Source organism: Eumetopias jubatus, unplaced genomic scaffold, assembly GCF_037043125.1.
Source record: "Eumetopias jubatus isolate StellerSeaLion01/CBP00866 unplaced genomic scaffold, mEumJub1_p1.0 scaffold_7, whole genome shotgun sequence".
NCBI classification, from domain to species: Eukaryota; Metazoa; Chordata; class Mammalia; order Carnivora; family Otariidae; genus Eumetopias; species Eumetopias jubatus.
The window spans coordinates 67,490,853-67,779,210 of NW_028274813.1; the positions used below are offsets into that span (position 1 = coordinate 67,490,853).

General features: G+C 35.8%; 1 pseudogene; it reads right to left on the reverse strand.

Moving 5' to 3' along the window:
- Positions 1-140,680: 140,680 nt before the first annotated feature.
- LOC114218013 (small nucleolar RNA U3) lies at positions 140,681-140,758 on the reverse strand (annotated as a pseudogene).
- Between the last annotated feature and the right edge of the window lie 147,600 nt (positions 140,759-288,358).

Below are 288,358 nucleotides of genomic sequence, written 5' to 3' on the forward strand. Positions count from 1 at the left end.
ACTGAAACTAACTTTTTTTTTCCAATGGGGAATTACTACCATAATATATTTGGACCTGTTTAGACAGCATATAGTTAGCCTAGTTGTTAATTATAGAGTTGCTTTAGGAAAATCATGGGGTGAAATGGAAAGAGAACTGCACCCAAAGTTGTAAGATCTCATTTCTTGGTTTCCTCTTTTACCCTGGTATTCATTCAGCATATATCCCACAACATTTGGTGAGTGCCTTTCATGTGCGATGCACTTACTTGAGGCAATTTGCACAGAGGCATACATGTGTATGCATGTGTGGGTGTACATATGTGTGTGTTATTGAATTAATGCACAATAATATATCTAGATACAACTCTTAAGAACCTTTATGCTCTATTCAGGGGGCCCTGGAAAGAGAAACGATGTTAAACGAGTTTCCAGAGTAATATATTAAGGAAATGAAATGTAGAATATTGTGGGTGTGTATGAAAGAGAACACATGTAGGATGCACACCATCATTTCATTGATTATATTTTCTTTCATTCATGTATTTGTCATCTTTGCATATGTGGTGTTTGGTGCTGCTAAATAAAAATGACAGCACACAGTAGATTAGTGCTAATACCGCTCGTTAAAGCTCAAACAGGAGGATCTAAATTGGGATAGACACGTCTGTCGGTTAGCTCATTCCTACATTCTTCAAAAAGAGTAACAAAAATTTCTCTACTTTCAAGTTTATTACCAAAATATGCCATTACTTCCTCTTAGCACTCTCAGAAAATCACATTTTTTTCCAGTTTAAGAAAATTAAGATCTGCAAGGCAGTTCCTCAAATTCTTATAATTATCATGCTTTGCTCATGTAATTATGTTTCTATAATTTCCAGGTTTTTAAAATTAATCTAGTATAGATCCCATTTTTTAAAGGTACCTCTGATAATGGAAAAGATCAATTTTTCTTATTCCTCAAACATTTCTCGATCCTGCTCATGCTTTCTCCAGTACTTAATTTTTGGTTGTTGAGTGTATGTGTGTTTAATTTATTTTGGTAAAATATATAAAAAAATTACCATTTTAATTATTTTAAAGTGTACTGTTCAGTGACATGAAATACATTCACATTGTTGTGAAACCATCCCCACCATCCAATCTGGCTTTAGAATGACTTCATCTTCCCAAACTGAAATTCTGTACCCATTAACAATAACTCCCAACTCTCTTCTCCCCTCAGCCCCTGGCAACCACCACTCCGCTCTCTGCCTCATGAATTTTACTACACTAGGTACCTCATATAAGTGGAATCCTACAATATTTGTACTCTTGTATCTGGATTATTTCACTTGGCATAATGTCTTCAAGGTTCATCTATGTTGTAGCAAGTGTCAAAATTTCTTTCCTTTTTAAGACTGAATAATATTCCATTGTATGTGTACACCACATTTTGTTTATTCATCTGTTGTTGGACAATTGGGATGATTCTACCTTTTGGCCATTGTGAATAATGCTGCTATGAACATGGGTATACAAATATTGCTCAAATCCCCGATTTCATTTTTTGGGGTATATACCTAGAAGTGGAATTGCTGGATCATACCGTAATTCTATCTTTTATTTTTTGAGGAATCTCTGTATCAAATCTACAGTGACAGCACCACTTCATATTCCCACCAGCAATGCACAAAGCATTCCAATTTTTCCACATCCTTGATACCACTTGTTATTTTCCACTATTTTATTTTTAATAATAGCCATCCAAATGGGTGTGAAGTGGTCTGTAATACTTCTTGACACAAATTTTGTTGATTTCAGTGTCCATTTAGGTGATCTTTTAAAATAGCTTTCTTTTTAGAAAGATCCAAAGATCGTTTTTACCCTCCTTCCTTCGCTGCCCACTTTGATGCTCCTGGTCATTATCAGTGACTACGACCTGTGATCTGAATCTAAACATCCTAGTCTCTGGCCTCCACCTCTGGCCTTTTTGTTCACCCCTAGTATTTCAGCTTCTAAACTTCTGTGACCATACTGGTCCTGTAATTTATTGATGCTATCCTCTTTGCTCTGTTCTTAATCCCCTGCCACCCCCGGAGCCTCACTCTTTTCCTTCTCTGTCTTCAATTTCACTGACAATTATGTTATTTACAGTATACATACTTTACTAACTTGACCATTTGCTTTGTAGTTCTCTCTTAGCAAAGTCAAAGCACTGAAGATCAAACACTATGCCTTCTACTTTGTGACTGCATCTGAAAAGTTAAACATGACTGGGTTAAAACTTGTGATCATATTTTCTGGTCTGACTCTAAATTTGCAAATTTTAGTTTCAAGTGGACCACTAAAATTACCTTTTAAACTATTTGTTCCCTTTGTTCATTTGTTCTTTTTTTCTCCTAGATGAGTATCTCATAACTTATCCTCTCTGTCCTCAAATTTCCAATATTGGCCTGTCTTTACTCACACTTGATGACTTTAATTCTTATTTTTTTTCAAAATCTAATAGAAGATTAGTTCCTACCACCATATCCACTGCCTATGTGCATCTCTACCCATATATTCTATGTTTTCCTATGGTTAAATTTCCATCGCTCCTTGTCCAGGTAAACAACTTCACTAGTGCACTAAATCTCATCTCCCTCCTGATTATTTTTCTACTAAATATCCCTTCTCTTTCTTCAGTTGTTATTTTCCTCCACAGTACAGTCATCCCCTATAAAACACATTATTTTCTCTCATTTAAAAGCAACAACAAACATTCTTCCAGTAACCCAATACTCCAACTGCAATCCTATTGCATCCCTTCTTCCCTTATAACAGAAAACTGAAAAAAAAAATTCCCCTAAGTTATGTTTCCAATTTACCTCCCATTTACTTCCTAAAGAAGTCCAGTCAGGCTTTTGCCTCACAATTTTTTTTTTAGAGGGAGGGGGAGAAAACCTGAGAGAGATAGAAAGAATGAGTTGGGGTAGGGTCAGAGGGAGAGGGAGAGAGAAAATCCCAAGTGGGCTCCACACCCAGGGTGGAGCCTGACATGGGGCTCAATCTCATGACCCTGAGATCATGACCTGAGCCAAAATCGAGAGTTGGACATTTAACTTACTGAGCTACCGAGGCACCCCTTGCCTCACAATTATTCTTATTGAGGTCACCAGGAACTTTTGCATTGCCAAACGAAATAGTTTTTCAGTCCTTACCTTGCTTAATCTAACAGAACGTTTGATAAAGTTGATCCTTCTCTCCTTGAAATCAGCATTTTCACTTGGATTCCAGTAGACTTGCCAAGATTAGGATCTCCCCCTTTGGGTGCTCCTTATCAGTCTCCACTGATTTTTCTTCCTAATTTTTATGACTTCTAAACATTGGTATGACCTATACATCAATTTTTGAATCTCTTCTTTTGATGTATTCTTACTTTTTTTTAATAATCTCATTCAATGGTTTTAAATACCACCCATATTCTGAAGCATGCTATATTTTTTTTAAGATTTTATTTATTTATTTGAGAGAGAGATAGAGAGCACAAGAGGGAAGAGGGTCAGAGGGAGCAGCAGACTCCCTGCTGAGCAGGGAGTCCGATGTGGGACTCGATCCCGGGACTCCAGGATCACGACCTGAGCCGAAGGCAGTCGCCCAACCAACTGAGCCACCCAGGTGCCCAGCATGCTATATTTTTATCTACATTTTGACCTCTTCCCTAAATTCCAAACTTGCATATTTAACTGTTGACTTGATATCTCTAGAAGTAAAATAAGTATTAAAACTTTATAGGCCCCCCAGTGCCTGGATGGCTGATTTGGTTAAGCGTCCGACTCTTGATTTCAGCTCAGGAATAATCTCAGGATTGTGAGATCCAGCCCTGCATTGGGCTCCATGCTGGGTGTGGAGCCCACTTGGGATTCTTTCTCTCCCTCTCCCTCTGCCCCTACCCTCCCTCCCTCTCTAAAAGAACTTCATAGGCTCCAAACTGATGTGCTGGCTGTCATAAATACCCGCCCCAAGTTTACCCCTCTTGCAGATTCTTCCATTATAGTAAATGAAAACTCCATTCTTAATGTGTGGGCATAAGGCTTAGAGTTATCCTTTGAGTCTTTCTCTTTTACTGCGTAGCCATCCATCAGCAAATTCTTTAAAGATACCAGAGTGTGACCACATCTCACAATGTTCACTACTGTTACTTTTGTGTAAATCAGCAATATTTGTTGTTTGGATTACTGTAATAGGTTCTTTTTCTTTCTTTTCTTTCTTTTCTTTTCTTTTCCTTTCTTTTCTTTCTTTCTCTCTTTCTCTCTTTCTCTCTTTCTTTCTTCTTTCTCTCTTTCTTCCTTTCATCTTTTTCACTTAAGATAAATGTATTCATAGTAATTATTTAAAACACAGGCCAGTCATGCCATCCTCTAGTCAAAACCCTTTATTGGGAGGTAGGATTCTAGTATGGTGTAGTGAGGAGCTTGGAAAATACTCTCCACAGATAACTAAAAAGCTGGACAAAATTGTCAAAAAAAAAGTCATTTTGGGTCTCTGGAGATTGACCAAAGTCAACAAGAAATTCAGAAGCATTTATTTATGAAAAACTGATCTCCAGGTAAGAACAATGAGTATCTGTGACTTTCTGTGGCAAACTCTGCCACAGGCAATGGCGCAGTGGCCACAGTTTTGCCACAGTTTGCCACAGACATGCAAACGGTGGCAAAAAAAAAAAAAAAAATCTGTGAAAAAGCCATGCCTGGTGGCTTTGTCAGAAAAGGTAGAAATCTCAGTGGCAAGCAAATAAGGAAGACCAGAGGTTATGCTGGCCTGAGGTTGCATTACCATTTGAGACAAGCAGTAAACCATCAGACTAACCAGGTATCTAATAGGGATATCCTGGGTATATGACAGCCTTATAGACCATGATAAACTTTCTACACATACATGACTACCTTCTGTATGCATGTGCAGGAAAGAAAGGAGAGGAACAAAGGTGTCCATATATCTTTAGCTGACCAAGTAGCTGCACACACAGGCACAGGAGCTGCACACAATCTAAACAGAGATCCATCAGCAAATAGTAGAAACTCTGTTGGCTGGAGATATTTAAGAACAATAACTCACCAGTCATTTGCTGTCTCTGAAGCATTACATACAGAGGGACAAATTCTAGAAATCCAGACTTAAAGTAGAGACATCAGTGGCCAATCACTGCAGAGGAGATGGACTCAGCAGAATCAATCCTGACACATTTCTAAAGCAGCAAACAAAAAGCAGCAAAAACTATCCTTGAGGCATTGAAAAGAATGCAGAGCTGTTAAAGTATATTAACTAAAAATGTCCACCTTAAAACAAAAAATTATAACACATAAAAATAAATATGAAAGGATGATCCATACTCAGAAAAAAATGTCAGCCCAGACTTCTTTGAATTGGCCCAGACTTCCAAAGAAGCTATTATATATTCAGTGATGTAAAGGAAACTACATTAATAGGAAAGCATTATGACACTGACTAAACACAAAGAGAATTTCAATGAAGAGATTGAAAGCATTGAAAAAAATGACAATTTTTATGTGAAAATAGAACAAACGAAATAAAATGTGTTTTACCAGATGTGTTTAAACAGCACATTTGAGGCAGAATATGAAATAAATTAAGTTGAAGACAAATCAGTAATAATTATCTAATCGAAATAGTGAATAGATAAAGAAAAATGAACAAGCCTCAGAGACCATGAGACATGGCCAACATATATGTGTTAGGAATCCAATAAAAGAGAGTGAAGGGAGAAAAAAAAACTACATAATGGTTGCAAATGTCCCAATTTTGATTAAAAGCAGTCTACAGATGCAAAAAGTAAAACAAACAAAAAGAATAAAAATAAAGACATCCACATATAGGACATCATACTCAACTGTTAGAGGAAAGAGAAAATCTTGAAAGCTGCAAAAGCAAAACAACTTTTCAGAAATAATGAAGGCCTAAGGTCAGTGGGGCAATACATTCAAATTGCTGAAAATATACCATTCTAGAATTCTATACATAGTAAAGCTGTCCTTCAGAAATGAAGATAAAATACATTTTCAGTTGAACAAAGAGAATTTGTTACACACAAATTTGCCTTACAAGAAATACTAAAGAAAGTCTATACTCTTAAAGATTGTATTTATTTATTTGACAGAGAGACACAGTGAGAGAGGAAACACGAGCAGGGAGAGTGGGAGAGGGAGAAGCAGGCCTCCTACTGAGCAGGGAGCCCGATGCGGGGCTTGATCCCAGGACCCTGGGATCATGACCCGAGCAGAAGGCAGACGCCCAACTGACTGAGCCACCCAGGCGCCCCTTATTCCAGATACCTGCACAGCTTCCTTTAAGTAATTTCTCAACTGCCAAATTCTCAGCGAGGCTATTCCTGGACAACCCATCTAACGTTGCAATAGGCAACCTCTGATATTTCCTATGCCCCTTCCTTATATATCTCCTGTGTACTGTCACCATCCTGCATACTATGAGTTTGATGATTGTTTCCTCAATCAGAATGTGAATTCTGTGAGGACAGGCATTTTATGTTTTTTTTTTTCATGTCTATATACCTGGGAAATTGTGCTACAAAAGAGTTATATATATATAATAGAAATAATATATATAAATTTGTATATTTTGTATATTCATACATATGTGTCATGCACTAGAAACAGATGATACACTTAGAAAGGTTGAACTGAAGAGGATCTATAGTGGCTGAAACACATTAAGAGAACCAGTAAGGGATGGTGAGACATCCAGAGGTTAGCAACAGTGGGAGGCAATTTCCACTCATAGGGTTGAAGGGACAAAGTGGGGGGAATGATACAACTGAAGCAGTGTAGCAGTTAGAGGTATGGAGGATCTGCTCAACTGGAGCCTTAGATACTTCCACATATCTGATGGGGCAGAGCAGGAGTATGCAGAAAAATATGCCAACCACAGTCTTCTTCCTAGCCTGGTTTTCAGCTGGTGACTTCCATTCACAGAACCTAATGAAAAACTTAATATGGGTGATACAATACTCCTGATCATGGAGGAGACAGAGAAAGGTAGAGAATGAATCTGGGGGAACAAATCAAGAATAACCAGACTATTACTAGGTCTTTCCAAGGGGTCAGTTTTGAGCTTATTAGACAATTATGGCTTTAAAAAATTGATAGTAAATACCTTGAATGTCTGATTTATGACTATTAAATAAAAGTACTATATAGGGCGCCTAGGTGGCTCAGTCATTAAGTGTCTGCCTTCGGCTCAGGTCATGATCCCAGGGTCCTGGGATCAAGCCCCGCATCGGGCTCCCTGCTCCGCGGGAAGCCTGCTTCTCCCTCTCCCACTCTCCCTGCTTGTGTTTCCTCTCTCACTGTGTCTCTCTCTGTCAAATAAATAAATAAAATCTTTAAAGAAATAAAATAAGAGTACTATATTTTAAAAAGTAAATATCAGAAATTACACATCTGTATATTGATGGTTTAAAAGTAGTTGCCTTCCAAAACTATATAGTGCATTTAATAAGTCATCTGTCTTCTCACTATTTTTGAAAATTTCCTTTTTTGAATTAAAAATATTTCTTTCATTTGAATATTTTGAAAGTGTTGATTTTGAGGATAAATTCCATATTTTATAAACAGTCAAAGTTGTCATAACAGCATTAATAAAATGAGTGATCATTTAAGGAAATTGTTTTTTTTGTGTGTGTGGTGAAAATCAGGGAAACTGTGACAATAAGACTGATTCTCTAAGCCCCATGTAGAAGATGTTCTATTTGTAATTAAACCACTTTATATTATGTTATATAGTAATACCCCATGAGGCAGTAGAGTATCAAAAACCTAAATTTTTAATTCACTGTATTATTGACATGGCAGAGAACTCTAAAGGTTTTAAAGTATATTTATATTGTACATTTCGAGTTTTCATATTAATTAAATTGTGATCAGTATTCTGATTTGAGGTATCTCTTGGTGGTAGCACCTTACTGACCTTTTGGAACTCATTAATGAGATAACATAATTAAGCTATGTTTTCATAATTAAATATGCATTCTCTTGGTAGTTTAACCAATACCTTTGTAAAAGGTGAAATGTTATATCTCTATTACAAAAATACATTATTCCTTTGTACCACTCTTCCTGAGGTAAGAAATAATGTTGAGCATATGGAAAGAATTTAAAAAGGAAGTGGATTTGGGTTTGACAGTTGTTTCTTCTGTTTTAGCTATATGGTTTTGGTATGTAACTTAACCTTCTCTAAAATTCAGTTTCCTTATCTGTAAAATGAAGATAAATTCTGTGCCTTAAAGTATTATGGAGATTGAAGTATACATAAAGTTCTTAGAGTATTGCCTGATTTTAATTTTGTCTTTATTTTGTGAAAAGAGCAGAATGGTAAATACTTTGAGATTCCAGAGATTTTGGACTATACAGTCCAATCATGGAAATGCTGATATTTATCTTCTAAATGTCCTCCTTTTCATAGTTTCAATTGGATTAAATATAAATGACAATTTTTCCCAGTAGCATAAATTTAATTTGGGAGAATGAGTGAATAAATTTGAGAGTAATGAATTTACTTTCTTTACTTTCAACTAAGGGGAAAATGAGTAGATTTTAATTAGTCTACTCAATTTCTAAATAATGTTTCTTTAATTTACTTTTCTAGATAAAAATCTTTTTTTTAAGATTTTATTATTTGATAGAGAAACACAGCGAGAGAGGGAACACAAGCAGGGACAGAGGGAGAGGGAGAAGCAGGCTTCCTGCAGAGCAGGGAGCCCGATGCGGGGCTCGATCCCAGGACCCTGGGATCATGACCTGAGTGGAAGGCAGACACTTAACAACTGAGCCACCCAGGCGGCCCTAGATAAAAATATCTTAATGACAAAATGTGCTCAAAATAAATCATTATATAAGAAATAGCCTCAAGGATATGAGGAATTCTTAATCTCAGGAAACAAGCTGTGGAGGGTTGCTGGAGTGGTGGGGGGTGGGAGGGATGGGGTGGCTGGGTGATAGACATTGGGGAGGGTATGTGCTATGGTGAGTGCTGTGAATTGTGCAAGACTGTTGAATCACAGATCTGTACCTCTGAAACAAATAATGCAATATATGTTAAGAAAAAAAAAAAAAGAAGAAGATAGCAGGAGGGGAAGAATGAAGGGGGGGAAATCGGAGGGGGAGATGAACCATGAGAGATGATGGACTCTGAAAAACAAACTGAGGGTTCTAGAGGGGAGGGAGGTGGGGGGATGGGTTAGCCTGGTGACGGGTATTAAAGAGGGCACGTACTGCGTGGAGCACTGGGTATTATGCACAAACAATGAATCATGGAACACTACATCCAAAATAATGATGTAATGTATGGTGATTACATAACAACAAAAAATTTAAAAAAACAAAACAAAACAAAATAGCCATAGACTAAGAAATCACTTGATTTAGAATCTAATTTAGTTCTCTTTCTACTTGACTTTAGACAAGTTATAAAACATCGGGATTCAACTTATTTATCTGTAAAATGGTAAGATAATATCTAAGGCCTCTTTCACTATTAACATGCACAGTCAGTAGGAACACAGGTTTTGGACTAAGAGATGCCAAGATAGTCTAGACCTGTTGTTAATTTAATTAACTTCAAACGAGTGACTTAACATACCTGTTTAAGCCCCAGGTTCTTTATTTGTGAAATGTGATAAATAATATTTCCCATTGCATAGATTTTGAGGGTTAAAAGGGATTATGCATATGAAGCATTTAAAAAAATGGTTCATGAAACTTAAAGTGTTTCAAAATATACATTGTGATAATGACAATACACTAATTCCATCAGCAATGACTTTTGCCATCATTTTTTCTTTCCGTAGTATAAGATGAATAAAAACAGAAATACTCATTCTTTCAGATAGCCTTGAGGTAAATGAAGTTGGCAAGTTATCTATAGGGTACAGCAGGTTGGACAACTATAATATTTTTAGTAAATGTGGTATTAGTGATCCTCAAATCCTGATTTGTGGATGGTAATGTTGACTGGATGTATTTTAGTTGATAACTGACCAGATTTTAATTTCTTATTTCCAATGATCATAGTTTTCATATTGTTTATTTTTTAAATTTAATTTGATTTAATTATGTTGTTAGTCACCCTAAATTACATCATTAGTTTTTGATGTAGTGTTCCATGATTCATTGTTTTCATATAACATCCAGTGCTCCATGTAATATGTGCCCTCCTTAATACCCATCACAGACTTATTTAGTTTTAACAAAATTATTTCATAAATACATGAGGAAAACAGTGGTAATAATAGCCACTCTTCGTGAGGCTGCAAATTTAGGGAAACATTTAGGTTCCTTCACACTGACTGCAGAATTAGTAGTAGTAGGTAGTAGTAGTAGGTGATTCCGTTGAATGTATATTCTAGTGTTCCTCTCTCTGTTTATGGACAGCAAAGAAATTAAACGTAAGTAACACAAGAAAAAATTACTTCCATGAAATACATGATAATGTCACTCTAAATTCTCTAGAAATTTTATTATGCCTTTTCATTCCAACTGCATTAATTATTTTTGTAAGCCTATAGCTACATTATGACCATGTGGCTTTGTTTAAAACATGTATGTCACTTTCATTCATCATTCACATCCCTGAGAAACATGAACAGCAATAAGTTAGTTTAGAGATTTATAATGGTCCTAGAGACACGGTGTATATATTTTGACATATATTTAGGTATAAACTTATACCTATGCACACATACATGATTTTTCTCCCACTATATCTACTATTATTCTATCAAACAATCTGTTCAACTTCTACAGGAGAATTTACAAGATTCACTATTCTGTGTAAAAAAAAAAATCCCATTTTAGAACTTTGATTATAAGAAACTATAAGGCTTCATTTTGTTGTACATTATAGGAGTGTCACTTTTATTATGATTCATATTTATTTTGTGCATTGTTCAATGTAACTTCTGGGAACCAGGCTTTCTCTATTTTTTATCCTCACTTTGCAAATTAATATAAGGTTAATAAAGATGTTCACAAAATCCCAATTCTAATTATTTAGTTATCAGTACCACTGATTTCCTTGGAGGCTCCCAAGCTAACTATTTCCTTCCTTTGTATTTTCATTAAATGTCATTATAGTTTTTTGAAACTCTAAATTGTATTTTTAACAATATCTAGCACTTCATTTATTCTTTCAAAAGATTTGTAAGTTATGTATATATTTCAATGATTTATTCTTTTAATATAGCTGGAATATTTTAGTTAGAAACATAATATATGAATCCGAAAATAATTTATAACCTATGAAGATGTTTAACATTTTAACATAAACATTGTGTACTGTATTTTTTATAATGTAAGCTTTCATGTTGAGGAAATACTATTCTAATTTGAAACCCCATTATTGAGTTGCTACTTCTCCAAAATATAAATTATGGTTATCTAGAAATATATCATCTTCATGCTTCTTGATTATTTATTGATATTAATTGGATAATTTGAGCTAAAACTTGAGGGTAAATTCTTTCTTCTGATATATAAACAAGATATAGTCCTTCATTATTTTACTTAAAAAAACTCATATTGTGAAAAGAAACCGATCCTCATAATGATAAATCTCTTCATTTCAAAAAGGTATTATATTTAAAAGCAATTATGTTTTTTGTTATATCACAATAAATAAATCAGTTGCAGATATCTCTTGAAAACTTTAAAAAATAACTTTTATCATAAGATATAGGCATTAAAAAATAGAAGTTTGAAAATGGTGTTTTTAGTTCCTATGCCTAGACTATATACCAAACTCCTACCAAAACTTTACCAATTTTGGTCACCTTGGTGGTTGGAAATAAATATATGAGAGGGGCGCCTGGGTGACTCAGTCATAAAGTTATCTGCCGTCGGCTCAGGTCATGATCCCAGGGTCCTGGGCCCAAGCCCCGCATTGGGCTCCCTGCTCCACAGGAAGCTTGCTTCTCCCTCTCTCACTCCCCCTGCTTGTGTTCCTGCTCTTGCTATCTCTCCGTGTCAAATAAATAAATAAAATCTTTTAAAAAAATAAATATATGAGAAAATTTTGAAGTTTCATTTTAAATACAGATATAATTTGATATTTAAAAAAAAAAATCCTTCTAGGGATCATCTAAGCAGAAAATCAACAAGGAAACAATAGCTTGGAATGACACACTTGCGCTGTGCAGAAGCATTTTCATTTGATGTAGTTTTGTTTATTTTTGCTTTTGTGCATGCTTTTGGTGTCACAATCAAAAAATTAAGACCAATGTCAAGGAGCTTCTCCTCTTTTTTCTTCTAGGAGTTTTATATCAGGTGTTATGTTTGGGATTTTAATTCATTTTGAGTTAATTTTTGTGAGTGGTGTCAGATAGTGATTCAATCTGATTTTTTCTTGTGTACTTGTCTAGGATTTTAGCACTCTGTTCAAGAGACTATTCTTTCCCCATTGAGTGTTATTGGCTTCTTTGTCAATTATTAGTTGACCATATATGTATTTTATATTAGTTATATAGTTATGTCTTATACCTACTCTTATAAAGTGACTTATGTATAGTCCATATATAGTAAATATTTTCCTCCACAATTTTCTCCTTCCCACCATTTCTGCCTGCCTTCCTTTCTTCAAGTGTATACCATATAATAAAAATGTGTTTCCCAGTTTATTATCTTGGCTAACAGGTGATCTGAGTAGAGAGAGAAGTGCTGTTTGTTCATTTGTTTGTCCATCATTGTAATCTTTCCATCTTCATTCTCTCAACTTCTGTGTATATTGCTAAACACAAAGAAAAAAACATTACTACTTTTTCTGTGTAACGTGACCAATCTTTGGCCAAAAGTAGAATCTAAAAAATTTGATGGCCAAATATGCTTGATTTTGGTTGTAACACTGAGAAATGCTCTATTATAAAAATTCTTTACCCCTAAAATGTCTGATTTATATTTTGCTGAGCTATTCTTAAAGATGAATTTCACAGAATATAATTTGCTATCACTTTATAAAATTTTGGTGAACCATACTTATGTGTGACCTTCAATGATATGGTAATTTATTTAAATGTGCTTTATTAATTAAGAATATTTAAAATAAGAGTGTACTTAAATTACTCTTACCAATTATCTATATAAGAAATTATTGAAATGATCAATTACCATAATCAACAATCATTACTGAAATAAGATAATAAGCATCTTCAAAATACCTGCTGCCTGAATTTTTCAATGTTTTTCTTTGGGGATTTAAATTGGTTTCCTAGGTATTTCCCTTTAGAAGACTTTAGGACTATAATATCTATACCATAACAGAAACCAAATATCTTACTAACGTCACTAATATTTTCCAGGTAAGAATGACAAATATGTCAGAAAGGAGTACATGCACTTTCTATATCAAGTATAAATTCTATCCTCCTTATGGTTGGACAATAGACATTGACAAAATTTCAGGGATCCTAATCCATACCCTCCGTTCAAGCTATTCTAATAATTAAGGGCAGATTGTTGGGAATTTTTTATTCTTGAAGTTCTTTAGGGACCCAAATTTTATACCTGTATCATTCGCCACTCTGGTTTTCTATCCCTTAGTCAGTAACTTGAGACTTAAAACAAAACAAAACAAAAAATCTCATGGAATCTCTCTCACTTTCAGTGCATGATGTTCTTTTACTCCGTGACCATCATTACCATTGTCATTATAAGCATTTGGCCATGTGTTCCAAAGCAGTGATTACATTGCCAACTTTTTCTATCCTGAGCTAACAGATGTATCATTTATTTTCCTATTAGTGGACTTTACCCATTTACCCAGGATTCTTGTTATTATTGTTTGTTTTTTGTTGTTGCTTTCCCATATGCTTTGATGAGTAAAGTGACTCATAATGAGTAGTAAATAGTTCTTGGACAGTGCAGCAAACAGGTATCATTCTAGATATTTGAGACACTACAGCTATGATAATATAAGACATTTGGTGCTTCCAAAATTGTTGGAAAGAATTGGAAACCTGAAATACCATTGGAGAATATAATCTCTGTAGTTGCAAACTAGACTCAAAGTTTGCATAGTGCCAATACTATCACCATCTCCCAGGAGTCTTGATGCTGAGTCTGGACAGGGATTTTGAGTGTAGCTGTCTAAGTCTCACACGTGTACAACCTTGACTGTGGGCTTCAAGAAAGAGGATAGGGCACCTGGGTGGCTCAGTCGGTTAAGTGTCTGCCTTCAGCTCAGGTCATGATCCCAGGGTCTTGGGATTGAGTCTTGCATTGGGCTCCCGGCTCAGCAGGGAGCCTGCTTCTTCCTTTCCCTCTGCCTGCAGCTCCCCCTGCTTGTGCTCTCTCTCTCTCTCTGTCAAATAAATAAATAAGGGAATTCTTAATCTCAGGAAACAAACTGAGGGTTGCTGGAGTGGTGGGGGGTGGGAGGGATGGGGTGGCTGGGTGATAGACATTGGGGAGGGTATGTGCTTTGGTGAGCGCTGTGAATTGTGTAAGACTGTTGAATCACAGACCTTTACCTCTGAAACAAATAATACATTATATGTTAAAAAAAGAAGAAGAAGAAGAAGATAGCAGGAGGGGAAGCATGAAGGGGGGAAATCAGAGGGGGAGATGAACCATGAGAGACTATGGACTCTGAGAAACAAACTGAGGGTTCTAGAGGGGAGGGGGTGGGGGAATGGGTTAGCCTGGTGATGGGTATTAAAAAGGGCACGTACCGCATGGAGCACTGGGTGTTATATGCAAACAATGAATCATGGAACACTACATCAAAAACTAATGATGTAATGTATGGTGATTAACATAACATAATAAAAAAAAAAGGATCAGGCCTCCACATGATGTCCTCCTTCTAACTCTCACATAAGTGTTTCTAATGGATAAAAATGAATTTGTATATAAGGGTTAAGTCTGCTAATTTGTGAAGATAAGAAAAAATATAAAACAATTGGAATGAACTGTACTGGCAAGGCAGAACAATGGCCAGATTGAGACAGAATGAAGGACACAGGGTCAATAGCTAATGTTAATGGGCATTCCTCTGTAACATATTAAGCTGCATTTACGTTCAGCTGCTATTATGTGATATCATAGAACATTAATGGGCTGAAAAATTCACATAATGCATGAACCAATGAGTTTCCTATATTATACTGATATCAATCTCCCATTTGCCAATGGCCTTTGCTAACTGATTTATCATAGAAAAACAGTATACAATTAGGATTTTAGGGCAAATTAGTAGAAAATTAATGGCTTATTCACTGGTGTTGGAGAAAAATAAAACCTCTTAGGATAAATTAAAACAATTTTAAGTCACAAATCAAAATTAATGCCAGAAAGATAAAATGAAATAATAAAATATTAGAATAAAACATAAGCAAATATTTATGTACTCACAGAAATAGGCCTTTCTAAACATTTCATTAAAACTACAGAGCATGGAGGCTAACACTGCAATTGACTGCATTATAAATTTCACTTTAATATTGAAAATGTATCAAATTTTGATTGTTATTAAAAGACAGGGTGCCTGGGTGGTACAATTGGTTAAGTGTCCAACTCTTGGTTTTGGCTCAGGTTGCGATCTCAGGGTCATGAGATTGAGCCCCACATGGGGCTCTAAGTTCAGTGCAGGGACTATTTAGGATTCTCTCTCCCTCTCCCTTTGCCCCTCCACCCTGCTCCCTCTCTGTCTGTCTGTCTCTCTCAAATAAATAAATAAATCTTAAAAAAATAGACAGTCGACAAATTGTAAATGAGTCTTTGAAATAGAGTTGGAAAACATTGACTGCCCTTCATATATAAATCACTTTTTCATATTAGTTAAAAAGAGAATATTGCTTTAAAAAAAATAAAGTCACAAAAAAATAAAAGCTTAAATGTTTTGTGTAAAAAAGGTTCAATTCTGAATAGTAAATCTCATTATTAGCAAGTTAAAAAATAAATATTTCTTTTCTCATTTTATTGAAAAACCCACACAGATATTAAAATTGGTAGAAGACAATTTTGTACTTATATAAAAATAGGTTATAGATGAATTTTTTATTGAGGTATAATTGAATATGACAATATATTAGTTCCAGGCATATAACATAATCATTTGATAGTTGAATATTTTTCAAAATGGTCATGATAAGTCTAGTTAACATCCATCACCATACATAATTACACATTTTTTTCTTGTAATGAAAACTTTTTGATCTACTCTCTTAGCAATTTTCAAATATGCGGTAAAGTATTATTAACTATAGTCACCATGCTAGACATTATATCCCCATGACTTATTTATTTTGTAATTGGAAGTTTGTATATGTTAACCCCAACCACCTACTTCATTCACTTATGCCTTGACTCTGGAAACCACCAATCTGTTCTCCGTATGTATGAGCCTGGTATTTTAATTTTTTTTTTTTTTTTAGATTCCACATATAAGTGAGATCATATGGTACTTGTCTTTTCCTGACTACTTATCTTGCTTAATGCCCTCAAGATCCATCCATTTTTTTTTGTGCAAATGGCAAGATTTCATTCTTTTGGTGGCTGAATAATACTCATATGTGTATTTCATATTTCCTTTATTCATTTACCAATGAACAACTAGATTGCTTTCATATCTTGACTGTTGTAAATAATGCTACGATGAATGTGAGGGTAGATTTATTTTTTTGAGTTAGTGTTTTTATTTTCCTTAGATAAATTCCCAGAAGTGGATTGCTGGATCATATAGTAGTTCCATTTTTAATTGAGACCCTCCAAACTGTTTTCCATGGCAATTGTACCGATTTACATCCCCACCTATATGTCTTCTTTGAAAACATGTCTATTCAGATTCTCTGCCCATTTTTTAATGGGATTGTTTTTTGTTACTCAATGAATGAGGTATTTATATATTTTGGATATTAACTCCTTATCAGATAAATGGTTTACAAATGCTTTCTCCTATTTGGTAGGTTGCCTTTTCATTTTGTTATTGGTTCCCTTTGCTGTGCAGAAGATTTTTAGTTTGACTGGTTTATATTTTGTTGCCTCTGTTTTTGGTGTCAGATTCAAAAAATGGTCACCAAGAATGATGCCAACTAGCTTACCACCTATGTTTTCTTTGAAGTATTATATTGTTTCAGGTCTTCAGTTCACATTTTTAATCCATTTTAGTTAATGGACTTGTGATGGTTTAGATAGTAGTCCAATTTCCTTCTTTTGCATGTGGCTATCCAGTTTTCCCAACATCAGTTATAAAAGAGACTGTTTTCACCCCATTGTATATTTTTGCCTCCTTTGTTATAAATTAATTGACTGTATATGGATGAGTTTATTTCTGGGCTCTGTATTCTGTTCTTTTGGCCTGTGTCTGTTTTTTATGCACATATCATACTGTATTGCTTACTATATTTTTGTAATATAGTTCGAAATCAGGGAATGTGAGGTCTCCAACTGTGTTCTTTTTCAAAATTAGATGGTCTATTCAGGGGATTTTGTGGATCCGTACAAATTTTAGGATTGTTTGTTCTATTTCTGTAAAAAAATGTCATTGGAACTTGTATAAAGATTGCACTGAATCTTTATATTGCTTTGAGCAGTACTGACATTTTAACAGTATTCTACCAACCCAAGATGATACAGTATCTTGTATCTTTCTATTTGTGACTTCTGCAATTTCTTCCATTAATGTCTTAATTTTCAGTGTACAGGTCTTTCACCATAGTAGTTAAATTTATTCCTATCCTAGGTATTTTATTCTTTATCATGCAATTGAATATGGGATTGTTTTCTTAATTTCTTTTTCTGATAGTTCATTATTAGTTTATAGAAACACAGATTCTGGAATGTTGATTTTGTATCCTGTAATTTTACTGAATTTGTTTATTAGTTATAACATTTTTAGTGGAATCTTTAAAGGTTTCTGTATGTAGTATCGGGTCATCTACAAATAGTGATAGTTTTGCTTTTTCCTTTCCAATTTGAATGCTTTTTTCCCCTCCCTATTTCTGGCCTAACTGCTTGGGCTAGGACTTCCAATACTTTGTTAAATACAAGTGATGAGGTGGGCATCCTTGTCTTGTTCCTGATCTTAGAGGAAAAGCTTTCAGCTTTTTACCATAGAGTATGATGTTAACTATGAGCTTGTCTTATATGGTTTTTATTGTGTTGAGGTATGTTCCCTCCATCCTCACTCTGTTGAGAGTTTTTATAATGGATGTTGAATTTTGCCAAATGCTTTTTCTGCTTCTATTGAGATGATTGATTATGGGATTTTTATCCTTCATTTTGTTAATGTGGTATATCACATGGATTTGTAGATATTGAACCATTCTTGCATTTCTGGAATAAATCCCAGTTGATTATAGTGTATATTTTTTTAGTGCATTGCTGAATTTGGTTTGTTAATATTTATTGAGGATATTTGCATTTATGTTCATTAGGGATGTTGACCTGTAATGTTTTAGTTGTTGTGGAATCCTTGTTTTGGTGTTGGGATTAATGCTAGACTCATAATGTGAGTTTGGAAGTGTTCATTCCCCTTTTATTTATTTATTTTTTTTGAAAGAGTTTGAGAAGGAATGGAATTAATTCTTTGAATATTTTATAGAATTCACCAGTGAAGCCATCCGCTCTTGGACTTGTATTTGTTGGGACTTTTTGATTACTGGTTCAATCTCCTTACTAGTAATTGCTCTGTTCAGATTTTTTCTTTCCTCATGATTCAGTCCTCTTAGGTTTTATGTTTCTAGGAATTGATCTGCTTCTTCTAGAAATTCAAGTTTATTGACATATGATGTCCATAGTAGTGTCATGATCCTTTGTTGTTCCATGGCATCTGTTGTAATTTCTCCTCTTTCATTTCTGATTTGAGTTCTTTATCTTCTTGGTGAGTCTGTTTAAGGGTTAATCAATTTTGTTGATCTTTTCAAAGAACCAGTTCTTATTTTCACTGATCTATTCTATTGTCTTTATAGTCTTTATTTCATTTATATCCACTCTTTGTTATTTTCTCACTTGTACTAACTTTGGGCTTTGTTTGTTATTTGTATCTTAGTTCCTTGTAGTACAAAGTTACATTGTTTATTTGAGATTTTATTTGTTTCTCAAGGTAGGCACTTATCACTGTCAAGTTCCCTGTTGGAACTGCTTTTGCTGCATTCCCTAAATTTTGGTATGTTGTGTTTCCTTTTTTTTTTTTTTTTGTCTCAAGGTATTTTTTATTTTACTTTTGATTTCTTCTTTGACCCCTTGATTGTTCAGTAGCTACATGGCATTTTACTTCTAAGAGTTTATCCTAAATACATATTTACCAGTGTGTGCAAACATGTATCTATCAACATTAATTTTAATGTAATACTAATTACAGAAGAAACTTATAAATAACTGAAATGTCAAAAAAACAAGGTTGTATATAGGGGTGAATTCTTATAGTTATGATTGTTTTTTATGAGGTAAGATATGTATGTGTATATATATATACATATATATGGATTTTTAAATATGTCCTTAATATACTGTTAAGTCAAAATAAAATAAGTCAAAAAAGATATTTTATAAGGTAAGATATGTATGTATATTATATTCATATATATATCTATGGATTTTTAAATATATCCTTAATATACTACTAAGTCAAAATAAAAGGTTGTAGAGTAGGTTCTTCACTTTGTAAAACAAGTAATATTTTTTCTCTTTCTGTTTGTGGCTCTCTTGATCTCTTGTTCTCTCTGCATATATACAAATGCACATTCAGAAATAAATAAATATATTCTCAAAACAAAGACGGGAAGACCATACACCAATGCATTAGTCCTGGTTATTTCTGGGAGTTTGAGCCATTTCCTACTTTTTTTTTCCAATTTATCATTTAACTTTTATTCATTTATTGTGTACTCCATTGTCAGAAAAAAATAACTTTCATTTTAATGAAAATATATATTGGATTATTGAACAGAAAAAACTTAGTGAATAAATCTACAAGCCTGTTGAGGAAACTAATAAACAATATCAACAAATTCAATTAATGAAAAATAACAAAAAAAAAAGAAGAAAGGAAATATGATATATACGACAAAGCTTACAAAAATATAAAAGAATAACACCTTTTTATGGTAATAAAGTAGAAAATACCTATACATTATTTTCCCTTAAATTGGTTCAACACAACATAAAAACCTGAGCAATAACTATAAATATCAATACATTCAATTAGATACAAAATGGTACATTACATTTAGAGGAAATTATTTAAGGAAGGGATTACATTTCTTTTTTTGTATATTTTTATGCAAATTCCAGTTAATATAGAGTGTAATATTAGTTTCAGGTGTACAATACAGTGATTCAACCCTTCCATACAACGCCCAGTGCTCATCACGTGTCTTCCTTAATCCTCATCACCTATTTAACCCATCATCCCACCCACCTTTTCAGTAGTATAAAAAGGACTAGCACCGTGCAAACAGTTGTATGAACACTATTATAACCTGATTGCTGAGCTTAACAAAGCGCGCGCGCACACACACACACACACACACACACACACACACACACAAATATCATGGCTAATATCATGTTGGAAATAGAATTTAAAAAAAAGTGGATAGGTGGTTCAGTCTGTTAAGCATCTGCCTTTGGCTCAGGTCAGGATTCCAGGGTTCTGAGATTGAGCCCCATGTCAGGGTCCCTGCTCAGTGGGGAGCCTGCTTCTCCCTCTCCTCCTCACCTGTGCTCTCTGTCACTCTCTCTGTCTCTCTCAAATAAATAATTAAAATCTTTAAAAAAATGGATTTGGTTGAGAGATGTGAAAATACATTTTATGTGGGAGAAGGTAAATTAAGATACCAGGGGAACCAGGGTGGCACTGTCAGTTAATCATCTGACTTCTTCGTTTCGGCTCAGGTCATGATCTTAGGGTCATGAGATGGAGCCCCACGTTGGGCTCCACACTCAGCACAGAGTCTGCTTGAGATTGTCTCTCCCTCTTCCTCTGCAACTCCTGCTCGTGGCCTTGCTCTCTAAAATAAATAAATTTTAAAAAGAGAGACCAACTAAGAGTCTCTGGATTAAACTGAGTTAAAAGAGAAATGAATACAGGAAAATTTCTCCAAAATGTTCACATTTGAGAGAAAAATATAGAACTGGGTAATAGGACATTGGACTAAATTCTGCTCAATATGGATAAATCATATATATTATCCATGCTCAGTTTAATACAAATCCTGAATTGCTTTAGATTGTCAGTTTTACTTCTGCATTCTCAATGTTCCAAAATCTGTGGTTCCAGACTAGTATAATAACTGCCTTGAAATGTGGGGGGGCGGGGGTGAAGTGAGGTTGATGGGGGGGAGAGAGTAATTAAGGGTTTCATTCCCACTTAAGCAAAAAGAAGTCAACTTTTCTCATTTATATAGGATCCTATTTTTGTACACATAAGTTTGTTTTTGATGGTCTTTCCTTTTCCTGCAATAGTGGTCAAAAATGCATACTGGAGATACTAGCTAGAGTTTTCACACAAGAAAAATTTTTATTCCCTCTTGAAAGACATTATACTACCATGTCACCCCCACTCTGTCTAATAACTTACCCATAGTTTTCTGAGTCTGCTGATATAGGGGCATTTATACTTAAAATTCTCTTACTTTTTATTTTTTTGAGCCCTCTACCTCTTGTTTCTTTCCCCTCCTCTCTTTCTCTTATCACAGGTTAAGATAATTGGACTTAGTGGAGTCCTTTTTTATTTCCTACTGTAAGATTTGGAATTCATATATAACCCCTTTTTAAATCTATTTTATTACTTTCTCATCTTCTATTCATCTTCTGTGTCCTGTAAGCATCTAGTGTTATGTATTAATTTTATATTTTATTTTTCCATTGATATTTATTATTTTATTACAAAAAAAGCATGATTTTAAGAAAAAATGATACTCCGTGACTAATAGGATACTTACATCTTAACTCTGTGTTCTCTTTAATCTTCAATTGTTTGTTCTGATATCTACTTATCTATTTGTAAACTATATTCTTCAAATAATCCTTTAACAATTTTAGACATTTTTTATTGATTTCCTACCATGATAAGAATTTATCTTGCTTAACTACCACCCTGAAGTTCTTACTTAACTTCCCTTACTCCTCCCAATAACATATATTGCAATTTTGATTAAACACAGCATATAATGTTTGCTTTATATTGATGATGACTATCATAAGACACTGATGTAGTAAGGTATGCTTTCCTTTGTTGTTCCCAAAGTTTACAATCTCTTGCTTTCTTTTTGCTTAATTTTCTATGTAATTTCTTCCCAAATTTAGAAAAGAATTATAAAACCTCTCTGAATATGTTATCTTACACATGATTTAACACATCAGGAATCTACAGATTTTGTTTTTGATTTAAATTTTCCTGAAGACCTTCCTCTTGTCCTCTCCTTTCAGTCCTATGATCTGGACCAGTGATTTCATACTATGTCTTCTCTTTCTTGGTTTATATCCTATGTTTTATTTAGAAGAACTTCAGAACTTCTGGGATAAATGTTTGATAATTTGCTTATCAGAAAGCATCTTTGTTGTATTCATACAATTCATTGATTATTTTTTCCCTTTTCAGATATCTAAGTATTTTCCCCTATATAAGAAGGCGTTATCTATTGTCTTCTAGCTTCCAATGCTGCTATTCTGACTTTTTATCCTTGTATGTGACCTGTTCTATTCTCTCTGACAGCTTTCATGATCTCTCCACTTCCCTCCTACCCTGAAATTTCATGATGAAATTCCATCAGTGTAGGACTGCAGGGGCACTTGACAAACCATATTAGTCTGAAAACTAATGTTCTTAAATTCTAGAAAATTTATTTAAAGTCTTCATAATTTCTTCTCCTTTGTTTTTTTTTCGATTTCCTATTATACAGCTTTTGATATTCCTGAGATGTTACAATGTCTTTAATTTTTCTCTCATCTTTTATTGATTTATAATCTTATAATTGCTTATACTTCTGTGGTGTTGATTGTTATATATCCATTCTCATTATTACTTTTATTTATTTGGATCCTTTTTCTTTTTTTTTAAATTTTTTATTGTTATGTTAATCACCATACATTACATCATTAGTTTTTGATGTAGTGTTTCATGTTTCATTGTTTGTGCATCACACCCAGTGCTCCATACAGAACGTGCCCTCCTTAATAGCCATCACCAGGCTAACCCATCCCCCCACCCCCATCCCCTCTAGAACCCTCAGTTTGTTTTTCAGAGTCCATCCTCTCTCATGGTTCGTCTCCCCCTCTGATTTCCCCCCCTTCATTCTTCCCTCCTGCTATCTTCTTCTTTCTTTTCTTAACATATATTGCATTATTTGTTTCAGAGGTGCAGATCTGTGATTCAACAGTCTTGCAAAATTCACAGCACTCGCCATAGCACATACCCTCCCCAATGTCTATCACGAGGCCACCCCATCCCTCCCACCCCCACCACTCCAGCAACCCTCAGTTTGTTTCCTGAGATTAAGAATTCCTCATATCAGTGAGCTCATATGATACATGTCTTTCTCTGATTGACTTATTTCACTCAGCATAACACCCTCCAGTTCCATCCACGTCGTTGCAAATAGCAAGATCTCATTCCTTTTGATGGCTGCATAATATTCCATTGTGTATATATACCACTTCTTCTTTCTCCATTCATCTGTCGATGGACATCTTGGCTCTTTCCACAGTTTGGTTATTGTGGACATTGCTGCTATAAACATTGGGGTGCATGTACCCCTTCGGATTCCTACATTTGTATCTTTGGGGTAAATACCCAGTAGTGCAATTGCTGGATCATATGGTAGCTCTATTTTCAACTTTTTGAGGAACCTCCATACTGTTTTCCAGAGGGGTTGCACCAGAATGCATTCCCACCAACACTGTAGGAGGGTTCCCCTATCTCCGCATCCCCGCCAACATCTGTCGTTTCCTGACTTGTTAATTTTAGTCATTCTGACGGGTGTGAGGTGGTATCTCATTGAGGTTTTGATTTGGATTTCCCTGATGCCGAGCGATGTTGAGCACTTTTTCATGTGTCTGTTGGCCATTTGGATGTCTTCTTTGGAAAAATCGTTCATATCGTCTGCCCATTTCTTGATTGGATCATTTGTTCTTTGGGTGTTGAGTTTGATAAGTTCTTTATAGATTTTGGATACTAACCCTTTATATGATATGTCATTTGCAAATATTTTCTCCCATTCTGTTGGTTGTCTTTTGGTTTTGTGCACTGTTTCTTTTGCTGTGCAAAAGCTTTTTATCTTGATGAAATCCCAACAGTCCATTTCTGCCCTTGCTTCCCTTGCCTTTGGTGATGTTTCTAGGAAGAAGTTGCTGCAGCTGAGGTCGAAGAGGTTGCTGCCTGTGTTCTCCTTTAGGATTTTGATGGACTCCTGTCTCACGTTTAGGTCTTTCAACCATTTGGAGTCTATTTTTGTGTGTGGTATAAGGGAATGGTCCAGTTTCATTCTTCTGCATGTGGCTGTCCAATTTTCCCAACACCATTTGTTGAAGAGACTGTCTTTTTTCCATTGGACATTCTTTCCTGCTTTGTCAAAGATGAGTTGACCATAGAGTTGAGGGTCCATTTCTGGCCTCTCGATTCTGTTCCATTGATCTATGTGTCTGTTTTTGTGCCAGTACCATACTGTCTTGATGATGACAGCTTTGTAATAGAGCTGGAAGTCCGGAATTGTGATGCTGCCAGCTTTGCTTTTCTTTTTCAACATTCCACTGGCTATTCGGGGTTTATTCTGGTTCCATACAAATTTTAGGATTATTTGTTCCATTTCTTTGAAAAAAGTGGATGGTATTTTGATGGGGATTGCATTGAATGTGTAGAATGCTCTAGGTAGCATTGACATCTTCACAATGTTTGTTCTTCCAATCCATGAGCATGGAACATTTTTCCATTTCTTTGTGTCTTCCTCAATTGCTTTCATGAGTATTTTATAGTTTTCTGAGTACAAATCCTTTGCCTCTTTGGTTAGATTTATTCCTAGATATCTTATGGTTTTGGGTGCAGTTGTAAATGGGATCGACTCCTTAATTTGTCTCTCTTCTGTCTTGTTGTTAGTATATAGGAATGCCACTGATTTCTGTGCATTGATTTTATATCTTGCCACTTTACTGAATTCCTGTATGAGTTCTAGCAGTTTTGAGGTGGAGTCTTTTGGGTTTTCCACATACAGTATCATAATATCTGCAAACAGTGAGAGTTGGACTTCCTCTTTGCTGATTTGGATGCCTTTGATTTCTTTTTATTGTCTGATTGCTGTGGCTAGGACTTCTAATACTACGTTGAATAGCAGTGGTGATAGTGGACATCCCTGACATGTTCTTGACATTAGGGGGAAGCTCTCAGCTTTTCCCTATTGAGAATGATATTTGCTGTAGGTTTTTCATAGATGGCTTTAAGATATTGAGGTATGTACCCTGTATCCCTATACTCTGAAAAGTTTTGATCAAGAAAGGATGCTGTACTTTGTCAAATGCTTTTTCTGCATCTATTGAGAGGATCATATGATTCTTGTTCTTTCTTTTGTTAATGCATTGTATCACGTTGATTGATTTTCGGATGTTGAACCAACCTTGCAGCCCAGGGATAAATCCCAATGGTCATGGTGAATAATCCTTTTAATTTACTGTAGGATCCTATTGGCTAGTATTTTGGTGAGAATTTTTGGATCCATGTTCATCAAGGATATTGGTCTCTAATTCTCCTTTTTGGATGGGGACTTTGGTTTGGGGATCAAGGTAATGCTGGCCTCATAAAATGAGTTTGGAAGTTTTCCTTCCATTTCTATTTTTTGGAACAGTTTCAGGAGAATAGGTATTAATTCTTCTTGAAATATTTGATAGAATTCCCCTGGGAAGCCATCTGGCCCTGGGCATTTGTTTGTTGGGAGGAGATTTTTGATGACTGCTTCAATTTCCTTAGTGGTTATGGGTCAGTTCATGTTTTCTATTTCTTCCTGGTTCAATTTTGGTAGTTGATACATCTCTAGGAATGCATCCATTTCTTCCAGGTTATCTAATTTGCTGGCATATAGTTGCTCATAATATGTTCTTATAATTGTATTTCTTTCGTGCAGGTTGTGATCTCTCCTCTTTCATTCATGATTTGTTGATTTGGGTCATTTCTCTTTTCTTTCTGATGAGTCTGGCCATGGGTTTCTCAATCTTGTTAATTCTTTCAAAGAACCAGCTCCTAGTTTCATTGATCTGTTCTACTGTTCTTTTGGTTTCTATTTCATTGATTTCTGCTCTGATCTTTATTATTTCTCTTCTCCTGCTCGATTTAGGCTTTATTTGCTGTTTTTTCTCTAGCTCCTTTAGGTGTAGGGTTAGGTTGTGTATTTGAGACCTTTCTTGTTTCTTGAGAAAGGCTTGTATTGCTATATACTTCCATCTCAGGACTGCCTTTGCTGTATCCCAAAGATTTTGAACAGTTGTGTTTTCATTTTCATTGGTTTCCATGAATTTTTTTTATTTCTTCTTTAATTTCCTGGTTGACCCACTCATTCTTTAGTAGGATGCTCTTTAGCCTCCATGTATTTGAGTTCCTTCTGACTTTCCTCTTGTGATTGAGTTGTAGTTTCAAAGCACTGTGGTCTGAAAATATGCAGGGGATAATCCCAATCTTTTGGTAGTGGTTGAGACCTGATTTGTGACCTAGGATGTGATCTATTCTGGAGAACGTTCCATGGGCACTAGAGAAGAATGTGTATTCCGTTGCTTTGGGATGGAATGTTCTGAATATATCCGTGAAGTCCATTTGGTTCAGTGTGTCATTTAATGTCTTTATTTCCTTGTTGATCTTTTGCTTAGATAATCTGTCCATTTCAGTCGGGGGGTGTTAAAGTCCCCCACTATTATTGTTGTTGTCAATGTGTTTCTTTGTTTTTGTTATTAATTGCCTTATATAATTGGCTGCTCCCATGTTAGGGGCATAGATATTTACATTTGTTAGATCTTCTTGGTGGATAGACCCTTTAAGTAGGATATAGTGTCCTTCCTCATCTCATATTACAGTCTTTGTTTTAAAATCTAATTTGTCTGATATAAGGATTGCCACTCCAGCTTTCTTTTGGTGTCCATTAGCATGGTAAGTTGTTTTCCACCCCCTCACTTTCAATCTGGGGATGTCTTTGGGTCTAAAATGAGTCTCTTGCAGAGAGCATATTGATGGGTCTTGTTTTTTAATGCAATCTGATAGCCTGTGTCTTTTGATTGGGGCATTTACCCATTTACATTCAGGGTAACTATTGAAAGATATGAATTTAGTGCCATTGTATTGCCTGTAAGCTGACTGTTACTGCATATTTATGTATTTCTTTCGGGTCTATGCTGCTTTTAGGCTCTCTCTTTGCTTAGAGGACCCCTTTCAATATTTCTTGTAGGGCTGGTTTCGTGTTTGCAAATTCCTTTAGTTTTTGTCTTGGAAGCTTTTTATCTCTCCTTCTATTTTCAATGACAGCCTAGCTGGATATTGTATTCCTGGATGCATATTTTTCTCGTTTAGTGCTCTGAAGACATCATGCTCATCCTTTCTGGCCTGCCAGGTCTCTGTGGGTAGGTCTGTTGCCAATCTAATGTTTCTACCATTATAGCTTACATATCTTTTCTCCCGAGCTGCTTTCAAGATTTTCTCTTTGTCTCTGAGACTCCCAAGTTTTACTATTAGATGTCGGGGTGTTGACCTATTTTTATTGATTTTGAGAGGGGTTCTCTGTGCCTCCTGGATTTTGATGCCTGTTCCCTTCCCCACATTAGGGTAGTTCTCTGCTATAATTTCGTCCAATATACCTTCTGCCCCTCTCTCTCTTTCTTCTTCTTCTGGGACCCCAATTATTCTAATGTTGTTTAGTCTTATTGTATCACTTATCTCTCGAATACTACCCTCGTGTTCCAGTCGTTTATCTCTCTTTTTCTCAGATTCTTTATTTTCCATCATTTGGTCTTCTATATCGCTGATTCTCTCTCTGCCTCATTTATCCTAGCAGTTAGTGCCCCCATTTTTTATTGCACTTCATTAATAGCCTTTTTGATTTCAATTTGGTTAGATTTTAGTTCTATTATTTCTCCAAGAAGGGTTTCTCTAATAACTTCCATGCTTTTTTCAAGCCCAGCTAGGATCTTCAAAATTATGATTCTGAACTCTAGGTCCGACATCGTACTAATGTCCGTATTGAGTAGGTCCCTGGCAGACGGCACTACCTCTTGTTCTTTTTTGCTGAGGTGATTTTTTTCATGTTGTCATTTTGTCCAGAGGAGAATAGATGAATGAGAGAACAAAATGCTAACAGGTTAACAGCATCCCCAGCAAGCATACTCTAAACAAATCAGAAAAGACCTGAAACCAGGGGAAAAGAAAGGGAAAGAAAGAAAAAAGAAAGAGGAAAAAAAAGAAAAAGAAAAAGATCAAAACAAACTAAACAGGACATAACAAAAAGAAACAGAATATGATCATATATGATCAGGCTAGTGCATAGATCAGTACCACACACTAGATTTTGGTTGTATTTTGGTCTGTTCGAAGAAAGTGCCTCCTAAAATTTTAAAGAAAGAAAGACTTATATATGTACAAAATAAGGGTTGATACAATGAAGAGATGGAAGATGACTGTAAATATGAAAATTATAAAAGATTTTATAAAAGGAATTGATAAAAATGCATTTGAAAAGAGAAAGAAGTTTTTTTTTAAAAAAAAAGAAATAAAAGGGAGAGAATGTGATCAGGCAGGAGACTAGAACAAAGCCATACCCTAGTGATTTAGGGTATATTTTGATCTGTTAGAAGAAACTGTATCTCAAAATTTTAAAGACAGAACAACTTATATATATATATATATATATATATATGCCAAAAATAAGGGTATCTACTATGAAGGGATAGAATATGACTCAAAATGAAAAATCACTTTTTTTTTTCAAAAAGGGGTTGATAAGATGTTGGTTGAAAAAGGGAAAAAGAAAAATAAAAAAAAAAACAGTTAAAAAAATTAACTTTGAAAAACTAAAGAATCATGGTAAAAAAGCCATGAATTCTATATGCAGTATTCCCCTTGTGCTGGAGTTCTCCCATTCTCCTTGATCAGTAAACTTGGTGTTGGCTGGCTGTTAGTGCTGATCTTCTGGGGGAGGGGCCTGTTGCCGTGGTTCCCAGATGTATTTGCTGGAGGTGGAATTGCCCTGCCCATGCTGGGTTCGGGCTAAGTCATCTGCTCGGGTTTGCTCTCGTTCCCTGCAAGCTTTCCGTACAGCTTTGGAGGACGGGAGTGAAAATGGTGGTCGCCCAATCTCCACCCGGAGGAGCCGAGAACTCGGGGTCCTGCTCCTCAGTGAGCCCCAAGAGGAAAGCAGTCAATCACTCCCATCTCCCCGGCCTAAGCTGCACTCCGTGCTCACCCGGCCAGTGACCAAGCATTTTTATCTCTGGCACCCGACTTGGTGTGGTGTCTCCAAACCCAGCAGATCCCTGCGGTGCGCTTTCGCGCCACTCCTTCCAGGGGAGGAAGGGGAGTCTCCCCGGATCTGCCGCTTGTTGGGTCCCTGCTGGAGAAGCAGTGGCCTGACTGTCACTGATCACAGTTTATGGCAACCCTGAGCTGATAGCCCGCGCCTCGGCTCCGTCTCTGCAGCCGGCTTCTCCGCTCCGATACCTGGGAGCTCTGCCGCACTCAGGCACCCTCGGTGTTTCTGTGACCCCGAGGGTCCTGAGACCACACCGTCCCACGTGGGTCCCACACCCCGCTTAGCCACTGAAGTGACGTCCCTCCGTGGAGCCGACTTCTAAAAGTTCTGATTTTGTGCTCCGCGGTTCTCTCACTTGCCAGAAGCGGCTGACGGAGGCCCCCTCCCCCACCGTCTATCCTCCCGAATATTGCCTCGGATTCACTTCTCTGCATGTCCTACCTTCCAGAAAGTGGTCGCTTTTCTGTTCAGAGTTCTGTTCAGAACTCTGCAGAGAGTTGTTGCTATTCTTCTCTTCGATCTCCTGTTGAGTTTGTAGGTGTTCAGAATGGTTTGATCCCTATCCAGCTGAATTCCTGAGACCAGACGAAATCCAGGTCTCCTACTCCTCTGCCATCTTACTCTGCCCCTCCTGGGTCCTTTTTCTTTTTGATAAGTCTGGCAATGGGTTTATCAATTTTATTAATTTTTTCAAAGACTCAGCTCCTGATTTCATTTATCAATCCTATTTTTTTTTAAATTTCTATATCCTTTATTTCTGCTCTAATCTTTATTACTTCCTTCTTTCTGCTGGCTTTAGGATTTGTTTAGTGTTCTTTTCCTAGTTCCTGTAAGTGTAAAGTTAGGTTGTTTATTTGACATCTTTCTTGCTTCTCAGGGTAGGCTTACATTGCTATATGCTTCCCTCTTAGGACAGCTTTTGGTACATTCCAAAGGTCTTAGATCACTGTTTTTTCATTTTCATTTGTTTCCATGTATTTTTGTTTATGTCATCTTTGATTTCCTGGTTGACCTGTTCACTCTTTAGTAGCATGTTGTTTAGCCTCCATGTATTTGTGGACTTTCCAAAGTTTTTCTTATGGTTGACATCTAGTCACATAGTGTCTTGGTCAGAAAAGTTGCATGGTATGATCTCAATCTTTCTGTATTTGTTGAGGCCTGTTTTGTGATCTAATACATGATCTATTCTGGAGAATGTTCCATGTGCACTTAAAAAGAATGTGTATTCTGCTGCTTTAGTATGGAATGTTCTGGATATATGTTAAGTCCATCTGATCCAGTGTGTAATTCAAAGCCATTGTTTCCTTGTTTGTTTTCTGCTTGGATGATCTGTTGATTGATATAAGTGGAATGTCAAGGTCCCCTGTTATTATTGTATTATTATCAATTAGTTCTTTTATGTTTGTTATTAGTTGTTTTATATATTTGGGTACTCCCAAGTTGGGGCCATAAATACAATTGTTAGATCTTCTTGTTGGATAGTCCCCTTTCTGATGATACATTGCCCATCTTCATCTCTTCATAGAGTCTTTGTTTTAAAATCTAGTTTGTGGATCACCACATCAAAAACTAATGATGTATTGTATGGTGACTAACATAACGTAGTAAAATTTAAAAAAAAAAATCTACTTTGTTAGATACAAGTATTACTGTTCCAGGTTTCCTTTGACATCAATTCGCATGATAAATGTTTCTCCACCCACTCACTTTCAATCTGCAGGTGACTTTAGGTCCAAAATGAGTCTCTTGTAGGCAGCATATGGATGGGCCTTGTTATTTTATCCATTCTGAAACCCTATGTCTTTGGATTGGAGTATTTAGTCTATTTACATTCAAAGTAATTACTGATAGATAGTATTTATTGCCATTTTTTTGCTTGCTTTGTCATTGTTTCTAGAGATTTTCTCTAATCCTTTTTTGTCTTTGTCATTTTTCATCTCTCCTTTGCACTTAAAGAGGCCCCTTTAATATTTCTTGCAGGGCTGGTTTAGTGGTCACAAACTCCTTTAGTTTTTGAGTTTCTGGGAAACTCTCTCTCTCTCTTTCTATTCTGAATGACAGCCTTATTGGATAGAGTATTATTGGCTGCAGGTTTTTCCCATTCAGCACATTGAATGTATCATGCCACTCCCTCTGGCTTGCCCAATTTCTTTTCTTTTCTTTTCTTTCTTTTTTAGATTTTCTTTTTTTATTTGACAGGGAGAGAGAGCACAAGTAGGGGGAGCAGAAGAGGGTGAAGCAGGCTCCCCACTGAGTAGGGAGCCCAATGTGAGGCTCAATCTCAGGACTCTGTGATCATGACCTAAGCCCAAGGCAGTCGCTTAACCAACTGAGCCAACCAGGTGCCCCTGGCTTGCCCAATTTCTGTTGAAAATCTCCGGCAAGTTTTGTGGGTTTTCCCCTATAAGATAAGGACTTACATTGTCTTGCTGCTTTAAGATTTTTTTCTTTATCACTGTATTTTGCAAATTTAATTACAATATATCTTAGTGTTGGCCTGCTTTTGTTGATTTTGATGGGCCTTTTCTTTGCCTCCCATTTCCTTCCCCAGATTAGAGAAGTTCTCAGCTCTTATTTCTTGAAATAAATTTTATGTCCCCTTTTCTCTCTCTTCCTCTTCTGGGACTCCTAAACTATGAATGTTATTACATTTGAGGGAGTCATTGAGTTTCCTAATTCTATTCTAGTGTTCCATAATTCCTTTTTTTGTTCAGCTTCATTATTTTCATTATTTTGTCTTCTTGGTAATTAATTCAGTCTTCTGCTTTTTCTAGCCTGCTGTTCATTGCATCAGGCCTGTTTCCAATCTCAGTTATTGCATTCTTCATCTCTGATTCTTTTTTTTTTTTAACTCATTTATCTCTGTGGTAGGGGTCTCCTTGATGTCTTCTATTCTTTTCTCAAGCCCAGTGAGTATCCTTATAATTATTTCTTTAAATTCTCCATCAGGCATGTTACTTATATCTGTTTCACTTAGATCTCTGGCCATGGCCTTATCTTGTCCTTTCATTTGGGATAAATTCCTCCATCTTGACATTTTATCTAAGTCTCTGCCTTCTTCTTTGTGTTAGAAAAGCTAGTCATGTCTTCTCCTGAAAGTAATGGCTTGATGAAGAAGAGGTCATGTAGTTCCCAGGGCCTTGCACTTCAGGGAGTGTCTCCAGTGTGTGCTGTACATGCTCTACTATTATGATTTGGCTGCTCTGTCCTTCAGGCTGGTTGTCTGCAGAGGCTCTCTTTCCCTCCTATGGGTAGTATATGGTCCCTGGCCTGAATGCTGGGACTAAGACAAACTTGACTGAGAAGGGTAGTCCCACCAGAGAACAAGGGGTGGGGCTTGGTATAAGCAAGTCAGGCAGCCTGTGTCAGGACTGAACTGCTTCCTTCACGTGGCTCTGTGTTTATGCTGAGGGGTGGGGGAGGAAAATGTCACTGTTCCACTCCTTTGTTCTCAGGGAATGTTGCTGCTCAGGATGCACTCTAAGAGGGAATAATTTCCCCCAGTGTACTCCAAGTATTTTTCAGATTGCTGTTCCCATGCTGTCTACCCCCAGGTTGTTGCCTGCCTTCTCTCCAGGAGCAGTGCAATGCCCTCCCAGCTCTATCCCAGGCAAGCTGCTAACCTTTAAAACTCCAGGCTTTAAGCCTTATTTGTTGCAAGAACTCTGGAAATTCAGCCCCTCTCCTTATCCAAGCCAATGGCTTTGGAAAAATGCTCTCCTTGTGCATTCCCCCATGTATTCCCCTTTCTCTCACCCTTCTCTGTCATCTCGGTTCCCTCCCCTTGGCAGCACCATGATCCATTTCTCCCCTAAACCATGTCTCCATGCTTCCTACTCTCTTTGATGTGGCCTCTTCTCTCCCTTTAGTTGTGGAGTTTATTTTGTAGTTTTCAGGATGATTTCTTGGGTATTTAGGATAATATGATAATTATCTAGTTGTGTTCATGAGACAAGACAATCCTAGGGTCTTTCTATTCTGTTGTCAACTTTCTCTCCTCTATTTATTTAAATTTTATTCTGATTTTAAATATTTTCAACTGTATCTTCTTCAGTGTGCATAATGAGACTTATGGAATGGTAGTTTTTACTACAGAAAATTTTCTCTGACTCATTTGATTATGAGTTTGGAGATTTCAGTATCTATAGGTATTTCTCTTGGGCCAGTCTGCTTTTTCAGAAAGGATGTCTTCATTTCCCACTTGGACTATATAAATTTGGCTTCCAGGATTCTTGGAACATGATAGGATAAGTGGCTAAAGTGTTAATTGGGGGTGGGGGTAAGAGTCTGGATGAGCTTTAAATTCCAGCATTTTTTGTCCCAAATATTATAGGTAGGCAAATAATGGAATAAAACTACCCATAACAGATAAATGAAAATTAGGGATTAAAGCTACTTTGAGAGCAAGAAGAATGCTTTTGCTGTTGAATTAGAAGTGATGTTGAGAAATCAAGTAAGGATATAAGTCAACTGAGGGGTGCCTGTGTGGCTTAGTCAGTTAAGCTGCTGACTCCTGCTTTCAGTTCATGTCATGATCTCAGGGTCGTGAGATCAAGTCCTTAGTCGGGCTCATGCCCAGCACGGAGTCTACTTGTCCCTCTCCCTACTGCCCCCCCATACTTTCTCTCTCAAATAAATAAATATCTTTTTTTAAAAAAATAGGAATATAACTTGAGATAGGAATAGGAATATACTTGAGATAAGTATGTGCATATGGGTATTACTTAAGTAGGACTAAATTTGGAGTTAAAGAGATGTGCTTATCATTAATTACTTATGGTTATCTTAAGCTGTGTGTGACTATTTTAATAGTGACAGTACTGTTTTTCACTACCCACTAATATCTTAAATGCCTACTTCTCCACTTAAATACATACGTAATATTCTCATGGTCATTAGTAGATATTATCACAGAGTATTACCTTTATCTAACTATAACAAAACAATGAAAATAAGAGAAACAAGGTTTAAGATAAAAAATGCACTGGAAAATTAGTATAAAGACTGATCCACTTAAGCTATTAATATAGACTATGGAGCCTTATTTTCATATGAAATGTTTAGTAGAATCAGAACATCAGGGCGGCATGCACAGAGGGCATTCTTCCTCAGCAATGAGGATTATCCTCTGCATTTGGCCACTGTTACAGTTTAGATGTTCGCTGTGATGCCATCTGTTAAGGTTGATTGTGCAGTGACCTTAGGCAGTCTGAAACCTGTTCAATTGAGCCCATATATAGAGTTCTGGGTGGGAACCAGGAGGACAGATGGTAGGGTTGGAGATGAGGAACTTGTTTGTTACAGCTGATGAAAATTATTCTTCTTGCCAAAACCATTAAATGTGATATCCTTGGCACAGCGTTTCTCAACAAATAGGGTGTCCCACTTGGTGGATTAGCTGCAGGTGAATTGAAGCATTCAACAGTCTCTGACTATTTAAGTTTGCCTAGTTCTTTACTTTTACATCCCTGATATCCTAAGATTAAGTCAATGTTCAGCAGCAGGACACTCTGTGTTAAGTATGGCATTTCACAAATGTAGTTTTTAAAATATACATGTGTATTGGATAGTACAAACTGGATTATAATTCTGCAGCAAATTAAAAGAGTTTATAAATATCCCCAATTGAATGAAACCAAATAAAAAAAGAAAAATTCCTATAAGGAAGCTGAATAAAAAATTCAAGTAAATCAACTCACTTTTCATATACATACACATGTATCATGAAGACTTATCAATGCCAATTATTTAAGAAAATGTATTAAATCATTTTATAGGAAATAAATATATGTATGATCAGACAAGATAATTATTGCAAAGTAGTTTTTACAACTTGGGAAGCAGAAAAATCTGCCCACTATATAGATGTTTATTCTTCATTATTTGACAGCCCAAAAATGTTACTTACTGTAGAATTCATATCTAAACTATGTAAACTGAAAAGTAATTTTAAAACATTTTTTTAGGCAAAGGATATTTAAAAGGACAAAACTCAACATGAAAAGAAGTGAACGATATAGATTATATCGACTTTTAGTATTGAAAAGTCTGGAAGTGCCTTTCACTAATCAAATCTCCTGTTTCTTTAGAGGTTTCACCTAAAGTATATTAGACATACATCTTATTCTAAATATATTTAGGGCAGTAAGATGATGGCAGTGTATGGATAATATGTTTCAGGAGTCTGTATTTAAAAGCATTCATATACTACCAAAGTAATACATACTTCATTTTATTGTTTACATAAATACCTTTATATTTTTCTGCAATTTTTTTTTTTCCCTTTTTGGTTAATACATCTTGAAGATCTTCCCCAATACATTGAGTTCTTCAGTCTTTTGAACTGTTGCATTGACAGCATCCATAGATGAATGTTATATAATTTATTTAGCCAGGTCCATGTGTATAGATGTTAGTTGTCTTTAGAAATATTTCCTCTTCCTTTGGTTATTATTGACCATGTTGTAGGGATATTCTCTATATGCATATTGTGCCCATATTTGAATATTTTCTAGAGGTGATACATATAAATGTGATTTTGATATGAAAGAATAGATGAATATTTAATATTAATATTTACACATCTCCCACCAAAGAGCCTCTACCAATTCAAACTCCCAGCAGCTGTGTATGAAATGACTATTTTCATGCAAATTTCAAAACAACTAATCTTTAAAATGTGATTTTGCTAATTAAATGTATGAGATATATATAATCATTGTTTTCATTTGTGTTTCTCTATCAATAGGAATATGTTGCTTTTTCCTCTTTAATCAATTTGTAAGGGAATTCTTATTTATGCATTGATATATATACATATGCAATAGTATCAATTGACTACCTATTTTGTATAATAGTGAGCAAAGTCAAGGCAGTGCCTGCATTCTCAGAACTTATGCAATCAGAGTATTAAAAATAAATCATTTTGATTTATAATTAGTTTATAATTGTTTAGTTTTTGGTTATTTTTATTTTTTACTATTTTTTGCCCTTGATTTTATTTAATATATAATTTTATAATTTTATGGTTCTACTCAAAGAAGCTATTTTATGTTTTATAAATATGTTAATTATAGGTATTTCTTGCCATTTTAATATTCCTTATTTTCCTTCTTTAAGTTTCTGTATTTTGTTCTGTCAATTCCCTAATTGAATATTTTTGCCTTATGTTTTTATTTTTACTCCAAGCTTATTATTAAAAATTATATTTTTACTATGAATTTTCCATTGAAAACATGGTTATTTTGTCCTCTAGATTTTTATTAAATTCTCTGCTCAGGTCTCTCTAGAAGTATTCATTATATGTGTTGAGGCTGCAGTCCGAAGGGGCTGGAGGATCAACTCCAAGAGAAAGTAAGAGACAGTAACACCACACTGACACTTGTGACCCAGTCTTCATAAAATATACTATAACTCTCTCTTACTCAGGTCCATAGAAGCAAGTAGCCAAGTCCAGTCAATGAAGTACCAGGAAGCAGGGATCATGAGAACCCCTTTTGGAGGCCACCTTTCAAAGTATATATGGAACTTTTGTTTCTCTAAATCTGGGAGACATCGTGGGAGACACTGTGTTTATTTACCTCTAAATATTGCAGCATGTAATTCTAAAGAACAAGGTTATTCTCTTAGTATTGTACTCTTGTCAAATCAGAAAATTTGATATTGATACAGTAGTATTAGTTTACCCACAACTCTAGTCAACAAATTGCATCATTTGTTTCAATGATTTCCTTTACAGCTTTAAAAGAAAAAAAACTAAGATGCAATAAAAAGTAAAGAATGCAAGAATCAAAGATGAAAAATTCACTTTAATCATGTTTCTAGCTTCTTTTAATCTAGAATATCCCTCAATTTTTCTTTGTATTTCTTGACCTTGACATTTTTTAAAAGATTTATTTATTTATTTTAGAGAGAGGAAGTTTGTGAGTGGGGGAAGGGCAAAGGGAGAGGGAGAATCCTGAAGCAGACTCCCTGCTGAGCATGGAGCCTGACCTGGGGCCCCATCCCAGGACCCTGAGATCATGACCCGAGCCCAAATCAAGAATCTGCCACTTAACCATCTGAGCCACCCAGGTGTCATGACCTTGATATTTTGATGAGTACAGGCTAATTATTTTGTAGACTGTTTCCCAATTTGGTTTAGCTCACATTTCTTTAGTACTCATTTCAGGTTACGTATTTTGGCAGGAATACCACAGAAATGATGTTTCCATTTGGAAACATGTGACGTCAGTTTGTCCCAATAAGATAATTGTTAATTTTAATCATTTTCTTAAAGTGGATATTGTTAAGTTTCTGCTGCAATTTTGTTTCTCTGATAGTGGGCAGATATTTTGAAACTATGTAAATATAGTGTTCTTCATTCATTAAACTATCACACACTAGTTTTATCATCTTTTGATGTTCTCAACTGCAATATTTGTTAGCTAGCATTCTACAGTCAGAGTATGTTTTTTCTCCCACATTTTCTTGATATTTCATGCATTTGTTTATATTAAGGTATCCAAATCATGGATTCCTATTTCTTAGAGTGGGTTATCATTCATTAGCAAAATTATTTACTTTAATGATCAAATTTCCCCAAATTTAGCCAGTGGAAGCCCCTTCAAAGTAACTTTTATGTCCTCTTTGTATTTCTAAGTAATTTAGGAGCATTTTCCAACTTCCACATGCAAAAATTATTCCACGCTCTTCTTGTACTTACCCTCCTCCAGCCATGAAATAATCTGTTTTTCTGTAGCAAACAGAAAATGTTCTTTTTAACAAAATGTCGTATTTACTAAGCAAGTGCTAGATAAATTCAATGGCACGTGTGTGTTATTATCTCTAGCCTCTCCCAGCAAACAGAGCTAGAATATACTGAAAACCGTGATTTTATACTAATATAGCACCTCTGATTCCAAACACAACAGAGTATACACTAATACTTTGTTTTTTCATATTTGTATCACTTGTTTCCACCTGTGAGAAATCTGGCTTCCATGATCCTTAATACATAATTGCTCAATAGATAATACATAAAAAATAGTTTCAGAATTTTTAAGCATATACAGTGAAAAGGAAATCAACTCAAAGGAGTTCAGTTTTTTTTCAGCATATTTTTTTGATTTGTGCATTTTGCCTTACATAAATTTAACCAATACTAACCACATGCTTATTATAAAAACATTTTTATCATTCTAAAAGATTCCTTCCTGCCCCTTCTGACAGGGCAACAGCCATGTACATGTTTTAGAACTTCATATAAATGGAATCATACAGTATGTACTCTTTTGTATCCAGGGTTGTTGTTTTCTTCTTCCTAGTATGTATTTGAAATCTTCCGTTTTGAGTTCAATACTACTCAACTTCCTGTTGAGTAGTATTGAACAAGTACACTAAAGTATGTTTACTGTAGGATATTTGGGTTGTTCTGGTTTTCCTATTAGGAATAAATTCCTGTGAACATGCTTTTACAATTTTTTCTTGCAGGGATATATTTTTTTTATTTCTCTTTGAAATGTAAGTAGGAATAGAAGGGGGTGGGAGGGATGGGGTGGCTGGGTGATAGACATTGGGGAGGGTATGTGCTATGGTGAGAGCTGTGAATTGTGTAAGGCTGTTGAATCACAGACCTGTACCTCTGAAACAATTAATACATTATATGTTTTAAAAAAAGAAGATAGTAGGAAGGGAAAAATGAAGGGGGAAATCGGAGGGGGAGACGAACCATGAGAGACTATGGACTCTGAGAAACAAACTGAGGGTTCTAGAGGGGAGGGGGGTTGGGGGATGGGTTAGCCTGGTGATGGGTATTAAAGAGGGCACGTACTGAATGGAGCACTGGGTGTTATATGCAAACAATGAATCATGGAACACTACATCAAAAACTAATGATGTAATGTATGGTGATTAACATAACATAATACAATTTTAAAAAAAGAATTGTATGGTCATAGAGTAAATGCATGTTTAATTTTGCAAGAAATTGCAAAAATTTTTTCTAAAGTCAATTCATCTTTTACCCTCCTATCAATAATATAAACCATTTCCTTTCTTCACTAAAAATTGTTGCTGGCAGTCCTTTTAATTTAGCCATTCTTCAGAACATGCAGTTTTTATGTCTTTGTGGTCCTAATTTGCATTTATCTGACAGCTAATGGTATTCAGTGCCTTCCTATGAGCTTATTGGCCATTCATACATCTTTATTTGTGAACTCTTTGTAGAAGTCTTTTTGCTTATTTTTTTTAAAGTTAAATTTATTTACACAGAACAAAATGTACAGATTGGTGCACAAATCAATGACTTGTGATGAATGCAACAACTTATGTAACCCACACTTCAACAATTCAGGAAGTTCCCGTATGCTTGTTTAGTCTTTTTATTTTTAATGAATTGTTTTTCATTATTGACTTGTGGGTGTTCTTCATATGTTCTGACTCTAAGTCTTTTGTCAGACTTATATATACTTTTGTATACATATTTACACATGTTGTGAATACTTTCTCCTTGTCTGAAGCTTGAGGCAATGGTTGACATTCTTAATAGTGATAATAATTATAACAAAATAATTTATTTGGTAATGTTTTACTATGTACCAAGTGTTCAAATAAGTACATTAGACAAACTATATCATGTTATTTTTACAATGATCAGAAAAATTCTGGGAATTTAGTTGATAATAGTACTTTTCACTTTTAATACAAATTAAATCTTATTTTACTTATCACTTCTATTTTTTCTGTAGTACTTTAAGATTTTTTAAGTTTATTTGAAAGGACAGAATCATTTTTCTGAGAATTTTTCTCTTTAGAAAATGGTAAACACGGGGAATTTTCATGCTCATAGTTCTTTATCTTCTCTACATTCTGAAATAATTTATCATGCCAGTCTTCACTACTTCTATTAAGTACTGTTGGCATAACTTCATTAAATTCAGTAATCATATTTTTCATCTCTATGATTATTTCTCTTTTCTTTTTTCCCTGTAGTTTTTTTTTTAAAATATACATGCAACCCCCCCTTTTCTGTGCACTATTCTTTTATTTTTTAACCAGTTAGCATACACTGAAATATTAGTTTCAGTTATATAATATAGTGATTCAACACTTCCATACAACACCTGGTGCTGATTACAAGTGCACTCCTTTTTGCCCATCACCTATTTCACCCATCCCCCACCCACTTCACCTCTGGTAACCATCAGTGTGTTCTCTATAGTTAAGAGTCTCTTGGTCTGTCTCTCTTTTTTTCCTTTTCCCATTTTTGTTTTGTTTCTTAAATTCCACATATGAGTGACATCATATGGTATTTGTCTTTCTCTGACTGACTTATTTTGCTTAGTATAATACTCTCTAAGCTCCATCCATGTTGTTGCAAATGGCCTTTTGAATCACATTGAAAATGTAAATTTTAAGACTTTTAACTTCTTTTTGTAAGTTATTTTTAACAAGAGATTTGTTAGAATCTCATATATTAGGCGCGCTTTCTAGACTCCTGAATCTGCCTACTCCCTCTGTTAGCAAAGGGTCTGTGAATGCATAGAATTTGGGATTGCTGTGGATTTTGTCAAAGGATCTTATTCTTGCATAGGCAAAAGCAAAAGGAGGCAATTCTCTAATGATTTTCCATCTGTTTATGGATTTTAGAGTCATTACTAAGCAAGGATGGACATACAGGCGTGGAGAATACTCTCAAAGTATTCTGTCTTCCAAAATGATCATAGAAGCCTATAAACTAAATAATGTGATATTCAAACTGCCCTTAACAGGGGACATCCATAGGAAGGCCAAATGTTTACAAAAATGTATTTTATAGTATGTAAAAGATGTACGTAGTACGTTGGGTACGGTTCCAGACTACTGTATATAGAACAATTGTTTAGTTGCAATAGATTATTATATGTTATTTGTTATCTATTGTTTTTAACAGATTGTTAATTATTCTATTACAACAGAATCCATCAGATCCAATATTTGCATCCCATTTCTTGCCTTACCTTACTTACTGCAGCTCCCCACACCCTGATATCTAGGTCATGGGTTCTGTCATTATCTTAGGGAATAGCAGAAAAATAAACTTTAGCAGAGTTATAAAAAGATGCTCTGGGCAAATATCCCTCTAGTATAAGGCCTTTTCCCTAAGACACACATGTTCACAATACAAGCTGGATTTCAAAAATTCAGATTTCAGTACCCACTCTGAGTCAGCACTTTTATCTAAGTTATATTTTAAAAAATTATTAGGTGGGGTCCTTGCATTTTACCCTTAATCCCAATGCTCATTTTCAGTCAGATTCCTGATTCTCCTTGGTCAATTGTTCTTTTATTCTGCTTTAATTTATATCCAATTCCTTGAAATGTCAATATTTGATAATATCCTCTGGCTTCTTGCTGGAATATTTAATTTGTCCTATTAAGTTTATTTGATCATTTAAGTTTTTATTTTTTTATTTTTTTAAATACATGAGCTCAAACTTATTCTGGACAGAAAATACTTGAAGAATGTGCATAGGGCATTTTATAAAATGTTACCTTTTTTTCTTGCAAAAATTTTATTTAGAAAGATGTTTTTGACTCACAGTTTGCCTTTATAAACTGTCATATTTTCTCATTAAATGAATGGTTTCTCACCATTAGTGACTCCTTGGGTAAGGAAGGTTGCACTTGCCTAATTTTGGCTTATATTTAAATAGGAGACTTGTATAGCTTGAATACTTCAAGCTATACAAATTTAAATGAAAAATAATTTTTGCAGTCATTTATTTATTATTACTACTGAGATCTAGAAAGTTGAGAGAAGTGAGGAGGCTGCTGGAACCACGGAAGTGTCTTAGTCTCTGTGTTCTGGTCTTGGTGTGAGTATTCGCTAACAGAACAAGGTTTAACAGAATTTGCTCTCTGTTCAGGATGACCCTCAGTGGGAGAATATCTGAGCTCACACAGACCTTGTTGGAATCTAAATTATACCAATTTCCAGAGACAGGAGAATTTTTGTCTCCAAAGGACCCTGAAGCCTAAACTTAACTCTCTTTGGGTTATGGGATGTCAACTAATTGCTACCAGTGTCTTTGTCCTTGACTTTACACCCATTAAGTTTCCTTTACACAGAAGGATAGTTGCACATTAACCTGTTATCTGTTATTTGAGTGTAATTTCAGCTGTATCAATTGTGCCAAATATTCCTCAGACCTATGGATAGCGCTCAGCCACAGCTTCTACTTATGGTAAAGCTAGAAACTACTTGTGTATTCAGTTGCACAGGCAATACAATGGAGTGATTAAATAGTACAAATTCTAAAATTTGACTGCCTACATTTGAATTCAGACTCTGCCAGTTATTTAGCTTTGGGGACTTAAGGAAATTGTTAAACCTCTTCAGGCTTTATTTTTTATATTTGTGAAATGCAGATAATAGCTACCAATAGAGTTATTGTAAGGATTAAATCAATCTATTTACATATATGTATATACTATATGTGTCAGTGCCTACCATGTAATAGTGCATAGTAAATGTTTTTCATTTATTATTTTTATTATTCCCATTGGAATTTGAGTTAACAGAACATGTGGATCTCCACTTTCAGCTCTAACATGTAAAGAGAGCTTGTAACAAATACAAAATACAAAACACACACACACACACACATACACAAAGTAGGCATATTCAGGCAGCAGGAAATCTGAGATAAAGAGAAAATCTTGAAGGTAGGCAAGGCAAAACAAAATATCTTAACTATTCGGGAATGAGGATAAGAATTACATCAGACTTCTCTTCAGTAATCATGCAATCAAGAAGTGAGTAACATGATATCTTTAAGTGTTGAAAGTAAAAAAATAAAACAAGAAAAACCTAGAATTCTGTAGCCGGTGAAATTAATAAGTAATTCATGAAAATTACACAGATAAGAAATTGGGATCACATAAAGAAAGGAAGTGTGTCAGAGAATAAATGAAGGTAAAATATAATCTTTTATTTTTTATTTTATTCAAAATATAACTTTCTAAAGTAATAATTGCAATGTATTAAGTAATTATATGGATAAGTGCAGTGAATCATGGTAATGTCACAAGGGATAGGAGGGAGGAATTAGGATACTCCTGTTATAAAGTACTATATAAAGTCATAAAGTGTATTGAAAAGTGGACTTCATTTAAAATGCATGTTGTAAACTCAAAGGAAAATGGGAAAAAATAAAAAACATAAATGGCATTCTAACAGAGCAGATAAGATTGAATTATATTAAGCTCTTAAAACTAAATAAGATACTGAAAAAAACTAAGAAGAAATGTAACAAATAGAAAATAGTTACAAGATGGTAAATATTAATCTAGCTTAATAAACACTGTAAATGTGTGATCTAAATGTAGCCAATAAAAGACAGAAAATCTCAGATTGAATATGCAAGTTCTCTGCAAAAAAATTTTAAAAAATCGATTTAAAATTCAGGTTAAAAGTAAAGGGATTGATAAAGATACCCCATGCTAATACTAATCAAAAGAGGACAGCATGCTTTCATTGTTACTTTATCCAGAACTCTACACATACCCTTCCTGTCTGTGATGTCAGGGAAAAGTCACTGATGTATCAAGTATTATCTTTGAAGTCACTTTCCCTCCCTTTCTTTTTTAAAATAACATCAGGGTGACTCATGGCTGTCTGATCTGCTTCTGAGAAATTTCCATGGTATTCTTATTGTTTTTTCTTAAAATTTCTGCATTCTTTAAGTCTGATTTAATCACTTTCCATATGTAAATGAGCTGGAAGTTTTATTAACAATGATTTCACTGAGAGTCAACAGTGTGACATGGCTGTCAAAAGACAGCCAGGGGTTGACACAATGGGATGGAAGATGACTGTAAAGATGAAAATTGTAAAAGATTTTATAAAAGGAATTGATCAGTTGTTTGTAAAAAGATAGAAGAAGATTTAAAAAAAAAAAGGAGAGAATGTGATCAGGCAGGAGACTAGAACAAAGCCATATACTAGAGACTTAGGGTATATTTTGATCTGTTAGTAGAAACTGTATCTCAAAATTTTAAAGAGTGAACAACTTATATATATATGCCAAAAATAAGGGTAACTACTATGAAGAGATAGAATGACTCTAAAAATGAAAAATAAAAATGTTTTTTTTTAAATGGGATTGATAAGATGTTGGTTGAAAAAGGGAAAAAGAAAAATTCAAAAAAGAAACGTTAAAAAATTAATTTTGAAAAACTAATGAATCATGGTAAAAAAGCCATGAATTCGATGTGCAGTATTCCCCTAGCACTGGAGTTCTCCCATTCTCCTTGATCGGTAAACTTGGTCTTGGCTAGCTGTTCGTGCTGATCTTCTGGGGGAGGGGCCTGTTGCCATGGTTCCCATATGTCTTTGCCAGAGGCAGAATTGCCCTGCCCTTGTGAGTCCGGACTAAGCAATCTGCTCGGGTTTGCTCTCGGGAGCTTTTGTTCCCTACAAGCTCTCGGTACAGCTTTGGAGGATGAGAGTGAAAATGGTGCCTCCCAGTCTCCGCCCAGAGGAGCCAAGAACTCGGGGCCCTGCTCCTCAGTGCGCCCCCAGAGAAAAGCATTCAATCACTCCCATCTGCCCCGTCTCTGGCCGCACTCCGTCCTCACCTGGCCTGTGACCAAGTGTTTCTATCTCTGGCACCCGACCCCGTGTGGAGTCTCCAAACCCAGCAGATCCCTGCGGTGCGCTCCCATGCCGCCGCTCCTCCCAGGGGAGGAAAGGGAGTCTCCCTGGCTCTGCACTTGTTGGGTCCCTGCTGGAGGTGCAGTGGCCTGACTGGGCCGCGGATCACAGTTTATGGCAACCCCGAGCTGAGAGTTTGCTCCTTGGCTCCATCTCTGCAGCCGGCTTCCCTGCTCCGATACCTGGGAGCTCTGCCACACTCAGGCATCCCCGGTCTTTCTGTGACCCCAAGGGTCCTGAGACCACACTGTCCTGTGAGGGTTCCACCTCCCGTTTAGCCACTGGAGCAATGTCCCTCAGCGGAGCCAACTTCTAAAAGTTCCAATTTTGTGCTCCGCGGCTCTATCACTTGCCAGAAGCGGCAGAGGCCCCCTCCCCCGCCATCTATCCTCCCGAATATCACCTCAGATTCACTTCTTTGCACTCCTACCTTCCAGTAAGTGGTCGCTTCTCTGTTCAGAGAGTTGTTGCTACTCTCTTCTTCAATCTCCTGTTGAGTTCGTAGGTGTTCAGAATGGTTGGATCTCCATTCAGCTGAATTCCTGAGACCAGATGAAATCCAGGTCTCCTACTCCTCCGCCATCTTGCTCTGCCTCTAAAACAATTTTTATAATTATAAAAGCAATTTTATTCATCAAATATAGAGGCATATATATATATATATCACTTACTATTCCAGCACCTTGTAATAAATGTTAATAATTATAAAACTTTTTTAATGTTATTTGGGAAATACAAACACAGTTGAGATTATATAATAAATATAACTTTATATTATGCCATTCCATTGAACAATTAAAAAATCAAGGTAGTGTAGCAATGAGTATGAGCACATCTTTTAGAAATCATCAGGCCTGGGTCCAGGACCTGACTCATTCATGAATTGAAAGAACTTGGTCCAATTATAGAACTTGTCTTTTCCTGGGTTCTAGAATTTAAAAAGTAAAAAATAATACTATAATTATTATGATCAAATCTCATAATACATGTACTACAACTATTATGTCACTCAGTATATAAAGATTCAGACTAAATAATACTTAATAGACCTTTCCTGATCCTATCAGTTTAAATATAATTTTAATGTCTGTACAATATATTTAATGAATTCAGCATGGTTTATTTCTATCTTAACAGTTTTTTACTAAAAAAAAACCCACAAAAATAAAAGAAAATAAAAGTTTTTTACTGTTAAATCCCACAAGGTAGTAAAGAGTAAATTTTGTTTCTTGGGACTTTTTATTATAATAATAAAGAGCCTCATTGAAATTCCTTGTTTCCTTAGTATTTTCTAATGACATTTGAATTTTTATTTCATAATGCAGTGTTGCTTTAACATAAATATAATGTGATTTTCCCAAAGATTTTTTTCTTGAAGTATAATTAACATACAGTGTTACATTATTTTCAGGTTTCACAATATAATGATTCAACCACTCTATACATTACTTAGTACTTATCACTTGATAAGAGTTCTCATAATATCCTTTACCCATTTCACCCATTTCCTCGCTCACCTTCTCTCTGGCATCCACCAGCTTGTTCTCTGTATTTAAGAGTCTGCTATTTGTCACTTTTTTCTGTTTGTTTCTTCAATTTTACATATCAGTGAAATTATATAGTGTCTGTCTTTCTCAATTTATTTCACTTAGCATTATACCCTCTAAGTCTATTCATGTTGTTGCAAATGGCAAGATCTAATTTGTTTTTATGGCTGAGTAAATATTCCATTGCGTGTATATATACAATTTCTTCTCTATCCATTCATCTATGGATGGATATTTGGGTCACTTCCATATCTTGGCTATTGTAAATAATGCTACAACAAACATAGGGGTGCATATATCTTTTTGAATTGGTGTTTTCATTTTCTCTGTGTAAATACCCAATAGTGGAATTACTGGATTATATGGTAATTGTATTTTTTAAATATTTTTTGAGAACCCTCCATACTGTTTTCCACAATGCCTGCACCAATTTGCATTCCCAACAGTGAAGGAGGGTTCCTTTTTCTCCACATCCTTGCCAACACTTGTTGATCCTTGAATTTCTTGTGTTTTTTACTAAAGCTATTCTCAAGTGTGAAGTGATGTCTTATTGTGGTTTTGATTCCCACTTCCCCGATTGTGATTAGTGATGTTGAGTATAAAATTTCATGTGTCTGTTGTATGTCATTTGTATGACTTTTTCTCAAGTTTTTATTTAAATTCCAGTTAGTTAACATACAGTGTAATAGTTTCCATTGTAGAATTTAGTGATTCATCACTTATATACAACACCCAGTGTTCATCACAACCAGTACCCTCCTTAATCCCCATCCTATTTAACCCATCCTCCCAGCCACCTCCCCTCCAGTAACCAGCAATTTGTTGTCTCTAGTTAAGAGTCTGTTTCTGGATATCCTCTTTTTTCCTCCTATGTTTGTTTTGTTTCCTAAATTCCACATAAGAGTGAAATCATATGGTATTTGTGTTTCTCTGAGTGACTTATTTCACTTAGCATAATATCTCTAGCTCCCTCCATGTCATTGCAAATGACAAGATTTCATTCTTCTTATGGCTGAGTAATAGTCTATATGTATATGTATACCACGTCTTCTTTATCCATCAGCCAATGGACACTTGGGCTCTTTCCATAATGTGGCTATTCTTGATAAAGCTGCTGTAAACACTGGGGTGCATGTATGCCTTTGAACTAGTATTTTTGTATTCTTTGGGTAAATACTTAGTAGTGTGATTGCTGGATCTAGAGTAGTTCTATTGTTAACTTTCTGAGGAAACTCCATCCTGTTTTCCAGACTGCTGCACCAGTTTGCATTCCCACCAACAGTATAAGAGGGTTCCCCTTTTTTGGCATCCTTGCCAACACCCATTGTTTCCTGTGTTGTTAATTTTAGCCATTCTGACTGATGTGAGGCAATATCTCATTTTGGTTTTGATTTGTGTTTCCCTGATGATGAGTGATACTAAGCATCTTTTCATGGGTCTGTAAGCCATCTGGATGTCTTCTTTGGAAAAGTATCTATTCGTATCTTCTGCCCTTTTCTTAGCTGGATTATTTGTTTTTGGGGTGTTGAGTTCTATAAGTCCTTAATATATTTTGGATACTAACCCTTTATAAGATACATCATATTCAAATTTCTTCTCCCATTCTGTAAATTGCCATTTAGTTTTGTTAAGTGCTTCCTTCACTGTGCAAAAGCTTTTTATTTTGACGTCCCAATAGTTTATTTCTGCTTTTGTTTCCCTTGCCTCAGTAGACATATCTAGAAGTTAATATGGCCGATGTCAAAGAGGTTGCTGCCTTTGTTCTACTCTAGGATTTTGATGGTTTCCTGTCTCATATTTTTGTCTTTCATTCATTTTGAATTTATTTTTGTGTATGTTATAAGAAAGTGATCCAGTTTCATTCTTTTGCATGTTGCTGTCCAGTTTTCCCAACAAAATTTGTTGAAGAGACTATCTTTTTCCCATTGGATAGTTTGTCCTGCTTTGTTGAAGATTAATTGACCATGTTTGTTTCTGGGTTTTCTATTTTGTTCCATTGATCTCTGTTTCTATTTTTGTGCCAGTACCATGCTGTTTTGATCATTACAGCTTTGTAATATAGCTTGAAGTCCAGAATTGTGATGCCACCAGGTTTTTGTTTGTTTTGTTTTGTTTTTATTTCAAGATTGCTTTGGCTATTCAGTCTTTTGTGGTTTCATACAAATTTTAGGATTGTTTATATTAGCTCTGTGAAAAATGCTGGTGGTATTTTGATAGGGATTGCATTAAATGTGTAGAATGCTTTGGGTAAAAACATTTAAAAAATATTCTTCCAATCCATGAGCATGGAATGTTTTCCCATTTCTTTGTGTCATCTTCAATTTCTTTCATCAGTATTTTATAGTTTTCAGAGTACAGATCTTTTACCTCTTTGGTTAGGTTTATTCCTAGGTATCTTAGAGTTTTGGGTGCAATTGTAAATGCGATTGATTGCTTGATTTCTCTTTCTGCCATTTCATTTTTGGTGTATAGAAATGCAAGATTTTTGTACACTGATTTTATTTATCCTGTGACTTTGCTGAAATTATGTATCTGTTTTGGCAGGTTTGGGGTGGGGTTTTTTTGTGTGTGTTTTCTATATAGAATATCATGTCATCTACAAAGAGTGAAAATTTGACTTCTTCCTTCTTGATTTGGATGCCTTTTATTTCTTTTTGTTATCTGAATGCTGAGCCTAGGCCTTCCAATACTATGTTACATAAAGAGGTGAGAGTAGACATTTCTGTATTGTTCCTAACCATAAAGGAAAAGCTCTCAATTTTCCCCACTGATGATAGTAGCTGTGGGTTTTTACATATATGACCTTTTCTCAACCCCTACTTTGTTGAGGATTTTTATCATGAATGGATGTACTTTGTCAAATGTTTTTTCTGCATCTACTGAAAAGATCATATGGCTCTTATCCTTTCTTTTATTAATGTGATGTATCACATTGATTGATTTGCAAATACTGAACCACGCTTGCAGCCCAGGAATAATGCCCACTTTGTGGTGATTGATTTTTTTAATGTATTGGTGGTTTCCATTTGCTGGTATTTTATTGAGAAATTTGCATCCATATTCTCAGGAATATTGGCCTGTAGTTCTCTTGTTTAATGGCTTCTTTGCCTGGTTTTGGTATCAGGGTAATGCTGGCCACATAGAAAGAATTTGGAAGTTTTCCTTCCATTTCTATTTTTTGGAACAGTTTGAGAATAGGTATTAACTCTTCTTTAAATGCTTGGCAGAATTTCCCTGTGAAGACATTTGGCTTTGGACTTTTGTTTGTTGGGAGTCTTTTGATTACTGAATTAATTTCTTTGCTGGTTATGGGTCTGTTCAGGTTTTCTATTTCTTTCAGTTCCAGTTATGGTAATTTATATGTTTCTAGGAATTTATCTATTTCTTCCATGTTGTCCAATTTGTTGGCATATAGTTTTTCATAATATTCGCTTAGAATTGTTTGTATTTTGGTGGTGGTGTTTTCTATTTCTCTTCTCTCATTTGTGATTTTATTTACTTGGGTCCTTTCTCTTTTTGATAAGTCTGGCTAGGGGTTTATCAATTTTACAAACTTTTTTGAAGACCCAGCTCCTGGTTTCATTAATTTGTTTGATTTTTTTTTTTAGTTTATATATCATTTAATTCTACTCTAAACTTCATATTTTTTCCCTTCTACTTGCTATAGACTTTGTTGTTCTTTTTCTAGCTCCCTTAGGTGTAAGGTTAGGTTTCTTTGACATTTTTCTTGATTTTGAGGTAGGCCTGTATTGCTATTTATTTTCCTCTTAGGACCGCTTTTGGTATATCACAAAGGTTTTGGATCATTGTGTTTTCATTTGTTTCCATGCATTTTTAAATTCTTCGACCCATTCACTGTTTAGTAGCTGTTATTTAACCTTATTTAACCTTCTTACCAGATTTTTTCTCGTGCTTGATTTCTAGTTTCATAGTTTTGTGGTTTGAAAAGATGCATGATAGCATGATATGACTTCACTCTATTTGAGTTTTTGTTTTGTGGCTTAACATGCATTAACTGGAGAATGTTCCATGTGTATTTGAAAAGAATGTGTATTCTGCAGTTTTAGCACAGAATGCTTCAGTATATATGTTAGGTCCAAGTGGTTCAATGTTTATTGTAAGCCACTGTCATCTTATTGATTTTCGGTTTGGATGATCCATCCATTGATGTAAATGGGGTGTTAAAGTCCCTTACTAAGTTTTGCTACTCCAGTTTTCTTTTGGCATCCATGATAGCTGTTTCTCCATCCCCTTACTTTCAAACTTCAGGTTTCTTTCCATCTGAAATGAGTGTCTTGTAGGCAGCATATAGATAGGTTTTGGGTTTGTTTGTTTATTTTTCCAATGTGTTCACCCTGTATCTTTTGTTTGGAGAATTTATTCCATTTATATTCAACCTAATTATTGATAGGTATATATTTATTGCCATTTTATCACTTGTTTTGTGGTTGGTTCTATAGATTTTCTCTGATCCTTTCTTCTCTTGCTCTCATGGTTTGTTTTCTTTCATTAATGCTATACTTAGATCCCTTTCTCTTTATTCTTTGCATATCTATTAATGGTTTTTGATTTGTGGATACCATTAGGTGTGTATATAATATCTCCTGCATATAGCAGCCAAATTAAGTTGATGGTCACTTAAATTTAAACCCATTCTTGGGCGCCTGGGTGGCTCAGTCGGTTAAGCGACTGCCTTCGGCTCAGGTCATGATCCTGGAGTCCCGAGATCGAGTCCCGCATCAGGCTCCCTGCTCAGCAGGGAGTCTGCTTCTCCCTCTGACCTTCTTCCCTCTCATGCTCTTTCTACCATTCTCTCTCTCTCAATAAATAAATAAAAATCTTTATAAAAATTAATAAAATAAAAAATAAAAAAATAAACCCATTCTTTACTTGTCTCCTTCCCATATTTTAGGTATATGTGATCATACTTGATATCCTTTTATTTTATGAATCCCTTGACTGATATTTACAGAAATATTTCTTTTAACTGGATTTGTGTTTTGCTTTTTTACTTTTCATTTGATCTCGGTATCAGCTGATTTCATAAAATGAGTTTGGAAGACTTTGAAAAGGATATGTATTAAATGTTCTTTGAATGTTTGGTAGAATTCACCACTGAAGCCATTTGGTCCAGATTGTGTTGTTGAGAGGTTTTTGAAAATGGTTCAATCCTTATGCAAGTAATCAGTCTTTTCAAATTTTCTATTTTTTATTGTTATGTTAATCACCATATATTACATCAGTAGTTTTTGATGTAGTGTTCCATGATACATTGTTTCCCTATAACACACACTGCGCCATTCAGCACATGCCCTCCTTAATACCCATCACAGGCTAACCCATACCCCCACCCCTTTCCCCTCTAGAACACTCAGTTTGTTTCTCAGAGTCCATAGTCTCTCATGGTTCATCTCCCTCTCAATACCACCCCTTCATTTTTCCCTTCCTACTATCTTCTTTTTTTAAAACATATAATGTATTGTTTCAGAGGTACAGATCTGTGATTCAACAACCTTACACAATTTACAGCGCTCACCATAGCACATACCTACCCTAATGTCTATCACACAGCCACTCCATCCCTCCCAAACCCCACAACTCCAGCAACCCTCAGTTTGTTTCCTGAGATTGAGAATTCCTCATATCAGTAAAAGCATATGATACATGTCTTTCTCTGATTGACTTATTTCCCTCAGCATAATACCCTCCAGTTCCATCCACGTTGTTGCAAATGGCAAGATCTCATTCCTTTTGATGGCTGCATAATATTCCATTGTGTGTGTGTGTGTGTGTGTGTGTGTGTGTGTGTGTGTGTGTGTATACAACTTCTTCTTTATCCATTCATCTATGATGGACATCTTGACTCTTTCCATAGTTTGGCTATTGTGGACATTGCTGCTATAAACATGGGGGTGCATGTACCACTTCGGATCCCTACATTTGTTATCTTTGGGGTAAATACCCAGTAGTGCAATTGCTGGGTCATATGATAGATCTATTTTCAGCTTTTTGAGGAACCTCCATACTGTTTTCCAGAGTGGCTGCACCAGCTTGCATTCCCACCAATAGTGTAGGAGGGTTCCCCTTTCTCCACGTCTTCACCAACATCTGTCATTTCCTGACTTGTTAATTTTAACCATGCTGACTGGTGTGAGGTGGTACCTCATTGAGGTTTTGATTTGGATTTCGCTGATGCTGAGCGATGTTGAGCACTTTTTCATGTGTCTGTTGGCCATTTGGATGTATTCTTTGGAAAAATCTCTGTTCATGTCTTCTGCCCATTTCTTGATTGGATCATTTGTTCTTTGGGTGTTGAGTCTGGTAAGTTCTTTAGAGATTTTGGATACTAGCCCTTTATCTGATATGTCATTTGCAAAAATCTTCTCCCACTCTGTTGGTTGTCTTTTGGTTTTGTTGACTGTTTCTTTTGCTGTGCAAAAGCTTTTTATCTTGATGAAGTGCCAATAGTTCATTTTTCCCTGCTTCCCTTCCCTTTGGTGATGTTTCTAGGAAAAAATTGCTGTGGCTGAGGTCGAAGAGGTTGCTGCCTGTGTTCTCCTTTAGGATTTTGATGGACTCCTGTCTCACATTTAGGTCTTTCAACCATTTGGAGTCTATTTTTGTGTGTGGTGTAAGGAAATGGTCCAGGTTCATTCTTCTGCATGTGGCTGTCCAATTTTCCCAACACCATTTGTTGAAGAGACTGTCTTTTTTCCATTGGACATTCTTTCTTGCTTTGTCGAAGATGGGTTGACCATAGAGCTGAGGGTCCATTTCTGGGCTCCCTATTCTTTTCCATTGATCTATGTGTGTGTTTTTGTGCCAGTATCTTACTGTCTTGATGATGACAACCCTCTAATAGAGTTTGAATTCTGGAATTGTGATACCACCAGCTTTGCTTTTCTTTTTCAACATTCCTCTGGCTCTTCAGGGTCTTTTATGGTTCCATACAAATTTTAGGATTATTTGTTCCATTTCTTTGAAAAGACTGGATGGTATTTTGATGGGGATTGCACTAAATGTGTAGATTGCTCTAGGTAGCAATGACATCTTCACAATATTTGTTCTTCCAATCCATGAGCATGGAACATGTTTCCATTTCTTTGTGTCTTCCTCAATTTCTTTCATGAGTATTTTATAATTTTATGAGTACAGATTCTTTGCCGCTTTGGATAGATTTATTCCTAGGTATTTTATGGTTTTGGGTGCAATTGTAAATGGGATCGACTCCTTAATTTCTCTTTCTTCTGTCTGGTTGTTGGTGTATAGGAATGCCACTGATTTCTGTGCATTGATTTTATATCCTGTCACTTTGCTGAATTCCTGTATGAGTTCTAGCAGTTTGGGGGTAGAGTCTTTTGGGTTTTCCACATAAAGTATCATATCATCTGCAAAGAGTGAGAGTTTGACTTCTTCTTTGCCAATTTGGATGCCTTTGATTTCTTTTTGTTGTCTGATTGCTGTGGCTAGGACTTCTAATACTATGTTGAATAGCAGTGGTGATAGTGGACATCCCTGCCATGTTCCTGACTTAAGGGGGGGGAAACTCTCAGTTTTTCCCCATTGAGAATGATATTTGCTGTGGGTTTTTCATAGATGGCTTTTATGATATTGAGGTATGTGCCCTCTCTCTGTATACTCTGAAGAGTTTGATCAAGAAAGGATGCTGTCCTTTGTCAAATGCTTTTTCTGCATCTATTTTTAGGATCATTTGGTTCTTGTTCTTTCTTTTATTAATGTATTGTATCACATTGATTGATTTGTGGATGTTGAACCAACCTTGCAGCCCAGAGATAAATTCCACTTGGTCGTGGTGAATAATCCTCTTAATGTACTGTTGGATCCTCTTGGCTAGTATTTTGGTGAGAATTTTTGCATCCATGTTCAACAGAGATATTGGTCTGTAATTCTCCTTTTTGATGGGGTCTTTGGTTTTTGGGATCAAGGTAATGGTGGCCTCATAGAACGAGTTTGGAAGTTTTCCTTCCATTTCTCTTTTTTGGAACAGTTTCAGGAGAATAGGTATTAATTCTTCTTGAAATGTTTGGTAGAATTCCCCTGGGAAGCCATCTGGTCCTGGGCTTTTGTTTGTTGGGAGATCTTTGATGACTGTTTCAATTTCCTTAGTGGTTATAGGTCTGTTCAGGTTTTCTATCTCATCCTGGTTCAGTTTTGGTAGTTTATACATCTCTAAAAATGCATCCATTTCTTCTAGATTATCTAATTTGCTGGCATATAGTTGCTCATAATATGTTCTTATAATTGTTTGTATTTCTTTGTTGTTGGTTGTGATCTCTCTTTCATTCATGATTTTATTTATTTGGTCATTTTTATTTTTGATAAGTCTGGCCAGGGGTTTATCAATCTTGTTAATTCTTTCAAAGAACCAGCTCCTAGTTTCATTGATCTGTTCTACTGTTCTTTCTCCAGCTCCTTTAGGTTTAGGGTTAGGTTGTGTATTTGAAACCTTTCTTTTTTCTTGAGAAAGGCTTATATTGCTATTTGCTTCCCTCTTAAGACTGCCTTTGCTGCATCCCAAAGATTTCGAACAGTTGTGTTTTCATTTTCATTGGTTTCCAGGAATTTTTTTAATTCTTCTTTAATTCCTGGTTGACCCATTCATTCTTTAGTAGGATGCTCTTTAGCCTCCATGTGTTTGAGTTCTTTCCGACTTTCCCCTTGTGATTGAGTTCTAGTTTCAAAGTATTGTGGTCTGAAAATATGCAGGGAATGGTCCCAGTCTTTTGGTACTGGTTGAGACCTGATTTGTGACCTAGGATGGGATCTATTCTGGAGAATGTTCCATGGGCACTAGAGAAGAATGTGTATTCTGTTGCTTTGTGATAGAATGTTCTGAATGTGTCTGTAAATTCCATTTAGTACAGTGTGTCATTTAAAGTCTTTATTCCCTTGTTGATCTTTTGCTTAGATGATCTGTCCATTTCAGTGAGGGGGGTGTTAAAGTCCCCTACTATTATTGTATTTTTGTCGATGTGTTTCTTTGCTCTTCTTATTAATTGGCTTATATAATTGGCTGCTCCCATGTTAGGGGCCTAGATATTTACAATTGTTAGATCTTCTTGTTGAATAGACCCTTAAGTAGGATATAGTGTCCTTCCTCATCTCTTTTTATAGTCTTTGGTTTAAACTCTAATTTGTCTGATATAAGGATTGCCACCCCAGCTTTCTTTTGGTATCCATTAGCATGGTAAATTATTTTCCACCCCCTCACTTTCAATGTGGGGGTGTCTTTGGGTCTAAAATGAATCTCTTGCAGAGAGCATATCGATGGGTCTTGTTTTTAAATCCAATCTGATAGCTCGTGTCTTTTGATTGGGGCATTTAGCCCATTTACATTCAAGGTAACTATTGAAAGATATGAAGTTAGTGCCATTGTATTGCCTGTAAGGTGACTGTTACTGTATATTGTTTGTATTCCTTTCTGGTCTATGTTACTTTTGGGCTCTCTCTTTGCTTAGAGGACCCCTTTCAATATTTCTTGTGGGGCTGGTTTCGTGTTTGCAAATTCCTTTAGTTTTTGTTTGTCCTGGAAGCTTTTTATCTCTCCTTCAATTTTCAATGAGAGCCTAGCTGGATATAGTATTCTTGGCTGCATATTTTTCTCATTTAGTGCTCTGAAGATATCATGCCAGTCATTTCTGGCCTGCCAGGTCTCTGTGGATAGGTCTGTTGCCAGTCTAATGTTTCTACCATTGTAGGTTATAGATCTCTTCTCCCGAGCTCCTTACAAGATTTTCTCTTTGTCTCTGAGGCTTGTAAGTTTTACTATTAGATGTCGGGGTGTTGACCTATTTTTATTGATTTTGAGGGTGGTCTGTGCCTCCTGGATTCAATGCCTGTTTCCTTCCCTACATTAGGGATGTTCTCTGCTATAATTTGTTCCAATATACCTTCTGCCCCTCTCTTTCTTCTGGGATCCCAATTATTCTAATATTGTTTGTTTTATGGTATGTATCACTTATCTCTCGATTTCTGCCCTCGTGATCAGTAGTTGTTGATCTCTCTTTTTCTCAGCTTCTTGATTTTTCCATCATTTGGTCTTCTATACATTACTTCTCTCTTCTGCCTCATTTATCCTAGCAGTTAGAGCCTCCATTTTTGATTGCACCTCATTAATAGCCTTTTTTGTTTTGACTTGGTTAGAGTTTAGTTCTTTTATTTCTCTAGAAAGGGTTTCTCTAGTATCTTCCATGCTTTTTTCAAGCCCAGCTAGTATCTTTAAAATCGTCATTCTGAACTCTAGTTCCGACATCTTACTAATGTCCGTATTGATTAGGTCCCTGGCAGTCGTTACTGCCTCTTGTTCTTTTTTTTGAGGTGGTTTTTTCCATCTTGTCATTTTGTCCATAGGAGAATAGATGAATGAGAGAACAAAATGCTGACAGGGTAACAATGACCCCAGAAAAATATACACTAAACAAATCAGAAGAGTCCTGATACTGGGGGAAAAGAAATGGACAGAAAGAAAAAGAAAAAGATAAAAAAAAAAAAACCAACCAAACAAACAAACAAACAAAAAAACAGATTATGATCAAATATGATCAGGCTTGTGCATAGATCAGTGCCACACACTAGCTTTTGGGCATATTTTGGTCTGTTAGAAGAAACTGCCTCCCAAAATTTTAAAGAAAGAAAAGCTTATATATATGTACAAAAATAAGGGTAAACACAATGAAGGGATGGAATATGACTGTGAAGATGAAAATTATGAAAGATTTTATAAAAGGAATTGATAAGAAGTTGGTTGAAAAAAGAAAGAAGAGGATTTTTAAAAAAAAGAATGTGATCAGGCAGGAGACTAGAACAAAGCCATACACTAGAGATTTAGGGTATATTTTGGTCTGTTAGAGGAAACTGTATCCCAAAATTTTAAGGAGAGAACTTTATATATATATATATATCCTGTATACACACACACACACACACACACACACACACACACACACACACACACACACACACACACACACCCTACACCTAAGTAAGGTTAACTACTATGAAAGTATAGGGCTCTAAAAAATGAAAAATAAAGATTTTTTTAAAAAGGGATTGATAAGATATTAGTTGAAAGAGGGAAAAAGAAAATTAAAATAAAAAAACAAAGAAAAAGAAAAAGAAAGTTAAAAAAATTAACTTTGAAAGACTAAAAAATCCTGGGGAGAAAGCCATGAATTCTATGTGCAGTAGTCCCCTAGCGCTGGAGTTCTGCCATTCTCATTGATGGGTAACCTTGGTCTTGGCTGGCTGTTCTTGCTGATCTTCTGGGGGAGGGGCCTGTTGCTGTGGTTCCCAAATGTCTTTGTCGGTGGCGGAATTGCCCCACACTTGCCAGGTCTGGGCTAAGTAATCGGCTTGGGTTTGCTCTCTGGAGCTTTTGTTCCCTGCAAGCTTTCCGTACAGCTTTGGAGGATGAGAGTGAAAATGGCAGCCTCCCAATCTTCGCCCCGGAGGAGCCGAGAACTTGGGGCCCCGCTCCTCAGTGCACCCCCAGAGAAAAGCAGTCAGTCACTCCCATCTCCCCGGTCTCTGGCAGCACTCCGTGCTCACCCAGCCCATGACCGAGCATTTCTATCTCTGGCACCCGACCCCGTGTGGAGTCTCCAAACCCAGTAGATCCCTGCAGTGCACTCCCACGTTGCTCCTCCCGGCGGGGAGGAAGTTGAGTCTCCCTGGATCTGCCGCTTGTTGGGTCCCTGCTGGAGGAGCAGTGGCCTGACTGTGCTGCAGATCATGGTTTATGGCAAACCCAAGCTGAGAGCCCACGCCTTGGCTCCATCTCTGCGGCTGGCTTCCCTGCTCTGATACCTGGGAGCTCTGCCACACTCAGGCACCCCTGGTCTTTCTGTCACCCTGAGGGTCCTGAGATCACACTGTCCTCTGAGGGTTCCACCCCCCACTTAGCCACTGGAGCGATGTCCCTCACGGAGCCAACTTCTGAAATTTCCGATTTTGTGCTCCGCGGCTCTATCACTTGTCAGAAGCAGCCAACGGAGGCCCCTTCCCCCACCATCTATCCTCGCAAATATCAGATTTCCTTGGATTCAGTTCTCCACATGTCCTACCTTACAGAAAGTGGTCGCTTTTCTGTTCAGAGAGTTGCTGCTATTCTTTTCTTTGATCTCCTGTTGAGTTCGTAGGTGTTCAGAATGGTTTGATCCCTCTCCAGCTGAATTCCTGGGACCAGACAAAATTTAGGTCTCCTACTCCTCTGCCATCTTGCTCCTCCCACTGCTCAAATTTTCTATTTCTGTATAATTTGGTCTTGGAAGATTTCATGTTTCTAGGAATTTATCCATTTACTTTATGTTGTTTAATTTTTTGGCATGTAACTGTAGTAGTCTCTTATGACTATTTCTGTGGTGTCAGTTGTAACTTCTCTATTTGTGATTTTATTTTAGCCTTCTTTTTTTAGCAAATCTAGCTAAACATTCCTCTTTTTCTTTTCAGAGAAAGAGCTCTTGGTTTCATTTGTCTTTTTTTATTGTCTTTAGTCTCTTTCACTTGTTTCTGCTGTTATCTTTATTATTTCCTCCTCTACTAAGTTTTGGTTTCATTTGTTTTCTTCCTAGTTCCTTTTGGTATAAAGTTAAATTGTTCATTGGAGATCTCTGTTGTTTATTTCTTGAGGTAGGCCTGTATTGCTATAAATTTTCCTCTTGGTATATTTTTACTTCTTTGATTTTTTTCTATGACTCATTAGTTACATTAATCTCCACATATTTGTAGTTTTTCCAGTTTTCTCTTGTAATTCATTCTAGTTTCATACCAGTGTGGTAGCAAAGATGCTGGGTATAGTTTCAATCTTTGTGAATTTATTAAGACTTTATATAGTGGTTTAATATGTAATCTATGTATCATGTGTACTTGGGAAAAATATGTATGCTGCTGTTTTGAATGGAATATTCTATATATATCTATTAATTCCACCTGGTCTATTGAGTTATTTAAGGCTGATGTTCTCATTTATTTTTCTGTCTGATTTATCCACTGATGTAAGTGGAATACTAAAGTTCTTACTATTGTTGTCAATTTTAAACTTTAGGACTGTTAGTATGTCTTAATATATTTTGGTGCTATTACGTTGAGTGCATATATTTATAAATGTTACATCTCCTTGCTAGATTTACTCCTTTATCATTGTATAGTACCCCTTTTCGTCTTTTACTGTAGTCTTTGTTTTTAAACCTATATTGTCTGATATGAATATAACTACATGAGCTTTCTTTTCCTTTCCCTTTGTATGAAATATCTTCTTTAAATCATTCATTTTCAGTGTTTGTGTGTCTTTAGTTCTGAGTCTTACTGTTTTTTATTAATTTAGTCACTATATGTCTTGTGTTTTGAAGTATAATTAGCACACAATGTTACATTGGTTCCAGGCATGCAACATAGTGATTCAGCAATACTATACATTACTCAATGCTTACAATAAGGGTAGTCACCCTCTGCCACCAACAAAGTTTTTACAATATGATTGAGAATACTTCCTATGCTGTACTTTTCATCTCCATGACTTAAGTAAAAGTGGAAGTTTTTACCTATTGATCACTTTTATCTGTCTCATCCATATACCCATAACCCTACTGTGTAGTAATTACAAATTCTTAGAGTTTAAGAGTTTGCAATGACCCGCTTTGCCTACTGTGGGTGTGGTTTTTGTATTTTTGAGAGCCATCTCTCGCCACCATGGGCTTGTTGGTATATAGGGCTTGCTTCCTGTATAGCCACTTAAGATACATGGTTGCTGCAACTGCAGGCATGGTGATGTGTGGGGCTATCACCCCCTCTCCCCAACACTGGAGTCACTTGGAAGTGGTACCATTCCTGACCTTGGCTGCCTGCAGTGTGTGGTGCGGCAGGAGCTGTTTTGGAGAAATGCCTACCAAGACAGTGGGTTTGATGGGTTACAAAGTGTTAGCAAGGTAGATGGAGAGTGTTAGCATGGGCTCCTGTAAGCATCCAGCTATCGCTGCTGATGGTCTCTGTTTCTCTTCCTCTACCCAGGTTTTTGGTTCCTGAAGAAATCTCCTAAGAATCCCTGCCGCTTTAGCACATATTCTAAGATTAGTCAGTAAGCTTCCTTCACATATACCCTAGACACTTTTCAAACTGCTGCTTCTTGTGCTGTCTTGGGCATTGTTATTTTAGTATGCTGGCTCTTTGAGAGTAGGGACTCCATTTTATATCACCCTCTTGCACTCTCCAAGTTAAGCCCCACTGGTTTTCAAAGCCCAATGTTACAGGAACTCATCTGTCCAGTGCGGGTCCCCAGTGCCAGGGGTGTCCGGTGTGGAGTCTGGTCCTCTTTCTTCTCCATGCTTGTGATAGCCCTCCAGTTTGTATATTTGTGGTTGCCTCGAGTTTGGTTCCCAACTGTATCTCTACCTCTTGTAAAATTAGCTGTGGAAAACCTGTTTTGCCTCAGATCATTTTGAGAGTTAATTGCATAGATATTGAGACAGCTTTTATCTCAGTGTGTCTATTGGACCAGAGGAGTTCAGGATCCTACTCTGCCATCTTCTTAGCTCTCGCCCACACTGTCTTTTGATGGGACAATTGGTCCATTTACATATAAAGTAATAATTATTGATGGTATGTACTTATTGCTACTTTAATTGGTTGCTGTTTTTGTAGTTCCTCTCTGTTCTTTTGCGGTTTGATGGCTTCCTTTAGTGTTACATTTATATTCATTTTTCATTTTCTTTTGTGTGTTACCATAAGATTTTGCTTGTGGATTACTATGAAGTTCACACATTTCATACTGTGGATATGACAGTCTTTTTAAAGTTGATAGTAACAAATTTGAACACATTCAAAAATATGTAGATATGTGTCCTTTAATTATTGTAGTTTTGATTTTACTAATTTTGTCTTTTTACTGACCTTTTCCCATGAGTATTTACTTTATTATTATAAATCATTACCATTGAAGTCCCTTTAATATTTCTTCTAATGTTGTTGAGCAGTGATGGATTTATCTTTTGATTGTCTTGAAAATTCTTTATCTCTCCTTTAAATCTGAATAACATTAAGTACAGTATTCTTGGTTGGAAGTTTTTCTTTCATTATTGTGAATATACCCTGCCATTCTCTTTTGCTTACAGGATTTCTGCTTAAAATCAGTTCAAATTGTAATATATAAGGGAACCCCCATAAGACCATGTTTTTCTCTTGCTGCTTTTATGAATCTCTCTTTAACTTTTGTCATTTTAATTATAATGTGTCTTCATGTGAATCCTTTTTGGTTCATATTATTTGGAACACCCTGGGCTTCTTTTATCTAGATAGTTGTTTCCTTCCCTAGGCTCAAGAAATTTTCAACCATTATTGTTTCTAAAAGTTTTCTGTCCCTCTTTCTATTCTTCTAGGATCCTTCTACTGCAGATGTATTGTTTGTTGTTGTCACAGATGTCCCTTAATACTTATTTTAAAAATTCTTTCTGCTGTTCTCTGTGGGTGAGTTCTGTTGCTTAATTTAGCTCCCTGATTCATTTTTCTGCTTATTCTAGTGTAGTCTTGTTGAATCCATCTAATGTATTTTTCATTTCAGTTACTGTATCTTCACCTCTGTGATGTTCATTTGTCACTTGTTTTTTTTGAAGGTCTCACTGTGTTCATCCATTCGTCTCCTGAGTTTAGTAAACATCCTTGTGACCATTACTTTGAATTCTTTATCTCTGTATCATTAAAGTCTTTTTTTCTTGAGGTTTTATTTTGCTCTTTCATTTGATACATAATTCTGTTTCCTCATGTTTCTTGACTCCCTGTATTTGTTTCTATGGATTAGGTAAAACAACTACCTCTCTGAGTCCGTAAGGAGTGGCCATGCAGAGGTGATGATCCATACTGTTCAAACTTGTCCTAGCATGTGGTTGTCTCTTTAACCTTTGTGATTGCCTAAACCATCTGATTTTTTTTTCTTGAATATGTCCCCATTGCTGAGGCTGTGCCAAGGCCCATGACCCAAGGAGAAGAGTCTCATTTAGCAACTACTTTCAGGCTGATTAAAATTTGCTGCTTGAAGGCCTGGCTTCTAAACTATGCAATTATATACAGTCCTTTGTGGTAACAATTGTAATTTCTGCTGGTCTCCAAACCAGGAGATCTAGATGTGTCCCTTGAGTAATAGTTACAAAAATCAGGATTCCAGGTGTATGAACAAGCTCCTTTCTGGGAGGTCCATCTCCTCAAGCTGTATGAAGACTAAGAGTATTGCAAAGATGGTGTCTCTGCTTATGTTCTATGTGAGTGCCTCCTTGACCTCTAGATGTGGGAGAAATCTGAAGCCTATCCCATAGGCTGAAGCTCCAGGCTAAAAAAAAGTTGGCCTTTTTCGCAGAAGGACTGGACTGTGTTGTAGTCTATTGTCTGTATAGTGCCCTGGGAGTGATCCTCTGCCATGAAGTACCCTTCCAGTTTTTACAGTCCCCTAGAGCTCTGGAATGGCTGCATTGTAAGCCTCCAGGATGAGGCAATCCAGGGGTTTCTCCTACATGGACCATGTTCAACCCCTGGCTTTAACAAGACAACTGGAGATTATTTGGGACAGAGCACACTCACTGGCCTCAGCAAGTGTTGGGACCAATTTCCAGTGCCAGTCTCAGCAATGTACCATGAAGGTGCTGTGTGATAGTTTGCCTTCCTGAGCCAGCAGGCTATGTGGAGTGAAAAAATGTTATCAGCATCTCCTTTTTAAAGAACCTATCAACAGTCTCCTGGCCCGCCAGTCAATGCCCTCACATCAGCAAATGAATTTCCCTCATGTATAATCTATGTTCTTTTTATACTGCTGTTTTTTTCTTTCTTTTTTTTTATTCTGGGAAGGTGATGTAGGAGGATATTAATCTCACTTGGTCCCATGTACACACCTAGAGAACAGCCACATCGGTGCAACTAACCCAGAAAATGACCTGAGGAGTGGCAGCACAGACTTTCCACAGTTAATTGTAGAGAGAAGGATACACTGAAAAGGGTAGGAGGGGAGAAGATGCAGCAGGAACCAAACTTAGAGCAGGGCTAACCGCAAATGGGAGGGACACCACAAGCACAGAGAAGGGAGAGAAGCAGAGCCCACACCAGGTGCCCTGGCATGGGGGACCTGCACTGGGAAGACAAGTCCCCATAACATTTGGCTTTGAAAGCCAGCAGGGCTTAGCTCTGGTTATTTTAGTAATCAGCAGTGTGGGCTAGGGGAAGAGTGTTAGGATGATAGAAAACTGAGTCCCCACTCTTAAAAAGACAGCATTAATAAAAATCCCACTGGGACACAGCATGGAAGCAGCAGTTTGAAAAGCACCTGGGGTGTGTGTAAAAGATTTATTTACTGATCTCAGAAGGCATGCTGGAGGGCCAGGAATCTTTAGGAGACTTCTCCAAAACAAAAGAGCTGGCAGGCAATATTTCTTTCCCACCCCCCCATCCTAGATAGATGGACACCTGCAGGAACCCATGCAAACACTTCATATAACTTGCTAACACCACACGCTTTGCCCCCCTGTTCTTGGGATCCAGCACAACCAATATGGCCCACCTCATCTTATAAGCAGTCCTGGCTGGCACCAGCACCACCCCAAAGTGACTCCTCTCGGGAGAGGGGAAGATAACCAAACACACCAGTTCAACTGTAGTCCCAGCAGCCGAAACTTAAAACTGGCAGTTTCAAGAGAGTGCCCTCCTGATCCTTGTGTTTGGAGCTACACACGTGGTCTGGGGGCAGACTGCCTGTCCCACTAACAAAAATGTTTCTTGAGACACTGCAGTTCAGTATGACTACAGCCTCAGCAAATGAGCTAGCTCAAGGCAAGCATCTGGTCTCACTGCTGACGCTACCCAACTGCAAGCCCAGGGTGACCCTAGACTGTAATTAGTACAGGGACCAAACTGCCCAAAACAGGCAAAGTAGGTCCAGCTCCACCTAAGGGACCCCTCTGAAGCACTTGGTTCTGTGGTACAAGGCACCACAAGCTTTCATTATACATAAAAACAGAGAGACAAAATGAGGAAATAGAGGGATATGTCCCAAATGAAAGAATAGGACAAAACCACAGCAAACGAGCTAAATGAAACACCGGTAAGTTATATGCCTAATAGAAAATTCAAAGTAATGGTCATAAATATGCTTACCAGACCTGAGAAACAAGTGGAGAATCTTAGTGAGACCTTCAAGAAAAGGATAGGAAATATACAAAAGAACCAGACCAATCAGAAATGAACTCAATAACTAACATTAAAAATATACTAGAAGGAATCAAGAGTAGCTTAGAAAAGGCAGAAGAATGCAAGGTAGAAGACAAAGTAATGGAAAAAAAGTGAGACTAGGTTAAGGAAACTCAATAACATCATCAAGCATAATAACATTCTCCTCCTTCTGGGATTTCTATAAAACAAGAGAGAGGGGGGCAGAAAACTTAACTTGAGTAATAGCCAAAGTTCCCCAATCTAGGGAAGGAAACTGACATCTAGATCCAGGAGGCACAAAAAGCCCCCAACCCCATCAACACAAGAAGGTTCACACCTAGGCACATAATTAAAATGGCAAAAGCAGGGATAAAGAGAGAATTTTAAAAGCAGCAAGAGAAAAGAAAACAGTTACATACCTGTGAAACTCTATAAAGTTAACACCTGATTTTCCAGCAGAAACTTTGAATACATCATGCCACTCCCTTGAGCCTGCAAAGTGTTGAAAGGAAAAAACCCTTGACAATACTCCAACCCATCAAGGCTATCATTCAGAATAAAAGGAGAGCTAGAGTTTCCCAGATAAACAAAACTTCAAAGAGTTCATTAGCACTAAAGCATCCTTTAAAAAACATTAAAGGAAATTCTTTGGAAAGAAAAGGCCATAATGAGCAGTAAAAAAATTAGGAAAGGAAAAAAATTTCACGGGTACATAAAAACCTAATAAAAGTGGTACATAATTACTTTTAAAACTAGTACAGAGGTTAAACCATAAAGCAATAAAATCAATTATATATATAAGAATGAAGGAATTCACAAAATGAAAGGATATAAAGTATGACATCATATACATAACCTATGGGGGGTGAGTGAAAATTTAGTGCCTTTGGAATAGGTTCAAACTTAAGCAACCATCAGCTTAATATAGGCTGGTATATGCATAAGATGATCTATCTGAGCCTAATGGTGATGACAAATCAAAATCCTTTAAGATATGCAAAAGAAAAAGGAATCCAAGCTTATCACTAAAAAAAAAACCACAAGAGAAGAAGCAAGAAAAGATAGGAACAGAGAAGAACAAAATGGCAAAAAGTGTATACCTATCAATAATTACTTTGAATGTAAACAGACTAAACGTTCCAGTCAAAAGAAATGGGGTGGCAGAATAGATAAAAATGCAAGACCCATCAATATTTTGCCCTCAAGAAACACATTTTATATCTCAAGACACATACCAATTGAAAGTGAAGTAATGGAAAAACATTTACCAGACAAATGGAAGGAAAAAGAAAGTGAGGGTAGCAATACATATACTGGGCAAAAGAGACTTCAAGGTTGTAACAAGGGACAAAGAAGGGCATTACATAATGATAAGGGATCAATCCAATAGGTTATAATAATTGTAAGCATCTGTGCACCCACTATAACATCACCTAAACACATAAAGCCAATATTCATAAACCTAAAGAGAGAAATTGAAAGTAATACAATAATAGGGGGCACTTTAAATCCCTATTACAGGGGTACCTGTGTGACTCAGTCGTTAAGCGTCTGCCTTGGGCTCAGGTCATGATCCCAGGGTCCTGGGATCAAGCCCCACATCGGGCTCTCTGCTCAGCAGAAAGCCTGCTTCTCCCTCTCCCAGTCCCCTTGCTTGTGTTCCCCCTCTCGCTGTGTCTCTGTCAAATAAATAAAAAAAAAAAATCTTTAAAAAAATAAAAAATAAATACAAAATAAAATAAAACCACCTTACATCAATGGTTAGATCATCCAGACAGAAAATCAACAAGGCAGCAGTGGCTTTGAATGATACATTGGACTAGATGGATCTAACAGAGATCTTTAAGCATCACATGCTAAAACAGAATACGCCTACTTTCCATGTATACATGGACATTCAGCAGAATAGATCACATGTTAGGCCACAAAACAAGCCTAACAAATTGAAAGACTGAAATACCATGCAACTTTTTTAACCAGTAATGTATAAAAGTGGAAATCAACCACAAGAAAAAATCTAGAAAGAACACACATAGAATGAAGCTAAAACATGAATGGGTCAACCAAGAAATCAAGGAAGAAATAAAAAATACTGGAAACAAATGTAAACACAGTGGTCCAAAATCTTTGGAATGCAGCATTAGTGATTCTAAGAGGAAAGTTTATCGCAATACAGGGCTGCCTCAAGAAGCAAGAAAATTCTCAAAGAACAAAGCCAAAAGCTGGTAGGAGAGAAGAAATAATAAAGATTAGAACAAAAATTAATGAAATAGTTAATAGAAGAGATCAATGAAACCAGCAGCTGATACTTTGAAAAAATAAAAACCTTTAACAAGATCATCAAAAATGGAGGAGGGAGGACTCAAAAATAACTAACACCACAGAAATATAAAGGATTATAAAATAATATTATGAAAAATACCAACAAACTGGACAACTTAAAAAATGAATAAATTCCTAGGAACATATAATCTTCCAAAAATGAATTAGGAAGCAAGAAAATTTTAACAGATTACTGATTCAATTTCATTGAATCAAAAAAAAAACTCAAACAAAAAGCCCAGGAACAGCTATCTATCTTCACAGTAACTTCTACCAATCATTTTATTTAAGATTTTATTCAAATTTTAGTTAATATATAGTGTAGTATTAGTTTCAGGAGTAGAATTTGGTGATTTATCACTTAACTATAACACACTCATCACAACAAGTGCCCTCCTTAACACCCATTACCCATTTAGCCCATAATCCAGGCACCTCCCCTCCAGCAACCCTCAGTTTGTTCTCTCTAGTTAAGAGTGTCCTAAGGTTTACCTCCCCCTTTTTTTTCCTTTATATTATATTCACCTGTTTTTTCTTAAATTCACATATACACACCATATCTTTTTATTCCAATCAACAGGTAATGGATCTTTGGGCTCTTTCCACAATTGGGCTATTGTTGATAATGCTGCTATAGACATTGGGGTGCATATGCCCCTTCAAATCAGCATATTTGTATCATTTGGGTAAATAGCTAGTAGTGTAATTGCTGGATCATAAGGTAGTTCTATTTTTGAGGAACTTTCATATTGCTTTCCAGAGTGGCTGCACCAGTTTGCATTCCCACCAACAGTGTAAGAGTGTTCCCCTTTCTTTCTCCACATCCTTGCCAACTTCTGTTCCCTGTGTTGTTAATTTTAGCCATTCTGACATGTGTGAGGTAATATCTGATTGTAGTTTTTATTTGTATTTCCCTGATGATCAGTGATGACAAGCACCTTTTCATGTGTCTGCTAGCCATCTGTATGTCTTCTTTGGAAAAATGTCTTATTTTATGTCTTCTGCCCATTTCTTAACTGGATTGTTGTTTTGGGGGCACTAAGTTTGAGAAGTTCTTTATAATTTTGGCTACTAACCCTTATCAGATATGTCATGTGCAAATATCTTTTGCCATTCTGTAGGTTGCCTTTTAGTTTTGCTGAATGTTTCCCTCACTGTGTAGAAGCTTTTTATTTTGATGAAGTCCCAATAGTTCTTTTTTGCTTTTGTTTCCCTTGCTTCCAGAGATGTGTCTAGTAAGAAGTTCTATGGCTGAGGTGAAAGAGGTTGCCGCCTGTATTCTCCTCTAGGATTTTGATGGTTTCCTGTCTACCGATCATTTAGAGAATAGTTAATACCGATTCTTCTCAAATTATTCCAAAAAATGAGAAAACTTCCAAATTCATTTTATGAGGCCTACATTATCCTGATGCAAGACTATGAAAAACTACAGGACTATATCTTTTATGACCTTAGATGCAAAAATCCTCAACAAAATATTAGCAAACTGAATTCAACAGTACATTAAAAAATAATACACTACAATCAAGTGGGATTTAACCCATGGTTGGTTGCAAGGTTGGCTCAATATTTGCACATCAATCAGTATGGAACATTACATTAACCAGGGGAAGGATAAAAATTATAAGATCATCTCAAATCATTTGACAAATACAACATCCATTCATGATAAAAACCCTCAACAGGAGAAGGAGGTTTAGAGGGAATATACGTCAACATAATAAAGTCCATATATGAAAACCCACAGCCAACATATACTCAATGGTGAAAAACTGAGAGCTTCTCCCCTAAGCTCTGAAACAGGACAAGGAGATCGACTTCCATGACTTTAATCAACATAGTATTGGAACTCCTTGGCACAGCAACTGGATAAGATATAAAACACATCCAAATTAGTAAGAAAGAAGTAAAACTGTCACTATTTGCAGATAATATACTATACGTGGAAAACCCTAAAGACTCCATCAAAGCACAAATAGAACTAATTAATGAATGCAGTAATGTCACAGGACACAAAAGTAATACATGGAAATTAAGAAAACAATGCCATTTATTATTGCATCAAAAAATAAAAGACCTAGAAATAAACTTAAAGGAGGCAAAAATCTGTACTCCAAAAACTATGTAATATTGATAAAATAAATTGAAGATAACACAAACCAATGGAAAGATAAACCATACTCAGGGACTGAAAGAAGTAATATTGTTAAAATGTCCTTACTACCCAATGCAATTTCTATCAAAATGCCAACATTTTTCATAGAACTTAAACAAAAATCCTAAAGTTTGTATGGAACTATAAAAAACCCTGAATAACCAAAGCGATCTTGAAAAGAAGAACAAAGCTGGAGGTACCACAATCCCAGATTTCAGAGATATGACAAAGCTATAGTAAACAAAATGGTATGGTACTGGCAAAAAAGCAGACACATAGATAATGGAATAGAATACAGAGTCCAGAAATAAACCCGCACTCTCTGGTCAATTCATCTTTGACAAAGGAGGCAAGAGTGTTTGATGGGAAAAAGAGTCTCTTTAGCAAATGGTATTAGGAAAATTGGACAGCTACATGCAAAAGAATGAAACTAGACCACTTTCTTACATCGTACCTAAAAATAAACTCAAAATGGAGTCGATATCTAAATGTGAATTCTGAAGCCATGAAATTCCTAGAAGAAAACATAGGCAATAATTTCTTTGACATTGGTCATAGAAATATTTTTCTAGTTATATCTCCCCAGCAAGGGAAATAAAAGCAAAATTAAACTATTGGGACTACACCAAAATAAAATGCTTTTGCACTGCAAAATAAACCATCAAGAAAACAAAAAGGAAGCCTACTGAATGGAAGAAGATATTTGCAAATGATATATATTTGGATGTTAATGCCTTATGGGATATAAGGAACTTCACCAAAAAACCCCACAAGTAATCCAATTATAAAATGGTCAGAGGACCTAAAGAGACATTTTTCCAAAGAAGGCATACAGATTGCCAAGAGACACATGAAAAGTGCTCAACATCACTAATCATCAGGGAAATGCAAATTAAAGTCATAATGAGATCTATCCTTATACCTGTGAGGATATCTTTTATCAAAATCACAAGAAACAAGTGTTGGCAATGATATGACGATAAAGGAACTCATGCACTGTTGGTGGGAATTTAAATTGGTGAAACCACTGTGTAAAACACTATGGAGGGTCCTCAAAAAAATTAAAAATACCTAGTAGTGCAATTGCTGGGTTATGGGGTAGCTCTATTTTTAACTTCTTGAGGAACCTCCATACTGTTTTCCAGAGTGGCTGTGCCAGAAGTCATCAGAGAGGGAGAAAAACCATGAAAGACTCTTTTCTATAGGAAACAAACTGACGGTTGCTGGAGGGGATGTGGATGGGGGGATGGGGTAATTGGGTGATGGACATTAAAAAGGCCATGTGATGAGCACTGGGTATTATAGGCAACTGATGAATTATTGAATACTATATCTGACACTAATGATGTACTATATGTTGGCTAATTGATTTTAAATATAAATAATATTTATAAATAAAACATTAAAAATAGAATTACCATATGATCCAGTAGTTCCAACTACTAGGTATTTACCCAAGGAAAATGAAAACATTAATTTAAAAAGTTATATGCAAGGGTGCCTGGGTGGCTCAGTCAGTTGAGCATCTGACTCTTCATCTCAGCTCAGGTCTTGATCTCACAGTTGTGATTCAAGCCCCATGTTGGGCTCTGTGCTGGGTGTGGAGCCTACTTTAAAAAAAAAAAAGATATGGGCACCCCATGTTTATTGCAGCATTATTACAATAGCCAAGATATGGAAACAACCCAACTGTCCATCCATAGATTAATGGAAAAAGATGTGGTATACATACACAATGGACTATTACTCAGCCATAAAAAAGAATGAAATCCTGCCAAATGCAACAACATGGATGAACCTAGAGGGTATAATGCTAAGTGAATTAAATCACTCAGTGTGATAGATACCCTATGATTACACTCATACATGGAATTTAAAAACAAAACAGAGACAAAACAGAGTCATAAATACAGAGAACAAAACTGGTGGTTGCCAGATGGGAGGTTGGTGGGGGAATGTGTGAAGTAAAGGGGATTAAGGGTATATTTATCTTGTTGAGCATGAAGAAGTGCATAGAATTTTTGAATCCTTGTATTCTATACCTGAACTTAATATAACACTGTATGTTAATTATATTTTTTTAAATGCTGTGGTTTTTTGATAGGTTTGGGGGCAATTGAGACTGCACATAATCCCACCAAGAAGGGAATCTCATTTCTGTACAGCATTTTGGAACCCCTGAACATTAGTCCCATTGATTTCTGAAGCCAAACTTGTGGGGTCTTTTTTACCCAGTGCAGACGCTAGGTAGGGGCTGTGGTGCCTGATGTAGGGCACCAGCCTCTCATTCCTTCAGCAGAAGTGCCTGTTTGGTGAGGCCCTTCCCTATTGTGTGTCACTGCATAGGGGATGAAGTTTGCAAGACCAGGTCTCTGCCTGTTCTACCTATCTCCGTGTGGTCCTTTTATTCTTTGTTGTGAAAAGCAGTTCATCTAGTTTTCAGATCCTTTTTTAAAGGGAAATGAATAATATGTAGCTGTAGATTTTGTGTGTCTTTGGGTGGAGGTAAATTCAGGATGTTCCTATACCAGCATCTTGGGCCCGTTTAAGTTAACTTCTTAGAAATCCAAAGCATATCTAGAATATGCAATATGATATTTACATATGTAGGATATACATGGATATCCATTTCTAACAGACCTAGTTTCTAATAGTCAATTTCTATTATATTTAGATTTCCTGTGCATCTGTTTCTGTTAGTCGATGGTTCTCTTTGTGTCATGTATTCTTTTCTATTCATCTATTAATTATCAAACTGTTGATTCAACAACTAAAATTGCATATGAAAAATAGAGAACTTGATTCTCTGGATCATGTTAGTTTCTTCCCAAAACAAGCATTTACCTTTTGCATTGCATTAGCCTCAGAAACTTGCTATTTTAGATTACCTTAATCCAATAAAAACTTACTTGATTCAGAGTTAGGCTTCTTTTCCTGTAAGGGCTCATCTGTATCTTTTTCTATTTTTCTCTTATACTACAATCCTTCTAGTGTTTCAAGCCCAAAATGTATGGGGATTTTCCAGATTTCCTTCTTTACCTTTATTCCAAGGATGGAACCTTTATTTAGGAGTCTTTTAATTTACATTTTCTCCTAGAGTGGAGAATTTGTAGAGCCTTTTTGCTCTGTTATCACCATAAGCTAGATGGAAATTTTGTTCAGTTTCTCAGTATCTATTAAGGGGTACCTTCAAAGCCATCAATTGGTAAGAGTGGAATAAAAAAAAAAAAAAACAGACTTCTCTCTTCAGACTTATATTCTCTCCTAGATCTTGGTCCAAAATTACTCAGTGAATTGGTAGCTCTCATTTTCCTTCAAACATATGAAATACAGTTTTTCTAGTAATTTTTAGTAGGAAGTGGGTTCAAACTACTTAATCTACCATTATATTTAAGTAGGTCATATAATTTTTATTGAAGTACTTCAGGCTCTTGAACACCTAGAGAGAAACTTTCACCAGAGAAAAGCCTTTAGCTCATGCCAGCTCACAGCCAGAAGTGAGTTACTTAGAAGACCAGTGAAAAATGGGAGTCCACTCTGTTCTGCCTCTGGTCTGGTTAGCTTACTCACCTAGTTGCCAGAAAAAATTAAGTGCCAGAAGAGATTCTTAGTGAAACCAAATATTGTAAAAATCTAAACATACTTCATGGAAGTAGCATTGTGCATAAACTTTGTCTTCTCTGTGGGCTGCTTCCCAAGTAGCCAAACAGATGAACAAAGAATTATAAGCAAAACTAATAAATTTAGATTATAGAACAGATTTGTTGAAAGAATAAATATTTCTATTATTTTTACTGGGCTATATTATAAGAGGTTGTGCTAGTCTGAATGGCCTGGGTTTAGCCACAGTAATAACACTATGTCCTACTACCTTATTTAAAAAACTAGTTATAGGGCGCCTGGGTGGCTCAGTTGGTTAAGCGACTGCCTTCGGCTCGGGTCATGATCCTGGAGACCTGGGATCGAGTCCCACATTGGGCTCCCCGCTCAGAGGGGCGTCTGCTTCTCCCTCTGACCCTCTTCCCTCTCATGCTGTCTCTCATTCTCTCTCTCTCAAATAAATAAAATCTTTAAAAAAAAAACTAGTTATAGTCTATGAATAGGAATATTTATGTTGCATACCCAGCATAGTTCAGCCAAAGGTTGTTGTCTTCGTCACTTAGAAATTCAAATTGTGACTTTATTTTGAAGTAGGAGGTAGGAATATTAATGTTTCCTTGAGGAAATTGTATATATCTCCTTACATTTGACCAAATCAAAATCCCATCGTCACATACAACTTAAAAGTGAGATTTCTGTCTTTCCATGTTTGTTATATAGCATGATGAAAAATATTTAGTGATGAGTGAGTGGACTGTGATAGTCACTAATACTTTATACCAAATACTTTACTCTCTCTGCTTTTCAGGCAGACTTCACCCTTTGACGTTAAATATCATGGAACGCTTCAGTCAATGAAACATGAGTGGAAGTATTATTAAGGCAGATGCTTAAAAATCCAGTGAACAGTTTTTTAGTCTCTACTATTCATTCCTACAGTGTCCCAGGTAGATCCATTAACCTGAATCCAGGGGTGAGGATGAAAGAAAACACTTAATGGACATGTAAGATGAGTGAGAAATCATTTTTTGTTTTTTAGAGTTACTAAATAATTGTTTTGTGTTGACTGTTTCTGCATATAGCATAATATAACCATGGATATTAAGATTTTATTTCAAATTGACAAAATATAAATTGAAAAGTAGAAATATTATTTAATAATTTGTTTGATTTGGGATTTAAAAACCAATATTTTCCCTATACTAAAAAATTCAAGTTTAGTTTTTCCCTTTTTCAAAGTGCATCTGTTATGCTGAAACAGGTCCTATTTCAAGCAGTACTATTTATTTATGTTTTTTTTATCATTAAAACCAGCAGTTTACAAACCTGGATACTTGCAAACAGGGATAGGATCTTAGGACAGTGATTTTTCTTAAATAATTATGCATAAAACTTTTTCATAATTACTCTAATTCAGCTTTATCATGTTGACCAAAACAGCCTTAATGTTTCCTTCAGTTTAAGCTTTATACAGGCTTCTTCCTGAAACTGGATCCCGAAATCCTTTGTTTTTAGGGTATTTTCTTTAGAAAAATTTCTAAATACTGTCTCTGGCCATTTGAGATCTGAGTACATCTTTTTATAAGCCTGTCGCTGTTTTACAACTTATGAATGTGTATCTTAAGGACCTGGAAGCAATTGCTTTTAATGTAGTCATCATCTAAGATAAGCTCCCTTATCTCCCTAGTCCCTGTTGGATGTATAGGAGTCTAACTTTCTTGAGTGCCAATTTGGAACTAACTCAATTTGCTTGACATTATCCGTTGATCAATTTCCTCACTAATGCCTCCAAAACTTCTCTACTAGCACACATCTGACTTAAAAACCCCTCCTATCAATGTAGTTTAGACTGCTATTTATTGCAATAGCTTTGAATAAAGTCTTTGACAATTTTTGCTTGACCATATGTATAATTTATTAACACATTGCATTGCAGCATAATATCTTTCAATTACAACCCTGTTTTCACACTATCAATATTAATTTAGTAATATATACAACTTTCCTGGTAAAGATTTCCCCTTCTCTTGGTTAGTTTAAACTATCACAAGAAGAAGAATGAGAAAGGGCACTCAAAAAAGTTCCCAGTAGCTGAATACCTAATGTAGAGACAAAGGATCACAGTGATTTCTAGGAGCAGAACTAAAATATCAATGGCTTAGAGTCCAAGATAGGAAGACACTGAACTCACCTCCACTCTTGGACACACTGAATCTATCTCTATATAGAGAGAAATTCTTCCTGAAATGCTGAGGGGTGATCAAACAGTTTTTGCACAACAAAGGGAGAGGGACCACATAGAGAATAGCGGGAGAGATGGAAACATGGGAATTCCATTCTCAATAGGGAATGATCTCACTGAGGGGTTCATGTGCAGACCAAACATAAAACAAAACAAAAACACAGCAGCTTAAGAGGAAATTAGACTATATGGGAACAAAATCCATTTGTTAAACCTGAGTGTCCACCAAGCATGGGGAAACTGCTGAAGCTCTCTCCAGGGATGGAGGTACTAGTCAGTACTTTCATTTATGTTCCCTCTCCCCCATGGTAGTTCAGACTGTTAGTGTAGCTGGACTGCCACCTCATTGAGCCACAGGTCCCTAGCCCACACCAGCTCCCACTGTCTCACCAAGGCAGGCCAGCCACAAAACACCTTGAGATACTACAGTCCATGCCTGCTTCAGCTCCAGCCCCAGTCATCCTCACAGGGTACCTCCTGTGTATAGTGTCCTGCTTCATGTCCACTACAGCTCCAGCCAGTCAGCCTAAGCTACTAGGCATATATTTCTACAAAGGGGAGATTCTTACACAAGACTGCTCCTTCAGACTGGGAGAAGTAACTACTTGCCTAACTCAAAGAAACAAACAAAATGAGAGGACAGACTAATATGCTTCAGATGAAATGACAAAATTTCAGAAGACTTAAATATGGAAATGAGCAACCTACTTGATAAAGTGTTTGAAGTAATGGACATAAAGATGCTCGCTGAACTTGAGAGAACAGTGGATGAACTAATAACATCACAAGAGATAAAAAACATAAAAAGGGAACCAATCAGAGGTGAAGTAAATGAAAAAGAGGGATTCAACCCTCTAAAGGATGCACAAGAATGGATCAGCAATCTGGAGGAGATGGGTTCCTTCCATTACCAACAAAAAAAGAATAAAAAATTGAGGATAGGTTAAGAGACCTCTGGGACAACATGAAGTGTATTAACCTTTACATTATAAGGGTCCCAGAAGGAGAAAATAGAGAAAGGGGCAGAAGATTTTTTTGAAGAAATAATAGCTGAAAACTTTCCTAGTCTGTGGTAAGAAACAGACATCCAGATTCAGGAAGCACAGAGAACACAAAACTAGATGAACCCAAATCAATCCACAAAAGACACATAATAATGAAAATCACAAAAATTAAAGAGAGAATCTTAAAAACAGCAGGGAAAAAAATCAAACAGTTATGTATAAGGGAAACCCCATAAAGCTATCAGCTGTTTTTTTTGGCAGAAACTTTGAAAATATTATGCTACTCCTTTCTGGCCTACACAAAATGCTGAAAGAAAACAAAAACAAAAACATTACAACCAAGAACACTGTACATAGCAAAATAATCACTCAAATGAAAGGAGAGAGAGTTTCCCAGACAAGAGTTAAATAAGTTCATCAACACTAAACTGGCCTTATAAGACATTTTAAGGGGCTTCTTTAAGCAGAAAAGGCCCTACCTACAAATGAGAAAATTATGACAGGAAAAAATTTCACTGGCAAAAGCAAATACAGAGTAAAGTTAGATGACCAATCACTTATAAAGCTAGTTTGAAAGTTAAAAGACAAAGGTAGTAAAATCAATTTATCTATAAATATTAGTCAAAGGATACACAAAACAAACAGATTTAAAATATGATACTATGTAAATAAAACATGAAGGAGAAAGAGGAATAAAATGTGGTTCTTTTAGAATGTGTTTGCACTTAAGTGACATTAATTTAATAGAAACTGCTGTATACTTAGGATGTTATATATAAACCTCATGCTAACCACAAACTAAAAATTTAAATTCTTCTCCCTATATATTTTTGTATTTAAGAATAGCATTAAAGAAAGCTATCAATCACAAGGAGACACAGCAACAAAAAAACTATAAAACATCCATAAAACTATGAACAAAATTACAGTAGGTACATAGCTAACAATATTTACTTTAAATATAAATGAACTAAATCCTCCAGTCAAAAGACAGAGGGTGACCAAATGGATTAAAGAACAAAACAAAACAAAACAGAAAAACCCAGGCCCATCTATATGTTGCCTAAGGACTCACATAAAACTTAATGACATGTGTAGACTGAAAGTAAAGGGATGAAAAGAGACATATCCTGAACTGCAAGTGAAAAAATTAAAACAAAGCCAGTAACAAGACAGAAAAAGGAATTACATAATGAGGGGTTAATCCAACAATAGGATATAACAATTGTAAATATCTGTGCACCCAACATAGGAGCACCTTAACATATATAGCAAATATTAACAGACATAAAGGGAGAAATTGACAATACAGTAATGGTAGGGGACTTTAATACCCCATTTATCTCAATGGATAGATCTAGACAGAAAAATCAACAAGGAAACAAAGGTTTTGAGTGACACATTAGACCAGAGAGATGTAACAGATATATACAGAACACTACATCCAAAAACAGCACAATACACATTCTCTTCAAGTGACATTGAACATTCTCCAGAATAGTTCAAGTATTAGGCTACAAAACAAAACATGTCTTACTAAATTTAAGATTGAAAATCATATCAAACATCTCTTCCAATGACAACAGTATCAAACTAGAAATCAATTATAAGAAACAACTGGGGGGTGGGGAAAACATGAACACATGGAGGCTAAACCTGCTACCAAATAGCTTATGGGTCAACCAAGAAATACAAAATTACAAAGTACATGGAGATAAATAACAATGAAAACACAGCAGTTCAAAGTCTTTGAGACACAGCAAAATCAGTTCTAAAAGGGAAGTTTATAGTATTCTAGGCCTACCTCAAGAAACAAGAAGAATCTCAAGTAAACAATTGCACCTTACACCTAAAACAACTAGAAAAATAAGACCAAAGCTCAAAGTTAATAGAAGGAAAGACATAATAAAGATCAATGAGGTGTGCCTGGGTGGCTTAGTCTTTTAAACATCTGCCTTCAGCTCAGGTCATGACCCTGGGGTCTTGGGATTGAGCCCCATGTCCGGCTCCCTGCTCATCCGGGAGCCTGCCCCTCCTCCTCCCTCTGCCCCTCCCCTGCTTGTGCTCTCTCACGCTCTTTTTCCCTCAAATACAATCTTTAAAAAAAAAAAATGAAACTAATCTGGTTCTCTGAAAAGATAAAATTTATATACCTTTATCTAGACTCATCAAGAAGACAAGGACTCCAATAAATAAAATGAGAAAGAGAAGTATAGTCAGTACCATAGAAATAGAAACCATTATGAGAGTACAACAAAAAAATATATGTCAACAAATTATGCAACCTAGAAGAAATGGGTAAGTTCCTAGAAACATATACTCTTCCAAGACTCAATCAAGAAAAAACAGAAAATCTGAACACCCAATTAGGAGTAACAAAATTGAATCAGTATTCGAAAAACTCCAAACAAAAGTGCATGGCCAGAGGTAGCTTTTCAGGTGAATTCTATCGAACACTAAAGTAGAGTTAATAACTATTCTTTTCAAACTATTCCAAAAAAATAGAACAGGAAGTCACTCTTCCAAATTCATTCTGTAAGGCCAGAATTACCCTGATACCAAAACCAGACAAAGAACTACAAAAAATGAAAGAAAAGAAATAGAAAGGGAGGGAGGGGTAAAGAAAAAAAGGAAGGGAAGAAAAAAAGGAAGGAGGGCGCCTGGGTGGCTCAGTTGGTTAAGCGACTGCCTTCGGCTCAGGTCATGATCCTGGAGTCTCAGGACCGAGTCCCACATCAGGTTCCCTGCTCAGTGGGCGGGTCTGCTTCTCCCTCTGACCCTCTTCCCTCTCGTGCTCTCTGTCTCTCATTCTTTCTCTCTCTCAAATAAATAAATAAAATCTTTAAAAAAAAAAGAAGGAAAGAAAGAAAGGAAGGAGAAAAGAATTAATTAATTACAGGCTAATATCTCTGATGAACATAGACCCAAAAATCCTTAACAAAATAGGAGCAAACTGAATTTAACAATGCACTAAAAGGATCATTCACCCACGATTGGTTGGAATTTATTCCAGAGATGGAAGGATGGTTCAATATATGCAAATGAAGCAACATGATACATAACATTAACCAAATGAAGGATAAAAATCATGTGATCATCTCAGGAGATGCAAAAAAACCATTTGACAAAATTCAACATCTACTGATGATTAAAAACCCTCAACAAATTGGGTTTAGAGAAGACATACCCCAACAGAATAAAGGCCATATATGACAAATTCACAGCTATCATATTCAGTGATGAAAAGCTGAAACCTTTTCCTCTAAGATCAGGAAAAAGACAAGTCTGCCCACCCTTACCAGTTTTATTCAACAGACAGTACTGGAAGTCCTAACTGCAGCAATCAAAGAAGAAAAATAAATAGAATCAAAATTGGTAAGAAATAAAATATCCCTATTTGCAGATGACATGATATTGTATATAGAATATACTAGAGACTCCACCAAAAAACTATTAGAATGAATACAAAAATTCAGTAAAGTTGTAGGTTATGTAATCAATATTAGTGTATGGCAATGAAACTGATTTCTATATAATGAACTAGCAGGAAAAAATTAAGAAAACCATTTCATTTAGAATTGCATAAAGATAATAAAATACCTAGGAAAAAATTTAACCAATACAGACCTGTATTCTGAAAAGAAGACATTGATGAAAGAAATTGAAGATGACACAATTAAATGGAAAGATATACCATGCTCATGGATTAGAAGAATATCATTAAACTGTCCATACTACCCAAAGCAATCTTTAGATTGAATGCAATTCCTATCAAAATACCAATAGTATTTTTCGTAGAAAGAACAAATAACCCTAAAATTGGTATGGGACCACTAAAGACCTTGATAGCAAAAGCAATTTTGAGAAAGAATAAGACTGGAGGTATCACAATCCTAGGTATTAAACTATACTACAAAGGTTAAATAACTGAAACAGTATGGTATTGGTGCAAAAACAGACAGATAGATCAGTGGAACAGAGAGCCAAGAAATAAACCCACACTTATGTATTCAATTAATCTACCACAAAGACAAGAATGTGTAATGGGAAAAAGACAGTTTTTCCAATAAATGGCATTGGGCAGCTACATGCAAAGGAATGAATGAACCTGGACCACTTTCTTACACCACACACAAAAAATAAATTCAAAATGGATTCAGTACTAAAACTTGAAACCATAAAACTCCTAAAAGAAAACACAGGCAGTTATCTCTTGAGCATCAGAGGATGTGTCTCCTTAGCAAGGGAAATAAAATCTAAACTAAACAATTAGCTACATCAAACAAAAAACCTTTTGCACAGCAAAGAAAACCATCAGCAAAACAAAAAGGCAACCTAGTGAATGGGAGAAGTTATTTGCAAGTTATATATCCAATAAGTGGTTAATATCCAAAAATGTAAAATAATCCATAAAGCTAGACACCAAAAAACCCAAGTAATTAAAAATGAGTAGAAGACCTGAGTAGACATTTTTGCAAAGAAGACATACAGCCAGCACACATGAAAAATGGGCAACATCAGTAACGCAAGTCAAAACCATAATGTGTTATCCTATTATACCAATCAGAATGGCTAAGTCAAAAACACAAAAAATAACAAGAGCTGACAAGGATGTGGGGAAAATGGGGAATTTTGTGCCCTGTTGGTAGGAATGTAAGTTGGTGCAGCCGCTAGGAAAATGTATGGAGGCTCCTCAAAAACTTAACAGAAATACCATATGACCCAGTTATTCCACTTCTGGGTATTTACCCAAAGGAAAAAAAAAAAAAAAACCTAATTTGAAAAGATACATGCATCCCTATGTTCCTTGCAGCATTATTTACAGTAGTCAAGATATGGAAGTGATCCAAGTATCCATTCATAGATGAATAAAGAAGTGGTATATATACACAAAGCTATGTTGTTCAGTCATAAAAAAAAATGAATTCTTGTCATTTGTGACAACATGGATAGACCTAGAAGGTACTATGCTGAGTGAAGTAAGTCAGAAAGAGAAAAACATCATATGATTTTACACTTCTATGTGGAATCTAAAAAACAAACACAAAGCTGAATAAGACCTATAAATACAAAGAACAAACTGGTAGTTGCTAGGGGGGTAAAATGGGGCATGTGTGAAATAGGTAAAGGCAATTAAGAGTTACACTCTTCCATTTATAAATAAGTCACAGGGATAAAAAGTATAAGATAGGGAATATAATCAATATTATTTAATAACTTTTTATTGTGACAGATGGTAACTACATTTATCATGGTAAGCATTTTCTAATATAATTAATAAATCACTATGTTGTTCACCTGAAAATATTGTATGTCAACGGTTAATTTTTTAAAAACTGAAGAAAACCTACATTATTAGCTGAAATAAGAAGTATGTGTTTTTATGTGTGACCTAGTGTATATTTGTGCATCTGCCACAAACACATAAACACTGGACCATATCAGACTACTGTGTATCAAAGATGCTACCTTATTTGGCTATTAGCAAAATTGTTCCAGCCTCCCACCCCTGAACATTGTCCATAACATGTATTTTCAATTGCAAATATAAATAGAATGGTATTTTTGGTATAATATCATTTTCATAAAGTAATTATATACTATTAATATACTACCTTCAAGTATAGATTAAGAAATAGTCTCAACTCAGCATCAAAAACTAATGATGTAATATATGGTGATTAACATAACAATAAAAAAATAAAAAAAAAGAAATAGTCTCAACTCAACTATTTTAGTCTGTATGTTGTAACTTTTTTTCACTTCTGGACAATTATGTCACAATTCAAAAACTATGTTATGTAGGCAAATGAGATTTTAAAAACTGAATCTTATGACTGATAACTACCAAATTTAATCATACATACGTAAAAATATTCTGGACATAATTATTTATATAAGTTGCAATGTCACTCAGAAAGTTTTAAAAACTTTTAGGCAGTTCCAAACATCTCTGTGCATCACACCTTATTAAACCATTTAATCTAGGGGTGCTTGGGTGGCTCAGTCATTAAACATCTGCCTTTGACTCAGGTCATGATCCCAGGGTCCTGGGATTGAGCCCCGCATCAGGCTCCCTGCTCCGCAGGAAGCCTGCTTCTCCATCTCCCACTCCCCCTGCTTGTGTTTCCTCTCTGACTGTGTGTCTCTCTCTCTCTCAAATAAACAAAATCTTTAAAAAAATAAAATAAACCATTTAATCTATATATAATCTATTAAACAGTGGTTAATCTAATTTATCAAGCACAAATTTGAACTGTGGTCAGTAATTACTATCACCAAGATGTAATTTTTTTTAGTATATGTGCTGCCAAAGTGAGCACAAGATGTAATTTTTTTAGTTTTTTTAAATTTTATTATATGTTAGTCACCATACAATACATCATTAGTTTTTGAAGTGATGATCCACGATCAATTGTTTTCGTATAACACCCAGTGCTCCATGCAGTACGTGCCCTCCTTAATACCCATCACCAGGATAACCAATCCCCCCTCCCCTCTAGAACCCTCACTTTGTTTCTCGGAGTCCATAGTCTCTCGTGGTTCGTCTCTCCCTCCGATTCCCCCACTTCATTTTTCCCTTCCTTCTCCTAATGTCCTCCATGCTCTTCCTTATGTTCCACAAATAAGTGAAACCATGTGATAATTGACTTTCTCTGCTTGACTTATTTCACTTAGCATAATCTCCTCCAGTCCCATCCATGTTGATGTAAAAGTTGGGTATTCATCCTTTCTGATGGCTGAGTAATATTCCATTGTGTAAATGAACCACATCTTCTTTATCCATTCATCTGGTGAAGGGCATCTCGGCTCTTTCCATAGTTTGGCTATTGCGGACATTGCTGCTATGAACATTGGGGTGCATGTGGCCTTTCTTTTCACTACATCTGTGTCTTTGGGGTAAATACCCAGGAGTGCAATTGCTGAGTCATAGGGTAGCTCTATTTTTAAATTTTTGAGGAAACTCCACACTGTTTTCCAAGATTTTATTTATTTATTTGACAGAGAGAGTGTGTGTGGGAGGAGGAGGAGCAGGAGAGAGAGAATCTCAAGCAGACTCCATGCTCAGCACAGAGCCCATGTGGCTCCTTCTCATGAACCTGAGATCATGACCTGAACCAAAACGAAGAGTTGGACATTCAACTGACTGTGCCACCCCTGTGTACCCAAGATGTAATAATTTTAACGTAAAGCAGTTCCTATTGAATGATGCAATTAATACCTCAAGTAAAATGTCTTTGCAAAATGTCACCACCTTAGATTTAAGTAACAAGATAAATAATGCAAGATCCATATCCATGATCAGACTTACAATTTTAAACAAATTACATGAAAATTTCAAGATGTGTCATAACACAAAAATAAGATGTGCTGCAATACACACACACACAAATTAATCATTGTCACAAAGCCTAGCTTGTTAACTCTGTTCTTTGAATCTGGATTGTTTATAGCTGTTAAAGGCAAGCACTTGTCAGTCCATGTTTTTATACAACTTGGTCTTTTTGTTCCTAAACACATCTTCAATAAATTAAGCAAGAGTATATCCAGTTAGATTTACATTTGCATATAATTGTTTGAATATATTTGCTTCTGCTCTATTTAAGAGATCATCTTTTACAAAATCATTGTGAAAAATTCTTATGAAAAAATAAGTGTTCATAACTTTCCAATCGAACAATGTATCAGTGTTCCAAAAAAAAAAAGGCAGAATTACTAAGAAATTAGATTATTAGCTGGATAAGTTAGGTAGACTGATATAGAGCTAATATAATATAGTACATATAAATATCTCTGTACATCATGTTCAAAATTCAATGATATGTAGATCTATCTACCCATGTATTTGTCAAAATCTTTTTTGATTAGATTAAAAAACAATCCTAACTATGCCTTTTTGTTGCATGTGGGATATCATAATATATACATATTTATGTTCAAGTTCTTTTTCTTTAAGATTTTATTTATTTATTTAACAGAGATAGCGCATGTGAGTGCAAGCAGGGGGAGAAACAGACTCCTGGCTGTGCAGGGAGCCTGACATGGGACTCAATCCCAGGACCCCGGGATCATGACCTGAGCCAAAGGCAGACACTTCACTGACTGAGCCATCCAGGTGCCCTATGTTCAAGTTCTTATTGTGGATAGAAAAAATCAATTGATGGATAACTACTTAAAAGGATACTATATTAATTGGCAGATGCCTGATTTTAAAAATTACTAAATTTTAACAGATTCTGTCAGTGTGCTAAAATATATCATTTTTACTGATTTGGAAAATATTTGTTTGAAATTATTGGAAAAGGTGTAACTACATTTATTTTATTGTATTTTCTATATCAATTTCATGTCAAATGGAATAATAAAGTTTAGTACATAAAGTTTAACATATGAAGCTCACATATTAACCTGCTTAATATATAAAGTTTAGGTTACAGTGCTTTGGTTTTCACTTACCCCCACTAAAGTATCTGCAATTTAAAAGTGTGACAAAATATCTTATGTTTGATCTCTTACTGGATATGTGATACAGGAGTTTCTATCACAACTGCAGTATGTGTCACTTAATAAATTTCTATGTCAACAATGCTTGGAGAACTCTACTTGTTATTAAATAGCACAAAGAGTTCCCAGATACTTTTCATTTTTCATTTTACATATTTGCTTTATTCTCTCTTCAATACAAATGTATGTGTATCTTTTTCTGAGACGTCAGAGTGAGTTGCAGACAAAACATCCTTTTATCCCTAAGTACTTCAGTATGTAGTTCTAAAATTGAGGAATTCTATGTAATCAAAATAAAATTGTCAAAATCAGATAGTTAACATTGATATTGTACTATCATCCAATATAAAGACTTGAGATTTTGCCAGTTGTACCAATAATGTCCTTTACAATGAAAGAAAATATAAGAGAATGGGTTATATTACATTGTCATTTCTCTTTCGTGTCCTTTATTCTGAATCATTTCCTCAGTCTTTCTTAGTATTTCATGACATTGACCTACTTGAAGAATACAGCCCAAGTATTTTGTAAAACTGTTCACAGTTTAGGTTTGTCTCATGTTTCCTCATGATTAGATCCAGCTTATTCCCTTTTGACAAGGATGCCGAAATGATGCTGAGTTCTTCACATGACATATCAGAAAGCCCTTTCTGCCAGTAGTCTCATTACCATAAAGTTATATTTGATAATTTGCTTAAGGTCAGACCTGCCATGTATCACCACTATTTTTACTCTTTGTCATTAATGAGTATCTGCTGGGGAGATGCTTTGAGACTATATAATATCTTCTTACTGTTCCAAATTTTACTCATTGTTATATCCATTGAGGATTCTTAATATGATGATGTTTAAAAATGGTTTTTCTCTAGTTATATTATTCTTTCTCCATTTTTAGTTGATTTTCTGTTAGGAAAATCTCTGCACCGCTATTGATTAATATTTCTATGGTTTTGTGAATTCTAATTTTACTCTATAAATCATATTACTGATAATTAATTTTGCTTCTCCAGCTATCATATTTGGCCAGTGGTAACCTGTTTAAACTGGCCCTGGTGTCCTCTTAACATGTCCTTATCATTATTTAAGTCTCGTAGCACAGCAAAGCATTCCAGGTTCATTTTATTCTTGCCCTGCCCAGCTCTTGAGCCAGCCACTATCCTAGAAGCCCCAGTCATTTTACTGGAGAATGGTATATAAAAACCAATATATTTGGACACTATATTTGCTCACTGCTACTATATATCATTGCTTCTAGATCCTCTCAAATAGAGCATATACATATATGCATATCTATCTTCCCAAGATTCACATTGTTATCTCCAATTCCAGTTCAACACTGCTGTGTTCTTTTAATTCTTACTCATTTCCGTATTTGTGATTCTCTGCAACAGTTCAAAACTGGCACAACTACATATATATTTACTTATTTCCTCATTTTTAGAATGTATAAAAAGTAGTTTCTGCATTGCTATTCTACTGAAAAAAAAAACAAGAGAAATGCCTATGAATTTGATCATACTATTCATTTAGAGTGGCTTTTGACTTTAGCCAGAGAACATATTGTACAGTTATTTCTTCACAGTTACTTGAATTGTTCTTATTCATTTTTTCTTACTTGTAGTATAGTTATGCTGTTTATTTGAAATGCAGTTCTTTTCACATATAAATGTTTGAATTACAATTTTGGCAAATACTTTAAAGGGTATACAAACACAAAATAATGCTACACATAAAAATTGGTGATGGTAACTAAATTTAATTATCATCCCCCAAGTTTTCAACTTACCTCATACCTGCAAGCTTTTCCTTATTGTACAGCTAAGACTGTTGTCATAGTAACAGCAAAGAAAGATGAGAAATTGAAGAAAGTTTAATGGTTTTTCAAGAACATCTAGGTAAAGTCATGTAACTTTCCTGGACTTCAGATTCAATAATCAGGGGTTTGAATAATGTAATTTCTTTTAATTCTAGTTAGTTAACATACAGTGTTATATTAGTTTCAAGTGTACAACATAGTGATTCAGCACTTCCATATAACACCCTGTGCCCATCACAACAAGTGCACTCCTTAATCACCATTACCTGTTTAACCCACCTCCCCTCTGGAAACCATCAGTTTGTTCTCTGTAATTAAGAGTCTGTGTCTTGATTCCACACCCATTTTTTTCTCTTATTTTTTCCCTCTGCTTGTTTCTTTTTTCTTTAAGATTTTATTTTTTATTTTAGAGAGAGAGTGGGAGCAGGGGAAGGGAGAGTGAGAGAATCCCAAGAGGACTGTGGCTGAGCTTGGAGCCCAACACAAGGCTCAATTCCAGAACCCTGATATCATGATCTGAGCTGAAATCAAGAGTCAGACACTTAACCGACTGAGCCACCCAGGCTCCCCCGCTTCTCTTTTTCAAATTTTTATTTAAATTCTAGTTAGTTAAAATACAATGTAATATTATTTTCAGGTGTACAATTTAGTGATTCAACATTTATATACAACACCCGGTGTTCATTATAAGATGTGCACTCCTTAAACCCCATCACCTATTTTTTCTATCCTAAACAAGAATTTTGAAAATTTTAAAGTGTATGAAGTGATGAAGATGGCAGGCTACAGAACTAGAGGTACTGGCTCTCAATCTTCCTCTGTAAGCTTAGGTCAATTATTTAGCCTCTCTCTGCTTCAGTTTTATCATTTATAGAAGGGGCTGATAATAGTATGTATCTTACAAGGTTGATAAACTAATCCTTATTAGCATCAATTAATACAGGGCTTTAAACATAATAAAGAAGCTAGTTCATGATGGTGAAGTAGGAAGAGTTTTCCACTCTACACATGGACACAAAAAAAATCTACAGCCACATATGGAAAAGTGGCCTTGGTCAGGGAGGGGATAGCTGAGTAACTCCTATATATTCGGCAAAGAAAACCTTCATTGCAACAGGTAGGAAAGACAGAGATAGAATTTCACTATAAACCCCAGCACCGTGAGTCACAATTGGGAAAGAGCACAAAATCCAGAACTTCACCCTGAGGAGCAAAGCGTTTGAACCCCACATTAGGCATCCCAAATTTTAAGACCTGTATCTAAGAGAAAAACCCCCAAAAGCATCTATGTTTGAAAGCCAATGGGGGTCATGCCCACAGCAAAATGAGAAACAGGACACCTGGGTGGCTCAGTCGGTTGGGCATCTGCCTTTGGCTTGGGTCATGATCCCCAGGTCCTGGGATCGAGTCTGGTATCTGGCTCCCTGCTCAGGGGGGAGCCTGCTTCTCCCTCTGCCTGCCACTCCCCCTACTTGTGTTCTCTGACAAATAAATGAATGAAATAATATATATATAAATGAGAAACAGTCCTTTTTTAAAAGATTTTATTTATTTTAGAGACAGAGAATATGAGAGAGAATCTCAGGTAGACTCCCTGCTTAGCATGGAGCCCAATGTGGGGCTCGATCTCACCACCCCGAGATCATAACCTGACCCAAAATCAAAAGTCAGATGTTTAACCAATTGAGCTACCCAGTTGCCCCAAGAAATAGTTCTTAAAGGGTTATGTGTGAACTCACCCAAAGACGAAAGAGTGGAATTTGCCCAATCGGAGCAGCAAAAAGAAACAAGAATTTTTTTAAAAAAATTTATTTTGTTATGTTAATCACCATACATTACACCATTAGTTTTTGATGTAGTAGAAACTAGAATTTTTTAAAAAGGTAGCCTAAAGTGACTTATGAGACAATATCAAGTGGACTAAGATTTTCATTACCATGGTCCCAGAAGGAGAAGAGGGAAAGAAAGGGGCAAAAAACTTAAAGAAATAATGGCTGAAAACATCCCTGAGTGGAGGAAGGGAATGGACATCCACATCCATGAACATTAGAGAGCTCCAAATAAGATGAACCCAGAAACACAAACAAAAAAAATGGTCTTTAACTTTTGATATTTTAAAGAGAAAGTCTTAAAAGCATCATGAGAAAAATTGTTATGTATAAAGGAACAGCTATAAGACTATCAGGTTTTTCAGCATAAACATTGTAAGCGAAAAGGGAAGGGCACGATATATTCAAAGTACTAAAAGAAAAAGCTTCCAACCAAAAATACCCTACCTGGCAAAGTCATCATTCAGAATTGAAGGAGATAGAGTTTTTCAACAAGCAAAAACTAAAGTTCTTTTATGACTAGACCAGCTTCCTACAAAATGTTAAAGGAACTTTTTATACTGAAATGAAACGATGCTAATAATTAAATAGGGATGCCTGGATGGCCCAGTTGGTTAAGCATCTGCCTTCGGTTCAGGTCGTGATCCCAGGATCCTGGGATCCAGCCCCACATCAGGCTCCTTGCTCAGCAGGGAGCCTGCTTCTTTGTCTACCTGCCACTCCCCCTACTTGTGCTCTCTCACTCTGACAAATAAAATCTTTTAAAAAAATTAACAAATAAATATGGAACTATACATTTCACTGGTAAAGATAAAAGTAGTAAAAATAATTACAACCATAATAATCAGTTCAGGGATATACAAGAAAAAAGATATAAATTGTGATATAAAAACAAAATGTGGGGAGGTGAAATGTAGAGCTTTATAATTCATTGAAATGCAAGATACTACCAACTTAAAATAGATTATTACAATTTTGTTATTATATGTAAGCCTTATGAAAACAACAAAGCACAAAGTAGATACACAGAAGAGAAAGTAATCTAAGCATAGAACTACAAAAAAAAAAAAAATCATCAAATCACAAGACAGAAAAAACTACCATAAAAAAATGAGCAAAATGGCAATATGTGCATACCTATCAGTAATAACTTTAAATGTAAAGGGACTAAATTAAGAAATCAAAAGACACAGTGACTGAATTGAGAAACATACAACCCATGTACATGCTGCCTACAAGACTAAATTCAGATATAAGGACATACATAGACTGAAAGTGAAGGGATAAAAAAATATATTCTATGCAAATGGAAACAAATCTGGTGTAGTTATATTTAGACAAAATAGACTTTAAAACAAGACTGTAATCAGAGATAAAGATAGGCATTACATAATGATAAAGGGAACAATCCCACAAGAGGGCATAACATTTATAAATATTTATGTACCCAACAGAGGAGTACCTAAATACATAAATATTAACAGACCTAAAGGAATAAATAGCAATACAACAATAATAAGGGATTTTAATACCCCACTTTTACCAAGTAGTAGAGCATCCAGATAGCATATGAATAAAAACACATTGGCATTAAGTGACACATTAGACCAGATAGACCTAATAGATGTATACAGAACATTCCATCCAACAGCTAGAGAATTCTTCCTAAGCACTATGGAATTTTCTCCAGGACAGATCATATGTTAGGCCACATAACAAGTATCAATAAATTTAAGAAGATTAAAATCCTATCAAGGATCATTTGGGACCAAATGGTATGAAACTAGAAATTAATTTCAAGAAGAAAACTGGAAAATTCACAATTATGTGGAGATTAAACAACATGCTATTGAACAGTCAGTGGATCAAAGAAGAACTCAAAAGAGAAAAAACTAAGTGAAAATAGAGCTACAACATTGCAAAACTTATGGGATGCAGCAAAAGCAGTTCTAAGAGGGAAATACACAGTGATAAATGCCTACCTCACACAAAAGAAAAATCTTAAATAAACTGCCTAACTTTACACCTCCAGGAACTAGAAAAAAATCCTAAAGTTAGAAGAAAATTACAAAGATAATATGGAATTAGAGCCAATTAAAATAAAAAAGGTAAACAAAATTGACAAACTCTTAGCTAGACTTAATGAGGAAAAAATATAACTGTTACCACAGAAATACAAAAGATCATACACTACTATGACCAATATATGCCCTTGACCTCTAGAAGAAATAGGTAAGTTCCTAGAAACAAAAAACCTACTAAGACTGGTTCATGAAAAATAGATATCTGAACAAACCAATTACTAATAAGGAAGATGAATCAGTAATCAGAAATCCCCAACAAACAGAAAGTTCAGGATGAGATGGCTTCAGTGATTTTTCCAAAAATGGCAGAGGATGTAATACATCTCAACTCATTTTGCAAGGCCAGCATTATCCTGACACCAAAAACAGACAAGGATACAAGAAAATTACAGGCTATTATCCCTGATGAACATAGATGCAAAAATTCTCAAAAAAATATTAGCAAACTGAATTAAGCAATGCATTAAAAGGGTCATGCACCAGGATCAAGTGGGATTTAGTCCAGGGATGCAAGGATGGTTCAACCTCTGTAAATCAATCAGTATGATACACCATATTAACAAAACAAAGGATAAAAATCATATGATCCTCTCAATTGATACAGAAAAAGCATTTGACTAAATTCAATACCAGTTCATGATTAAAAAAAAAAATCCCTCAAAAAACTAGGAATGGAAGAAATTGCCTCTACATAGTTAAGTCCATATATGACAAGCCCATAGCTAGCATCATAATCAAAGGTGAAAATCTGAAAGCTTTTCCTCTAAAATCATCAAGATAAGGTTGTCCACTCTCACTACTTCTATTGTACATAGTACTAGAAATCCTACCTAGAGCAATTAGGGTAAGAAAAAGAAAGAAAGGAATCCAAATTCTATATATCTTTGATATATAGGAAATCCTAAAGACTCTAATAAAACAATTGTTATAATTAATTAGGTAAAGTTGCAGGATATAAAATCAGCATACAAAAATCTGTTGCATTTCTATGCACTAATAATGAACTACCAGAATGAGAAGTTTAGAGAATTATCAAAAAGAATAAAAAACCTAGGAATACATATAACCAACAATGTAAAAGACTTGTGTAGTGAAAAAAAAAAATTAGCCATTGATGAAAGAAATTGAAGAGGACACAAATAAATGGAAAAATATCTCATGCTCATGGACTGGAAAATAGTACTGTGAAAATATCTGTACTACCCAAAGCAATCTACAGATTCAATGCTATCCCTACTAAAGTACTAATGGCATTTTTTTACAGAAATAGACCATACAATTCTAAAATTTGTATGGAATCACAAAGGACCCCAAATTGAGAAAGAAATCCTCAGAAATGAGAACAAAGCTGGAGGTATCACACTCTCTGATTTCAAACTATGTTACAAATAGCTACAGTAATCACAACAGTATGAAATTGCCATAAAAATAGACACATAGATGAATGGAACAGAATAGAGAACCCAGAAATAAACCCACACAAAAATGGTCAATAAAATTATGACAAAGGGAGAAAGGATATTTTCTTTAATAAATGGTGTTAGAAATATTGAACAACTATGTGCAAAAGAATGAAATTGGACCACTAACTTACACTATACACAAAAAATTAAATCAAAATGAAGTAAAGACTTGAATGTAAGAACTGAAACAGTAAAACTCCTAGTAGAAACCACAGGTGGTAAATTCTTTGATATTGGTTTTTGCAATTATTTTTTTGGATTTGACATCAAAAGCAAAGGCAATGAAAGCAAACATAAACAAATGGAACAAAATAAAGAGCTTCTTCAGAGTAAAGGAAACCTCGAACAAAATAAAAAGGCAACTTATAGAATTAAAGTATTAACAAATTATCTATTTAATAGGTTAATATCCAAAATATATTAAAAAATCTCACCTAAATCAATAGTAAAAAACAAAAAAAACTATTTAAAAATGGGTAGAGGATCAGAATAGACATTGTTCCAAAAGACGACAAACAGCTGGCCAACAGATATATGGAAAGTACTCAACAGCACTAATCATCAGGAAATACAATCAAAACCACTATGAGATATCACCACATACTTCTTAGAATGGCTATTATCAAAAAGACAAGACATAACCAGTATTGGCAAGGATGTGGAGAAAAGAGAATCTTGGTGCACTTTTGGTGGGAATATGAATTGGTGAAAGCACTATGAAAAACAGTAGGGAGGTTCTTCAAAAATTAAAAATAGAACTACCAAATGATTCAGCAATTCCACTTCTTGGTATTCATCTAAAGACAATGAAAATACTAACTCAAAAAGATATATTCACTCCCATGTTTACTGCAGTGTTATTTACAGTAGCTAAAACTTGGAAGCAAACTAAGGGTCTCTAGATGGTTTGATGGAGAAAAAAGGTGAGGGGGTGTAATAGACTATTATTCAACCATAATAAAACAATATGCTGCCATTTGTGAATACGTTAATGGAGCTTGTAGGCATTTTACTAAGTGAAATAAGTCACACAGAGAAAGAGAAATGCGGTTGGTTTGATCTTACTTATGTGTGGTATCTAAAAAAAAAAAAAAAAAAGCTCAGATACAGAGAACAAACTGGTGGTTGCAGGGGTTGTAGAGAAAGGTATAATGAGTGAAAGATATGAAAATGTACAAGCTTCCAGTTATAAAATAAATCATGGTGATAAAATGTACAGCGTGGTAACTATAATTTAAAATACTGTGTTATCTATTTAAAAGTTGCTAGGAAAGTAGATCTTAAAAGTTATCAGAATAAATAAAATTTGCAACTATGTATAGTGATAGATGTGAACTAGGCTTATTATTGTGGTGATCATTTCACAGTGTATACAAATAATACATCAACATGCTGTGCATCTGAAACTAAGATAATGTTATCATCTGTCAATTATATCTCAATACAAAAAAAAATGTATAAATGGGGCACCTGGGTGATTCAGTCAGTGAAGCATCTGCCTTTGGCTCAGGTCATGATCTGGTTCTGGGATTGAGCCCCCTGTCGGACACCTTGCTCAGTAGGGAGCCTGCTTCTCCCTCTCCCTCTGCCTGACACTATCCCTGCTTGTGGGCACGCTCTCTCTGTCAAATAAATAAAAATCTTTAAAAAAGTGTATAAGTAAAAGTCAGCAAAAAAGATAACTGGTATCTCTTCTAACTTTTGTGATTTTTTACGACAATAAGACTCTCACAGCATTGGAGAGCCTAATATAATTTACTATGTTTCTATATTATGATAAATTAAATCTCTTATAGGCATTAATTACTAATATATGCCTGTATACCAGTATGGGCAAATACAGCAAAAGAAACATGAAAGAAAAAGATAAATTATAAATTTAACACCAAAATTTTGTAGCTGTACATTTTTCCAGAGGAAATGAAAACATTTCACCATGAGGTTTTATAGGAAATTGATAAGATTTTTATGTGGCAGAATTTTGTACAGAATTTTGAAGAGAAGGTAGAGGTATGAATTTTCAGAAGAGGGAGACAAAACTGGGTTATTAGGGCTTATGGGCAGGGAGAAGTGCATTTTGTTAACTAGATTAAAAAAATGGGCAGGAGCTTGTAATATATGGTAGAGTACTGTGAGTTTATATATTTGCTTCATGTAAAATATTTGACTAAAATGACTTATGAATTTTGTTTTCATAATTTTTTTCATCCCCATCCAGAGGTTCTTTCTTGATGCATCTGTTTGAGAATATTGTTTCTAGGAAATATACCAAATAAGTCCAACTCTAAACAATAATGTAGAATTATTATTGTCTTCATTTAGAGTAAAATTGGAGCTGAAATTTCTGCTTAGCTTTTAATCCTATAGATTTTCAATTGCTTTCCACAGTGCTCCTTGGAGCCCCCCTTGCATTCCTATTTCAAAAATCAGTCAAAAATTTGAGGGGTTTATAGTCCAAGTTTGGACCTCTATTCCCTGAACTATTTTCCTGAGTATTTTCCTCAATTTCCAGTCTTCTGGCAGCCCCAAATTCTTTCTTCTGATACTTTAAGCCAAAAATCTGGAATTTTCTCCTTGAGTTTAACTGACCCACTCTATAAGGACTGAGGATTGCACTCTGAACCATATAAGTATAGCTCTCACCCTGTTTTGTTTCCTTATTTTGAAGGTCAAATCAATTTCATTTTCTGCCAGTATTTTGTTGTGCTTCAATGCCTTCAAATAGTTGAGTTTTAAAATATTTTGTCCAGAGTTTACAATTACTATCAGAGAGATGTTTAGTCTGATATTGCCTTTACCACAACCTGCAGTGATTTTAAACTGAAGATATTATACAATTGCATTCTGAATTCTATTTTTGCTAATGAGCAATACACTTTGGTCTAATTATCATTTTTATAGGTAAATTCTGATTGCTTTTAATTGCTCTCATTTTCATTGGTTTTCTTCAATTTTCTTATAATGTATCTAGCTTTAAGGTGTGTATGTGAGAGAGACAGAAAGACAGGCAAAGAGATGACTCCATACACTGTTTCAATCTCATGATTCATTTTTTTCTTAAGTCTGCAATATTCTTAATTATCTCTTTGAATATGATCTCTCCCAGTTTTCACTGTCACCTGTCTTGGGAATTGCATTACTGTAATAGCCTCATAACAGGCCTCCAAACTTCTGCTTGCCTTCCCTCAATGGTCCACTTCCAATGTATCAGCTAGAATGATCCTTTAACATATATCTGGTCTCAAATCCTATTCCTTTGCTTTTCAAGACACACAGATACCTCTATCCTAAATTGAATTCCTTTCTAATTCCTATAATTCCTTACAGGATATGGTATCTGACCCCATCTCTTATTCCTGTTTTTCACAATCTCTCTATTCCTACCTCCTTGCTTATTTTGAACATACCATATATGCTCTCAAAATAGAGCATTTTCTCTAGATCTTCCTTCTTCCTGAAGTACAACTCTAGTAGCTATCTATTTGACTAAATCCCTTAGTCCTTTCAATATTTTCTTTCATATTCCTCAGAGTTCTTTCCTGAACACTATATCAAATACTATAATTGGCCCTTACTCTCACACCTCGCTAGAATGTAAATTTCCCAAAGATGGGAGTCTATTTTGTTCACAGATGTATTCAAGTGCTTTGAATGCAGGCTGGCACGTAGAATATAAATATTTATTGAATGAATAAATGTGTGATAGATCCCATCAATCTATTTACTATGTCTCTTCACTATTCTTTTACAGTTTTCCTATCTGTGTTGCATTCTGAGTGATTCCCAAAGCTATCTACCAATGGTTTAATCCTTCCCCTGCGTGTAGTATCCTGCTTATATCATTTCATTAAGGTATCTAAATTATTTGTAACTAGTTTTATAGCAAGATTTGTTTTTTTTTTCTCTTAATGTTTTACTTTTTTTTTTTTTTACTGACTTTTGGTTTCTATGCCTTGTTTCTTCTTGTGGATGTTAAAATATACTTAATTTATCATCTTCCCAAATATTTTATTATATTTAATTCTTGATGTAAGAATTTTTTTCTAAAGTGTTTCTTCTTAATGGTGTTATTCTTCACTATGTGGTTTGTAATTTTTGACTGTGAATTCACCTTCAGAGGGGTTATTTTCCATGCAATCTCTGTTTTCTATGTTCTAAGGCATTTTTATCACCCCTATATGATTGTGTTTATTTGGTACTCCCAGGATTCTGTGTACCCTTTTTAAACTGGTTTTTAAATTAATTTATTTGGTTGGAATAACTGAAAAATACCTCCTAGTTTGAAGCAAGGCACAATTGCAATAGGAAGAATCCTCTTAACACCTTTAAAATAATAGCTCTTTGCTCCTGGAGTATGCCAAGTTTGACTAGCATCATAACCTTATAGGTTCAGTCTCTACTCAACTCTCTTTCAGTCTTCCTAATCCTATCCCCCACTCACACTTTACCATTCCTGTTTCTTATTTTCACACCTGGCTGTGTGTTTTTTTTCTTTCAAGTTTTTATGTAAATTTCAATTAGTTAACATATTGTGTAATATTAGTTTCAGGAGTAGAATTTAGTGATTCATCACTTACATATAACACCCAGTGCTCATCAAAACAAGTGCCCTCCTTAATGCCCATCACCCATTTAGCCCATCCCCCCACTCACCTCGCCTCAAGCAACCCTGTTTGTTCTCTATAGTTAAGAGTCTCTTTTATGGTTTGCCTCTATCTCTTTTTCCCTCCCCCCGATCGATGTTCATCTGTTTTGTTTCTTGAATTCCACATATGAGTGAAATTAGATGGTATTTGTCTTTTTCTGACTGACTTATTTCACTTAGCATACTACACTAGCTCCTTTAGTATAGTGTAGACTTCTCTTTAGTTTGGAAAAGTTCTTTATAGATTTTGGCTACTAGCCCTTATCAAATATGTCATTTGCAAATATCTTTTCCTATTCTGTAGGTTGCCTTTTAGTTTTGTTGATTGTTTCCCTCACTGTGTGGAAGCTTTTCATTTTTGATGAAGTCCCAATAGTTATTTTTTCTTTGTTTCCCTTGCTTCCAGAGATGTGTCTGGTAAGAAGTTCTATGGCTGTGGTCAAAGAAGTTGCTGCCTGTGTTCTCTAGGATTTTGATGGTTTCCTACCTTACATTTAGGTCTCTCAACCATTTTGAATTTATTTTTGTGTATGATATAAGAAAGTGATTCAGTTTCATTCTTTTGCATGTTACTGCCCAGTTTTCCCAACACAGTTTGTTGAGAGACTGCCTTTTTCCACAAGCTATGTATTTTTTAAATTATTTTTTAAATATTTATGTGTTTGAAGCTTGAGGAGAACTTTTCCTCATCTCTTCATAGGAAGTCACCTATCATCTATCTGAATAGCTACATATAAGTTGTAGCCCCCACTACATACCCTTCACACAATATGCTGTAGTCACACTAAATTTCTCATTTTCAAAACATCATGAACATTCTCTTTTTTTATGACTTCACACATGCACTTTATTCTTCTTGTAATTGCTTTAATTATCTTTCCTAAATTCTTCCTGGATAACTCATATGTATCATTAAACACCAAATGAAAAGTCTCCTCTGTGGAGATATCACTGAATCTCCCAAGTAGAGTTAATTGCCTTATACCAGGCATTTATGTATCTGCCCTCTAACTCTGACTTTAAGAACATAATAAAATATAAATATACTTTAAGAACATAATAAAAATGTTATGTTTTTCTCCATAATTGCTCACCACAGTTACTTAATAAATAGGGAGTTAAAAATAAAAATTCAATTTAAAAAATGTACATTAATTTTTGGAAACAATATTAGGAATAGCTTTTCTTTAAATTTTAACTATTGTAAAATATAATGGAGTTCCAAGAAATAATGTTTTTTGGCACATTCTAACTGTTGCCATTTTTGCCTTTTTCTTCGTAGAAGTTATAAGTATGAACTCTCAAATATGGACTAACTCAACCATTAAATAAAGGATAAGACTTCTGCATCTGTCTCCTGTTCTACCTCTATATATTAAAGAGAATCACAACTCTAATTTTATTATTTGCTTCTTACATTCCCTATTAGTAAAATTAAAGGGATGCTTCAGAAACAGTCCTCAAACAGTTGGAATTTGGATTCAATTTAAATTCATGTAATTAGAACAGATTTCCCCAAATATAAAGACATGATATATAGATCACCAATTTCAAGTAGTAAGAAAATCAGGCTCTTTTTTATTTTAAATACGGAGTACTTGGCTATCTTATCCAATCAGAAATTTGTTTCATGAGAAAGTTTAACTTCATTTTAAAATGATCCTTTGTTTCAGATGAATAATAAAATATTATACCTAGGTATAAGAGCTATGTTTTAAGAATTACACCTAGGCTACCAAAATAAATGCACATTTCATTTCACATAGCAAACCCAGAATGAGTTTGAAGAGAAGACATATCTCAATGCATAATATCACTCAAATAATAGAGATTGATGTGTAGGCTAATGATGGTGGAAAAGGGTATATCTAATGTGCATCCAGGCATTCCATAGAATAACATGAACCTAAACATATATGAACATTTAAATTTGTCAATTTATGCAAAATGGCTAATATTCAATTTCAATTAAAAGCAATCTTATTTGAGGGACGTCTGGGTGGCTCAGTCGGTTAAGCATCTGCCTTCAGCTCAGGTCATGATCCCGTGGTCCTGGGATCTAGCCCCGTGTCAGGCTCCCCTACTCAGTGGGGAGTCTGCTTCTCCTTCTCCCTCTGACCCTCCCCTCTGCTCATGTTCTCTCTCTCAAATAAATGAATAAAATCTTAAAAAAAAGCCACCTTAGTTGAGTCACTATATATATCTATCTATATGTTTATCACATATAGTCAAATTGTGTGTGTGAGTCAAATAAATAACTGAATTGTGGGAAGAAAAAAAAATGTGGCATTTCCTTCCCACTTCCAAACAGATTCTCAGGCTTATCATCACTGTGGGAATGTGAAATCTTAGGCTGTCTTTAAGTCTAGCTTAGAGCATTGCATGGGGCTCTCTCTCCTCTACACTGGGTCAGATAATAAAGTGTCAGAGAGGACAGGAGAAAAGACCAGAAAGATGAAGATACTGAAGAGGCATTGGACTATAGAGATCTTTGAAGCTGTGAGCTAAGGTTGACAGAGGCTTTACTGAAAGTCACCATTTTCCCTGGTCCCAAAGAGGCCAAGAGAGAATTGAATGGATGTACTGAGTTCTCCCTCTGGATGGGAATTAGTGAAAGTCATGGAATAGTGGGGAAAATAGGATATTCTTTTTCTATTATAATATAGGAACATATGCTTTATTAATAAGAGCAATGCAAGAGAAGGCAAAGAACATAACATTAGAATAAGGGACTTCAAAAAAAGAGGAAATAGAACAATTAGAATTTGATCAAACCATAACTTTAAAAAAAAACAAAATAATGCAAGTTAAAACTTTTAAACATATATAAAGATGGTAGGAATAAATCTAATGTGTATCATTACATTCTATAGGAAAGATTTGATTTCCTTATTAATAGGAAATATTACAATGCATTAAAAAATAGAATGATGTTCTGCATTGTTACAAAGATAACATACACTGAAAACTATGACTGATAAAAAATTGAAGATAACAAAGTAGAAAGATTTTTATGATCATGGATTGAAAAAATTACTGTTAAGAAAATGTCATTTTCCAAAGCAATCTATGCATTCAATGCAATCCCTATCGAAATTGCAAAGGCATTTCTCACAGAAATACAACAAACAATCCTAAATTTGTATGTAACCACACACACACACACACACACACACACACACACACACAAACAAACCCAGATAGCCAATCCAATCTTGATTCAGAAGAACAGTGCTAAAGGCTTCATGCCCCTTGATTTCAAACCATACTACAAAACTATAGGAATCAAAGCAGTATGGTTTTTGTACAAAAACAGACACAGAGATTAAAGAACAGAATAGAGCTCAGAAATAAACCCACACATACATTATCAATGAATTTACTACGAAGGAGCCAAAAATACAATGGGGAAAAGACAGGCTCCTCTGCAAATGATAGCAAGAAAACTGGATAGCCACATGCAAAATAATGAAATTGGATCGCTGTCTTATACCATATATAAAAGTTAACTCAAAATGGGTTAAAGACCTGGACATAAGACTGAAACCATAAAACTCCTTGAAGGAAATATGGGCAATAAAGTCCTTGACATTGGTCTTGGCTGTTATTTTTTGGATTTGACACCAAAAGCAAAAGCAACAAAAGCAAATAAAAAACAAGTGGAACCACATCAAACTGAAAAGCTTTTGTGTATCAAGGGAAACTATCAACAAAATGAAAAGGCAATCTACTGAATGGGAGAAAGTATTGAAAATCATGTATCTGATAAGAGAGTAATATCTAAAATATATAAAGATCTCATACAACTCAAAAGCAAAAAACCGACCAACTAACCAACAAGCAGATTTAAAAACTGGTAGAGTATCTGAATTGATGTTTTTCTAAAGAAGACACACAGATGGCTAAGGGGTACATGAAAGTTCAACATCAATAATCATTGAGGAAATGCAAATCAAAATCACAATAAAATCATCACCTTACATTTGTTAGAACAGCTATTATCAAAAGATAGTAAGTAATAAGTATTGGTGAGGATGTGGAGAAAAGGAACTTGTTTGTACTGTTGGTTCAGCCACTATGGAAAACATTATAGAGGTGCCTCAAAAATTAAAAATACAACTGTCATGTGATTCAACAATTCTACTTCTCAGTGTTTATCCAAAGAAAAAACCCTCACTCTAAAAGATATATGCACCCCCATATTTATTGACACATTATTTTAGCAGTCAAGACGTAGAAGCAAACTAATCCATGGATTAATGGATAAGGAAAATGTAGTGTGTAACACACACACACACACACACACACACACACACACACACACACACACACGAGGAATGTTAGTCAACCATAAAAAAGAATGAAATCTTACTAGTTGTAACCACATGGATGGACCTTGTGGCATTTTGCTAAGTGAAATAAGTCAAAGAAGTCTCACATAATCCCACTTATAAGTGCAATCTAAAAACAAAACAAAACAGGATGCCTGGGTGGCTCAGTTGTTTAAGCGACTGCCTTTGGCTCAGGTCATGATCCTGGAGTCCTGGGGTCGAGTCCCACATTGGGCTCCCTGCTCAGCAGGGAGTCTGCTGCTCCCTCTGACCCTCTTCCCTCTTGTGCTCTCTATCTCTCATTCTCTCTCTCAAATAAATAAATAAAATCTTTAAAAAAAATAAATAAAAACAAAACAAAACAAAAACCAAGCTCATAGATACAAAGAACAGATTGATTCACAGTTGCCAGAGTGGAGGTGGGGTAGGGAGTGGGCAAAATGGGTGAAGATAGTCAAAAGTTACAAAGTTACAAACTTCCAGTTATAAAATAAGTCATGATGATGATATAATGTACAGCATGGTGACTCTAGTTAATACTCTATTGCATATATGAAAGTTGGTAATAGAGCAAATCTTAAAAGTTATCACAAGAAAAAAATTTTTGTAAATATATTTGGTGATAGATGTTAAGTGAAATTTATTATAGTGATGACTTGGAAATATATACCTATATCCAATCATTATGTAATACAGCTGAAACTAATTTGATGTTCTCTATTAATTCTCAATACAAATTTTCTTTAAATTAAAAAAAATAATTCAGTCCTTCTTCCATTTCTAGCTATTCCAGTTGCCCTGGTCCCTGTCCTCTGTTGTTTTTGTTTTGTTTTGTTCTTTATGAAATAGGTAGGGTGTACTACCTTAGTTTTAGTACCCTGAACCATGCCTTGTTGTCTGCCCTCAGGAGAAAGCCATAACTTGGGAAATTTACCATATATCAGTCCCTTCTTCAAAATTTGGACTCCCTTCCAAATTCTACCTGCTTTTTCTCCTAAGAGATCATATTGTTTCATTTTGTTTTTTTTTTTTTCCAGAGTTTTAATTTGTTATCTTATGGAGAACTGCTGTGTTAAGAGGAGTTTACTGTACAATGCTAGAAACCAAAATCTGGGAGCAATTTTTTAAAACTATCTTTTGTAGAGAACAAGGCATTTGCCTACATTAATTGTACAGAACATAATAAAAAATAAGAATCTTACCACCTAATGCCTAAATTTATTAAGTTTTCATATCTATTATAAGGTAATCTGTGTATTGATTTTTTCCAAGTAGCAATAAGAAATTTAAAGCAGTGTAATCTGGAAAGATATGATGGATTTCCTAATTTATTTGTTATTGGAAAAAATATAATTATGGTCTCTGTTATATAGAGCTACCTATATTTCTTTGGAACAGTGTTGGGATTCTTTTTCTTTTGCCATAGTAGCTTAAATAATAAACTTTAAGATGAAGCATCACAAACATACTGCAATTTAGAAATTCCATTCACTTGCATTAATACAAACCACATAGAAGTTTAATTGAATGAAATAAAATTTATGGTAAGGTAAAATGTAAAGTGATATAAGAAAGGGGGCTTTTGGGATTAACATATTCTCTCATATTTAGACCCCTGTAATACTATTTGGTAATATACTCATAGAAGGTAGAATTTGTAGTTGTCACATGCAAATGCATAATTATTATGAAATATTATTTGAGAAGAGCTTCATTTTGTTGAACATTTATTTTTGTCCAATATTAAATTTTACCATTACATATCAAGGACTGCATTTAAACTTCACTTAGCTAGTCATTTTCAGTTTCATGGCAAATTATTCCTTATTTTTTAATAGTAATTTCCTCATTATTTAAGGAATGAATCAAGATAAAAAATGAAGAAACTGTAAGTCATATTTGGGCTTAAAGGATTCAACTGCATTAGAGTAAACTTAAGCTATTTTAATGAAAACATTTTCAATAAGTATTCCATCTACTTTTCTATTTAATTCTATTCTAGTGGAGTATAAAATGGCATAAAGGCAGAATCACACGGTTTAGAACTATCATGTGGGGGGTGCCTGGGTGGCTCAGTCGGTTGGGTGGCTTCCTTCGGCTCAGGTCGTGATCCCAGGGTCCTGGGAACGAGCTCCACATCAGGCTCCCTCCTCGGCAGAGAGCCTGCTTCTCCCTTTTCCTCTGCCTGCCGCTCTGCCTACTTGTGCTATCGCTCTGTCAAATAAATAAATAATCTTAAAAAAAAAAAAAGGAACCATCATGTGGGGAAAAATAGTCTGTTCGTTTGTATTTGAGATCTAAATTTTTTAAAACTTTATTTTGTCAAATTAAAGATTATTTATAATATGGTGAGTATGGGATTGTTGTACCTTCTCCTTCCACAAGATCACAATGGCAAAGATGAAGTTGGAAGAAATACTGTTGCTTTCAATAAGAGCTTTCCAAAGCATAGGCATCTGGAAAGGACAGATGGGTGGACTAACTGAACGAAATGCATTATCATCTGGGTAGGCAATGGTTGACTGTCAGCCAAAAATTCTGACACATGGCCACTGAGTGCCAAGGACCAAGGGCTAACACTCCATACATAAAATGGTGGTACATTGTTTTAAGACAAAATTTGAGTGAACTGTACAATTTATAGCATCTTTCCTCAAGTAGTGGTTTTAGTTAAGTCCCAGATGTGACGGTTGCATTAAATTTGTTTTAACTGCCTAAACAAACCCTTTATCCCACCTTGCAGTTCCTCTACTGTGATATGACAAATTTTTCAGCTAGGAGTAGAAATGTAAAAACCTCAAAATTGGCCTTTTCGTTGTAGTTTTTGGCAGATGGGGGAAAGAAAAACAGCAATGAAAATAAATGGGGACGTTTGGCCACAAGGTAACATCAGTATGGGGGGAATAGAGAATATAAATTTCTGCTCAAATTGATATAATAAGAAAGGCTTAATAGGCAGATAGACTTCATCTCTACTATAAGCATTCTTGCTAATTGGAAATGGAATTTAAGTTGCCTGGAATAAGGTCAGGTTATGTGATCCAAACATAATGGTGTATAACACTTGAAAAAAACAATCTGCTTTCTAACATGACAAGAATGATTTGCAGTTAATAATAGAGGGGGAAAGGCCAGTCTTTTCAGATACCCTTGACTTCACCTAGGACAAAAAAGAAATGGCTTTTGCTGCTGTGAGCTACTTACTTTCTTCCTGGTCATTACTGCTTAGTTATATTTTAGTGATGAAATCTATCATTACTGACTTTATTGACATTAAAGTTGATTTATTTGCGTGCCTGGTGAATAAAAACAGCATTATGCCTGCATTCATATTGCTGAGTACTTGAGAAAGCAAGTGTAGCTCCAACTTAATTGTCTTTTGCTGGTTCACTTACCCTCTAATCTCAGTTTGAAAAAGAAAAACGTATTACTCCTTTACCAAATCAAATGATAATGGAGAAATGCTAGCTCTGAAGTGTTTGCTTGTTGTTATTGTTTGATGTTGTAGACCAAGGAATTTAAATTCATTTATAATTTTCAAATATTACTATCAGAAAGCCACACTTATTTTAAACAGAATTCTGTATTTCAAATCCTTGCCAATTGTTTCTTGGATACCAGAATTAGATAAATGTAAATAGTAAATTGTGGCCAAATGTCCCAGTTTATTTTTATTGCTGCTTTTTTCTTCCATCTGTCAAAAATCACAACAAAAAGGCCAATTATGAAGGTTTCTTTCCATTTATATTCTTAGTAGAAATAAATAAATGTATATTAACAATGAATGTAGTTTTTATTATTTAGGATGCAACTGTTAATCTATCAATATTTTTAGGGGGTAACTAGATGTTTCATCTCCTATTATTTTTTGGGGGGGGTAAGTTTCTAAGAATATGCTTAAAGATAATCATTCCCAAACTAGCCAGTTTTCATAATAGATTTCATAATAGAATTGACAATGGAGAACACTGATTATATATAGAAATGTTATTTTAAAGTCTTTTTTTTTTTTTTTTTTAGATTATAAGAGAGGTGGCTGGGATGACTAGGTTAAGCTATTAGACCATAGTGCAAAAGTAACTGTCTCAGTCATCCCAAGTCCCTATTTTCTTTCACAGGCATTTTCTCATTAAAATTTATTTCAATGTAATTGTATCTCGGCATCTGTTTTTTTGATGGAACAGGACCAACTCATCTACTATGCAATATTGATTTCAAAATTCCTAAGGGAAATCATAAGACCAGTAGTGTTATTAAAAAAATATTTAACAACTAGTACAGTACAGACATAAACAAGTTAAAGTGGATGTCAACCAATCAAAAGAGACCAGCAACAAAGACTTGATGGCTAACTGGTGAAGAGTGCCCAAGGTAGGAATACATATTGCTGTGAGATTTTAGAGTGAAAAGGAACAGGAAATACTTAAAATTATTTCTAATATTAGAATTTTATAAGCAACACCAAGTTATTTTGGCATAATATTAATACATTTCAAAAAACACTTTAAATGTAATTTGAATTTATGGTACATTCATTTTATATTGTGCTTTAAAAGGTTGCATGTTTAGTGTCCTATCAGCCACTTCCCCATACACTCAAATATTAATCCTTATCATTACATGGGAAAAAGGACAATAAGAGAGTCAGACTGAGAGGGAATGAATGACAGAACTAAAACAACTATTCATTGACACTGAATCCCATTCTCTTAAATCTTTGTTGAGTCCTCAGAACAAAGCTGCCTCTATTATATAAATTTCTAACATTCAATTTTTGAAGTTTCAATTGTCAGGTTATAAAACTTGAGAATTAGACATTCACAATATTCTGTAATAACATGGAGTCCACACTGTGAGATTAGACAGAACTGTATTGAAATCTCAGCTCTCTGATTTAGGAGGCATATAGCCCATGGCAAGTTACTATGTCTCTCTATGCCTCAGTTTCCCGTAAGTAAAATGGGAAAATAATAATATATTTTTTATCTGTTTTGAATCCTAAGTGTCATATTACATGCAAAACGTAGAGCACAATGACACGTAATATGTTTTTACTGCTAGTTGGCATCATAACCTTATGCAATCTAACTGAAATATGACAAATAGGAGTCATATTTATGCAAAGTCTGAAGTTCTGAGCAAGAAGCAACATTCTTGCTTGTATCTGCACCAGCTAGGGAAAATAACTACTCTCAGTTTATGATAGGCACTGTAAGTGAGGTTCATTTTGTCTATTTAACGAACACTTTTTTTCTGTTTAAATGAATTCTTATTCAATTTCCAAAGAAATTGTATTATAAATTTTTATTCTTGCTGGTTTAGACTTAACAATTGTCCAAGTATCTATGTCTGAGAAAGAGAAATGCAGACTGTGGTTTTACCAGGAACTTTCATAGGTAATTCAAAAAAGTTTGGCAAGTGTATTAGTTCATGGCAGCCAGAACATTGGAAAATATAATCTTCTGAAGAAATGGTTTATAGGAAATTAATTTTACAATGCTGCTGTTTTGTAATGCTATCATCTATAAATAATGTAAATGTTATTGAGGGTCTAGGATGGATAAGTTTTTAAGGAATAACAATTAGAAAAAACACAAATTTGAATAAGGAATATGGATTTTTCTATATTTGTAAAGGTTATTATCTTTTGGAATGCTGCTTATGCTTTCATGTAAAAAAGTAGTCTTAATTACTTGACAAGTGATACCCTATGATCAAAACTCTGTTTAATCTTAAGCCAAACCCAAAAAGTATGATCATGTCCTAGATCTTCCCTTTAAACTTAAAGGAAGTTCAAAGGCTTTTTACAGGCTATTTTGTCTATTCTTTTGTAGAATGGTATTGGGCTCATATGCTCTAAACTCAATAGGACAAGTATTAGCCCATAGGAGATTGCAGGGTGACTTAACTTTTTTGCTGGAATTTCTCACTGCTGCAAACCAGACAGAAGTGTTAAAAATCCCCAAAGATTAACTTGATACTGCTTTAATGCATAAGGAACAAATTACCATTCTCCCTGACAAGATTTCACACTTGGAAAATGAGAAGCTAGGCATGTCAGTGAATAAGTGACCTCAAAGGAAACATACCTAACAAAACAAAACCAATATTCATATTTTGATTAATTACCTCATTCAAAAATTTGGGGGTATTTCATATACGAAAGGCATTATGTTAGGTACTGGGTATGTTTTGTGTTGCCAAACTAACAAATAATAACATAATGTTTATGAACTAAACAACAGCATGCATTTGACAAATATTTGTAAAACCGCTCTCACATCGGGCCCTTGGAGTGGGAAAAAATTGTAAATCAGATATAGATCTTGCCCTCAAAAAACTTAAAGAAAGGGCGCCTGGGTGGCTCAGTTAGTTAAGCAACTGCCTTTGGCTCAGGTCATGATCCTGGAGTCCCTGGATTGAGTCCTGCATAGGGCTCCCTTCTCAGCGGGGAGTCTTCTTCTCCCTCTGACCCTCTCCCCTCTCATGTGCTCTCTCTCTCTCTCTCTTTCTCTTTCAAATAAATAAATAAATAAATCTTTAAAAAGAAAGACAAATGAATGATGAGATAAGATACAAAAATACTGCAAGCAACTCAAAGTAGGCAATTATTAAGTGCTGTAAAAGAGATACTTAGGATGATGAAGAGGCAGAGCACACATGGAGAAAATTTGTGGAGATGCGTAAGAAAGGTAGAGATGGAAGAAAGTATTATCTTGTGAAATATTGGTGGTATAGATACTCACAGCATATATGTACACCAGAAATATCATCTCATTGGAGTACAGAATGCATGGCACTATTATGACAGATCATCAAGGATTTCATTCAAACTTCACCCATCTTCCTTAAGTATTACAAAAAATATAGTAAAAACTCTAAGTCTGTATTTTATTTTGTATACTGATAGGGAGACATAAACGTTTTTATAGACAGTACTAACATAACCACAAGTATGCTTTAGACAGAATTAATCTGGTAGCAGGGTATTGAACAAAATTGGAGAGAATAAAATTAGAGGCAAGAAACACGAAGTTATTGTCAAAACAAGATTTAAACTTGGCTAATGGTGGTTTCCATGTTTCGGATTCACATTTTAACATCTCTGAAGTAGCAATACACTCAATTTTTGAAGGCATAAGAAACAATGATCTGCTTTTAAGTATGTGCATCTACAGTAACAGTTTATATGTCTGTATCTTCTAGAAGCAAGTGAGTGACAGGGTCTAACCACTGGTTCATTCTCAGCCACTCCATCCTGGTTACCAGGAGGAAGTATCTTTCAAAATCCTTCTATGCAGTGATGATACTAAAGGATAGAGCTAGAGACACAATACTGACATGCAACTAACTGTAAGACTGAGATTAAAATGCATTGGACAAACAATAAATATTGGTTATCCTGAGGTGATATTATGCATGCACACCAGATTTAAATGCTTCATACAGGGGTGCCTGTGTGTGGGGGGGCAAACTGAGAAACACAATCTTAACTATAGAGAACAAATTGATGGTTACCAGAGGGGAGGTGGGTGGGGGGATGGGTTAAATAGGTGATGGGGATTAAGGAGTACACTTGTTAGGAGGAGCACCAGGTGTTTCATGGAAGTGTGGAATGACTATATTGTACACCTGAAAATAATATTATACTGTGTGTCACTAACTGGAATTTAAATAAAAACTTAAAAGAATCTAAAAGGCAACCTACTGAATGGGAGAAGATATATGCAAATCACATATAAAGGGTTAGCATCCAAATTATATAAAGATCTGACACATCTCAATACCCCCCAAATTAATCCAATTAAAAAATGGGCAGAAGACATGAACAGACATTTCTCCAAAGAAGACATACAGATGGCCAATGGACACATGAAAAGATACTAAACATCACTCATCATCAGGGAAATGCAAATCAAAACCACAATGCCTCACACCTATCAGAATGTCTCAAATCAACAACACAAGAAACAAGTGTTGGTAAAGATGTGGAGAAAAAGGAACCTTCATGCACTGTTGGTGGGAATGCACATTGGTGCAGCCACTGTGGAAAACAGTATGGAAGTCACTCAAAAAATTAAAAACAGAACTACCCTATGATCCAACAATCACACTACTTGGTATTTACCCCAAAATTACAAAAATACTAATTCAAAGTCATACATGCACCCCAATGTTTATAGCAGCATTATTTATAACAGCCAAGCTATGGAGGCCGCTCAAGTGTCCACTGATTGATAAATGGAGAAACAAGAAGTGGTATATATATACAAAAAATATTATTCAACCATAGAAATGAATGAAATCTTATCATTTGTGACAACATGGATAGAGCTAGAGAGTATATAGTGCTAAACAAAATAAGTCAGAGAAAGACAAACACCGTATGATCTCACTCAATGTGGAATTTAAGAAACAAAATAAATGAGCACAGGAAGCAAAATAAGAGAGACAAACCAAGAAGCACACTCTTAATTCTAGAGAACAAACTAATGGTTACCAGAGGGGAGGTGGGTGGGGGATCGAGGAAATAAGGGATGGGGATTAAAGAGTATACTAATCATGATAAAATAAAATAGAATGATTTAAAAAAATTCAGTTTTAAGTAACAAACTTAAAGATACAAAAAGGTTGAAAATGAAAATGTAGATGAAGAGTTAGCACTAAAATACAAGCAAAATGCAGTGGCAGTGATATTAATATTAGATGAAATGACATTAAAAGATAAATGTAATGAAAAGATATATAAATCTTTCCCATTTGCAGTAAACATAATATTAACTCATTTATTAAACAAATATTTACTGAGCACGTATTTTAGGCTAAGCAATGTTCCTGGAACCAGTAGTACATCTGTGAAGAGGAAGCAAACAAAAGCCCTGTCCTTGTGAAGTTTACATAATAATGAGTATCATCTGAGAGTGGATTGAGATTAAATAGGAATTTATTTAGTTTGACAACGAAAACATCTGGAAGCAGGTAGAGCTACCATTGTTTGGTTCATGATAAAAATTATAATAGCATCTCAGTAAATGCAGAAAAAGGCATTTGTCAAAATTAAACATTCTTTCATGATGAAAACTCTCAACAAAGAACAGAAGAAATTAACTCATTATAAGGGCCATATCTGACAAACCCACAGAAAACATTCCACTCAACTGTGACAAGCTTGAAGCTTTTCCTCTAAGATAAGGAACAAGATAAGCATGGCCATTCTCACCACTTCTACATTGTACTAGAAATTCGAGACCAAATTAGACAAAAAAAAAAAAAATGAAAAAGAAAAGAAACAACAAACAAACAAAAGTGTTCTCAATTGGAAAGGAAGAAGTAAGATCATCTGTTTGTAGATGACAACTTTATATATATGTTGGGATTAATGTAGAGCATGAAATCATCCATAATACCTGGCTTGCTAAAATGTAACATGGAGGTCACTGGGGGCAGGGAAGTTTTCAGAGAAGGGCGTAGGCCTTTGGAAGGCGGAGGCCTGCGTGACCACTCTGCCAGTTGCCTTCCCCCGAAGATTTTTTTTTTTTTTAAAGATTTTATTGATTCATTTGAGAGAGACAGAGAGAGCACAAGCAGGGGGTGAAGCAGGCTCCCCACTGAGCAGGGAGCCCGATGTGGAGCTGGATTCCAGGACCTGGAGATCATGACCTGAGCCAAAGGCAGACGCCCAACCATCTGAGCCACCCAGGCTCTCTGAAGCTTTCTTAGCCCAAACAGCCGCCCCGTTATCAGAGATGTATGCATTGTCCCCTAGGCTATGTGTAGCAGAACTCATAGAACAGGAAGATTAGCACATCCTATCTTTCCCTTAAACAGATCCTCCTAGTTCCAGTAAGACCCCTTTTCACACATCACTTGTTTGAGAAAGAGTGATAAAGATTTATGATTGTCCTGAAGGACCAATAAAGGCGGGAGCAAAGAGCAAAGGGTCTTGTCTCTGAGCGTTGACCCCTTGCCTTCTCCTCTCTTTCACAGCAAAGTTCAGAGTAGTAATCTTTCATCCATTAGTACAGGGAGTGCTAGCCATTCCCAGCATATTTAGAAAACCCTAATAACTCCACCAAAAAATGTTAGAATAAATAAATTCAGTAACATTGCAGGATATGAAATCAATATACAAACATCTGTTGCATTTCTATTCACTAGTAACAAACCGCCAGAAAGATAAATTAATCTTATTTAGAATTGCGTTAAAAAAACACCTAGTAATGAATTAACCAAGGAGGTGAAAGATCTGTATGCTGAAAACTATGGGATAGTGATGAAAGAAATTAAAGAAGACACAAATAAATGGAGATACTTTATATTTATTTTGGAAGAAATAACATTATTAAAATGTCCATACTGCCCAAAGCCATCTATAGATTTAATGAACTCCCTATCAAAATTCAAATGACATTTTTTATAGAAATTTAAAAAACAATCCTAAATTTGTATGGAACCATAAAAGACTAAATAACTGAAGCAATATTGAGAAAGAACAAAATTTGAGGTACCACACTTCCTGATATTAGACTATATTACAAAGCTATAGCATTCAAAAAATATGGTACTGGCATAAAACCAGCCACACAGACAATGGAACAGAATAGACAGCCCAGAAATAAACCTGTACATAAGGATTAGCTAATTTTTAACAAGATGACCAAAATAATCAAAGGAGAAAGGACAGTGTCTTCAATAAATGGTGTTCGTAAAACTGGGTAAGTATGTGCAAAAGACTGTAATGGACCTGTCTCACACCATTCACAAATATTAACTTGAAATGGATTAAAAAATGTAAACTATAAATTAAACCACAGGTTAAAGATGTAAGCCATAAAACTAAATAAAACTAAATGTTTTCACTTAACATAATCCCCTCCATAAGCAATAGCACGGAGGACCATAGGGGAAGGGAGGGAAATCCAAAGGGGGAGAAATCAGAGAGGGAGATGAACCGTGGGAGACTATGGACCTCGAGAAACAATCTGGGGGTTTTAGAGGGGAGAAGGGTGCAGGAGAGGGTGACAGGGTGATGGGTATTAGGGGGGGCACATGTTGCATTGAGCCTTGGGTGTTATGCTTAACTGATGAATCTTTGAACACTGCATCAAGAACTAATTATGTACTATACAGTGGCTAACTGAACATAATAAGAAAAAAAAAACTAAATGTTTTATGTTTTTATGTAAGCCATGAAACTAAATGTTTGTTGACATTGGTCTTGTCAATGATTTTCTGGGCTCACACAAGCACAGGCAACAAAAACAAAAGTAAACAAGTGGGACTATATCAAACTAAAAAGCTTCCATATAGCAATGAAACAATAAATAAAATGAGAAGATTTCTAAGGAACAAGAGAAAATATTTGCAAACCCTGTTTCTGACAAGGAGTTGATATCCAAAACATATAAGGAACTCCTACAACTCAAGGGCAAAGAAATAACCCAATTAAAAACTGGGCAGAGGATCTGAATGGACATTTTTACAAAAAAACACATACAAATGGCCAACAGGTATTTGAAAATGTGCTCAACATCACTAATCATCAAGGAAATGCAAATCAAAAACAAAATGGGAAATCACCTTACAACTTTTAGGATGGGCATTATCAAAAAGACAAGAGATTATGTATTGACAAGAGTATGGTGAAAAGGGTACCCTTCTACACTGTAGGTGGGAATGTTAATTAGTACAGCCATTTTAGAAAACTGGATGGAGTTCCCCCATATGATCCAGCAATCCCACTGCTGGGCATATATCCAAAGGAATCAAGAATCATTACCTCTAAAAGATACCTGCACTTCCTATATCTTTGCAGCATTATTCACAATAACCAAGAAATGGAAACAACCCAAGTGTCCATTGACAGATGAACGGGTAAAGAAAATGTGATATCTTTGTCTATCTCTTTATATAATGGAATATTATCCTGTAATTTAAAAAAGAAGAGAACCCTGTCATTTGTGAAGCTGGAAGACATTATGCTAAGTGAAATAGGCCAGATATAGAAAGGCAAATAAATACTGTATGATTTCACTTATATGTGGAATCTAAAAAAAGTTGAACTCAAAGAACAAGAGTAGAACTGTGCTTGACAGAGGCTGGGGTGTGAGGAAAATGGGGAGGTGCTGTTCATCGGGTACAAATGTTCATATACGATGAATAGGTTCTGGAATCTAATAAACAACATGCTAGCTATAGTTAATATTACTATATTGTATACTTGAAAGTTGCTAAGAGAATAAATCTTAAGTGTTCTCACCACACACAAAAAATGTGGTAACTATGTGAGGTGATGGATGTGTTAATTAACTTGATTGTGAAATCATTTCACAATGTATATGTGTATTAAATCATCATGATTTACATCTTTAGAAAAATCACATTTTACAACCTAAATGTATACAATTATTATTTGTCCATCACACCTCAATAAAGCTGGAAGAAAAAGAGTATCTTTGTCATTTATAGAGACATTTACAAAAGTGCAATAAGGAAAACTATAATCATTTTTGAAGTAGAGATTTATAGCCTTGTTCTCTGAACACAACCAAATATAATTAGAAATGCATAATAAAGAAAGACACAGAAATCTTTAATGATTGGAAATTAAAAGCAACTACTTAACTATAACATTTGATTCAAAGTAAAAATCAGGGCGCCTGGGTGGCTCAGATGGTTAAGCATCTGCCTTCGGCTTAGGTCATGATCCCGGGGTCCTGGGATCGAGTCCCGCATCGGGCTCCCTGCTCCTTGGGAGCCTGCTTCTCCCTCTGCTTCTCTCTCTCTATCTCTCTCCCTTTCTCTCTCCCACTCTCCCACTGTCTCTCATGAATAAATAAATAAAATCTTAAAAAAAAAAGAAAAAAGGGAAAATTTCAATGTAAAGGAAACTGATATTTGTCTTAAATTAGAATTATAATGAGCAAGCAAAAAATAAGGATGATTTTAATAAATTTTGAATAAAAGCAAGCAGTGAAAGAGATAAATAAAGTTATTGTGTATAAGAGATTAGCGGGAAAAGAGAAAATGGGGACTGAAAATATTTTAGAAATCAAAGGAAAAGGAAGAGTTTGAGAAGGATCAGTTACAGCAATTAGAGCAAAAATCAGATAGCCAGACAAAGGAAGAAGGTGAAGATAAGAAAAAGGCAAGGATGTAGGGGAATACAGTGTCATGAGGTGAACAAGAGAAGCCAGGGGATTTTTCAGAGGAAATTATAGCCTGTCTTAAAGAATCCATACCATAAAATTTACAGTAATTTATAAAATACGTTTATACCAGTACTTATTTTATGATGGATTAGAAATATATATTTTTTCTTGATTAATATCTTAAAATTACTGCTTATGTGTAGTTTGTTTCATAGACTGAGAAATAAACATGATACTGAATACTGAGGATGATGAAAATAATGATATAACAGAAGAGGAAGGGATATAAATTGTGTATGTGCACACACACACACATATATAATCTAATTTATAGTTAAGAAAATTCTGGATCCAAGAAATGGAGGATTCTACATCCAGTACAAGGTATTGAAGATACAAACCCAACTGAAGATGACACAAACAAATGTAAAGATATTCCATACTCATGGGTTGGGAGAACAAATATTGTTAAAATGGACATACTACCCAAAGCAATTTACAGATTTAATGCAATCTCTATCATAATACTGACAGCATTTTTTACAGAACTAGAACAAACAATCCTAAAATTTGTATGGAACCACAAAAAAAAAAAAAAAACAAAACACAAATAACCACAGCAATCTTGAAAAAGAAAAACAAAACAGGAGCTATCACAATCCCAAATTTCAAGATGCATTACAAAGTTATAGTAATCAAGACAGTATGGTACTGGCACAAAAATAGACACATGGATCAATGGAACAGAATAGACAGCTCAGAAATAAACCCACAGTTATATGGTCAGTTAATTTTCTACAAAAGAGGCAAGAACATGCCATGGGAAACAGTCTCTTCAGCAAATGGTATGGGGAGAACTGGTCAGCTATATGCAAAAGAATGAAACTGGACCACTTTTTTTTTTTTTAAGATTTTATTTATTTATTCATGAGAGACGGAGAGAGAGAGAGAGAGAGAGAAGCAGACTCCCAAGAAGCAGGGAGCCCGATGCGGGACTCGATCCCAGGACCCTGGGATCATGACCTGAGCCGAAGGCAGACGCTTAACCATCTGAGCCACCCAGGCACCCTGGACCACTTTCTCACATCATACACAAAAATATATTCAAAATGGATTGAAGACTTAAATGTGAGATCAGAAACTATAAAAATCCTAGAAAAGAGCACAGGCAGTAATTTCTTTGACATTGGCTGTAGCAAGATTTTTCTAGATATGTCTTCTGAGGCAAGGGAAACAAAAGCAAAAATAAACTATTGGGACTTCATCAGAATAACAAACTTCTGCACAGCAAAGGAAACAATCAACAAAACTAAAAGGCAACCTACTGAATGGGAAAAGATATTTGCAAATGACATATCCAGTAAAGAGTTACTATCCAAAATATATAAAGATCTGATACAACTCAATACACAAAAAACAATCCAATTAAAAAATGGGCAGAAGACATGAACAGACATTTCTCCAAAGAAGACATACAGATGGCCAAGAGACACATGAAAAGATGCTCGACACCACTTATCATCAGGGAAATGCAAATCAAAACCACCATGAGGTATCACCTCACATGGGTCAGAATGGCTATAATTGAAAGCACAAAAAACATCAAGTGCTGGGGATGAGGTGGAGAAAAAGGAACTCTCATGCACTGTCAGTTGGAATTTAAATTGGTGTAGCCACTATGTAAAACAATGTGGAGATTCCTCAAAAAAATTAAAATAGAATTACCATGTGATCCAGTAATTTCACTACTGGGTATTTACCCAAAGAATACAAAAACACTAATTCAAAAAGATATATGCATCCCTATGTTTATTGCAGCATATTTTACAGTAGCCAAACTATGGAAACAGCCTAAGTGTCTATCACTTAGGTGATAGATGAATGGATAAAGAAGTGGTGTAAATATATATATACAATGGAATATTAGCCATAAAAAAGAATGAAATCTTGCCATTTTGCAACAACATGAATTAATCTAGAGGGTATAATGAATGTTAAGTGAAATAAGTCAGAGAAAGACAAATACCATATGTTTTCGCTCATACAAGGAATTTAAGAAACAAAACACATGAACAAAGAAAAAAAGAGACGAGCCAAAAACCAGACTGTTAACTATAAAGAACAAACTAATAGTTACCAGAAGTGAGGTGTGCGTGTGCGGGGTGGGGTGGGGGGGTTGGAACAGGTGAAAGGGATTAAGAGTACACTTATCTTGATGAGCACTAATGTACAGAATTATTGAATCACTATATTGTACACCTGAAACTGATATAACACTGTATGTTAATGATACTGGAATTTAAAAATAAATACAAATCTGTGTCTAACTGATCCCAATGCCTATGTCTTTAATCACTTGCATGGTCAGATTTTCTAGATGAACAAGTAATAAAATGACAGATTCTAGATAAATAATAGTGAAAATGAAGTAAGGATGTTGGTAGCTTTAAGATGTTCGTTCTGGAATCTAAAAAAGTGTCATTATACCCTGTTTAGTAGTTGCCTCTTCAAAGGCAAGTAAACACACAGTAAACGAGCAATTTAACCACCTACTCAGAGTATCAACTATTATAAGTTTTTGCTATCCTGTTTTTTTAAGTCTAAATTAACATACAATGTTATATTAGCTTCAAGTATACAACATAGTGATTTACCAATTCTAAACTTTTCACAGTGCTCAAGTTAAGTGTACTCACAATCCCCTCTATCTAGTTCACTCATCTCCCCACCCTCCTCCCCTTAAAATAAATTTCAATATTCACAATTTTCCAATTTAGGAAAGTTAGTAGGTAACCTTAGATTGTCCTCCCTTCCCAGTATATATTTTGCGCCATGTATTGGCAAGAATTAAGGTGTTAGTTGTAGTGCCTTTACTTTGGGACAGAGAATATTATATTAGAATGACTCATTTGAAAAAGATTATGATCATCATAATAATGTAATTACAGAAAATTATGTATACCTCATAAAAGTAGCACTCCTTATCAATTTATCTTTTATATTTTTTAGTGTTTCAGAATGATCAGTGCCTTCTTGGTGCGTTAACTACGACTAAAGTAGTCAAGGGAGAAAGTGAAATAATCATTAAACATTCACTGACCAAAATCAATTAGTCCACCTACAACATTAATTAAATGGCTGGCTTTGTGTAGTCAGCAGCTCTCAGTACCTACAATGTCAGATGAGTGAAAAAATATGGACTTTGGTGTTGCTCTAAATTTCAAATGCTGACTTAGCCCCTGATAAACTGAAGTTGAACAATGTATAGAATTTATGAGTCTTGTTTTGTTATCTGTAAAAGATAATGGCCACATCATAGAGCAACTGAAGATTTCAATAATTGATTTCTGTTGTCTGTAGCACATAGTAGGTGCCTAATCAATAGCAATGGTCTTTTTTTACCCTCTGATGTATTGGGTAGCGTAAGATGTTGTCACTGATATAGATCTGAGTTTTCACGGAGAAGGAATTTTATAGTGAAGAAGAATGATTATGTTCCCCTTTTCTATACAGACTTTTTTGTTTAGAAAATGTAAGAATGAATAGAACAGTAACTGCATTTTTGTGGGATCACTAAGGGGAAAACTGATTTGATTTTGTTTTCTTCATTGCCCTCCTCAGTTGTAAGTTTTCTTTCTGATTTCCTTTACTTGCTGATCTTAGTACTGTATTGCCAATCAGAGCCAAATTTGAGCCTTTCTGTTTCTGAAAGACTTTACACAAGATTGCACCAGATTCCTGCCTGCTCAAATTTGGTTTGGTCTCGAGGTTACCTACCTTGACTGTGCTGTGATTCTTCCTGCTAGTTTTACCAGAGGAGACGGTGTACTTATTAGATACCTGCTAATTAGGTAATCTGGGGGAAAGGATTCTGCCTGACATTTGTTCTCTGACTTAAGTATCTTTGGAGCATTTTTTAAGCATCCATTCACTCACCTTTCCCTCTCAGGAGTTGTGTAGGGACTCTGTGTAAGAGAAAGCCTGTATAAAAGAAAGCTTGACATTTCAACTCAACCACATAACTTCTGTTAGTCTTTCTAACCTCATCTTAAAGGGAAGGTTTACTTTCTAATTCATGGGAATCTCTATAAACAATATTGTAAAGAGAACTGATCAAAACTGTTTTAAGTTATGAGAATTTGGCAGTTTCTTACAAGAAGTTTTCCAGAAAGTTCGTCTTAGTTCATTTCTGTAGGAGTTCACAATGACTCATGAAGGTGCCAGGGAAGGAAGAGTCATTCTTTGCCAGTAGCACAGTGATATAAAGAGATAACTGTTGCAAGGGTCAAAAACCAGCACCTTGCACATTTTTTTCCATCATATTTATATATTGGCAATGGTCTTATAACAGACACTATCAACCACATAGCTCACTTTGTAATCTCAGGTCCGTGATACTCACAAGGCATTATTCAGTGGAAAGTTAGGATGTTGGGTGAAGTGTTGATGAAAATCCACAGTAATAAAAATCTCACAGATGTGAAGTCAATTACAGTATCAAGTGAAGTTTGTTATGAAGAGATGCTTGTTATTAAAGTATCCACGCCTCTACAAGGCTGACCTTCTCAAATGCTAGTAAGTCACAAGGCATGAGACCTAAAAAAAATCCAATAACAAGTTTCCCCACTGTGGTTTCAATTGCCTTTTCAGATCTCCCACAGTGTTCTGTTTCAGTCTGAGATAATGCACATGGTTCTGGTCCTCAGAGGGTCAAAGTGGCTTGTATTTACACTAGAGTAATCACAGAAAGGATTTCTACCTTGATCAAATTATCTAGATATGTTTTTAATCAAATCTTTATTCCATTTGGCTTGTGTAGACAAAGTTTTGAACTGCAGAAATTGAAAACCTTTTTCTTTCTATATTTTTCTTAATAAAATGCCTCATATATACTAGGGGCTCAAAAAATAGTTGTGCCATTCTCTTGAGGAAGTTCACAAGACCACTCAGGTCATTTGGCACTTCATAATATTGCATTAAAATAAGCATAGTTATACATTAAAATGAATATGTTCTATTATTTCTTCTGTTTGAAGAGAGCTTTCTTATTAAAACTGTGTCAAAAAAAATTTAAAGAGTATTCTTTGAAAACTCAGAGTTGGTGGGCTATCACCCAGAACACCATGACCTTTCCCCCACAAGTGTCATCTACATGCTCTTCTTCATGTCACCCTGACAAAACAAGTGCATATCTTTATTGAGACCTTGTCATACTTTGCAATAATTTTTATCTTACTCTTGGGAGGCCCAACTGTACACTCACAATTTGGAAGAGAGAAAATATTTTACTTTTGTATATTGTCAAAGTAACATGCCTAAGCCCAACAGTAGTCACTTCACAAATTTTGACTAAGCAAACAAAATAATATTAAGAAAAATATCTTTTGAATAATGTTGAAGGAGTCCAGGAAAAAAGAAACCTGTATTTTAAGCTGTAAAATTCCATATCTATTTCAATTATTGCTAAATAAAATTATATGTTCTATTATTCTAAAATGTGAGACTTTTTAAATGTGCTAAATAGAAATTAAGGGAACTAAGGGTATGACAAATCTGAAAGATTTTTAACATGGCATCTTAGCTCTTAAAATTTGGAATACCACTTGTCTTGACGAAGGTGCTGTGCTATAATAAATATCATAGCCCGGGTGGCTTAAACAATAGACATTTATTTCTCACAGCTGTGAAGGCTAGAAAGTCCAAGATCAGGGTGCTGGCAGATCAGGTGGCTGGTGAGAGCCCATTTCCTGGTTTACTGACAGCCATTACTATTACTCTAGAGCCATAGAGCTCTAGTCTCTTTCATTTCCTATAAAGACTCTGATACCATCACAAGAGCTCTACCCTTGTGACACCCTCTAAACCTAAATACTTCCCAAAGGCCCCACCTCTAAATACCATCACTTTGTAGTTAGGATCTCATCATACGAATTTGGCAGGAGGCACAAACATACCATCACTAGATTAGAGTGGGGTACATCTGGATTTTTATGTACATATACACGTATATGTTTGGGTTTTGTCCATGCTCTTTTTCTAGTAAGTGATAAAGCATGCAATAGACCTCCATGTAGCCTGTATACATGAAGCCAGTTTGAAATTACAGGAAAATGGGACTCAATTCTTTCTTACACTTAAATCCAAATGCCTTATTCAATTCTGTCAGGGCAATGGATTCCAGAAGGCACTAACTAAGCCTGGTAAAATTTCACCTACCATTGTTTAATATCAAAGAACAGTGTTTTCTCTAGGCTATAGTTTCATTGTTGTTGCTATTCACTTCCTTGTGCTTATTTTCCAGTTTTTCTAAAATGATATACTCTCCATGTATAATTATCAAGAAATTAAATTTCCTAATAAATTTAGGAAAACGAAACCATTAATAATTGACTTGAGTTATACAGTTTCTATTGTCTATATAACAGAGAAGTGCAAAAATAAAATTTAATTTTTTAATTTAATTTAATATTTTTAAATTTTATTTATTTATTTGAGAGAGAGAATGAGAGAGCGAGAGTACATGAGATGGGGGAAGGTCAGAGGGAGAAGCAGACTCGCTGCCGAGCAGGGAGCCCAATACGGGACTCGATCCTGGGACTCCAGGATCATGACCTGAGCCGAAGGCAGTCGCTTAACCAACTGAGCCACCCAGGCACCCTAAAATTTAATTTTTAAGTGTCCATTATTTTGAGTCAGATCCCTGTTTGTGATGAGAAGGAACATATTCTTAGCTATTTTGGAGCATGCCCAACGTGATCCAGAGATATTCTCTTTTTTGGATATTGAAGATAAAAGGACAATTTTGATTTACTATTTTGAGCAACTTTAGCATTTGTAAATCTTGGAAGGACATTTGATGCAAAGTAAAAAAAAAAAAATTTTTTTTCCTCAGTCTTATGTGAGAACTCCTAAGATTAAATTTTAAATGGTTAGAACAATAAAGTAAATGGAAGAAATTTTGACAATGGAAAAAAAAAATTAGGGCTTGAGAAAGACTGGAACGCAACCTTACAAATACTTCTTTACTTAGGAAAACTAATGACTTGTGCCAGATGAGGAATAAAGAATTTCAACTTCATTTATTACTGTGGTTTAGCTCCTAAAGGGATGGCAGCCTGGCTTAACATGCAGTCAGTTACAAATGCAACATCGATAAACAAAACTCAAATTCTCCCAGATGAGACATTCAGATAAGTTTGCAGGTGGAGTGTATGAGGAGACACCAGAGCTGGCTGGTTCCTAACTCAACAGTTTTGCAGAGAAAAAAATCCCCTACACATATAGCAGAAACAAGTGTTAAAAAAGAAAATAGGAGATAGATATTTTTTTCTGTCTCTAAAGATGTTTAATAGGAAAGCTCTTTTATATGCTTTTAGAGGAAATGAACATGTTATCTAGAAGTTAATGTTACATGTGAAATAACATAGATATTAGAGACATGTCTAATATTTAATCCCATATGCATCTTCAACTTGAAATGTTGAGCAGCTACGTGGCTGGCATTTTGAAATTAATCTCATCATTTATAAACTCGTAAGGAGTTTCTTCTGGTCAAGATTTCAAATGTCTAAAATTGTTTTGTTCTTTTTTTAAAGAATATTAAGATAATCATGATGAAAATGAATTATTTTTCCAATTTAGTAACAATAATTGGTAGCAAATAACAGTTAGACAGTAAAAACTCATCTCTTCTATTACTTACTTTTAAGGGACAAGAAAATTTCAAACATCTGGATAAAGAACAAAGTTTATTTATTACATAATCTAGGTACTCTGAGGATTGAAATATAAATTATAGTACTTTTATTAGTGATCCTCAAAAATTGGGAAGAGTAAAAGCATTCTATGTTTATGTATATGTATGTGTATTCATTCATGTATATATATATACATATATATATAAATCATTGTATATATTACAAATAATAAAAGTAATTTGAATGGATTTATGTTTTTAAAAGGGAATATCCAATTTCAAATCAGTTAGGAATTCTGTTTCATAAATTAGGCTAACTCCTTACTCATATTTTCCCACTTTTGTGAAACAATAAAATCAATTTAACTAAATCTCCCTGAACTTGATCTGATAAGTTTGAATGGAAAGACAGTTCTCAAATAGAGGCTGTCAGTCATAAGTTAAATCATGCTGACACCAGCACAGCTTTTGGTGGGGAGAGCCTTTGGAAAATATAAAGCTGGTTGTCTTCAGAAATTGCCAGACCATGTTGAAACACAATAAGGCAGGACTCACAGATGCCTTTGAGGAAGTCCCTGGCTGTAGTATGGAAGAAAGAATCCCTGGTTCTAGGGTTGTTTCATCCTGAAACTAAGCTGCTTTTATTTTATTCTGGCTCAAAGAAGCTGAGTGTTTTTTTTCTAATAAAGGTGGATGCTAAACTCAACCAGGTAAAAAGTAAAATCAGTCTGGGAAGAAGAATTTGATGGGCATAGTTTTGGCTAATAGTTAAGGTAGTAAACTGTGGAATAAGCAGAAGTCCACAACATACTCCGGAGATAAACAACATACTCAGATCTATTTCTCTAACTTACCAGCCAGAGGTATTTCTTCCATTTATTTCTCAATCCACATAAAGGAAAAAGAAAAAGAAAGAAAGAAAATTGTGTAAATAAGCATTTGAGTTCAGTTTTCTTCGTAGTTTTGCAGACAATTCATGTAGTATCTTTTTGGAGAGATAGCCAATGTATTTCTTTGCATGCTTTTTTAATGCTAAAAGAAACTAGATGACATGTGCTTTTGTTAACACTCTAAATTTGGCTTGTGAAAATAATTTTGGTATTTAAAAACATTTTGAATCAAAGTGTCTCAGTGTAGTGGGTCAAAAAGAGGAGCCTCAAAATTTCTTTTCAAATTCTATGTCCAAGGTAGAGAAAGGAAGCCTATTTACTCTGTAGCACTGTTCATATCACTCTTTGCTGATTTGCATGCTGCAAAAGCCCTGTATCACAGACCTCCGTCTTTGGTAAATCACAAAGCTCCTTTCCCAGTCAATCTTATTTTCATCAGTGGTTAAGACAATATGAAAATAAGTCAAATTCTGAGCTCTCAAATTTGGAAAAGTAGCCATGCAGCACACTGCCACAAGGTGGGAGTAAAACGTTTGAGTGGCTTAAGAACTGGCCTTTGCTTTTTTTTCCCCCCTCCCCCCAAGCGCAGTGTGAACAAAGACATAAAGTAGGCTTGCTTTAAAATTGAATGAAACAACACGGTATATTTATTCCTTGTTGCTAATATGCATACCTCGAGATTGGAAGGCCTTTTCACTAAAATTTGAGGATCAAATATAATAAATACAGTCAAAGAAAGTGGTTTAATAGTGATTTCTCTATTTCCTTTCTTTATTCCTTGCTATCCTAATACCTTTTCCAAACTATATTTTGAACATATAGTTCTACTGAATATTTGAACATAAGTTGTACTGAAATAGTCCCATTTTTATAGAAGATAATGAATATTACTAATTCTTTGTACTAATGAATATTTTGAAGATAGCCTCCCTCCATAAATTTTTCCTATCATTTTATGTCTGCATAGTAATGAAGGCAGCCGTGTAAATGGGAACAATAAATTAAACAGTCCAAGAAAAATATATAATGATCTTGACCTTTCTAAGGAGTTGAATGATTAAAATGAGTTTTTAAATATTGCTTATTCTAGAATAAATATAATTCAGGGCCACTGTATACAATTCTATTGCTTTTTGCTTGTTTTGTGTCTGAATAGACATGCTAGTTATTTTTTTGTGTTGTGTGTGCTCATTAAATTCACTTTGAAATACTGGATTCAAACTTCACAATATTATGTGTTTATGTTGGGGCTGTACAAACACACACACACACACACACACACACACACACACACACACGTCCTTTGAGATAGAGTACCTGACACTTAGGTTAGCAAGATGAGACATCTCAAGGCAGCTGAGATTCACCAAGGTGACAGTGATACACCCAAGGGATCCTGAGTGGTGCTAAATGGAAAGGGCTGCCATATCCCTTGAATAAAAAGAATAAAGGTTGAGAAAAGGCAGAAATTGGCTTGCCAATTTCAATTCCTTGCCTCCTGCTGCATATGAATGAAGAATGGACTAATGGATGGCACTCTTGTCATTGCTAGTGACATTAGATTTTTTGGAAAGATTTACCCAAACAGGCCTTTTGTCCTACTGAGTTGTGAATACACAACAAACTCGGTACCTTACCACTTACATAACTTAATACAATTCCCCCCCAGAGATACCAATGGCAAGAAACACAGTGTAGCGCCAGGAGGCATGGAATTGATGCTTTGCTGACTGGATGTGCAGAAGCTAAAATACAAGAACACATAGGTCTTAAGCATAAATTTTGCTGTGTGAAGTCTGAAAGAATATTGCATTTATATATTAAGAAAGTTTCCCTGACTGGCTGGATATTTTTAAAGTTTAAGATATATAAAGGAAAATCTGTTTACATAATGAAATACCACCTGAGCATATAGGTTATTTCAAGTGCTGCACTATAAAAATCCACTTGAGTGCCTCATTGATAATGTTCCACAAATCTCACATATATTATCTGTACTATTGTCACACAGTCTAACAGATATGATCTATTCCAGGGTCACTGTTTTCTCTCATAAAACTATACTTTGGAGAATTGGCTGATAGGAAAATGAAGGAAAAAGTAATCAGCTTAAAAATTTTAGTGAGTGACTTGGATGGATTCTAGATAACCTAACAACAAGAAGGATAAAGAGCATCAAGTGTTAGCTACTGCTTAAAAAGGAATATTCTGCATAATCTGACTGATGGATTCTTCCTAAATTCAATATATTCTTTTGCACCTACTTATGTTTATTGATCCTAAGATGTCATTAATGGTAAGATGTAGCATTATTTTATTTATGTTCACTAAGAAAGAAAAAAATCATTAAAATATGATATGTCATTAATGGTAGGATGCATATAAATTTCAGATATATGAAAATGTAAAACAAAAGGCTTAGAAAACCACTCTTAGAGCCTTGGGTAGAATCAGACTTTGTTGGATTATTCTGAAGTCTCCCATATCTTATCTGAAACTCCTCACTGGATAAGGACTTGAGTGGTCTTGTACTGAGGTATGTGTAAAATGAAGGGGGATAGATTGCACAATGAGATTTATATTCATTTTAATTCAAAAGTTTACCATTATCTCTTAAAAATTAAAATTTAAGAAACTAAAATAAGAGGTGCATGGGTGGCTCAGTTAGTTAAACGTCGGCCTTCAGCTCAGGTCATGATCCCAGGGGTCTGGGATCAAGCCCCACATCAGGCTCTCTGCTCAGTGGGGAGTCTGCTTCTGCCTCACCCTCTGTTCCTCCCACTGCTCGTGCTTGCTCTCTCTCTCTCTCTAGTAAATAAATAAAAAATATTAAAAAAAGAAAGTAAAATTATAAACTGTCCAAGTATGTAAACTTTTGATACAGGAATCTCATTTCATGTAACTAAACTGAAACTCAGTTATGAAGCACCATTTTAATGTATTTGAAAAACATAATGGTGTTAGAGTCAGGGAATCTTAGATCTGGAATCAGTCACAAAGTGTTATTATTTGACATATTTTGTTTTGTATTAGTTTCTTCCAGTGCTACTTTTTATATGACTGCATGATCTGTTTAAGCTGTACCATTATTTCTTTTATGCCAATTAACATCTATTGTCTACAACACTTTTAAGATTCCAATTACTTATTAAGTGATATATCACTATTGAACAAAATTTAGGAAAGAAGGAACAAAAAAACATTTAGCTTTTAAATTCTATGCCTTGGTGCAAAATTGCATTATCCATCCCAGAGAAAACTTGTATGAGATTAGTGGTCCTTTAATTGGCTTAATAAACCACAGATGATTTACTTTTATGAATAATCTCCATAACAAAATTCCTAAACTATCAGAGCACTTATACCCAACCTAGTTACAGCTGAATGAAAAGTCAAAAATGGAATAATCCAGGGAGCTGAGTTAATTTGATTGTTGCTTTGTTTTTACTTGGATTTTCCTAAAATGGTAAAAACCAAACAGAAAAATCAAAACAAAAACCATGATATTTACCTCAAGGTGTCAGATGAAAAATAACTTGGGGCGCCTGGGTGGCTCAGTTGGTTAAGCAACTGCCTTCGGCTCAGGTCATGATCCTGGAGTCCCGGGATCGAGTCCCGCATCAGGCTCCCTGCTCGGCAGGGAGTCTGCTTCTCCCTCTGACCCTCTTCCCTCTTGTGCTCTCTGTCTCTCATTCTCTCCCTCTCAAATAGATAAATAAAATCTTAAAAAAAAAAACTTGTATTTTACATTATTGATATGAGTTTTTATTTGTTATGTGAAATAAAAGATATTCTTTATAGTTATATAAATTCCTCTAATGATAGTAGGTTATTTTCTCCAGTATCATAATTAATTCATCCACCAGAGGTTGCCATAGGGCTTTCTGCTGTTGAAAGACAATGGGAAATATCAAGACTGTGCAGAATATGAGAAAGCTAGCCATCTCTCTACTATCTGTCATCTATTTATCCATATATATTTGTATGTAAAACAGATCTAATAAATAAAAGTCGAAAGTAGATATTAAATTTGGCTTAATCTAAACTTAAATGGAAAACAAATTAGCAAAACATAATCATTTTATTCTTATTTTAAATTCTGTTTCAGTTATCAGGTTTTTTTTTTTCCTTTGTGAAGCCTGACTTCCTAAATTCCTTTTAGATCTTTCACCACTTTTTTGAATTACCAGAGAGCTAGTTTTTATGTGAACCGCATCTAGTCTCACCAGTAATTTCTGGTCCCTGTGGTCTGAAGGTGTGAATAACATTTTTGGCAACATGAGGACAGGAGAATATTTCCAGGATACCCTGGGAAGATATATTTAAAAGTAATTCCTTTTTTATTTCTTCTCACACAAAGTGTGTGTGAAAAAGTACACATGCATTTACTGAACAGAAAAGAAAAATTTGGTCTCAGTTCATATTCTCAAGTCATTTCCTTATTGTGAATTATCATACAGATTGAGTTGTTGGTATCAAAGCCCATTTAATTTTTTTTTTATAAAAAGCTCACATCCAATTCAGTAGGTGATATGAGATAGGTTTTGTGCTTAATAGTGTCTCTCTTTAAAAGTGCAACTGTAATGAGCAATGGAATAAGACAAAGGAAAAAAAAAAAAAAAAACCCTGTCAAGTACAAACAATAACCAGACAAAAAGTACTCTAATCGGAAATACTGCCCTGGACAAAAAAGAAATGTAAGACTGGAAACATTAAGTTTATGTATGTACACAATAGCACTTTTGGATAGCTCCCAAAGGCACAGGGCTTACTACTTCCAAAAAGTACCCACTATTAAGGTGACATAGGTCTTGTCCCTTGAGCCTCCTTAAAGAAACAACAACTGTTCAGTAGCAGTGTAACAGATGTTAAAAAGAATCATTAGCAATCTAAACGTTTTTCTGAGCAGATGTCCCACTTCTGTGGCTAACTTTGGAGAAAGTGAAGTGGGATGCAGTGAGAATGGGGGAAAGGAGAAAAGTTGAAAGGAATCAATAATAAGCGGATCTTCTTAAGAATTACTCATCTAATTATATCAAAGAAAAGGACTGAGGTGTTGTGTCTTTTAATTGCTGCTGGTTGATGAAGAAGATAGGTAAACAAGCCAAGGGAAGAATTAAACTTACTTTGCTCCATTGACTTGGCAACAGCTTTGGATCAATGAGAGGTAAAGAGACAAGCAGTATTATAGAGAAATTTAATGCTAAAATTGCAATTGTGCACTTTTCAATGGATATCAATAGGGAATTAGAGGCCAAAAGAGAATCCATGAAAAGAATGAAAATGAGGAAAACCAGTTCACCTGTGAGATGAATCTGTGAAAGGAATAAGAAAAGTGATTAGATTAGATGACTGTGGTTGTAACTTCATTTCCTTAGGGGCAAAAATAGGAAGATATTTCTCAAGCATATTTTCCCCGCTGAAAAACCTGAGCTGGAAACTCTCTATGTAAAGAATTTGCAACCTCAGCGTCCTCCCTTATTTTGGAATTTGCTTTCTTCCCAAAGAAGACAGAATGTAGAAATATATGTTAATTATCTGTACCTTCAGAGAACCATTCTTTTGGTATATGAGAGTAAAGGGAAAGAGGTACTTGAACACTGTCTTTCTTCGAATTTTAGCTTACAAATAAGCAAGGTAATTACAGGCTATAGAAAACTCATGGTCAATAATACAGAAAACTCAGATCAAAATATAAATTATGTATTTGATATAGTTTATGCACCATGAAATATACTTACTAACAGTTTGACTTTGTCCATATGTACCCAGATCCAGAGATTTTAGGAAGAGATTTCACAGCACAAAATCATACGGCAGCAACAGTTTCCAGGATTTCTGAGAATAAGTAGACATTTGTATACACTAAAAATGTGCCTATATATTGAATCTGTGAAAGTTGAAGAACCTAAAAGGCAAATCCCAGTTCTGTAGTGTAAATTCATATTTACTAAGTCATATGCTACCATTTCACTTTTTTCTGCCTCAATAATAAAATGCATGAGGACAAACGACCATGCTGACATCACATTGGGGGAAAAAGTAGTCTTAAACATTAATTTTAAGTGCCAGATGACATTTATTGATGCCTTTATTCAACAAATATTTACTAAAAACCTACTCTGTACCAGTGCGTTAGATGTTGAGAACTACAAAGATTAAAGAAATGTCCTTACTACTCATAAGTGGCTCACAGTCTAGTCAACAAGAGGCTCAGTCCCTGAACAAGATAATACCATAAATAAGTTATGCACCTGAGGATTCAATGAGCCCTGGGAATGAAATGGAAGCCACATTCCTACTATGACCAGTGAGTAAGAACTCAGAGAAGTAAAGTGATGGTGGCACACGCTTCTTTACCTTACTCAGGCAAGATAACACCACTGTTTCAATTACAAAGTCCTCTACAATTTGCAGCTTTCTTATTTCTCCAATATTATCATCCTAACTTAGCAAGTTTAATGCAAAAACCACTCCATCACTCATCTAATGTGCAGTCCTAATGCATCATGATTTCTGAAACTGATTTTTCTAATATATATAATTAGAGAATAATTTAACATTCTTAAGAATGGTGCATTTATGGCACCTGGGTGGCTCAGTGAGTTAAGCATCTGTCTTCGACTCAGGTCATGATCCCAGGGTTCTGGGATAGAGTCCCCTATAGGGGTCCCCCACTCAACAGGGAGTCTGATTCTCCCTCTCCTTCTGCCCCTCCCCTCTGTTCATGCTCTCTCTCTCATGCACTCTCTCAAAATAAATAAAATCTTTTAAAAAATAGTACATTTAATAAGAACTGCCACAGAGGAGCCTGGGGGGCTCAAGTTGGTTGGGCATCTGCCTTCCACTTGGGCATGATCCCGGACTCCCTGCTTGGTGGGGAATCTGCTTCTCCCTCTGCTCGTCACCCCACTCATGCTCTCTCTTGCAAATGAATAAATAAAATCTTAAAAAGAGAGAACTGCCACAATAATAACCATCCTCATAATAAAAGCAACAGAATCAAATGCCTATTCAACACTTAGCATGTGCCAGGTATCCTTTTAATATATTAACTCACTTTATTCTCACAATAGCCATATAAGATAAATGCTATTTGCTCCATTTTACAGATAAGGAAACTGAGGAAGAAAGAGGTTGGTGTTAGTTGTTCAAGGTCACATAGCTAATAGGTGACAGGGTTATATATAAAAACCCAACTTGGTTCTAAAGTCTGTGCTTTCAGCATAGACATTGTAAAATGGGCAGAAAACCTGAAGAGACACTTTTCCAAAGATATACAGATGGCCAACAGACACATGAAAAGGTGTTCAACATCTATCATCATCAGGGAAATGCAAATTAAAAGCACAATAAGATATCATCTTACACCTGTCAAAATGGGTGGACTCAAAAAGACATGAAATAGCAAGTGTTGGCAAGGATGTGGAGTAAAGGGAACACTTATGCACTGTCGGTGGAAGTTCAATTGGTGCAACCACTGTGGACAACAGTATAGAGGTTCCTCAAAAAGTAAACATAGAAATATCAAATGATCCAGTAATTCCACAACTCGGTATTTACCAAAAGAAAACAAAAACACTAATTTGAAAAGATATATGCATCCCTATGTTTATAGCAGCATTATTTATAATAGCCATGATATAGAACCAACCCAAGTGTCCATCAACAGACGAATAGATAAAGAAGATATGGTAAAAAAGAGATAAACAACAACAACAACAACAAAAAACAAAAACAGACTCTTAAGTACAGAGAACAAGCTGATGATGGTTACCAGGGGGGGGGGTAGGTGGGAGCATGGGTAAAGTAGATGATGGGGATGAAGAAAGAGTGCACTTACCTTGGTGAGAACTAAGTAAGTGACAGAATTGTTGAATCACTGTATTTTATACCGGAAACTAATATAACACTGCATGTTAACTATACTTGTTTTAAAATAAATGAATGAATGAATGAATGAAGAGATGGTATATATATGTGTGTATATGTGTATACACATATGGTATATGTGTATATGTGTATATGTGATTACTCAGCCATAAAAAAGAACAGATCTTGCCATTTACAACAACATGGATAAATCTAGAGGATATTATGCTAAGTAAAATAAGGCAAAGACAAGGGTCATATAATTTCACTTATATGTAGAATCTAAGAAACAAATGAACAAACCAACCAAAATATAGACTTTTAAATACAGAGAACAAACTGGTGGTTGCCAGAGGAAAGTGGCTGGGAGGATGGGTAAAATAGGTAAAGGGGACAAAGAGGTAACACAATTCTAGTTATAGAATAAATAAGTCACCGAGATGAAAACTACAGCATAAAGAATATGGTCAGTAAAAAGAAAAAAAGAATATGGTCAATGACATAACATTTATGGTAACAGATGGCAACTGCACTTATCATGGTGAGCACTGAGTAATGTATAGAATTATTGAACCAGTAGGTTGTACACTGAAATTAATGTGACACTGTATGTTAATTATATTGCAATTAAAATAAATAAATAATAAACACCGAACCTGGTTCTAAATTCTGTTTTTAGCCATTTCACTGTATCTCTCTGCTGACTAAGAGGGAAATGGAAGAGGAAAGTCCTCCTTTTAAGGTACTAGGAGAACAAAAAAGGTGCAAGAGGAAAACTTCACCCTAAAATATTAAGTCCTAGAATGGTTCTTAACCATTATCATTATTTAAACAATAAATATAGAAATAAATAAATAAAGTGATGCAAAATGTGAATTTTTTTTTAAAGAGATTTTACATCAGTTCACTCAAGAAAGAACATAATAAAATGCAGGTTCTTTTAAAGTTAAAAGTTTGTGAACAGGCCCTAAACACTGTTTCTGTTCTCTAGTCACAATTCCTTGAAAAGAAACTTTGGATCTTGAGATGAAAAAAGATCTATTCAGTCATCTTGTCCATCTCACTGCCAGTAGAGAATTGCTCCCGACACTAAAGAAGTTAACTTATTGACAGCACTCTTTAAGCAGCAATTTACCAGGTGAATCCCTAAAGGCAAGCATGACTTCTCTGGTTTATCTTTGCCTTCTTATCATCAGTATAGTGAGGAGACCCATTCAATCTTCTCTGCCAGATGAGGAAAGGGGTCAGGATTCTTGAAAATGTTTCTAAATTACAATTGAGTAAAAATGTAGCAAATACTATTGGATAGTTGAATTTAGGATCATTGCTTCTCTTCCATGTTTGGAAGAAGTGTGTATGCAAGTGTGTGCATTTGTGTAAGATATTTGACAATGAAATTCTACAACATCAAAATATATTTTACAAGTCAGTTTAATATGCTATTTGTTGAGCAGAAAAATGTGTAATTGGCTGAAGGAAGCAATATGGGGAAACGGATGGCTCTTAAGCACAAGATCAGTAAAGAGTCTCATTGTCAAAATTGTTGAATTTAACCAATTTCACAGTTTTTAGAATGATATACTTAAAAGGTAAGAGATTTAGCCCCATTCCTTCTCTCGGTTCAACTTTGGTGCTCAATCATCATTCTATGAGTATTCCAGGGGATAATTCTTTTTTTTTTTTAACTTTAAATTTTTATTGTTATGTTAATCACCATAAATTACATTACTGGTTTTTGATGTAGGGTTCCATGATTCATTGTTTGTGAATAACACCCAGTGCTCCACACAGAATCTGCCCTCTTTAATACCCATCACCAGGCTAACCCATTCCCCCCCAAGAACCCTCATTTGTTTTTCAGAGTCCATTGTCTCTCATGGTTCATCTCCCCCTCCGATTTACTCGCATTCATTCTTCCCCTACTGCTGTCTTCTTCCTTTTTTTTCCTTAACATATATTACATTATTTGCTTCAGAGATACAGATCTGTGATTCAAAAGTCTTGCACAATTCACAGTGCTCAGCATAGCACATACCCTCCCCAATGTCTATCACCCAGCCACCCCGTCCCTCCCACGCCCACACCACTCCACCAAACCTGTTTCTTTCCTGAGATGAGGAATTCCTCATATCAGTGAGGTCAGATGATACATGTCTTTCTCTGATTGACTATTTTCACTCAGCATAACACCCTCCATTCCATCCACGTCATTGCAAATGGCAAGATCTCATTCTTTTTGATGGCTGCATAATATTCCATTGTGTATATATACCATTTCTTCTTTATCCATTCATCTATTGATGGACATCTTGGCTCTTTCCACTCTTTGGCTATTGTGGACATTGCTGCTATAAACATTGGGGTGCCCATACACCTTCGGGTCCCTAGATTTGTATCTTTGGGGTAAATACCCAGTAGTGCAATTGTTGGGTTATATGATAGATCTATTTTCAACTTTTTGAGGACCCTCCATACTGTTTTCCAGAGTGGTTGCACCAGCTTGCATTCCCACCAACAGTGTAGGAGGGTTCCCCTTTCTCCGCATCCCCGCCAACATCTGTCATTTCCAGACTTGTTAATTTTAGCCATTCTGACTAGTGTAAGGTGGTATCTCATTGATGTTTTGATTTGCATTTCCCTGATGCCGAGCATTGTTGAGCACTTTTTCATGTCTCTGTTGGCCACTTGGATGTCTTCTTTGGGAAAATGTCTGTTCATGTCTTCTGACCATTTCTTGATTAGATCATTTTTTCTTTGGGTGTTGAGTTGGATAAGTTCTTTATAGATTTTGGATACTAGCCCTTTATCTGATATGTCATTTGCAAATATCTTCTCCCATTCTGTCAGTTGTCTTTTGGTTTTGTGGACTATTTCTTTTACTGTGCAAAAGCTTTTTATCTTATAAAATCCCATTAGTTCATTTTTGCCCTTGCTTCCCTTGCCTTTGGCGAAGTTTCTAGGAAGAAGTTGCTGTGGCTGAGGTCGAAGAAGTTGCTGCCTGTGTTCTCCTTTAGGATTTTGATGGACTCCTGTCTCACGTTTAGATCTTTCAACCATTTGGAGTTTATTTTTGTGTGTGGTGTAAGGAAATGGTCCAGGTTCATTCTTCTGCAAGATGCTGTCCAATTTTCCCAACACCATTTGTTGAAGAGACTGTCTTTTTTCCATTGGACATTCTTTCCTGCTTTGTCGAAAATTAGTTGACCATAGAGGTGAGGGTCCATTTCTGGGCTCTCTATTCGTTTCCATTGATCTGTGTGTCTCTTTTTGTACCAGTACCATACTGTCTTGATGATGACAGCTTTGTAATAGAGCTGAAGTCCGGAATTGTGATGCCGCCAGCTTTGCTTTTCTTTTTCAACATTCCTCTGGCTATTTGGGGTCTCTTCTGGTTCCATACAAATTTTAGGATTATTTGTTCCATTTCTTTGAAAAAGGTGGATGGTATTTTGATGGGGATTGCATTGAATGTGTAGATTGCTCTAGGTAGCATTGACATCTTCACAATGTTTGTTCTTCCAATCCATGAGCATGGAACGTTTTTCCATTTCTTTGTGTCTTCCTCAATTTCTTTCATGAGTATTTTATAGTTATCTGAGTACAGATCTTTTGCCTCTTTGGTTAGATTTATTCCTAGGTATCTGATGCTGTAGGGTGCAATTGTAAATGGGATCGACTCCTTAATTTCTCCCTCTTCTGTCTTGTTGTTGGTGTATAGGAATGCCACTGATTTCTGTGCATTGATTTTATATCCTGCTACTTTACTGAATTCCTGTATGAGTTCTAGCAGTTTTGGGGTGGAGTCTTTCGGGTTTTCCACAAAAGTATCATATCATCTGCAAAGAGTGAGAGTTTGACTTCCTCTTTGCTGATTTGGATGCCTTTGATTTCTTTTTGTTGTCTGATTGCTGTGGCTAGGACTTCTAATACTATGTTGAATAGCAGTGATGAGAGTGGACATCCCTGCCGCGTTCCTGACCTTAGGGGAAAAGCTCTCAGCCTTTCCCCATTGAGAATGATATTCGCTGTAGGTTTTTCATAGATGGCTTTTATGATATTGAGGTATGTACCCTCTATCCCTATGCTCTGAAGAGTTTTGATCAAGAAACGGTGCTGTACTTTGTCAAATACTTTTTCTGCATCTATTGAGAGGATCGTATGATTCTTGGTCTTTCTTTTGTTAATATATTGTATCACGTTGATTGATTTGTGGATGTTGAACCAACCTTGCAGCCCAGGGATAAATCCCACTTGGTCATGGTGAAGAATCCTTTTAATGTACTATTGGATCCTATGGGCTAGTATTTTGGTGAGAATTTTTGCATCCATGTTCATCAAGGATATTGGTCTGTAATTCTTTTTGATGGGGTCTTTGTCTGGTTTGGGGATCAAGGTAATGCTGGCCTCATAAAATGAGTTTGGAAGTTTTCCTTCCATTTCTGTTTTTTGGAACAGTTTCAGGAGAATAGGTATTAATTCTTCCTTAAATGTTTGGTAGAATTCCCCTGGGAAGCCATCAGGCCATGGGCTTTTGTTTGTTGGGAGATTTTTGATGACTGCTTCAATTTCCTTAGTGGTTATAAGTCTGTTCAGGTTTTCTATCTCTTCCTGGTTCAATTTTGGTAGTTGATACATCTATAGGAATGCATCCATTTCTCCCAGGTTATCTAATTTACTGGCATAGAGTTGCTCATAATATATTCTTATAATTCTTTGTATTTCTTTGTTGTTGGTTGTGATCTCTCCTCTTTCATTCATGATTTTTTGATTTGGGTCATTTCTCTTTTGTTTTTGATAAGTCTGGCCAGGGGTTTCTCAATCTTGTTAATTCTTTCAAAGAACCACCTCCTTGTTTCATTGATCTCTTCTACTGTTCTTTTGGTTTCTATTTCATTGTTTTCTGCTCTGATCTTCATTATTTCTCTTCTTCTGCTGGGTTTAGGCTTTATTTGCTGTTTTTCTCTAACTCCTTTAGGTGTAGTAGGGTTAGGTTGTGTATTTGAGACCTCTCTTGTTTCTTGAGAAAGGCTTGTATTGCTATATACTTTCCTCTTAGGACTGCCTTTGCTATATCCCAAAGATTTTGAACAGTTGTGTTTTCATTTTCATTGGTTTCCATGAATGTTTTTAATTCTTCTTTAATTTCCTGGTTGACACATTCATTCTTTAGTGGGATACTCTTTAGCCTCCATGTATTTGAGTTCTTTCCGACTTTCCTCTTGTGAATGAGTTCTAGTTTCAAAGTGCTGTGGTCTGAAAATATGCAGGGAATAATCCCAAATTTTTGTTAGCGGTTGAGACCTGATTTGTGACCTAGGATGGGATCTATTCTGGAGAATGTTCCATAGGCACTAGAGAAGAATGTGTATTCCGTAGCTTTGGGATGGAATGTTCTGAATATGTCTGTGAAGTCCATTTGTTCCAGTGTGTCATTTAAAGTCTTTATTTCCTTGTTGATCTTTTGTTTAGATGATCTATCCATTTCAGTGAGGGGGGTGTTAAAAGTCCCCCACTATTATTGTATTGTTGTCAATGTGTTTCTTTGTTTTTGTTGTTAATTGGCTTATATTACTGGCTGATCCCATGTTAGGGGCCTAGATATTTACAATTGTTAGATCTTGTTAGATAGACCCTTTAAGTAGGATATAGTGTCCTTCCTCATCTCTTATTATAGTCTTTGTTTTAAAACCTAAATTGTCTGATATAAGGATTTCCACCCCAGCTTTCTTTTGGTGTCCATTAGCATGGTAAATTGTTCTCCACCCTCTCACTTTCTATGTGGGGGTGTCTTTGGGTTAAAATGAGTCTCTTGCAGACAGCATATCGATGGGTCTTGTTTTTTAATCCAATCTGATAGCCTGTGTCTTTTGATTGGCACATTTAGCCCATTTATATTCAGGGTAACTATTGAAAGATATGAATTTAGTGCCATTGTATTGCCTGTAAGGTGACTGTTACTGTATATTGTCTGTGTTCCTTTCTGGTCTATGCTGCTTTTAGGCTCTCTCTTTACTTAGAAGATCCTTTTCAATATTTCTTGGAGGGCTGGTTTCATGTCTACAAATTCTTTTAGTTTTTGTTTGTCCTAGAAGCTTTTTATCTCTCCTTTAATTTTCAATGACAGCCTAGCTGGATATAGTATTCTTGGCTGCATATTTTTCTCATTTAGTGCTCTGAAGATATCATGCCAGTCCTTTCTGGCCTGCCAGGTCTCTGTGGATAGGTCTGTTGCCAATCTAATGTTTCTACCATTTTAGGTTACATATCTCTTCTCCCGAGCTGCTTTCAAGATTTTCTCTTTGTCTCTGAGACTCCTAAGTTTTACTATTAGATGTTGGGGTGTTGACCTATTTTTATTGATTTTGAGAGGGGTTCTCTGCGCCTCCTGGAATTTGATGCCTGTTTCTTTCTCCAAATTAGGGAAGTTCCCTGCTATAATTTGCTCCAATATACCTTCTGCCCCTCTCTCTCTTTCTTCTTCTTCTGGGACCCCAATTATTCTAATGTTGTTTCGTCTTATTGTATCCCTTATCTCTCGAATTCTGCCCTCATGTTCCAGTCGTTGTTTATCTCTCTTTTTCTCAGCACCTTTATTTTCCATCATTTGGTCTTCTATATTGCTGATTCTCTCTTCTGCCTCATTTATCCTAGCAGTTAGTGCCCCCATTTTTGATTGCACCTCATTAATAGCCTTTTTGATTTTGACTTGGTTAGATTTTAGTTCTTTTATTTCTCCAGGAAGGGTTTCTCTAATAACTTCCATGCTTTTTTCAAGCCCAGCTATTGTCTTTAAAATCATGTTTCTGAACTCTAGGTCCGACATCGTACTAATGTCCGTATTGAGTAGGTCCCTGGCAGACAGTACTACCTCTTGTTCTTTTTGTTGAGGAGATTTTTTTTGTCTTGTCATTTTGCCCAGAGGAGAACAGATGAATGAGAGAACAAAATGCTAACAGGTTAACAACGTCCCCAGAAAATATACTCTAAACAAATCAGAAAAGACCTGAAACCAGGGGAAAAGAAAGGGAAAGAAAGAAAAAAGAAAGAGAAAATAAAAGAAAAAGAAAAAGATAAAAACATACAAAAACAGAACAAAACAAAAAAAACAGAATATGATCATATATGATCAGGCTAGTGCATAGATCAGTGCCACACAATAGCTTTTGGGTGTATTTTGGTCTGTTAGAAGAAAGTGCTAAAATAAGTCCTAAAATTTTAAAGAAAGACTTATATATGTACAAAATAGGGGTTGATACAATGAAGGGATGGAATATGAGTGTAAAGATGAAAATTATAAAAGATTTTATAAAAGGAATTGATAAGAATTTGTTTGAAAAAAGAAAGAAGATGATTTTAAAAAAAAAGAAAAAAAAGGGAGAGAATGTGATCAGGGAGGACACTAGAACAAAGCCATACACTAGTGATTTAGGGTATATTTTGATCTGTTAGAAGAAACTGTATCTCAAAATTTTAAAGACAGAACAACTATATATATATATATATATATATATATATATATATATATATATATATATATGTGCATGCCCAAAATAAGGGTAACTACTATGAAGGGATAGAATATGACTCTAAAAATGAAAAATAAATTTTTTTTTTTTTAAAAGAGAATTGTAAGATGTGGGTTGAAAAGGGAAAAAGAAAAAAAACAGTTAAAAAATTAATTTGAAAGACTAATGAATCATGGTAAAAAAAGCCATGAATTCTATGTGCAGTATTCCCCTAGCGCTAGAGTTCTCCCGTTCTCATTGATCGGTAAACTTGGTCTTGGCTGGCTGTTCTTGCTGATCTTCTGGGGGAGGGGCCTGTTGCCGTGGTTACCAAATGTCTTTTTCGGTGGCGGAATTGCCCTGCCCCTTGTTGGTCCGGGCTAAGTAATTTGCTCGGGTTTGCTCTCCAGAGCTTTTGTTCCCTGCAAGCTTTCCATACGGCTTTGGAGGATGAGAGTGAAAATGACGGCCTCCAATCTCTACCCCGGAGGAGTGGCGAACTCGGGGCCCTACTCCTCAGTGCTCCCCCAGAGAAAAGCAGTCAATCACTCCCATCTCCCCAGTCTCCAGCCGCACTCTGTGCTCACCCAGCCTGTGACCGAGCATTTCTATCTTTGGCACCTGACCCCGTGTGGAGTCTCCAAACCCAGCAGATCCCTGTGGTGCACTCTCCCGCCGCTCCTCTTGGAAGAGGAAGGGGAGTTTCCCCAGCTCTGCTGCTTGTTGGGTCCCTGCTGGAGGAGCAGTGGCCCAACTGTGCTGCAGATCATGTTTTATGGCAACCCCGAGCTGAGAGCCCGCGCCTCCGCTCCGTCTCTGCAGCCGGCTTCCCCGCTCTGATATCCAGGAGTTTTGCCACACTCAGGCACCCCCGGTCTTTCTGTGACGCTGAGGGTCCTGAGACCACACTGTCCTGTGAGGTTTGCACCCCCAGCTTAGCACCTAGAGCGACCTCCCTCAGAGGAGCCGACATCTAAAAGTTCCAATTTGGGGCTCCGCGGCTCTATCACTTGCCAGAAGCGGCCGACAGTGGCCCCCCTCCCTCGCCATCTATCCTCCCGAATATCGCCTGGGATTCACTTCTCCGCATGTCCTACCTTCCAGTAAGTGGTCGCTTTTCTGTTCAGAGAGTTGTTGCTATTCTTTTCTTCGATCTCCTGTTGAGTTTGTAGGTGTTCAGAATGGTTTGATCCCTATTTAGCTGAACTCCTGAGACCAGATGAAATCCAGGTCTCCTACTCCTCCGCCATCTTGCTCCGCCCCCTCCAGGGGATAATTCTATATGAAACAGTTGCAAAGAAGGAGATGTCATAAACTGTTCAACTAACACTAGTCTTTTGATATTTCAATTCTTTTTTTAAACAGGTGGAAACAGTACCTCAACCCTTTGACTAGATGGCCTAATCTCATCATCACTGCTGAGACATGTCTGCTTTTAACTCCTCCTCACTAGTCTCTAGAATGTATGCTAATAAAAGAGCCAAGAGTCCATTCAGTGGAACAAGAAGCTATACATGTATCAACTGCCAAAGGGCTTCCTGCTTCAAAATATATTCTACTTTTGCCTGTTTTTAATTTTTTTTTAATTTATTTGAGAGAGAGAGCTTGAGAGAGAGATCATGAACAGGGATGGGGCATAAAGGGAGAAGCCGACTCCCCACCGAGCAGGGAACCCAATGCGGGACTTGATCCCAGTCCCCTGGGATCATGACCTGAGCTGCGGCAGACGCTTAACGACTGAGCCACCCAGACGTCCTACTTTTGCCTATTTTTCAACTAATGCATTATATCCAGGCACCATCAATAAATGCAAATATTATACACTGACCCCCTATCCTCACAGTAGGCCCCCACACTACTGTGTAACATTTGCAGGGAATGAAATGATCTCAGAATTAATAGAAGGGAAATGGGGCAAGATAAAAGTAATAGGCAAAAGGTTTCTCTAAAGGCATCGTTCCTCTCAGATTCAGTTCCAGTTCTGAAATTGTCCTATCTCCCTGAATTGGAGAACCAGCTTACCCTTTGTTGCTGAAAATGAAAGTCAAAGTCTTTACCAGATTGAATGGGATGGCTACATCTGGTTTGTCTTAGAAAATATTTTGCGGATGCCATTGTGTAGTGGTCATTGGTCCTACCCACTTTCTGCCCCATGTATAGCTGCATTATTAAGATTTCTGTAAAATGTGGCATTGTTAATATTGATTCATTCAACTATATATTCATCCATAACATCTGCTAGTTTAAGCATGAAAGGATGGTGAAATACTCACTGGTCAGTCACACGCTTGAATTAGACATAAACTGGCAAAGGACAACCCGGATGGCTCATCTTGCCCAAAGTTCCACAGCCAACATTAGGAAGTCAGCATCCCACTCTCACACTGTGATTAAAGGGTTTCTTAGCATTATTAAAAGCCTGTCCAACTAGTTCATGGTGGAAAGTAGAAAGTTGTGCTGATTAATGTATACACTTAAGTGTTTGAGCAAAATAAAAGGTAGGCATCTTTTAACCAGTGCTTTATCTTTAATAGCGTATCATCACTAACATAAAGGAAATACATTTTACATATTCACAAGAAGGCTTTAAATCTGTATTTTAAGTTGTCAATAAAATCAAAGAGTTTTGTGATAATTCAGTATTTTCTCTCTGGTGGTCCTTTTCTTATTTAAAAGAATGTTTTTGTTTTTGTTTTCTGGATATTCTACATTTTCAGAGAAACTTCTCTAGTAACAAACTATAGAAATGAACCCTAAAAGTGTAGCCTTTGTTGTTTTTAATCTAAACTTTTGTAACCCCTAATAGGAACCCTAACGCATTAAATGTGAGCACACCATTTATGCTCTAGCATAACCTAAAGACACTAAGCAGTGACTCAGGAGATGTGTACCTGTATCCATTTCTTTCGAAAAGGAAAAAGTTGGGGCACCTGGGTGGCTCAGTCTGTTAAGCATTCAACTCTTGATTTAGGCTCCGGTCATGATCTCAGGGTCCTGGATCATGCTCCTTGCTCAGTGGGGAGTCTGCTTGAGGATTCTCTCTCCCTCTCCCTCTGCCCCTCCCTGCCCCACTCACACTTGCTCACTCTCTAAAATAAATAAATAGGGGCACCTGGGTGGCTCAGTGGGTTAAGTGTCTGCCTTTGGCTCAGGTCATAATCTCAGGGTCCTGGGATCAAGCCCCATGTTAGGGTCCCTGCTCAGCGGGGAGTCTGCTTCTCCCTCTCCCTCTCCTTCTCCCCCTCTTCCCTGCTCATGCTCTCTAATAAATAAATAAAATCTTAAAAAATGAATCTTTCTTTAAAAATAAATAAAAAGGAAAAAGTTACCTCTTTTAAAATTTATTGTTATTTTGGGAGATGTAAAAATGTTACCTGGACTCTAAGGAGCAAGAGTTTTCAATGAGAAGTCAAAAAAACAGTTCCAGCCAGTCTCCTCACCAGACTGTGTGGCTTTGGCCAAATCTCTCTAATGACTAAATTCATTCATCTGTAAATTTTTATCTCATTCAAAGAAAATGATCAGGACCCATTTTCTGCTATCTCGGGTCTTGGAAGTCTATTTTGTATGGGGAAAGACTGGGTAGTCTGAAGCCATGTATTTATAATTCTATCCAAAATAATTACCCAAGCTAAAACACCTCTATTGAAATTTTATTTTTGACAGAGAACTGATGGCTAACAGGGAGGGGGGAGGGGTATAAGCAAAATGGGTTAAGGGGAGTTGGAGATATAGGCTGCCAGTAATGGAATAAGTCACAAGAATAAAAGTCATTATGTAGGAAATATAGTCAATGACATTGTAATAGCATGGTGACAGATGGTAGCTACGTTTGTGGTGAGCATAACATATAAAGAAGTTGAATCAGTGTGTTGTACACCTGAAATTAATGTGGCATTGTGTATCAACTAAAAAAATTGTTAATTCTATTTTGGGTGTATATGCAAATGGTATGAGAATAAATGTCAATTGTATTAAATGTTGTGCTTTGTGTTGTAAATGGGTCCAGTTGGCAAATGCATGTTAATAATTATACTCTAAAAACCCAGTTACCTATCAAATGTGCTAATGATTAATTGAACTTGTGTATCTGGAAATTTTAAGATTCACTAAGTTAAGTTCATATTAAATTAAAGAGAACTTCTTATATATAACCTTGGGCACTATGAGTGTACCGACTATATACTTTTTGTTCAACCAAAAATCCCATTATCTTTCTCTTCATTGACTTAAACTGACAGTTTGTGTGGTGAATGCTAATTTTTTTCTTCTATGTTCTTTATACATCATTTTATTATAGATACTTCTCAAAGCAGATTATTTTATATTAATTTCTTTTTATAAGGTGGGAGTTGCTCTGTATAACAGCCATTCTTGTCACTGAACAAATGTATATCTGTGAATCCAGTCTGGAGTGAAAGAGAGGAAAAGCACAAAAGGGAGAGAATATAAAGTATATCTGTGTGGAACAGGAGACAATCAATTAGATTCATTATCTGCTCTACATTCCAGTCACTTCTTTAAAAGAAAAGAAGTACATAATACCATGGCAACAGTTAGACCTGCAGTCCGTTATGGTATATAATCATTAAGAGGTCTTCAGCCTTCCCTGAAAATAGATATGAAAAAAAATCTGCTGGTTGCACAAACTCCCTATATTTATGCTGATTAAATGACAAGTTTGTAATTTACAGGTGTCTTATTGCCATGGGAATGCAATCATACAATTCCATTTTAGAATTCAAGGGCTTTTGAAACATGCTGCATGATTGTTAGCTGGGCTGCAAGCTAAGATTAAATTGAAGGGGTGGCATGTAGATTTTAGAACATGGTGTTGACATTTACTGGCCAATCACATTTTGCAACACTCCTGCATGACAGCAGATGTTGACCTTTCAAGCTTTCCCTATCTGCTTTCACACATTACCTGCAGAAATTAACATAACTCCGCTTCCTGCTCTATGCTGCTATTAATGTCATCTGGGAATTGAGATTCATGAATTCAGTTATTACCCAGGCTTGAGACCCGTTTTATACTCTAAGCACAGAACTAACAGCTCCTGGGAGCTGGTATTTTTGGATGTTGCTTCGACTACCTTTGTGGTTGAGGGATAGCTGGAAGCTATGGTGTAAAAATTGTCATCAGGAACAAGAGGAGAAACAGGCAGAGGAGGACTGTTTCAAGGAGAATGCTAAGGGCCAAATAATTGCGAATACATGGGATAGGAGAGCTTAAAACACAAAAAGGGTACATTTTAAGTAAGTCAAATAATGGCGTGAGTTTCACTGCCCTTGTTCACTGAACCAGGAAAATGATACCCCTTAGAGTCTGTGTGCGCTGAGCTTTAGGGTTTACTTCACAACGCCCGGGGCCTCTATTATCGATGATTTAGGAGAGAAATAATCTAAGGTAAAGATGTCATAGATAGCCCTTAGGAGTTCTGTGCATAATGGTGAGCCACATTCTCTAGTACTTCCTTCTGAATAAAAATCCTACCATTCTCTGTTATCTTGTCAGATATTTTTTGTTCAGTTTTTCCTAAACATAGAAGTGCTGCTTCTAAAATATTTGGGGGGAAATTGCCAACCGGGGAATGAAATTCTGAGATATATTATTTTCTGGGACAGGAATTAGCACCTCTTCTAAGTCCTGGTAATACAGATATCATTACAATGAAATATCTCCAGAAATAGGTGGACAAAGTTATGACACCGTTTATCAAAATTTGCAGACTGTAAAGGAGGATTCTGAGTTTTGCTTAACCTTTTCTCCAGGTTAGCTGTATGGATTTAGTAAATTTCCTGTCGTCTTTTAAAGTCCTTGGAGAGCATCTATGAAATATCTTAGTCACGGTTCTGTGAATCTAGTCTTTTGAGATACAAGCAGATGCATTTATCTCAAATAGGAATTGATTAACAGAGCTCAAGATGTCACCAATGAGATATGCATATACAGTCTACTTCAATGGCATTGCTCTGATTTACCCTCCAGCAAACATTCTGTGCTGATTTGCATGTTTCAGCCACGGTGAATTTTCCAGCAGTTTCTCTAAAACGAGTACCTCTTATCTCATATATGAAATACACAAGCATCATGATTTAAAGGACCAAAACCCACCCTTTAAAAATCTTTTCAACCCAATTCCACTGTGCTTGAGGTTCTATGATTTGAAAATACTTTATATGTATGAATTAATATTTTTTCAAAATTGTTTAATGCAAAAGGAATGCTCCTGGGATGAGTGATAACAGTGTTACTAGTATTTTCCTATAAATAACTTGGCCCGGTTTCTTTCTTGTTTGAGAGCAAAGACCAGCTAACATACATATATCCAAATGCCAGATGGACATTTCCAATGGGATATACCATAAGCACTTCAGTAAATAAGTCCAAGCCTGAACTGATCATCTTCACCACCCCTCCTCAACAATTGAATTTACTTTTCTTCCTCAGCTGGAGAATGTGAGGTGAACTCTCATCTTTGTTATACACTATTACCATTTGGATTTTATCCTGAGAGGAGTTGAGAAGGATCATAAACAGTAGAGTAACCTGATAAAACTAGCACTGAAAAATCATTCTGAGTTATAGGGTGAAGCACTGGGTGGAGATGGACTGAGCATGGGAAGGACACACATAGGGGAGAAACATTTGGGATGTTATTGTAGTAATCCAAAGGTGGTGATTTCCTTAAACAATACAGTAGAGTGGAGATCCTGAGAGGCATCCAGGCTTGAGACTTATTAAGCAAATCTGAGTGGATTTGATAATATATATATAAAGGGTGGCATAGGTGAGGGAAGAGTTAGGGAGGCCTTCCTAGGTTTTGTTTCTAAAATACAGTATCTGTTGGTATTCCTCATTAAGGAAGGAGACACATAGCAAAAAAGACTTGGGGAAACGTGTTGACTTCATTTTTAGACATGTAAGTTTGAAATTGTATAAGCTAACCAGCTGGACCTATTTCTTTAAGCTCTTCTAGCCACATATGTATTTTTCACAAAACACCACATAAAATGGAATCTCCAGCATTCTTTTTTGTTCATGGTCCAAATTGGCACTTGCTTATCCAGGGCCTTCTAGAAGAGCCAGTGTGGCAAAAAAGAAAGCCTTGGTTTATGAAATGCAAAGTAGCTGGGCCCAAGTCCCTGCTCTGCCTTTTGCTTGTTGTGTGATCTTGGATGAAACACTTTGCATTTAAATTTCTTTATCTTTAAAATGGAGCTGTTAAAACCCATACTGGCATATATTAAAACACTAAAACATGGTAGCTTGTATTTTTTAGTACTTTCTATTTTACTCATGGTTTTTGCTTTTTGTTTTGTTTGGCTTTTAGCCCAATCTCACCATGAACTTTTGCAGGCAGGACCATCTTCCTGGATAAGGGGGCCCTCTATTTTTTTGCTTAACTATCCTCAACCCACAAAACAACCCATTAGCAGGACTGGGAGGGAACTTAATCTGTGCAACCAGAGATCAAAGCAAATACACCAGATATGATAAATGTAGACTCCTAGCCCATTATAATTTGGCTGCTTATTGAAACTATCCAAATGAGAAATTATGCTTCTGTATGCAAATTTAAATTGTATTACTAAGATTATTGTTTTTTCCTATTTTCCACTAAATAGTACTGAGAAAAACAGAAATAATTTTCTAAGAGGAATGTGGAGATATTCTTATAATTTATGGATATTGACCAATTGTTGATTATATACATTAGGAGAATTATCATCACATTAATTTGCCTTTAGAAGCTCCTAAAATATTTCTTCTAATGAAAATGAGTCCCTTTATACCATCCTAGACCTCATAATCAGGATTGTCCTACAAGAGGACTTGAGTTTGGAAGGCAGTAACGGCAGGTCTATGCTATGGCAGGGCTTTATATAGGTCAGCATTTCCTAGGACAAGAAATGACTGGGTTTGAGTGATCCATGTCCATTAATTAATTAAGTGTAATTAATTGAGGAACATTTATGAATAAATGCCCAAAGTAAGAGATTACATAAAAATGAATTTACTTGGGTTAAATTTTTAAAGGTGATTTAATTTTGGGGAGTGGCTTTTTCATATAAATGTTGGGGAATGACTTTCCCATATAAATGTTGAAATATGTTAAACTGTATTTAATAAATATTTATTCAGTGTTTATTATATGTCAGGTGGTAGAGGAAGAAAAATTCCTTCCTTTCTTCCCACATTTGTTCATTCTTCAATAGAATACACATATTTCATACTTCTATTCTCTTTCCCATGCTTTTAACATACTCTCTACCCTCTTACTACATTCATACAAATCCTGACCGCCAAGATTAGCCATGTTTTACCAGATAGGGTGATCGCTTTGCCTTAGATAGCAAACCTATCTTCAGTCTTTCTCTTGTGCTTTGGATCACTTGCTCACTTGCTCACTTGCATAGGATCCGACTATACCCTATCCTCTTCTATCTGTTCTCCGGCATTCACCCACAACAGAGTGAAGAGCTGATGCCAGAATTTGATGCAGACTTACCTATCTTAATTGTTAAATGAAGGGAAAAGAAAGAGCACAGTTTAAAATAGCAATCTCCATTCCAAGGTTATGGAAGTTCTGCATTAGGATGGACTGAGCACTTCCTTACACTTAATAAAGTGGTATCTTGCTTCCATTTGATTATTGTTCTTTAAAAACAGCTTTCTCAGTAGGGATTTCTAAAATAGAAGGGTTGAGCGATAAGATCATGAAAACTCTCCTGAAACTTGTGACGTACCATATTTTATCAAGAGCTAGATGGACACATCCAAGTCTAGTAACTTGGACACAGCAGCAACTTATTCCCAATTTTCCTACATTTTTGCCTGAAAATCATATGGAACAAAAAAAAAAAAAGAGGAAAAATTACAAACTACTTCTTCAATGAGACTAGCTCATGGAACAGACCCACACCCTAAATTTAAGTGTTATCAAAAACAATTGAGACCAGCACAATTGATGTGGGCAGCCAAAATTGTGCGGCAGTATGCTAGGAACATCAGGATATGTGTAGGGGTCTAAGATTCATAGCAAATACATCCTCCTGGAAAGTATATAATTTTGGAGTCTGAAGTGTTAATGAGACAGATTGAATCTAACAGAGTTCATTCCTTGGAGAAGTAAAAGCAGAGAAAGTACAGGCAGAAAGAATCTGGGGTCCAAGATTTGACTCATGGGAAAAGAAGAAATGCCTCTGAAAGTAAAGGGAACATTTGAAAAAAACAGAGGCTACCAGGGTTTGAGGTAAGTTAAGAATAGAAGATCTCACAATCTGTATCAGATCCTGAGTGAGATCTGATATAAAGGTTATATCGTCATACAGAACAGCCATTTTTTAAATAAGAATGTGTCCTTATAGGCCCTCTTGGCACAGTGGGCAATGCGTCAGTCTCATAATCAGAATCATGTGCCATTATAGCAAAAGAAGACAGAGACCTTGAACAGAAAAATTTGATAAAGTCTGTGGCCCCTCCATTCTTCCAATGATATTAAATTAATATATGACCCAAGGAAATTAAACTAACTCAAATAAAAATACAAAATGTATGAATATGGTATCCCTAAAAAAAGATATAAGAAAAATGGGAATACTAGCATACAGACAACAATGAATAAGCAAAACTCGCTAAAAGAGTATTTCATTTGAAATACACAAAGTATAGGCTGATTATTCCAACAGGACTTAAAAAAAAAAATCTTAGTGAAATCATTACCAAGTAAGTCTTCAAAACAGAAATACAAGCACTCAGGAAAGATATGGCTAGATAGCAGAAGGAAAAGAAATGTTAAAATTTAGGGAAAGAGCTGAAAAAATAGGCAAAACTGTTCCAGAAATTCTAAATTAAAAGGGGCAAGATGGAGAATACACTGCTGAAAAGCAAAGGAAAAAATTGTGAAAATTGAGAAAAATTAACAAAATGAAACAAAAGAAAGGACATGAAAGATTAATGATCAGGAAAAATATGAAATTCAGATTACAAAGATTAATTTACACATAAGTGGAATCCACAGAGAAAACTAAAAGCAATGAATGTAATAAAAGCATTTTTCTTAAAAATAATGAGTCTATATATTAAAAGGGCACAAGACATTAACCAAGCTGAAGCATATTCTAGTAAATTTATTAGGTTTGTAAAAAGCAATAATCCTTTGGGCAGCCAGAAAAAAATAAAATTCACTTGTAGATGAATGAAAATCCTCCTGACATCAGATTTCTTTATAGCAACATTCAGTATGATAGGACAGTGGAGTACCACCCACAAGTTACTAAAGAAAGAAAGGTGAGACAAAGATTTCATAACTAGCCAAGTTCTCCTTCAATTACACAAGCTATGGACATTTTTTAATCTGCCAAAAAATGGGGAAGTGTGACAAAATGTGTTGTAAATATTATACACTTTGACAATAGGGTAATTATACTATTATTAAATGAGGAAATGATAAGCGATATTGAAAGTTTGCCTCATTTCAAGTAACATCTATATAAATAGACAGCTATGATATAAATATATCTGCATATAATCTACATATAATTATATTTAAGGTATCATTTAGAGCAGAAAAATAAGTGGTAAAATTTTAAAAATATATAAGAGTAAACACCAAGAACATTAATTGTATTAACTAAAATTACATGATTAAGGGGAGGAGAGAGGATATAAGAAATTCAAAATTTTTTTTAAAAGATTTTATTCATTTATTTGAGAGAGAGAGAGCGAGTGAGCAGGAGCAGGGGCAAAGGGAAAGGGAGAAGAAAGCTCCCCACTGAGCAGGGAGCCCGATGCAGGGATCGATCCCAGGACCCTGGGATCATGACCTGAGCAGAAAGCAGATGCTTAACCATCTGAGCCACCCAGGCGTCCCTGAAAATTCAAACTAAATTTTATGTTGTGTGTATGTGTATATATATCAAAAAAATCCCTGATAGAACTAAATTGAAACATCTGTTACATAAATGGGCTTAACTTGTACATTAAAATAAAATATATAAACTAAATTAAAAACCCAAACTCATCTCTATGCTAAATAAGGTAATTGACTAAAATAACATAATTTATAAATGTTAAAAATAAAATGAGAAAATATATACCGGGCAAATGCAAATAAAAACTGGAGCACGGGGAAGATGGTGGAGTAGGAGGATCCTAAGCTCCCATGGACACACCAACATTACAGCAAATAAGTTTGTAAATGACCTGAAAACTGGCAGAAAAGACCTCCCACAGCTAATTGTCGAAAATAGGCCACATCAGAAAGGGTAGAAAGGGCATAGATGCTTTCGAGCACCAACCCCCCCCAAGACTAACCCCAAATGGGAGGGACATCATAAACACAGAGAAGCAAGGGGATCAGACCCCACCCTGGGCGCCCCTGGAACTAGAGACCCACAATGGGAAGGCAAGTCCCTGTAACATGAGGCTTTGAAAACCAGCAGGACTTAACTGTGGAAGAGCAACAGGGTGATAAGAAACTGAGTCCTCATCATTAAAGAGCCAGCACACTAAGTCACAACTCCTGAGACACGGCACAGAAGCAGCAGTTTAGAAAGTGTCTGGGGTTTAAGTGAAGGAGATTTATTGACTAATCTTAGAACATGTGCTGGAGGGCCAGAGAGATTCAGGAGATTTGTCCAGAGACAAAAGTGCTGGTGGGTTCTGTTTCTTTTTGCCTGCCTGGCTGAGATAGTTGGATGCTTACAGGAGCCAGGGCTAACACTCTCCATCTACCTTGTTAGCACTGCATGAGCCACCCACTCCTGCTGATTCACTTCATCCAAACCACTTCTCTGAGCAGGTATACCTGCAAAATGGCTCCTGCCCCTCCATACAATGCAGGGAACCCTGGTCAGGACTGGCACCACTCCAAAATGACTCCAGCTTTGGGGGGGAAAGGGAGAGGGGAAAGGGAAATAACCTCACACATCAGCATGCCTGCATTTGTAGCCGCCTGGCCTCTTAGGTAGCTGCACAGGCAACAAGATTTGCCCTGTGGTATGACCGCAGCTGTGGCAGAGAGGCTAATTGCAGATACCAAGGCCAACCAGCAACCTGCCCACAAATGAGTCTGTTGCAGCCTCAGAAGAGTCTCTTAACAGTGCAGTGACCAAACCCTACCCAGTGTGCCCACAGCAGGCAAAGCAGGTCAACTGCAGCCAGCCAGACTGAAGGCAGTGGGGATGTGCAACCTACACAGGGGACAAGTCTAGAACCCCTGATTCTTGAGGTCAACGTCAATTGTGCTACAGGGCACAACAGCACATCTTCTAAACAAGGCCATTACTTTCAAGACCAGGAGATGTAGCCAACCTACCTCATACATACCTCATACATAAAAATGAAACAAAGCACATATTGCATGGAGCACTGGGTGTTATACACAAACAATGAATCACGGAACACTACATCAAAACCTAATGATATACTGTATGGTGACTAACATAATAAAAAAAAATGAAACAAAGAGAAAAAATGAGGATACAGAAGATGATGTCCCAAATGAAAGAGAAACAACGACACAAATCACAGTAGGAGAGCTAAAGCAATATGCCTGATGAATAATTCAAAGTAATAGTCATAAAGATACTCACTATACTTTAGAAAAGAGTGGATGATCTCATTCAGAGCTTCATAAAGGTAGAAAATAAAAAGAGGGCCAGTCAGAGCTGAAGAATTCAGTAACTGAGATAAAAATACATTAGAGAGAACAAACAACAGATTAGAGGATGCAAAAGAATGGATCGACGAGCTGGAAGACAGGGTCATGGGAAACAAGTAGGTTTAGAGAGAACATACCTCCTCATAATAAAAGCTATATATGACATTTCCACAGCTACCATCGTAATCAATGGTGAAAAACTGAAAGTTTTTCTGCTAAGAACAGGAATAGGATAAGATGTCCACTCTCACCATTTTTATTCAATACAGTACTGGAAGTCTTGCCTGCATCATGCAGATAAAAAATAAAAGGTATTCAAATTGGTAAGGAACAAGTAAAACTGTCACTATTTCCAAATGACATGATACTCTACATAGAAAACTCTGAAGACTCCATCAAAAAACCATTAGAACTGATTGAAAAATCCAGTAAAACTGCAGGATACAAAATTAATATACAGAAATATGTTGCATTTCTATATACTAATTGTGAAGTGGCAGAAATTAAGAAAACAATTCTATTTATGATTACACCAAGAATAAAATACCTAGAAATGAACTTAACCAAAGAGATAAAAGACCTATACTCTGCAAACTGTAAGACATTGATAGAAGAGACTAAACAGGACACAAATAAATGGAAAGATGCACCATACTCATGGAATGGAAGAATACTGTTTAAAATGTCCATACTACCCAAAGCAATCTACAGATTCAATGTAACCCCTATCAAAATATCAACAGCATTTTTCACAGAACTGGAACAAATAATCGTAATATTTGTATGGAACCACAAAAGACCCCAAACAGCCAAAGCAATCTTGAGAAAGAATAAAGCTGGAGGTATCATAAACCCAGATTTCAAGATATACTACAAAGCTGTAATAACCAAAACAGTATTGTACTAGCACAAAATTGAGCATAGATCAATATAACAGAATAGAGAGCTCAGAAAGAAACCCACACCTATGTGGTCAATTAATCTACAGCAAAGGAAGCAAAAATATACAATGGGGAAAAGATAGTCTAGCCTATTCAATAAATGTTGTTGGGAAAACTGGATAGTCCCATGCAAAAGAATGAAACTGGACCACTTTCTTATACCATATGCAAAAATAAACTCAAAATGGATCCAACACCTAAATGTAAGACCTGAAACATAGATCTCCTAGAAGAAAACATAGGCAGTAATCTCTTTGACGTCAGCTTCTTTAGCAACATTTTCTAGATATGCCTCTTCAAGCAAAGGAAACAAAAATAAACTATCAGGACTAGACTAAAATAAAAACTTTTATATGGCAAACAACCTAATGATTGGAAGAAGATATTTGCAAATGATATATACAGTAAAGGATTAATATCCAAAATTCATAAAGAACTTATACAACTCAACACCAAAATCAACAAACATTTCCATAGAAGAGTGGTCAGAGGACTTGAACAGACATTTTTCCAAAGAAGACATACAGACACATGGCCAACAGACACATGAAAACATGTTCAGCATAACTAATCATCAGGGAAAATGCAAATTAAAGATATCACTTCACATCAATCAGAATGGCTTACATCAAAAAGACAAGAAATACCAAGTGTTAGTGAAAATGTGGAGAAAAGGGAACACTCATGTACTGTTGCTGGGAATGTAGATTGGTACAACTACTGTGGAAAAAGTATGGACATTCCTCAAAAAATTACAAACAGAATTACCATATCATTCAATAATTGAACTACTGGGTATTTATCCAAAGAAAACAAAAACACTAATTTGAAAAGACATATGCACCCCTATGTTTATTTTTTTTTAAGATTTTATTTATCTATTTGAGAGAGAGAATGAGAGAGAGAGAAAGCACATGGGGGGGGAGGATCAGAGGGAGAAGCAGACTCCCTGCCGAGCAGGGAGCCCAATGTGGGACTCAATCCAGGGACTCCTGGATCATGACCTGAGCCGAAGGCAGTCACTTAACCAACTGAGCCACACAGGTGCCCCTCCCCTATGTTTATTGTAGCATTATTTACAATAGCCAAGATATGGAAGATATGGAAGCAACCTAAATGTTCATCATAGAAGAATGGATAAAGAAAATGTGGTGTGTGTGTGTGTGTGTGTGTGTGTGTGTGTGTGTGTATTATAACACAGTGGAATATTACTAAGTCATACAAAGGATGAGACCTTGTCGTGTCCAACAAGATGGTTGGATCCAGAGAGCATAATGCTAAGTAAAATAAGTCAGAGAAAGGCAAATATCATATGATTTGGCTCATATATAGAATCTGAAAAACAAACAAAAAGCAGAACCAGACCTAGAAGTACAAGAACAAACTGAGGGTTGCCAGAAGGAAGGGGAGTGGGGGTTGGGCAAAATGGGTGGGGAAATGAAACACATAGGCTTCCAGTTATGGAATAATTAAGTCATGGGAATAATAGGTATAGCACTGGAGTATAATCAAGGTTACTGAAATAGTGCTGTATGGTGACAGATGGTAGCTACACTTGCGATAAGCACAGCCTAACCTATAAAGATGTTGAATCACTATGTTGTACACTGGAAACTAATTTAGCACTATGTGTCAATGATACTCAAAAAATAAATAAAAAGAGGTACAAACTTCTGGTTAAAAAATAAGAAAGAGAGACACCTGGGTGGCTCAGTTGGTTAAGCATCTGCCTTGGGCTCAGGTCATGATCCTAGGGTCCTGGGATCAAGTCCCACATTGGGCTCCCAGCTCAGCAGGGAGTCTGCTTCTCCCTCTCCCACTCCCCCTGCTTGTGTTCCTGCTCTCATGCGCGCTCTCTCTCTGTCAATAAATAAATAAATAAAATCTTTTTAAAAAATAAATAAAATAAGAAAGAAATGGAGATACAAAGTATCTCATAGGAAATATGGTCAATAATGTTGTAATAACTTTGGTAACAGGTGATGACTACACTTACAGTGAACACTGAATAACATATAGAATTGTTGAATTGTTATGCTATGCACCTGAAATTAATATAACATTGGATGTTAATTATATTTCAGTAAAAAAGTAAATAAGTGAATAAATAAAAATAATTCCAACAGAAAACAGACTCTTAAGTACATAGAACAAACTGGTGGTTGCCAGAAGGGAGTAAGTGGGGGGATGTCTGATATAGTTAAAGGGATGAAGAGGTACAAACTTTCAGTTAGAAAATAAATGTCATGGGGCGCCTGCGTGGCTCAGTTGGTTAAGCGACTGCCTTCGGCTCAGGTCATGATCCTGGAGTCCCGGGATCGAGTCCCGCATCGGGCTCCCTGCTCGGCGGGGAGTCTGCTTCTCCCTCTGACCCTCTTCCCTCTCGTGCTCTCTGTCTCTCATTCTCTCTCTCTCAAATAAATAAATAAAATCTTAAAAAAAAAAAAAAAAGAAAAGAAATGTCATGGAGATGAAAAGTAGGCATAGGGAATATAGTCAATAATACTGTAATAACATTGTATGGTGAGAGAAGGTGGCTACACTAATCATTGTAAGCACTGAGTAATGTATGGAATTATTGAATTAATTAATATGCTGTAACCTTGAAACTAACATAACATTGTATGTTAGTTGTACAGCAATAAAAATTTAATTTTAAGAAAAGCTGGGGCCACATTCTTAAAATCAGATATGGTAGAAGTAAGCCCCAAATATATTAAAAGAAAAAGGAGGGCATTTTATGAATACACACAGTTAATAATAAAGAATAATAGTTATAAATATTCATGAACCAAATAGCATATGAAAGTATTAAGTTCCAAATATTTGACAAAATACAATGATAAGGTTGCAGGCAGGGAGAAAAAGGCCTTTTCATACACTGTTGAGGTGACTGTCAAATATTATAATCTCTATAGGAGATAAATTGGCAAAAATAATCAAAATAATGATTATGCTTTCATTTTTACTACTAGGCATTATCCTATAAATATGCATCCATATATTAAATAACTTATGTATAACATTCATTGCTACATTGTTTGTAATAACAAGAGATTGGAAATAATCCAAGTATCCACCTGTTGAAACTGGTTAAGTAATCTATGGCACATAAGGAAATTCTCTATGTAGGATATGGAACATTCTTTAGTTGTATGGTTAAGTGAAAAAATCAAGTTCAGAACAGTATGTGTATATGTGTGCAAAAATATATTGCAGTTTTGTAAGAAAGAGAATAACTAGAAATATATATTCATATGTGCTAACATTCACTTAAAGAAACTCCAGAAGAAAAAAAAAAAAAAGAAAAAGAAACTCCAGAAGAATGCACCCATAAACTACTGATTATCTACAGAGGTGGGGGATGAGTTAGAAACAAGATGGATGAGGCAGGATGAGACAAACTTTGCAGTAGATGCTCTTCTTATTGTGCTTTTTGAACCATCTCATGTATTACTTATTTGGGGATTAATGTAAACAGAAGCAAAAGCAAAATAAAAGTGTTGCACAGTTTAGAGAGAGAAATAAGACATGCACTGTGCTCTCAAGTGGGCCCTATGTAATAAGGAAACGAAGAAGTGATTACAAATTATGAATACATGGCAAAACAAAAGAACAAAGTACTATGAGATGTCATAAAAATGGGTAGTCATATGTGGATAAGAATGATAAAAATATTCTTAAAGGAAAATTAGCATTTGAGCACTACAAGCTTCATAGGTATAAGACCGCTGTGGTTATCCAGAAAGGCCTCATACTTGGTTTAATAATCCATGGTTGCTATCTTGAAATTGTAAATTATTTTTCAACAAGTGGTCCCATATTGTCATTTTGAGCGAGGCACCATAATTTATGTAGCTAGTCCAGCACTGGAAAGAGCATTTGAAGTTCATGTTTTCTCATTGTTATCCTCTGAACCCTAGCGTTTCTGAGAAACTCTTCTGGACTAATGTATAGTTGTAATATAAAGGGAAAACAAGAATATGAAATATTGTAACTCATATTACTTGATAATCGGGATTACTATAAATTCTATTTAAATATCTGATACCCATTTTAAAATCTGCCTTACTGAATCCTATATAGTACTTACATAATATGACATAGTAAATGGCTATGAACAAATATCCTAGAAGAAATTGTTATTCTAACAATGGAGATTAAAAAGCAGAGACTCCAACATTTCTATTTAGGCGAGACATAGAAGCAAAGATAAGATTAGAAGGGGCAGGTGTGCTGGATTTCTTTAAAATTTATATTTGCCTAGTGACAAAGTTCATTTTAAAGTTCCCTTCAGGTTGACTCAACTTTATTTTTTTTTAATTTTTTTTTTTAGATTTTATTTATTTGAGAGAGAGAGTGAGAGAGAGCACAGTGGGGAGGGAGAGGGAGAAGCAGACTCCCCACAGAGCAAGGAGCCTGATGCGGGACTCGATCCCAGGATCATGACCTGAGCCGAAGGAAGACGCTTAACCGACTGAGCCAGCCAGGGCCCCGGTTGACTCAACTTTAGACAAGCTTCTTCTCCATGATAGACCCCTAACTTCCCTTTTCTTAGAGAATTTACTTTAGAACACTTGTAATTGTAAATTCTTTCTCTGTCCCTTTGGGATATAAACATTAAATAAGGTAAAGCCTCAAACTCCCAAGTTTCTGTGCGACAGTAGGAGCCCAACTTCGGTGGGGTGTCTGTCCAAGTTGTGAAACTACTTCCCGTGATAAAGATACAAGAAAGATTACTTCTCCTTTCAGTAAAGCCAATTAACAAACACTGATGGCCTATAGTCCCCCAACACCAGCTCTTAAAAACTCCTCAGCTTTTTGTTTCAGTGCAACTGAGCTCAGACTTGAGTTCTGATCTCTAGCCCCCCCCACAACACCCCTGAATAGTCTCCCCTGCCTGTTTAGCTCTGTCCTCTAGTTGGAGCAATTTTTGCTTTGACACTAACATTTTACAAATGTTGAGCAAATGTCTGTTGTTCGTGTCAAAAGTGAAATGATGGGGGGACCTGGGGGGCTCAGTCAGTTAAGCATCTGACTCTCGATTTCAGATCAGGTCATGGTCTCAGGGTTGCGAGACTGAGCCCTGTCAGGGGCTCCACGCTCAACGGGCAGTCTGCTTGTCCCTCTCCCTCTGCTCCTCCCCACACTTGTCCAGAGCATTCTCTCCCTCTCTCTCTAATAAATAAATAAAAATCTTAAAAAAAAAAAGTGAAGTGCTGACAAAGATTATGCTTTTGTAGAGGGTATGTGGAAATTGAGCTAAAATTTTGTCCCCATATCTGACAAATCTTATTTTTTGAGGACATTGGATGAAATGTTAATTTTAACAGATTTAATATGCTAATAATCAAGCAAATATTTTATTAGCAATAATTCTAAGGCATCCACAACTTGTTCACAATTTATGTTTCAAAGTAGACGGAAAGTGAAATGAAATGAGATTAGAAACATCTTTACATAGATGGCCTTTTTTCCGGTCCTTGTAGCCTGTAGATAGATCAATGAGTTTTGTTTCCCCGTCTGCTCTTTGCCGGCAGTTGCCTGCTGGTGATTTAGCTTTCCTTTTTGTGCTTAATGTGATGCCATATTTTTCTTAAGATCCTCTACATCTCAGATGTGATTTTTCAAAGCATTCGTTTTTCATGCAGTGCTTTTGCAGGTTGCCCCTCCATTTTCTGACACTGAGTATTATCCTCACTGCTCCAAAGAAATGGACCTCGTATTTCAACACCTCATATAATAGGATTTTTGTTTTTGCTCTGATGAAATGTGGCTTAGATACATTTTTCTATACTCTTTCCTTGCTAGAAAAGTGCATACCAAGTAATGTGAATGCATTCTTTGTTTCTGTATTGAAGGGTGTTTACAAAGAAATAAGAGGGACTTTGTATGCAAATGAAATCCTTGGCACAGAGTTCCACCTAGTTAAACACCTAAATATGCCCCCTGCAGAAAATTAGGTGCTGAATTGTGCACCAATGTCCTTAAAGGCATTAATTAGACCTTTAATTTTATCATGTGGGAAATGTGCTCCAGTCAAGAAACACCTGGTGAAGACAAATACGAAAGGAAACAAATTAAAGTGTCTCGATAAACAGCACTGAAATATTAAACAAAATGCATTGTGATTAAACAAACAGGGAACTACAGACACAGAGGGAAGAAAACCCATACAGAGGCTTCTAACTTCAAGTAAGAAATTTAAAAAGTAAATCCCATTAGAATAAATATTCCCAGAAAGAAAGAAGGTACCCTGTTCATTGGGGCAAAAATCATCATAGACTCATTTTAAAAAATATTAATAACTGCTATTGAATGGATTTGCATGCACTTCCCAATTTAAAAGTCCTTTTTTCCCTATTTACACAATACAAGTAGATGGTTGATTATTTCTACCAAACCTTACTAATAAAAAATTTTAAAAATCCTTCAAACCACAACAGTTACAGTAATCAAATATTTCTAAATACAGTAACTGGTCAGGACAAAAAATAGTAAAAATATTTTCTCATAATTATATGGAAATATATAAATACACATATATATGTAGTGTACATACACACATGTGTGTATACATAATTATTACTGGTTTTCAGTGGGGAAAGAGATTCTATTTCTGCATCTTGTTTTTTGTTCCAAGTTGCCCACCCTCTAGTCTATATATAAATCATGCAAAAGTTATTCCCACTGAAGGGCAGAGGCAGTTCCCATATTGGGGTTCCTTGAATTACCTTCAGTAGGTATTAGCGGAGAAAGAACACAGGTATGAATCATCAAGTTCCTCCTCAGAACATTCGTTTAGAAATCTGGTTTTGTAAAATATGAGACCATCACATGTCCTAGAAATCTAGAACTCCTCTCTGAACATAAAATGTAGTTTTCTTCATTCTTTTATTCATTTTCATTATTTTCTTCATTCATTTTTCTAGAAACCATTATTCCTTTTGTTAGTTTATCTAAAATAGTGACTTTAGTAACCCCTTTATGATGATATTATTGCAAGAGCATTTGGGAACAAATAAGGATGAAAACCTAATATGCTTCATGCAAGCAAACAGAAGTTGCAAGCCTGGGTAAATAAAATATTCCAGATGTTTAGATAATAGGGAAAACCTATATTTTAATATAGTTTACACTGTTGATTTCTAGGTCACTTTTTAGTAAAGAAAAAAAAGTCATCTCTAGGATAGGATCAGCAAATGCTTCTTCAAGAGCCAGAGAGGAAATACTTTAGGCTTTGAAACAGGTATCCAGCCACATACAGGCCTGTTGTTTGGCTAGGCTGGGTATGAGGGAACCACTGATGAGGAAAATAAATATATGGAAGGTCTAGTTTTTCAAGTGACTCAGTGTTTGACTCAAGTTGCTTTACTGAAGACAAATGAAACAGAAGTGGCTTAAGCCTCAATGGGTTGGTTTGTGGTTGAACATAAGTATACATACATCTCTGTCAAAGGAGGCTGTGGTTTTTAGTTTCGTTTTTCTTCTTAATTGGAAATACGTTGTATTCCCTTACAGTACTTAATCCAAAACTCCTTAACATTGGGCCCCCATTTGTTTCCTCCTACTCTCCTGCTTTTACTTCATACTTTCTCACTAAACTCTGTTTCATGATTCTGTCTCATTTGCCATTATTTAGATAGCCCTGGCTGAGCTCAGCCATGCCATCTCATGAGCTGATATCCTCTCTATCTGGAATAGCATCGGGACACATATAGCTTACTTTTTTCATCCTGCAACATTCTCTTTATGAGCTAACTCCACTGGAAGGAGGCAATGTCTACAAACTTTCCAAATTGGGTTAGGTACTTCACTTGGCTCCCCTAGCAGCATATTTATGGCTTTACATGTCATTAAAAAGAAAACTTTAATTTTAGAACAGTTTCAGATTTATGGAAAAATTGTGAATATATTTGTGACAACATGGATGGGCTTTGAGAATGTAAAGCTAACTAAAATAAGTCAGACACAGAAAGACAAATCCCATATGATTTTACTTATAGGTGGAATCTAAAAAGCGTTTCTACATACTCACACTAAGTTTCCCCTATTATAAGCATCTTATATTTGTATGGTACAATTTTTATAACTAATGAGCCAATATTGACATACTATTATTGACTAAAGTCCATACTCCATTCATATTTCCTAAGTTTTTCCTAATGCCCCTTTTCTGTACCAGGATTTCATCCAGGATACACATTATGTTTATTCATTGTGTTTCTTTACCCTCCTCTTGCCTATGACAGCTTCTCAGGCTTTCTTGTTTTTGATAACCTTGGCATTTTTTAGAAGCACTGTTCAGAAGTTTTGTAAAATGCCTCTCGGTTGGAATGTGTCTCACATTTTTCTTGTGATTAAACTGGGGTTTGCATTTTGGGGAGGAAGACAACAGAGGTAAAATCTCATTTTCATAACATCACATCAAGGATACATACTGTCAACTTGATATCATTGTTAATATTAATCTTCATCATGTGTTTGAGGAAATATGGATGAGGTTTATCCAACAGTAAAGTTATTTACTCTCTTTCCATAATATACTCTTTGGCAGGAAGTCACTGTGCCCAGACCACACTCAAGGGGTGGGGAAGTTATATTCTATGCCCTTGAATGATGTGGTAGGCACAATAAGAACTCTCACAGATATCAACTCACCTCAAAATATGAAGATTATCTTGGATTTTCTAGTTGGGCCCAATTAACTACAAGGATTCTTAAAAGTGGAGGAGTTATCAACAAAATGAAAAAGCAACCTACTGAATGGGAGAAGATATTTGCAAATGATATATCCAACAGGAGGTTCATATCTATAAATGCATAAATAACTCAACACCAAAAAAGAGGTGAACATGAATCCATACTGATGTTTCACCTTAGAAATGTTAGCACATGACCTTTCTAAACTTCTCCCCTTATTGTAATCTCTGACTCCAACAGTGAGAAAAAACTGTTGCCAGCAACTGTCATGCATTCATTTAAGAATTTAATTTCAGTGTATATTGGTATCACATTTGTTAACCTATTGCCATGGAAAACAACTTCACCAACTTGAGTATAGAGCTTATTATGTGTAGTTTTTCATGGACTGAGTCAGAGATTCCATTCATTTCCAAAGTTAGCTCAGTGTGTTAATTTTTCCCCCACCCTAAATAGTGAGGTTGTTTCAGACAATTTTAAGTGAATGATTTTTTCAGGTCCCATGTTATATTTGCATCAAACGTAGCATGGTAAAAATGTATGGGTTATACTTACACTAAAAACATCTATCATTCATTGTTTATGTGAAATTCAAATTTAATTGGGTGTTGTGTTTAATCTGGCATTCCTACCCCTTCTCTTCTACAAATGCCTCATTTGCGTTGGTCATACCTTCAATTTCTATCCTGAAAACGTAAAATGCAAACCGTAATAATAGAGACAAAACACTAAACTTTATATACATACTGGCTGAATTCACCAAGGACTCTGACTAATGGCAGAAAAATTCCCTTAATGTGGTTTCCCAAAGTCCTGCACAACTAGATTTTAAAAAAGAAAAAGATAAACAAAATAACATATCCAATCATGATTTCACCATAATTAAATATAAGATAATTAGCAAGAAGATTAAAGAACTGTTTTCTTGACCAAGGGATTTGCAAAGATGTAATAATGGTTGTAAAATACTGAAAAGGATATAATAGATTAATGTCTGTAGGTAAAGATTAAACACAGAATTGGTTGTTAGAGTTAAAATCATTAAGATAATACAAAAGCTTTCAAAGCCTAAGTTGATCAGTGGAAATATTTTCCCATTAAATAAGAAAACAACAACAACAACAACAAAGTTCCAAAAGTTTTTTAAAGCATATCATTTCTAAAGTTTTTGAGGTGATTAGAATATAAATCTCTGTAAGAGAAAGTGAAAGTCAGAGTCAAGCTGGAGTAGAGAAGGTTATGATTATCTTTTAATGGTGCTAAAATTGGTGTTTTCAAATCAGTAGTTGCTGGTAGATCTGTTATTATTTTAAGGAATTGGCTGATGTCATATTAGTTTTAGGTATTAGTTTAAACAGTTCTAGGAGACTAGCCTAAGATTCTTAAGACCAAATGTAGATGACTAGAAAATATAGGATTACTTACTAAATTTGACTATAATAAAAAAAATTAAATCAACCAAAGGATATACAGAGTTATAATGCTCTAAGCAAAAGGCATTATCATTATGTCCATATAACATAGGAAAATGCAGTGCAGTTCAGTTACCATAATGAAGTAAGTTTAGCAAGTGAGATGGTGAGGAAATATCACAATTTATTCTGGTTGGGGTAGGGTGGGTGGATGATTGAGTGCTGTTGAATTTTCTCTTTCAAATATACTTGAATCTAAATGGAAAACCACTAATGTGTCATGGATATTCAAAAGTTTTACTTAATACGTTCATTTTTCCAATTATATGCTCTAATCTAAAGGAGGTGATTTACTTTTTGTTATTTTGAAAGTATTCTTATTTTTTTAAATAACACCTAAAAATAATCAAATTGGGCAATCATATCCAAAACTTTGAAAATGTTCTTTTTAAAACAAACAAACAAACAAAAAACCTCCTCAATAATTCACTTACTTATCTTGTCGGTAAAATTCCAATATCGGGCAGAACAAACTGCTCATATATCTCTCCCAGATGGAAGGTTGAGACAAATTATTATTTAATGGCAGTATTGTGCTTTAACTTTTCTCTTTGACCTCATTATCTGTGGTGAGTCAGTAAACAATTTTTTAAATCACCACTTTTGTTGTTTGAGACACATACTATATCTTGCTGATTTCTGTTAATAGAAGGCAAGCAAAGGCAGCTAGGGAATACAATGCCATGCTGTTGAAAAATGTCCGCTTTTAAACAATAAGGGCACTCACTAGATTTCCAGACTAGCCATATTCCTTCAACATACTGAGTGTGTTAAGAAATTGTAAGGAATTCTTTGAATGTTATTGTTATGGGTTGAATTGAGTCCCCCAGATATTCTTATGTTTACGTTCTAAGCCCCCATACCTCAGACATTTTTTGGAAATAGGAACATTGCAGGTGTAACAAGTTAAGCTGATGTCCTAGTAGAGTAGGATGGAGCACTAATACAACATACCTAGTATCCTTATAAGATGGCCATGTGAAGATAAAGATACAGGAAGAATGTCATGTGAAGCCAAATGATTGGACTGAAGCATCTACAAGCCACGATCACCAAAAATTGCCAGCCAGGGGCGCCTGGGTGGCTCAGTCAGTTAAGTGTCTGCCTTCAGCTCAGGTCATGATCCCAGGGTCCTGGGATCAAGTCCCACAACGGACTCCCTGCTCCCTGGGAGCGGCTTCTCCCTCTGCCTCTCTCTCTCTCTGTCTCTCTCTCTCTCTGCTTCTCATGAATAAATAAATAAAATCTTTAAAAAAAAATTGCCAGCCAACTCTAAGAAACGAGTAAGAGTTAAGAAAGGATTCCTCCACAGCTTTAACACAGAGTATGGCCCTGCCAATATCTTGATTTCAGATTTAGCCAATAGAACTGTAAGGCAATAAATTTTCTTGTGGTAGTTTTTTAATAGCCCTAGGAAGTAATAATATATATGTCAATATATTATGGATGAGTTTCTGGATCTTCTAGTTTTATCCATTGATCATTTTGCTATCTCTACATGAATAACACATTGACAGTATTACAGCTTTCTACTAAATTTTTACATCTATTTGGCTAAGTCTTCCAACCTCTTTTTTTTTTTTTTTCAGAATAGTGTCTTAGTTATTCTTGATCCTTAAGGATTTTATGTAAGTTTAAAATCATCTTGTCAGGTCCATAAAAATAAACCAATTGAGATTCTGATTTAGAATGCATTGGCTCCATAGAACATTTTAGGAAGAACTGATAACTATACAATATTAAGTCTTCCACAGTAAGAAAATAAACTTTACTGTTTATATATTCTTTAATGTTTTTCTCTATTTTATTTTACCTTATTTTTTTTAAAAAAATTTACTTATTTATTTGACACACACAGAGAGAGAGAGATCACAGGCTGGAGGAGCAGCAAGCAGAGGGAGATGGAGAAGCAGGTACCCCACTGAGCCAGGAGCCCAATGTGGGACTTGATCCCAGGATCCTGGGACCATGACCTGAGCCAAGGCAGATGCCCAACCAACTGAGCCACCCAGGTGCCCCTGTTTTTCTGTATTTTAAAGTAATTTTTCTTATGTGTGATTTCTGTTAAATTCATTTCTACGTAATTTATAAAGTTGATGCTAATCAACAGTAAAATTATTAGTAAAATTATTCTATTTTTTTAAAAGATTTTATTGGAGAGAGAGAAAGTGAGAGAGAAAGAGAGCATGAGGCAGGGAGGGGCTGAGGGAGAGGGAGAAGTAGAGTCCCCACTGGGCAGGGAGACCCACGCAGGGCTAGATCCCAGGACTCCGGGATCACTACTTGAGCTGAAGGCAGACACTTAACTGATGAGCCATCCAGGCACCCCAAATTATTCTATGTTTTATGCTATTGATAGGATATAATTGGATTACAGGAATTTGGTTGATTTTAAAATATTAACTGTGTATCTTAAAAATTGCTGTCATTTAAGTTAGTAAATTTCTTTCTAAAGATATACTGGATTTTCTGCAAACCCAGTTACATTATCTGCAAATAATGGCAGACGGGTTTATTTTCCCCCTAATCCACTTACTTTTTCTTTTCTTAATGACCTGGTTACTACCTCCAATACAATGTATAATTGATACAGTGTGAATAAGCATCTTTGCTATACTCCTGGTCTCAAAGAGAAAGCCCTCCCTGTGTCAACATATATAAAGAAGGTTATTTTAGGAATTTGAAGTCACCATTTTTCAGGTTAAGTAAATCCTCTTCTATTCCTAGTTTGCTAGTTTTATTATGAATCAAGGTAAAATTATTTTCTCATCTTTTGAAACTATTTTAATTTTTTTTCAAATTCTCCTTAAAATTTTAAAAGTGGTGTGTTACTATTTCCTGCACATGTTTTCACACAATTTTTTTTTCAAACATTGTAAACTCACTTTACATTCTTTACATTACTGTGATCATTTGGATATCTGAAGTTTTAGGAATATGCTTATGCTAGGTTGGGTTTTTTTGTTCATTGGTTCTCATAGCTTTTCCTTTGTTCTTGGTAATATCTGACTGAATTGACCATCTCTTTTGAAAAGTTATTTGAAGGTCTGACCTCATAAGCACCTAAAATGAAAATTTATCCTCTGAAAATGATTTACATTTGTTTCTCTCAGGCACCTGGGCATAACGCTAGCCTAAAAATACTTTGAACTAGAAAAAAATGGCTTGTCATTTTTTGTACCATTTAGAAAATGTTAACTGGGGCTTCATGGTGACTTGCTTTGGTCAATAAAAGGTAAGCAACAGTAACATGTCACTTCTGAGCAGAAACTTTCAGAGCAAAATCATAGTTAGCTTTTATCTTCTTTTCCCTCTGATACAATAACCAACATTTCAGACTGACCCTGTTTTCCAGTAGGAAGAAAACCCAAATGCATATCACACTGTACCTAAAATACCCATGTAATTTAAGAAATACATCTCTACTGATATAAGCCACGAGGAATTTGAATGGATTAGGTACTACCATATAACCTAGCCTATCTTGACTGATAGAGGGCAGTGACTATGGTCAACAGGGAGCCACAGTGGGATGAGTCTTGTTACTCTCTGCCTCTTGATCCAAAATTTTTCTAAGTATGTTTTTTTTTTTTTTTGTGAGAAAATTGCTCCCTGACTTTTGATGCTATGTCATGAAATGGGGCTCCCAGGAAATGACTCATGGAGCTTAAGAGACTTTATATATTGATTGATCATAGGCAGGCTGCAGTAGCTTTTAAAGGTTGGAGACCTGCACTCTTCTTCCTGAATGATGGCTTACCAGGGCTTAACTCAAGAAACCTTCTGCAGCTTCTCCTACATTCCTTAAGGCAGAGGAATAAAGCACGCAAATGTTCAATTACTTTGCAATTAAACAAAAAGTCGTACATAATCACGTTTCCTAACTTTTCATCTAATGCTTCACTAAAGCTGATGATAATACATGGAGAGTAATATCTAAACTATAAAACAGTTTTTCTTAATGTAAGTATCCCATCTCCTAACACAATGCTCTTTAAATCTCTAATTTAAATGAAAATCTTTGGGAAAAAAATTTTTATGAACATAAGCATAAAATATAAACAATTTATGTTCAAAACAAAGGATTTTTCTATTTTTGTCTCTTTATTTTGATTTCTATCTCTTCCTTCACATCTATAACAATAGAAAAAATCTGTCAATACAGATAATATATTTTTTCTTTTGTCAGTGTCATGGCCTGCCATTTATAAAGGTGCACAATACCTAGAATCTGAAGGACCGTGCCAGTCTGTGATCTCCATTCAGGTCAGTTTCAGGGGAGCGTTATCCAGATGGGTTCTTTGAAATCCAATAGGCAGGTTGGACCCCAGCCAGTACAAGTCTATGGAGCTGCAGCGTTAGGCATTGTCACCAGCTGCAGAAACACAGTGGCTCTTTGTAGAAGCTGTCAATAGTCACCCATTTCAAAGATGACTTCCCATCTTGCTTTTGTTGGCAAAAAATAAAATTCTACATCTGCCTGTTAAATATGAGTAAAGTTCAACAAATGGCTACAGTGTTATAATGAAAATGTCAGCTCTATGGCCAGTATTTGAAAAAGAAAAACTACCTGAGAGATGAGTGCTGAATCTATGTGTGTGAAAATACCTTGCAGTTCCTTTGAATTTAATGTGTCATTAACTAACTTTAATAACTCCAATTAACCTAAAGTTCTTTCAATTGTAAAACAATTCTAAAGGAAATGGTTAAGAGTGAATGGTTACCCATCCATATAGTGTAAGATGTAGAAAAATCATAAGCTTCTGTCTTACATTTGGGTTATCTAAACAGGTATCACTATAGTTAATAAAAGGAACACTATCTGAACAGAAGGAAATTCAATTTCTAGGTATGGAATTTATACATAGTTTATTTCTTCATTAAAGGTGTATATTTTCCTTAGTTCTAGATTTCTATAAAAAAGAAAAACAAGTGCTATATATAGTCAAATATTCAGCAGTAATAGCTATCAATTACTCAGGGTTTTTTGAGTGGGTCAGACATTATACTAAGCACTTTATAGCTCTGTGCTCCTGCAGAGATTCTGAAGCCTATGTAACCTTCATCAAATTGCTTACCTAGCATAATCATCATATATGACATGGAGAAACAACATTGATCTCTCCTACATACTGTGATAGCTAGCTATGAAAATTACAGAGAAAATAAGAATAGCCAGAAGAAAAATGAAAATGCTGCACAAGTGTTTTTAATTTTATCATGAAACATTATTTCTATATAGATGCTTCATTGTTATAATTGCAAATTCTTTTTAAAAATACTAATTTTAAAGTTAAGATTTATATGAGAAAATCTCCCAAGTATACCTAATGTTTTGCTTATATGTTAGTAAAATAACCTCCTATGAATTTGTATTATAATAATATTCATAAGCTTCATGTAAAACTGAATATAAGGCAAAGTGGTCAGTTAAACTAAATTATTTTCAGAACCTTTAATCATATAAAAAAGTAAGATTTCTCCAGATCTCTCTAAAATGGTACATTTCTTGATGGACTGGAGCTTATTCATCTGTGTTTGGGTTGTTACTAAAGATCATAGAGTACAAATCAGATCCTTGGATCAGTTATGTACAATGGAAGCCTAAACGAAGAGTTGTTCTTTGCAAAGAAACTGTGTTGTTTATAAATACATAAAAATTCTAATTTAGGAGAGCATATAGTGACCACATAATACCTATCCAGGCAGTTGTAGTGGAACAAGAAGTTTTGTCATATTCATAATTCTAGCCCCATCATCCAACCCTTTTTGGATGGTGTTAATACTAGTAGTTGGTACAGGTGCAAAGTCTACAAATGAATTAATGCTAGTAGCTGCTACATCTGTCAAAATGGCAACAAATACTTTTGGTCATCGCCATTAATTTTGCCAATTTGCATTCCTGCCACTCTCCAGATTGCTTCAGCTTTCCTGGGAAATATGCTGCTCTGTCCATTACATGCTCAGCAGGCTGGAGCACAGTTGGTGGTGGGAAGTAGCACCAGAAGAATCATGTTAAATGTCTGAAGAAGTGAAGTGTAGATGTAAAAGGAATCTTTTTGGGCTTTGGAGTTGTATTTGACTGCAAATTCCTATTCTCAAACATTTTAACAAATGTGTGACTGCTTCTATTTGTTTCAACCATTGGTACTTCAGTTTCCTTATCTGCACAATGAGAAAACACATTTAGCTCACAGTGTTTTCATGAGGGATTAAATAAAGGAATGTGGATGACCCTAAGGAAGACGGCGGCAGAGTAAGAGGACCGGAGGCTCAGCTCCTCCCACAAATACAGTTGGATAAATATCAAATTATCCAAATACCCAAGAAATCTACCTAAAGACTGACCAAACAAATTCCATAACAAAAGGGAGAGAAGAGGCCACACTGAAGAAGGTAGGAAGTATGGAAATATGGGCTAGGGGAGAAATGGATCCTGGCTGCTGTGGAGGGGAAGGAGCCATGGTTATGGAAAAGGGATGGAGGAAAAGGGAGGGAGGAGGAGGGAGGGAGGATAAGGAGGAGGGAGGGAGAGGAAGATGAGAAGGAGAGAGGGAAAGGAAAAACAGAAAGGGAGATGAAAGAGAGAGAGAGAGAAGAGCATACAAAGGAATTCACAAGGAGAACATTCCCCCGTAGCCACTGGCTTGGGAAATAAATGGGCTGAATTTCATGAGTTTTTGTGACCAGCAAGGCTTATAGCCTAGAGTTCAAAGGTCTGGGCTAAGATAGAGCCAGAAGGCACTGTGCTGTTTCCAGAGAGAAGAAAGCCAAACAACCTGGGGCAGACAGTATGGAAACAGCAATCCGAAGTGCACCTGGAACACACAGTAGGGGGATTATTTGCTCTTCTCAGACCATGTCTCTGAGAGGCAGCATTCATGAAAATACCTCTCCAGGAACAAAGGAACAACCCCACACCATTTCCCTTCTCCACTGCTCAGCATAAACACAGAGCCACCTAAGGGAAACAGCTCAGCACCAACACTGGCTGCCTAAATTGCTTACACTCACCCTCACCCCCGGTGCTCCAGTGGAACTGCCCTTCTTAGTCCAGTTTGCCTTAGTCCCAGAGTGGCAGGCCCCTCCCCCAGAAGACCAGCACAAACCCTTACCCACACCACCTCTCCGCACCAGAGAGTTCTGCAGGGCCTTGGCTCTGATGGAGATGGCACCATGTCCCATTTCATAAACAGAACAGAGCACACCTAGTTAAAAGTTGCCACATTCAGGCCAGGGACCAAACACTGCCCACAGCAGGCAAGGAGAGCCTCTGCAGACAACAGCACTGAAGGACAGAGCAGCCAAAACACAACAGCAGAGCACACATGGCACTCACCAGAGACACTCCCTGAAGTGCCAGACCCTGTGCACTCCATGACCTCTTCTTCATAAGGCCAGTACTTCCAGAAGCAGGAAACAAAAATGGCTTTTGTAACACACAGAAGGAGGTAGAAGACTTAGACAAAATGCCAAGAGGGATAAATTTATCCCAGTTCAAAGAACAAGGACATGGCCAGAGATCTAAGTAAAACAGGTATAAGTAATATGCCTGATGAAAAATTTAAAGCAACAATCCTAAGGATACTCACTGGGCTTGAGAAAAGAATGGAAGACATCAGGGAGATCCTTACCACAATGATAAAAGAGTTAAAAAAGAATCAATCAGAGATGAAGAGCACAATATATGAAATTAGAAACACACTTGATGCAATGAACAGCAGGCTGGAAGAAGCAGAGGAATGAATTAATGACCTAGAAGATGAAGTAATGGAAAGCAATGAAGCTGAACAAAAGAGAGAAAAAAGAATGATGCAACAGGACTTGGGAACATAGACTTAGGGAACTCAGTGACTCCATCACATGTAATAATATCTGGATTATAGGAGTCCCAGAAAGAGGAGAGAGAAGGAGCCAGAAAGTTTATTTCAAGAAATAATAGCTAAAAACTTTCCTAATCTGGGGAAGGAAACAGACATCCAGATCCTCAGGAGGGCACAGAGAACTCCCATCAAAACCAACAAAAGCAGGTCCACAGCAAGGTATATTGTAACTAAATTTGCAAAATGTACTGATAAAGAAAAAAAATCTTAAAAGCAGCAAAACAAAAGAAGTCAGTAACTTACAAGGAAAAACCCATATGGCTTGCAGGAGATTTTCAACAGAAACTATGAAAGCCAAAAGAAAGTGGCATAATATAAGCAAAGTGCTGAAAGGCAAAAACTTGCAGCCAAGAACGCTCCATTCAGTAAGGCTATCATTCAGAATAGAAGGAGAGATGAAGAGTTTCCCAGACAAACAAAAACTAAAGGAGTTCAGGACCACAAAACCAGCCATGCAGGAATTCTTTCAGAAGAAAGAAGAACCAAAAGTGACAGTATGAAAGTAGGAAACACAAGAATAGGAAATACTAATATTTCTCTAAAAAATCAGTCAAAGAATTCACAAAAAAAATATATAAATATAATAACATATACCTAAAATGTAGGGAGGAGAGGAGAAAAGAATGGGCTCAAACTTCAATGAACAACAACTTAATATAGACTCCTATATGCAGAAGAGGTTATACAAAAACCTAATAGTAACCATATGTCAAAAACCACTAATATAATACTGCATGTTAACTGACTGGAATTTAGATAAAAACTTTTTAAAAACCACTAATAAACATGCAATAAAGAGAAAGAAATCTGAATAAATCACTAAAGAAAGTTAGCAAAATATGAAAAAGACCAGACAGGTTCAGAAATCTCCAGAAACAACTACAAAACAGGTAATACAATGGCAATAAGTACATATCTATCCATAAGTATATATAAGTAAATAGACTAAATGCTCCAATCACAAGATACAGGATGACACAGTGGATAAAAAGTCAAGACCCATCTGTATGCTGCTTAAAAAAACCAAGAGACAGAGAAGGACACTATATAATAATAATAAGGGGGACAACCTAACAAGAAGATATTGTAATTATAAATATTTATGCACCCAGCATGGGAGCATCCAAATACATAAAACAGCTAAAAACAAACATAAAGGAACTAATTGTTAATAATACAATAAGAGCAAGGGACTTAAACATCCCACCTACATCAATGGACAGACAGATGATCTAAACAGAAAATCAACAACGAAACAATGGTTTTTAATGGCACAATGAATCAGACAGACTTAACAGATGTATTCACAACATTCCATTCTAAATCAGCAGAATCACTTCCTCTCAAGTGCACATGGAACATTCTCCAGAATAGATCACATATTAAGCCATAAAACAGGCCTCAAAAAATACCAGAAGATCGAAGTCAGGCCATGCACCTTTTCTGATCAAAATGCCATGAAACTAGAAGTCAACCACAGGAAAAAATCTTGAAAAACCACAAATACATGGAGGTTAAATAACAAGCTACTAAACAATGAATGGGTCAACCAGGAATTCAAAGACAAAATTTAAAAATATATGGAAAACAAATAAAAATGAAAACACAATGGTTCAAAACCTTTGGGATGCAGCAAAAGTAGTCCTAAAAGGTAAGTATTTAACAAAACAGGCCTACATTAAAAGCAAGAAAAACCTCAAATAAACAACCTAACCTTACACCTAAAGGAGCTAGAAAAAGAACAACAAATAAAGCCTAAGGCCCGCAAAAGGAAGGAAATAATAAAGATTAGAGCAGAAATAAATGATATATGAACTAAAAAATAAAAAACAATAGACTGATAAAACCAGGAGATAATTTTTGAAAAATGAATAAAATTGATAAACCTCTCACCAGACTTATCAAAAACAGAAAAGACTCAAATAAATCAAATCATAAATAAGGGAGGAGAGATCACAGCGCCACAGAAATAGAATCAGCCATAGGAGAATATTATGAAAATCTGTATGCCAATGAATTGGACAACCTAGAAGAAATGGATAAATTCATAGAAGCATATAAATTATCAAAGTTGAAATGGGAAGAAATAGGAAATTTAAACAGACTGGTAACCAGCAATGAAATTGAATTGGTCATCAAAAAACTGCCAACAACCAAAGTCCAGGACCAGACAGCTTCACAGGTGAATTCTACCAAACATTTAAAGAAGAGTTAATACATATTCTTCTCAAACTATTACAAAAAAAAAAAGAAAGAAAGAAAAGACAAGAAAAGAAAAAAGAAAAGAAAAGAAAGGAAAAGAAAAGGAAAGGAAAAGAAAACCTCCAATTTCATTCTATGAGGTCAGCATTACTCTGATGACAAAACCAAATAAAGATACCACAAAAACAGAGAATCTGATGTATCTCTGATGAACATAGATGCAAAAATTCTAGCCTATCAAATCCAATAATACATTAAGAAAAATCATTCACCACAATCAAGTGGAATTTATTCCTGGGTTGCAAGGGTGGTTCAATATTCACAAATCAATCAACATGATACATCACATTAATAAAAGAAAGGATAAAAACCATATGGTCATTTCAATAGCTGCAGAAAAAGAATTTGACCAAGTACAACATTGATTCATGATTTAAAAATATCCTCAACAAATTAGGTTTAGAGGGAATATACCTCAATATAATAAAAGCCATATATGAAAAATCCACAGCTAATATCCTAAATAGGGAAAACCTGACAGCTCTTCCCCTAACATCAGGAATAAGACAAGGATGTCCACTTTTGCCACTTTTACTTAACATAGTATTGGAAGTTCTAGCCACAGCAATCAGACAACATCAAGAAATAATCAGCAAAGAAGAAGTGAAGGAAACAATAAAATTAAAAGGCAACCTAGTGAATGGAAGAAGATATTTGCAAATGCATATCTGATAATGGGTTAATATCCAAAATACATAAAGAACTTATAAAATTCAACACCCAAAAAATAAATAATCCAATTAAAAATGGGCAGAAGCCATAAATAAGCATTTTTCCAAAGAAGACATCCAGATGGCCAACAGACACATGAAAAGATCCTCAACATCACTTATCATCAGAGAAATGCAAATCAAAACTACAATGAGCTATCACCCTCATACCTATCAGAATGGGTAAAATCAACAACATAAGAAACAACAGGTAGTGGTGAGGATGTGGAGAAAGCGGAAACCTCTTGCACTGTTGGTGGGAATGCAAACTGGTGCAGTCACTCTGGCGAACAGTATGGAGGTTCCTCAAAAAATTAAAAATAGAATTACCCTCTGACTCAGCAATTGCACTACTAGGTACACTACTACAAAAATTCCAAATCAAAGGAATACATGCTCCCCAATGTTTATAGCAGCATTTTCTACAATAGCCGAATTATAGAAACAGAACAAGTGCCCATCTATTGGTGAATGGATAAAGAAGATGTGGTATGTGTTTATAGATAAATACATATACACATACACAAGGGGATATTATTCCACTATAAAAAAAGAAAGAAATCTTGCCATTTGCAATGACATAGATGGGGCTAGGGAGTACAATGATATGCTAAATAAGTCAGTCAGAGAAAGACAAATACCATATGATTTTACTCATATGTGGAATTTAAAAACAAAACAAATGAGAAAAGTGGGGGAAAAGAGAGGCACAACAGGAAGCTGACTCTTAACCATAGAGAACAAACTGATGGTTATGAGGGGAGGTGGGTTGGAGGATGGGTGGAATAGGTGATAGGAATTAAGAAGTGCATTTGTCATGATGAGCACTGGGTGATGTACCCAAGTGTTGAATCACTATACTGTACACCTGAAATTAATATTACACTGTATGTTAACTGGAATTTAAATAAAAACTTTAAAAATAGGCTGTGTTCATAAAGGTATTTGACATGCAAAACTAATAAGTACTGATCCTCTAGTAAGCTACACACTTGACCTGAAATATCATCCAAGGGTAGATATTTTATAAGACACATATTTAGGAAACATCTTAATTTCACAAAAGATAAAAGAGGATTTTGTTTTCTTTATGGAAAGGAAGACTGATAGAAGACTGAAAAGGTGACTAATAATTGGCAGAAGATCAGAGCCCAAACCAGAAAATAGATGAGGGAAATTAATGGTTTCTCTTCTTCAAGAAAATTGTTAAATATTTATCTTTCAATTACTTGTTTGCTGTAATTTCTTATTACATAAGTAGATAATTCAATAAAATTTAACACACAAATGTCTTCTGTGTAGATATGTTTGTGTGTGTGCATGTGTTTATAAAAGAAGGAAAAGGGTTTCATTCTACATCTGTGTTTATGCAGTAAGGAATAATAGCCACACCTGTGAGATGATGAGATGCATCCCTAAACTGAATTACTTCAGAGAAAGGAAGAAGAGCTTGGGACCAGAGGTAACTGCAGGGGAGAAAAAAACTTCTTCTCAGGTATCTTCAGGGGGTGCTGGAATATCCATACTCTGTAGATAATAGCATGGTTGAGGTGACTATTTGACTTTGGAATTACAAATAGTTACCCCTAAACTAGTGCTTAAAGAACAGGGCTATCATTAAATCATTTGAGGAGCTTTATCTAAATAAAGATTCCAGGTCTCAATTCTCATAGCTGCTTGCAAGTGGAACCTGGAAATACATGGGGAGGGGAATGAATATATACATAATTTTTTAACTTATGTGTAACATATTTTATGTATATGTAAATACATATTAATATAATAGATTCATTATATTCTATTGACATAGAATTGCACATCACCAATCTAAGTTAATTAGTTTCCACTTTCTTCTTACTTCTTTATATTAATACAACCCCACTTATATAGTAAGTAAATAGATTATCTGTAAGGAATATTATCCCATAGATAATATTGAAGATAGATGGATGGCACGATGTAGTCATTCTTAATCTAGAATTACATAAATGTTCTATCTCTAAAATTTCAGAAGGCTATTTGCAAAAAAATGTATTCTAAACTTAAAAGTCTGAGAGAAGGCAAACCATCAGAAAAGTATATGTTAGACTGTGATGTACTGAGAAAAAGATGCTGCCGCTGCTAACGATTCTGGTGACAATAATCTGTCACTTCATGTTAACATTGAAATTGACCCTGGGGCAAGAGAGGAGGATCCCAGAGAATAGTGATGATAATGAGGAAGTGGAAGGTAGAAGGTTGGTAAGAGAAAGCAATTGTAAATAGAGACTAAAAAAAAAGCTACAAGATTCAAAAGCTCAGAAAGAAGGAGCCAAATTTTAGTCTACTATTGGACTTTTGGTTTTCTTCATTTAGTGTGGAACATGATGGAAAACTGGAGAATGGCGTGGTGAGAAGGGTGATGAGTGGCTTCTGTAGATAAGCATATGGAAGATGGTTCAGCCTCTCAAAGGCAAGAGGCAAAAAAAAAAAGAAAAATACTAGTCAAATTTTACAATTAAAGAAATTTGAGAGAGATGTTAACAGTGGGAATTTTACATTGAGAACTCATCAATTAATTGTTCAAAGGAAAGAGCAGGTCATTTAAACATGTAACCAGTACTGCCAGGCATAAGAAAATAATTCTGGCCTTTGAATAAGGAAACTAAAACTTTGTCTCTAATCAAACATACATATTTTAGACATAAAAAAAATTTTATCTTAGGACTCCTGGGTGGCTCAGTTAGGTGTTTGACTCTTGGTTTTGACTCAGGTCATGATCTCAGGGTCATGAGCTCAAGCCCCGCATAGGGCTCTGCACTCAGCAGGGAGTCTACTTGAGTCTCGCTCTCTCTCTCTCTCTCTCTGGCCCCCCAACACTCACACACTCCCTCTCTCTCAAATAATAAATCTTTAAAAAAATTATTTTATCTTTGTCTACTGCTGATTTATTGTTGGTAAGAAAACAGGCTGAAGTAACATCTCTAAGCGTCTTTTAACTCTATCATTATAAATATAAAATAACAGGTATATGATAAAAATTTTTAGGTGTATTAAAAAGTGGACTTTTTTTTTTTTTTTTTTTTTTTAGTGGGGAGCAGCAAAGAGACAGAAAGAGGGGGAGAGAGAGAATCTTAAGCAGGCTCCACGCCCAGCATGGAGCCTGATGAAGGACTCAATCTCACAATTCTGAGATCATGATCTGAAATCAAGGATGCTTAGCTGACTAAGCCACCAAGGCTCGCCTAAAAAATGAACTTTAATTCATAATAATGCATTAATATTGTTTCACTAATTTTGTCAAAAAATGTATGAATGTAAGATGTTAATAACAGGGAACAACTGAGTGTAGAGTGTACTAGAATTCTCTACTATCTTCACAATAATCCTGTAAATCTAAAATGGTTCTAAAATAAAACGTTTATTTAAAAGTGATAAAGAAGTTTGTTCTCACGTTGCATAAGCCTTCTCTCTTTTGTTTAGCTTATTTTCTATTATTTTATCTTCTAGGTCACTATTTCATTCCTATGCTTTTCCAGCCTGCTGTTCATTGCATTGAGTGTGTTTCTAATCTCAGTTATTTCATTCTTCATCTCTAATTGATTCTTTTTTTAAACACTTTTATCTCTGTGGTAAGGATCTCCCTGATGTCTTCCATTCTTTTCTCAAGCCCAGTATCCTTATGACTGTTGCTTTAAATTCTTCATCAGGCATATTACTTATACCTGTTTCACTTAGATCTCTGGCTACGGCCTTATCTTATTCTTTCAACCTGGATAATTTCCTCCCTTTTGGCATTTTGTCCAAGTCTGCCTTCTTCGCTATGTTAGAAAAGCCAGTTATATCTTCTGTTTCTGAAAGTACTGGCCTTAAGAAGAAGAGGTCGTGGAGTACCCAGGGCCTGGCACTTTAAGGAGTGTCTCTGGTGTGTGCTGTGTGTGCTCTGCTGCTCTGTCCTTAGTGCAGTTGTCTGCAGAGGCTCTCCTTGCCTGCTGTGGGCAGCGTTTGGTCCCGGGCCTGAATGCGGCAACTTTTAACTAGGTGTGCTCTAGTCTGTTTGTGAAATGGGAACTAACACCAACTCCATCAGAACCAAGGCCCTGCAGAACTCTCTGGTGGGGACAAGGGTTTGTGCTGGTCTTCTGGGGGAGGGGCCTGTCACAGTGAGACTGAGGCAAGCTTGACTGAGAAGGACAGTCCCACCAGAGCATTGGGGGGGGGGGGTGTTGTGTAAGCAAGTTAGGCAGCCAGTGTTGGTGCTATGCTTCTTCCCTCAGGTGGCTCTGTGTTTATGCTTAGGGAACTCAGTGACTCCATCAAATGTAATAACATTCATATTATAGCAGTCCCAGAAGAAGAGTGAGAATAGGGGCAGAACATTCATTTGAACAAATAGTAGCAGAAAATTTCCCTAATCTAGGGAAGGAAACAGACAACGCGATGCAGAGGCCCAGAAAATTCCCATCAAAATCAACAAAAGCAGGCCAAGACCAAGACATATTATAATTAAGCTTGCAAAATATATTGATAAAGTAAAAAATCTTAAAAGCAGCAAGACAGGGGTGCCTGGGTGGCTCAGCCGTTAAGCGTCTGCCTTTGGCTCAGGTCATGATCCCAGGGTCCTGGTATCGAGCCCCACATCGGGCTCCCTGCCCTACGGGAAGCCTGCTTCTCCCTCTCCCACTGCCCCTGCTTGTGTTCCCTTTCTCACTGTGGCTCTTTCAAATAGATAAATAAAATCTTTAAAAAAAAAAAAAAAAGGCAGCAAGACAAAAGTCCTTGACTTACAAGGGAAAACCCATAAAGCTAGCTGGAGATTTCTCAACAGAAATTTAGCAAGCCACTGGGGAGCCTGGGTGGCTCAGTCAGTTAAGTGTTTGCCTTTGGCTCAGGTCATGATCCCAGGGTCCTTGGATCAAACCCCACATCAGGCTCCCTGCTCAGAGGGGAACCTGCTTCTCTCTCTCTCCTCCCTCTGCCACTCTCTCACTCTTGCTCTCTCTCAAATAAATAAATAAAATCTTTGAAAAGAAAAGAAACTTAGCAAGCTGGAAGAGAATGGCATCATATACTCTACATGTTGAAGGGGAAAACAGCAGCCAAGAATATTCTATCCAGCAAGACTATCTTTCAGAACAGGAGACAGTTTCCCAGACAAACAAATTAGAGGAGTTCATGATCACTAAACCAGCCCTGTAAAAAATATTAAAGGGGACTCCTTGAGTGCAAAAGACAGACAAAAACTGACAAAGACAAGAAAGAAACAGAGAAAATCTCCAGAAACAAATGACAGAATAAATGACAATAAATATATATCTATCAGTAATTACTTTGAATGTAAATGGACTAACAGTCCAGTCAAAAGACACAGGGTGTCAGAATGGACAAAAAAACAAAATAAGATCCATCTATTATCTACCTACTGCCTACAAGAGACTGATTTTAGATCTAAAGACACCTGCAGATTGAAAGTTGGGTGGTGAAAAAACATTTATCATGCAAATAGATAACGAAATAAAGTCAGAGTAGCAATGCTTATATTGGACAATCTAGACTTTTTTGTTCTTGTATTGTTTTTATCCTGCTTTGGTATCAGGTTCATAATGGCCTCATGGAATAATTTTGAATATGTTCCCTCTATTCCATTATTTGTAAGATATTGATAAAGATTGCCCTTATTTATTTTTTTAAATGTTTGATAGAATTCAACAATGCAACCATGTGGTCGTGGGCTCTTCTATGCTGGGAGATTTTTTATTCTTATTTCAATTTTCATTCTGGTTTTTGGTTTAAGAAGATTTCCTACCTCTTGAATTCAAGATTCATGATTTGATCTTGGTAACATTTTTTTAGGAATTATCTTTTTTCTTCTAAGTTATCAGATTTGTTAATATATAATTATTTACAGTAATCTGTTATCACACTATGTATTCCTATGGTTACCTGTTGTACTGTTTTCTCTTCCATTTCTCATTTTGGTTTTCGAGTCTTTTTTTCTTAATGCAATTAAAGAATTGCCAATTTTGTTTATTTTTTTGGAAAAATTGGTCATTACTTTCAATGTTATGTTATTGTTTATTCTGGTCCCTTCTATTTCTGATTTTTCTTTGCTATTTTCTTCCTCTACTAAATTTCAGCTAAGTTTCTTTTTCTAATTCCTTGTGCTATAATGTTTATCTGAACTTTTTTTCTTAATACAAGCATTTATAGCATAAATTTCACTCTGCTTTTGCTGCATCCCATAGGTTTTGGAATACTGTATCTTTTTTTTCTTTTGTTTTGAGACATATTTTGATTTGCTGTTTGATTTATTTGGCCCACTGCTTGTGCAGTAGTGTGTTAATATTTACATATAAATATTTAATATTTATATTGTAGATTTTCCAGCTTTGTTTTATTGATGATCTTTGGTTTTGTACCATCATGTTTTGAAAATATACTTGGTCTGATTGCAGTCTTCTTAAATTTGTAATATTTTTATGTCTCTTTTTTTTGTGATTTAACCAGGGGATTCTTCTGTGTGTACTTGAAGAAAATACGTCTTCTATGTTTTTTGGATGGAATGCTTTATATCTATCTTTTAGCACTATATATTCTGAAGTATGCTTCAAGTAAAAAAATGTTCTTGTTGAAAAAAAGTAACTTTAACTGAGGGTACTTGTTTAAAATAAAGTATATCAGACTGGGGGCATGGAAGGATTGGTAAATTAGGTGAAGGGGCTCAAGAGTACACTCATCATGATGAGCATTGATTAATGATGTATAGAATTGTTGAATCACGATATTGTATACCTGACACTAATATAACACTGTATGTTAACTATATTGGAATTAAAATAAAGAAACTAAAACATGATAGAGAAGTTAAAAACAATTAAAAATAGACTAATTTAAAATTCAGAACACTTCTTACTTACTGAGTAAAATACTATATACTAGAGATTCACAAAAAAAAAAACGTAACTTCTTTTTCAGGCAACCATCATGAAATTCATAAGAGACTGTATTAGTTTGCTAGTGCTGCCATAACAAATACAACAGAGTGGCTTGAACGCAGAAATTTATTTCCTCACAGTTCTATAGTTTAGAAGCCAACACCAAGGTGTCAACAGGATTGTGTTCATTATGAAGCCTTTTTCCTTATTGAAGATGGCCGTTTTCTCCCTCAGTCTTCACATGGTCTTTCTTCTGTGCATGTCTGTGTCCTTATCTCCTCTTAAAAAGAAATCAGTCTTTTTGGATTAAGACCCATCCAATGATCTCATTTAACTTTAATTATCTTTTTAAAGACACTTGTCCCACGATAGTCACATTCTGAGCTAGTGGGGTTTAGAACTTCAACAGATGAATTTTGGGGGATGCAATTCAGTCCATAACAGAGATTACAAAAAGGGAAGTAACTAACTCAATGTTACATTGCTACCTAATGGTAGAGCCATTGAGTCAAATCTACTTGTATCTTAAATGTCTATCACTTTAAGAAGTATACAGTTTTGTCTAACCATCTTAGCAACATATTGGTGAAATAAAATGGGAGCTCTCCCTTAATTTGTTTAAAAAATATAGAGTCTCAGAATCTGTTCTGGTTGAATTTTTGATATTCTAATATCAAACTAATATATAAATAAGATTTTCCTTGAGTGGCTTGGTGTCATTAGAAAGGCAGACATGCAAATAAGCAACTGCTTTATATTTTTGTAAGTATTATAATAGAAGTATGGATAAGGTGCTATGTGGAGAAGAGAGAAAAAGTTGTCACTTGATTTAGAGATGAGTGGGAGCTAAATACGGGGAAGAGTCAAGAAATTTAAAAGATGATATTTAAGCACTGTGGGGAATAGAAAGTAACACCAAGCAGATTGGAGAGGTTTGTATAGGAAGGATATTATAAGTCCTATTGTATTATATGTGACTACCTGGAGACCTCTTGGATCATGATGCATTTCATTTGCTGTGAATGGAGTGAGGTAAAAAAGAGTATTGGTAGGAGATGAGTTTTAAAAATTAAGCAGAATTTGATGTTTATAGCAACATTATCAATAATAACCTAATTATGGAAAGAGCCCAAATGTCTATTGACAAATGAATGGATAAAGAAGCCATCCAAAAGAATGAAATCTTGCCACTTGCAATGATGTGGATGGAGTGAGTGTATTATGCTAAGAGAAATAAGTCAGTCAGAGAAAGATAAATACCATATCAATTTCACTCATGGGGAATTTAAGACACAAAACAGATGAACGTAGGGGAATGGAAAGAGAGAGAGAGAATGAGAGAAAGAGAGATTGAGAAAAACACCACAGAGACTCTTAACAAGAATAGGGTTGATGGAAGGGAGGTGGGGGCGGGATGGGCTAAATGGGTAATGGGTATTAAAGAGGGCACTTGTGCTGAGCACTGGGTATTATATGTAGGGGGTGAATCACAAAATTCTACCCCTGAAACCAATATTACACTACAGACTAATAATTAGAATTTAAATAAAAATTTTTTTAAAAAGTTAAGCAAAATAGCTAAATGCTGAAATTCCTATAAATTGTGCTATAAGTTTTGATTTTATTTCAAGGGTAATGGATTTCAAAGATGGTTTTTAAATAGGGAAGCAAAGTGAAAAGATTTTTTTTTTTTTTTTTAGAAATATTATTATACAGCTACATGAAGAATTTTTCAAGGGGGCCTAAACTAATTGCAAGGTGAAATCTTAAAAGAATATTTCAATTACATAAGTTATATAATAAAAATTTTAAACTTTGATAAATTAAAAGTGTATCAATCAGAAATGTTTAAGAAACATTTAAGAGATATGAATGTATACATTCAATTCTATTCATCACTCTGATGAAGCAACTTGTCACAGTACAACCTTCCCCCTCCTTAGAAAAAGTGGATTTAAGAAAAATTACTAATGAGGGGTGCCTGGGTGGCTCAAGTCGGTTAAACATGACTTCAGCTCAGGTCGTGACCTTAGGGTTCTGGGATCAAGCATGGAGCACTGCTTCAGGCTCTCTGCTCAGCAGGGGGTTTGCTTCTCCCTCTCCCTCTGCTGCTCCCCCTGCTCATATTCTTTTTCTCTCAAATAAGTAAAATCTTAAAAAAGAATTACAAATGTTTAAGAGGTACATTTCATAATTATAACATGCTAACTCAGTAGGAAAATGTAGCATTTCTAAATTTATTTAAAATACTGTGTGCTCAAAAGCAAACAATTAAAAAGGTGGGGAAGAAACTTTCTGATATTTGCAAACAATTCTTGAAGTAACTGATAGAAGTAGATTAAAAAAATCAGTAAGGCGGGCGCCAGGGTGGTTCAGTTATTTAAGTGACTGCTTTCGGCTCAGATCATGATCCTGGAGTCCTGGAATTGAGTCCCGCGTTGGGCTCCCTGCTTGGCAGGGAGTCGGCTTCTCCCTCTGACCCTCTTCCCTCTCGTGCTCTCTATCTCTCATTCTCTCTTTCTCAAATAAATAAATAAAATCTTTAAAAAAAATCAGTAAGGCTTAAAAGAATTTGAAAAATGCAATCATCGAAATTGAAGAGACACTTATAACACATAAGATTCTACATCTATAGAGGACCTATTCTTTTCAAGTATACAAAGTAAACCATATGCTGACCGATAAAGCTAGCTAAGGTAAATTTCAAAGCAACCGAATCATATAAGTTTGTTCTCTAACCACCAGGCAATTAAAAATAAACCTCCTATTTTATTTGTGAATTTACAATGTGTCTAAAGTAAGTAGAAGGAAGTGATAGATATAAGAATATAAATCAGTATTAGTCAAATAAAAAGAGTGTATAAAATTAAACTCAAGGTATTTAAAAGTTTGTTCTTTTGAAAGATTAATAAGTTTAACATACCTTTAGCCAGAGTTATCAAACAAATAAAAATCACAAATACCCATATAGGAATTTTTAAAAAGGTACAACCTACACACAAAATATAAATATAAAAAAATAAGAAGGTATTATGAAAAATTTTATGTAAATATGTTTTACAATGTAGATGAAATGGACAAATTACTTAAAAATGAAATTAATCAAACTGAAACAAGAAAAAATAGAAAATCTAAATAGTCATAAATCTGTCAAATTTTATCTTTAATTCAAACCATACCACAAAATCTCCATCCCTGACGAGATTACTTTACTGCTAAATTTTTCCAAATATTTAATGAAATATTAGCATCAATTCCAAACATCTTTTTTCCTGAAAATTGAAGTGGAGTGAAAATATCCTGATTTTATAAGTCAGCATAATCTTGTGAGAACACCTGACAAGAGCAATGCAAGAAAAAAAGTTAAAAGTAATATCTCTGGGGGGAGGAGCAAGATGGCAGAGGAGTAGGAGACCTAAATTTCGTCTGGTCCCAGGAATTCAGCTAGATAGGGATCAAACCATTCTGAACACCTACGAACTCAACAAGAGATCAAAGAAAAGAAGAGCAGCAACTCTCTGAACAGAGAAGCAACCACTTTCCGGAAGGTAGGACATGCATAGAAGTGAATCTGAGGTGATATTCAGGAAGATAGACTGCGGGGGGAGGGAGCCTCCATCAGCCGCTACCAGCAAGTGATAGAGCAGCAGAGCACAAAATCAGAACTTTCGGAAGTTTGCTACGCTGAGGGACCTCACTCCAGTGGCTAAGCAGGGGGTGGAATCCTCGCTGGGAGAGGGTGATCTCAGGACCTCAGGGTCACAGAAAGACCAGGGGTGCCTGAGTGTGGCAGAACTCCCAGGTTTCAGAGGGGAGCAGTCAGCTGCAGAGACGGAGCCAAAGAGTGGGCTCTCAGCTCAAGGTTGCCATAAACCGTGATCCACGGCACAGTCAGGCAACTGCTCCTCTAGCAGGGACCCAACAAGTGGCAGATCTGGGGAGACTCTCCTTCCTCTCCCAGGAGAAGTAGCACAGGAGTGCACTGCAGGGATCTGCTGGGTTTGGAGACTCCACACAGGGTCCAGTGCCAGAGATAGAAATGCTCAGTCACAGACTGGGTGAGCATGGAGTGCAGCCGGAGACCAGGGAGACAGGACTCATTGACTGCTTTTCTCTGCGAGCTGACTGAGGAGTGGGGCCCTGAGTTCTCAGCTCCGCTGGGGTGGAGATTGGGAGGCAGCCATTTTCACTCTCCTCCTCCAAAGCTGTACGGAAAGCTTGCAGGGAACAAAAGCTGAGAGTAAACAGGAGCACATTACCTAGCCTGGACCCAGCAAGGGCGGGGCAGTTCCGCCTCTGGCAAAGACATTTGGGAACCACTGCAACAGGCCCCTCCCCCAGAAGATCAACAAGAACAGCCAGACAAGACCAAGTTTACTGATCAATGAGAACAGCAGAATAGAGGAGAATAGATCACATAGAATTCATGGCTTTTTCCCCCTAATTCTTTAGTCTTTCAAAGTTAATTTTTTAATTTTCTTTTTCTTTTTTTTTGTGGATTTTTTTTCCCTTTTTCAACCAACACCTTATCAATTCCTTATTTAAAAATCTTTTTTCTTTTTCACTTTTAGAGTCATATTCTACCCCTTCATAGTAGTTAACCTTATTTTTGGTGTATACACACACACACACACACACACACACACACATAAGTTGTTCTCTCTTTAAAATTTTGGGATACAGTTTCTTTAACAGAGCAAAATATACCCTAAATCTCTAGTGTTTGGCTTGGTTCTACTCTCCTGACTGATCACATTCTTTTTTTTTTTTTAGTTCCTCTTCTTTCTTTTTTCAACCAAATTCTTATCAATTCCTTTAATAAAATCTTTTATAATTTTATCTTTACAGTCATATTCCATCCCTTCATTGTATTTACCCTTATTTTGGTACATATATAAGTTTTTCTTTCTTTAAAATTTTGGGAGGCACTTTAGTCTAACAGACCAAAATGTGCCCAAAAGTGTGTGGCACTGATCTATGCACCAGCCTGATCATATTTGATCATATTCTGTTTTATTTTTTTATCTTTTTCTATTTCTTTTATTTTTCTTTATTCTTTCATTCCCTTTCTTTCCCCCTGGTTTCAGATCACTTCTGATTTCTTTAGTGTATATGTTTCTGGGGTCATTGTTACCCTGTTAACATTTTATTCTCCTCTGGACAAAATGACAAGATGGAAAAAAACACCTCAAAAAAAAGAACAACAGGCAGTACCGACTGCCAGGGACCTAATCGATACGGACATTAGTAAGATGTCGGAAATAGAGTTTAGAATAATGATGATAAGGATACCAGCTGGGCTTGAAAAGAGCATGGAAGATATTAGGGAAACCCTTTCTGGAGAAATAAAAGAATGAAAATCTAACCAACTTGAAATCAAAAAGACTATCAATGTGTAATAAAAAATGGAGGCTCTAACTGCTAGGATACATGAGGCAGAAGAGAGAATTAGTGATATAGAAGATGAAATAATGGAAAATCAAGAAGGTGAGAAAAAGAGAGAGAAACAAATACTGGATCACGAGGGCAGAATTCGAGAGATAAGCGATACCATAGGATGAAACAATATTAGAATAATTGGATCCCAGAAGAGGAAGAGAGAGGGACAGAAGGTATATTGAAGCAAACTATAGCAGAGAACTTCCCTAATTTGGGGAAGAAAACAGGCATCAAAATCCAGGAGGCACAGAGAACGCCCTTCAAAATAAAAAAAAATAGGTCAACACCCCGACATCTAATAGTAAAACTTACGAGTCTCACAGACAAAGAGAAAATCCTGAAAGCAGCTCGGGACAAGAGATCTGTAACCTACAATGGTAGAAATATTAGACTGGCAAAAGGCCTATTCACAGAGACCTGGCAGGCCAGAAAGAACTGGCATGATGTATTCAGAGGACTAAATGAGAAAAATATGCAGGCAAGAATACTATATCCAGCTAGGCTCTCATTGAAAATTGAAGGAGAGATAAAATGCTTCCAGGACAAACAAAAACTAAAGGAATTTGTAAACACGAAACCAGCCCTCCAAGAAATATTGAAAGGGGTCCTCTAAGCAAAGGGTAACACAGAAAGTAATACAGACGAGAAAGGAACACAGACAATATACAGTAACAGTGACCTTACAGGCAATACAATGGCACTAAATTCAAATCTTTCAATAGTTACCCTGAATGTAAATGGGCTAAATGCCCCAATCAAAAGACACAGGCTATCAGATTGAATTAAAAAACAAGACCCATTGATATGCTGTCTGCAAGAGACGATTTTAGACCCAAAGACAACTTTAGATTGAAAGTGAGGGGTGGAAAACCATTTACCATGCTAATGGACACCAAAAGAAAGCTGGGGTGGCAATCCTTGTAACAGACAAATTAGAGTTTAAGCCAAAGACTATAATAAGAGATGAGGAAGGACACTATATCCTATTTAAAGGGTCTATCCAACAAGAAGATCTAACAATTGTACATATCTATACCCCTAACATGGGAGCAGACAATTATATAAGCCAATTAATAACAAAATAAAAAAAACACATTGGCAACATAACAATGAGTGGGGGACATTAACACCCCCCTCACTGAAATGGACAAATCATCTAAGCAAAAGACCAACAAGGAGATAAAGACTTTAAATGACACACTGGACCAAATGGACTTCACAGATATATTCAGAACATTCCATCCCAAAGCAAAGGATACACATTCTTCTCTAGTGCCCATGGAACATTTTCCAGAATAGATCACATCCTAGGTCACAAATCAGGTCTCAACTGGTACCAAAATATCGGAATCATTCCCTGCATATTTTCAGACCACAATACTTTGAAACTAGAACTCAATCACAAGAGAAAAGTCAGAAAGAACTCAAATACATGGAGGCTAAAGAGCCTCCTACTAAAGAATGAATGGGTCAACCAGGAAATTAAAGAAGAATTAAAAAAAAATCATGGAAACCAATGAAAATGAAAACACAACTGTTCAAAATCTTTGGGATGCAGCAAAGGCAGTCCTGAGAGGAAAGTGTACAGCAATACAAGCCTTTCTCAAGAAACAAGAAAGGTCTCAAATACACAACCTAACCCTACACCTAAAGGAGCTAGAGAAAAAACAGCAAATAAAGCCTAAACCCAGCAGGAGAAGAGAAATAGTAAAGATCATAGCAGAAATCAATGAAATAGAAACCAAAAGAACAGTAGAACAGATCAACATAACAAGGAGCTGGTTCTTTGAAAGAATTAACAAGATTGATAAACCCCTAGCCAGACTTATCAAAAAGAAAAATGACCCAAATCAACAAAATCATGAATGAAAAGAGGAGGAATCACAACCAACACCAAAGAAATACAAACAATTATAAGAACACATTACGAGCAACTATATGCCAGCAAATTAGACAGTCTGGAAGAAATGGATGCATTCCTACAGATGTATCAACTACCAAAACTGAACCAGGAAGAAACAGAAAACCTGAACAGACCTATAACCACTAAGGAAATTGAAGCAGCAATCAAAAATCTCCCAACAAACAAAAGCCTAGAGCCAGATGGCTTCCCTGGGGAATTCCATAAACATTTAAAGATGAATTAACGCCTATTCTTCTGAAACTGTTCCAAAAAATAGAAATGGAAGGAAAACTTCCAAACTCGTTTTATGACGCCAGCATTACCTTGATCCCCAAATCAAAGACCCCATAAAAAGGAGAATTACAGACCAGTATCCCTGATGAACATGGATGCCAAAATTCTCACCAAAATACTAGCCAAGAGGATCCAAAAGTACATTAAGAGAATTATTCACCACGACTAAGTGGGATTTAGTCCTGAGCTGCAAGGTTGGTTCAACATCTGCAAGTGAATCAATGTGATACAATACATTAATAAAAGAAAGAACAAGAACCATATCATCCTTTCGATAGATGCACAAAAAGCATTTGACAAAGTACAGCACCGTTTCTTGATCAAAACTCTTCCGAGTATAGGGATAGAGGGTACATACCTCAATATCATAAAAGCCATCTATGAAAAACCCACAGTGAGTATCATTCACAATGGGGAAAAACTGAGAACTTTCCCCTGAAGGTCAGGAACGCGGCAGGGATGTCCACTATCACCACTGCTATTCAACATAGTACTAGAAGTCCTAGCCACAGCCATCTGACAACAAAAAGAAATAAAAGGCATCCAAATAGGCAAAGAAGAAGTCAAACTCTCACTCTTTGCAGATGATATGATACTTTATGTGGAAAACCCTAAAGACTTCACCCGAAAACTGCTAGAACTCATACAGGAATTCAGTAAAATGGCAGGATATAAAATCAATTCACAGCAATCAGTGGCATTCCCATACACCAACAAGACAGAAGAAAGACAAATTAAGGAGTCGATCCCATTTACAATTGCACCCAAAACCATAAGATACCTAGGAATAAATCTAACGAAAGAGGCAAAGGATCTGTACTCACAAAACTATAAAATATTCATGAAAGAAATTGAAGAAGACACAAAGAAATGGAAAAACGTTCCATACTCATGGTTGGAAGAACAAATATTATGAAGATGTCAATGCTACCTAGAGCAATCTACACATTCCATGCAATCCCTATGAAAATACCATCAACTTTTTTCAAAGAAATGGAACAAATAATCCTAAAATTTGGAGGGAACCAGAAAAGACCACGAATAGCCAGAGGAATGTTGAAAAGGAAAACCAAAGTTGGTGGCATCAGAATTCCGGACTTCCAGCTCTATTACAAAGCTGTCATCATCAAGACAGTATGGTACTGGCACAAAAACAGACACATAGATCAATGGAACAGAATCGAGAGCCCAGAAATGGACCCTCAACTCTATGGTCAACTCATCTTCAACAAAGCAGGAAAGAATGTCCAATGGAAAAAAGACAGTCTCTTCAACAAATGGTGTTGGGAAAATTGGACAGCCACATGCAGAAGAAGGAAACTGGACCATTTCTTTACACCACACACAAAAACAGACTCCAAATGGTTGAAAGACCTAAACGTGAGACAGGAGTCCATCAACATCCTAAAGGAGAACACAGGCAGCAACCTCTTCGACCTCAGCCGCAGCAACTTCTTCCTAGAAACATCGCCAAAGGCAAGGGAACCAAGGGCAAAAATAAACTCTTGGGATTTCATCAAGATAAAAAGCTTTTGCACAGCAAAAGAAACAGTCAACAAAACCAAAAGACAACCGACATAATGGGAGAAGATATTTGCAAATGACATATCAGATAAAGGGCTAGTATCCAAAATCTATAAAGAACTTATCAAACTCAACACCCAAAGAACAAATGATCCAATCAAAAAATGGGCAGAAGACATGAACAGACATTTTTCCAAAGAAGACATCCAAACGGCCAACAGACACATGAAAAAGTGCTCAACATCTCTCGGCATCAGGGAAATCCAAATCAAAACCTCAATGAGATATCACCTCACACCAGTCAGAATGGCTAAAATTAACAAGTCAGAAAATGACAGATGTTGGTGGGAATGCAGAGAAAGGAGAACCCTCCTACACTGTTGGTGGGAATGCAAGCTGGTGCAGCCACTCTGGAAAACTTATGAAAGTTCCTCAAAAAGTTGAAAATAGAGCTACCATACGATCCAGCAGTTGCACTACTGGGTATTTACCCCAAAGATAAAATGTAGGGATCCAAAGGGGCACATGCCCCCCGATATTTATAGCAGCAATATCCACAATAGCCCAACTATGGAAAGAGCCAAGATGTCCATCAACAGATGAATGGATAAAGAAGAAGTGGTATACACACACACACACACACACACACACACAATGGAATATTATGCATCCATCAAAAGGAATTATATCTTGTCATTTGCAACAACGTGGATGGAATTGGAGGGTATTATGCTGAGAAATAAGTCAATCAAAGAAAGACATGTATCATATGATCTGATATGAGGAATTCTTAATCTCAGTAAAAAATCTGAGGGTTGCTGGAGTGGTGGTCGGTGGGAGGGAATGGATGGCTGGGTGATAGACTTTGGGGAGGGTATGTGCTATGGTGAGTGCTGTGAATTGTGTAAGACATTTGAATCACAGACCTGTAGCTCTGAAACAAATACATTATATGTTAAAAAAAAGAAGAAGATAGTAGGAAGGGAAAAATGAAGTGGGGGAAATCGGAGGGGGAGATGAACCATGAGAGACTGGACTCTGAAAAACAAACTGAGGGTTCTAGAGGGAAGGGGGATGGGGGGATGTGTTAGCCTGGTGATGGATATTAAAGAGGGCACGTATTGCATGGAGCACTGGGTGTTATATGCAAACAGTGAACCATGGAACTCTACATCAAAAACTAATGATGTAATGTATTGTGATTAACATAACATAATAAAAGAAAAGAAAAAAAGAAAAAAACAGAATTAGTTGTACCAAGGAAAAAAAGTAGTATCTCTGTAAGCAAAATAAAAAATCTTAAATGAGATACTACCAAATTGAATCTAGTTATGTATAAAAAAAATTATCATGACAAAGTGAGATATATCTTAGGAAAGAAGAGATGTACAACATTTGAAAATTAAATATCACAATTCAACACATTAATAGAAAAAAGGAGATAAGTCATATTTTCTGGGGAGCAGAACCACTTGAGATAATTAAAATTCTTTTTTGACTCAAGTAACAACAAAACCCTCTCAACAACCTTAGAATAGAGATTTGCTTAACCTGATAAAGAGATCTTAAAATAAATAAATAAAAGTTATAAAAATATTTTAAAAAGGGGCTAGCATTAATCTTAGTGATGAAATATCAAAAGCTTTCCCCATTGGAGTCTAGCATAAAAAAAGATTGTTCACTATTCATTTTCTAGTCAACATTTCCCTGGAGATAAAATAAATGAAATGTTAAAATTTAAGAAAGAAGTAAACTATATTACTGTATTCAAGGATGTCATGATTGTCATATGAAGATAATTCCAAAGGAACTATGCACATGCTGTTAGAATTAATAAGTAAAGATAATACTTAAGATATACTTAATAACATATTAAATAGTTAAGATAATAAGACCTCTTGGTGTAAGATTATCAATATAGTGTCTGTATGCCACTGTTTTCAAATTAATCATCGTTCCCTTTTAAATAGCTTATTTCTCTTTGTGGCACTCTCATACTCTCAGTAGCTCAGGCTGTGGATCCTAGGTAACTTTCAGTTCCAAAAATGTTATTATTTTAATTAAAAAAAGACAAGAGTTGGAAGGATAGTTAACTTTCATTTGTAGAAAGTTAAACTTCTATTCTAATGAACCTTGAATGTTCAGGTAAATCAACTGTTAAGATTTAAATACAGAAGGGATACATCATTTGAAGTACAGAAATAACTCATTTTGATATATTGATATATTACATTTTAAAATAATGCTATTTCTGAAGGACAGAAAAAAAATGGTATCAGAGAACAAAACAGATACCATGATGAAAAGAATATCCAAATTCAGAATTGCCAGGCTATAGAAAATTGAATATCCTGAAAATACAATTACACAAAATTTAGAGGTATTTTCTAGTTTGTTGTGTAGATCACGCAGTAACAAGAGTCTTTATATGCATTTATAACTGCCTGGAGAATAGACTGGTGTAGAATGGTAATGTGTATATTTTATAAGGAGCAATTCTTTTGATAATCCCAGGGAGGTAGACGGAGAATTAGAGAGACAAATAAAAGGGCCTTCTGTGCTCTGGGAATAGCAGATGAACAGGCCACTATTGCTTCAATTTGGATAATAGGGCTATCTCTGACCACTGTTATCTACTCTCTGGGCAGCTGGGTAACAGGACAAAGGTAAAACCCCTCTATTCCTGCATGACAGAAAAGTCTCTCTAAGCTCTTTCTCTATCAGCCACTCTTTCCAAATTGCACTGAGAAATATCACTCATCTATTACAAGCCTACTTGCCATACACAGTAGCTTTGAACAATTCCAATATATTCCCCTGAAACATAGAGACATGTGCCCACTTCTTCACAATGCTCTATCATTAAAGCGAAGTCATGGAAGATAAAATGCAGAATAGCTGGACCTATAATGTATAATAGCAGGCGTCTCTATAATAGCCAAAGTGCTGCATGCATTAGAAGTCATTTTCTATAAGAGCTCACAATGAAAAGGAAGGAAAATTATAACATGAAAATGAAGGTTCAGAGTGGATGATGCTTTAAAGCAGTGATGTTCTGTTACATGTCATTGGTTGACCTCACCTGTTTCATTTTTAATGCAGGGTGAAAACTTAAAACAAAGTGACTGAAGTGAATTCAGATTTTTTCCCCCTTTTTCCCCCCACTCCCATCTATCATTTCTTCCTCCACAATCATTTAGAACACAGGTTTCCCCCACTACCTGAAAGTAGAGCATTCCTATGAAGACTCAGGTAAGCAGAAATGGTTTAAAGCAAAGAAGTCATTACCATTAATTCACATGGGAAAATTTGTGCGTGTTCCCAGACCCAAAAAATAACCTCTCTTAGGCTTTTCTGTTACCTTAGGACACATCTTGCTAATGAATGCACAAAATAAATCGCGATAAAGCACAGATGCTCACAGACACAGTTCTAAGCTGTGGCAGCTTGATGCTGACATGCTAAGTGTAGTTCCTGGGGAAGGAGCTCGGCTATGTCCCTCTCACTGCTTAGGGATGTGCCCTGTCTCTATAATGGCTCAGTGCAAAACAAATGCTGAACACTATTTTTTTCTCACCTTTTTTCATAAAAGCAAAAATCCTTTTCACATTTCTTTTGCTTAGTGAAACAGTAATAATGTAGGTTTTTTTTTTTTATGTAGTGTTCCATGATTCATTGTTTGTGTATAACATCCAGTGCTCCATGCAATATGTGCTCCCCTTAATAATAGTGTAGGTCTTTTGTGAAAGCAAAGTGGTGTAATGCAAACTCTCTAAGAGCAAGGGAGATCTATCAGTAGCATATTTTGGAATGTGATAGGGAAGTATTCTTATCATTTTACATATATGTATATATGTACACACATAAGTTTATACACACATCAGCATGTAAGTATATGTATATGTATATGTACACACATAAGTTTATATATACACACATCAGCATTTTGCATTCACTTTATACGTACACACATTTATTCTGAAAAACAAGTGTAATTTTAGGGAAAAGAGTGTCACAAAGTAAATTGAGCCTCATTAATACAGCTGGACCTTAGTCATTTTTACATTTAAGCTAAAGGGCTAACTTGGAAGAGTAAGGGAGAAGCTAGTAATAGGAAAATAGAAAATGCTTTATAAATTTAAGAGTGAATGAGGATATTTGGTGTTACCCTTTTAGAAGAAGCAATGTGATCACAGGACCAATTCAGACTCTGCCAACTGAATGTGGTGACTAGTAAATGCCATGACGTCAACTGAGCTGCACTTGGAAGTTTACGAATGAGCAACATTAGAAGGTCCAAGTAGGAATCCATAATCACTCATCTATAAAATTCTCCTTTTCTATAAATTTTTATTGTTTAAATGTAATATCCCTTTTTTTTCTGTGTAGTATTTTTTCTGTGTATTATGGTTCATATCTGAAAATATGGAAAATTGAGTCCAGAGCACCATATATTTTGAATAACTAGTGGTGGCATTGATAATATGTTATGGTCAACACCCTTCTGAAAATATGTTTGAAGATTTTAAAGTACTCTTACTTTTATTTTTGTTTTATCATGTATCCATTTACTGCCTGCAAAGAGAATCTGTTTCAGTCTCTATTTTTCTCTTATTCTTCTCTCATGGAATTAAAAAAAAAAAATAGCCACAAGATCAGTCGCTTTTGTCATTGATCTTAACCGCATCTAATATTGTTTACCTCTTTCTTAATTAATCAAATTAATCCATACCCCATGGTTCAAGTGAAAATCAGGTCATAAAGAGAAAAAGGCAGCATGAGTGAAACTCATGAATTAACTTCTCACCTAAAAATGTTATGGTGCTGTGGAAAAACAACTATTTAAAAAGTACACAAACTTTATATATTAACAGCAGGTATTTGAAGAAATATATTCTTTCAGAAATTGGGAACTTACCTTATATTTTTGCTGTTTAAACTTTGGTAAAATATTAAGAAGCCTCTCTTTTTCTAAGATTTTATTTATTTATTTATTTATTTGACAGAGAGAGACCCAGCGAGAGAGGGAACACAAGCAGGGGGAGTGGGAGAGGGAGAAGCAGGCTTCCCGCTGAGCAGGGAGCCCAATGCTGGGCTCGATCCCAGGACCCTAGGATCATGACCTGAGCTGAAGGCAGATGCTTAAGGATGGAGCCACCTAGGTGCCCCAACAAGCCTCTCTCATTAAAGAAGAGTCTTATTGTGGGCCCCTGCTTCATCAAGGCATGATCTAATTATAGTTTACCAAGAAAAATCAGTCATTACTAATATATATACTGGATCAGCATCTGGTTTATAGAGTTTAGATAATGAGCTCAGAGGGTAGTTTTAGAGTGAAAACAAAGGTCTATTAGGCTGGCTAAGGAGACTCTGTACCTCTTTAACAATTAGCCAATTTAACATCTTCATTTTGAAATCAACGAACCAACTGGCAAATCTGTCACCATCAGTAATACCTAAGAATTGTTTTGCCTCTACCTTCTGCTTATGGTGCATTTACTCACTAGCATGCTCAGGGTTTTAAAAATTTCATTCCTGTAAAAATTGATTAGCGACCTAGAGATGGCAGAGATTATGATCTTTTGTGACCCAGTGACTGCTATGTCTTCTGTCTTAGCATTTATTGTTTCTTCATCACTTCTTTTCTGGAGAAGAAATCACTATATTCTGGAGAGTGAGCTAACTTTGAGAATGAAACAGTAAATAGAATATGGTTGTTACCTTTCAGGACTCTAATTCTAAAAGGAAAGCCTTATTCTTAACCCCAAAATTGTAATACAGGGTGGTAAGTACTTGAGGAGATACAAAGCGCTACAACATGAATTGGTGACAATTACCTAGGAATTCCTTGGCACAACTTTACTCTAGGGGGGGCACTAACAGATTAGATGAAGAATAGGATTGTCCAGGCAGAAAAGCTGGATGAAGAGCTAGGAAGTGGACGTTTCCAAAGGGGGGAACAGTGTCTTACATATGTATGCATGCATATATATATATATTTATATATATATATATATATATATTTTTTTTTTTTTTTCCCTATTCTGTCAGGAAATGTGAAATGACTGGATCGGAGTAGATGCTGAGTATCACTCACAACACACTTTAACAGCAGTTCCTATGCTCCGGTTCCCCAAGTACAGCACAATGTGGGCCAGATGGTCACCTGAGTGTGGAGCAGGCTTGCAGCACTGCAAAAGGAAGCCTAAACTATGAAACCCAGAGCATGTATGGGTAGCCAACATACCTGCCCCTTCTCCTTTCCGGGGAGAGGAAACAAAGAGAGACCTTCATTCTGGAATATAAACAAATCTTCTTCTGTTAGGAGAAAATAAAATCTCTCTCTCTTAGAATATGAGCAAATGGATCTGGAGGAGAAAAGTCAAGTTTCTAAATCTCTTGGAGCAATACATATCTCTGACTTCTAAGGCATGGTTGTCATTCAATCATCTTTAACTTTGTTTTTAGTGCTCTTTGCTCAGAAATCTTGGACTGTGCAGAAATACCAAAATACCTATGGAGAACTGTCTCCCAGGAGTGACCATATGGGAAGAGACAAGGAAGCCTGCAGTGCTGGGTTAGTATTTAGGGAACACAACAGGTCTCAATATCCACACAAATGATCCATACAGTCCTTATTCTATTGTGGAGTAACAGTTGAAAAAAAGAAAAGCTCACTTGAATTCAAATCAGAGGAAATTCCCACCAGTGGCATGGTATTTTCTTATCCTTTCAAATGAGTCAGTTGCTGTATCCAATAAACAACAAACACACCTTGAATATTGTCTGTACTTTTACCCACCTAATAAGCTAACCTTGAGTTTACTTTTTATTTCATGACAATTCTTCTCATAAGACATCTCAAAAAAAATGTAATGTCAGTTCAGTAAGTGACAATTTGAGAAAGGGAGAAAGGCTGGAAACTCTGGTTGCAGCTCTTTGCTATTCATTTACGTTGACAGAAATTATATTCATATTTAAAGCTGTCGTGGTAAATGTGGGTGCAAACCATTAGCCTGAACTCCCTGATGTCCTCTGATGCCGCTTTCTTAGAAGATAAGGGTATTATGTTACCAGAGGTATTTCCTTGACCCAAGTCCCACGTTAAGAAGGGAGTTATGTTGGACATAGAAGCAGGGTGGAATTATGATGCTGAAAACCAGAAGACATAAAAGAGACTCTGACCTGGGGCATCCTAACAGATAAGGTTACACAGAGGAAGCCACATCTCTGGGTAAGAAGGCAAAGAGCACAAGTTTAATCTTCACATTTTTTTTAAACCTATTCTCAATTTTTTTTCCCTGAATCCAAACACTGTTTCTGTTTAACTTTTATACTGAGATGCAGCAATGCTGAGGTAAAAAGAGCACAGACCTTGTCTTTGTACTCAGATTTCCTATCAGTGTGTCATCAGAGGAGGTATTAAACACTTCTTCGTGGTGTTGGTACAGGAATCAAATGGGATGATAAATGTGTACCAGTAATCTGAGAGAACACAGCTCATGTGGTACATTCATAAAGCACCTCGTTTTTGTCTCACATTATAATCCTAAATTTGTTTACAGAGGTCCATTGTTTTTGCTTTCCTGGTTGAAAGCTGTAACAGACTCCATGATTTCGCTATTTCTTTAAATCAGTGGTTCTCTACACTGGCTGTAAAGTCACACAGGGAACTCTTAAAAACTCTGATGCCCATGCAACATATGTTAAGAAAAAAGAAAAAGAAGAAGATAGCAGGAGGGGAAGAATGAAGGGGAGTAAGTCAGAGGGGGAGACGAACCATGAGAGACGATGGACTCTGAAAAACAAACTCAGAGTTCTAGAGGGGAGGGGGGTGGGGGGATGGGTTAGCCTGGTGATGGGTATTAAAGAGGGCACATTCTGCATGGAGCACTGGGTGTTATGCACAAACAATGAATCATGGAACACTACATCAAAAACTAATGATGTAATGTATGGTGATTAACATAACAATAAAAATTAAAAAAAAAAACTCTGATGCCCAGGCCCATCATTGAAACAAGTCAAGATTTGTAGGTAAAGGGCCTACATGTATGTGGATTCTAAAAACTCTCAAGATGCAGTTAAGGTTGATAACGGCTGTTTTTATATAATAAATCAACTATCACTTTCACTTACAAAATAATATACTGATTCTGATATTAGAATATCAAGTCCAATATTAATCAATATTCTGAACTGGATTTCAAGTTAAATTTCTCCTTGCTTGAGCTAGCTATGTATGGGTAACCTGAGTAGGGAAGGGGATATGGTTGGCTTGTTTCCTCTGTACCCACCTTCTCCCTCACTCTCAAGATGCTGTCCTGGACTCTTTCAGGACTAGAGGGCAAGAAAAGTGGTAGGGAGGCAACATTCTGACACCATGGTAAGGACCTTGCATGTAGCATTGTGTTATAGGCTTGGTAGGCATCCAAAGCTGAATCTTCCTGTCAGTGATGTCACCATTAGTCAGAATGGATAAATTTCTGCTATCTGGTCACTTTCCTCCCCTCTAGCCTTTATCAGTTGGTGACTAATTGCTTTCCAGTCAAACACCATAGGCAGAATATACAGGACTCCACACAAACAGTTTTAACTTATTTCTGGTTCTCACATCTTTCCTGTGAAATACTCAAGCCCTTTTTGCCCTGACAAGGATGTGCAGGCCCATCCTCAAATCAGCCATTTGTGTTCAAGCTAGCCCAATAGCATTGAGCCACTTTTTTTTCTGACTCTAAAATTTTCCAAGAAAGTATAAAATAATAGGTCGCTCTATGCCCCCATAGTGGGGACAAAAGTCAGGTTGAAGCTCCTCTCACAGGCTTTAGGTGAGATCTAGGCAAACTCTACCCTCCCTCTTTTGGGATTCCTGTTTTTGGGAACCACAGCACAGCAGCTCCAAAAATCTGATTCAGAAATCCTCCTAATTATCACTCTCCCACACTCCTATAGCCTCAGTGTGGATGAGAAGTTTAAGAGTCAAGTTGTGTGTATGTGTGTGTGTATGTGTGTGTGTGTGTTTGTGTTTCAATAGACAAGTTGAGCACTGACTTTTTACATTCTCACCTTAGTCTGGTACCACACTGAGGAAATTATTATGCACATTTCTAGAGCTCTCACCAACAGTTTCATTTTAACTCCTGTTACATATGGAAAGTGAATGGCAAATGAGCTATCAAAAAATATTATTGGCAATAGCCTGACAATTAATATTATGTTCTATTGTCTTAAGAGATACTGAAAATATTTGTATGATAAGTAAGCCTATGTTACAGAAACAGTGCCAGCGTCATCCTAGGAAATAATATAAAAGTAAGATTTCTCAATATTTGGTGGTTTATAGAATTCAACATGAAGATCCAAGGGTTACTAGTCTGACACACCAGACACAGTTCCTTGGAGATCTCTGAGGGTTTCTCTTATTTTTCTTTATTCATATTCCCCCTGGAATCACAAGCAAAAAATAATTTGCTCAAAAAGCCCCACCAAACATCACTGCTACCCACCATTTTTATAAGTCATCTTAATTATTTCAAACATTCACATTTGTTCTAAATGTGAAGGTAAATGGAGAGGAAATATCCACCTGAGTTTTTGCCTTGAAAAAGGAAAATAAGCAGATGTACAAGTATTCCTCTGAAGCATGGATGGAGAAAGTCTTCCAGGATTTACAAAAATTTGCCTAACCAGCTGTCTCCTGTTCCTTACCAATTGGTCCAAAATTAAATTAATGCTATGTGAAGAAAGAATAAAGGAGTTAAGAACCTATTAATGTACACTTTTGACATGAAAAGAAATATTCCACATTAATCACTTAAGCAAGTTTACCAGGGGCAATTTGCATGTAATTCCCTTTTGTCCTTTCAGTCTTTTTCCAAAGAAAAACATTTTTTCTTTGAACTATTTTTCAATTTGTATTTCAAAAGACAAAAATATGTTAGCAGATGAATAAACAAGACTGATACCAATGCACCTTTAATATTCATTAAATGGAGTTTGCCAGTCTATTAAGAGGAAGTCAGAATGGGATGGGAAGCAGAAAGCGGTGAAAGAAAAGAGAATTATCAGCACAACCACAAATAAGACTAAAAATTAACAACCCCCAAACCAGTCACTACCCAACCACTTTTGCTCCACTTCCAGGAATTTGGTTGGTAGCATTTGTTAAAACGCTCTAAGTATTCAAGTGAAAGGAAGAAAGTCACACATCTCTCTCTTTAAATCAAAAGCTAGAAATGATTTAGCTTAGTGAGGAAGACATGTTGAAAGCTAGGAGGCTAAAAGTTAGGACTCTTGCACCAGAAGATCTAGCTAAGATAATGAAGTGACTACACTAAACAACAAATTTTTTGGTGTAGACAAAACAGCCTTCTATTGAAAGAAGATACCATCTAGAATTTTAATAGATAGGAGATATATCAATGCCTATCTTCAAAGCTTTAAAGGACAGGCTGACTCTCTAGTTAGAGGCTAATGCAGCTGGTGACTAAGTTGAAACCAATGCTCATTGACCATTCCAAAAATCATAGGGCCCTTAAGAATTATTCTAAATCTACTCTGCCAGTGCTCTATAAATAAAACAACAAAGCCTGGGTGATAGCACATCTGTTTACAATATGGTTTATAGAGTAGTTTAAGTCTACTACTGAGGCATAATGCTAAAAAAAAAAAAAAAAAGATTCCTTTCAAAATATTGCTGCTCAGAGGCACCTGAGCACCTCTACCAAGAACACAAGCATTTTCCAGAAGTCATTCAGCTGACTTTTGCCATTGATCGCATCAACTATAACTCCTACCTGAAAGGAAAGCTGGGAAATGGAGTTTTAAGTTGGGTATAATTGATGCTTTAATAAAAATCAAAATCAGCACTGTATTAAGCAAATAATGGGGAATGATACTTGGTATGCAATAGCAGTGTATATTTCTTTGGAGATTAAGAAATATGCCTCTGGCACAAAACCGTGGAGCTTAAAAGTTGTCAGCAGTCAAACAAATAATGGAGTCAAACACTCTATTGCAAGGAGTTTCTCCATACTCTCATCAGCTTTTGGTTTTATCTTCTTTTTTTCTTTTTAATTTTAACCATTCCGATAGGTTTGTACTGAGATTTCATTGTAGTTTTAATTTGCATTTTAATAACAACACATGATGTTAAACATCTTTGTATGTGCTTACTAATCACCTGTAATCCCTTTTCATTGAAATATCTGTCCATGTCTTTTGCCCATTTTCTCACTATATTGTTCGAGCTTGTATTTTTTAGTTTATTTAAAGGCTCCAAGAAAACACAGGATACACTTGCAGAGTCAAATATAAACAATGAGAGAATTAGAAATCCATTCACCACTACCTCCCAATTTTAAATATTTTTCAGTTTTAATGATGTTCTTCATAATTTAGGGAGCTTTAAATATTCTTCAGTGAAGAAAAACTCCATACTATCAATCTAATAAGCTGTCATAGTTCTATAGTACTAAGCATTCTTGGTATTCTTGTGATCACTGGTCCTCTAACTAGAGCTCCTGGTTTGGCTGGATTTTTTTTTTTTTTTGGCAGTTCTCTTGGGTGCTATATTCCTTGACAGTTTCTGTATTTGGAAATAAGTGCTTGTTCCCTTTCCACTTTATTGACAAGGTGACTGGATACAATACACTTGAATCCTATTTTCTTTCCCTTAGCACTTTGCAGACATTTACCTATTCATTTCAGACCATGGACACAGCTCTGAAGAAATTTCAGATTACCCCATTGTTTTCCCCCAATCTCTTGCATGTCTCAGCCTGGAATCCTGAATATTTTACATTTTTTAAATTGAACCACATGACTAGGATGTATCTCAAAAGTTGATCATTCTGATGAAGTTTTCCAGCACTATTGAAGGCATTTTGTTACCTGCTATCTCTGTTCTGTTGAATTCAGAGAAAGTATCCTGTACTTTTTTTTAATTTAATTTAATTTTATTATGTTATGTTAGTCACCATAAAGTACATGATTAGTTTTTGAGGTAGTGTTCCATGATTCATTGTTTTTGTATAACACCCAGTGCTCCATGCAGTATGTGCCTTCCTTAATACCCATCACCAGGCTATCTTGTATTTTCACTTGAGAATCATTTTTTTCATTTGTTTGGCTTGCTTCTTCAGAGATTCAAAGAAACAGTTTGTGATTCTCCTCTTTTGTAGTACTATGTATTAATAATCTTCTCTCTTATTTTAAAAATTGTTTACCAGTGTATTATGCTATTTGTCTTACAACTTTGTCAGTAATTTGTTTTGTGTTATATCTATTCATTTATTGTTTTTCTTTCTTTCAGTTTAGAGCTTCTCAGCCTCAGCCATCAGCAGTACAGGACCAAATAACTCTTTGCTGAGGTGGGCTCTCCAGTGCATCGTAAGATATCCAGCAACATTACTGGCCTCTATTTAGTAGATGCAAGTAGCATCCATCACTCCCCAGTTGTGATAACCATACGTCTCCAGATAGTGCCACATGTTCCCTGAGGGCAAAAATCTCCAGTTGAGAACCACCACTTTGGGTCAAAACACTGATTAATGCACCATTTGTTGATAAGTTTATCTTTGCCTCTGAGAGTAAATAGCCACCACTTGGCCTCTACCATTCTGGGATCACATTAATTGTGTTCTCACATTAGGTAGAATGAAATTATAGACTCTCCCACTGACATATCTTGCCCAGAAGAATGCACCAGAAAGAATTTCCAGATTGCTGGGGTTCTTGTTGCTTCTATTTCTAAAACTTGGTGAAAGGCATTTACTCCAATCTCTCTCTTATGGGAGAGGGTAGTTTGGTTAGGAGGTATCTAAATAACTTGCAATGGATATATTCCAGTATTTCCAGCTCTGAGTCTCCCAGCTCCTTCCTCTACAGCCCACCAGGGAAGTCTTCACACCCCAACTTTCCTTCTTGTTGCAATCATTGAAGCCAGGCTTTAAATATATGGTTGAGTAAATATGGAGAGTCAAAAGGACAATATCTAACACAATAAATCAAAAAGGAGATTATCTTGGATGGACATGACCTAAGCTCTGAAAAGAGACAAGAAGCAACAACAGACACCCTGTTTTTGCCTGGCTGAAAACAAACAGCCATGTTTTGAACTTCCTACAAAGTAGATCATATATCTAGGACCTGAGAGCAGCTTTAGGAGCTCAAAGTGACCACCGCCAATAGTCATCAAGAAAATGAGATTTGGTCCACAACCCCAAGAAGCTAAATTCTGCCAACAATCAGAGTTGGAAGTGTGCAAGAGAACGCGAAACTCCAGATGGGAATACAGCTCTCCTGACACCTTGATTTCAGTTTTGTGAGAGACTCTGAGCAGAGAACCCAGTTATTCTGTGCCCAGCCTTCTAACTCACAGAATGTGTAAGACGATAAATGGGTGTTGTTTCAATACACCAAAAATAAATACATAAAAAGAATCACCTTCTATAAATTGTTAAGAAATATTTATTCCCGAGCCATTCCTTTGGAGATTCTGTCTTTAGGTTTCTCAGGTTTGAGGGAGGCTCAGGAACCTCTATTTTTAATAAACATGCTACATGATTCTGATGCACACAGCCTAAAAACCACATTTTTTAACACTTATCATTTTAATTTGCTGTTTTCTGAAAAAAAATAAACACGTTGTTTATATTTAAATTAGGGTCTTTGTAGTTCAAGAAACTGGGATTCAATTAAGGAAACAAGGAAAATATGTGTCAGACATAAAGGGTTAAGCAACAGCTCTCTCTGGTGTCTTACTGTCTGTACTTGACAAGCTGCTACCTATGCTGGACCACAGCTGACATTGATGTGGACATTGCATCTCCTCTGTAAATATATTTTATCCCTTCTGGTGTCATTTCTGGGTCATCCCTCACTAATAATACTGTATTATCCCAAGACCTCAGGCTCTTTGAGCCTGTGAAACTGGTGGGAAATAGGGGATCCCTGAGTACACACTTCCATCTGGGGTCTTTGGTCTGATTTCTGAAGCCAAGCATCCAGATATCATCTGTTATTCTTACTGTATATCTTTTTTTATTCCTCTCTCCTTTTGCCATGTCTTTTTAAAGAAACTTTCATCTATAGAAATCATTTCTAACTGTCTTATTTTTTATGTGTTTTTCATTTCAAATTTCATAGAGAGATATGGATTGATCAAAGTCATGGTTGTTCTGTTTGTTTCCCCAGGTAACATCAGTTCATTCTCCCACCTGTATGTCTGCTATCTCTATGGCAAGAACCCAGGGCTAATCTAATAAACTGTGTCTGGAGCAAACCATCCACAGAAGGTGTACCGTTTTAGTAGGGGACATGGATGGGAAACTTTCACTTAGAAACCACTAGCATATCAAACATCATAATGGAAAACCTAATATACTCACGAAATAAAAGGAAATAAATATGCAATATGCCATCAATTTTCTTTATCAGTTTTTTTTTCCAGGTTTATGCATAAGACCAAGGTCCAATGTCAGAATATTCTGAACTAAATTCAAACAGTGACAAATCCTGTTAGCTACTGAATAGAGTCTGAAAGTTTCCCACAAACTGAAGAGCCTAAAGCAGATAAACTGTATAGGAATCAGGAACTAAGGAAAAACAGTAAGGTGAAAGCAAGTGTGGCATTGCCTTATACAATTACCAGGCATTTTTCTTTTATATTCATTCAAAAGTAGCAGATAAGAGTGACAGTTGGGTTTTGGATGAATATTAAGGAAGACATTTTTAATTTTTTCACTAGAGGAAAGCAGGTGTAAACTTACCAACACAGTAAGGGAGGCGAGGTGGAGAAAACAAAAACCAGAAGCAAAGAGAAATGGAATATCTTATAATAGCATTTTTTTCAAATAGGATCAATATGAAGTATTCTTTTATATTAAGCCAATCAGAATATAAAACTAAATTACATTTGGAATAACTGACAATAAACCTTTACAGCAAATTTATTTTACCACACTAGGAAGTTCCACCCATTTGTGATTAAACTCTGCTTTTAGTAGTCAGTGTAATTTATGCCCAAGTATATAAGGAAAGTATTTACATGAAAGCATTTAAAGACTTTAATGACATCGTGTGGCCTATCCCCCAAAAGGAACAAATCAACATTTAAAATTTCACAAGCGTACCCAATGATAACATTATTTCACTCAAATGGAAGAGAATTAATGAGTTTGACAAGTTCTTCCTTCTGTGATAAAGGATAAGCAGGAGAAAGAGATTAGAAATAAAGTCAGAATACATTAAGTCTCCAAAGAGGAAATATTTTCATCTATAGATTAGATTATAACATTGATATGGTATTACTCTACAACATGGGTTCAGCTGATGGGCCAAGGGAATCTGTTGAGTCCAGAGCCTATGGGAATGAAATTCAAGAAAGTGGCTATGACAACTATCTTTCTCTTTTGTAATCTGTTCTTTGTTATTGTGTTTAGATTGATAGTATGCTTTCTGCTAGAGCAGTGGCCTATGTCAACAGGCTAAGGCGATAATACTAAAGTGAGATTTTGAAGACGGGCAAAGAAAATGTGTAGCAGATGAAAATGACAAGGCAGTGCTGATAACTGGCATAGTAAAATGAAATCCATTCCCAATGTCCCTTAACAAATGCAGTATCAGAAGGCTCTATTCCACAGGCATGTTGGTCAAAAGTGATGAAAATCTCCAAAGTTCTAATAGTCTTTCTACCAATAACAAATTCATAGGCGACCTTACAGCCCTAAATGAGGTTATCTCTTTTTTTCCACAAATCCTATTTCTCTTTTTCACTATAAATTACATGAATACCATTTAAGTATTTCAGCAAAATAGATTTCAATTTTATGGCATGTAACATGTATGTTAATGCAGAGTATTGTGTATTGATAAGGATTGTGCTGCAAATATTTTAGAGATTCTTTCAAAATTCACTCTCAGTTACCTAAGTTTAATATTAATCATAATGGAAAACCATTCTGTAGTTATTAATTGAGCACCTACTGTATGTAGAATACCATACTACACTTCAGGTTATAAAGACAGCCTCAGGCAATTAATCCTTCTAGTATCCATAGAATTATTCATTTGTGTTTTTAAATAAAAACATGGCAGTGCACTTCAATACACCTGCCACTTTGTACTTGAGATAGATTGCTATCATGCTATCATGTAGATAAATCACATAGCAATGACCTGAGAAAATTATCTAGATAATCCAGGTTTGAAAATAAAGAATAGTGAAGAAAATAGAGAAGGAAGGAAAAATCCAGTTTAATAATCTGTACTGTGGGGGCACCTAGGTGGCTCAGTGGGTTGGGTGCTGGACTCTTGATTTTGGGTCGGGTCATGAGACTGAGCACCGTGCTGGGCTCCATGCTCAGGAGGGAGTCTGCTTGAGATTCTCTCCCTCTCATCCCCTGCTCTTCCCCCCATCAAATAAATAAATAAAAATCTTTAAAAAATTAATAATCTGTACTGATTTTCAACTGCATTTGAAATAATGGTATTATAGTACATATCTAAATTTTCATCAGTTTATACAGATGACAGTTGATCTTTTTTAATATAATATTTTATTATGACAGAAGCAATCACGTTCAATTTTTTATTTTTATGAGTTGACCTTTGAAAATGTTCAGTTATAAAGAAATTAATTTCAAAAGCTTAAGTATTCTTTATGTTTATAAAAGATTTTATTTATTTATTTATTTGAGAGAGAGAGAGAGAGCACAAGCAGGGGAAGGGGCAGCGGAAGAGGGGAGACAGAGAATCCTGAGCAGACTCCATGCTGACTGCAGAGTCTGAGGCGGGGCTCAATCCTACAACTCTGAGATCATGACCTGAGCGGAAACCAAGAGTCGGCCACTTAACTGACTGAGCCACCCAGGCAACCCTATATATTCTTTAAATATCATATTCTATTAAATGTAAAGTTCTCAAACTAATGTGAGCTACTCCTAGTTGTGAAATGCTCCTTGCAGTTCTAACTCTTCCTTCAAAAGAAGGAAGTCCTCTCCTCTATTTCAAGTGTTCAGAGTAATTTTTTTTTCTATTGTCCTGTTCTTGCTTCTTTTGTTATTTCCACTATTACTGCTAACACCAAAGAAAGTTTGTTTTACCCTTTTTGGGTTACAATGAGGATTTTTATGATTCCACATGCAATGAATCTTTGCATTTTTTTCAGGATTAGGAAGAAGGTTTACGATTGAAGAATAGGAACACAATCTGATATTTATTCTTTTGCCTGAAACACCTGATTCTACATATACCCGAGCCTCTGAACTACAGATTTATAAAACCATAAAATTAGAACAAACAACCATCTTTTAAAGGCAACATACATTCTTCAAAATGAAAACTAAAATTAAGAGTAGGGATGCCTGGGTGGCTCAGTCGGTTAAACGTCTGCCTTCGGCTCGGGTCATGATCCCGGTGTCCTGGGATGGAGTCCCACACTGGGCTCCCTGCTCCGCAGGAAGCCTGCTTCTCCCTCCGCTCCTCCCCCTGCTTGTGTGTGAATGCTCACTCTCTCTGCCTGAAAAATAAATAAAATCTTTAAAAAAATAAAAATAAATAAAATGAAGAGTATTTTTGGGCTGAGTTTGTAGCCAAAATCAATACATAGGAAAGCTGAAGTGATTTGACCTAACGCTGTCTGAAAAATAAATGCAAGAATCCAGAGTAATAGAGCTTTAAATACAAGAAAATCTTCAAAAACTTTAAAACAATCACCTTCATGGGCCTATATAAAAAAGTTTTAGGGAACTGTTTCGAACTACAAGAATTTGTTTCTGTATTGCCCTCATTTTATGACTGTCTAATTCCCATATTCCCAATTCTGACAGAAAATAATCTGATCCTGATTTTGATCATGCTTCAGTCTTTGTGGACTTGACATTTGAATATGTTCCCATTACCATTTGAATGTAGACTCTGACTTCATTTACTTGTATCGTCAACTCTCTTGGCATAGCATGTGGCATTACTTGAACTACAGTTTCAAAGCTCATCGAGCAAAATCTGTTGACCACAATCCCTAAAACACATATATAAAAGGTTTTAACATTCATTGCCAAAGGAACTAAAGAATAAGTATGCAGCTTTTCCCATAAATATACAACAAACATTCATTAAATGTTTCTTGTCCTATGTGCTAGGATCATAAAGATTACTACATTTATCAAAGTAATTTTGATTAAAAATAAAACTAAAAGTATGATTCTAAAAAATAAGTGGAAATTATTGGCTCACTTAAATTGTAAAATTTGTGTGTAGAAATAACTGATGGGGAGAGTTTACTCTATAGCTCAATGGATCAACTTTATTTCTTTGGCTTCTTTGAAATCTTAGTATTAAACATATTTATAGTTTGAATCCTTCATAATTTCAAGACAGCTTCCAGTAGCTTTGGGGGATAAACATTCTCTTTTCCCGGCAGAAGAAAGGGTTTTTAAGCTAGCACTGCTAGTAAAAGTCCTGATTCTGCTCACAATAGTTTAGGTCATATTTCCTTACAGAGATCACCAAACTATAGCCCTTGGATAAAATCCAGCAAGTGATCTGTTTTTCTAGGGCAAATTCAGAATGATTTTTACATTTTTAAATGATTATAAATAAAAAGCAAGAAGGATATGCAACAGAGAACACTACAGTCTGCAAAGCCTAAAATATTTATGTGGACCTTTTTAGAAAAAGTTTGCTGACCACCACCTTGAACAGTCAAATTGGTTAGGTAATGTGATACAGTAATTTGCTTAAGGCTGGGGCATATACCAATCCTTCAATAACTTATGTTGATTAAAGGGTTGAGTTATGCTGATGGTGACTGGGAATCAATTCCACGGACGCTGGATTAGGAGAACAGGTACATTTGCAAACTAAAGGCAAACACATGGAGGATGGATAGAAAATGAAAAGTTGCCTACCACCCCACTGTTGAGGAAGTTACGTAGTGGTAGAGACAAACAGGTAAAACATGACAAACACCATGCTAGGAGTAAAAATAAGATGTGTAGTTTTAAAATACAGATTAAGAAATAACCAATTTCATACATATAAGACAAGCAAACCATTTAGGGAATGAGGTAATTCACAAGGCAGTCTGAATGATAAAGACACAGAAAATTTACAGGAAATCTTGAGAGACTAAAGAGTGTGGAGAGAGGTCTAGATATATACATGGCTAAATATACTGTAGTTACAATAGTCTTCTAAGACATCAAATCCAAAAGCTGTAACCTGTTTTTGTTTTTACAGAGGGACTGAAGGAGACATCCAAAATAATCTGGACTGCCTCTTTGGTATTTTTGGAATCTGGACAGGCAACTGAAGAATCTGTGCATACACATATTTAATCTCTTCCTTAATTTTCCTGGAAATGAGGAACTAAACCACAGGTTATATTAATGATGTTAAATAACATGTTTCATGCATTAAGGCTTAAGTGACTGAAATCATGGCTTTTATCAATAAATACAGTATTCTGTATTTATAAGAACTCAATAGGAATGTCTAGGAATAGAAGGAACTTTCCTCTACATGATGAAAGACGTTTTTTAAAAGATTTTATTTATTTATTTGACAGAGAGAGACACAGTGAGAGAGGAAACATAAGCAGGGGGAGTGGGAGAGGGAGAAGCAGACTTCCTGCTGAGCAGAGAACCCAATGCGGGGCTCTATCCCAGGACCCTGGGATCATGACCTGAGCCGAAGGCAGACACTTAATGACTGAGCAACCCAGGAACCCTGATGAAAGACATTTTTGAAAAATGCACAGCTAATATATTCAATGACGAAAGACTAAAAGCTTCATTAAGATTAGGAACAAGACAAGGATGCCCACTTTTACCACTTTTGTCCATTCTAGCCATACTTACCATTCTAGCCAGAGCAATTAGGCAAGAAAAATAAGTAAAAAGCATCCATATTGGAAAGGGAAAAATAAAATTTTGATTCTCTGATGGCAGGATTCTAGTTTTAGAAAACTCTTAAGAATCCACAAAAAGCCACTAGAGCTAAAAAAAAAAAAATCAGCAAAGCTTCAGGGTACAAAATCAACAAACAAACATTCATTGTGTTTTTGTACACTTGTAGTTAACAATCCAAAAAAGGAAATTAAGAAAGCAATTCTATTTACAATAGCATTTAAAGTATACAATACCTAATAAAAAAAGGAAAAAAATAAAGTATACAATACCTAGAATAAATTTAACCAAGGAGGTGAAAGACTTATAAACCAGAAACTGAAAAGTGTTGCTAAAAGAAATTAAAAAACACTTAAGAGACATCCTATTTTCATGGTCAAGAATATTCAATATTTTTAAGATGTCAATACCACTTAAAGCAATCTATACTTTCAATGCAATTCCTATCAAAGTTCCAATAGCCTTTTTCACAGAAATGGAAAATAACCTTCAAATTCATATGGAATCCAAAGGGGCACCAAATGGGCAAAATAGTCTTGATAAAGAACAAAGTTGGAGTGCTCACACTTTCTGATTTCAAAACTACAATGTCACAGTAATCAAGACAGTATGGTACTGGCATAAGGATAGACACATAGACCAATGGAATAGAATTGCGAGTCCCGAAATAAACTCATACATTTATAACTAACTATTTTTGACAATGGTGCCTAGTCCACTGAATACGGAAAGAATAACTCTTCAATACAGGATGCTGGGCAATTGAATTTCTGCATGCAAAAGAATAAAGTTGGGACCCTACTTTTTACCATTAACAATTAAAAATGGATCAACAAGTCAAATATAAGAGCTAAAATGACAAAGCTCTTAGAAGGAACATACAGGTAACTCTATAACTTGGCAATAGATTATTAGATATGACACCAAAAGCACCAACAAAAAAAGAAAAATAAATTGAACTTCATCAAAATAAAAACTTTTGTGCATTAAAAGACATTACATAGAAAGTGAAAGACAATCTACGGGGTAGGAGAAAATACTCCAAATCATGTATCTGATAGGGCTTAATATTTAGGATAGATAAGGAATTATAACTCAACAACACAAATAACCTAATTAAAATGGGTAAAGAACATCAGTAGGCTTTTACCCTAAGAAAATATATAAATAACCAACAAACACATGAAAGCTATTAAATATCCTTATTCATTAGGGAAATGCAAATAAAACCCACAATGAGCTATCAGTGCACACCTGCCTAGGATGTCTATAATACATAAAGCAAAAAATAGCAAGAGCTGGTGAGGATGTGGAATGCTGGTGAGCTGGTGAGGAAGTTGGAATGCTCATACATTGCTGGTGGGGATGTAAAATGGTGCAGCTGCTGTGAGAAACAGTGTGGCAGTCCCTCAAAAAGCTAAATATAGAATTACCATGACCCAGCATTCTACTCCTAGGTATATAGGAATGAATTGAAAATAGGGCCTCAAAGAGATATGTGTATGCCAATGATCACTGTAGCATTTTTCACACTAGACAAAGGTAGAAGCAACAGAATTATGTATCAACAGATGAATAAACAAAATGTGGCATATAAAACCATGGAATATTATTCAGCTATAAAAAGGAATGAAGTTCTGATACAAACCACAACATAGATTAACCGTGAAAACATTATGTTAAATGAAACGAGCCATTACAAAAGGATAAATGTATAATGCACATATATGAAATATCTGGAATAAGAAAATCTAGAGAGAGAGAGATGATAGATTGGGGAAGCTAAGGAGAGAAGGAAGAGGAGGAATGGGGAATTTTTAACCTAACAGGTACAGAATTTCTGTTTGGGGTAATTAAAAATTTTTCCAAAATGGATACTGATGACAGTTGCACAACATTATGAATCTAATACCACTGAATTGTACACTTAAAAATGGTTAAACTGAAAAAATTTGTTTTATATATTTTACTATAATAATAAAAAAGAGAATAGGAATGTGTTGGTAGAATCATTGCAAACCTGATCAAGACATTTTCAAAAGTACTTTTTTCTATTTATCATAAAAAATTTTTCATCCAGTTAATCTATGTGTTATCATTGCAAGGCTATTAGAAAAAAAGAAGTGAAATCATATAAAAGCACCTGGAGACTATTTCCATAAATAACCACACTTGTGGGCACCTGGGTGGCTCAGTTGGTTAAGTGACTGCCTTCAGCTCAGGTCATGATCCTGGAGTCCCAGGATCAAGCCCCAGATAGGGCTCCCTGCTTGGCAGGGAGTCTGCTTCTCCCTCTGACCCAACCCCCTCTCATGCTCTCTCTCTCTCTCTCTCTCTCATTCTCCCAAATAAATAAATAAAATTAAAAAAAAAACACACTTGTTATTTTGTATGTGTATCTGTGCATGTGTGTGTGGACGTGCAAGCGCGCACACACACAACTATGTGAAATGAACGTAATAATTCCTGGGACTCCATATGACATAGTTAATGGACAGATCTATATGTAATGGGAAAAAAAGGTTGATTTTATGATCCAGAAACTTAGAATAATTATGTAGCCCTTTACTAATTTTATACTTAAAATGTCCTGCTTAGGGGTTTTCAGAGAAAAACAGGGAGCTTCCTATAAATCTTCAGTAAGTTTACTATTTCTGCTATTTCCCAGTGAGGAAAACTACTGGAAATCCCCTCTGTGTTCTTTTGTCCATGGGGTTGCCATATTGACCCAGCATTCCATTCCATAATTCCACATTTGCTCCCCACATGTCCCCAGGCTAGATATGTCTGCTGAGACTTCTGGTTCCCCATAACTTCTCCCCGCAACCAGACTAACCATTCTGGGATTTCTGCATACTCTCCATACCACCTTCTTCTTCCTAGAGTAAAATGAGGAAAACCTTAAGAAACATAGCCTTGTCTCCCTCTGAATCTTATTCTTGATTTAAAAATATATATATAGAATAAATTAGCTGGAAAGAAATGACCCATGTAATAGCTCTCTCCAGTGAAAACTTGGTGCATATACGGCAGAGACTATCGTACCTACTTAGGACTTCCAGAGGCTCATCTAATTCAAGTATGCATGGTTATGTTTTTACATTCCCCATAAGGTGATGCTAAAGACACTGGTAAGCTAAGCTTTACTGTGTCATTTAAGTTTCCTTCTTGAAATTCTTGGAGCTGGAAAATGTAGATAAAAACCTAAGGGGTATCATGCTAGTATTACATTTATCACCTCTAGGTCACAGATGTGTGTTTCTAAAAGTTGAGGAATGTGCTGCAGCCGCTGAGTTCTGTCAGGAAAAGAATTACATAATTTTAAGTCCCTTCAAAGAATGTGTATTTAATTTATTTAGGTGGTTATCCCCAGTGGCACATGAGTAAGGAAGGAAAGTGAGAAAAACCACATGGAAGAATCCTAAAATTTATATTAATAATCAAGTTGCCAATGTGTGCCACTGAGATAGAACCTCTCTGGAAACCCTTGGAAAAGCTTTGTGGAGCAGTTCCCATAATTTTCCTATAAAGCAAAAAGGTAGCTGGTTTATTTTTCACTTTTCCACTGACTCCCAACTTTCACTAGTTGAAGATTATGGCTGGGGCATTCAATACCTGGCAAATACCTGGCATTTCTGTGATGTCAAGCATGTGAGCTGACCCAAGTCCTCTGGCACTAGAGGAATCTCCCAGATGGATAAGCAGAGGCTCAGGGACTTGAATTGGGAAGCTACTAGAGTACTAGCAACTATTTAAACCACCCACTGGTTAACTCAGAAGTGGCCTGAGGAGATAAAGAGTGAACTAGCAATAGGGATGTATCTCCATATAGTCTAATCCAAGCTATCCTTCACTGCCACACTTATGACAGGTTTGGAGTTCTTTCCAAATACAAAGTTTGAAAATTTCAGAAGTAATCATTATATTGATCCCAATTATGTCTGTACCTCATGATTACAGATAGAACTGTCTAAGCAACCAAAATAATTTGGCTTATGCATTACTTTGCTACCCCAAACCTGGAAATTGGCAACCTTAGTTTCCAACTTAAATTCAGGGTTGTTTCTTGGGCTTTCAGATTGAGTCCTCCCCATACACACAATAGGACCTCACTTCCAATCTCAAGAGACTGGGGCAGACATTCATTTTCTTACGTTCCCAACTCTGCTTTGACATTACGAATAGGACCTCCATTTGCTGTTTTAGTCATAGAGAACTGGTGAAGCCACTTTCTTCTCTTCCTCAAATTTCACTAGCAAACATCAGCATACAAAGTTCGCACATTGAGACTATCTGGTCTACTATTAGAGAGCAGTATTAAATATTTTCTTTTGCATAGCTGAGCTCAAAAGAGAGTAAAAGAAGTATTCAGCAACATAAATACTTACAGTTTATTCTCCTCCCCTCTTGGGAAAATAATCCATTCAAATACAGAAATACAAGAACATGGGGACTTTCAGTTTCGGCTTCAACACATAAAGAGCTTAGAAGATGTCACTCCTATCTTTAGAAAAAGAAAAGTTGGACAAACTAAAAATCAGTGATTTTCTTGTACCCATCAGAGAATTAAAGTCTCAGGGATAACTGCCACTCCAATAATCTGGAGAGACAGGCAGATTCAGAGAGATATAGTAAAAGAAATCTGCAAATTTGCTTTCCTGGAGCAGAAACCACTGTAGCAGAAAATCACTGGTAGGAACACAAATTATAATTTCAAGGAATTGCTAGAAGCTGAGTATGAACTAGGATGAGAATGAGAAATTCCTGGAGGCTATGATCATAGGGGTACAGCCATATATCGATGGGCACTATATCCCACCAACTTCAAATACTTAGGATTGAGAAAGATTGTACTGTGGCCCTGGAAGGAGAAAGGAAGGAAGATCATTAAGAAATAGGCCCAGGACCTTCTCAAGAAATGCCTACTATCCAGAGTAAAATACTTTAGTAGAGCCTTATCAGAGCTAGGGAAAATGTTGATTCACCAAAGCTTTCCTCTTTTACCTAAAGGAAGAAGAAACATAGTCAACTGGGGTCAAGACTTCAAATAAACAGACTGGGAATAGTGAAGCCAGGAAAGAGAGTAACAATCAGTAGGGAAAAGGAGCTAAACCACTAGGAAAACCCTTATTTATGACAAGCCCCAAGACCCAGGCCCATTGAAACACTGAGATTTCATCCAAAGATTATTTCTCTTTCCCAAACATTACTACCACAACAATTAGGGTCATCATCCTAACAGTAGATTATAACAGAGAAAGCTGTAAGACACAGACTGACTTTGAAGAGGAGTGCTTATGGAAGCAAAATGTTAAGAGAGACAAAAACACAGATATTAGAAGTGTTTGAAGGCCTCTGCCACCTGTAGCTACAAAAATATCAAACACAGCCCCCATTCCTAACCAGACTGACATAAAATTTCACATAAGAGTCCTATTTGCCTCAGTTCCTCTTATCTGATAACAGTGTGTTGGCTTTCAATAAATAATTAAGAAGAATGACCAAAAAAAAAAAAAAGAAGGGAAAACAGCTTAAAGATACAAAGCAAGTATTATAACTAGACTCAGATGACATAGACATTGAAATGATCAGATAGGGAATTTTAAATAACTATGATTAATGTGTTAAAAACAATAATAGTAAAAGTAGACAACATATAAGAACAGATAGGTAATATAAACAGAGATAGAAACTCCAAGGAATTATCAAAAGGAAATACTGGAAATTAAGAAAACACACACACACACACAGACACACACACACACACAGAGTAATGAAGAGAGCCTCTGATGGGCTAACCAGTAGACAGCACAAAGCCAAGGAAAGATCCAATGACTTGTGAGATAGATCACTAGAAACTTCCCAAACCAAAAGTCAAGGAGAAAATAGGAGTGGGGGGATGAGACAGAACACCCAAGGACTATAGAATTATTTCAAAAGGTATAATATACATGCAGTTGGAAGAGCAGAAGGAAATGAAAAAGGAAGTGGGGGAAGAAACATTAAAAATAGTGAGCAAAACCTTTCCAAAATTGACAGACACCAAGCCAAATACCCAAGAGGATCAGAGAAGACTGAGAAAGAGAAATACCAAATAAAACCGAACAAAGTTAAAACAAAAAACAGGCATAATATATTCCAATGCAGAAAACTAAAGACAACGAAAACTTAAAAGAATTTAGAGAAAAAAAAGAAAACTTGTATGTGGAGAAAAAAAAGGAGTAAGTATTACAGTGGGCTTCCCATTAGGAATCATGCATGCAAGAATACAGGGAAGGTAAATATAGTACTGAAAGACAAAAACTCACTAACTTAGAATACTATACCTGGTAAAATTATCCTTCAAAGATGAGAAACTACTTTCTTAGATAAGCAAAAGAATTCATCACCAGCAACCTGAAAAGAGAATCTTTAAAAGTTCGTGAGTCAGAAGGAAATGACACAGGTCAGAAACTTGGATCTATATAAAGAAAAGAACATCATAAATAGAGGAATATAAGGTAAAATAATGTTTGGTCCTTAATTGATCTAAAATATGACTGTTTAAAGTAATAATAGTATTAATTTATTTGGTGATTATAGCATGTGGATAAGTGAAATGAGTAACTCAATGTCAGATGAGACAGTGGGAAGAACTAGAAATATGTGATATAAGGCAGCTATGCTACACAAAGTGGTATAGTGTTATTTGAAGGTGGCCTTAGATGGAAATGTATACTGGGAAATCTAGTACTCAGTTTCCACCCAAAATTAGTGAAATAAGTCTAATTAATATGCTAGGTAAGTATGTAGGTTTAAGCTTATAAAATTCTCAGTAAAACTTGAGAAGGCAAAACAAAAAGTGGAAAAAAAGAACAAATGCAAACACAAACATGGTGGGTATTAACCCAGCTATTTCAATAACCACTTTATTTTTTTAAAGATTTATTTATTTAAATGAGAGCGAGAAGGAGAGAGCATGCAGGGGGAGGGGCGGAGGGAGAGAGAGAATCCCCAGGCAGACTCCCTGCCGAGCAAGGAGCCCCACACAGAGCTCAATCCCAGAACCCTGTGATCATGACCTGAGCCAAAATCAAGAGCCAATCACTTAACCAAATGAGCCACCCAGGCGCCCCTCTACAATCACTTTAAATGTGAATGACCTCAATCCACCACTTAAAAGACAGAATTATAGAGTAAGTACAAAACTCATGACCCAGCTGTATGTTGTTCATAAGAAACCCACTTTATTAAGTATAAACATATATTTAGGTTGAATAAAAAAGGATGAAACATATAACATGCTAACACTAACTGAAAGCAAATATGGGTAGCTATATTAATGTCAGACAAAGCTGATTTCAGGACAAGGATGATTATCTGGAATAAAGAGGAGCATTACATAATGATAAACAGGTCAATTTTCCAAGAAGACATAACAATCTTTAACATGCATCTACCAAACCAAAGAGAGTCAAAATATATTAGGGAAATACTAATAGTACTAAATGGAAAATCAGAAAAATCCACTATTACAGTAAGAGACTTTAATATCTCTATGACAGGAAGTGGTAGATTAAGCAGTCAAAAATCAACACAGATTGGGGCACCTGGGTGGCTCAGTCAGTTAAGCGCCTGCCTTAGGCTAGGGTCATGATCTCTGGGTCCTGGGATCCAGCCCTGCATCGTAGTGGAGCTTCCTGCTCAGTGGGGAGTTGGCTTCTTCCTCTCTGTCTGCCCCTTATCCCTGCTTGTGTGCACTCTCTCTCTCAAATAAATAAAATCTTTTAAAAAAAATCAGCACAGATAGCAGGAAGGGAAAAATGAAGGGGGGGAGGGAATCGAAGGGGGAGATGAACCATGACAGATTATGGACTCTGAGAAACAAACTGAGGGTTCTAGAGGGGAGGGGGGTAGGGGAATGGGTTAGCCTGGTGATGGGTATTAAAGAGGGCACATTCTGCATGGAGCACTAGGTGTTATACACAAACAATGAATCATGGAACATTACATCAAAAACTAATGATGTAATGTATGGTGAGTAACATAATAAAAAAAAATCAGCCCAGATTTAAATGATCTTTTGGCATAATCAACTTGATCTGATACTTTTACAATACTCCATCCAACAAGAGCAGAATGCACTTTTCTTCTCAAGCTCTCATGTTTTATTCATTAAGATATACTACAAAGCACACCACAAATAATTTAAATAAATAGAACACAAAGAAAGTATATTCTTAAGACCACAATGGAATTGAACTACAAATCAGTAACAGAAAGATAGTTGGAAAAATCCCCCATCTCTAGAAACTGAGCAAAAGAGTTTTAAATAATCCAGGGGTTAAATAAGAAATCTCAAGAGAAATTAATATTTTGAACTAAATAAAAATGAAAATTTATCTCCTAAAAATGTTGGGATATAGAGAAAGTAGTACATAAAGAAAAATTTATATCAATAAATACATCCATTAGAAAAGACGAAAGAGGGTGCCTGGGTGGCTCAGTTGGTTAAGCGACTGCCTTCGGCTCAGGTCATGATCCAGGAGTCCCTGGATCGAGTCCTGCATCGGGCTCCCTGCTCGGCGGAGAGTCTGCTTCTCCCTCTGACCCTCCCCCCTCTCATGTGCTCTCTCTCTCTCTCTCTCTCATTCTCTCTGTCTCAAATAAATAAATTAAAAAAAAATCTTTAAAAAAAAAGACAAAAGATCTAAAATTAGTAACTAGGCTTCAACTTCAGCAAATTAGGGAAGAAAAACAATCAGTCTAAAGCAAGCAGAAGAATACAAATAATAAAAATTAGAGCAAAACATAATACAATTGAAAACAGGAAAACAATCGGGAAAATCAATGAAATAAAACCAAAAGCTGGCTTTTTAAAAACATCAATAAAACTAATAAGGCTCTGTTATGGACTGAATTGTGTCCCCCATTCCCAAAATTCACATGTTGAAGTACTAACTCTCAATGTGACTATTTTTAGAGATCGGGATTTTAATGTCATAAATACAGTTAAATGAGGTCATAAGAATGGGACCCTAATCCAATAGGATTAGTGTCTTTTTAAGAAGAGGAAGAGACACATGGAGTGCACATGCACAGAGGAAAGGCCATGTGAAGACACAGTGAGAAAGCAACCATCTGCAAGCCAAGGAGAGAAGCTTCACCAGAAATCAATCCTGCTGATGCCTTGACCTTGGACTTCCAGCCTCCAGAGCTGTGAGAGAAAATAAATTCTGTCGTTTTAATAGTCACCCAGTCTGTGGTTTTCTGTCACAGCCGCACTAGCCAACTAAGGTATCTCTAGCCAGGCTAACAAAGAAAAGAGAAAAGAGACAAATTACCATTACTAGAAATAAAGTTAGCACTACTGATCATATGGACATTAAAAGGATAATAAAGTAACTCTATACTATATCACCACAAATTTGATAATTATACAAAATTCACCAATTCCTTAAAAGATAAAGAATACCAAAATTCATATAAGGAGAAGGAAGTAACCTGAATAGAACTATACATGCATGCACATGCGCACACACACACACACACCATTTTATCAATAATGAATAAGTTTCTGAAAGAAAGCATCAAGTTCAGATGGTTTCACTGGTAAATTTTATCTAACACTTATAGAAGAAATTATACAATTCTCCATCATCTCTTCCAGAAAATAGAATGCACTTCTCAACTCATTTTATGCATTATCTTAATACCAAAAGCAGATAAGGACATTGCACAAAAGGAAAACTACAGATCAACATCTCTCATGAATGAATATAGATGCAAAAATTATCAACAAGTATTTAGAAATCAAATCCAACAATGTAGAAAAAGAATTATATACCACAACAAAGTGGAATTTATTCCACATATATAAGACTAGTTCAACATTCAAAAATCAATCAAAATAATCCACATCATCAGGCTAAAGTAGAAAAATTATATGATCTTATCAATTGATGAAGAAAGAGTACTTCACAAAATTCAGCACTCATTTATGATTAAAAACTTTTTTTAAAAAAAGATTTTATTTATTTATTTGACAGAGAGAGACACAGCAAGAGAGGGAACACAAGCAGGGGGAATGGGAGAGGGAGAAGCAGGCTCCCCATGGAACAGGGAGCCCGATGCAGGGTTCAATCCCAGGACCCTGGGATCATGACCTGAGCCAAAGGCAGACACTTCACTACTGAGCCACCCAGATGCCACTATGATTAAAAACTCTTAAGAAATTAAGAATAGAGGGAAATGTCCATAACTTTATTAAGAGCATATTCAAAACAGCCTACAGCTAACATCATACATAATATTAAGGGACTCGATGCTTTTCTCCTGAAATAGGGAGAAAGATCCCCTAAAAGGCCAATCTGCATTCACTGTCAGCTTGTTTAATATATACTGCAAGTTCTAGCTAGTAAATAAGAAAAATAAATAAAAGGTGACAGGTTAAAAGAAGAAATGGAACTTCCTTTATTCTCAGAAGACATGATTGCATATGTAGGAAGTTCTAATAAGTCAACACACAATCTCCTGAAAGTAATAAAGAAGTTTAACAAGGTCTCAAAATTCAAGGTTAACGTACAAAACCCAACTCACTATATACCAGCAATGAATAATTAGAATTTGAACTTAAATATATATATATATATATAAGTACATACATTATATGTATAGCATAATAACACACAAATATTATATACTCAGATGTAAATCTAACAATATAAATATATGGTTAATATGCAGAAAACTATAAAACACTGATAAAAGTAATCAAAGATCTACATAAATGAAGAGATATTTCATGTCCAAGGATTGGAAGTCTCAATATTGTGAAGATATTATTTTTTCTTAACTTGATCTATGGATTTAATGACAAATTCAACAACTTACAGATGTCCAATAAAAATTCCAGCAAGCTAGTTTGTAGATATGGACAAACTAATTTTAATTTCTAAACATAAAGGCAAAAAGATCTTGAAGAGCCAATACAATACTGACAAACAAAAAGGTAAGGAAGAGGAGGGGAAAGAAGGTGGTAGCAGCTGAAAACACACAACTCAATTTCTAAATGTTCTATAAAGCTACAGTAATCAAGACAGCATTGTATTGGTGAAAGGATAGACACATGGAAGAAGGGAACAAAATAGAGACAAGAAATAGACTCATACAAATACAGTCAACTGATCTTTAACAACATGGCAAAAGCAATTCAATGGAGGAAGGATAGTCTTTTTAACAAAAAACCTGAGTAACTTGACATCTATATGCAAAAAAAAAAAAAAAAAACGAACCTAGATACAGACCTTGCCCAATTGGTAAAAAGTAACTCAAAACGAATTACATCCAAATATAAAAATGCAAAACTATAAAATTCCTAGAAGTAGGAGAAAGTTTACGTGACCTACAGTTTAGTGCAGAAGTTTTAGGTAAAACATCAAAGCACAATTCATTAACTAAAAATTGATCATTGGAATTTTATTCAAGTTAAAAACTACTGTTTCATGAAAGAAACTGTAGACAGAGTAGAAAGACAAATCATACAATGGGAGAAAATATTTGCAGAACATATTGGATTACAGTTGTGTATCTAAAACATACAAGGAACTCTTAAAACTCATCAAAAACAACCAATTTAAAAGTGGACAGCAGTATGGTGACTAATATAACATAATAAAATAAAAATAGTTAAAAAATAAAAGAAAAATGAACAATTCTGAACATACATACCAGAAAGCAAGATTATACAAATGGCAAATAAGCACATGAAAAGATGCTCATAGTCATTTGCCATTAGGGAACTGCTAATTAAACAAAACAAAAATAATAACAATGCACATTATTAGAACCGCTCAAGAACTGGACAACACCAGATGCTGACAAAAACATAGCAACATAGTACAAAGGGCACTTGGGTGGCTCAGTCAGTTAAGCATCGACTCAATTTTGGCTCAGGTCATGATCTCAGGGTGGGGAGATTGAGCCCCGTGTCAAGCTCCATGCTCAGCCGAGAGTCTGCTTCTCTCCCTCTGCCTCTGCCCCTCCCCCCACTTGGGCTTATACATGCTATTTCTTTCTCTCAAATAAATAAGTAAATAAATCTTAAAAAAAAAAAAAGACATGGCATGGAAGGAACTCACACGCCAGTGGCAATGCAGGCTGGTACAACCCCTCTGAAGACAGTTTAGAAGTTTCTTACAAAGCTAAACATTGGCTTGCCATGTTATCCATCAATCATACTCCTAGATATTTACCCAACTTATCTGAAAGCTTATGTTCAGACAAAAACAGGGCACAAATGTTTATAGTAGCTTTATTTATAGTCACTCTAAACTGGAAGCAACAAAGATGTCCTTCAACAGGTGCATGAACAAACTGTGGTACATTCATACAATGGAATGTTATTTAGGAATTTAAAAGTCAGTAATTTTGTTGTGAACCTAAAAATGCTCTAAAAATTAAAATATAAAGTATTTTAATCAAAAAATAAAAAACGAAATATCAGACATGAAAAGACATGGATGAATCTTAAGTGAATATTGCTAAGTGGATGAAGCCAGGCTGTTAAGGGTACATAATACATAATTCCAAATATATGATATTCTGAAAACAGCAAATCTATAGAGAAAGTGAAAATATCAGTGATTGCCAGGAATTTAGGAAGAAGGAGCTGAATAGATGTTAACACAGGAGATTTTTCAGAGAAATGCAACTATTCAGTATGATACCATAATTGTGGATATATAACACTATGCATTTGTGAAAACCAAAACACACAGCACAGAATGAACCTTAATTATTGCAAATAAAAAAATCCTTTAGGTGATGGGGGCATAGCAGGATCAAATTCATAATATTATCAATAATCTAACTGTCTTAAAAGTATGTGAAACAACCTCACTGAAGTGGGTGGAGGGTGAGGTGGTGTTCCATCCAAACTTGAAGATGACTGATAACAGACTAAAAAGAAAGGAACTTCACATAAGCACTGCATTCTATTGACAAACCTGTTTTCTACAAGAGTACAGATTAACAATCCTGACACTGCAATACATGTATACTAGAATTAAAAATTCAGTAAATGAATGATGATCATGGGAGCCAGGTTTTTCACTGTTGGAGTGGGAGCTTATAGACAGGCAAGAACAGAAGCCTGGAATGATCCATGTGGTAATGGATTAAAATTCAATATATCACTATGAACTCAAGCTTAAAACTTAATATAAATATAGATGGCTACACAGAGATTTATAGAAAAATATACATATATGGATTAATACACACACACACACATATTTCCTTCTGCTGTCCACTGAGAAAGCCTAGAAGGAGGGAAAGATACCTCAGCAGCAACAAGTATACTGAGCACCCAAATCTTGGTTTTGAATACCATGGTCCAATTAAAGGAATCAAAGATCTCTGGAAAAATAACTATTCTAGGAGTGGAGCAAGAAATATACAAGATGACAAGTGCATCTTGTAGTGGCAGAAAATATGGAAATGCTAAAAAAATATAAAAACAAAAACAAACAAAAACCCATCCACAATTATGGGGCTAGGTTAAAGGAACACAGAATTCAAATAAAAGAGCTCAATATCTCCAAGCCACCCCATATCTCTGAAACAAATAATACATTATATTTTTAAGAAAGAAGAAGAAGATAGCAAGAAGGGAAAAATGAAGGGGGGGAAATCGGAGGGGGAGACGAACCATGAGAGACTATGGACTCTGAGAAACAAACTGAGGGTTCCAGAGGGGAGAGGGGTGTGGGAATCGGTTAGCCTGGTGATGGGTATTAAAGAGGGTATGTTCTGCATGGAGCACTGGGTGTTATACACAAACAATGAATCATGGAACACTACATCGAGAACAAAGGATGTAATGTATGGTGATTAACATAAATTAATAATAAAAAAATAAATAAGTTAAAAAAAAAGAGCTCAATATCTGATGACCAGAGCTGGAATAATTTAAGAAGCAAAAATAAAAAAAGTAATATTCAATTATAACCCTAAATATAAAACTATTTTCTACAAGGCTGTATTTATATAATTATTAAAGAAATAAATTGGGAGAAGAAAAAGATCTCCAATGCAGAGGAATTACAAATAGTTTATGTTGATACCCTGTTCTCAGTGAGGTGGTACACAACTCCCTTAAATGTGAGCTACACTTAATGACTTCCTTCCAAAGAATGTAGTAGAAAGGGAGAAATAGAGGAAATTCACAGTGGAGAATTCTGACAGATGTGATCCTCAGTCAATTGATCGATATCAAGATTAAGTAGTATTGACTGTATATACAGTAATAAGAATGTATAAAAATGTAATAAGATGTAATAAGAATGACAATTTACCACTGTAGTCTTTCTCCCAAATACCCATAACTTGAATCTAAACATAAGAAAAAAATTAGATAATCCCAACTGAAAGACATTCTACAAAATACCTGACCAGACCTCTTCAAAACTGCCTTAAAACTCCTGAAAAACGTAGAAACAGTCATAGACAAGAAGAACCTGAAGAGACACAATGACTAAATTTAATAGTACCCAGGATGGAATATATGATAATTGAAAAATTATACCAGTTAAAAAAAAAAATCAGTAAATCTGAATCAAGTATAGACTTTAGTAAATAATAATGTATCAGTATGGATCCAGTAATTGTGATCAGCGTACTATATTAACTTAAGATGCAAATAATGGAGGATAGTTGGTATGGAGTATATGGGAACCTCTATGCTATCTTTGCAATGTTTTTGTAAATTTAAATTAGGGTAATATAAAAATTTTATTTAAAAATGTAGGACTAGGGGTGCCTGGATGGTTCAGTCTGTTAAGTGTCTGACTCTTGATTTCAGCTCAGGTCATGATCTTGGGGTGGTGGGATTGAGCCCTATATTCAATTCTGTGCTCAGCAGGGAGTCTACTTGTGATTCTTTCCCTCTGCCTGTCCCCACCCTACTCCCCACCATTTGCACCCTCACTCTCTCTCTAAAATAAATAAATCTTTAAAATATTTATATAAATATATACAATTATCAAAATAATGCAGGAAACAAAAAATTCTGCCATCATACTGGGGATTTAAAGAAATTTTTCTTGATAATTTGTAGGTGAAAAAAATTAGTAAGAATATGGAATATTTGAACAAACTCATTAATATGGGGAATATATAGAATTTTGTATCCAGATACTGATAAGTGCATGTGCTCCTCTAGGACACATGGAATAATTATAAAAAGTGACCATGTACTAGGCCATGATGCAATTGCAACATATATCAAGAAGTTAATATCATATACACCAAAATATGGATTCTAATGTAATTTTTAAATCAATAACTAGGAAACACAAAAGTACACATACTTCAAATAACTTTTACTCATTGGTCAAATTAGGTATTATATTGACAATTATAAAATATGTAGAACTGAATAAAACTGAATAAAATGGTCATAAAACATAACAAATTTGTATGATTCAAATAAGGTGGTTCTTTGGGGGGTAATGTATAACTTTAAGTGGTCATATTAGGAGGAAATGGGCAAAATTAAGCGACCCATTCTGCAACTCAAGAAATCAGAAGAATAAATAAATGTAATAGTCTATAATGCAGGAAACAATACAAATAACAGATACTACTGAGAATGAAAGCTAAGATACAAGATAAAAAAATTGGTCCTTGAGAAGATGAATACTATTATCAAATATCCAGTGAGATTAACCAGGAAAAATAGCAGGTAAAAAAAAGACTTAAGGATGAGAAATATGGACAATTAGAGACATAGCAAAGAAAAAAAATTTCTATGAAATAGGGGAAATCTTCAACAAAAACAAATAAATGTTCAATTATTTTGGTAAGTGCTATAATAAAAAATAAAAGGGGAACATAAGTTAGAAAATAACTTGGGCAATAGAAGGAAATAAAAGTTTTTGGTAGGGAATTCAGAAAAATTATTTGATCAGATACCTAATTGAACTAAAGATATAAGCCATCCAAAGACTTGGGAACTGAGTTTTAGGCAGCAAAAGCTGTCAGGTGGAGATGAATTTGGGGTGTTTCAATGACCAGGTTAGGATCACTGCAACACACTGAGAAAGAGCAGGAGCAATCGTATACAAGGTTGGAGAGGAAAACAGGCATTCCATTATATGGGGCCCATTAGACTATGTTGAAGAGTTTGGATTACATTCTAAGTATTTTAAGGAATTGTAATAAGAAACAAAAGAAGGGCATTACTAATGATAAAGTGGCTAATCCACATGAATATAGAGCATTACAAAATGTTTATATAGCCAAAATAGGATCACCTAAATATATAAAGCAAATATTAACCGACCTCAGATCTGAAAGGGAAAAATAGACAGTAATACAATAACAGAGGAAGACTTTAATACCCCTCTTGCATCAATGGATAGACCTTCCAGACATAAGATCATTAAGAAAACATCAGTCCTTAAAAGAACAGTAGAACAGATCAAAGAAACTAGGAGCTGGTTCATTGAAAGAATTAACAAGATTGATAAACCCCTGGCCAGACTTATCAAAAAGAAAAGAGAAATGACCCAAATCAACAAAATCATGAATGAAAGAGGAGAGATCACAACCAACACCAAAAAAATACAAACAATTATAAGAACATATTATGAGCAACTATATGCCAGCAAATTAGATAGTCTGGAAGAAATGGATGCATTCCTAGAGATGTATCAACTACCAAAATTGAACCAGGAGGAAATAGAAAACCTGAACAGACCTATAACCACTAAGGAAATTGAAGCAGTCATCAAAAATCTCCCAACAAAAGCCCAGGGCCAGATGGCTTCCCAGGGGAATTCTACCAAACATTTCAAGAAGAATTAATACCTATTCTCCTGAAACTGTTCCAAAAAATAGAAATGAAAGGAAAACTTCCAAAACTCGTTTTATGAGGCCACCATTACCTTGATCCCCAAACCAGACAAAGACCCCATCAAAAAGGAGAATTAGAGACCAATATCCTTGATGAACGTGGATGCAAAAATTCTCACCAAAATACTAGCCCATAGGATCCAACAGTACATTAAAAGGATTCTTCACCATGACCAACTGGGATTTATCCCTGGGCTGTAAGGTTGGTTCAACATCTGCAAATCAATCAACGTGATACAATACATTAACAAAAGAGAACAAGAATCATATGATCTTCTCAATAGATGCAGAAAAAGCATTTGACAAAGTACAGCACCGTTTCTTGATCAAAACTCTTCAGAGTATAGGGATAGAGGGTACATACCTCAATATCATAAAAGCCATCTATGAAAAACCCACAGCCAATATCATTCTCAATGGGGAAAAACTGAAAAATTTCCCCCTAAGGTCAGGAATATGGCAGTGATGTCCACTATCACCACTGCTATTCAACATAGTACTAGAAGTCCTAGCCACAGCAATCAGACAACAAAAAGAAATCAAAGGCATCCAAATTTGCAAAGAGGAAGTCAAACTCTCACTCTTTGCAGATGATATGATCCTTTATGTAGAAAACTGAAAAGACTCCACCCCAAAACTGCTAGAACTCATACAGGAATTCAGTCAAGTGGCAGGATATAAAATCAATGCACAATAATCAGTGGCATTCCTATACACCAACAACAAGACAGAAGAGAGACAAATCAAGGAGTCGATCCCATTTACAATTGCACCCCAAACCATAAGATACCTAGGAATAAATCTAACCAAAGAGGCAAAGGATCTGTACTCAGAAAACTATAAAATACTCATGAAAGAAAGTGAGGAAGACACAAAGAAATGGAAAAAGGTTCCATGCTCATGGATTGGAAGAAGAAACATTGTGAAGATGTCAATGCTACCTAGAACAATCTACACATTGAAAGCAATCCCCATCAAAATACCATCCACTTTTTTTCAAAGAAATGAAACAAATAATCCTAAAATTTGTATGGAAAAGACCCCGAATAGCAGAGGAATGTTGAAAAAGAAAAGCAAAGCTGGCGGCATCACAATTCCGGACTTCCTGCTCTATTACAAAACTGTCATCATCAAGACAGTATGGTACTGGTACAAAAAGAGACACACAGATCAATGGAACACAATAGAGAGCCCAGAAATGGACCCTCACCTCTATGGTCAACTAATCTTCGACAAAGTAGGAAAGAATGTCCAGTGGAAAAAAGACAGTCTCTTCAACAAATGGTGTTGGGAAAATTGGACAGCCACATGCAGAAGAAGGAAACTGGACCATTTCCTTATACCACACACAAAAATAGACTCCAAATGGATAGAAGACCTAAACGTGAGACAGGAGTCCATCAAAATCCTAAAGGAGAACACAGGAAGCAACCTCTTCGACCTCAGCTGCAGCAACTTCTTCCTAGAAACATTGCCAAAGGCAAGGGAAGCAAGGGCAACAATGAACTATTGGGACTTCATCAAGATAAAAGCTTTTGCACAGCAAAAGAAACAGTCCACAAAACCAAAAGACAACTGACAGAATGGGAGAAGGTGTTTGCAAATGACATATCAGATAAAGGGCTAGTATCTAAAAATCTATAAAGAACTTCTTAAGCTCAACACAAGAACAAATGATCCAATCAAGAAATGGGCAGAAGATATGAACAGACATTTTTCCAAAGAAGACATCCAAGTGGCCAACAGACACATGAAAAAGTGCTCAACATCACTTGGCATTAGGGAAATCCAAATCAAAACCTCAATGAGATACCACCTCACACCAGTCAGAATGGCTAAAATTAACAAGTCAGGAAATGACAGATGTTGGCGGGGATGCGGAGAAAGGGGAATCCTCCTACACTGTTGGTGGGAATGCAAGCTGGTGCAACCACTCTGGAAAACAGTATGGAGTTCCTCAAAAAGTTGAAAATAGAGCTGCCATACATTCCAGCAATTGCATTACTGGGTATTTACCCCAAAGATACAAATGTAGGGATCCGAAGAGGTAAGTGCACCCTGATGCTTATAGCAGCAATGTCCACAATAGGAATGAAATCTTGCCATTTGCAATGATGTGGAGGGAACTTGAGGGTGTTATGCTGAGTGAAATAAGTCAACCAGAGAAAGACATGTATCATATGATCTCACTGATATGAGGAATTTTTAATCTCAGGAAACAAACAGGATTGCTGGAGTGGTGGGGGGGTGGGAGGGATGGGTTGGCTGGGTGATAGACATTGGGGAGGGTATGGGCTATGGTGAGCGCCGTGAATTGTGCAAGACTGTTGAATCACAGATCTGTGCCTCTGAAACATATAATACATGTTAAAAAAAAAAAGAGAGAGAGAAGATAGCAGGAAGGGAAGAATGAAGGGGGGGAAGTCGGAGGTGGAGAAGAATCATGAGAGACAATGGACTCTGAGAAACAAACTGAGGGTTCTAGAGGGGAGGGGGGTGGGAGGATGGGTTAGCCTGGTGATGGGTATTAAAGAGGGCATGCTCTGCATGGAACACTGGGTGTTATACACAACAATGAATCATGGAACACTACATCAAAAACTGATGATGTAATGTATGGTGATTAACATAACAATAAAAAATTTAAAAAAAAGAAAACATCAGTCCTTAAATGACATATTAGACTAGAAAACCTTAACAGATACATACAGAACATTTAATCCAAAGCAACAGAATAAATACACATACTTTGAGTGTAGCTAGAACATTCTCCAGGATAGGGGCACCTGGGTGGTCCAGTCAGTTGAGTTTGGGACTCTTGATTTCAGCTCAGGTCATGATCTCATGTTAGTGAGATCAAGCCCCGCATCGGGCTCCACACTCCACATGAAGTCTGCTTAAGACTCTCTCTCCCTGTACCTCTACCCCTCCCCCCATGCTTTCTCAATTTCTCTTTCTCTCAAATAAATAAATCTTAAAAAAAAAATTATCCAGGTAGATCATATGTTAAGCCATCAAACAAGTCTTAAGTTTAAAAGGAAAAAAAATTACAGCAATATCCCTGATAAAAATATGCAAAAATCCTCAACAATCTGAATTTAGCAAACCAAATTCAACAATATATTAAAAGGATCATACCTAAGTGGAATTTATTTCAGGGACACAAGCCTGGTTCAACATATGGAGAACAGTCAATGTGTTCTACCACATTAGCAAAATGAAGGATAAAAATTATATGATAAACTCAATAGATGAAGGAAAGCATTTGACAAAATTCAACATCCATTTATGATAAAAACTCCCAACAAAGTGGTTAGAAAGGGAATTACCTCAACTTAACAAAGACCATATGTGACAAACCCACAGCTAATGTTATACTTATAGGTGAAAAACGCAAAGCTTTTCCTCTAAGATCAGGAATGAGACATGATGCCCACTCTCACCACTTTTATTGAACATACTATTGAAAATTCTAGTCAGGGCAATTGGGAAAGAAAAAGAAAACCATCCATATTGAAAAGGAAGAAACAAAACTGTCACTATTTGCAGATGACATATTATATATAAAAACCCCTGAAGACTCTACTATTAAAATTAATAAATTTAGTAATGTTACAGAATACAAAATCAATATACAAAAATCTGTTGCATTTTTATACACAAATAATGATCAAAAAAGAAATTAAGATAACAATCTCATTTGCAATTATATTTTCTTGTGGCATCCTTCAGAATAAATTTAACCAAGTAGGTGAAAGACCTATATGCTGAAAACTATAAAACCTTAAGGAAAGAAACTGAAGACAACACAAATAAATGGAAAGATAAGCTGTGCTCATGAAATGAAAGAATTAATATTGTTAAAATGTCCCTACTACCTAAAGAAATCTACAGTTTAAGTGCAATCCCTATCAAAATTCCAATGGCATTTTTCACAAAAATAGCGCAATCCTAAATTTGTATGGAACCACAAAACCCCAAATACCTAAAGAAATTGTGAGAAAGAAGAACAAAACTGAAGCATCATGCTCCCTGATTTCAAACCCTATTACAAAGTCATAGTAATTAAAACAGTATAGTATTGGCATAAAACACACACATCAATGGAAAAGAATAGAGCCCAGAAATAAACACAAGCACATATGGTCAATTTGTGACAAATGTGCCAATGATATATTATGGGAATAATAGTTTTTCTTCATTTATCTTCAATAAATAATGCTGGAAAAGCTGGACAGTCACATGCAAAAGAACAAAACTGGACCACTATCTTACATTACATACAAAACTATATCAAAATGGGTTAAAGACTCGAACACAAGCCATGAAACCATAAACTCCCAGAAGAAAACATAGGTGGTAATCTACTTAACATAAGTTATGGTGATGACTTTTTGAATCTGACACCAAAAGTAAAAGCAACAAAAGCAAAAATAAGTGGGACTACACCAAACTAAAAATCTTTTGCACAGTAAGAAAATCATCAACAAAATGAAAAGACAACCTACTGCATGGTGGAAAATATTTGCAAATCACGTATCTGATAAGGGATTAATATCCAAAATATATTAAGAATTCATTCAATATAAACAATGAGCAGATCTGAATTTTTCTAAAGAACACATACCAGTGCAACTGGTACATAGAAATGTGTTCAGCATCATTAATCTTCAGGGAAATGTAAACCAAAATCGCAATGAAATATCATCTCTCACTTGTTAGGATGGCTATTACCAAAAAGACAAGAAATAACAAGTGTTGACAAGGATGTGGAAAAAAGGGAACCCTTGTCCTCTCTTAGTAGGAATGTAAATTGATACAGCCACTATGTAAAACAGAATGGAGGTTTCTCAAAATATTAAAAATAGGACTACCATATGATCCAGCAATTCCACTTCTAGGTATTTATCTGAAGAAAACAAAACACTAACTCAAAAAGATACATGCACCCCCATGTTCACTGTAGCACTATTTACAGCAAACAAAATATGAGAACAATCTGAGTCCATCATTGTGTGAAGGGATCAAGAAAACGTGATGTGTGTGTGTATATATACACATGCATACACACATACATACATACATAAATACATACAATGGAATATTATTCAGCTATAAAAAAAGAATGAAATCTTGCCATTTGTGACAACATGGATGGAGCTTGATGGCATTATGCTAAGTGAAATGAGTCTAACAGCGAAAGACAAATACCATATTATCTCTGTTATATGGGGGGAAAAACAGAGACAGGGAACAGATTGGTGGTTGCCATGGGGGAGTGTTGGTGGGGAGAAATTGGTGAAGGGGGTCAAATTTAAAAAAAATATATATGACATACATATTTAAACTGTTATTCTAGACTCTAGAATCTGTTCTAAAATAGCAGTCTGAAAAGTCAAGAAAAGCAGAGAAATCATGAGGCTATTTTAGCAATGGAGGCCAGACATTCAGGGTACCTGTCAAGATGATTGAATGGTTACACTGAGACAGATCTAAAAAGGTAGATTTAGATTCACCTGCTGATTGATTGGGTAGGAGGTATAATAAAATTATTAAATTAATTGAGACTGACTTTTTTGTTTAACCTAATTTAACTGGTGAATAGTGGTGCCAATTACTAGGATGGAAAAGATCTTGGGATGACTCAGGATTGGCATGGATATTGACCAGAAACCGAGAGGTCTATTGTACATGTACCAAACTTGAGATTCCTATTACATGTCTACTATAGATACTGATAAGCAAGATGAATATATGAATCTAGAGCTCATGGTCCACGGAAATGACTGATACTAGAACTAGCAACAGATCTCTTTGAGTCTTCTAAGGTTACTCTTTTAAACATATAGTGATAAAACTGTCTTGAAAGACAAGTTTTGTGGCAAGAATGTCTTTTCTAAATGCCAGTAATTTCCTTTGTACTCTTAATCTAGCTTTACTCTAAAGTAAGAAGAGTTAAGTCATTCAAGACTGGTTCCCTGCCAGCTAAATTCCCAGAAAAAGAGTTGGCCTTCCGTAAAACTTAATGGAGCCTGGTTATGACTCACAACTTGGACTCTAGGCTCTGACCATGTCAGGAGAAAGCCTTTTCAACTTGAAAAATCTTGCTTTAAAAAGGAGACCAAGATATCTCTGTGACAATTTTAAGACCCATTTAACTTCTACTTTAGTATCCAGTAAGAGGATAATTGTATGAATAAAGATAAAGGCACTTATAGAAAAAAATGCAGTAAATGGTTTCAAAGCCTCAATTTTAGTAGTTAAAATTTTGACCTCACTATAAATTGTTCCCACATGAACTTTATTCAGATACCTCTAAGGTATCATGTCCTTTCAAGTGACCTCTACTGGACAGTTAAAAAGTAAATTTTTTTCAAAATGACTACAGAGCCTAAATCTTTTTCTCCCTGGGAATGATGCCAATGCATGCACTTGACCCATTAGTTCTGGCTACTGTCCACCCTTCATAGACATGGTCCAATGAAAGAAGGCAGTGCCCTAAGGAAACAGAATTTGATATGAGTTTGGTTCTATGAATAACACTATGTAGCCATATCTGCAGCCCTAAAATGACTTAATTGAGGGACTATTTGCAGACCAAATTTGGTCTACAAATATGTTTTTGGCAAACCAATTATTTAATAAATTTGTTTAGTTGCCAACATGTAAAGATTCAAATATTTCTCACAAAATGTGGATTGACTTCTAGTTTTATTAGAAAAGATACCAAAACTGGACATGTATTCCCTTATAGCAACAAAATCTATTTCACGGCAATTTCCCCTTCACCTCTGGCAAGAAATATAAAGTTTACTACCATCTCTATCATTATTATATTAAACTCGATCAATTTACTTATTTACACTGCCTTCCTAACCCTTTTAAGCATATAAATCTGTAGAGCCTTGACATACACCCTCACTTATGTATTAGTGTATCTCTGTGTAATTTTTAGTCAAGTCCTAATGATAAATCAAAATCCTATACTGATTTGCATGGTATGGTACTTCCCATTAATTTCTCAAGTTTCTGAGAGAAATTCAGTCTGTACCATATTCCCATAACCTCATTTATATTTATCACAGGTTCTACAGTAGCTGTTAGATACTCAAGCATACTAAGTCTTGTGTGGTGAATTTGTTTAGTAGCCTTGACCTATTATGAAAATGTCTGACAAAGACTTTTTTTACTATTAAAAGCAGCACTTTTTTCCTGATAAAATCTGTTATTTGAGATGTGGGTAAAAAAAAAATACAACCTCCATTTCATGAGATTTTTATACCTAAATTCAATATATTTCCATAATATCACCTAAACCTGATCTTTGATCTGAATCATCTTATTCTAGACCATAGTGTTACCAAATGTATTTATTTCTAAAATAATTCTGACTCCATCATCACCAACCCTATGAAGTCTCTGACTTTTGTGTTTCCAAGAAGCACAACAGCATGTATTTAATCATCCCACAACTCCTTTTTACCTTGAATCCTCCGACTAAGAAGTCATTGTCAAAGATGCTCTTAGTTTATGTCTAAGGTTAAACATTTTACCTACAAGGTAGCTGAGCACTACTTATGAGGCACTAAATACTGACATTAGCCCCCAAAATACAACTCTAATTATAGGGTCCTTTTCTTAGCTTAGAGACACATTAAAAAAAAAAAAAGCTATCTGAAATATACCTTGAGGATTAATGCAGATATTAACAAGTTTTAAGGGTGTAACTTGTAGGTTTCTCACCCCAGAAAAAATTTCCTAGAGGCATACCTAAACTTAGTTTCTTCTCCCAAAACAACATTCATGGCAGCTACTTATCTATCTATTCCATTTTTGGTCAATCATGAAATCTTCTCATCTCTGGATGTTTCTTATTTTTACCTTCTCTACTCCTCATGTCATGCTAGATACTTCCAGACCTTCTTCTCCTTGCCACCAGCTCTACCAGAGCACTATACTATGACAGGATGGTGTGCTGTATTCTGTATCCTCGGTCTCAGCCTTCTGTAATTGGTACTTGACCCAAAGCCAAACAATTTAAATTCTGGGGCTCCATCAGTTGACAACGAGAATAGTACTGCTAGGACCATTATATACATAAAAGATTAACATATAAATCAGAGGGTAACCAACATAGGATAAGAAAAAGACCATGCTGTGGGGGAGTAAAATTATGAAAAAGAAAATGACACCAATTAGTAAAAAAATGAAAGTGGACCATAAAGACAGAGAAAGGAAATCCACATAGGTAATTATAAAAGATATCTGAGGAGTTGGTTTACTTTTTGTAAATCTGTCTGTATTTTTCAGTTTGCAGTTTTATCTTATATGTGTCCTTCCAGTTGTAGACGGAAAATAGTTTGAATTGTTGGCATTTTTTTCTGTTTCCCTTTCCCCTACCTCTATTCAAGGAAATATATCGCTTTGTGCACATTACTTTGAGAGAGGTATGAGTTTCAGTAGGGCAGAAGGAAGATAGAGGTATATGTGCTTTTTTATGTTTGTTTTTAGTTCCCCAAACTATATATTAGGAGAACTTAATAAGTTTATTAGAGGAGTTAAGGGGAAAGGAATCTGTGGGCATGAGTGAAGCATGTTGGCCACAAAAAAGAAATAATGTGTGTATACGAAAAAAAAAAGATAAAATAAATCTACCTCTTCTATTACTCCAGGTACGGGTGAGAGGGAGGGTGAGGAAAAAGAGAAAAGAGCAAGCTTGTTCCTTGGCTTATAGATGGTTGTCTTCTGTATTCACACTGTCTTCTCTCTGTGCTTGTGTCCCAATCTTCTCTTATAAGGACACCAGTCATATTGGTCCATTATATGACCTCACTTTAACTTACCCTTTAAAGGTCCTATCTCCAAATACAGTCACACTCCGAGGGACTACAGGTTACAACCTCAACATATAAACTGAAAGTTACACCATTAAGTCTCCACCAAAAAGGGGTCTATGGATCCTAAGAGTAGAGGAGCATGTGAACTAAAACAGGCAGTGCCACCAGGGGGTTCGTAGAGCAAGCTGCAAAGAGGATCTAACTACATGCTTTCTCTTGACAGACAGGTCCATAGGCACAAAAAAATTCTTCTGCCTTAAGAGTGGTTTGCAATCAGTAGGAAAAGATCTGAAGGGATCTAAGCATCAGTGACAGTGGATTTCCCAGTAGTAACAACATGACAGCTGATTAAGGGCCTGATTGGTTCCCTTTCTGTAACATCTGGAAGTGTCCAGGGGATCTTGGACTGTGACATAAACTTAGGAGATGTGCTTTACAAAAGTAAGTTATATTTCCCTCCAAGTATAAGGCATCACAGAATGAAAATTAAAGTTGATTTTAGAAAATAAAGACAGAATTTTTCAGACCTATAATTCTTTTAGACCTTAGGTTTGTTTAGACCTAAGTTTAGGGACTAAATTCAAAACCTGCTGTCATAATAGATTCATTTAATCTTCTGAAGTAACTTTAGTAGGCTTCTATGCTTATGACCAGAGGAATCTAAAACAGAAAATTAAACTTACTAGAAGTTGTTGACTATGGACGGTGGTGAAGTATACAATCAGGAGATATTCCTCTCAATCCTGTGCTGATATATACAGTGTAGTAATTAAGCTGTGCACCTATAGTGTAAGGATAGCATGCCCATTGAGTGTAAGGTTCTGAAGGACCTTGTAGCTAATGTTTGAGAAAAGTTCCAAGAGAATAAGGCATGCACTGGTGAGAAAGGGATTAACTGCAGACCATGTTGCCTGCTGGAAGCAGATAAGAAAAGGCAGAGAGAGAGTCTGACTCTGTTTCTGGAAACATTTCCTGCTTGTAGGCAAATTCTGAAATCATTAAAAACTCATTATACACATTACTGAATTCAAACAAATTTCCACTTCTGTTGCAATGGTTAAAAATTAATTCCTGGTATGTTGAAGGCTAGAATCTTAGTACAGAGAGAGGTTCACAGGAGGGGCTGGACCCTCCACAAAACTCCAACCTTTCTGAAACCTTTCTATCCTAACATACCCGTTGTACTAGGAAGGAGGATCAAAGTGAATGAAACCCTCCCTTTTTTTTTTCACTCTGATTCAGCAACCCACCAATCCCTGATAAATGTAGGTATTTCCAAATTTATCAGTTAGGGTCTAAGGCTTGAATATAGTGAGATCCAAAGAGCAATAGTCAAATGTAAATAAAGGTTCTCTGATGCCGTGTCTCTATATCCCACCCTTAAGGATCATCGATTATTTACCATTAGAAAGATGGATTTTTGAGGACTGGGTTGTCCCTAAGCAACATGAAACTTGCAGATATAATACTCCAGGCCCCTTCACAGTAGTCATGCTTCACTGGTCAAATCAACATGGTTGTGTGATGCATAGTTTAATAAGATGGACTCAAATCTTTACCAAATCTTAGATGCTCAGCAATTTCTTGACCAGGTTATAAGAGATGTTTTCAGCAATCCAAGTCACTTCTGGCTAGAGAGTCCCATTGGGGGAAATCAATTCCCCAAAAAGCAGAATGTGGAAGAATTAGCACTGTGGACCAAGGGACAGACTCTACTTTCACTGAAGGAGACAGTGATCAGATATCCATGGGATTCACCTATCTTAGACCATGCTTTATCAATAGTGTTGATATTAATAGTCTTAAATGGGGGATTACATTGCAGCGAAAGTTATTGTTCTTTGGGACAGAAATTCAGAAGATTTTCTTTATTTTCTAAATGGCATTATGATTTTTTTAAAAAGGCATATTACTAGTGGTTAAATTTGCAGTTTAAGCATCATGTTTAGACCAGGTGTGGAGAATGTACCAGAAGATTGTACCAGAGAAAGAAGATACATGGGTACCCACTGGAAAGTGTAGATCCAGAGACTGACAGCAGATATTCATCTGGCCTGTGACTCTGCCTCTGGTATCATCACAGCATTAGTCTTAGACGTTTACTTTTTAAGAAAGTGAGGGTATTTCAGTGGTAGGTAGATCCTGTTGAGAAAGGATATATATATGGGTTTGTTTTGTGAAGCAGATAATGTGTGAATATGGACAAAGGAACATCAATTAATGTCTAGCTGGCTTAAGCATCTGCAAAGGGCATCCTCATCTGCCTGCTTCCTCCTGATATCTAAACAAACGTACTCTTCATATAACTGTCTCACCCGGGCCACAGCTGATTTGTCTACAGGTTGGGTACATGAACTCTGCAGAGTCAATCTATTGATCTATTAGGTTGCCTGGTGACCTCTTTGTGTAAAATATGCAAAGATGAGGTAGGTCAGCCAGATTCTTTCTTCAGACTTCAGACTTGGGTCACTAAGAACCTGTCAGTAGTAGAGTAACTGAAAGTAGAAAGATTATGATGTAGAAAAGATATTAGGAAAACAAAACAAAACAAAAAACAACAAAATACAACTGAATGCAGTTATTTAAAGCTATGCAAAGCCAGGGGTATCTGGGTGATTCTGTTGGCTAAGCGTCGGACTCTTGATTTCAGCTCAGGTCAAGATCTCAGGGTGGTGAGATCGAGCCCCGCATCCGGCTCAACTCTGTGTGGAGTCTGCTTGAGAGTCTCCCTCTCCTTCTCCCTCTTCCTCCCTCCCTGCTTTCTCTTTTTTTTCTCTCTCATAAATAAATTTTAAAAATCTAAAAAAAAAAAAAGTCCATGTGAAACCAATGCAAGGAAGCAGTATCTATGTGTTAATACAGAGTGTTAATTGGTGTAAAGAGGAGAATGCAGCAAAGCAACGCTGGAGAGACCAGGCCACACAAGTGTTGAGCTCCCTGAGTCTCCAGTACTATTTGTGGTCCACATGTTTCCCTCGGAATAACAGCCCTTCTCCCCTGCCTCCACCCATCTTCCTTGAGGGAGTTTTTATTTTCCTTTCTTCTGATCTACTCTAAAAACAAAAGCATAGTAGTTAATAATCTGTTTTTTTTCTTCATGTAACCACATGTAATAAATGTATCTTCATCGTCAATATTTACATATTTATTACACATTAAATGGTTGCTTCTCATCCAAAATTGATGTTGAAAATTGTTCCATCAAATTTAAATTTGTGGAGCTGAGAAAAAATTGTCACTTAGACACTCAATGGAAATATAATATTTAAAAAGAAACAACAGATGAGGAGTCCAATAATTGAAAGGAATATATTATAGAAGAGAAGATCTGGAAAGTACTTACAAACTCAAGTCTCTACAAGCCACTGTACAGCTACACTGCAATAAATCAAACAAGTTTTGTTTTGTTTTTTTTTTCAAAGATACTAATGTAATCCTCTACTTAGCACTATGATTTAATGAGACAGATCCACGGGTCAAATTGCGTATGTGAGGGAGGTCATGTTCTAATCAAACACATCAATCAGAAAGGCTGAGGATGGAGTCTCTGTATAACAAAAATATCAATCCTGTGTTGCAGAGATGAATCAAGTATTTGGTGGAAATACTAGGTTAGAATAGAAAGGAAATAGAAGTAAAGCAGTTCAAGAACATGATATAAAACATTTGACCAGATGGTAAGTATGGATGATTATCTCCTAATCAATATAACAAAATTTCAACAGATGGCATATCAACATTCTATTAATATTAAACCTCATTAGAATTATTACACAATTAGATAATAACAATTAGAATTATTTTAGGAAAAGCAGAACAAATATGTATTTTTTAAGTTGCCATTGATGATAACTTACTAAGGTATAGTTAGCAGTAAGAAAACCTGCAAATCTGAATTTTTAATAAAATTGAGAAAAAACTTTTTGATAAATTAGAAAACAGAATGCTGGTAATAAAATGATCATGAAATTTTAATACACATTAAATTGGTAAAGATTCTATGAGCATCGTAGGGCATTTAATTTCCACCACAGGGAAGCAGATTTTTTTTATATGTATGAGTAGATAGCTAAGATTGCATAACTGAAAAAGATATGACTATACAAAAGTCCTCTGGGGAGTCTCAAAAATTGATTTCTAGCAATACATTTAAAAAGAACATAAAGGAAATAAATGAGGACCTCCCCCGTCAAAAAAAAAAAAAAAATGGAAAGGAAAGAAAAAAAAAAACTCTAGGGAATTCCCTGAACTTAAAAGTATATAATAATTTTATTTGGGGAGAATGTGCATTTGACCAAAGGAGACTCAAAGATTCACAAGGAATGTTTAGAGTATGTTGTTAGGAAAATTTTAAAGAGGCCAAAATAATCTAAGGACAGTAAAACAGTGCTTTTTAAAAGCAGTATCCAAGGCAACAGGGTAAATAAAGGGTAAGACTCAATTTTTCTGTGATGAAATAAAGATAATTGGTGGCAGAATGAAAAAGGAATTACCCAATACTGTTTCTGAGAGAATTTCAAAATTAGAAAGGGTAGAATAAGCATGTTTCAGAAACAATTCAACCCATGAGAAGCAAATAAATAATATGAAAGTTCCAACAGGACTTCAGACTCAGATGAACTACATCCTAGACAGAATACACCCTTAGGAGATTTCAACTACTGTCAGCCATTCTTAAAAAATACCAAAAACATGCGGCGCCTGGGTGGCTCAGTCATTAAGCGTCTGCTGTCATCTCAGGTCATGGTCCCAGGGTCCTGGGATCGAGCCCCGCATCGGGCTCCCTGCTCAGCGGGAAGCCTGCTTCTCCCTCCCCCACTCCCTCTGCTCGCGTTCCCTCTCTCGCTGTGTCTCTCTCTGTCACATAAATAAATAAAATCTTTAAAAAAAATTACAAAAACAGCACAGTGTTTGAAAATTGGGAGTAGAAAAGAGTTGACTTTCTTTCCAACATGAATGAAAAAAACTTTCTTTGATTCTCAAAACTCTAAAACAAGTGGCTGTCAATCACTACACAATATTTTAATGGAACTAGAAAAGTACATGGCTTAGCATAAAAGGAGGCAGAACAGACACAAGACAGGCCCTGGAAAGAGAATGCCTGCCCTCAAGAACCGGCTACTCCAAATATTATTTGCCCTGGAATTTAAACTTTGCCCTTTAAATTTAACCTTCTTGCTTCTAAGTTTTCTCATCCACAAAATGAGGAAAATAACAGTACAGAAGTCTTAGATATGTGGAAAGCATTAAGTAAAATAATCAAGGTAAAGTGCCTTGAACAATGCTTTATATGCAATAAAACATTCAATGAATTTAAGCCCTGACTACATGTACTGTTACTATCACCACTACCACAATCACCATCATTTTTTTAAAAGATTTTATTTATTTCTTTGAGAGAAAGAAAGAGAGAGAGTGAGAGAGAGGATGAGAGAGGAGAGGGTCAGAGGGAGAAGCAGACTCCCTGCCGAGCAGGGAGCCCGATGCGGGGCTCCATCCCAGGACTCCGGGATCACGACCTGAGCCGAAGGCAGTCCCTTAACCACGGAGCCACCCAGGCGCCCCCACTATCACCATCATTACTGTTACTGCTAATACTACTACCACTATGGCTCTCTAAAGTATTAAATGTTGGATGTTAAACTGTTTTTTTTTTTTTAAAGTAATATCCAAATTCAACATTCTTATCTGGATTCAAACAAAAGCTGAAATCAACGCATTGTATCAGGTGTTCCTGCAATGGATAGGAGGCTGGAATGTATGATTTCTATGAACCTCCCAATGATTAGTAAAATTGGTGGTATTTTCAATGGCTTATTACTGAACGTATAAATGACTCTGAAACGGATAAATGCAATGGCTGCGTATTTAATGAACTAAGGAAAATATGATCCACTCATGCTTGGAAGGGTCAGATATGACCCATTCAGGCAGAAATTGGTGGCATCTGTTGGCAGTTCAGAATTTCACAAGTACTGAATATTATCACTTATGTGACACATTAAATGAATGTGCAATGCTCACTGGGTTGAAGTGATGAGACCTGTTATATATCAAATTTCTCCCCCTTAAGCCACAAAATACAGTTGATGATCAGATGATCATTAAGATGTTCTTAACGAGCTAAAATTTTGCATGAGGTTGAAACCAATACTGTATAGTTGATTTCCTATTTTACGTATATATGAAGGAAGAGCAACCCTTACATGTAATAATAATTTACAGTAGATAAATGCATGTGTGTGCGAATATTATTCAAAACAGACAATTCTTAAATTTTTCTGATTAAAAACAAAATTTTACAAAAGTTTTCCAACTAGGACTTGAACAATGACCATGTTTAAGTTACTCTGTCACGCTCAGGAGGAGCACAAGAAATCTATGATGGCATCATTCAGTAACACCAAAAAATCATTAGGAAGAATTCCAACACAAACAAAATAGAAGCAGACTCATTGTGGAGAATGAAATAGAAATAATTTGGTATCTTAAAATATTCTAAAATTTTGGGTAGAGCATTAATATATATTTTTAAATAATATTGAAAAATAGATCTTTACAAAGAATGGTGATCCTCTTTTTTTTTAAGTGGAAGAATTAGTAGTCTTTGCCACATTCTCTTAGAAATAATCTCCAAGTAAACAGCAAAACCAGAAACAGAAATAAAAACCTCCTCTCTGAAGGAACTACATCTGTAGTCCCAAACCAAAATATTTGTAGGCTGCCAAAAACAGGAAAAATCAAATGAGCATGGAAAATGTCAGGAAAGGATGATTGCAGTTGATTTCAGATACAAATGGTAGAATGCAATTCCCCAAGGAGGAATATCCTGAGGGCCAAAACAAGCATAGTGTGCCCAGGCTGGTGGTGTACATTTCCCTGGACACTGTTGGGTCCACTGAGTATATGGGAGGTGGTGCTGAATGAATAAACACAAAGCCACAATCTTTTTAGTATGCAGCACATCAGCAAGGTCATTTTTAGTTGGTAAACAATGAGAAACCCTACAAATGCTAATCTCATTTAGGTGAAAGAAACAAGGATTAAAATGACTCTTACAGAGGCACCTGGCTAGCTCAGTCAGTAGAGCATCGGACTCTTGATCTTGGGTTTGAGTTAGAGCACCATGTTTGGGATACAGATTACTTAAAAAAAAAAAAAAAGACTTTTACATAAACAAAAACATATACACATTTATGTTTTATGCTCAAGAAAGAAAAAAACAGATAAAGAACACTTATTGGAAAAATATATTGTCACTGAGCAAATGCAAAGTGTATACAAATGTGCCACCATGAACAAAGTGGTTAAGGAAACCACTAAAGAATTAAAATCAAGGAGAGAAGAATGAATGGAAATATTGAAGTCTTTTGACCTTTTTTTTTTTTTTTTAAAGTAGGCTCTACACTGAGACTAGAGCCCAATGTGGAGCTTGAACTCTCAACCCTGAGATCAAGACCTGAGCGGAGATCAAGAGTCCGACTCTTAACCTATTGAGCCACCCAGGCACACCTGCCCCTTTTTAAACTAGGGTTTGTTTTATGTTGTTGTTATTGTTGTTTTTTGAAGATTTTATTTATTTTTTAGAGAGAGAGAGAGAGAGAACACACAAGCAGGGAGAGTGGCAGGCAGAGGGAGAAGCAGGCTCCCTGCTGAGCAAAGAGCTGGATGTGGGACTCGTCCCAGGACCCCGGGATCATGACCTGAGCCAAAGGCAGATGCTTAACCAACTGAACCACCCAGGCATCTGTTTGTGTTTTTGTTCTTGAGCATAGGAATTCTTTATATATTTTAGATATTAACCCCCTGTCAGATACATCACTTGCAAAGAGTTTCACCCGTGCTGTGACTTGACTTTTCATTGTTATGTCCCCTTATGCAAAAAAGTTTTAAATTTTCATGAAATCTAATTTGTCTATTTTTTCTTTTTTTGCTTATGCTTCTTGTATCACAGCCAAGGAATCATTGTCAAATCCAATGTCATAAAGATTTTACCCTAGATTTCCTTCTAAAAACCTATAGTTTTAGTTCTTTAAATCTTTGATCCATGTTGAATCACTTTTTGTCTATAAGGGTCCAACTTTATTTTATTCCATGTGGATTTCTATTCGTGGATATCCATGTGGAACAACATTTGTTGAAAAGATTGGCCTTTCTCCACTCAATGGTCTTAGGATTCTTGTTGAAAAACATTTGACCATGTACATTATTAGGGTTATTTCTGGGCTATTTCATTCATCTTGTCTTTATACCAATATCACACTGTTTTGATTACTGTAGCTTTGTAACTGGTTTTGCAAACAGGAAAAGTAAGAACTCCAAATGTGTCCTTTTTCCAACTTCTTTGGCTACTGGCATCCTTCCAGATTCCATATGCGTTTTATGATGGATTTTTCTATTTTTGCAAAAGAACACCATTGGAATTTTGATATTGTATTTTGAATCTGTAGATTGCTTTGGGTAATGTTAACATCGTAACAATACTAAGTCTTTTAATCCATGTGCACGGGATGTCTTTCCATTTATTTGTGTCTAATTTCTTTCAGTAACATCTTGTAGTTTTCATTGTACAAGTATTTCACCTCTTTGGTTAATTTTATTCCTATTTTACTTTTTTTGATGCTATTATCAGTGGAATTGTTCTCTTAATTTCCTTTTTGGATTATTCATTGTTAGTATGTAGAAACAACACTGAGTTTTGTTTAGTGACTTTGTATTCTGCAATGGTGCTAAATTAATTTATTAGTCTTAACAGGTTTTTTGGTTTTTGGGAGAATCTTTAGGATATTACACATATAAAATCATGTATTCTGCTAACAGAGATAATTTTACTTCTTCCTTTCTTATTTAAACATCTTTTATGACTTTGTCCTAATTTTCCTGGCTTTAACTTCTAAGTACTATGTTGAATGGAAGCAGTAAAAGCAGGCATCCATGTATTGTTCCTGATATTCTGATCTCTGAAAAAATATTTTATATAGAATAATCTTAAGTGAAATATGATGATCTGAATCTAGGACAGAAAACAAAATTGAAAGAGAATATAGTTTCTGTACTAGCAAAGAGATCATGAGTCCAAAAGAACATAGGTCTCTAAAAGCTAAAGGATTGCAATAAACAAATTACAAACAGTCTCTATATCAGCACCTAGAATCTTACATTAGAATACATTTTCTAAACATCTACCTTCATAAATTTCTTGGCATAATGCTGGATCACTTAGAGGTGTTTTATATATATATATATATATACATATATATATATATGCTGTTATCATTAACTTTGAAATAGTGCTCACTGTAATTAAGACATACTTTGGCAAAATGTGGCCTCCCAGCTACACAGTGTATACATATTGCATTTGCTGAACCGCTTTTATGTATATTAAAATTCATCTTACTTCCTTGGGAGCAGACTCATTCTTTAGGGAATACTTTTTTTCACTTCTCTCAAAAAACCCCGTGACTCTGGCTAGCTAATATACCAAGTGGTGATGGATCACATGAAATACTATCAAAATGCACACCTAATCACCATTATCAATATGATTGTTTTATATTTTCGAAAACTTTAGTGTGTGTCTATGTGCACACATACACATATAATGCATTAGCATCACCAATGACATATGTCTCAGGATGAATATGAGCAATTTTAGTTAGAAAAGTCATTATTAAAAACTTCTGTCTTTGAGGAAGTGTTAAAATTTAAAGTTGATATGATTAAATTTTTAGAATTGAATGAAAATTAAATCTCGACTCACAAAGAATGTTGAAAATAATGATTTGACTTAGCATAATATAAGTGCCAGTTGACCTTATTAACACACTTGAAAACAATACTTTATTAATCTCAGAAAGATGCCTATGTTGCAAGAATACTTCACTGGCCAAAGACTATTTCAAAGTATTAGGTTCTTACTCTACCGGAATAGTTTGAGAGGCCCCTTGTTCACATCATGTGGTTTTCTGAATGAGGAAAAAGAATCAGCAAATTCCATATTTCTTATTTAGGGAGTTCTTGCCAGCACAAATTAATTTTAGGTAGTATTCTCTCAACTGATTTAGGCAACTGAATATCTCCCTTAAACATTCATAAAATTTATCAGTGAAGTCTCTCTCCTCTGAAAAGAAACTAACAGGAAAGCTCTTCTCATTAAAAAATACAAAATCTTGGGGTGCCCGGGTGGCAGTCAGTCAAGCATTTGCCTTTGGCTCAGGTTATGATTCCAGGATCCCGGGATGGGGCCCCACTCATTGAGCCGCACATTTAGCTGGGCATCGGGCTCCCTGATGGGCAGGGAGCCTGCTTCTCCCTCTTCCTCTGCTTGCCACTTAACCCGGTTTATGTGTTCGCACTTGTGCACGCGCTCTCTCTTTCTGTCAAATAAATTAATTAATTAAAAAAAAAAAACAACCAAAATCTTACCTGGAAGCAAATGCTACTTTCAGTTAAATTTAATTCAACACATATCTGTTAAGCACCAACCATCCTTTAGATGCTAGACAAACTGATATAGAGATAATATTAATTAAATGTAAGGTGTAGATAAATCTTGGCCAATAGTCACTTTACAAAGATGATCATGTATGATTATGGTTATGATTATTATAATAATGTTCCCTTAATGGATACATCATATACCTCTCTTAACACATTAAGAAAATAAAAGACAGCATTTTTCCATTTCTTAATGGCCCATGTAATATTTTTAAATAAAATGACAGTAATAATCTGGAACTTTCTTTTCCCATCTGCAGAGTGCAAGTCAATAGCATTTGTCCAGCCACAAACAAAGGAAACCTGGGAGATGTTACAACAGCAACTTCCCCAACATTATACCCTTCAAAATAATTTTTAAGTCCCATGGATACACCTAGGTAACACTCACATCAGAGTAAATAACCCAGAAAATGACCTGAAGACTGGTAGAACAGACTCTCCACAGCTAAATGTTAAAAGAAAGTCACACAAAAGGGGGTAGGAAGGGCAGAGATGTGGCTTCTCCACAGGAGGAAGGGATTCTGCAGACTTGGAGAAGGGAGAGGAGCAGACCCCACACCAGATACTGCAGGTACAAGAGACCCACACTGGGAAGACAAATTCCCATAACATTTGGCTTTGAAGACCAGAGGGGCCTGACTTAAAATGTTCTTATAATCTGGGGGTCTTAACACCTGAAAACTTTAAAAATCAGTATACTCACCTCTGGGAGAACCAAAGGGGAAGGAGATAGGACACAGAGTCCCTGTCCTTAAAGATACAGCAAAACAAACAGCCTCACTGAGATACAGCATAGAAACAGCACTGAAAAAGTCCTAGAGTATACAGGAAGAAGAGCATGTGCTAGAGGGTAAGGTATCTTTGGGAGACTTCTCCAAGAACAAAAGAGCTGGTGGGCACAGTTTCCCTCCCACACCCCCAGCCTAGATACAGGGACACCTGCAGGAATCAGCCTGGCATGAACACTCTCCACTGAACTTGCTAACAGCACACCCCATCCCAATGCTCTTCTGGGGACCCACTCCCTCCAGCATGCTCTTGGCTGGAATACACAGCAAAGCAGCCTTGACACAGGCCAGCACCATTCCAAACTAACTCCTGCCCTGGGGAGAGGGGAAGAAAACCACACTTACCACTTCCACTTGTAGCCCCAGCAGTGGGCTAGGGGAAGACATCTAGTGCAACTGAAGGACCTGCCCACCAACTAAAGCTTCTCAGAGGACAACACATGGAGAGCACCCTGTAGTTCAGTGTCATTGAAGCTCTGGGAAATGCCTGTCTGACCTAAATTCAAGCCCAAGGCAGCCCCAGACTGGCCCATTAATAACACAGGGATCAAACAGGCAATCTGTGCCTGTCTGTCAACAACAGGCAGAGAGAGACACTGCATATGACTAAAGGCAAATGCAGCGCAGCCCCAACAGTAGGGTGCATGTGACAAACATAGGAGACACCCCTGAAGCCCCAGGTAATAGTGAACAAAAAACATTGCACTATAGGACTTCTTTATTTTTTAAAAAATTTTTAAAGATTTATTTTAGAGAGAGAGCAAGCAAGTGGGGAGAGGGGCAGAGGAAGAGAGAGAATCCTGAAGAAGATTCCCCACTGAGCACAGAGCCAGACACGGGGCTCAGTCTCAGGACCCTGAGATCATGACCTGAGCCAAAACCAAGAGCCAGCTGCTCAACAGACTGAGCCACCCAGGCACCCCCAGGTCTTCTTTATAAGGTAACTATTTTCAAGAGCAAGAGACATAGCTGACTTTCTAACACATAGACAGACATGGGGAGTTAGACAAAATGATGAGACAGATGATGTCCCAAATGAAGGAACAGGACAAAATCACAAGAGACCTAAACAAAACAAAGATGTGTAATATGCTTGAGAATTCAAAAAATGGTTAAAAAGATACTCACTGGATTTGAGAAAAGAATGGAGGATCTCAACAAAGAGGTACTAAACATAAAAAGAACAAATTGGAGATGAAGAACTCATTAACTAAAATTAAAAATACAGTAGATGGAATAAATAGTAGACAAGAGGCAGAAGAATCGATCAGCAACCTAGAGGACACAGTAATGGAAAGCAAACGAGCTGAACAGCTGAGAGAAAAAAATAGTAATAGAATGTGAAAATAGGTTAAGGGACCTCAGCAACACCATCCACCATAATAACATCCACATTGTAGGAATCCCAGAAGAAAAGAAAAGGAGGCAGACAATTTATTGGAAGAAATAATAGCTGAAAACTTTCCAAATCTGGGAAAGGAAACAAATACAGATCCAGAAAGCACAGAGATCCCCCAGCAAAATCAATTGAAGTAAGGTCCACACTAAGACACATAGTAATTAAAATGTCAAAAAGTAGTGATAAAGAGAGAATTTTAAAAGCCGCAAGAGAAAAGAAGACTATTACATACAAGGAGAAACCCCCATAAGGCCATCAGATTTTTCAGCAGAAACTGTGCAGCCCAAAAGAGAGTGGCATGATACATTTAAAGTGCTAAAGGGGAAAAAAAAGTGCAGCCAAGAATTCTCTATCCAGCAATGCTATCCTTTAGAATAGAAGAGAAAATTTCCCAGAAAAACAAAAGTTAAAGGAATTCATTACCACTAAGCCAGCCCCACAAGAAGGGTTAAAGAAGATTCTTCAAGTGGAAAGGAAAGACCGTTAAGTAGGAGTAGCAAAGGTAGGAAGCACCAAAGCACTAAAATTAAGTGTATCTGTAGAAATCAGTCAAGGGATTCACAGAATAAAAGGGTATAAAGTATAACGCTATATACCTAAAACTGGGGAGAGGAGTTAAAATTTAGTGCTTTTAGAATGGGTTCAAACTTAAGCAAACATCAACTTAAATTAGACTGCTTTACAAACCCAGTGGTAACCACAAATCAAAAACCAGTGGTAGATATACAAAAAATAAAAAGAATCCAAGTATAACACTAAGAAATCCAAGAAACCAAGAAAAGAGAGCAAGAGAAGGAACAGAAAGGAACTATTAAAACAACCATAAAACAAATAACGAAATAGCAGTAAGTACATACCTATGAACAATTTCTTTGAATGTAAATGGACTAAATGCTGCAATCCAAAGACATACAGATGCCCAACAGACACATGAAAAGATGTTCAAAAGCACCCATCAGGGAAATGAAAATCAAAACCACAATGAGCTATCACCTCATACCTGTCAGAATGGCTAATATCAAAAACACAAGAAATAAATGTTGGTGAGGATGCGAAGAAAAAGGAACCCTCTTGCACTGTTGATAGGAATGCAAACTGGTACAGCCACTGTGAAAAACAATATGGAGGCTCCTCAAAAAATTAAAGGTAGAACTACATATCATCTAGTAATTCCACCGCTGGATATTTACAGAAACACTAACTGAAAAGATATATGCTCTGTTTTTTGCAGCATTATTAACAATAGCCGGATTATGGAAGCAGCCCCCTGTCCATCGATAGATGAATAAAGAAGTACTATATAAACAATGGGATAAGAATAAAAAATAAAATCTTGCCATGTGCAACAGGGATGGATCTACAGGATATAATGCTAAGTGAATTAAGTCAGTCAAAGAAAGACAAACACCATATAATTTCACTGGTATGTGGAATTGGAGGGAGGGAGGGAGGGAGGGAGGGAGGGAAGGAAGGAAAAAAAAAAGACTCTTAAGTATAGAGAACTGTTGGTTACCAAAGGGAGGTGGTGGAGCGATGGGTGAAATAAGTGAAGGGTATTAGAGAATACATTTAATGTGATGAGCACTGATTAACATAGAATTGCTGAATCACTATATTGTACACCTGACACTAACACTGTAAGTTCTACTGGAGTTCAAAAGATTTTAACCTTATAAATTTTACATCCTGATCTTATTCATATAGATTCTATAAAGTTATCATTGAGTAGGAGTTCCTTTGTTTCTCACACAGATTTAACATATATTCAGCTGATTTGATCACTTGAGTTAGACTTTGAAACACATGATCTCCCATATGTGACACTCTTAAATTTCAGTTTCATAGAAACAAAACCTCCATGCCAACTTGCACAGCATAGATAGCCATTTTCTGCACAAGAGATATAGTATTTCAAACAGGCTGCTTTGTAACAAGATTTTGCACTGGGAGCAACACATATGTGAGCCAGGAATTTTTTCTAAACTTCCCCATCTGACAATTGTTGCAAAATTGTAGGAGATATTCCCTCGAATGACAGAATAATTACAGCTATGTAAAGACTTTAAAACTTTAAACTTTTTTCTCCATTATGAATAATTATCACCTTTTACTATTTGTTTTTTGTTTTGTTTTTTAACTAGGCTCCATGCCCAGTGTGGAGCCCAATGTGGGGCTTGAACTCACGACCCTGAGATCAGGACCTGAGCTGAGATCAAGAGTCAGATGCTTTACCGACTGAGCCACACGGGGCACCCCTTACCTTTTGCTATTTGATGGAAAATCTTGACAAGTGCTCATTGGAGTATATTTTGGTTTTAATCTTATTAAATAATGACAAGCCATGCTTATCCTACCATTTTAAGTACTATCTATAATAATTCCCAAAGACTCTGCTGTAGATAATAGCTTGTAAAATCCTAGGCTTCCCTCAAACATTTGTCCTATTCCTACCATAGTGGCCTTATAACAAAAAGCCTAGTTGCCTTGCATAGTTATTTCTTTATCATCTTGTATGAATGTTAGGATCCTAATGCAATTTCATAATTTATTAGCATTTAGTTTAATAATTATAGAATTCCACTACCAAATAGAACAAGAAAACTTGCCAGTTACGGATTTGGTTGTAGGGTAGCAGATTAGTGAGAGATTCTGGGACTAGCCAGATCCACTAAGGCAAGGCTACACTTGTTGGGCACTGTGTAACCTGTAGATTTTGGAGTGTATGTTCTTGCAGGCAGAATACAGCTTTGAGAAACAGATAATAGGAATTTACTCCAAACTGAGTAATTCAGAGATTGGACTCCATTTTGAAAGGAAACAGTTACATACAATCTGACTGTTGCATAACCTGCTTATACTAGAATTTCAAAGAAACTGGAAAAAAAATCACTTAGGATATAGGAAACAAACACCTATGTGTCTTGGAAACTTTTCAGGAAAAAGATTAGAATATTTGCATTTATAACCAGAAACAGAACCAGTTGGTTGCTTTATCTCTCCATTAGTGCTTAAATATAAGAGCATGCATTTTAAAACCTGAACTATTGTCCCTTACAATTAAGCAAATTCCACTTAGACATTATATTTAAAATAAATTATATTAATGACTTAAAACCATCCTGTCTCTGTACAAATTATTTCACATTCTTAAGGATGTTCATTTAAACATGGATATCCAAGAAGGCACCGCTTAAAAATTAGACATTTTTAGAAAGGTAGATTGAGCAATATTAATTTTTGGTTTTGTGACAAAGAGGATGGCAAGTATTTTTTTAATAGACAATTAACTGAATTATATTTAGAAAGATTGAGATTCATGAAAATGAATCAGCACTTAAGAATTGTTAATTTAGCAACTGATGTATAATTGATAACTATTAGAACATTTTATATTGTTACATGAAATTGAAATATAATCTAAGTAAATTACACTGAAACTCTGTTAATTGGATTTAATAAAACATTTTGAAGTCAAGTAAGCTGAACATTGACCAGAAAAATTTAAGAAAATTAAAATGTTCTTTGAATTATACTGTGGCTTCACATAAGCTTGAGTAAACTATACAGAATTCACGCTACCATAGTTCCACACCATTTAACCCTGTGGTCCACAGAGATTGCCACTGAAATTGGTTTGGTAAATTCTTCCATGTTAGGCGTATCAACTGGCTATTAATTAGCTAATGAAGGGAAGAGGCTGGAATTGTACTGGGATTCTCTTAGTGAGTTGTATTGCATTGGGTGGTCCACATCTTTAAATTGCTACCATGTGATATTTATCACTTTTTTTTTTTTTTAAGAAGATATTACCTCTTCCAAATCTGAAGTCTGTCCTTTCAACATCTCAGTCATATGCATTTAGTTACACTATCCCTTTCCGCCTTGAAACGGGTAGCTTCTGGAGATCTTAGGTAAATTTAGATGCTCAACATATGCACACTAAGCTTCCTTTTCTTGAACTAATGCACCCCTTGGATCCTCTTTAAGAAGCCCACCATTTGAAAATACTGAATATTTCAGATTAAAATATTTACTTCAGAAAAACATAATTTGACTTAATAGATACAGAGACTTATGCAATGTCCTGTTTTACTTAATCCTCCCCAAGTATGGTAGGTATGAACTTTTCCAGGGTTGCTTCTTTGTTTGCAAATTTAAAGATGATTTAAACACTTGCATTAAAAATGTCAAGCAAGCCAAGTCACTGAATAGACTACATCTTTGTTTCTGTTAAATAAAAAGGTCTTTGTTTTTGCTCTAGTGGGCAGATATTTTCCTAGATACTCAAATAAAATTCATTGTCTATCCCAGAACACTCAATAGAAGACTGTATTAGTCTTACCTTTTGGGATTTTTTTTTCAATAAGGATTGTACCATACTGGACAGGTCATCACTTTTCATTCTCAGAGATGTTTTTACCTTCTATTTTATTGAGCCAATTGAAGTCAATAAGCATGAGCTTCCTCATTTCTGTCTCTTTAAGTTCTTTGTCTTCCTCTCTCACACTTAGTTTCATTCTGTCCTAGCTCCAGAATGTGAGTCTCTACTGCTCAAGACCAACTCTCTAAGCTCTTTGCTTCTCTCCCTCTTAACCGCTCTAGGATTACACTAGCACCCAACTCCCTTTTCCCTATGTTAGACCTCTTCAGCAGTTCTCAAACAAGTACCTTATGTCCCACACTGGAACAAAAAACAAAATCCAGCAAAACCACACTCCCAGACCCTCTGTACCCTATTCCCATTTAGTTTTTATTCAGGTATTTTCACAATTGTTTACACATACATAAACAAATGTGCATGGGGAAAAAAACAAAACCAATAAAGCATTTATTTACAGTTTTTTTTCTTTAGCCTAATAGAATCAACTCAAAACAAATATTTTCCAAAGTTAATTAGATTAGTTCTACTCTCCTCTATATCTCCTTTACTGTGGCTTTATCATTCATTTGTTATACAAGTAGATTCATTTGTCATAGTCTGCATTCCCTCTTGGATTCCCCCTGACATCCTTTATTTTTTTTTAATTTACATACAGTAAAACTAAGTGTTTAATTCTGAAGAATTTGACAAATATTAGCATCCTGTTTCTACCACCACGTAACATTCATGAAGGATTCCATCACTCCCAAATTTCTCCCATGCTAACACTTTGTAATCAACCCCTCCTCCATTCCGTATCCCTGCAAACCAACAATCTGTTTACCATCCTTACACTTTTGCTTTTCCAGAATGTCCTATCAATGGAATCCTACAGCATGCACTCTTGTGTCCGAGTCATTTCATTTAGTAAAATATATCTAAGATTCATCTATGTTTCAGGCTAATAATCTGTTCCTTCTTTATTGCTGAATAGTATACCATTGTGTGACTAATCTGGTTTATCATTCATCTGATGAAGGGCATAGGAGTTGTTTCTACTCCTTGGCAATGATGAACAAAGCTGCCGCACACATGATGTACAACATTTTGTGACAACATAAGTTTTGACTTCCAAGTGTAAATACTTTGAAGTGGAATTCCTGCATATGTTATATATATATATATATTCCTGCATATAAATTCCTTTAAAAGTTAAACTTTTAAAGAATAGCTAAAATGTTTTTTAAAAGTGGCTCTTCCCTTTTGCATTCCCATGAACAATATACCCTCTCTAGCACTTAGAATTGCCTTTTTTTAATCCATTCTAATAGATGTGGTTTAACTTACAGTTCCCTGATGAAAGATAACATTGTTTATCTCTTCATAAATTTGCCATCTGTATAACTTATTTGGTGAAATATGTTTGCTAAGAACTATGTAACAATTCTTTATTCCTTTAATGTAAGGTGTCTCTTCTGAGTGCCTTCAAGATAATATTTCAGGTTTTCCATTTTTTGAAATATGACTGGATTTTTTTTTTTTTAATCCTGGGCGGGGGGCAGGTATGTGTTTGTTTGTTTGTTTTTTTCCCTAGGAGTTCATGGATTTGTAGTTTGGATCTGTTATTCTGGGAATTTTTTTGTTTCTACAAGTATTTCTTTGGCCTGGTTTTCTCTTCTACTACGATTCTGATTTCACATATGAAAGCCCATCTAATGTTGTCCTAAAGGCTTTGGATCTATGCTCTCCCTCTTTGTTTCTGTCTGCACAATTTCAATAGACATTTTAAATTCACCTGATTTCCTGTGTTTAGTCTAATGATGAGCCACCAAAGGCATTTTTCATCTTGTTACTATGTTTCAATCCAGCCTTACCATTTGATTATTTTATATTGTTTTCTTCTCTGCTACAATTAACTATATGATCTTGCATGTTGTCCATCTTTCCCCTTTGAGCCTTTAACATATCATTGTTCTTTAAATTCCCTGTCAGACAGTTCAAACATCTTTGTCATACCTGAGTCTAGTTTTTTGGAGGGTTTTTTGTTTGTTTGTTTTTTTAGTCTAGTTTTGATAACTGTTTCGTCTCCTTGGAATGTAGTGTTTTGTCTTTTTGTTGAAAGATGGAAAACAGCATGGAAGTTCCTTAAAAAATTAAAAATAGAACTACCATATAATCCAGAAATCTGAGCGAAATGAAAATCCTTACTTGAAAAAATATATACACTCCCATATTCATGGCATCACTATAACAGCCAAGACACAGAAGCAATCCAAGTGCCCATCAATGGATGAATGGTACAAACACATACCCTGGATTATTTGGCCAAAAAGAAACAAATCTTGAGATTTGTGACATGAAAGGTACCTGAGGGTATTATAAGTGAAGTAAATCAGACAGAGTAAGGCAAATACTGTATGGTCTCATATATAGAATATAAAACAAAAACTATGCTTATAGATACAAACAGATTTGTGGTCACCAGATGCGGGGGGTGAGAGGTGTGTGAAATGGGTCGAGGCAATGAAAAGATACAAATTTCCAGTAAAAAGTCAGGGGGATGTAATGGAGAGCATGATGACTATAGTTAATAATACTGGACTGTGTATTTGAAAGTTGCTAAGAGTAGATCTGAAAAGTTCTCATCACAAGAAGAAATGATTTAACTATGTACAGTGACGGATGTTAACTAGACTCCTGTGGTAATCATTTTGCAACATATACAAATATCAAATCATGTTATATCTAAAACTAATATGTTATACATTATAGATCAAAAAGAAGAAAAGGTTAATTGTAGGCATCGACCAACTGTCACATACGAATTTCAGTTCAATTTTTCTTTTGATGTGTAATTTATACACAATGAAATATAAAATCTTAAGTGTGCATTTTCTGAGTCTTAACATACCTGTGTATCCAAACCCTCATCAAAATATAGAACATTACTGTCACCCAAGAAACCGTGATTAAAAAAAAAAAAAATGGACAGCCTGTAAAGGATATTAGAGACTGAGGCAAATAGCCTTTACAACCAGAAATGGTCATGTCACTTCTGCTAGGGCTTTGGTGTGGGAGGTTACAGTTCATCCAATTAGAAGTTCGAGAAGTTGACACTACTAAGTTTACCCTTAGTATACCCTCCATTCTAAAGTTCTTCAGCTGTACCTGGCATGGTAGGAACTGGGTCATTTGAGTGTTTTTCTTTCCCCTCCAATGTTTATTCTACCTTCAGCCTTAGGTCTCTCCTTTATGCTACACAACCAGAGAAATATCTTGCAAGGTATCTGGTACAAAATAATTTTCAGCCTGAAGATGAAGATGTGGGTGGGAAGCGCATTCTAACTAGTTTTTATCAAGTCTCTGTCTTAAGGGGGAACCAGATCCCAAGTGTCAGGGAGTTGGTATTCTTAGTGCTCCTGCCACACCCCTGGTCTAGTTGTAAGCCCAGAATAGGATAGAAAGTTTGCTTTCTGTTCCCTTTTGCCATGGCAATGGACTCTCACATATGTCCTAATGGCAACCATGTTCATTTCCCTTACTCTCACTAAGGATTTTGATCTGTAAGTGAGATATTGGAAAAAATTTCCTAGTGGAGTTTCTGGACATTCTCCCCACTCCTTTCCCAAGAGCTGTTCCTCTCACCCAATTCTGCAGCAGGAAAGAGCTTTTGTTAGTGCTTTTTCTGTCATCTCTCCATCAACCTAACTACCTATCTACCTACATATGTATTCCTTCATTTTTCATATGAATTGTATTTGTTATTTGTGAGTACCTGGAGGGTTCAGAGAGTAAAGGACCTTCCTCTTTCTCTTCTCATTACACATGTGACTATCCTCCACAGATTTGCTAATTATCCTAATTGAACTCTTAACCAGTGTCTAGCTTCAAGTTTCTAAGCAAGCCAGTGCCCAGGAAAGCTGTGTCCCCTTAAATTCTGGGCTAATTCATTATCCTGGGTTCAAGAAAGTTGTAAAAGGTTTTATCTGGCATTATTATTTGTTGTTGTTACTATTATTCACCTGAGAATTTGCAGGGTTTTTTCCCAATTTCCTTCTCCAAGCTGAAACTAACTCCTTGATTTCAACACATATTTAAGTATATTTTTTCTCCTCATCTGAGGATACTGTAATAGAACCAGTATCTCTTGTTACTGCATTGGCTTTGCATCCACCCTGCTGGGGTTTCTAGCAAGGTTCCATATTTACCAGCTGTGTGGTCTTAGGTCATTTCATGCCACTGGGTCTCAATCTCCTTAAGTGAAAGATTAGGCTGATAATAGTTCTTCTGACCTAGAATGATTATCAACACTGAATCAACTAATATATGTAAAGCATTTTGAATATTAAAAACTATATGTGTTAGCTATTATTACTTACCATATTATAGTATAATTACCTGTGTACATATGCCCAGGTAAAATGCATGCCTTCAAAGAACAGATATTTGTGTACCAATATCTAGGACAACACTAGAATATAAGAGGATCGATAAATATTTTATCAACGTATTAACAGATGTTACTTCAGACTGCTATTCTGTTAGTATGGTCTATTTGAAATTACAAAAGTTAGAAACTATCAGCATCCCTACCTTGGTCCTATCTCTTACTACTATGTGATCTGGGGAGAGTTACATAACTTTCTGTACCTCAGTTTTTTTCATCATTAAAGATTGATTATAGTTCCTATCAAATAGAGTTGAAGATTAGATGAATTATTGTGTAGCACAGCACTAGTACACGGTAAGTGTTCCATAAGTACCAGACATAATAATTAATAGCAATGGTATTACTATTAATACAATTAGAATTCAAATGTTAATTTTTAGAAATATATTACTATTAATAATTAATAATAATTATTATTTGTCTCTGTTCACTTTGATTCTGATGTTTCCCCCTGTATCTGGCTTAGCTGACAAACTTTTTACCCTTTAGGTACTAATTTAGTGTTACTTCTCTCCTTTCCTCTGAGGCAAAATTACTTTTGGTCTTCCAAAAAACTTTTATCTAATTTTAAAACATTCACTTGTCACATTCATCAGCTGCAGGTTTTTATGTCTTCTTTTCCACTACAATGAATAAGGGATGGGCTAGCCTTTATATTCTAATTGCCTATTGCTTTATCTAGAATAACATGATACTTAATTATTTTTTCTTTCATTAGTTAATAAAGTACCTTACATTTGGGGTCTTTCCTTTTATTAGTTAATGAAGTGCCTTAAATTTGGAGTCTTTCAACTTTTTTTTTTAATGACACACTTAAATAGTTTTGTACACATCTTTTTATTCAATATTTAGAGTTTAACTGAGGTTGATGGCTCAGATCCACACCTAATTTTTCCTGGATGCTTACAACAGTTCTTGAAATGCTTCTGCTGACTCCATAAAGCTCTGTACAAGCATACAATTGGAAATTATTTTTAATTAGAGATATAAGGTATCCATATTTAAGGAATCAAAATTTACATTAGTATCTATAGTATTTCATATTCACTGAGGAAATTGTATCAGCAAATGTGCAAGTCATTATCAGCAAGTTTTATTATCAAGTACTCTTTGAGTTCTCTATCTACCTGGGATAAAACAATTAATTTAAAAAAGATATTAAAATCCTGATTTTTATTTGTTGTGTACATGGCAGTTTCTTCTAATAAATCCCATTAACTGTATGAACTGCCTTGAAAATAATTGATGAAAAAATTCTAAACCATCAAATCTGCAAATACCTTTTATAAAACCTATCCATGAGGGCTCATGGTACATGCCAAAGTCATAATGTCAAATCTGAGTTGCAAAAGACAGGATAGCTTTTGAAATATTTTTTATGATTTGGTCTAGGGTCTCAGATCCATGATACTATTTCACTGTGTTATTTTGGATATTATTACATTTAACAGAATGGAATACATGTTATCAAGCCTAAAAGTCTTCAGTTTTTCCTCAGTTATCTAGCTCTCTCCCATGTGCTTGTCTAAAGAAATCCAAAGTGGCATTAATAAGGAGAGTACCAGCCTAAAGAACATTACACGGTCATAGTAATTATTTTAAAACAAATTCTTGTTCACAAGATTATTCAAGAGCTTGTTAATGTATTTTAATGTATTAATTAGTATCTCTTTAGTCCCTGGATCAAAGAGTAAGCTAGAGATAGCTCTGTATCCGTACCTAGCTATGTTTTGAATAGGTGTAGAAATTCATTGACAACTGGAATGATAACATGTATCACTTTGTTCTTTGCTATTATGTATCTATGCTCCAGCCCTGGAACTTCTTTTCTCCTTATCCTTCAACAGCTTCAATTTTTTAAAGGTTGTTCTTGCGTTACAAAACAATGTTAACTTAATTATTCTTCAATTTAAAAACAAAAGTTAAAACTTTGCGGCTACCAGAGAAGAATCAATGAATCTAAAGGTATAGAACTTCTCAGACTAATGGTCTGGCAACTATTTCAACAAAAAAAACTGAAAAACCATATCAAACACCAACATAAAATCACTGCTACACTGCTACACCATGCAGAATTACAAATATACAACCTATTTTATTACCATTTGTTGCAAATGTTTATTTCTTTATGATTGTGAAAACTCTTTCATTGCTTTAAAATTGTCCACAGTTTACTACCTCAATCCCAAAATGACTTGTAACAACTTCTAGCTCTCTTCACTAATCTCTCCAGCCGCACACATTCATCTTAATATTTTAAGATAAATTGCTACAATCCTCTAGATAGTTTTCCTTAGGGCAACTCTGCTTTTAAAATTTCTGTTAGTCTTTGCATAATAATAGGGCTGGGACGATAGTATTACACAACTGCAAAAACGGCAGTTCCACAGTTCTGTTGCATCAATACTTACAGAAGATTCTATCTACTACCACACAGAAAAAAATGCCATTGAAAGATCAATTTTTACGTCATATTATCCAACAAGAACATACTTTGCTCTAACTTATGGCATGGCAGAATGAATGGCACATTGTTGCACTTTTCAGCATCTCAGAGTCAAAACAATTACCCATGGCCTTCTACTTGAAGATTAAAGTTTTATGGGGGTAAAAATGGGTGATAGGAAAAAAAAAATGAAATCTTCTTAGATAAGAATTACAAACGCCTTCCAGGAATAATACTAAAGTTTTTCCCACTCTGTCAGATGTCAACATTTTGACAGCATAGAAAAAAAGCATTAAACATTTCCACCCCATCAAATTTTGACATTTCTCAAAAGACACACTTACTAGACACACCAGTTTTACCTATGGAAAGACACCATGCATATTTTATACTAAGGGAAGATTTAGTTGGAAAGAACAAAAATAAGAGATTCAGATGATATCTGATGTCATCACAGTGATACAGAATACGAACAGTACATAGAAGATGACCAGTTAGAGACTGTGGCAATTTTATGAGAGTACGTTGAGAGATATGTTGTATAATTAATTTTCAATCATCCATGGTAATGAGGAAAAGTGAAAGCAGGAAAAAGGACTCCAAAAATTAAATCCTCATCTTCCTTCTATAGAATTTTAATTGCATCAATCATTATATTCAGAACAAAAAAAGGAGTTTGAAGATTTTTTTCATTTTTCCGTTTCCTCTAATTATAAAACAAAAATGGTAGGAAGAGTATGGATAATAATAATCAGCCTTTAATTTATCAAGTGTTGTGTTTTTCCCCCCTCTCCTTATTGAGCCAATGAACTCTGTAATACCAAAATATTTTTTTAAAAAAACAATGGTAATAACCAATCTTTCTTTATTCGTTTAGTAGCTTTCTCAGAAACACTGAAAATTTCTGAAACTTTATGAGTTTCTCATTGTTTGTGAGTTTTATGCCTGTAAGAATCATTTGAAAGTAAACAATTTTCTAATGCAGAAATATTAACAGTGCCTAAAACCATTTTCAGATCTCCATAAGGAGACTAAATTAAAACTGTCATTTTAGGCTCCAAATGACTCATCATAATAGTTTGTTACCGGCAAAGTATACTTTATTCAATCTCTTTAATGCAGAAACTGAATATGAGAATACCAATATTAAAGTAAATATATCTAAATTTTAATTTTAAGTAAACATCTAACTGATGCATTTTTCTTGTACAGTCTGACTCACATGCTCTTATATTGTTTTAATATGGCATGTTTTATCATAAATTAATATTTCTATTCTGCATATAAAATATTCCTAGACATATTTCCACATTCACTAAGGCACACATATTTCAAATCCATTAGCTTTGAATTACAATTCAAATATTCAAGTGAATTATTCAAACTTAAACGACCACTTAGATTTGTAGAGAATATTGAAAATGAGGGTTAATAAGTGAAATTTCATTTAGAAGAGGTATTAAAAATTTTGGTTGTAAAGCAACAAAAGATATTTTTAATTTGATTTGTAAAGAGGGAAAAAATCTATTCAGATTAACATAGATTTTGTAAGTGAATTTAAATGAAGGATAATCTTAAGATTAGAAAATGCATTATTTGAAACCAGGAAGGAAACACAATGCAAAAGTACCTAAGAGATCCCAAAAGACAGTGAGTTTAGATTAGTTACAGGGGAAAAATTTTCTAAATAAACTCCTGAGAAAAAGTATAGAACAACCTTCTATGGGAGACCTTAAAACAGAATTTTGGTTTAATATGCACAGTTGAGATTACTGACAGGTTAGAGATTTGAGTAAAAGACTGCTTATTTGATCTGTACTGGAGTTGTCTGGTTTGTGTATGGGTATATCAGAAAGCATAATGTTAGATACTTCCTGGAAACCATCTTTATTCTTCCCTCTGCACATAGTAAATAATGATCCAATGGTGCTTGTGCCATGCAACAACCTCCATGACTATTTGTTGTCTTTCCTACCTTCCTGAGCACGTAATTTCAGATGTGCTGAACATGACTATCTGTTGCCTTCTAAAAACATGTACTTTCCTAAAATTTCCTCATTTAAACTTACATATAGCCTCAACAAGGTATGTGTAGGTTATATATACAGACATATATGTATTGCACACACACAGACACACACACACACACCTATATGTGAAAAGGCTCTACTAGGAAGCAAAGATTTGTCAGAGCTGAAAACAAAGCATATACTCTATGAAGAATGAAACCTTCTCCCATTATATATGTATATATAGATAGATTTCCTTATGTTATGAATGACATCATCAACAACAGCAACACAAAGATGTCACACCTCTTCATGGTTTCTAAAAGAAAAATGGAGAAGTAGAAATGGATTTAACTCATTCCACATGGTTTTTACTTTGTCCTGAGGTTTCCCTAACAGTGGTTATCATCATGCTCAGACAAAAGAATTACATTGTCCATTAATTTTCCATTAAAATCATGTACTGCCTATGGAAACAAAATTTGGAAGGAGTTTTCCAGAGGTCAGTTGGCAAGGTAGGACAAAATTCTTATTATGTGCATGACTTTGATTTGCAATTCTATTTTCAGGAATTCATCCTAATGAAATTACCTGAGGTTCCTCCAAGTAATAAAGTGTGCTGGTTATTATTCATCACATAAAAATTAGAAAAAGATAAATGTCCAATAGATGGATATTACAGCTTCTATGCATCCAATAGAATACAATGCAACCTTTAAAATTATGTTGTAAGTCATAAAACACTTCTTTTTTTTTTTTTTAAAGATTTTATTTATTTATTCATGAGAGACAGAGAGAGAGAGGGAGAGAGAGAGAGAAGCAGAGGGAGAAGCAGGCTCCCAAGGAGCAGGGAGCCCGATGCAGGACTCGATCCCAGGACCCTGGGATCACGACCTGAGCTGAAGGCAGACGCTTAACCATCTGAGCCACCCAGGCGCCCCATAAAACACTTCTAACCAAAGAGAGAAGAATTATATTCATGATCATTTTTAAATGTTAACATGACAAAAATATATTTAAAAAGTGCATTTAAGTTTTCCTTATTATGTCTTTTTCCACCTGTACAAATAAAATAACTTACATTTTGAATTGTTCCATTTTTCTAGTCCTGTAGTTGTTGGGAATCAACTCTTAATCTTCACAGGAATTTGTGATTAAGATTTTTGGGCCTTCCCATAACATACCTTTGATTTCTGCTATTCTAACAGGTATCATCTCATGAATAAAGACAGACATCCATAACTGACTTAGAGAACCTTGAAAGGAATTCTTAGGTCCGCTGCCTTGTAGGATTCCTAGAAGAAAGAAACCCTTAATGAAAATGATCGGTCATCCAGTTTCTTTTTTAACAATGCAGCATAAATCCAAGAGTTTCAAAATTTCTAGGTAAATGACCAAACCAAGAAATAAAAATATACCTTGATCTCATACATTTGTCAATATCTGCATAGTATTTCTGGAAGGAGACTGATAGAGGCACTAAAAGTAGCTCTCTGCTGGTAGAGATACAGGTTATTGTATTTGCTTCTGTCATTTGTTTCTTTTTAAAAAATAAACTTATCTAAATAAATGCACAAATTTAAAACCTTGCTCAATTATGGATTAAAAAGTGTTTCCTTAATTCTCCTCAGTATTACTGATACAGGCTATTATTTTTTAAATTAACTGTTCAAGTATTAAATAAGAGGGCACCTGGGTGGCTCAGTTGGTTGAGCCACTGCCTTCGGCTCAGGTCATGATCCTGGAGTCCTGCGATCAAGTCCCGCATCGGGCTCCCTGCTCAGCAGGGAGTCTGCTTCTCCCTCTGACCCTCCCCCATGCTCTCTCTCACTATCTCATTCTCTCTCTCAAATAAATAAAATCTTTAAAATAAAGTATTAAATAAATCAACAAAGAAAATTTTAAATTATGAAAGTAGTCAAACTTACAAAATAAGACTATTAGAAAGAACAGACTGGGAAAATTAAGAATCTAGAATTAGGGAGGCCCTTGAAGATCTAATTAGGATGAAAGGATATAGAATGAAGTTTTCTGGGTAACAAAAAGGAAGACATAGAAATAAAAACAAGACGGCAACCACTGTTAAATGAATGGGATTTCCAATGCCTTTGGATAAATCATAGAGTCTCTGAGCTTATAGAGGTAGCAATCACTAACTGGCATATGCATTTCAAAAGGTAGAAATACAACGTCTCTTAAAACAGTTAGGATGCAGGACCAGAGACAGCCATGAGAGGAGTAGATGAAAAGCCAGTGGGATCAAGACTCAGAGTATTTTTCTAGCTGATGGATACTTTGAGTAGGGACTACATAGAGAGAAGGATGAGCTACGCTGACCACTGAAGCTACCTCACAGACAGTCTAAAGACAGATTGTGAGCTGCATATAAAAATGATGACCAGAACAAACTGCAAGTATAGGACCTGAACAGGAAAGGCAGTGAAGTTCAAGATAAACATGCTGTCCCCAAGGAAAGGATCAAATCTTCTTGGCTGCAGAGGAGAGTGAGTGACATAGAGATTTAACTATTGATATTCAGGAATCTATAGTGTTACAGGCTGTCTAGTAATATTTGTCAGGCACTGCCTGTTTTCTTGAGCTACTTAAAATTTTTAAACTACTGAAAATTGACCTGCTGCATTTAAAAGAAATACGTTCATTTCTAGACAATTTGGCAACTTTGAAAATTATGAAAATAAAAATCATGTAACCCATCCCCCAGATATTTTAGATTCCATGTTTCATCATTTCAACCACAATCTGCAAAATTTACACTATCTTTTGAGCCTTAGTCCTTTCAACACACCTGCCTGGCAAAACTACAGAGCTGGACAAATCCGATTAGCTTGCCTTCTCTAAGCTTGCACCTGGGTTGTTAACCCAGCTGCCAGTATAAATTTATGGTTCAGCATCAACCAGATTTTCAAACTTTCTGGCAACGGTTCTCTCCTTGTCAGACACTTCTCTCATTCTTCAAAAGGACTTTCAAACTTCTACTCTCTTCAAACCCTTCATCCTCTCTTCTAGTCAGAAGATGGCTTCACCTCTACTTCAGAAAGAAAACTAGCCAGAATAAGGGAAGAAAACTCACAACATTCCATGTGCATATTTTTTAAGACTTTATTTGAGAGAGAGAGAGAGAACAAGCAGGGGGAGCTGCAGAGGGAAAGGGAGAAGCAGGTTCCCCACTGAGCAGGGAGCCCGATGGAGGGGCTCCATCCCAGGGCCCTGGGATCATGATCTCGGCAGAAGGCAGACACTTAAATGACTGAGACACCCAGGCGCCCCATCTGTGTGCATATATTCAAGGCAGCCTACTTCATCCTCTCCTCTTTTATCCTTTTGCCATGCCCACACCAGGGCTGTCCCTCCATCTCCTAATTGGCTTTCCTCAGCCTTTATTTCATATTTAATTCTCTGAACTCATGAAAAGCACAAACATAACTTTTCCTCAAGCTGGCTCCAATCCCCCGCTCCCCGTTTACTTGCTTTAACCATGAAATGTATTAAAAACAAAAACAAAAACCTTTTCATTTGCTTCCCCTGCACTCTTTCAGAAATAAATTGTAACACATAGTGATCATTACCATTCAACTGCCATCTCTCCCATTACAACGTCTCTGTGAGGCACACTTTTCTCTTTGCTCTTCCTTTCATTTCTTTACATCAGAACAGCCTTTGGCATGCTGATCGGTTCTTTCTCAACTCACTTTCCTTGATTCCTGTGGAATCCTCTGTCCTGGTTTTCTTCTACTTCATACATTCTCAATTTCTTTTGTTGACTTGTTCACCAGTCAGTTTTTTATTGAAGTTTCTTAAAGCTCTTTCTGAGGTCCTCCTATGCGTGGCAGTCAACACTCTATGGCATATTTATTAATGCACATATTTCAAGATCTCCTTTGAATTCCAATTCCAAATAGCTAATTATCATCTCTAGGTGGACTTGAGGCACTCAAATTCAATTACTGAAGAGAAGTCCATATTCTCTACTCCTCAAAACTACTTTCCATCCAGCTCTGGTTCCTATATGAATCCACAGCACTAAAGTCCCCTCAAATATTCAAACAGAGGACCTGAAAATCATTCACCTCATCTGTTTTACTCCTGAAATCCCATCGATCTTTATACCTTGGTGAGGCCATTTCTTAATCTCTCTCCAATTATCAACTTATACCCTTTTCTACTACCTTCACCACCTACCCCACGCCATCTTCCTCTCCTCTGTACTCCTGCAACAATAGCATGCTTTCCAAAAACACACCAGATTGTGTAATTCTCAAGCCTAAAGCTTTTCCCACCCCCCAAGCCTAAAGTTTTTTTTTTTTTTAATTTTAAGGATTTTATTTATTTATTTGACAGAGAGACAGCGAGAGAGGGAACACAAGCAGGGGGAGAGGCAGAGGGAGAAGCAGGCTTCCCGCTGAGCAGGGAGCCCAATGCGGGGCTCGATCCCAGGACCCTGGGATCATGACCTGAGCCCAAGGCAGATGCTTAATGACTGAGCCACCCAGGAGGCCCAGCCTAAAGCTTTTTAATATCTCTTAATTTCCCTTAAAGATAAAGACTTAAGTCCTTAAGAAATGCAAGCCCTCCAGGATCAAGCTTCAGCCTTCTTTGTGGCAGACACTGTGGTTTGGGTAATCCACAACCATTTCCAACACAATTTCTCCTTGCTGCAAAAGCTACTCACTTTACCAGCTTCTCTGTCAGGTGGGAAGCCTTTCAACATGGACATTCTCCTACACACATAGGTATATGTATATTTAAGGTGAAACCAAAATTAGTAATGTAACATATGCTGTTTGTGGGGTTGGGTTAAGATAAGAGTTAGGTATTTAAGGAACAATAAGTTCGTTTAACTTTCCTGATAAAGGGCATTATCACTCTTCTTGCCTTGAATGGGGAAAAGATGGTTGGGGTTACAGTGACCATCCTGGGACCATGAGGCTTTAAAAGGAGGGCAAAAGGCAAACATTAAGAATGGCAGAGCCATAAAGACAGAAATAGCCTGGGTAGCTCTTGCAGTATTTGAGCAGAGCAACTAATGAGAGAGTAATTTCATTTTATGTGAGAAAACTCTTGTTATCACAAGACTTCAAAAGTTACTTGCTATCAACTTATTCCTAGCAATCTATCATCAGATCTCACAATACTTTCTCCTGCCTTTTAGCTTCAGACATATGGTACTTTATTAAAATCTGTATGTTCGTCATTTTTTTTTTCAATTCTAAATCTTTGTATTACCTAAGAGCCTTCACGTATGAACCTACTCCTGACTGAGACACTTTCCTGACCTCATTGCTCATATTTTTGGTAACTCTTTAAAGTATCTATTTAAACAAATTACTACGGGAAGACCTTCCTTGACTCTAGAACTAGGATGGGCTCAACTGAAATGCACTCTTTGTGAACTTCATACTTTCTCTTTCTACACGGTTTGTCACACTTTTATTACCCTCACCCTCGTATCCAGACTGTAATCTCTGATGGCAGAAACTAAGTTTCTCCCTATTCCACGTTTGACTCTTCGAATCTAGCAGAACTCCTAATATCCTACACACCTAACACTTACAGGTAAAATGCATTACTTAATTTAGCATTTGGTAATTAATGTTATGTGATTACAATTTCACTGTTCCTTAAAAACCTAATGCCATCTCAAATATTCTTGAGTAAGTTTTTCTCCCTGATTTGTGTTATCACCTTTATTTCAAATACTGGAATAGGATCCCGAACTATCCATTCTGTTTTACTGATCTTTCCGTCTAGTCTTATGCTAGTATTCCTCTCTCAATTATACCTTTAGGATAACTTTTTTTCTTTAGAGTTTTCTAATTGAGGCAGGCTTTAATGGAGGTAAATGCACAGATCCAACATACACTATTTGGCCTGTGATCCCTAGCCACTATGGCCTTCGCAGACTCTCACATGTCTCCTCAACTGGGAGAGGCGTCACAGGTCTGCTTGGGTTCCCACTCATCTCAGCATAGCCTAGACAAGTCTCTCCAGACAGTAGCTGCAGCAGTTGTAGAACTCATTTTATTTCCTTGGGTCAGGAATCACCGTTCTTTACTACCTGAGGCTAAAGTCTGAAACCTGTTATTTTGTATTTATTTAGTTGTTTCAGGAGAGAGGATAAATCCAGTTCCCATTGCTCCATATTGCCCAGAAGTGGAGGTCATATTTAACATGATTTAAGTCTACCAGCTTGCTATGCTATTTCAAAGGTCTAATTTGCTTTGTATTTCCTCCCTGAGTTGGGTAGGAATAGTAAGTGTCCCTGATCCTAGACTGGGCAGTTGACAGACCTATTTATACAGTGAAACAATAAAACACTACTAGGGAGGTCTTGGGCAGGTGACTCCTAAGACTGAAACGCTCTTGCATATTATAGAAAGGTACAGATTAAAGTCTACTATTCCTTATGGCCTAAATCAAGGTAACCAAGATGTTCACGTTCAAATCCACAGGGGCTCATGTACAAAACCAGGAAGAAAATAGCATGCTAACTTTTAACTTTGTTAAAGGACAGGTTTTCTTTTGTGGTAAAAGATTTGAAACCACCTGGTGAGAAACACTTTTACGTATAAGGCCCGGATTTACTTGCAACCTCCAGTTAGTGTGCTAATAAACTGTGGGCCCATGGCCATTGGAATAGAGCTACAGAGTAGCTAAAAATCTCAGTGGAATCTGATAATCCCATATATCAACTCTTGTTGTTCCCATTCTCTTGGAATAATGTATCCTTTGTCAAGTTAAATCTAATGCATCCACTCGGGCCTGAGTTAACATTATAGAGTATATATGTGCTTGAAAATGCTGGACTTTCCCAGACACAGTTGCCCAATTATTCCAGGCAAAGCAACCTCTAGAAACTTAGATGGGGTGGCATACAGCCTCAGATAATATATTGTTAAAACGAAAACAAAACAAAAAACCCCAAAAACACAAGTGCATGACTCCACAAGATTTCTAGTTGTTTTTTTATACTGAATTATCAGAAATCAAAATCATAAGCAACTGACACAAGTTTTATGGGAGTTAAGCTATAAAAAATAAATAAAAAATCAGTCCTGGTAAATAAGCTACAGCTCTTAAAATAAAGCCCTTAAGTACCCAACCCCTAAGGAGAAGCTTTCTGACCTGAAGGCTCTTGTTTTATGATGTAAGAAACAAAGGCAAAAGAAAAAAATTAAATTTCCTTACTACTTACAGCCCATTGACAAAGTCCTTGAAACAGACAAGAGTGACCTTCCTCTGGAGCTCAGCTGTCTCAATGTTGACACTTTGCTCAGGGCAAAAGGCAATCTTAGCCTGACACACACCCACCCCCCTCCACCGTCCCCCCTACCTGGATCCAGTGAATCTAAATATACAGAAATTCCTCTGGAAACTTTCTTTGTCTCTACCCTCCAAGATTTATGCTGGCAGGAATCCCCCAAGCATATGGCCCACCGACACACATCTGGAGGATCTCATGACTGAGGTTTTACTAAATAGTAATAAGTGACCTTCTCCTAACAATAGTTAGCCTACTCAGGGTCCTGGAAACCTTGCTTGCAAAATACCATGGAGGCTTGTGCTGTCCCTAACCCACTCTCAACTTCAAAGTATACAACCTGCCACCCCTCACAACCCCAGTGCAGCTCTGTCTGCCCACAGGTCCTGTCCCCATGCTTTCATAAAACCACCTTTTTGCACAAAAGATGTCTCAAGAATTCTTCCTTGATCATTTGCTCCAAACCCCAACATTTCTGCACCATTTTAGTTTATCATCCCTGCCCTTTCATAATCTTTTTGCAGTTTTCTATGATATAATCCAATATCGGCAATTATATTCATCTTTTTCCCTTTAAAGAAGTTGGACATGGGTTTCTGTTTCTACTAAAAGACTTCATAATTTCCATTTTGAATTTGGGTTGTTTGATTAAGTATACATTTGCTGCAATTACCTAATAGGTTTGCTTAAAGTGGCTTTCAGACTTATCAGTTCTAATTTTTCCCATTTTCTCCTGTACTAGAATATTTTCTTCATGTTTTTATTTTCTTATTTTCTCTTTCTCTAATTACTATAGCTGAAGGTACTTTTTCTTTAAATAACTAGAGCACGTGAACTGGGATTTTACTTCCAAGGGTAGCTTTTATTGTTCAATTTTGACATTATTTTTTCCCCCAAGTATCTTTCATTGCATATTTGATCCCTTAATGTTTCAGAAAAGCATTTTCTAAAAGCTTTTTTATTTGCATATTTTTAATATGTTGGCAAAATATGTGGCTATTATGCATTCTTTTGTATTTAAATGATGTCTTAATCTAAGATATGGACATGTTCAACATAAAGCTTGATTCTTGAAAAGGATTCTATTAAGTTATAGAGTTTACTAGAAATATAATAATTCTATTAATTATGTTCTTTATGGTTTCTATTTCCCTTTTGTATCTTGTCTACTTAAGATTCCATAGACTAATACAGTTATACTGATTTTTCCCCAGTGACTTATTTCCTGCCAAATTCTACATGAATTTTCTACCAGTGTCTTTTCATGTAAGTGACACACTATATCAAAAGTAACCTCCTTTCGGCCCGGATACCTGAGGCCAGGTTTTAACGTTTATATTCTGAGGTTGTAACTTGGTATCATGTAATTTTACTTAACATTCTCTATACATTGTGCTTATTTTTCTGAATGTGGAATTTTTTCCTTTTCCCTAGATGGAATTTTTCAAGACTTTCATGGTTTTGATTTCTTATATTTGACCCATCATTTAGTTCCTTTTTTCCTTTTTAAGATTTCACAATTGTCTTTCTTACATTATTGAACATGCAAAAAATACTTTAAAAAATTATTCAGATTCAATAATTGGTCTTTTCTTCCTAGTTTTATAATACTCCCCTTTTATGTTTTAAGTAAAGCCATAGATTGCTTTTTAACTTCCTTATCTTTTACTCAGGCTTGCTGAAAAATATTTCTAGGCTTTGTTTTTGGCATATACAGAGATTTTTTTTTTCCCCTCCTTACTGACCTATTCCTACTAATTGCCTCATGGTCAACATCTGAGAGGAAGAATCTGAGCGAATGTATGCATTTCCAAATCAAATTTCTGGTGTCCAACAATGACAGATACAGGTTGTATGGAGCCCGAAGCCTATACAATTTTATGGGTCCTCTTCAAGACCAAGAATAGGAAATCGCAAATACAAAATTAGTCACAAGATGGATACAGTATTTAGAATTAGTGAAGAAATCAAAATAAGTTACACCCTAGAAATAGAAATATCTTTCCCTTTAGTTAACAGTTTCCACAGAAATGCCTTCTAATTCCAAGTTGCTAACCCTTCTCTCCCCCATTCTGTACCCACCTCCACCCTTATTAGGACACTCTCCTTGTGTTATCCACAGACCAGAAGCATGGAAATTCGTTTAAAACGTCAAACCTTAGGCCACAGCTCAATCAGAATCTGCATTTTTGACAAAATCCCCAAGTGACTCGTGTGCACATTCAAGGTTAGAGAAACACTGCATAAGCCAGCCAACTCACAGCACCTAAATGGCCTCTGCAAGTGACAGGCCCAGAGCCTAGATGAGGCAGACATTTGTGGGAATCAGCTTGCAGTATAGATCACTCCCCTCCCTCCACTTGCTTGGTTCTTTTGCTATGAGAGGAGTTTGTCTCTAAACAAGGCAGGACAGTGGTTGGTCTGCAAAGGCTTTATGCAGTTCAAGAAAGCATACTTCCTTTGCCTGCACTTCACTGAGGGCCCCTCCAGCCTCTGTCCTAACAACTGCTTCTTTCACATTCCAGGACACAAAGATAATGACAAACAAAACTGAGTTTTCTCAGCAGCAGCGTCCCTCTAGGCAGTTAGAGGAGTTCATTAGATGAATGATTTTATAAACCTGCTCTGAATTGGACCTGTAGGGCCTGTAAGTCCTCAAATAGCTCCAGTTAGAGAAAAGCAAGGGATATTATCTTGTGGGGAGTACTCAGGGAAGAAAGAGGAGGGGCTTGGTGGCCCCTAAGTAAAAGAGGAATGCGGAGGGAAATACAAATCTCGAATAAAATGTTTTACTAGGTTGTTCGCTTTTTAGTGTGTGGCATAAATCCTCATTTCGGTGCCCCAAGAATCTTCTGTAAAATCTATTTTGCACCCTAGTGCTTTTTTGGAAGCTTTCCCTGCCCTGCCCCAGGAGAAAAAGTGCCCGCCTGGCTATAAAGTTGGCACAAAGCGCACTCCCCTCCCCCATGCCCTGGGGCGTTAGTGCCTGTGGGCTACTCCGCATTCTGGGGCTTCTCACCCCGTTAGAGGACTGACTACCACGTGATTGGATGCACAGAGTTCTGCTGATGAGGGCGAGCACCTATGAGCTCTCCCCTGTCAAAAGGCACTCTGCTCTGTGGGAGGAGCTATCACTGATATTTTTGAATGTTTCAGCCACAGAAGCCTCATTTTTTTAAAATCTCATTTGTCCTTAATTTACTATTTTGTAGATTTAAACTTGGTAGATTGTTCAAAGAGTCTAGCAAAGCTGGAATATATGCTGCAATTTGTGTTCCCATTAAGCTTTCTATCTTGATGCCTTCATGGTTCTATTAATGAATGATTCAGGAAGGATAATCAGGTACTACTTGCCTAAATATCTTTCATTAAACTCTTTCCATTCTATAGTAGGAAAACGTCCTGGTATTCAAGAATTTTCTGGAATTTCTGTAGTAAGGAATGTCCATATATATTTTCTGAAACTACTTAGAGAAATTTCATGTAGAAAAATCAGCTCTGATTAAAAAAATAAAAAAAAAGTTTTGGGACCCCTGGGTGGCTCAGTCGTTAAGTGTCTGCCTCTGGCTCAGGTCATGATCCCAGGACCCCAGGATTGAGCCCCATGTCGGGATCCCTGCTGAGCAGGGATCTTCCTCTCTCTTCTCCCTCTCCCACTTACCCTGCTTGTGTGTTCTCCCTCTCCCACTTACCCTGCTTGTGTGTTCTCTCTCGGTCTCTCTCGCTCTGTCAAATAAAATCTTAAAAAAAAAAAAAAAAGATTTTTAAAAAAAGATTTTAGGGCTTCCAGCATGACTTGGTCAGTTGAGTGTGGGACACTTGGTTTCCCTGAGGTCATGATCTCAGGGTCCAGAGATGGAGACCCACCTTGGGCTCTGCACTCAGCATGGAGTCTGAGATTCTTTCTCCCTCTGCCTCTCCCCATGCACACATGCTCTCTCTCAATATTAAAAAAAAAAAAAAAAGATTTTACTTTTGTCAGTTATATATTGGGTCACAGTTGGCCTTTCATCATCTGAGGAATCCACTTTGTTCATCTACTCTTTTAATGAGTTTGGACTATTTCTTATCCCCTTCTTTCTTGCTGCCTCCTCCTCCTGTCCAAGCATTACTAACTTTCCAGTGAAAAATGGTTGGCAAACATAATCGATGGTGATTCTCTAACTCCCTCGACTTTCCAATGTGGCCCTCAACCATGGACAGAAGATTCATGATACAAAAAATCTTCTGTACAAAGCCATGTCTTCATTGGGTGATAGAAGTTAACATGATTTCACTTATTAGACAGAAAAAAATAAATCATGGAAATACCTACTCTTGAAGTTCCTTCTCAAAAAGGTGGATTATTTTAGCATAGTTGCTGGGGGTGCTTTTTCTCCAGGGCATGATAACCTAAATTATTTAAGAATAATTTTTAAATATTGAATGTAGTTCCATACATTTGAAGCTTTTTGCTGTGTTTTCTGTTTTCAGATCAAAGTTATCTGTTATTTTAAAAAAAAGCATAATAATGTTTAGGTACTATTTTATACTTTTTGGAAAAATACAAAGTAAACATTTATATTTGCATTAACACTGATGGGGAGAAAACTGCACTTCAATTGCTATATTCTTTCCTTCTCCATAGTCCATAATAATTTAATAAAATTGTGTTTTATAATCCAAACAAGAATCTTGAATGAGGGCTTTTGAATGTTCTTTGTATAATGTCTGGGTAGTGTCTCTTCAAAGATTATTTTCAGATGGCATATAACCATTGATTCTAAATAGCATAGCATGAGTCTTAGCAGGTTACAAAAAAAAAATGTCCATTTACATAAATATTTTGAACACTATGAAGAAATGTTTCCTTATTCTTTCAGAACAGAGGTTTATCTTTCCCTCAGGCCTTTTATTATTTTTTAAATTCTCTCATGGAAAATTTCAAATATCTAAAAAATGACAGAAAAGTATAGTGAGCCCTGATGTACTTATCAAACCTTCCCAATAAATCTATTTTGCCAATTTTATCTAAATCTCTGTATCATTGTTGTGATTTGGCATTTTAGAGTAAATCCCACATAACCATTCTTTTACCTTTAATTCTTAATATTTCTAAATATGTTTGAGAATGCAGCCATGTTATCACCCTTGTCAAAGTTATCATCCAATACCCAGAATGTATTAAAATCTCTAACTGTCTCACAAATATCTCTATAGTTGATTTGTTTAAATCAGGATCAAACAAGGTATACACACTGCATTTTGTTTGCCTGTTTTTAAGTACCCTTTACTTCATAACAATTTTTTTTACACCTTACTTTTTAAATGTCATTTTAAGAACCCAATTTTAAGACCGTTTCCACTCAAGAATGTCCCAAATTCTGGATTTGTCTGATTCCATACCATATTGTTCAAATTGTCTCTTTACCCTGTCATTGAGGGACTAGTATGAAGTTCATTTATTACTATTTGTTTGTAACTAAGAATACTACACAGTGTTGTTATTCTCTATTTCATCACATCAAGAGGCAGGTGATATCTGGGCCTCCCATGGATTGATCAATGTATTTGGAAGTTATTCATCTCTTCTCCCTATCTTTTTCATAGTGCCCTTTAAAAATATTAACCAGGACATTAAATTATATTTTGTCTTACATGTTTCACAAATTTTAAGTTTCTTGAAGTCAAAAAGAGCATCACATTACTCTGTGTTTGGGATGCTTTGCCTTAACATATTTTTGAGGAAGTGTAAGAATGAATTAGTTAATGGAACAAGTCAGCCTTGTTTTCTTGTGAATTGTTCTACACAACAAGGAAATAGAAAAATCAAGATGTATAGAATACAGAATATATTCAAATGTAGGAAAGAGATATTACATTACCAAATCACTCCACAATTAAGAATTGATACTCAAAACAGATAATATATGCACACAGGAACTAAAACACAACATATATGTGTGTGTATGTATGCACCTATTTGTCAAAATCATAAATACTAAATTTAAATTAACAAATTAGAATGAACTGTTGTATTTATCCTAACACTGAAAGAATAGTCCAGTAAAAAAAAAATCTATTAATACAGAACAGTACACCAAACAGACAACTACCAAATCATCTTTCATCAGATGGGGGGAAAAGAAGACATTTAATAAAATTTACATACCCACAGTATATAAAAATACCTTTATAGTTTCCCTAATGAACGGTGTTAGGAAAATTGGAAAGCTCCATGCAAAAGAATGAAAATGAACCACTAACTTCTGGCATACTCCAAAATCAACTCAAAATGGATTAAAGACTTGAACATTAGACCTGAAATCAAACTCCTAGAAGAAAACATACAGGGTAAGACAACTTAACATCAGTCTTCACGATATTTTTTTTTGGATTTGGCAACAAAAGCAAAATCAAACAAGTGGATTTGTTTATCAAACTAAAAGCTTCTGTACAGAAAAAAAAAATTAAAAAAGTTAAAACTCAGTGCAATGGGAGAAAGTATTTGCAAGTCATAGTTGTGTAAGAGGTTAATACAGAAAATATATGAAGAACATGTACAACTTAGTAGCAAATTTTTAATACCAACTCCCAAAAAGAGCTGATTAAAAATGGGCAAAGGATCTGAATAGACCTTTTTTCAAAAAAGACCTATAAATGGTCAACAAGCACATGAAAATTGCTTAACATCAATTATCAGGGAAATGTAAATCAGAACCACAGTGAGATACCACCTCACACTTGTTAAAATGGCTATTCTCAGCAAGACAAGAAATGACAACTGCTGGCAAAGATGTAAAGAAAAGAGAGCCCTTATGCACTCCTGGCAGGCATATAAATTGGTGTAACCACCATTAAAAAAATACAGATTGTTCAAAAAATAATTAAAATTACCATATGATTCAGCAATTCCACTTCTATTTATCTAAAGGAAACAAAAGCATTCAAAAAGATATACACAGCCATGTTTATTCCAGCATATTTACAATAGACAAGACATAGAAACAACTTGTGTCCACCAATGGATAATTCTCTCTCTCTCTCTCTCTCTCTCTCTCTCTCTCTCACACACACACACACATACACACACACACACACACACACACACACACACACTGAAATGTTATCTGGCCAGGAAAAAAGAAGGAAATCCGGATGTTTCCAACAACATGGATAGAGCTGGAGGGCATTATCCTAAGTAAAATAAGTCACACAAAGACAAGTATTGTATGATCTCACTTACATGTGGAATCTAAAAATAAAAATGAAACTATACTCAGATACAGAAAACAGAGTGGTACTTGCCAAAGGAGGGTGTAAAAGCAAAACGGGTTAAGGTAGAAGAGTACAAACTTCTAGTTATAAAATAGTATGTCCTGGGGATGTTAGGCACAGCATGGTGACCATAGTTAACGATATTGCATATTTGGAAGTTGCTTTGAGAGTAGATCTTAAAAGTTCTCATCCCAAGAAAATAAAATTATCTGTGGTGACAGACTTACTGTGATGATCATTTCACAACATATACATAGACCAAATCATTATGTCGTGTACCTGAAAATTATTACATGCCAATGATTTCAATAGGTAAAAATACAAAAATCACATTTTGAAAAGCCTCAGCTTTCAATCACTGAAATTCTTTGTCACAAAGGACTTGATAAATGGAAAATAGTTCTGGATTTTTCCTTATTATTTTGAGACTTTCCAATCCAATAGATTTAATGAGTGCTGAGCACAGAGTGAGGCAGATGGATTTAACTAAACCTTTTAAGGCTCATTTATCACCAAGGAGCCTTGAAGGTATATTCCAAACAGTTTCTCATGCCACAGATTTAACTAAATGTACTAATTTGAAAACAAATGTCAATCTTAAAAAGAGTCTGAATTTTTGCATTTTAATAAACATTTTAACAAATTTTGACTCATAATATTGAGTCAAACATTCATCCTTTAATTTCTAACATGGTTATTTGTATTTTATCATGACCCCCAAGAAGTTTTACTTACACTAAACCCCAATGCATGGACTATAATCTGGTTATAATTCTGCAAGTGTTATTTATTGTGAGTTCAAAATATGTTTAAACATACAAGATGTTTAATTTCTGCCAACATCCTCCAAATTTCTCAAAACTCACTGTCTCTATTTTATTTCATTCCAACCCTTCTTTTTGCACTCTTAGATTTACCCACACCTTATGCCTAGGAAGTTTCTGCCCCTTATAATGGAAATTAACCTAGCCTTTCTAACTTCTCTCCCATGTTAAGACAAATCCTGTTGTAAACAATAAAAGCAAAAATTATGCTGCACTTCTCTTACCGACCAGACAGTATGTCTAATCACTTTTACCACATGAATATGGCAAACTCTGTCATTCAATATAATGTTAGAATCTGATAAATCAAATCCCTCTTTCACATCAATGTGATTTTTGATGTGATTTTAGCTTCTTTTACCCAGAATTTCGCTTAATGAAAAAATAGGCTGATTATTTCTCCCCTTTATCTTCTTAAAGGAATAAAATGTGTTTTACTACCGAAGATTGGGATGATGGAGTCAGAATCTGGGTAATCCACAAACTGCATCTTCATTTACCCAACCTCTCACCCCTCAAATGACAGGGTATTACTGACTTTAAGCCAGTCTTTTGTTCTCACCAGGTATCTGGCAAGAAGCCTCAAATCCCTACAAAACAGATCTATGGTTTCTAGGAGGCCTCATCAGCAATCAGGAATGTTCCTTCTGGCATCTGCCTAACTTAGCTTTATGACCCCTGCTGCAGGGAAGATGATTCAAGGCACTCAAAGTGCCAGGACAGAAAGGAGAGATACTATAATATCGCCAGAGAAAGTTTTCAGTCTCAGAAACAAGAACAAGTCACTCTAGACATCATTTCAGAAAAATTGTGCAAACTGCAGTTCTAATTACTTTTGAAAATCTAAATGGGAACACAGTTATGCTGTTGTGAAAATTAGTAAACGGAAAGCTCACTAAAGTGGACTTGGGATGATCGGAGAGGCTGGAGAGAGGAACTGTACCACTCAGTGTCAAGTACAGGAAAGAATCATCAATTACAGGCCCCAACCGGTAAACAAGTACTAATGTATCCTACAAAACACTGACTACCCCTGCAACTCAGCCAATAAGAAACCATTATTACCCTGAACTCTTACTTTTCTCCAATGAATTTTAATTCAAAACAACCCCTCCCTAATTCTCCCTTTTCCATAAAGTAAGGTTCCTGTCCTTTGTTTATGGGATTTGCCTAAGGTTTCATCATAGCTTGCTTGTCTCCAATTGCAGTTATCACCTATTCCTGAAAAACAACAACAACAACAACAACAACAAAACTTTATTTGCTGGTAGAAACACTTTTATTTCTAAGGTTAACATTATGGATAATTTTTCATTATACAAGTTCCTTTTTCTGATCTCACTTCTGTTTTGGTGTGAAATACACATACCCTCATATCCCTGTTTTGCCTGATTTCTTCCCTGTGTCCTGCCATCACTGAAAAAATACCCTGAACAATGACGTGAAAAGAGTGTAAGTTAAAAGAAAATACTGGATTGCACAGTGGCCAGAAAGAAATGCTAGTACAATATTAGGGACTGGATGTTTTTATATGGGATGTATTTTCTGACTTAGGTGGCCCAAGTATTTTTATTACTAGAAAGTACAGAAATGAAAAAAATTAGACAACAGCCTCTTTTTATCTTATATGTAGGCAGCACTCTGATAACTGTTTATAGTTTTCTTCAGCCCTATCTTTTTCTTGGAGCTTTCATCACTGCCATCATCTTGGTAATAAAAACATATGAAGATATACTCTCATTTCTAGCACAAAATCCCTAAATTCAATTATTGATTTATCTTGGGAAGTGTATGTGCCAAGCCAACAGCTCACTGTGGCATAAAGACAAAAGTGTTTAAAACTGTTCTTTACTACCCGACAGCTATATGGGTGGGGCTAACACCTCAGCCTCAGTTAACACAAGTAACAAGTAGAAAGAAAGTGAAAAGTAAAAACAGTAATATACACCTTCACAATATGTAGATAAAAGAGATAAACCACAGGCCTGGAAAATAGCTCTTAAATTTTAGCAACTGGTCTCTTCTTTTTTGCCTTCCTCAGTCTTATCCTGAATGGTTTGGGGCTGTTGATGAGGGTATGATATCTGATGATACATTGTTAATTGCCGATTCTTTATAAACTTCTAAAGAATGCCACTTCAGCAAAAGGGAAGCCTGAAATAGGAAAGAAAAAAATCATTCTTCCTCCACTCACCACTACTGTTTTATCTTCAGAACTCAATTTGGTCAAAATGTAAAGAGTCATTCAATCATGTCTGCGATTAAAACAAAACAAAACAACACAAAAAAGTGCCTATAATGAGTTGCTTTTTTACATAAACAAATGAGAACAAATCTGTGTTCATTTACCTATCTCTAATCTCCTATTTGGGTATTTCTACAAGTATCTAACTTTTGATAATATACTTTTTTATACTTTATACTATTTTTCTCCCTTATACATAAAAGTGCCAATAAAAGGAAAAATAGAAAGTTTAAAGTTCATCATTAGTTTAGAAATTAAGGTCACAAATTCTTTTAATAATTTGACTTCAAATTTTACTTGGGTTAAATTAATACCCAAATACAAAATGTGGCAGGATATGCTTCAGATTGTTCACGGGTAAAGTTTTAGAAAGAAAACATTTGTTTCCATTATTTCTCTTTTCTTTCACATCTTTACCCATACACGAGTTTCAGTTGGGTGCATGCAAAGGATTTGGCTGAATTTGAACTAAATTTCTATTTCTGAGACCTCCCCTGTTTAAAAAAAAAAAAAATGGCATAGCTAAAAATGAATAAAACAGCTTTGGTTTAGATTGCTTGGAAATCTTCCCCTCTGCTGCAATTACCGGATGAAATAGACATTAAGCTCAGAGGAGATCTTCACTCAGTCTCTTTTGCTTCTTGCCTCTGTGAGGGACTGTTTTTCTGATGCCATTATTGGCAGATCGCCACATTGCACCTGCTGATCCACCTGCCTCTCACTGGCGTGCAGTATTTAAAATGTTGCGCAATTAAAGTAAATGAGTTTAAAGGGCTGGATTTGCACTACACCTCCCGGGGAGCTGTTGTTCATCCTTAAAAGTGCCTGATGATGGTTTGGGAAGCGCTGTTGCTGGCCTGGCCCTGGGGTGCTGAATTGCTTCCCTTTGAAGAACTCTGTGGTGAATCCCCTCATAAGGATGCTAAATGGTGAGGAAGCATAAAGAGAGACATTTTGTACCCCAGGAATCCAGTCTTTATAGATTGAGACTAGGCAGTGAAAAAAAGATTGTAAACTAAATAGAACCACCTAACTATTTCTTGATAGATAACTCTTTATCTTCACCTATTTTAATTTGTATTTATGAATTTAATTATTTCCTGCAAAGTTGTGTACAAAATTTTAAGTAGAGAATTTCACAATAGAAAAGTTATTTGTTTATCAGGGCATCCTTTAGTGTCTCATCATTTTTATGGTGGCCAGTACCTATCTTTCTAGTAATATGTGAAGTCAATTTTTTAGTGCATTTTGTTCTTTTGCACAAGTTGAAGCATATCTAGGGGCATTGGTTCATACCACCAAGGCATGCTTTTAAATCAAGTTCAATTATTCACTGAAAATGCTTTTAGATGCTGTGTATTGGCATATGGGAAATAAAAAAAAATGCTCTACATCTTAAGGAATTTAATCTGACATTAGTGATTAGTGGTCACAGAGAACGAATTTTTGCACTCTACATATATTTTATGACCTTCTGGTCCTTCAGAGGTACCAGGCATGGGAAGATACATATAAGACTTCTGGTTTCCAGTCTGGCTTATAAGGGGCTTGGAAATCACCACTCTAATTTTCACAGGAAGTAAGCTAAACTTAAAAAAAATCAAGAATTCTTCTTAGATCCACTGGCTAGTTAAGGCCACAAAGCAAACCATGGCCCCCAAAGTCGGAGACAGAGGCAGATGTAGAGACTCAAAACAGCAGAGCAGAAACCCAGGAACAGAAATCTCCACAGGAACCTGCACTGGCTGGATAAATCTAAACGGTGATCATTACATGACTGGAGGTTCAGTGTGGGCATGTTTTAGAGTTAAAAATTCTGGGACAGGTGGAGGGGGTAGTCTTAGGGAGGTCCTGCATTTGTAGGAGTTTCACCTTCTGTAGTCCTGTAAGTTTTTACAGTAAATATCAGAAAAATCCCCTATGCTTCCACCAGAGAAAGAGAAAGTAGCCATTTTGAAATACCCCCAGAACATTTGATTCTCCTTAACAAGGAATGTCCTCAAGGTGAATTATTTTATCAAACCTCAACTGACCTTGGGAAAAAGAAAAACTGACCCCAGCCACCTCCTGCTTCTAAGTGACTGGGTGAGGGGCCAGAAATAGCCAACACCAATCTCTTCTATCCTTCCTGTCTCACTGAAGTGTGCCAGAGGTGGAGAGTCAGAAGCACTCGTGAAGGTCACAGCCCAGGGGCACAGCCTCACTGAAAGACTGAGACCTAAGCGTGGGACTATGGAAAGCTTCCCTTCCCACAGCTTACCATGATATCAGTGGAGTGCTGGGATAATAACAAGGAAAACAAGCAGAAGAATGGCACATCTTAGACCTTTTCCCTACAACACTCTAGGGAAACTCACAACAGGGGAGACAAAAACAAGAACATTAGAGGGGATTTTAGCCTCAGATACTCACAGATACAGTGAACCCTAGACATAAAACCTCATACTGAAAGTATATTTACCTCAGTTCTTTTCACCTGTATGTCCTGTGCTTTAAAAAAAAAAAAAATATATATATATATACATATATATATATATTTAAGGCATACTAAAGCACACACCAAAAAACAGTTTGTTGAGAAAGAACAAGCATCAGAATCAGACTTGGATATGAAAGATGTTGGAATTATCGTAACAGGAAGTTAAAACAACTGTGATTAATATGCTAAGGGCTCTAATGGAAAAAGTGGATAGCAAATGAAAATATATTGATAATGCAAGCATAGAGATGGGAATTCTTAGAATTAAAAGGAATGCTAGAGATTAAAAACACTGTAGCAGACATGAAGAATGCCTCTGATGGACTCATGAATATACTGGACAGAATTCTGAGGAAAGAATCAGGGAGCTTGAAGAAACGTCAATAGAAACTCCCGAAATATAAATGCAAAGAGAAAAGTAAAATTAAATAATAAATTAAATAAAATAAAAAAGATCCTCCTAGAGTGGGATAACTACAGAGTGGTAACACATACATAATGGGATTACCAGAAAGAAAAGAGAAAAAGGAACAGAATATTTGAAGCATTAATGACTCAAAGTGTTCCAAAACTGACAGACATCAAACAACAAACCAAAAAAATCTCAGAGAACAAGCAGAAAAAATATTTTAAAAAATCTACCTATAGGCGTATCGTATTCAACTTGCAAAATCTCAAAAACAAAGAGGAAATCTTTAAGAAGCTAGGGATGGGAAGATGGGGATGGACCTGGCTTATAAAGGACCAAGGTTAAGAATTACACTGGACTGTGTTTCAGAAACTATACCACCAAGAAGTGAATAAAGTGAAAGGTTTTAAGTGTTAGAAGGAAAAACAAATCAAAACAAAAAAACCCGAGCAACCTAGAATTCTGTATCTATCAAAATTATCCTTTAAAATGAAGAAGTGGGGGCGAACTGGGTGGCTCAGTCCATTAAGCATCTGCCTTCAGCTCAGGTCGACCTCAGGGTCCTGGGATAGATCCCCACATAGGACTCCCTGCTCAGCAGGGAGCCTGCTTCTCCCCCTCCCTTTGCCCCTCCCCCGGGCTTGTGCTCCTGCAGGCATACACACAAGCACTTGTGTGCTCACACTTTCTCTTTCTCAAATAAAATCTTAAAAAAAGGTGAAAAGGAAGTGCAGACAATCAAAAATTGAGTAAATTTGTCACAAGTAGGCCTATTTTTCAGGAAATGTTGAAATAAATTATTTAGCAATAAGAAAAATTACATAGGTCAGAAACTTAGGTCTACTTAAGGAAAGGAAGCACCTGAGAAGAGATAAGGTAGAAAAAGTGTATTTTTCTTATTGACTAACATAACAGCTTTTCAGAACATTAATAGCAACAATGTACTTGGTGATTATAGCTTATGGATAAGTTAAACAAATGAAACAATGACATCAAGGAGGAAAAGAAGGAAGAAATTAGGAATATTCTGTTATAAATTACTTGCACTACATGTGAATTGGTTTGGTATAACTTGAAAAGTTTGGATTATTTGTAAATGTATATTGCAAACTCCAGGGCAGCCACTAAAAAAGTGAAAGGACAACTTATATTCTAAGAGGGTAGGGGAAAAAAAGGAATCATTTAAAATGCTCAAAATCAGAAAGCAGAAATAAAGTGGAAGATTTAAAAATGAAAAAAAGAAAAAAGGAACAAGGGCAGTAAGTAGAAAACATAATCTCTCTCATGAACTTAGATGCCAAAATCCTCAAAATACCAGCAAATTATTCCAACAATGTATTAGAAGAATTATATACCAAAACAAGTGGTATTTATTCCAGGTATTCAAGTCTGGTTCAAAAATCAATTAATTTAATACATCACATACAATTAATGTATTACATTAATTGATTCAAAAATCATTTAAAGTAACACATCACATCAACAGACTAAAGAAAATCATATGATCATTTCAATCGAGGCCAAAAAAAAAGCATTGAAAAAAATCCAACATACATTCATGATAAAAAAAGTCAGCAAACTAAGAATAGAGGGAGGCTTCCTCAGTTCATTAAATAACATCTAGAGAAAAAAAAAAAGCAAATATCAAACCTGGGTGCCCAGGTGGCTCAGTTGGTTAAGCGACTGCCTTCAGCTCAGGTCATGATCCTGGAGTCCCGGGATCGAGTCCCGCATCAGGCTCCCTGCTCAGCAGGGAGACTGCTTCTCCCTCTGACCCTCCCCCCCCTCATGTGCACTCTCTCTCTCTCATTCGTGCTCTCTCAAATAAATAAATAAAATCTTTAAAAAAAAATCAAACCTAATTAGAGGTTTTCCTGTTAATATCAGGAACAATGAAAAGACACACACTTCTCACCACTCCTTTTCAACATTGTACTAAAAGTCCTGGCAAATGCAATAAAACAAGAAAATAAATGGAAGGAAGAAATAAAACTTGTATTTACAAATGACATGATTGTGCAGAAATCCCAAAGATTCAACAACAAAATCTATTTGAACTAATTAGCAATTACAGCAAGGTTGAAGAACTTAAGTTGAATATACAAAATTAATTGCTTTCTTATATACTGTCAATGACTTGGAATTTGAAGTTAAAAACACAATAGCATCTACATTAGCCCCCCCGCCAAAAATGAAGTCCTTAGGTATAAACCTAACAAAATATGCACAAAATCTCTATGAGAAAATTTACAAAAAAACTGTTCAAAGAAAACAAGGAAGATCTAAAGAAATGGAGGATATTCCCTATTATCAACCTAATCTAAAGACACAATGCAATCCCAATTCAAATTCCAGCAAAGAATCATGTGGTTATTAACAAACTGATTCTAAAGTCTTATGTAAAGGCACAAGACCCAGAAAAGTCAAAATAACATTGAACAAAGTTGGAGCACTGACACTCAACTTCAACACATAATTTTAAACTACATTAATTAACACAATGTGGTACTGGTGAAAGAATATACAAATAGATTAATGGGAAATGAAATGAATACAGAAAAATTCAGAAAAACATAATCAATGGATCTTTGACAAAGGAGCAATGGCAATCCAATGGAAAAAAAAAATCTTCCTAATAAATACTAAAGGAACTGGATATCCATATGCAAAAAAAATTAGTCTAGACACACACTTTACATTTTAACAAATATTAACCCCAAACCCCAAACGGATTCTAGATCTAAACATAAAATGCACAACTATAAAATTCCTATCAGAGAACTGAAAATAATCTAGGTGGCCTTGCGTATGGTTGATGACTTTGAAAGTGTAACATCTGAAATACAATTCATGAAAAAAAGTTAATAGGTTGATTCCATTGAAAAATAAAGTTCATCTCTGCTAAAGATACTGTTAAGGGAATAAAAAGACAGGCCACAGACTGGGAGAAAAATCTTTGCAAAACCTATCTGATAAAGAATTGGTATAAAAAAATATGTGATTAAAGCTCAGCAGTAAGAAAACAACCAACCCAACTGAATAGGCCAAAGGTTTGGACAGATATCTCACCAGAGAAGAAATATAAAAGGCAATTAAACATGAATACATGCTCATCATCCTATGCCATTTGGGAATTGCAAATTGAAACTATAATGAGATACCATTACACATCTATTAGAATAAATAGAATCAAAAAACACTGACAACACCAAGTGCTGATGAAGATATGGAAAAAGAGGAATTCTCATTAATTGTTAATGGGAATACAAAATGGTACAGCCACTTTGGAAAAAATTGACAATTTCTTACAAATCTTACACTCTTACCATATAATCTAGCAATTACACTCCCTCGTATTTACTCAAAGGAGTTCAAAATTTATGTTTACACAAAAACCTACACATGAATGTTTACAGGTACTTTCCTCATAATTAGCAAAACTTGGAAGCAATCTAAATGTCCTTCAATAGATGAATGGGTAAGAAAACTGTAGTACATCCATAAAATTGAATATTATTCACCAATAAAAAGAAATGAGCTATTAAGCCATGAAAAGACATGGAGGAAACTTAAATGCATATTGCTAAGTGAAAGCAACCAATATGAAAATGCAACATACTGTATGATTCAAAAGCAAAGAGATCACTGATTTTCAAAGGTGGAGGTAGAAAGAGGGACGGATGAATAGGTAGAGCATAGAGAACTTTTAGGGCAGTGAAATTATTCTGAATTATCCAGTGGATACCTATAATTACACATTTGTCAAAACCTCTAAGATGTATATAATAACTGAACCTAATGTACCCATGGACAATGCTGGTAATGTATCAATATTGGCTCCTCACTGTAACAGATGTACTACACTAATGAAAGATAATGGAAGGGGGGTAAGAGGGTATATTAGAACTCTCTGTAGTTCACACTCTTTTTGTAAACCTAAAACTGCTTAATAAATAGAGTATATTAATTTTAAAGAGATAGACATACTATGCTCTGGGTAGTAAAATGCTAGCAACATATACAAGAGTTTATGAGAGCAGAAGAAAAAGCAAGCACAAATAGGTGGTGAGGCAAAGATATACAGCAAAGTTTTCCTGAGGAGATGGTACCTGAATTTATTCACAATAACAAAATGAACTTATCCATGGGGAGGGAATTCCAAGTGAAGAAAATAGTATAAGAAAGAAACATGAGATCATCTCAGTGGCTGGCCTTCCTGCAGTTTGGGAGGATACAGAGGGGTGGGTAATGGACATTGGAGGTGTTAGCAGAGACCACTTTCCTCAGAGCCTTACTTGTAGAGGAGGCTGGGCTTCCTATAGATAACACAGGCAATGTCGGAGTTTGTTCAGGGAAGTCGTATGGTATATGGAAGGAACTCAAGTCATGTGGGCACGCTACAGAATTCCTGGATTACAAGTTTTTGTTTGTTTGTTTAGAAGTAAGCATAGGTTTAAGAAACAGAGACAAGGTGAGGAGTTTCTGGAGATTTGCACTTCCACACATAAAGAATGAAATCTTTTGAAGGTCATCATTCTGGGTTTTATTTAATGCATTTCTGCATTGCTTTTGCTTTTTAGCATTTTAAAGTAGTGTTGTAAATAATATTTTGAAATGGCCTGAGTTTTCAAAACGTTTCTAATAGAGATAACAGACATTTTCTAAGACTTTTATGAATAGTAACTAATATATATGCTGACAAATATGCCTACATAGATTATGTATACATCTATATAGAAAAATTGTATCTACATATAACTCTTAGAGTTTACCCCCTCCTGGAGTTTGTTACTCTAAGCTAGTTGTATAGTATATAATGGCCAATTTATTTCACAGCTTGCAGAACAACAGAACAAATATCAATTAGCATTTTAGTGTTTATTCTTCCAGGAAAAATAATATAGACTATTTAAATTTCCTCCTGGGTTTGTCTGTGTGCATTCTAACAAGCTGGCACAAAAAAAATTTTAATTGATATTAGAAAAATACACACTATATAAATTATTACCCATGGGGGTGAAAATAAATATATTTTTAGCTGATTAAAAAGTATTAAAGAAATATGTCAAACAAAAGGTCTACATAGTTTGATTTTAAGTTAATATTTTATTTTAATGCCAATTTTAAAACTGGTTTACATTTTAAGCTGTAATATATCTGAATAGAAAGCCTTATTAAGAAAAATGCTCTGCTTTTTCACTTATGAACATTAAAATATTAAATGATCATTCATAGAATAGTTGGTGAACACAAATTTCAGTGACTTAAAATTGGTTTTAATTCAGAGAATGCTGGGGAAATAATATTTACCTATTTTATAGTAAACAAACTAATTGTTTTATATACTTGTTTGGGGTGTTTTTATATGAAAACTTTTTCTTCATGAACTTGGAAATAATTTAAAGGCATTCAAAGATGTTTGCCAATAGTGCAGTATACTAACTTAAAGTTATCCTTTGCAGCTCATTAAACATATTTGAGTATACAGTGCATAGAAAATTTTTATTATTTTGAAAAGTTATATGCACACTAAAGTAACATAACTCCACCCTGAAAAGTATTTTTTGGTAGTCTTTTAATTCTGATCTGTCTTCTCTAAGTCACTTTAAAGGAATTTATAGTAATATTAAATGTTTAATATATATTATGTTGCAGAGTATACACCTTACTTTTAGCAACAGTTTAGGTATTTTTTTAAAGATTTTATTCATTTATTTGAGAGAGTGCATGAGAGGGGAGAGGGGCAGAGGGAGAAGCAGGTAGCTACCCACTGAGCAGGGAGCCCAATGTGGGACCTGATCCCAGGACTCCGGGATCATGACCTGAGCCGAAGGCAGTCTCCCAACCAACTGAGCCACCCAGGCGCCCAACAATTTTGGTATTTTAGAAAAAAATGCTCTTAAAGCTCATTGAAGTGTTGTTTGCCTATTTATTGATATATATTGTATTAATTGCCTTCAGAAATCATCTCTACAAATCCCCAACCTATTATCAGAGAGTAAATCTCAGTTGTTAATCCTGAATCTTTTACAGACTTGTTCAAGGTATGTGATTTCTTTCCACTAACATACCAGGAAAGACTAAATTTATCATTTGGTTCAGAAACGAAATCTGTCTAGTGCTTGATGAGGTGTATCTTCTTATTTATCCTCTCTTAAGATTAAGGAAACAGACAGCTGAAGGGGAAGGACTTTCCAAAGGTTAAACTTGCCAAATGACTACAGATAAATCATTAATCCTCTAAGTAAATGATAAAGAAGCTATCACAGGTAACTTTTCCTGGAACTTCTTAAGATGTTCCTCTAAGAGCCACTTTTTTTTTTTTCCTACAAATTCCCACTTCCACCCACAATATTGATCCAGGTCCATATTCCCAATGCTTCTGCTGTAAAAATGTTCTCCCTTCTTTCAATATCTTATATACTAACTCCAGTAACATCTTCGTGTTTGTGCGTGTACTTTAAAATTTCTTAAAGTATTCACCATAGTCAATCAATTTCTTCCTTTGCAATAAAGTTAACCACCAATAGTCACCCAGTTACTAACCTGAAAGATCTGAAATTATTCTTGATGATTTCTTCTCCCTCACCCTCCATCCCCATCATTGAGCTCTGATGATTTACCTAAAACATCTATCACCAGTCTTTCCACGGTCTTTATTATATGTTAGCAGGTCTTTCCATCAGTCCTTTGGCATCTTTTTTTTCAGAGCTTAGTACTGACCTTCAAGCTGACCCCATTTCCACCTTTTTATTCTTTGTTCAATTTGTTATTCAGTATATAGATTAAGCTTTACAGAATGTAAATAAGGTTGTTTCTGCCTTAATACTTGCCAATGACTTATAATATTCTAAATATTCTCCAATGCCCTCCCATTCCATTTAAAGTAGGACTTCAAATTTTATCATCCCTATAGCCTGCTTGAAGTCACCCTTGATATTCTCTCCAAACCTTTCTCAGGTTCACAGCTTCTTCCGCTTTCTCACTGTGCTTGGTTATGTTACTATGTTAGGTCCCTAAACACTTCCAAGCTCTTTCTTAGACTGGTGAATCAGCCCCTTCATTCTTCAAAGGAACCCACTGAGGACTCAGATGTAACATTTAAGGAAGAGATACCTAATTAAATTAGTCAAACTTTCCAAGTGAATAGATGAATCACGTATCTCCCCCCACCACCACCAAGAAAAAGTTTTTTGCTGGTTTGTTCCCTGGTGACATGCATTAGATCTTAAGAACAGCAGTGTCAGTGAGATCGGACTGGGCGTCTCTTCTCTGTCTGCCATCCTCATTCAGACTCCAGCCTGTTTCATCAGCTGTGCTCAGTCACCCTTGCATTGTACCTTCGTTGATATCAATCTCACTTTTACACCTGGTTACCTATTTCTTTCTCTTTAGGATTTTCTAACATTGATCTCCACTTCTATAAACTCTACTTCCTCTTCTAGTCAATTCTACACAATGTAGCATTTACACATGTTAAGTGGATTCATGTATATTAGTTTGCTTTCTCCAAGTAACTTTTTTGATGGCAGTTATCTCTACACAGTCCAAGAAACCTAGTC